The sequence below is a fragment of the Amia ocellicauda genome, chromosome 4 (assembly GCF_036373705.1).
Source record: "Amia ocellicauda isolate fAmiCal2 chromosome 4, fAmiCal2.hap1, whole genome shotgun sequence".
Taxonomy (NCBI): Eukaryota; Metazoa; Chordata; class Actinopteri; order Amiiformes; family Amiidae; genus Amia; species Amia ocellicauda.
The window spans coordinates 3,170,779-3,444,404 of NC_089853.1; the positions used below are offsets into that span (position 1 = coordinate 3,170,779).

Below are 273,626 nucleotides of genomic sequence, written 5' to 3' on the forward strand. Positions count from 1 at the left end.
TCCACAGGCCTCTGCCCTAACCAAAGCCACACATATCTATAACAGTCAGCACCGCACCTCATCAGTCTCAGGAGGATTGTAGATGAACTCGTCCAAGTAGCTGTAAGAAACCACAAGACCGACGTCTTCCAGCCGCAGTGCTGACTCTGGCAGCAGATTCACTTGCTTGCTCTTTATCAGTTGGCCGGCCTTGACATGAACCTCCTCCGGTAGCTCGCTGAGCAGAGGGGAGATGAAATAAACCTGTCTGCCTAAGCTGCCGGCCGCGGCACTGTCTTCCCAGAGAGGCCAGGTGTTTTGAATCTCCTCCCCACAGCCTCTTGAAGGCCCGTGTCCTCCTCCATCACAGTTTCTCCCAGTAGACTGCTTCCTGCTGCCCCCCAATAATGGGCAAGGTCGCCCTAATTCCCTTGTACAATATTAATGTATTGGGGCGGATTATCCATCGCAGCGTTTTGTCTTTAACACACGTATTTCAATCATGTTAAGTCCTGGCAGTAAGGTAGGCAGTTGGCAGCCTCCACGGCAGACTTAGCAATCCCGCAGCACAGCGGTTCCACACCAGTGACCTTGTTAAGCACGCACGCGAGGTGGCCCTTCTGCCAGCCAACACCAGAGAGGAGTGGAGCAGGATGAGGTCAGGCTTAAGCACTCATCCCCTCCCCTTGCCAGCTCTGCGATCTGCCAGCGCTCGGTCTGTGCATACGAGTGGCTTCTGCTGCCGAGTGGGAACTTTTACACAACAAAGCAGATAAGATCGGCAGCACAGGAGCAGTGTGAGAAGGCAGCGGACAGCGGCTTTAACCCTTAGATGCTGCAATTAAGAAATAATGAGATTAAATCGTCCAGAGAGGTTTCGGGAATGTCTTTAAGATGCGCTTCAAATCCTTTTACAGGCCTAAACGAACAGAAACACATTGTACTGCAGCCCTGCTGTAACCGATCTCATTACTTTGCTCTTATTTATTTATTTTATTAATGAGTCACGAAGTTCATAACATACTTTCCAATTTTCTTTTCCCGAGAAAGAAACGTTTAGAATGTTGACCTCAAACCATGAAATACAGTCAACCTTTAAATTGCCATCGATTCACGGATTCTGCTACCCTAACCTTCAATACCGACAGGGCTGTTAATCTAGAGACATTCCTGATGCTTCTCTCGGGGCTGGGATTACTTAATGGTTAGTGTATTTTTTTTTTCTCTAATAGCAGTACAGCAATATTTATTTCTAAAATGTTGACGTTTGTTTTGTGTGGCGTAACGGAGAGTCCGCAAACGGAGAATTATTACAGCTGTATTCAGGGCAGAATTCAATATTTGACGGATTAATCTAAAATTTCCCTTTCAGATTATCATTTTTTTTCGAGTACATCCATCTTGGAAGGAGCTAGTGTGGCTGAGAGGAATCCAGGAGATTTGAACGGCCCCTGAAATAAATCTAAAAAACATAAGAAGGATGAGCCTTTTTAAAATTATTTCTTAAAAGTTACGAATCAGTCAGAATGCCTTCGTCTTGCGCGGCTCCCAAGCTTTTTAAAGGTCATTGTTCAAGCGTGCTCCAGGAGCTGCCAGCTGCCGAACCCCTTAGCGTTATACCCGTCTCAAACACGTGAGCTTAGCTGTCCATTTAAACCACAGTCTCTAGTATGTCAATATGTCTCTAGTCTCTAACAGTAGTGCAGAAGTGGGGTAAAGAAGGGACACAGAAGTCTGGATCCCATCTATAAAACCCTAGAATGTGCAGTTTGAGGTTTTCAAAATGGCTACATTAAATTAAATAATGAATATGAGCACAGATACGTTGGAGGGCCCACATCTGACGGGGTAATAGAGCCCCCAACTTGTGTGTGAAGAGCCTGATGATGGAATCAAGTCATCGCTCTTCCTTTAGTACAGAACCCAAGCTGAAAGGAGTTTAGAAGCGTGGAATATTTAAGGACCCTTCTTCCACTCGCACACATTTGGGGTTTGATAGAGTAATACTGTTCCATCATAAATGTTTCTGAACCTCGGCTTTCACATGGCCTTTCTACAACTGCTAGTAATCTGACCTTGCCAACTAATCCACGGAAAAATGACATGCTTAAGGGTAAAAACGGAGGAAGATGAAGCATGTCATTCCAAAGAGGGTGGGATGTTCGGGAGAAATGCATTCATGAACAAGGAATATCTGTTGGATCAAAGACACCTCGCACTTCCACTGTTTGAACAGTTAGCTTCCGTGGTTTTAAACATTGCTGGTTTGTCTGTCCTCCCAAGGATATCTCTGATTGCCTTGATGCTTCTTTCATCCTGTCTCAATGGCAATGTGCTTGTGTCCTTCTCTTAATCTCTGGTTGGTGATGGATTTGATGTTCAGCTTTAATTCATAGCAGGAGTAAGCAGAGTAAACTGATGATGATGTATGCAGTTTGTATGATCCTCTGTGTCAACATCTTCCTTTACATAGTTTTCACTTTTTAATAAATATATCATTATGAATATCAAACAGATCCCCCTCCCATCCCCATCCCCGTCCCCATTTGAAAAACCATAGACCTATACTGGAGCCTCTGGAAATGAATTTGACAGTCCTACCACCTACTGGTCAGCAAAGGCTACTGCAGAGCAACAGCCATGTTAGACAATGTTGCCACCTGCTGGTACATGGAAACACTCCTCCTAAACAAGTGATCATACTCTGCAATTGTTCTATGCTTGGAAGGAAATGTATTATTCTCACACGTCTGCCTGAATTAAACACATGGATCCAAAGTTTTCATGCGTCTTTACTGAGAGAGGGAGACATGATTGTTTACATGTTGCAAAGTGTTGGTTCAATCATATGATTTGAGGAGGGGTTTCTTAAAGAAATAAGAACAAAAACAAACTAAAACCATTGCATTGTGTAGGCCATGTGTGGAGTCATTTAGGTCTGAAAAGGAATGCAAACAATACCGGGTTGTTTGCGAGTATATATGAGGAATTGTAAGGAGGTTGAATATTTCGGTTTTTATTCTATTATAAATGCTTACATACAAACTTAAAACCTACCATTCATGGTAATACTCAGTGTAAACAATGAATACAAAGACAATTCAGGAGAAAGCAGTAAAAGACATTTAATATTTACTTGAGCAATTAATCACAGTGATTCAAATGAATGCCCAAAGCTCATTACACAGCACACTGAAATCTGATAGGCAGCAGAACAATTGCACTGTGGTCTTTGCCAAACCATCGCTTCTAGGACACTTTATTTCCTTGAAGAAACTTCTTGTGGAATATATGCCAGCGTTGCGATATAAAGTTCCCAAAAATGGGTTAACAGTAGCCGAAACAACCCTTTACCACATCCTGGATTACATCCAATACAGTAACTGCCACAGCTTATGCAATTGTGAGATATAGAGAACTAACAACTGTCAAAGACAAAAATAAATGTGTTACAGCACTTGCACATTTAATACAAATTTAGGAGATTTAGGCTTTGGTCTTGTGTTGCCACACCGGACGTCTTTGCTGTGGCTCAGAGTTTGAGATCCTTCTGGACGTTCCAGAGGGTGTCTGCGCTGTGCTGGAGCAGCTTGGTCTCGGTCGCCTTTAGGGGCTGCTTCATCACCCCACACACCCCACTGGAGCCCAGGATGCACGGCAGGCTCAGGAACACATCCTCCTTGATCCCGTGGATGTCCTTCAGAAACACGGCACCACGTTACACACCAAGCACAGCGGTCTGGCCAGAGTATGAGCCACATGCAACGCCCGTTCCTATGGATTCTCTTGTTGTGGGTTTGTTTTTGCTTCCAGCTCCTTTACAATAATTACATTCAAATTCAATACCTGGATCGCTTCAGCGCGGAGGTTTCAGAGGAACGAACTGATCTATGCAAAGTAAACCTTGAACCTAAAAACATCTATAGCTGCCAAATCCTAAAACCGATTTCCTCCACAGAAAAAGGTTTCCCTGCATGTTCCCACTCAACACAGACTGCAGCGGCTATGACCGCATCGAATCTCAATCCCACCTGGCTGTGACTAACGCCCCGGAGGAGAATGGAGTCGGAGCCTACCTTGACGAGCGTTGAGATGGGGTTGACTGTTCTGAGGTTCTTCAGGATCGAATGTGCCAGATTGGCCACACTGAGCCCGATGGCCCAGGAGGTGTATCCCTTCAGCCTGATCACCTCGTACGCACTGCAGACACGACGCACATTTACACCATTTATTTTAGCAGGTTTCAGTTTAACAAATTAAGCGCAGATGCGTTTGATCCTGAATCTAAAAAATAATTACACTTTAGATAGTGTGATGGTCATATTTTTAACAATAGAGCTTGAGAAAAAAGTGAGTAATTAAGATGACAGGCTTTATTACCTCTGCTGCATCTATAAACTAGGGACAAAGGGCATATGGTACATTTATGAATTTCCAAGGTATAACTGGCTTAACTAATACAAACGTGCAATTTACCTTTGGATTTTGAAACTGTGCCATGGTAAACTATTTAATTATCGAAAACCGGGATGGGATGGGATGTTTTTTACCTGTCTACCACTTGTTTGTGTATCCCCTTCCACCCTTCCGTGTCCTCATCAGTCTCCAGCTCAGGATTAACGGACTGCAGGCTGACTCCAGCGACGTTGGCTCCGCTCCAGACAGGGACTGTGGGCAGGGGAGAGGCAAGGTCACAACTTGGCACAACTTCACACCCTGTTAGGGCTGCGAGTTACTTCTTGACTGGGTGGAAAATATCAAAGCAGTTGGCTAACGCTCTGTCTATTCAATAATCTTCCAAAAGAGTACATTAAAAAAACAAATCTCGGCTGTAAATTATATAAGCCAAACAGTATTGATTCTCTATACTGCGGGGGAAGATTCAGACGTGCGGTCGTGGACTCTTCCATTTAACACAGACTCGACAACGGCAAGATTACTCCACCAAAGAGACATGCTTGCGTAAATATTCCTCTTAGGTTTGGACAGGCTTTGATCGCCCCAATCACACACTAAACCAATGCACGCGTTTTAAAAAGATTTCATATGCGCCTCTCATGATATCACTACATTGGCTCGACAGTACAGAAACATGTCCATGATTAAACCACTAAGTCTTCAAACGTAGCCGTTTCGGAGGGATTTTGTTTGACGGGCACTTCGCAAGAGCGTCTCACCCACCAATAAACCATACATACAAACGTTCACTTCTCCTGCTACCTATCAGAATATGATTTTTATGCATTTGGTGTTTCTGCCACTTTCGGCTGTCCTGAATTCAGCTGAAGAATTATTTACAGCCAAAGAGCTTTTTTTCATTTCATTTCCTACTAGGATGCTAAATACGTTTTGGTTGGTGTTGCTGTTATGGAACAAGCCGGGCTACGCCTCCGCTGTGCTTAACCAAAGGAACTAACGCACTGATCTCTGGGGATCCCAGAAAGGTGCTGAGAAGGGCAGTGGCTCTCGAGCCTGTTTTCTAGGGGGCCTCAGTGCATCCACTGTGAATGAGCTGCCTTTCTGCTCACAACCAGTCCCGTGCATACACTTACCACCACCACCACTGATGCACGAATTACCTACACTATCCAGGGTGCATTTGGGAAACCTGACGCAGGGCTAGGATCCACTCACCACTGGAGTCTCCGTGTTCACCCACTATATACCCGTGGACGCTGCTGGGGTTTATGCGCAGCTTCTCGCCCATGAGGAAGCGGAAACGGGCCGAGTCCAGGTTCGTGCCGCTCCCGATGACACGGTGACTCGGGAATCCACTCAGCTTCCAGGCCACGTAGGTCAGGATGTCGACTGCAACGGTAACAGGGGGCGGTGAAATTGTGCCATCAGCCCCAGAGAGTTCTACAGGGGTGACAGTATTCCTGCTTTTCTGGTTAGCACAGGGTGTCTCTCTTAAGAACCAAGCATTGTACTACTGCACGTAGCAGAGTAATTATACAACCCTTACAAAAACTTGCAGTTTCAAATTACACACAGCACAGAATACTTTCTGCTGGATAATTTTTAGGACATAGCTTTGTTAGTCTAATATTCCTTCATAACCTCATAAAAGATTAATCGCAACAAATGAAAAGTACATGCTTTACAGGTACAGAAGTGCAACAACTGCAAAATAAGGAGTTTATATAGAGGCTGGCGCTACCTGGATTTGAAACCACCAGAATAATTGCATCCGGACTGTACTTGGCCAGATCTGGGATGATATGCTTGAAGACATCGACGTTTCTCTGCACCAGAGCCAGTCGGCTCTCCCCCTCCTTCTGACGGACACCGGCGGTTATGATGCACAGCTTCGAATTCGCGGTTTCGGAATAATCTGCAGGGTGGGGTTGGGAAAGTGCAATAGTGTCGGAAAAGAGGTAGTTGGTTTCAACTGGTGTGTCCGTCTATGTATGAGCATGATATTAGAATCATTTTCAAATATGCCATTGACTGCATATTCAAATACATGAAGCATTGCTTAGCAGGAAACTGTGACCTGAAGTTTTGCAAACCAAAATGGAAATGAAAGGCACAAAGTCGACACATTTCACTTTGAACGTTTCTGAAAAAAGAACACCATATTTGAGTTCTAAAAAACTGTTTTAATTAAGGAAACCTCAAATGGAGAAACGTGGAGAACTCTCTTATACCATGTTTCTTTAAGTATCAACCCCCCTTATTATAAAGCCTGCCTCCAAACTCAATAACATCTGCTGTTGTGCTCTGTGTGCAGTGGGCCGCTAGGGAACAGCTTTCCCCTGTACACTTTTGATCTCTCTTGCTCTCAGCACTTGCGGTAATTGACCTGGTGTGTGTCAGGGGATCTGTGTGTGCAAGATCAACCTTTTACTATTCTTCAGGCGCATCAGAAGACAGACAAACACCAAGTACTATATTGGCGCTAGGAGCCTCTATTTTTACATTGTTCTTATAAAGGCTATAAAAAGGCCTTTTAATGTTTTATGTTATCCAGCAAATTTAACACTTTTAAAAATTACTTCTCAAAGATGTAGCAAACCTCTAATTACACATTCATTTGGATACACCTTAAATGTGAGATCATATTTATTCTCAAGCCACCATTCAATTTGCCAAGTCCTGTCACTCCAGTACCTTTAGCTGCCACAATCCTGGCGGTCTTCAGAAACAGGCTTCCGTGCTGCAGATCCATAACTTCCCCCTTCAGCTTGTCCTTCATCACATCGATCAATACAACACAATCTGCTACATTCTAAAGATATATATAAATATAAAAAACATTTTAGGGTTGCCCTATATAAATAACACATGACCCTGAATGAATAATTTAAATGTCTAAGCCTTTGTTCTCTTTTATGTTATTGTACTTTCCTGAATCAAACACTTAATTTAAATTAGTTTTTTGTTACCTTGTCTGTTGTTTTTGCATAAAACTACTGTTTTACATGACACATGTTTCTGGTGTATATTAAGTATTGTGGTTATTTGCTTCATACAATATCTCAATGTGTACTGCAGGTGTAAACCCGTCGCCGGTGGGACTCACTGATTGCAGAATGCTTGTGGCACAGGCCATGCCCACTTGCCCGACTCCGACAATGGTGACCTTTGCGCTGGCTTCAACAGCCTTTCCAGGGTTGACTTCCTGGAGAAGTCTGTCTCTAACAGTGGCCATGATGCTCCTTAGACACTTTTACCTGAAGAGAGAAACTACAATAAGAACAATATACAAAACCTGACCAAATCTGAATGAATGCCTTGCTTTAGGAATACAAAAAAGTATTTTTACAATTTAGACAATATTCCCATTTTGGTGCAATGTTGTGTATTAAATAAATGAAATCCCTTAAACTGAACCACAAGCCGGAGCTGACAAAACATTCCTTCAATGATGTGACTCATTCTGATTAACTAGGCGTGGGCTTGGAGATATTAATTTTAAAAATAGTATTTTGTTTGGAGCAACATAAATTATCCTCTAAACAGCCCATATAAAACTATCCAATGGCTTCCCAAATATGTTTGCTGTTGTTTTCAGCCTAGGTTAGACAAGACGTTCAGTTTTTCAAGTTATTATCTGTATAAACTCACACATCTGCAACTTTGCTTTTGTTTTGAAATATCTCTCATTTTATTGTTGTTAATATTTACACATGCACACATACAAAATAGCATTCAAATGAAATAACCCTTATCTCAGATCTAGTCTACTAGGTTGCAATAACCGGAATGCGTTTCTCTCCAAAGTGAAAACAAGTTCTTCAGGGACAGCAGCTCATATTCTGGGTGAATCCCTCGCAACTGCAGGGTTACGTGAATGACAGATGTGCTGCTTAATAAAACTAAATATTAAAGTTAAGATATAAAGCTGGTGCAGTCTTTACTTACACTCAGTTGCCGCTGTGCCTTGTTATCTCCACACCTCGGCTGTCTAAGTTCAGATTCACGATTGCACTTGCAGGCGTCTGTATAAAAGGTTGCACGACGACACAGCTCGCCTGCGGAAGACACGTCCCTGTCAGACACCGTCCTCAGCTCAGCGCCACCAGCGGCGCACACAGCAGCGCTATGTATTGCATTAGTCGTGCGCCTTTTATTTGTTACTAGAGTAACAAAGTGTTGATAATATAATCACATAAAAGTTATGCAATGACTTACGTATAGTGTAACATTTGTAAAGCGCATGGTTTATCGTGTCATATGGTGTTAAGATGCTGAATTGCACAAATGATCAATGATTACTACTCCATCTGTTTAAACAAACAGTGAGCAACGTGATCAGCACAAGTGCAGGTTGAACATGAACAAACATGGGCTGCCGCTGCCCACCCCACCCTGCAGGAACAGCACACCGCAGGGAGGGAAATAAGGGCCGTGGCGCCACCTGGAGGACAGAGGCGGGTAGCTTCCCACACCGCTCCCTCGTTGCCTTCCTGCGGGGCGGATGCGGGGTGGTCGCCATCTTGGTGGGGTGAAGCCGGGAGCAGCGGGGTGCGCGCGCACTATCCCAGAATTCCTTGCGTTACAGGCGGTGACCAGCGGGAAGATCTAAATACGCGCAAAAACTGATTCGTGTGGCGCAGGTGTCTGCAGGTCTGCGCAGATCTGCAGAATCCCGTCGATCCCATTGGTGGAGCAGCGCAGAACTGCGGACATGTGCGCCACACAAACTCGACCGTAGATAGTGTCAGGTTGTATGGAGCTCCGTGTCTGATTTAAGATATGATTTCAATATATGATTAGAAAGGTACGTCACAAAAGCGTTTCAGGACGTGTCAGGGATTAGTATTGTTTATTTCATAGCATAATAATATTCCACCCAGCTTGATCCTTTAGTTGAAGTTTTGCTCTATAGTTCATACTTTATTATTATTATTATTATTATTATTATTATTATTGTTCATCATACATTGGAAATAACCTCAAAGACTAATTTAGTCGTTTTATATCATAACTCTAATACGCAAATAGCCCAATAAGGTATGGAGGGTGATCAGTGCCAAAATTAAGATGAACATGATTTTGAACATGAAGATGAAGATGATTATTAACATGATTATGAAGATGAAGATGATTATTAACATGATTATGAACATGAAGATGAACATGATTATGAACATGATTATTAACATGATTATGAACATGAAGATGAACATGATTATGAACATGAAGATGATTATGAACATGAACATGAAGATGATTATGAACATGAACATGAAGATGATTATGAACATGAAGATGATTATTAACATGATTATGAAGATGAAGATGAAAATGATTATTAACATGATTATGAACATGAAGATGAACATGATTATGAACATGATTATGAACATGAACATGAAGAAGATTATGAACATGACTATGAAGATGAATATGATTATGAACATGATTATGAACATGAAGATGATTATGAACATGATTATGAACATGAAGATGAATATGATTATGAGCATGATTATGAAGACGAACATGAAGATGATTATGAAGATGATTATGAACATGAACATGAAGAAGATTATGAACATGATTATGAACATGAAGATGAATATGATTATGAACATGATTATGAACATGAAGATGATTATGAAGATGATTATGAACATGAAGATGAATATGATTATGAACATGATTATGAACATGATTATGAACATGAAGATGAATATGATTATGAACATGATTATGAACATGAAGATGATTATGAACATGATTATGAACATGAAGATGAATATGATTATGAACATGATTATGAACATGAAGATGATTATGAACATGATTATGAACATGAAGATGAATATGATTATGAACATGATTATGAACATGAAGATGATTATGAACATGATTATGAACATGAAGATGAATATGATTATGAACATGATTATGAACATGAACATGAAGATGATTATGAAGATGATTATGAACATGAAGATGATTATGAAGATGATTATGAGCTCTGGATAGGACAATACGCGCACTGGTCCCGCCCACCAGCTCTGATTGACAGAGTTCAATGTTTTGTCACATCGAAAAAAAAGAAATACAAGAGACGCTACGAAATGTAGAAGCGCATTGAGACAAACGGGCAATACATATATACATGTTGAAACTAATGAATGTAAAAATACATGTTAAATAAATAACATGATAAATAATCATATAATCAATAATAATAACAATAAATAAACACATACATAGACGAATAAATAAATCAATAAATATACCTAAAAAACATCATCCATACATCATAATTTGGACCCAAAAAATCCCACTGATGAAGATGAAGATGCAGACTGTGCGCTTTTACAATGTTGCCATAGAAAGTGGTCGGCAGTCAGACGTGTTTCAATTGTGTTTTTTTTGTTTTTATTCGGGAAAAGTTAGAGACACATCTACTCGCTCACACGGTATCTATAGATAAAGGGAGCTGTTGGATTAAGTCCTAGATTTTACTCTATTGCAATAATTGTAGGCTTTATGCAATGTATTGTGGAGCTACAGTGCAGATATAGGAAGGCTGTATTCACAGGGTAACGGGGACTCGAACCCGCTCTCCGCGTCACAATGCACGTCACCGCAGCGCCATAGCGAGGCTCCACGAAGCTTACATTTTAAATACATACACAGAGAAAATAAATACACGAGTATACAAATACATGGACATTTAGGGCTATCTATGTATGTATTCATCTATTTATTTGTTTATTTATTTAACATGTATTTTTACATTCATTAGTTTCAACATGTATATATGTATTGCCCGTTTGTCTCAATGCGCTTCTACATTTCGTAGCGTCTCTTGTATTTCTTTTTTTTCGATGTGACAAAACATTGAACTCTGTCAATCAGAGCTGGTGGGCGGGACCAGTGCGCGTATTGTCCTATCCAGAGCTCATAATCATCTTCATAATCATCTTCATGTTCGTCTTTATAATCATGTTCATAATCATGTTCATCTTCATGTTAATAATCATCTTCATGTTCATAATCATGTTCGTCATCATAATCATCTTCATAATCATGTTCATGTTCATGTTCATAATCATCTTCATAATCATCTTCATGTTCGTCTTCATGTTCATGTTCATAATCATCTTCATAATCATCTTCATGTTCATAATCATCTTCATAATCATCTTCATGTTCGTCTTCATGTTCATGTTCATAATCATGTTCATGTTCATAATCATCTTCATGTTCATAATCACGTTCATCTTAATTTTGGCACTGATCACCCTCAGGCAAAGCATAGTACAGCAAAGGACAGGCAAAAAGTGTCATTCAGGGTTTACAAAATGTCATGCCACTGTGTATGTTATCAGAGGCAGTCATATTACATTATGTAGTTTAGTACTGGCAGTATATTTAGGTTACAATCTGTTAGTGTATCAGTCATTCAGGATTGTGTTAAATTGCATTCAACAATTATAACAGCACTACTGTACCCTGTGCCAGGTTGATCAGCACAAAGATAAGATCATCAAACGGACAGGTATAGCTGGATCCAAGGCCCATTTGAATGATATTAAGGTATGAAAGATAACAATTAAAGCACAGTGTCCAGGGAAATCAGAGAGACAGTCTGAATAGAAATGTCTTATTTAGGCAGAGCACACAGGAGAAATGGTGACACCCTTGAATCATAGGGAACAAAACAGATTCCTGAGGCTGCAACACTGTTAAAGAGCATCCAGACGCACTGAATGCAGAGGCTGTGTCCTCTACTGTGCCCTAATAAAGACCATCGATTGATAAGATCAGAATTGAATAGAATTGGCTCCAGTCTCTTTAGGGGTGTGGGTTCAAATCTCACCGCTGCCACCACTTTGTGAGGTCACTGAGGTCATAGCACATCATGACCTCACACAGCCTCATATTATAATAACCATCTACTGCCCTGTATTAACATAACTAGTTTATTGTACTGTTACTACTGCCCCCATTGTGTTGACAACAAAGTGTTGCTTCAATCAGGACACGCTCCTTACAGCACTACCTCAGAGAACAAGACATCCAACTATCAGTGATTTCATTTAGCAGCCTACATAATATGTAGGATCCGGCTCCGGATCAGCAAGAGTTGTATACTTTTAATAATAATACTATTGGACTTAGGCATTGTATTAAACGTTTTTCATCACCTCTTGCAATGTTTCGTCTTCATCGTGTATTAGCATCATGCATCACTGTATTAGCTAAGCAGTACTTATAGTCTAATTGTGTCTACTTAATACACTTTACTCCAAAGGAATTAATTCGTTTTAATTGTATCTCTAATTGCATCGTTGGAGACTAAGGCCACGTTCGTGTATCGCAGATTTCCGCCGTTCTGCGCATATTTGCAGAATCCCGCCGATCCGATTGGTGGATCCGCGCAGACCCTCGCAGACCTGCGGAAATCTGCGCGACAACGACCGCGAACTGTATCTCTGGTAGCTTCCTATGTATCCCACAACCCTTTGCGTGCTGGATGACGTAGAAAAGCCGGACGCTGAGGTATTTGGGCGGAAATACAAATCAGACCAATCAGCACGTGTTCCCGGGGCTCGTATCCAGGAAGTTAATTGGGAGTGAACGTTACACTTAATGTATAAAACAGGTTCATGTTTCTGATTAATTCAATCGAATAATGGATTGGAAAGAAGACAATGAAGTGAGTTACAGTTATTTTATTTTTTTTAAGAGATCGTATTTAGTGCCTAAGTGTCACTCGAGAAAAGGCAATGAAATGCAATGAAATGAATCTCGGTAGATGGTGTTTTGTTGCTTTTTTTTACACGATGCATTCGTCTTTAACTTCCACGCGTGAGAAGCTTTAATATTCAAACCAAAACCTGTGTGCATATTGCTGTGGTTACAACAGTATATCCGTGAAGTTTAATATTTACACCGTATATACCAAATGGAAAAAGACGCCACATCAGCTGCCTGTCTGGTTTTTGTTCTTTGGTTTCTTTTTATTGACGTACTATATTTAAACGTATACAAGCTGAAAGACTAGTTCGTTTCTTCTAATATGTATAGAAAAAAAATAGACAACCGCTTAGTTTGTTAGTTTCAAAAGAATAAGCTGTGCATCAAATCTGAAGTGCACGTTCATTTGACGTCCCTCAGCCGGGCTGCAGTGCGACTATGAAGTCAGGAATGCAGATCCATCCGACCCCCTTCAGACGCTTTTCTGTCAGCGCTGTCCGCGCCGCAATCGTCATGTCACCGATGACGTAGGAAAAATAAGTACTGCTGCCAATCTGCATTATAGATGCGCATACCTGTCTTGGGCTGCGGGTCACCGAGACATTATCCTGGATGAAACGGTCATTGAAAAATGCGTGGATATATTTAACCATTTATTTGTTTATTAGTACTTTAATATATAGTCATTTTAAAAATACTATATATTGCACTTATTCTCGTTGATCATATGTATAGAGTTATATATGATGTCAAGTCAAATATACCTGATTGAGACGCATAGTGGTCATATTTTCATATGCTGTAGTTGATCAGACTATTATTATTATTATTATTATTATTATTTATGTATTTATTCTTATACGACCTTATCCAGGGTGACTTACAAAATATAAGTGCAATACAAAGTGCAAAAATACAGAGCAGTTCAAGGCATGAAACATTACTAATTCCAATTCATATAATACAGTGCAATTCAAAGCATAATACATTTCACAAATTCCAGTTTACACAAGTGTATACAATATATGGGGTCTTACATCCTGGATGTAAAAGCTGATGAGTGCAGACAATATGTGAGGTCACAGTCAAGGGCCAAGGGAAAGGGAGCATAGGGGACATCAAAATAGCAATATGAGTGCTAGTAATGCAAGGCAAGTAGTATGATAAAACATTGTAAAGTGCTATCTTATAGGAGAGTAAATGGCTAAATTACATGTACTGTCTGAAAAGATGTGTCTTGAGTAAGCGCAGGAAGGAGGTCAAGGACTCTGCTGTTTTGACTTCAGTGGGAAGACTATGGATGTATAGTTAGGTTTAATTGGAAATTAAGCATCTGTATGAATGACTTTTATTCCCTTTATCCTACAGTGCCAGTCTCATGGCCATGGGCACGGGCATGGTGGGCATATGCACGGGTTCAGGCCTGGGCTTCATGGACACGGGAGCCCATTGAGGGACAGCGATATGGATCCCACACAGCAACCCAAGAGACGCTTATTTATGGAGGATAATAGCAACTTGGACATCATTAAGGCCACACAGTAAGTTTATTATTATTATTATTATTATTATTATTATTATATGAATCTGTGTTTTCTTTGTGATTGAAATGTAGAACATGTGTCATGGGAAAATTGTAATTAGAGACGTAGATTATAGTAGTACAGAATATAGGTTCACACCAGGGCTGTCTTTCCAGTACCGTAGTTTCAATAATGTAGCTAAACTGGCTACAGTACTCATGTGCATTAGAACTGAATCTGAGGTCGGTAGCATCTTTCAGATTAGTATTCACACACAGACACACTGGACGTTTGTGTCAGACAGTGATAATGATCGAGCCTGTTTGTAAAGACTCACAGGGCTGAGGTTTGTACTCAAGTCATCTATCCGCATTCCAAGGTGCAGCGTTGTCAGCGTTTAGCACACTTATCTGAATCCGAACTGAAAAAGTGAAGAGTATGACATTCCTTTCATTCTGTCTCGATGGGGAGGAACACATCTGAATTATGAATGATCTGAGCAGGGAGGTTAAATATTATGGTACTACAGCCGCTCTGCACTGTGGCCCAGGATGAAAGGATTGTCTTGAATGTGTCTGACTGCACATTCGACTTAAATACCTGTTTTTCCTTGAAGGTATGGTGTGATTGAGAGGTGTAAGGAGCTCGTGGAGGCTGGCTATGATGTGAGGCAACCCGATAAAGAAAACGTGTCTCTGCTGCACTGGGCAGCCATCAACAACCGAACAGAGCTGGTCAAGTACGACCTTTGTTTCTTAAATATACATCATTATATGTTTATTTGTACTATTTTTGCTGTCTTTTGTTGTAGTTTTGAATACATTTTTCTTAATAAGTGCAATAAAGTATCACCTGATGTTTCTGCTAAAAGGCAGTGTTAAATTATTTGGAAATTATTTACTCCTTGTAGTTTTATTTGAAATTGTCTCTCAAGGTACTACATTTCCAAAGGGGCTATTGTCGATCAGCTCGGGGGCGATTTGAACTCAACCCCACTTCACTGGGCCATACGGTACAGTAATCAACATTTAGTCTGTGTGTTTATAAAACAAGACAGTTTCTAAGTTTCTAAAGTACATTTGTGTCTAAATATGTGCATTGTTAAATTCCTGGAGATCAATATGCAGTGCTTGTCTATATTTTTTCAAAATGTAAATAAAATAATGGAACGGATTGTAAAACAAAAAGCCTAAGAAGTTGTGTAGTATGAACTGTTAGTTAATTAATCAGTATGATGCATTCAGTTTTGGGAGGACCAGGCTGTGTGCATATACATTTAACCTGCCCGTGTCCTGTGCAGACAGGGACACCTCCCCATGGTGGTTCTGCTGCTGAGGGTTGGAGCAGACCCGATGCTCGTGGATGGAGAAGGCTTCAGTAGTGTCCATTTGGCCGTGCTCTTTCAGCACATGCCCATTATAGCCTACATGCTGGCGAAGGGACAGGTACGGTTTTCTCTGGGGTCACTCCACACTCTGACAAGAGTATTTATCATAATGCATGGAGGTCTTGACAAACTTGCAAGGGACGGAAGTTATTTTCAACGTTCTGAGTTCATTCTTACATTTTTCACCAAACTTTAATTTTTTTTTTATTGTAGGATGTAGATGCTCCAGATTTAAATGGGCAAACCCCATTGATGCTGGCTGCCCAAAAGATTATTGGGTAAGTTCAACACATCTCACCAGAATAAACAAAACAGCGGATGTGTCAAATGTTTAGTAACAGTTTACTCCAGTTTCTCCACACGGGGAAGGCGTCAGTGTAGCTGTTTAAGTTAGTCAAATGTTTCCATCATGTAGAGAATTGAAATCGGTAAGCTTGTACTCTGAAAGTTTCCGTACCTCTCTTTGTTGTACAAGCTTACCGATTTCAGACACACAGGTACTGGCTTTACATAGGATGTGCATGATTTAGATTAAACTTTATTTTATCTCAATATTTACTTAAGTTTTATAAAATGTCCTATGTGGTTCCAGCGGCCCTGTGTAATATTGCTGGTGTTGATTTGCAGGCCGGAGCCCACCCGCTTCCTCCTGAAATGCAATGCTTCAGTCAACGCGGTGGACAAAGTGCACAGGAACACCCCCCTGCACTGCGCCGTGCTGGCAGGCAACGTGGATGCCGCGCACATCCTCCTGGAGGCCGGCGCCAGTCTGGACATGCAGAACGCCAAGGTGCGAGAGGCGTCCGTGAAAGACCTCGTTCCTCTGAAGCTTGGTGTGGAATGATCGATATGAAGGATTGGCCCAGAGCTGGAAAATAACCAGAGCTGTTTTGTTTTCATGGCCAGTTTACAAAGGAGAAGATGCCTCTGAAGTCTAGAACACGCATGCGTCCTAGTACAGCCATGTGAATACCTGGGGCTTAAACACTTAACACAAAACAAAACCACTAAAGAAGCTTAAATCTCCTCAATTAATGCACATAAATAATTGTTCTATTTTGCTGTTTTTTTTCCTTAATGTGCCATTTCAGGGACATACTCCTATTGACCTCGCCCATCAAGTTCACAGCCCCCTGCTGATTCATATATTGAACCAGATCAAGAACGAGAGGACTAAATCGAATTCTGCAATTTTCAAAATCTTTCAAAGATACAAGGTAAGGTCGTGGTCCGTGCTGGATGCATGATCGCCGTATCGATGCATGCGTCAGGGGCACCCAAAGTGATGCATCTCTGTGCTGTAGTCTTCCACAGGATATATATCCAGACTCCGAGATGTTACGCTTCCTGATGATTGCATTTGAGCCTCAGGGACCTGTTTATATGAGGCTGGGAAAATAGTAGAAACTAAATGTGATGTTTTTTTTTTTTTTTTTTAATGCAAACCAATCATGTCCTGTTTTCTTGTAACCAGCTTTTACAGCCGTTCAGAGCAGTGTCCTTTTATAATAAATTGCAGTCTTATTAACCTAGATTCCTCCAGTCAAATGGTACCTTTCGGCTTCCCATCATTGAGGGCACATTAGTCTGAGCTCATTAATCAATTGCTCTCTGGTTATTTTGCAGGGCTCTGTGTAGTAATACTGCTTGAATCCTTTTGGGGGGTGTTGTATTTGGCTTGATCGGCGCGGTGATTCCCACCTCCTGAGTCGCACTTCTCTGAGCTTAGCGTACACGGCTGTTTTCAAAGAATGACTGTTTATAAGCCTTCATATACGGCATGGTCTTGTGGTTGTATGTGAACACTGGTCACATTATTGTGTAAAGAGGCGGCAAATTATTCTTTCCTTTCAGTTCCATGTGATGCTGCTGTTTTGCGCTCTGGTGCTCTGGACCATCGGCGCCATTGCGGACATGAAATCTGAATCTTGGCTTCTTAAAGGAGTTCTGTTTGCCTGTGTCTGTGCCGTCATCAACCTCATGTCAAGGTAAGTCCCTCTTTATTTTGTATTGGTGCCCGTGTTCCACCATTCGCTGGAATGTTTATTCCTAATATTCTCAATAATGGACCGGAAGCCACATTACTGGAAAGCAAAACCGAGTAAAGAGATTTCAGTACGCTTGATGAGTTTGGGAAACAACTGGGATATCTTGCATTTATGCACTGAGTGGAAATTCCCACAAGGTGGCAGTATTTGTCTGATTTGTAAGACCTGTGGGTGAACAGTAGGTAATAAATACTGAATTAGGTCTTTAATTTTTTTCAGGGCAACAATATATTGGGGAGACAGAACTGTTAGACATCCTGTCTAATTAAGTCCCAACAGAAAAATAACCTCTTCTGACATAATTTATTAGTTACTCAGACTAATTGCTTTTTGTACAGGCTTTACAATCCTGTATAATTAAAAATATATATAATCCACATTTCCCCATTTACTGTGAACTGACATGCAAATTGCATAAATCGGAAAAGACATTCTTGTTCTTGCAGCGGCATCAATTTATGTCCATAATTAGCTCTGTAATCTAATAATGACAAGGTTATGTAACGCTGCAATCTCTAGTGTTTCCCTTGCATAAGAGATCATGTTATGAGGACTGCTTGAGAGGAGAGGTTCTTGTGGGGAGCTGGGCCCAGGCCTTCAGGATTTGTGGGTTTCTACAACCAATGTCTGCAGACCATGTTCATTTTAACTCGGTAATGGGTTCAGTCAGGGTTTCCCGCAGCTTCGTTCAGGCCACACATCGGTGCCGCCTGGCCAAACAAATTTGTGATTGTAGGAAGGGGTTAGACTATAGAGAGGCCTAGGATTTCCTTTCAGATATGTCTTTCCACTGAAAGGTCAAATGAAAATGCCATCAATGGCCCTGAGCTCGGTGTCTGTTTGGTTGCAGGCAGTTCCTGGGCCCTGGGAGTCAGGGCATCATGACCGTGTCACTGGTGTTGGCCTCCCTCTTCTGGATGATTGTCACCTGGTTCATGTGGTTTTTACCTGATATCCTTTTCAGTCATTATAGGACTAATGGAAGTCTTCTGTGTGAGGTGGGGGCGTTGACTCGATTAAATCAACACTTCAGCCCATCTGCCAGTGGCTAATTGCAAGCCTGTCACCAGCAGCTCAGTCTGCCTCAGGCGTCTGCATTCTGCCAGCGCAGTCCAGGCTCTGGGTGAGGGGTTCTTGATTTAGGGGTCAATATCTTTATTCTGGTTCTAGCATGAACAAGGGTTTTGTGTCACTGATACAGTTACAAAAATGATATTTTTCAGCACTGATTTGTTTACTGTGTGTAGTAAGATGTTCTATTTTAATAAAATGTATCCCGGCTGTAGGAGAACTACAGCGCTCAAACTGAATGGTTAGTGTCCCCCCCCCTCCACAAGTAAGATGTAATTTAGTTATTTGAAATGAATTTAACCTAGAGAAGCTCATTACCATACAGTTTCCTTGAGATTTCGCCACATGGCCCGCCATGTTTTCTTCTTGGGATTTTATTTTATTGGTAGGCAAACAACTACCAATTTACTATGGAAATGAAAGCAGCAGTTTGATGCAGTGCTGCTCATGCATACATTTTGTATTTGGTCCAATGTCATGTGGCAATAGGCTGCAGATCAAGAGATACGAATGCTGCTTCTTAATTAACTTCCCGAGTAAATGTAATCCCCTGAAAATAATTAAATATGGCTGAGGCCGGGAGACTCCTCTTGCTGTGTGTGTCACAACGGCAGTGTTGTGGTGATGTGAGGTTTGATTAATGAAGGCAGGACGTACCTCCTTCACAGATTTGATATTGTAAACCAAATATTCATAGAACATGCTAAGCAGCTTTAACCAGGTAAGATACCATTAAAATATTTTCATCTGGAGATTTAATTGCATTATTGGGTTCACATGAACTAAAGAAGCTGATGTTGTTGATCTTGTCTTAAAGATTTTGTCCTTAAGGAGATTTAATTTCCTCTTTTTCCATATTATAAATTTAGTAGCAGGAATGTGTAAAAATGCCTACGCTGTCTGAAATGAAACCTCAGCTTATGACTACATCCATCCATGTCAAATGTATAAGAAGCTTTTAGCAAGCAATACAATTGCTGGAAATAGGTAATAGGAGCAGAATGCTGTATTTAAAGATAATTGTATTTAAATTCCTTAATGTAAAACCTCACAGCTGTCAGAGGCAATTTTCCAGATCCCTTTTACTGTCAGCATTACCGGCCTATTCTATTACTATTTTAAAAGCTGTAGGACAGACCCTGGGTACATAAGAGTTACAGAAGAAGAAAAGAAAAAGGTATGATTTAATTTTAATATCGCATTGAAGCACATTTCTCTATATTTAATCTTTCATTTTGTGTATCTGAAAATGAAACATTCCATACAATAATCTGTTGTGCACCCGTGCAAATTTGTGAACACTTTTATAAAATTATATTAGTGTGAGTTTTTGTCAGTATATATTTATTTATTTGAAACACCGTATTATCCTAGGATGTGTGCACGTCAAATATATTATTAACTGTATTGAAATGTACGAAAACCTTTAGAACCTGCCCGATTTAACTAAATTAATAACATTAAGCAGTTAATAAATAAGAAAAAACATTGCGACCCTGCACTTTGTGTTTTTATGTCGTTTTTCCACAGTAGTGTAATGCTTCTTGATCCCGTACACAGATGTAAGTTTCACTTTTTCTTTCTCTGTAGAACGTTGTGAAGTTGGCAGAAGCAGGATGTCTGGACATCAGGATCTTTTGCACATCCTGTCTGGTGCGTGGCGTTTTGGAGTCTCCTCTTATTGCGAGATACTTCACCATGCGTCAGTCATGTGGCTGATTTTCAGATGTGTCCGTGTGACGGTTCACAAGTGATGTGCAAGTTATGACCCTGAAAGGGGCTACAGTTCGTGAAATCTTGAACGCTTTTGTTTACTAAGCATAAGCTCTGACTACTATATTGTTTCCAGTGTCATTACATTGAGATGTTAAATGAAGAACCGATTCCTTAGTTCTTAATATTTTACATGAGATGAAGAGATTTTTTAAACCTCTTGTCTTTCCTTGTCGTCCAGGTCCGAAAGCCGATGCGCTCGATGCATTGCTTTGCCTGTGACTGCTGTGTAGCGAGACAGGACCACCATTCCATCTGGATTAATGGCTGCATAGGTGACTGATACAGTTGCATCTTATTTAAGAGTGAAGATTTTCAGCACAGATTTGAAACCAGTCCAGTGCTGCTAGAGAGCCGAGTCTCGATTAGCGGGGAGAGGGGTCCTGTGTTACCGTTCCTGTTTCTGTAATGTTATTTCCTCTGCAGGTGCTAGAAACCATCGATATTTTGTGGCGTTCCTGTTCTTCCTGACCGTCGTTGGAGCGTGGATGTTTTATGGGAGTATTGTTTGTAAGTAGACTGTTGTAGCCAGATGGCATGGTTCATCCCACTATTTTCTATAGAGATGCTGACTGTGATTGAGACTGTAGTGACATGCCTCTATATTGGTCCTGTTATTCTGAACTTTCTCTGCAATCTCAATGATGATTTTCTGATGGTGACATCACTGTGAAATCTTTCATAGGGCCAACATGGCTTCTTGTGTTGCTTCATGCATGCCACCTGACAGATGTTGAAAATAGTCAAGTGGCTGATGTATTTTCATGAAGAAAGGGGACTCAGTATGGTCTTGTGTTATAGACTGGTCATCCCATTGTAAGATTAACTATCAGGACGAGGGGATGTGGGGCGTTTTGACGGGCCTGGTTGGCTGTTCTCCATGGGTGCTGTACATCTTCACAATGGCCTTCTTTCACACCGCCTGGTCGTCACTGTTCCTAGTGACGCAGCTCTACCAGGTAATACAGGTTTTCAATGGTGTGTCCGTTTCTGTACCAACTATTTAAACGTTTTAAAAATAAATGTTGCATTGCAGGGCTGTGACTAACATCCGTTTGTTTGTTATGTTGGTTAATTCTCACCCTGCCCAGATTGCTGTCTACGGATTGACTTCAGCAGAGAGGATGAATCTCTTGAGGCGGAAGAGAAAATCCAAACAATCCTTTTCATTGCGACAAAACCCGTACAAGTAAGGGCCGTTTTGTTTTCTGTTTTTCCTCCCTCCACTCCCTCACTCGCACGACAGACCCACATGCTTAATACCTGCGGCTCGATTGTGTGCCGCGTGTGAGAGAACCGCTGGAAAACTGCCAGATCGTCATGCAAATGTACAGGGCTACTCTTGAGGCAGATCGATTCACTCTGCTAAACCCACCTTCTCCTTTCTCTTACGCAGCTTGGGCTGTGCGAGGAATCTGACCAGCTTCTTCCAGCTGCGGTGCTGCGGCCTGTTCAACCCCACCATGGTGGACTGGACTCAGACCGCGGGCCTGGAGCTGCCGGCCGCTAGTGCGTTCCACACCGTGTGAGAAACCGAGTGTGCATCCAAAACAGCAACGGCAGGGTCTGCTCGGGTCGTGGTTTCAATGCTGATCCTTCCTTTGACTGAAGGTTAGATTCGGCTCTGTGGTTTGAAAGGAAATGCATCCAGAAGAAAGGAGGTTTTTCTTCTATAAATATGACATGTGGCCTTATACTGATTCTACCAGAAGATAATCTTTTGATATTATGGAGCTATAGATGGTTGGAAGCCCCATCTTAATTATCGGTACAAAGACCCATTTAATAACATAACATGTTTTAAGGGCAGTGATTGTTTTTGTTTTCTTAATCTTATTTTGGTTTTGATCAATGGTCTTCATCATGTGTGATTGGAGGGAGGGGTTCATTGCATGTTATTTTAATGTTTAAAAAATAGCTATAATGTGTCACAATTATTCACTGAAGCAAATTTGTTATATATATATATATATATATATATATAGTTGCCATGTATCATATTTTACAGAAAGCTTAAGTTATTTCCTCAAAAAGAAGACAGTGTTTTTAAATGATTTGGCTTATTAAATTTACTTTTTGTGAAATGTTTTTTGATTTGTTTTTTAATCTTGGATCAATTTCAAAGTCATGAAAATACTCAATGGAAAATACATTCCCCAGCAACTCCACAATTATTGGATTCTATGAACACTCTTTTTCATAATGCTTTCGAGAGTATACTTTGAAGACTCGGTTTTGTAAATGGAATAAGTAATGTGGACGTGCATAACGTGCATTTTAAGATTGTTTTTATATAATGTTTTGTGGTATTAAAGATCTTGTGGCAAAACGTTTTTGTATACTTTTTTCAATCTTGATTGATCAGGTGATGCTTGTGATTTAAGAGACCAGTATAGTAAATCCCCATTAGATCTGTCACCTGTCCTCTATATCCTGTTTACTGATGTGCATAATGTGGCAAACCCCCCCAGAATATTTATTACAACTGCCCTCCTTCCAAAATGAGGTTCTCTGTTCTCAGTGTGCTGTTGTGGAGTAGGGATTTGTCTTTGCTGCCTCCTTGTCTATTTCGGACTAACTGGAAAAGATGATGTGTGGGTTTGTGTGAGCGTGCGTGTGCGTGTTTGTGTGTGTTTATATGTAGGGTTTTTGACGAAGGAAAACATTAACAGCAATGCGTTATAATATAGAAGACTTAAGCTGGCAGATAACATAATGTTTTGCTTAATTTGGGAGCACAACTGGGTGAGAGTTTAAATTATTAAGCTTTTTCCAGCATACAAATATGCACTCCCTTATGCATAAGTTTTGTTTCCTTTCGGTTCTTGTTTTTTTCCCCTCTGCTCTTACACTTTCTGGATTTTGAGAGGTGTATTTTTGTTCAATTAGCCCCTACCCCATACTGTTCATGCATTTTAGGTTTTGTTTTTTTAATTAGAAATGCATTCGGCTTGGTCTCGCAGCTGTTTGTCATAATTATTTCATAAAGATTAATACTAATGTACATCCTAATTTTTCCTGTCTTGTGTATTTTAATTATACAAGCCTCTTTAAACTGGCAGATCAGATGTGATTAATAATGAATCAAAACAAAGGCAGCAATATGTTTATTATCTTCCTGTAAAATAAATCTACATGAAATTGCATTACTACACAAGCAGAAGATAAATTAATAGTTTCCTGTTGTGGGGGAATACAAATTGGTGTAATATGAATATATAACATGTATTTTAAGCCTGATTTAAAAGTGTGAAATAATGTTCCAGTGTGCCAGAGGTGGCTGTAATGTGGTTACCTTGACATTGTGAAATTAAATATAATACGTACGATGTGCACTAAAACAATGCCTTGCTGTATTTCAGAGGTCATGTAATAGTTGATTGCTTGTGTTAAGAATATTTTTATTATACTCTGAGAAAATATCCCACACATGTACAGTGACGTATTAAAATGCAGAATATAAAAGTTTTGACTCTTGAAGACTTCCTCTCGAGTGTTTTCTATTTTTCTTCAACCACTCCCAGATTTCCCATCCCCATTCCTTTTGGACCAAAGTTTTTGGCATAACAAACTAGAGAGTAAGAGAGAGGAGAGAGGGGAAAAAAGCAGATAAAGGTTAATAAGTTCTATTGAAATACAGCAATGTTTTGTTTTCATGGAAGACCAGATCACAATCGATCACATTTTAAATGAATCGTGTTGTGCAGTGTTTCAAGTTCTGTATAGCAATGGACCAAATAAAATATTCTCCAGGACAAATGAGCTGTTACTATCACAGGCTTTTTATAGACCGATGGTTGATACGGAGCTGTTAGCCATACATGAAGTCGAGTTGGCGCTGAGGATATGGAGGTAAGACCCTTCTGATTAGCCTTCTGTGAAAAGGATTATTAATGTTTTCTCATAAATTTGTGAATTGGAGCTCAGTCATCCTTCATGGCCACACTAATGGCAGTTTACCAATCATGCAGGTAGCAATTAACCGGAATTCATTTTGAGTTCTGGGAAGTTGTTGGCCTTGTAGTTGGTGCCATAAACATTGTCTAGAAATGAATGGTTGTACTGTAGTTTAATTGTGTGTGTATACTGTAGTCTTTGCCAGAACATCAGTGCTATCCTTTGTGTAGCAATTACATTTGTATACCCTTTTGTTTTTCATGATGAGAGACAAAGAAGGTTTCAGGATAAGTAAATGTAACTACTGGATTATTCATTTACATCTTATTTAAAACCTTCAATGTTAGCTAATGTACCTCTGTGTTGTGCAGGCTTTGTTAATGAGTAAGAGGTGCTGGAGTCGCCTGTACCTTTGCAGTAGATCTCTCCGTCTTTGTCAGTGACTGTTGCAGAATCGAGACTCTTCCCACAGAAGGCGCAACGGAAACACGTCTTGTGCCAGGGCTGAACAGAGAGTACGTATATTACAACTGTGATTACTATGATTTTACATGATGTGGAATGTATTCCATACCTTCATTATTATAAATCTATATTGTGGATTTTTGTCTTTATCTATTTCTAAGAGCCAGTCATGATAAGAGCTGTAAGTTATCTTGAAGTACAAAGAAGAGGGCATTGTTTACCACAGAGACCTTTGTTCGGTGTGAATCGTAGCTTTTAAGATGTGGGTGTACCTCAAACGACCTACAAATGCTGCAGATTGACATTGTACTGGATGTTCACATTTACTCACACACAAATCCCATCAGTAGAGCATTGATTGGAGACACTAAAGCAGTGTTGATTTTTAATTTCTTCATACTGGAGTTTAGCTCTACAATGTAAAAAGTCAGCTAATGCAGATCATCTAATCAACTGAAACATCTGTCTCATAGTGATTCCTCTGGAAAAATGGAAGGCTTAAAAAAGATGATCATGGCATTGAAATGAAATATTTCAACATGACATGCCTACGGCAGAGCTAACATTTTGATTCCCACCCTCGGGTGTGGGTGTTGTAAAGCTTCTGTACCTGTCCTCCTCCCATGACTTTCTCCGCAGCATACACTGCCTTTGAACACCGGGGACACCTCTCGGACGCGCCAAACTTTTGGGCAAATTTGTTTGGGTTTGAGTCTGGCGCTGGGCGATGAGGCTTTGACCTACAAATATAAAGAGGGGGAATAATGCATCAGTACAGATTTAAGAAATTGTTGCTTCGTTTTAAATGTCTGTGACTGTCCCTTAATTACAGCTCTTTGTCTTTGTAACCAAAGTGTGATTTATGTGATGGGAAAGTGCCTTAAAGGTATGTCCCTGCTGGTTTTAATTGTAATGTCTTGAATTATGGGATACAAAGAGAGGGATATAATCCTAAGCATAAAATTAGATTTTGTTTTTAATAATTTCTGGTTTATATCTTGCAATGTTTTTTTTTTTGTTTTTTTTGCAATGTTGCTGTGTTCTTAACATGACTCGATTTCTTCCACTTACTCTTGTGGCTGAATCCCCAGGTGCTCTCCGGGGTCAGAGCTGAGTGCCCCCGCTCCTTGCCCGTAGCCGTAACCTTTAGGGCCGTATTTCTTCCCGTAGCATGACTTGCAGTAAATTTCCGACTCATGGGCTGCTACCGTCGTGCTGTCGAGACCCTTTCTGCAGGTCACTGCAAGGTAGGAGACTTTTCTTTAGTAGGTGGGAAGATTGTTTCATACGAAGAGGAACTTTCAACAAAGCGATTGGGAAATCAAAGTAACGGCGACACATTAGACTTCCTCAATTTAGTGACCTGATATAAAGTCAAGGCTAAAATATGTTTCTCCAAGAGATAGAAACAAACATGAGGCAGCTTCTAAAAACAGTATGCACCCAACATGCAAACATAACTAAGCAATGTGTCTCTGTGGAAGGGGCTGATGCTTATAAATTCCAGAAATAACCCCTGTCCTGCTAAAGATAGACTTACAATCATTCAGTTAATCTTTGCTGCACTTAAACCCTTTGGAGGGTTACTCTCTAGACATTAGTATTGATCTCTGTATCGCTCCAGCCAGACTTGAGGCATCACGGCCTCAGGACAGCCATTGTTGTTGTGTGGCCAGAGCCCTGCAGACACCAGATATCTCCATCAACAAATGGCCTCTTCACACACCCTGTCAGCTGCTGCAGCCCTACTGAAAGCCAGGAAAGACTTCAGGGAATGAAACAGGACTAGAATCCTCACAGGAGTCTTGTAGTCTCTATTTCGGTCTTTCTAGGGGTAAAGCATTTTCAATTTGCAAGAACAGATGGAAAATCAAACCTGAATGGCAATTCATTACATGCGTATTAGAGTTCCCAATAGCACCATCTACCTATCACCATCTCCAGAGGAAACTCAAATGTCAGCCTTCATATTGTATGCCTTATTATTCTAATACAGGCCTTTGTAGAGATGAGGTTTAAGGAAAGGATAACCATACTGTGACATTTAAAGAACTGCTGATACAAAAAGAAACACGGTTGCTTGATTACATTTCTTGTTATTTGTTTTATCATATGCCCTTTAATAATCCTTATTAGTTACGTGTTGGACAGTTTACAAATTAAAAAATGTCCATTCAATCCAACAGTTCCCCAGTGGGACATCTGTATATTGTAGGTTACAAATTATGTATGTTTTCTTCTTTATTTAGCAAATATTAAGCAATCATAAGGAATGAATACTAGCAAGGCTATAAGTCTGGACATATTTCAACATGCAAATAGAGCCCACGGTAACAGAACTGTGTTTGAAACCGACCCATTGTAAGCCGGAAAATACCAAACCGAGGGTGAACGGAGAGAGTTTGTGACCAGCAGGCTTTCTCATGCATTTGTGTGGATAAACAGGACTTACTGCAGATGAAGCAGGTTTTGTGGAAACTTCTTCCATTACACTGTATCTCCTCTGCATGGTACACAGTCTTCTCGCAGGCCGCACACTTCGCACCGCCTCCCCAGTTTGGCATTCTGGAGGATAGCTGTTTTGTGGGTCCACTGAGAAGTGAACAAAAAGAGATGACATTCAAATTGAAATCACTGTTCCGTTCTAATGTGTACAGAATGTGTGTTAAGATTGAATTGGCAGCCACCTCAAAGATGTCATGTTTACCAGCGTTGCAGTGATGGTTTTTAGAGTATACGTTTCAATTTCTTTCACATTACTGAATGTCATTTCACAGTCTTGTATTAAAATGCGTTGAATCCATTTACAAAGAAACCAACAAACAAATAAGCATTGAGTATGGGTGGCTCTTTTCTGTGGATTTTTAATCAACAATTATTTGGATATTTGTATTTGAGCATTTATTCCTCATTTACAAAATGAATAGATAATACAGGCCAATATAATACATTTTCCAATGTATATTTTAAATTATTATGGAAATATTCTCCCCACAAAACCCTTATAGACAGTCATTAATGGAAAGCACTACCATTAATGACAGAATGTTTAAATGTGCAGGAGGTTATGTGATGTTTAAAAGCTAAATCCCAAATGAGGGATAAGATATCAGGTGACTGTCAGACTGGATGTGAGTTGCTTATCCTCTTCATTGATTGCAGTGACATTAAGCAATCTGAAATGTCTGGAACGCCATGATAAGAGTCCAGGAATAGTGTCTTTATACAGACCACAGTAACACGCTGAACTTGTGCCAGTGGTTTTCTTTAAAATATAATAAGAGTACAATACTCGTTAACATCCAGAGCTTTTTTTTCCCCAAGATATAAACATTTTCAGAAAAAAAATAACACACACAATAACACAATAACATATATATATGTATGTATAAAGTAAAGTAGTAATACATGAATTATTCCTGTTTAATAAAAATAAGAAATGTAATCTCAGTTCTATGACAATGAGCTAACTTGTTAGTTTTCCAAATGTACATAGTTATAAATATTGTTTTTGTATTAATTCAATATAAACCCCTTAAAATTGTGCTTAAAATTAACAAGTTTAATAATAAACACAGCTTTAAACAGAAATACTGAAAACTGCCTTTTTAAAATTCTGCTCTATAAAAGGATCAAAATTGAAGCCAAGTTGACTGGTTAAGCTAAACTCAGAATGTATGTTTAACTATAAAATCACATCCCATTGTTTTAACATGTACATTCTGCAAATGTAACATATTTCTTTGTTCTATATATTTGAAATGATAGTGAAGAAAGAATAGAACATACCAAACTTTTCCCTTCTGGGTCCGTCAGTGCATTAGCCCTTGTCGAGCCTCAGATCTCTCCTTTTCAGGGCAAAGTGATAACTGTCCAGCCTTAAATACTGGCCATCTTTCATTCACAGCTGCAGGAGGTATCAGTAGCTGACGTTCAAATTAAACCATCTTCCCAAAATAACCTGTGACAAAGCCAGTGCTGCGAGCCGCGGTCTGGTACCTACGGGAACCGTTTGTTCTTCACTTCAAGCTCCATGTGGGCATGTGTAAAAATACCTCCGTTTGTAGTCACAGCTGCCTTCCTGAACGATGTAATAGTGTCTCTTTAGGACGAGAGGTGGAGCTCCTTAAGTCGCAAAACAAGAATCAGTGAATATACCTAATCTAGTCTGCATTTTTGTAATAATAAAAATATATATATAGTTGTGTGTTGAAGCTATTTAATTTACCTTCTTTCCCTGCATTTTATGTACATCTCAAATAGTCTTAAGACAATGACCATCATAAAGTAATTCTATCAGCAGTTAATTCACAGTACATAGGAACATAAGAAATTTTACAAACGTTTGGTGTCCATTAATAACTGAGTGATCCAAGGATCCTATCCAGTCTGTTTCTGAATGTTCCCAAATAGTCTCTTCAGCCACATAGCTGGGGAGTTTGTTCAGATTGTGACGCCTCTCTGTGTGAAGAAGTGTCTCCTGTTTTCTGTCTTGAATGCCTTGAAGCCCAATTTCCATTTGTGTCCCGGGTGCGTGTGTCCCTGCTGATCTGGAAAAGCTCCTCTGGTTTGATGTGGTCGATGCCTTTCATGATTTTGAAGACTTGGATCAAGTCCCCACGTAGTCCCCTCTGTTCCAGGGTGAAAAGGTTCAGGTCCTCAGTCTCTCAGTAGGACAGTCCCTTCAGACCTGGAATAAGTCTGGTTGCTCTCCTCTGAACTGCCTCTAGAGCAGCGATATCTTTCTTGAAGTGTGGAGCCCAGAACTGTCCACAGTATCCAGATGAGCTCTAACTAGTGCATTGTACAATCTGAACATCACTGCCCTTGTGCTCAATTCTACACTTTTGACAATATACCCTAGCATTGTGTTTGTCTTTTTTATTGCTTCCCCACATTGTTTGGATGGAGAAAGTGAGGAGTCCTCATAGACTCCTAGGTCTTTCTCATGCGATACTTCATCTAGATCTGTTCCTCCCATAGTGTAATTATAGTGGACATTTTTGTTACCTGCATGTAATACCTTGCACTTGTCCACATTGAATTTCATCTGCCAGGTGTCGCCCACAACTGAATATTATCTAAGTCCCTCTGAATAGCCTGCGCTGCCGAGATTGTATCTGCTGAGCCACCTATTTTAGTATCATCTGCAAATTTGACAAGTTTGCTAACTATCCCAGAGTCCATCTGGTTTGGTCTGGTCTGGTCTAGTGTCATGTCTTTCCATTTTCCACTGCAATTAAACATCAGCTTTCTGAATAAAGGTTCTGAAAATGATTTAGTTGTTGGCCCAGTTTTAACTGCCAGTTCCTATGATTAAGATATGTTTAACAGGTTATATTCCCTAACCTACACAGAGCACTTATTGCAGTTTATAAATACTGTTTATTATGTGGTCAGCAGAGATCTCGTCCAGGAAGTGGGTAGTCAATGAACAGACCCGTCCGAGCATCACGTATCCATAGTTAAGTCTTTATTTTAACAATGGGTCCATACTGAAGAACAGTTCAGTTCTGTAAATATGTTGTTTTGTAAATGCTCCAAATTTTTTTAGTTGATTTTATCCATATGAAAAAATTATAACGGAATAAAATGTTTTCAACAATTATTTTATTAAGCACCACAATCATTTATTTTGATCAACGCAAGCAAGCCTCTTTCTGGAAATTAACCAAATTAAAAATCACCCGATTAGACTCACAGGATACATTTTTTACATTCATTCATGCATTCATTTACATTTAATGCAAATCAATATATTTTATGTGTAGAGGTAACAGTTAACATATAAAATGTGCAAATTTGTTTTACTGTACATAGGTGTGTAACATTCAAAGCATATCTACACATGTGAATATTTCTATTTAAAGTATTTCTGTATTATTCATTTTATTTTACATATCTCATAACCCACACTGAGCTTTGTCAAATCATGCAATTCCTGTATGGTCCTGTACATTTTCTGCTTAAAACACGTGCTGTAGACATAGTGATGGTATTAACTAGTGTTTAACGTGAATACAGCAATCAGAAGAAATCTGCAGTGAAATGTGTGTTTGTTTTTAACACTGGGAAATGTGTTTCAGGAATAAAGACACATTTCAATAGTAACGGCAAGGTTTAAAACACAAACGCAGGCTGTGGGTATGCTGTATAACATACCAGTTTGCAACTCCTTTCCAGTTAAAGGGTGCCTATGCATCAACAGTTGTCCAACAATTATTGCCCATCCTTGGGTTTATTTCCAGGACGTATGACATTAGCGACTATAGTAACAATACGACAACAATATTTTTTGCCTTCCTGGGATTTCAGCAGCTACACACTTTATAGCACCATGTGTGAACAGGACTTACAGATCAAAGGCCACATCTTACCAGGACATTTTTACCTAAACTAAGGTGCCCCATTCCTACTGCAGCCATTCAGTCGTTTCACTCCATAAATAACACACAACTGTGGCTCATAAAAATAATCTTCGCAGGACAGAGCAGCAACAGGTCAGAAGTCATTATTGGTCCTCAGTGCTGACTTCCAGCTTCCTCTGTGGTATGTAAACATTTTGGCGCACAGTGGGACTGGCTTTAGAGGCCACCGTAGCCAGTGGGGACAGGGCGGACACTGGGGTGTGGAAGAAACTCTGCTGGGCAGACTGGTTTCCTTTGGGAGTCGTCAGAAGAGCAGGCTGTGAAAAGAAAAGAAAATAGTTTTACGATACATTATTATTATTATTTCCCTTCCCTTCAGACAGAACACGCATTCCTGCTTTCACAGTCCCCTCTAAACCCACTGCCCTGGCACGGGTCCGGTTATCACCTGCTGTAAGCTGATTAAAGTCACAGCTTGACCGGGCAGCTGTTGCTGAAGTGGAATCGGAGACATGGGCTTCACAAAGATCATTCCCCCCGGCTGGAAACTCAGCTGGGCCGGGACCGGACTCGCCTGGTCCGTGGGTGTGGCCATGGCGCTGGGACTCCCTGCCGAGATCAGCCCCAGGTTCTGCAGCGTGAAGTTGATTATTGCCGGGCTGGGGCCACTGACACGCTGGCCTGGGGCGAAGGAGGGGCTGGACTGGTTGAGCACCGGGAAAGAGGCGACCGAAACCGAGGGGCTCGAATGAGGAAGTGTCGCGCCGTGGGCAAAGCTCGTGGGCGTCACAGCTGTGGGGGAGGGGAAGTGGACAGACATTAATCAAAGTAAATGAATGCTCTGGATGTAGTCTTTACAGATGCAGATTCTGAGCCTGAAGTAGTAACGCCTGATCAGTACCTGTGATGGGGGTCTGGTAGCTTTTAAGACATGGACCTATGATCTTTGCACCCTCTCTGTCAGGGGACTGGGAACCCTGGTACCCGAACAGGGATTGCTGCGAGATGGGAATGAGGTAGCCCGTTGGTATAAGTGCCTGAGAGGAAAAAAAAAACATTAATAAACAGCAGAAGAATGAATACATTACCTCAATTCAGGATTATTAGTGCCGTCTGACACACTTATTTATTGAAATGCCCCTTTACCTCAGCGTGCAGATGCCCCGAAGGCACAATGAGCTCTTGCATCTGCACTGTGCGTAGAGGAGTGAGTCCAGCTTCACTGTCAGAGTCCTTCTCGAGGAATTTCTCCACACTTTCGTCCAGCTGCTCGGAGCCCCTGTTCTCTGGAGTGTTGATGAACTCCGGATCCAAGTGCAGGGCCCGGGGGGATGGGCGGCTGGACACCAGTCCCCTGCGTGCCTTCAGCCTCGCCTGGGACACGTCGTACAGCCCCGGCTCACTGGGAGGCGAGACCTGTAGGGAAAACGCAGGGCATGTCAGCTCCAGGGTACGAATTTGGCAGATGAATCTCTAAAAATGTCTTATATGACATGTTTTCCACAGCAATAAGAACCGGTAAAAATAAGTTACCCCTGAATTGGCTTGGGTCTTCTTCTTCATCTTGGGAGAGACGTCTCCAGGGTGTGTTCCTGTGCGCGATCGTTTCAGGCCCCTTTCAGGACTGAGAGGGCGATTCTTTTGTGACCCATCAGTCTCCCTCTCCGCAGCCGCGGCGTCCTTCCCAGCGTGTGTCCTGTGTCGTCCGCCGTCCACGTTGTCAGACGGGCTTTCTCCAGTCTTCTCTTCAAACGTCATAGACCGTACGGCCAAGCTAGCGGGATTCGCTACAGGCCGCACAGACGTATGCAAATAGATCGCATAAGGCGCTCCGCTCGGGTTCTGCGGTAGAATCACGGGGATCATCTGCGCGTATTGAGAGGGGGCACAGGGAACTGCCCTGCAGGGCTGAACGGGGGTTTTCATCTGAGCCGCAGTGTTGACACTCGGGTCTTTACTCGAGAGCAGCTCGGCTGCTCCTGTTGTTTTAGCAGTTTTTCCTTTTGGCTTTTGAATGTTTGTGGCGTCGTGTTTGGGTTTCCTTTTGCTTTTTCTGCGTAAAAATACATAAAAAAAGTTTTGTGAATGTTTATTTGTTTCACGTTTTAATATACACATCACTTTTACATTTTAACTTTCTTTGTTGGATAGCATGACAAATGGAACACGCAAATGTGCACAATTCTTAGACTCAAAGCCTGACTCGGAGAAAAAGTGGATTTAAATCATGACTATGAGAAGATTCCTTTCACAGGCTTATTACAGTACATATGAAACAACAGCAAGGCTCTAAATGACATCAGTTAAGCTCTTACTTTGATTGTTCGTCTAGTTGAAGTTTGCAGATAGCAGCTAGTTGGGCCATTCTACTCGGATACAAGTCAGAGTCGGTGGAATCGCCTGAATAAGACAAAGGAGGCAAAATCTGTTTTAGATCAACAGAAATAATGTGTATAATTTCTCATAAGCCATTAAAACACGCAATTTAAAACTCATGACTATAACACAGAATGCATTTTTGGTATATTGAATAGTTTTAATACATCAATAGGTGTCTCCTATTTAAGGAAGGCATTGTGAACCGCCTAAAGGTTCAACACTTCTGCCCCATAAAGGGAATGGATACATACATACGTTTAAATATAGATATGTACAGAGGTGCTTTATTCTGGCTAGCAGTGCACATTATCGGAAGGTCTGTGTTCTTGATAAACAAGTACGTGTTGAAAACAAGAGCGGTATCTGTGTAGTACTCAGAAATCGCTCTCTCTCACACTTACTTGTCATTTTGACGGGACTGGTAGGTGCCGAGTTTATTTTCCTTCGGTCATCCTGGATGCTCTTTGCCAGCTTGACCAGGGATGCGTGTCGGGTGAAACTGTGCTTCGAACTGGACGCGGGGAAAAGCTTTTTGGTACAGTTCTCGATCGATGACCTCGATTCTAACGGCCCAGATGGAAGTGAAGTAGTGGTTGATGGAGCGGTTTCACCTGTTGGGAACAAAAGGACAAAATATACACATTAAGGATCGTAAAACCTTAAATTTAGCATTAACTTAGAGAGTTAGTTATAGCAATAAAACACACCCTTAACAGCCGGGAAGTCCTCCGGCCCCGTCCACTTGAACGCCGGCTTCCGTCCTCTCTCCTCTGTGACGTGCACCTTCGTTATCAGCTCCAGACTGCTCAAGACGTTAGCAATGTCATACAGTCTGCGAATCTTGGCTGCAAAGCAGAGGAGTCACAGCGTCAGTAGATCATTCTGGTACTGAACCCGGTCTGCGCCAACACCGAATCAAATCCAATGAAAGTGTACGCGAGTGAAGCGTTGCTTACTTTTGAACTTGCTCTTATCCAGATCGACCACCTGATCTTCTCCGATGAGAATCTTAGCTGCGACTTCGAGACTGACCACTCGGGGTTTGGAAACCAGGAACAACATTACGAACTTCTGACTCATCACTCGCAGGGACTTGTCCTTCCTGCTGTTGACAGAGGCTGTAATAGGGAGAGAAAAGCAAAACGGTGTTTAGGTTTCTTCCATTTAATCTTGAATACAACAGCTTGCAACGTTGCATTTCTCTGCCTTGTCCAAGTCACATACTTGACTTCCAGCTTCCTTAACTGTTATTCTGAGAAGAATTCATAGATGTGTCTCTGCACTTTTCACTTCACACATATTTCTACCCCCTCCTTTTGTTTTTGGACCTATTCTTCCATACCCATTTAAGCTAGTAAGCAATGGTCTTCCCATTTTTTTCCCAGGAAGTCACCTTTAGGAAACTGGCGACAGAAAACGACTGCCTACGCTCAACTCACCGGCTCTGAACTCCATCCCTGGCAATTCTACAAAATACATCTCCTTTTGTGCAGCTTCGTTGTCCGCATCGCTCGGTCTGGGCATGTCCTCATTTTCTTTCTCGTCATTGTCAGAGTCGAATTCCCTCTCGTAATGTTTCTGTTTGATGTGCTGCATCTGCTCGGCGTATTTCTGATCTTCCCCCACCCTCCTGAGCTCTCGCAGTGTCTGAGTGAGGTGCCCACGGCCATGCCAGGTATAGCGGTTCTTTGCAAGGCGACTGACCATGTGCAAGCTTTCCAGCACGTTGACAATGTCATAAATGCGTCTTCGTTCCACACCTGGGAAGATAAGAAATATATAAATACACATATTTTCCCCCAAATCGGATGCAGTAACAACAGTCAACATTGTGAAACTCAATCGCTGAATTAGTGTAGAGAAGTGGTCCGAGCTCTGGACTCCTGGATAATGAGGCATATCACGAGTTAACAAATGCTTTCATAGCTTTTAAATGAATTTCAGCTTCCCTACAGAAGACTGCAGAGAATTAAAAAAATGTAACACAGGTCACAGCTTACTCAGTTTTTCAGCTACTTCATCGAGACAGATATCGTTGTTGACAGCAGGGTTGGGATAATCAGGGTATCGTGCTAGGAATTTATGGCAGAGTAGACCCAAGCTTTTTTCCTTTCTGCTGGTCTGAAGTTTGTCTGGATCATCCCCAAAAATGTGTTCCTTGGGACAAAATACAAAGGAGCAATTTAATACATTTCAAGTTCATGTATTGCAAAAACAAGATCACTTTGTTTATTGTGGCTTAGTATGTAATGCCAATCTCAACTCAGTAAAAGAGTACAACAACAAATAATACATAATAAAGACGTAGGATGTGGCAGAACAAAGCAGGCCCATGAGTTTCTTTTTTTTACCTGAGAGCAGTCGCTGGCCGCTGTGACGTCTGTGTCTTCCAGGCACAGCTCTTTCTCCCGGTTCCTGATCTCGGGGCTAGCTGCACTGATGAGGATCTTGAGGTTTGCTGTTGGGGTCCAGGGCTCGCAGGCAGGAGAATCTTTTCCCTTGGTTGGTGTCGTCAGAGACCCCATCTCTTGTTGGGAATCTCCGGACACAGAACGTGAGGTAGAGACCTTCTGTGGAGTTTTTATTTCCAGTGTTTGTGGCTCTACAAATACAATGCCCTGTGTAGAAATTAAAAGCATGCATTTGTACATACATATATACATACATGCATGCATACAGTTTGCAATAGAATTGTCCATTAATACATAAAGATTTTTGGGGGGTATCAGTTTCACCTGAACTCTTACTGACTCAATGAAATCAATTATTGACTCAACTGATATGAATTGTAACGTTCAAAGTCTACAGAGTCTCACTGAAACCTGGAACCAGATTGTCACTGATCTGATATAGTTCTGTTTTGATTCAAATTAAGGAATCTTCATCTAGTTTCATATTTAAGAGTAGAAAGATGTTTCACATTTTCATGTATGTACAATCAAGTAACTACAATTGCATAGATATAAACCAATCCATTAACAGTACCGGTAGACTACTGACCTTTGCATCGGTTGTACCCGGGGAATCAGAGACACTTGGATGTGGTTTGTGTCTTATTTTTTTTAAATCCTCTAAGGCACTTGTCATTTTCCACCTTAAAATAAAATAAATAAATAAATAAATAAAACATTAAAAAGGCTCTGTTCTACTTTTAGAGGAACATTACATTAAAACATCACACACGTTGTACATCTCTGCATACACTGCACACAATCACTGTCTATACTAACGTCATAATACACTCTTTATTGAAAATAAAATAAAACAAACCAGAAACCTACCGAGCAGTCTCACAGCATTGCCACTATCCAGAAACGCAAAATAAATCTACAGCAAACTACCCCCTGGTGTCGTTTGACGTTGCTTATTTGATCCAATCAGAAACGAGAATCGGTTGGGTGACCCGCCTCCTTCTGGCCATAGACCAATGAAAACGAAGCGGGAGTCAGGCTTACAGCGAAGTTACAAAGTCCCGCGCAGGTACACATATTTTTTAAAATTCTTGGCGCGGAAATTGGGATCCACAAGTCTATTAATCCGGCTATTTATTGCAGTATCTATATTGTCTAAAACTAAGGAACTACATGTTGTCCCAATGTGTATAATATATAAACGACTGTATACACATCACTGGCTAAACTAATCGGACTGGCTTGTTTAGCACACGGTTACTGAACTGCTATGCAGAGCAGTGGAGACAGAGATGCTGAGTAGAAAGAAAGACATAAAACAAACCAACAAACCCATAAAACATGGCCAAGCGCTCACGATTGTGAAAGACTGGCGGAGATGAGCTTATTGCAATTGCGCGGGTTCTTTAAGTCTCCCGGCCACCGTACTGCTTATTTAAGCCCTGGTACGAGTATTTCTTAAATCTGACCTTTTCTGCCACAGAGGAATAAAGAACTACAATGTGCGATGAACAATTCAGTCAATGGTAATTTACACAAGAAAGCGAATTATATGTATCAACACAATACAGTTCCTGTGACGTATCGAGAAGCCCAGGAATTAACTATATAACTGCCGAAGAAGTGTTTCCATTATATATATATATATATATATATATATATATATATATATATATATACTTTAGATATCCATTTTGCGCGTCTATCAACATACAACAGCAGACATGCAAATGTAGCATTACAAAATAAACAACTTACCCAAGATCACAATACAAAATGAAAATAAAAAATAGATCCACCAAATCCACAGTGTCCGCCGCAATCTCCTGAGATTGAATGTGTAGGGCCCACAGATTTGGCTGAAGATGATCTTTAGAGGCTTACAGCATGTATTCCCACACACAGAAATGTGACACACATGTTACTGTAAAACTGCAGATGTCAGGGGGTACCAACTGTGATCATCGGTGCACTGTACTTACTGTACAGGACTGTGTGCCAAGCTAGAAACGTTGCAAGATGAGACCATGTAAAAATGCCTTACAACACACCATTTTCTAAAAGGACTAGGAACTCCACTACCTAACGCAATCCATGAGTTAACACGGCGCTCATTCCCTCAGTTTAAATTTCAGAGGGTAAAAAGGCATGTCTCCACATCACTGTCCCGCCTGACGTCATGCGACATCACTGCTCCCGCCTGACGTCACCCACATCCCGCCCAACTTTACGGCCCCTCAGCCAATCAGACGCTGCGCGGCAGTGTGCCAGGAAGGCGCGTCGCTTGAACAAAGGAAGCTGGACGTGCGGGTTTTGTCCCTGTGTCGGAATGAGCGCCCAGCCTCTGCACTGTGTACGGCTGGTGTGCAGTGACATGTCAGTTAGCACTGTAGCGGCTCTTTGTTACATTTCATCATTTAGAATAAGAGTTATACAAAATAAATTGCATTCTCGGTCTACTGTGCATTGTTTTTGTGTTGTTCAGTTATTTTGAGCTGATTATCTGTTTTGCATCTTTAAATTGTGATTGTATGTATTATACATGTTTTCAGAAAGTGAAAGAGAAGTAGCCTTGCATGGTGTTAATGTCTCAGACTGGACTGAGGGGGGCACCATTTCGATTAGAGCAGTGTGCATGACAGTACAGCGCAGGATGAACACAATCTACATTATAGCACAAGCATGACTTCTATATGTGATGTAAATAGAGGTCGAGACAAGTGCAAGGTATTACATGCAGGTAACAGAAATGTCCACTATAATTACACTATGGGAGGAACAGAACTAGATGAAGTAACGCATGAGAAAGACCTAGGAGTCTATGAGGACTCCTCACTTTCTCCATCCAAACAGTGTGGGGAAGCAATAAAAAAGGCAAACACAATGCTGGGGTATATTGTCAAAAGTGTAGAATTGAGCACAAGGGCAGTGATGTTCAGACTGTACAATGTACTAGTTAGAGCTCATCTGGATACTGTGGACAGTTCTGGGCTCCGCACTTCAAGACAGATATCGCTGCTCTAGAGGCAGTTCAGAGGAGAGCAACCAGACTTATTCCAGGTCTGAAGGGACTGTCCTACTGAGAGACTGAGGACCTGAACCTTTTCACCCTGGAACAGAGGAGACTACGTGGGGACTTGATCCAAGTCTTCAACATCATGAAAGGCATCGACCACATCAAACCAGAGGAGCTTTTCCAGATCAGCAGGGACACACGCACCCGGGGACACAAAAGGAAATTGGGCTTCAAGGCATTCAAGACAGAAAACAGGAGACACTTCTTCACACAGAGAGGCGTCACAATCTGAACAAACTCCCCAGCGATGTGGCTGAAGAGACAATTTGGGAACCTTCAAAAACAGACTGGATAGGATCCTTGGATCACCATGTCGCGCTGGGACGCGCAGGTGCTGATGACGCCACTAGAGGGCGACTCTCCCTGCGCCCCGGGGTCGCCATGGCAACGCACCGCGCTGGGAAACCGGGAAGCGGACTGGCGCGCGGAGCGATGACGTCATGCGATCGATCTGCGAGAGGAGGCTCGTGCGCTGCGATAATGCACTGAGAGAGAGAGAGAGAGAGAGAGAGAGAGAGAGAGAGAGAGAGAGAGAGAGAGAGAGAGAGAGGGATAGACAGCATGTGTGTGCAGAGCAGCCTGTGTGCGCAGGGGGTTGTTTGGGGTGAGTAGGACTGCTCTTTGCTTCATCTCAGTCGGGCTCGTAGATGCAGCTCACTGTACATCTCAGCAGCGGAGCTAGCGATGCCTTTTTCTTGGGGGGAAGTGGGGCATGGGAGACGAAATTAATGTCATGAGTTTTGCAATGGGATTCTGATTTTGTGAAGTCGCTGGGCTGAATTGGGAGTATTATAATGGCATCTGCATTGAATTAAAGTATGTTTTCCTTCCTAGAGATGGATGCTTCCTATGCCTTATCTATTAAGTTAACTGTGTAGTCAAGTAAGCATCAGTCAAGATGCCTCCATCACTTCTGTAGCATACATGCTGCTAATATGTAACGTGCGTGCGGAGGTACCGTTAATAATAGTCAATGCATAAAATGAACATGTTAAGACATACGCGTAAATAGTTTTGTGTAATGCGCGATTTGCACCTGTTAAAATCGATCATAATTAGATTACGTAGAGTGGCACCTTTTGTTACAATACAATATTGATTTTAAATTCTAATATATACATCCATTTGTGGCTTTAAATGCGGCGTATTTGTGTCTTGTATAACGGTATTCCGCTTACCAGTAAATGATCAATGAAGGATGGAAAATCCCCACTGCTGGTGCTGAATCACAGACTTGCCTTTTCAAGAAATGCAAGAAAATCGTGCATTTTCTGAAGTATTGCGCAATAAATGTCCCCGTCCTCACAGGAACTGCAGACACGGAGCCCGTCTGGGAATCCGGCTTCAATGAGGCGTGAGACGGCAGGTCCTGCACTTTTGTCAAAAGGAAGCGGAGAAATGAGAAATTATTTTTAAGAAACTGCTGGCAATGAAACGCCTCTTCAGTAATTTCCTACATGTTTAAATTGAAGGGCGTGCTATCATAAACTTATAGTTACTTTCGCAATGGGTATTGTTAGCAAAACAAATTAAAATGAAACTGCAAATATAACTGGATTTTACTTACAATTGCTTTCGCAGAAAATGAGCAGTTTGCAGCCCAGTAATTGATCAGAATGCATTGAAATGAGATGATCTGAAAACACTTTGTAGAGGGAGGGCAGTTTTCCTTACTCAACTCTTTCACATTTGGTGTGTGGCCTGCAGAATGAATCTGTAGTGATGTTGTGTGTGCCTTTATGTACACCAGGCCAAACCCACCAAAGTTATGTTCCTTAAGACCTCATTTTCTAGTATTTGAACATGAAGAACCAGCACTGTGCCATTGAGACCAATTATTTTCCTCTTTCCATGAAAACTAGGTTCAGACGCACAGAACATATAGGGACTCAGATTGTAGTTTCCCACACTTATTTGTTTCCCCCTAAATCTTTGTAAACATCCTGAATACTTTTCTTCCTAAAATCACAGCTTTCACTCAAATGCAACACTTGCAAACCCAGATTGTTGGTCCTATTACAGAAAACACCACATATTTCAAGTGTTTCATTTAATTACTTTTTGTTTTCTTCCTCAAAACGGCTATACTTGTACTCAGAAGGCACCATCGTACAGGGAATCTGACCTCACACTACTCTTGTGGGATTTACAAAAAGGAATCGCCGGGGTATCGTATGAGTTGCGGCTGCTTAATAATGGCAGGAAATTGACCCATATAATAAGCTATGCTGATCATATCAACCCAATGGATTAAATGCTCATTCACAATGAATGCAGTGGAGTGCCTACCACTCTAGCAACGATGAAGCAGAAACCTCCAGCCCTGCGAAACCTGCTGCTCCTCTCCATTAGAACACAGGCCATCCCTTCTGGAACGCAGCTGAAATAAAGAACAATGATGTGGAACATGAATGATAAGTAGCCGACGTCGAGAAGAAAAGCAAGGGAAAATAAGGTGATGCTTTTTGCAAAGTGATGAATTGAAAGAGTCGGGGTGACATTTGATGGAAGATTTAAGGGTGTAAAAGGACTTAATTTCCTCAACTTTGGGATTTGTTGGATTTTCTGGGCGAGGACTGAAGATAAAGGAGAGAATCTGTATTTAGGGAAATGGAATCTGGAGCTGAGTCTACCCATCATCAGCATCAGAGGAGAAAACCAGTGACGCATGGATTAGAAGATCAAAAACGGGTAAGTGACAGGATTTTCAAGCAGTCCTCTTGCCTGTGCGGTTGCGGAGATGAAGTGACACTCCTAATTTGGTGCTTAGAAAGAGTGGCACAGTACGCAGAAGCGTTGTGAACAAAAGTTTAAAGCTGTGGGTCTCTGTTATCATTGCATTTGAAAAACAAATTTGTCACGCTGGGCTTATGCTTAGGTTGCTAAACTTGTACAGAGAAAAGTTCCACACATCTGTGTACATCTATAATCACAGCTTGACACATTAACATAAATAGACTGAATTAATCATTCCCATATCTTTTGAGGTTAGGTATTTTCCTAGCGGCAGATACAGCTGAGGTTTCTGTGCAATACTCGATGTATATCATGACCTTTTGCATGTTAATTGCGTCTTGTGCAAAGATTGAGTTTTGGGTTCTTTTGGCGTGGATGAATCTTTCTATACTGAGCGCTCCAATTCTAAGCTGCTTTCCCTGAATTTAGTTAACTGTATTGTATTACTGATACATATTACAGCACTTTCTGGTGCAAATAACACTGTGTTTTGCCTTCTAATTGGGAAAGACTTATGTGGACCATCTGAGCGTGGTTGTTTTTTCCCCTGAGCACTGATTAAGATGTGGTCTTGTTTGGGATACTTTACTCTGTAGCATCTTTCAACACATGGTTACATTGAGGCACAATGCCTGTTGAGAAGAATGAGTCTTGGAAATCTCTTCTTGTGTCCCCGCTTCAAACTGCATTTCTTTTTGTGAACATTTCAGGGGGGGAAATTAAGGCTTTTAAAGAGTGAAGAATAGCCAGAATTCACTTTGGGGGGTAATCGAATTTGTGTAAAATGACTTCTTTTGTTCAAGTAACTGTTCTTGTGCTAAAGTGCTGGTTAAACTCCAAGTTAGACCACAGATTAGGTTTGCATATGTAAAGGGGCCGGTGTATTGTATTGGCAACAAAAACATTAACATGCATTGCGAGGGGGGGCTGCTGTAGTGGCTGCATGTGGCGCTGATGGCTCTGGAAGAACTCACGTCCCATCTGTTCTAGCTTTTGACCATGGAGAATGCTGGGACGGTAGCCGCACCTAGAAGTCTAATACCACCCCAACGGTGGCAGCTGGGATAACATCAATCGGTCACGCTTTGACGATGCTCGTTTTAACTTGAACTCCAGCCGTCATGGAGATTATTAAATTTATAATGATATATGTAAGATTCATTTTAATGACTCTTCCCGCATGGGCGGCCCATTCTCGCTTTTGTGTTGGAAGAATAAATCTTAATGTAGAATCGGATTTCATTTCCTTGAGCCTTTTTTTGTTTTTTTGTTATGAGGTGAACTAATTGTCTGAAACTTTTTTTATTTTTTATATGTGGATTTAATCTGAAAATGCTACCCGTGGAAACCAATTAAGCCCCGTGAAAAGAAGTATCACATTGTCAAATCTGTAGCAAATTTATAAAAAAACACAAGTATTTGGAAGGGTGGGACAGCCCATTTCTCCTGAAATGATAGATGTGGCTTTCAGATGCTTTCCGTTTCAAGCTGATAATAATGTATTACTCTACAGATTTAAGATTGCTAATGGTAATGGGACGGGACACTTGTTTTAATGTTTTTCATATTAAATTATTGATTTGATTACATTTTGTAAATTGATCACTGGGGATTCTAATTACCATAAATATGAATTAATGGTGGAAAAAACTCCAGCTGTTATTTTCAACATTTCAACATAAGTAGATTCTTTAGAGACCAACTTAGGGTCTAATCAACTAGACCCCTGCCCGAATGCATCTTACATCTACAAAGGAACAGCAGCGATCAGAAAGTGCAAAGAGATGGGGGGAGGGGAGAAAAGTGAAAGCTAATTACATCCCAGTTTGTAATTCGATGCACACTTTGCAATAGCAGGTGAATCTTTATCTGTGCATGGATTCATACTAGCTGGTGTACATCTTGCTGTCAGTCACTTTTGGTGTCACTGTGTACTAGGGGTTCAGTGTCTAGATGGCTAGGACTGAGTTTTGCTTTTTGAGATTTTACATTTTTAATGACAAGAGTTTCCCGTCCTGTCCAGTGCCTCTAACTGTAATTAATACTTTTTAATAACTGCTGTAGCCTTTCAGTGATAAATTCTTGAATCTGTAATGCAAAAGCCCAAACAATACTGTTCTCTAAGCAGGCCTGGTTTAACGGGCTCCTTGGAGCAGTGAAGCTGCAAAGAAACCAAATGTCTTTATGAAGTGATAAAAATTCAAGTGGATCCTAAAATCCAGTGTTGCTGAAAATGTGATGTGCGTTCCTCAATCAAAGACGCCTTGTTTGGATTTTAAACCAGATACATATTCTTCTCCTGCATTTCAACAGTAATTGTATCCTTTCATCAGTGAGAATACAAGTGCAGGTTAATATGTCTTTGGATAGGCATTCATTACATGAAAATAAACAGAGACGAATGGAAAACCCAGGCCTCGCTTGAAATATAAACTAAAGAAAATTAGCCGTATAGAAGAAACTAAAGATACAGCAATGCCAGCTAATATTTTACACATGGTTGAACGCGATGCAAACAATGTCCTTATGAACTGAAACCCGAGACTCTTTTTGACAGCAAATGAATAAAGTAGAGAGTAGTTATGTTGCTGTAATGAAATGGGTTTAAAATACTGTATATAAATAAGCTTTTATCAACTCTCCATATACTTATTATTGAATGGGTTGCTGTTAAGAATTTATAAATGATGTTTTTTTGTATGTTGCATTTGGCTTTCCTTAATAAAGAAGTGTCTGGTCTGAAAATGATGGTGATATGTGCTAACGATGGAGTGTGTTTGGGCAGCCCACCTGTCCTCCATCTGGGTCTTATTACAAATTTAACAGCACCATGTATTGGCATTGGTTTTTATGAAGCACAGTTTGTTCTAGACAAGCCTAAGTACTTCCCTCCCCAGTTTCAGTAGATTTTCACCATCCAACCAATAATCATCACCGTTTAAAAAACAAAAAAGTGCTTATTCTTTCTTTCCTGCTTCTAAAACAAATTTAACTACAGAATTTTCAGCAAGCATTTCCAATACATCTAGATCTTTGTTTTTCTTTTGGTTCGTACACTGAATATCTGATATAAATACTAGGCCCTGCATCCTAAACCGAGTCGTCAGTGTAGGCCAGTGACGGTGATGCACGCGAGCAGCTCTGCCCAGCTGACAGCGTTCCTTCATTTGACTTGGTGGCACTGCAGCAGCAAAGTTCTAGGCACGGATGTTTTGTGAAGCAGAGCCCTGTCAGCTGCAATAATTGTAGCGGCTGACATTGAAATTAATCACTTTACAAAGCTCCAAACTAACAGGAACGCACAACTGTCAGAGAACAATGATACGGACTAGCGCTGCTGCACTCGTTTTCTAGTTGGGGAGAAAATCCTGGCAGAAATTCGTAACTTCTGAGGTGAAGATACTTTGAGTTGTGACTGTAACATCTCAAAGGTAGTGTTAGAAACTAAACAAGTGGGTTATTGCGTGTTACCTTCTTAAATAAAATCATGCTTTAAGATGTTCAGAGAGTGGTTAGTATCAGTTAAGGTTCATTAAAGATCTTGCTGTTAGTTTTGTAGAGAAAGCACACACAATGTGACACCTCTCCCAACACCTGCACTGTAGAGTCTGTGGTTCAGCTAAATGCTAGTTATTAAACTGGGAATCTAATTTAACTTTGCCTTGTTATGTGGTTTCATCAAGAAAAATGTTCGAAATCCCACAATAACCCTTTTTTTAATGACACGTGGTTCTTTTGTCTGGCTGAAGTATAATTAGCTTTTTCTTTCAAATTTTCTCAGTTCGGTCCTGAGAAAAACAATTTACCTCATTTGTGTAAAGCTGCTTATGCCGAAGATGCAAATTGCCCTTATTATCTCTCAACCTGCGCCACAAAAAATGTTAAACCACTGAAAATTGAAAATTAATGTTTTACGCTGAAAGCAAATTTCCATGACCTGAACTCCCCTTCCCTTCAATCTATGGATAGATTTCTTAATTAGCCGAGCGTAAGGCCGCTGAAGTTTTATAATGATGTGGAAAGAGAAGGCAAAGCAGCAGCTAATTGCTAAACTAAATTAATCTGGATATGATAGCCATTTATTGTAGCTCTAAGTCTGTTGAGCAATTGTCTGAGGAATTAATGTAAGAATAAAGACCAGAGCAGAAATAAACTGATATAAAAAGAATCGTGCATTGTTTAGTTTCTATCTCTGTGAAAGGCTGAGACTCCCTTGGTTCTGGTTGTAGTGGTGTGGTACTAATAATGTAACTTCCCCTGACAGGCTGTTCAGCTACCAGGTGTTCCCAGCAGAGACTGTTTATTGTTTATTCTAACTGAAGATGCTTCAAAATAGGACTCGCATACCAATCCATTTTATGGGTTTCTCTTGTTTTTGCAGGCAACAGCTCTGGCATTGTCAAGAAAACAGTACGGTTTTGTTGACTCTGTGTTTTATGACTGTAGAATTTGAACCGGGTTAGAGGTCTCTGTTCATAAAACAATCTAATCACCATTTTGATTTGTCCTTTCTATGTTGGCCCGCTTCCCAGATATTCTAAGAGCAAGACGTTGTCATCTGTTCCGTACATTGATCTATGGGATTGATAATGGACGCTACGAGCCCAAGCAGCAGATATTTAATGCTAATTGAACATTAATAGTAGTGCCACAGACATGTATTTGAGGTGGCCATCCCAGTTTCATCTGACCCCATGGAAAAGGGAGAGTTCCCTCATTATTCAGGATTATTTTGATTTACTTCTGTCTTTCCCGTACGCATATTTATCCCTACAGTCTTTGCCACGTTACATCCTGTGGATTTTTAGTGTACCTTACATAGAATCCAGTATATTTTAAGGTATTTTTAACCCGCCCGTAGTACATGCATGAGTTGAGGTGAATGGCCTGTGAAAGGACTCGGTGCTTAACGAGTAGTGAAGCTGTGCTGATGGACAGACAGGAGGGAGGAATGGACTCCGGTGGACAGCAGGGTTCACTCGGAGCCCCGGGTAGGCCCATCCACCATCTGTCAGTTGCTCCTCTTTAAAAACCTCGAGAAGTGGCAGAGCAGGTGGCAGGCCATCGTGCGCGGCCCTGTGGGCAGGAGACGGGGCCTCTTGTCAGACGCTGCGAAGAAACTCCGAGATGCCAGCCGCACGGATAAACCGAAGAGTGCCGTGGTCACAGACGTCCAGAGCTGCTTTCGGATTAAACGCTGAGATGTGATCTGCTATGGGGATAGTGTTTCAATAATTTGATTTGATAATTGTAGTCTATTAGGGCAAGTGGGGCAAAATTGGTTTCTTCTTTTTCCTTTTCTTTTCCTCTTTATTTGTTTCTCTTTTTTATATTTTTTAAAATGTTGAAATTAGCTTCAAAGCCGCCGTCTCTCCACTTGGGCTGTAAATCAAATAAATCAACCACGTCAGCAGTTATGGGTCTCGAGGTGGGATGAAAGTGGAGGTTGGAGTCAGTCAGTTGTACTATTTAGAGAACAGGGATTCTATGTATGGATCAGGGAACAGGTGTCACACTTTGTTCGGCAAGCTGACGGGCTTTGCTCTTGGCCGTACTCCCACATTTCTTATCTTTATTTTCTCTCATCATTGTATGAGTCTCTTCAAGCTGTTCCTGGCAGCATTCACCCCCCCCCTCACACACACACTGCTTTTTTCTGCTGCCACCGTACTAAATAGCAGAGCTTGTTGCCTTTAGACACGGTCATTTTGATGCTGATTTGTATCTCGTAGAGAATCAGGTAATTTAATGTCAAAATGTTCCCCTTCTTCAGTTTTGCCTTTTAGCAAATTGGAAGTGTGGATGTATGCAATTAATTTACATAAATGCTAAATTGGTGTTGATTTGTTTTTTCTTCATCCATTTTTAGTTTAATATTTTATCTCTACCCTTTCAGAACATATTTTAACACCTTCTTGTCATTCTTTACTGCCCAAATATTTATTTTGGATAACACAAATGATTGAGTCTTGTCATTACAGCTGGGCTTTCCCCCTCAATTACTTTGTGCTATGGTATTTATCAACAAAAACTGGGCCTGCAACCAACAAGATACAATTCAGAATAACAAATCTCTACTCTGCCTCATATTGACAGCTAATGGACTGTATAGTACTCTTATCAAGCGCAATACTATTTACAATTTAAATACTCTTGCTTCACTGATAGCTTGTTCTTAGAAATAATTAAGTGCGATCTATACGCCTGCAGACGTTCACAGACACCAACACAATGTCTTGCAATGCCCATGATTGGTGAAAGGGGCAAGGATGTAATGCACAAAATTATGCATTCATTTCTTATTTGTAAACTTAATATTTCCATGGAATTCCGTTGTATAGGCGTACCGAAATTCAATTTTACACTTCAGGAATTTTCCTGTGATAAGGCGTACGTGAATAGTTTTTTCTCCTATACCCTGAAGTGGTTCGTTAGATATTCCCAGTTTTCCTCACATGTCAGTATGGAGCTGTGTAGTTTTTATCACTTCAGCTGCAGACATGGCCCTGACAAAGAGCCGTGAAAGCTGTGAACCGCACCACGGGTGTTGAGAATATGTAGGAGGTTAATGGAAATTTCTGAACTGCTTTGCTGTGATATATGTTTTGTGATCGAAATCCTGAAACTATTGTTAGGCGGTGGTACAAGGAGAGCTGTGGAATCTGCTTTGGGGGACGGCAATAAGGATTTTAATTTGGTGAAGGAAGACATTTTCCTCTCTTTTTTCATCCTCCCTGTTTGGATTTTTTTTCTAGTATTTTTTTTAATAGATTTTCGCATCCTGTTACAAACATTGTTTTGCACATATCCTTTACATTGCAAAACTTTATTATTTTTAATGACATGTCAAGATTTCCCATAGGTAAATATGTAGTAATTGTATTTGGAATGATTCACATCGATGCCTGACAAACCATGCAATGTGATGTGTACTATTAGGTTTATATATTATTACTCATCAAAATATTTAGCCTTTTGAAAGAAATGTAAAGAAAATCGTTTTGTCAAAAAGGATTTGTCTTTTGCCAGGTCAGTTGAAGATTTATATGGTAATCGCCTTGGCTTATTTGATGCTATCAAGTATTACTCTGAGATGAATGCTAGTCACGGCCTTGTGAACAATCTTAAGAGTCAGAAATCCATCGTAATTGGCAAGCTCTACTTGGTTATATTGACTCGTTCAGATTGTATTTAGAATAAAAAACCCTTTCTTCCTATTGTTCAGTTCCTTCTCTACATAATCTGCAGAAAATGAGTTGAGATGTTTTCAGATTATTTTCCGTTGCTTCTTCCCAGGTAGGTGTTTTGCATTTCAATGCAAAGTCGGGGGCCTCCAGCTGTGTGATTAAGTTAGGAGATCTGCGCCTCTGGAGTGAACTCTGGGATAGCACAGCAGGTGGCATCTTTGCCCGAACGAGCAAGAAGACTGGAATTAGAGAGGGAGACTGGGAGGACACGTCAGCACTTCTATCCACAGAGAGGGAAATAAACTCGGCAGATGGATGCCGAGATGAACCCACAGCCCAAATATATACACATGTTTTCTCTGATTTCTAAATAATTGATGGGGTAGAAGGGGGTTTCTGGTTTACAAATATAAGAAGCATAGTTTCTGACCTTTTGTTCACCCGCTGATGTGCTAAAGGTTGATCACTCACTACCACGTTAGAAAGGAGCGTCTTGGGTGTTCAGAAGAAGGAGTTTATGCAATATTAGATGTGTTTGCTCATGTACACAAAAGGACGCACCCTGCCTGATCAATGAATGAAGTGGGAGACTTTCCAGATTTCTGGAAGAGACTAACAGTGTATCGGGGGCATTCAAATCGTCTTCTGTTTGCCTGCTTTCAAGATGATTGTAAAAATGCTGATATTTTCCCAGCACAGTACCTTACTTCACCCCACATAACAACCATGTCATGTTGCTTACATGCATCATCCATACATGCATTTTCTTTAGATTGATTTCAGCTGAGCTTGTCAAATAAATCATATTTGGGAATCTCCTCATTGCTCCATCCAGCACGGAACCTTATGCTCTGATGTTTGTTATCCAGCATTCAGATTTTAATTATTTTCTCTAATTACACTCCTTACATTTAATTATGATAGGAAATCCCATAATTTCTTTCCAGTCGATCTGAGCCCTGAGCTGTTCTCTCAGTTACAGTGGTGCCCTGTAGGTACTGCTTAACTCGCATTTGTTGCTCTATCTATCTGAATCAGGATCAACTATCCACAAAGGGGAGGAGAAAGCCTTGTTCTGAAGCTGATAACAGTCTTTGCTGTAATTCTCCATCTAAGTAGTTTTTTTTTTTTTTTTTAAAGTAAAACCATTTACTTCTAAAGCAAGAAGAATGAATTGGGCTTGGCTTCTGAAATAAAATAAAACAATGTCCAAACATGAGTACAAATCAGTGCTCTTTTATTAAACAAGTGCTGATAGTGACTGTAGAGATGTTTTTGAAATTGTATACTACTGTATATTTAAAATTTGAAATAAAATACATATTTCAATGTTATCTACAATATGAAATATTAAAACAAATCTGAGCTATATATAGTGATGGTAATCATGTGGTTTCACTGATAGATTGATTTAATGACTTCATTCATTTTGTAAAAGAGTTAATTAACTGGATGTGTGTGAAAATAATTTACTTAAGCTAAATAAGGTTTCTCTTGAAAACTGGAATTAAAATTGATTTTATTCCTTAATAGACAAGTGACTTGCAAAGAAAGCAAGATGAATGTGTGCTTACAATACCCCACCCCCAGTACCCCACCAAAAATGAAGGAAGGAGCTATATTGTGGCCAGTCTCATTTCTACCCAGACTCTTGCAGCTCTGTAAACTAACAGAATCAAATCGTGACATTTACAGTAATAAATCATTGGTTTCAGAAAAAGTGCATTTAGAAATTCCTTGGTAAAATAATAATGTATTTGCACCAATTCATATTCAATAACCACTTCAACCAGTACAGGGTCACAGGTATATAGCATATGTGTGTTGAGTAAAATGCGAGTTTAGTAACTGAATAACTTAATGGAAGTAGCCTAATACTACAGTTTTTACAAAACCACAATGGATGTGTGTAATCCACAGAGAAAAAATCGCTATACAGTGCTTCGAGCTCCATCTCATTTTTGAGTGTTTAGACAACCAACAGTATCAGTAGGTCTGTAAGCTATAGCTAATACTGGAGGTAAAGGTCATAAAATGCATCACTTTAAAAAGTCTGGGAGTAAATGAGTGAGGATTTTCAAGAGCAGATGGTCTTTCTTCTGTGTGGATCAAGCAGAGGTTTAAAGGTCGAATACAATTACTCAAGTGAGAACTGCTGGTTAAGGAGGAAAAAAAATACTAAGTATATTTTCTGAAGAGTCAGTTCATGTTCATAATGCCATAATCCCTCTTGGAGAGAGAGGACGTGTATAAGGCTACTCTGGGTGATATTCTGCGATCACCAGTCGAGATGCCAGAACTGTTAATTATCCTGTGCTGGTGATGGATATTTCGTGCAGTGGATTGATAGTTGTGCTGTACCACCTGTGGCATGCTGTTTGTGTTCTTGTCTGTCAGAATCCAGTGTGCGTTGGCCCCCTATATCCCCAGGAACAGCGTAGTTGTCTGAATCGAGAAGGCTGAATAAACCCAAACCTCCAAAAGTATTTCTGTCTGACCTTGTAATTTAGTTTTTAAATAAAACCTTGTATTTTAATAAGCAGTCTCTCAGAAAAACTGTAGAAATGCACATAATTACTGACGCTAGACATGCCTATGCCCCATAGATTTGTAGTATTAAAGGTTAAATGCATTTTCACTCTGCTCGATGCCTGTTTTTGTTGTGTGTAACAATGCTTTCATTTCCAGTAATTGGAAAAACAGGCTCCCTTTTTAATCTTGGTAATTTTCGGTGGAAAGCGCTGGTCTCAGCACAAAGCACAGTGTTGTCCTGACTGCCAGTCAAGGACATCGGTGAAACGCAATCTACACTGTTAATGGGTTTGGTAAGGGTGCTGAGACGGACAGGATCACGCTGCTGTGGAAGCACAGGGAGGTCCGAGTAACTGGATACAGCATTTAAACCATGTAGAGCAAAGCCTTTGCGCTGCACGTTGTAAAATACATACTTAAACATCTGATTACATTTTGATTATGGAAGCAATAACCCAATTTTCAAGCCACAAATCTAGAATAAGCCTGGCTTGTTACACTGGATTCTGAGCTGATCCATTGAGTGGCATGGTGTCTACCACTGATCTGAAGAAATAGAGCGGGTCTCCTGATGTTTGGTTCAATATGATACCAAATGGTTTCTGGACAGAATCAATATTTCTGAAGACAGTAAAGTTCCTGTGATCAAATATTTATGCCGTCTAAATACAAATGGTGTAGCTACAGCTGTGATATTGTCTCCGTACCATCTTCTTGTCAAATTCATTTTTTCTTAAAGAGGGTTTTTGTGAGACCTGGGGTTCCCGTGAATTGTGCACCGTCATTCAACCTTTAAAGGATAGTGCTGCCGAATCGACAGAGCCTATTGAAAACCGTCCTGCGAGTTTGTCCTAAGAAGACCTAAGTATGATGAAATACCCACTTTGATTAATTTAAATGCGAAATCTTGATTGTGAAGAGCTGTTTTCCCCATTTAAAACTGACGTGTGATTAAAACGTGAATGTTTGTCTCCAAATGATCCATGCCTTGTTCGGCACTCCACAGTGTTTATTGTTCTTGAGAGCCAAAAACCTCTTTCCCGTAATCACTTCAGAAATGATTATTCAGAAATTTGTTTAGGTTCCTTTTAAAAGGCTGCTCGGTTAGATTAGCTCGTTTATCAATTTGTCCTACAGCTCGCCGAAACAATGGAAACCGCTTTATTGTCCCTTCAATGCTTATCATATGCCTGGCTTGCTGTAGCAATGGGTTAATTCATTGCTCCCATTTTCTCTTCCATTTAGCTTTCTCACACATGTGTAAGCACCCGGGAGAACCTTCCACTTAGGGTGATTTTGTGTGCTGCAAACTTAGAAAGGGATGTAATTTGTTAAAGGCACCCTTAAACCATTTTCTGCTGTATTTAATCTCACTCTTGATAACAAAATGATAGTGTCTGTGACTTTCTGAGTGCAGGCGCGCCTTGCTGTGCTGTAGAGAGCGATAAGCAGACACTGAGAGCCTATCTTGCTTCACGGGGGGAGCTAGGAGCAATGGCCACAGGGCCTTTAGGTTTCATTCACATGGGGATTGCTGTGCTGTGCAGCCAGCGGAAACGGATTTGAGATTAAGAGCAAACTTTATCTGGGAACACCCCCAAAACAAAATCGCATTTCTAAGACGCGTAAAGACCCTTGCTCTGACACTTTTTATTGATAACAAAACCAGACAGTCCAAATGCTGGATGTGCTCCACAGGGCGTGGAATTGTTCTTGCTAGTATTTTCGAATGCTGCCTCCCTTCTGCTCCCTGAGACAATGGGATTTTACTGGTACCCCGAAGGCCACTTCTTAATACCAACACCTGCTGGGAAAGCCCAGGCTGTGACAACTTCTAGGTCACCTTCAGCATCTGCCTACCAGTGCTAGTTTCTGGTTCAGCGGCCAGCGCAGTGTGTTATATTACGCAGTGCACGACAGTTCCCCCCCTGCTTCAGTGCCTCCTCTCTTCAGGAGGCTGTTAGCTCTCCTCTGTCACAGTTCGATCCCCCCCTCAGCCATCTTGCTCGTTTTACAGTTTAGGTTGGGCACTTCCACACGCCAGCTTTTCTCGGTGGGGTCCCGCCTCACGTGAGCCGCAGCCCCCCACCCCGCTCCTTAAACAAAGGTCCCTGCTCTGCGTCCCCGTGACTGCGTGCGCTCGTTTGCCTTTGGATCTGACTTTGATGGACTGCTGAATGAACAGGCTGCGATGGTGGCTGGCACGGGACACTGCCTTGCCCACAGCGGCAGTTTCTGCTTCTGTGCGTGCCGTGCTTTATATAGTATCGGTAAGGATGGATAGCAATTTGAAGGATTGGGTAGGGAAAGGGGTTGTGGGGGATCCTAGCTTTATCCTCCTCTTGGGTTTCAATTTATTTTCCCAAACCATTTCCCAAAGGAAGCACGTTGGGTCCCTTATTGCTATTGCTTCAATCTTGGCTTCTTCTTGAGAAATGTCTACCCGTTGCGGGGAGATCTCCAAGAAACAGAAACAGGATCAACAATTGCTTCTAGGGTTTTGAACATCTGGCCGGGCCCCTTAAAGTACCAGGCTCCTTTTAATTACCAAGCAACCTTAAATTTGATTTAAATAAAAAATGTCTGTGTGTGACTATAATAAACAATTACTAAGGTCTTAACGTTATTGTTTTCTGTACTTTTAGTCTGGCTGTGCTTAAAGAAAAATGGCCCATAGACGTTTTAGCCTTGGAAAAACTAAAGTTGTTTGTGAATGTGGCAACATCTAGTATTTATTATCATTATCAGTGTGACTTCTGGGAAAGGGAAATGGAGTTGCCTAATACTAGCATCTGCAGGAGAGTTTGATTGTGCTTGGCAGTTCTTCACAGTGCCATTGTTACAAGGATGAGGGATTTCTTCAACTAGCTTGCCTTAAACCTACAAAGACTTTCTTTTTCTTTCTTCCTTTTGAAGACAATCTTTTTGAAGCAGATGGAACATAATTATAAGCTACAAGAAAGCAATTTTAATGTTTCTGCACGTTTGTTTTGTAAATAAGAGTTTTACAGTATCTCTATATGCCAGATTTGAAATTATCTTTTTTTTTCTCCCCGCCACCCCCAAGTGTTTTGAATACCTTGCAGGTGTCTTAATTCCTGTCTTGCCGCAGGCCAGTGTAAAAATATTCACTAATGCTTTTTTTTTTTTTGTATGCTCTTCCAGCGTGTCTTGAAGGGGACAAAAAATAATAATCTTCGCACAAGAAAGATATTTTTCCGAAGGTATTTTCTCATTATTATGGTTAAATCCTTTTCTGGTCATTGTAGCTTGCATTTCTTTTCTCTCCGTCATTTCCCTAGTGTTCTGCAGAATAGATTTTTTTTTCTTTCTTGGCATTGTTGGCACCTAATCTGGGAGTGAACTGAAATTTGGCATTAAAGATGAAAAGCACCCCATGATATCTGAGCTGCTTAACAGGATTGAATGTAATTGCAAAACCTGATATAGTTTGTTTAATACCTTAACACCCGGTAGGTCTCCCTGCTATTATAGCTCCATTGGTTGCCAGAAAACTTTGACAAGGGGTCAATTCAATTGGCATCCCATTATAAAGAGTACCTATACCTTCTACCGCTTTAAATTCTAAGATGTGGATTAAGTGGGAGTGTTGGGAATGGGTGTATGTATGGACCACGCCGATCTCAATGCTCACAATGACATGTTATGGCACTTTTGCCATTGATAAAGAAGTACTATAATGCTGCTGGTAATTAGGTTTCGATACTGATGCACAGATACCCTCTTTGGTGATGTAACTGAATCCTCCTAAAATAAGAATGAATATTCCTTGGCTGTCTACCATTATTTATTTTATTAACATCTTTGTGCCTCTTTGGTTAGCCTACTAAATGAATCTGTTTTGCTGTTGTTTTTCAATCAATATTGGGAGTGAATTGCAGTCAGTTCTTCCTCTCCTCAGGAGTGGGGGGAAAATAGATTCCTGCTGGGTGTGTGTGCATTATGAAAGCACATTCATCACTCTCCCTCGCTGGGATCTTGCATTGAAGCCACAGTGCATAAAAAATCACTTCGCATCTGTGCAATAGTGCTCTAATGAAGAGGACCGCAGCCTTTATTTGGTATCCAGGAAGAAGTAATGGCCGAACAGTGATATGAGAGCAATTCCATTACAAGTGCACTGCCAATTACAAATAGTCAACGAGTCAAAGTGATGATGTCTCATTTGTTGTTGTTTTTTTAATACCACAAGAGAAGAAATGTAAGGGTTATATTTATCACAGCCACTTGAGGCTTCATCGGCTCGACTTGATGAATGAAAGTCACTGTAGAATTACCCACCTGCAAAAATGACAAATCCTCGCTCCAAAATTAAATTTACACCATTTTCAGTGTGAAGATTAAATAATAACAAACATGTATTTGGAAGCTGCATGTATATATCTTAAAACCTTATTTATAAGCAGATACTCCATGCAACGTTGTCAGTTAGCTAATTTCTTTACCAGTGAAATTTGCAATTTAAGAATAAGTGATTAATCTCACTAGCTACTTGAATTCTTGTCGTAAATCTTCATTTTATCATGAACACTGTTTCTCCTCAGTGAAATTAAGTACACAAATTCAAACACCATGCTTAGAAATGCGTACTATACCACACTTATTATAAGGAAGTCAGGGGAGATTTCCTGGCACAGTGCCGTGGTGCTGGATGCTTGTCTGTGCGCCCAGGTATTTCTCTCTGACAGGTAATCCTGCGGTATCGTACCCTGTGAGATAATGACCCAGTCGGCCTGTAAGCTTGAGAGAAGAACGGTTGCTGCAATCATGCATTAATTCAGGTCTGTAGCTTTCTTCCCCAGACTAGCGAGGTGAAGAGTGGAAACTGTAATCCCAGGGCTGAGCAGACGCGTTTCCCTCTCCGGCAGTGTGCCTGAGACGAGTCTCTCTGTTCCTGCCCTAACAATGAAATGAAAAGGCTGCTGTGATGAAAGAGGAGGAGGAAACGGCAGATTTTATTTGACTCTAAATGATACAAAGCAAAGCTGTATTCTTAAGCCAAGCCATGTTTCCTCTTAAATTCATGTAAAAGTCCACAAACCCCTTATTGCCTGTGTTCCAATTCTGCAATGTTTTTCTGTTCCCTCTCTCTCTCTCTCTCTCTCTCTCTCTCTCTCTCTCTGGTGGCTGACCCTCTCTGCTTTCACTGTATTTGTAAAGTGTTCCTGAACCAAAGAGTGGCAAGTCTGTTACTGTTGGCAGAAGCATTTAAATGTTACTGACACCTACTCTGTCGGGAAGATTACCATTTGACAAGGCCAGACCTGTGCGATATTTTTAAATTGAATGTAACTTTCATTGAAGGGAGGTATTTATTATGGGATTATGAGATCCCGGTCTTTCATAGGAAGATGTATGATGTTTTCTTGCATGTTCTTGGTTTAAATTTGATTAAGAGAATCAATAATGCAAGTTTTAATGCATAAATACATAAAAACCTCTTCACAGAACCTGCTTAAATGAAATGGAGAATATCTGGAACCCTGCTGGCAAATTGTGATATAGCGAAGAATTTTTTTTAATAAAAGTAGCTAATTAATGGGGAAATGGAGTACTCAAACTTATATATGTTGGTAAATATGTCAGTTTTAGAAGGTGTGTTATTGCACTCATTTATGTCAAATTCACAAGGCAGTAAATTAACCCGTGAAAGAGTGATTCTAGATTATTGGAATATTAGGCTGCATTTAATTGGCACTGTCAACTTATTATTGTAACCCAACTGCAATAGAAGCAAACTGTGATGCACTATTTATTCAGAATCTCCCAATTCCATGTATAATGGTTTCAATTCGGTATTGCATTAACCATGGTCTTTTGTGAATTAATAGAAAATGGAAACATACTCTGATGTTCCCATTTCTACAACTTGCTGACGTTGCAGTTTTCAATTGTCCTCACCTCCTCATGTTAAACTGTGGGTTCTACTGAGTTTTCGATCAGAAATCATGCACTGCAATTTAGTAGTGGTGACTTGGCTGGGCGCTGAGCCAGAGCCGTTTTGGAGCAGACAGTACATCAATGATCAATTAGGGTTTGCTAAGATGGGAAGTAACTGCTCCAGAAACTTGTGCTTGAATAGAAACAACACGCTGTTCCTTTGAAGTAAAGTCAGAAACTGCGAAGGGGTGACATTTTAAAGAAGCCCGGAGTGCACTTCATGGGTAAACAGCACACAATCATAGTGCTCATATGCATCGCAGAGCAAAGACTGCACAGAAATGATTGTTGTTGTCTAGGTGTTTGACAGCAAAATATTTCAAAGTCTTACGAGACGTGAATCTAAATCACTTCTCCTATGGCCACTGTTCCCTGGGATGAATCCGCTGTTCATATATTTAAGGCGCCTTCGGGAGTATTCTTGTGGGACTTCTTTGTGGATTTTTAAAAAGATAAATTCCTCTTACAGGATTGTATGTTATTGTGATCTGGTGGCATTTTCTCTTTGTTGTTGTGGGACATTTGTTTCTGAATGTAAATTGTAATGTTTTTGCATATAAATAAAAGCTTTTTCTGTGGTGTGCAGAGTCTGAACCCAGTTTGATGTGTGTTTATTGCATATTAGGAGCCACTTGATCCCGTGTCCAGTAAGTGTAATTGACGTATATGAGCCAGTACAGGAGGCTGAAGTGTGACATGTTACATGCTCAGCTCTTCTCCAGGCCCGCACGCTATGTCACTTCGATTAGCTTAGCGTCCTGCAGACGTACGAGCGCAGCCCCTGTATTTCGCCCCTTATGACCACATGACGGTGCAGAGAGAGGATTTCTGTAACCACGATTTTAATTTCCGACTCAGACATGCACTGTTTCTCAGATGTTGATTTTGATGATATTTGCTGGTTTTTCTCCAGTAGAGTGGACACACACATAAAAGGGAGTAATAAAGCTTCCCTGAATTGAATGCATGTTACCCGCTGTTTCGGAAGAACGTTTTCATTTTGCCACTGACCTGAAAGCTTGGGGAAGCCATTTCTCAATTAACCCTGGGACCCTGTGCAGACTGCGATATGATTAGATAATTGTAAGTTGTTCTTGAGGCTGTATTGTGGAACATACTTGACTAGGTCATATTTACAATGCTGTTGGTAGGGTATAGATGGTGAAACAGAACTCACTGACGATCACTTGAGAATTATGTACTGCAGAGATAATTAATGAAGGATTTTAACTGCTCAGACTAGCCCATAGGTCCTGTCACAAAGATCTGAAACCAGAGATTAGCTCTGGATTTATTTGCCAAAGTGTGAGGGTTTTGTTTTTGGGGAAAAGGAAATGGGAGAAACATTGTGACACAATATTGTGACACAAGCACTCATTTGAAGCAGTTCTCTAGCAGCATAAATTGTTTTGCTGACAGTTGTGATCTACAGTAACCATATTATAGTGAATATTGTCTGATTGTTATGGTGTTTTTTTTTATTAGGTTGCCAAACAGTTGGGCGGAAAAAATCCCATCTCGATATTTTTTTCATAGTGTGAATGTGGATTTATAGTTTATATGTAAATTAGGCCAATTTTGACATACATTGCTTAAAAAGAGCTACAAATTCCCTGTTGGGTATTAGGAAAAAAATACCTGCATCTTAAAGTAGAATTGAATTTCCTCTCGAGACATTTATTTTATTCATAGCTAAGTAATAAAGAATTGGTTGTGCATGTACACAAAGATAATTTGAAAACAGCTTTTTAAATATTTATGGGTGTATTAAAATTCTGCATTCATCAGCCTCTGCAACCTGCAAACTAATAAATAAATTAATAAATCAGCATATAGTATCTTGAGCAAAGGTAAAATATATACCATGTGCACATAATTGATTTCCACCTCTGCGCTATTTAACTGGCTAATTCATTGCACGTTGCAAATCACTTTCAATCTGCAAAGGTTTATATTCTTTCTTGCAGGTAGGTTTTGACCATTTCATGAATATTACATGAGTTGGATTATTTGTAATTAATTTGGGGCTTTGGAAGAAGAACCACAATGTATTGGACAGCAGTAACAGTGAGGTTTCGGCACGGTCAAAGAAACCGCATCCTCAAGGTGGTGTTTTCTGCTGGCTGAGACTCTAGCACGGCTTTCCCCGTTCTCATCCTATTGACTTTAGTGTCCGACTTCAACCCTGTGATTGTTTTCACCCCCTCTATGTCAAAGGAAGGCAGTTCTAGCTATTGCACAGAGATTTTCTGCTTGCATCCATGGTCCAGAATAAAAGGCCACTAAGCTATAGTAATTCCTCCTATGTAGGGGCTTTTTTGTCATTATAAGTCACAGAAAGGAAGAATGCATTATTTTTATGTATTGCTTACTTTGTCTTCTGTCCTTTTGTTTTACTGCTGCTGGCCCATGCAAAATGTGACATTTCATTTTTGTTCTGTATTCTACATTATTTAGGTAGATCCCTGGACCATAGGGAGGAAAGATTAATAGCCAATTACATTTTAAATGGGTGAACTAGATCTGTATAACATATCAAAATGGAAATCCTGAGCAGGGCAGGTTTTATGTAACTCCAAATCTTCAGCTCTGTGAATGAAAACTGGTCGGTTTTCTGTAAACTGTGAAGTTCTGTGGCTCCGGGTCCATTTTCGTTGAGAGTAATGCTGTAGAACCTGATTGCACGGTTTTGGATTTTACCTGGATCAAGTCTCGCAGCCCCACACACTGTGACAGCCATGTAGGGAGTGGGAACCGAAAGGAAGATTACATTTTAAGCGCTTTTGTCATGCATTGGAAAGCAGGCTGCTGAGCGGGAAACCCAGTTCTCTGTGTACTTGAAGGCAGGAGTTGGGTCTCTTGAACTCTTCCTTAATCTTTTAAAAAGGATAGACGTTTTACAGTGACTAATCTTCTTTTGTTATTGCTGCTTGCTTACATTTTTGCACTTCTCCATTTGGTGGAAGAAAGAAAAGATTATCCTGGCGGTTGTTTTAGGTTTCGTTTGTAAAGATTCACCAACAAAGTTAAAAATGCATTTGTAGTTTTCGAGCTTCTGTTACTAAAACCCTGAAATGAAGAACCTGTGGAGTTTCCTGATCTAATGCTTTCTTTCTGCAGAGTACTGAGGAATTTCAGCATTGAATCAGGGTTGACATTTCTTTTCATGTGGTTTGTCTAAAAGATTGTCTAAAAACCGAGGATGAAGAAACTAAATCCAGTCTATAGTTTGTGAATCATTAAAAGGAAAAGGCATCAGATATGACCAGGTTATGTTCAGGCTAACCTATGTAGATGAAGATTATTATTAATATCATTACTTTTTAGTGTTAATTTTTACTACAGTTACCCACATAATGGGACTTCCTCAATTACCCAATTTGATTAAATATTCTCACTGTATATTGCCACCTGTAGGCCAATTGTTGTAAGAACACAGTCATCTGTGGAAAAATTGACTGATCAAGTTGTCTTCTTTCACTGAATATAAACTATACTATATATAAAATGTACAGGGTCTTTAAATACAATAATCTGTTGTGCTTAGGGTTGTGCTGTGTGGGCATGTTTGAAATGATTAAGTATTTCATTGTTTAGGTGGGGATCTGATGGCTGAAATGTTAATGGTAAGCAGAATTTGCTTTTATATTGTCAGTCCAAGTCCTGAGACTCTTTGCTGGGTTCTCCTGGATATTGGTCGAATCTGACAGTTTTTTAATTGTAGTGCCATTTTGCTGATCTGCCACTCTTGTTGACGTGGCAGGCTTGTTATGGGAGCATGCTCCCCGTTTGATGGATGTCTGGCTGAAATTAATACAAATGTTCATGGAAGCAGATCATTTCCAAGAAGAAAGGAAGAAGAAGAAACAAGAGAAAAGGAGTGTCAAGTGGTTTTCATGTGGTGTTTCATAGCGTGTCTTGGCTGCTTGGGCCCTTGATGTCTGTTAATAATATAGTTTTTTTTTTTAAATGTACTAGAATGCAACCCATTATTTCTTGTAAGTAACCTTAAGTCTGAGTTTTACTGTTTTAAAAATTCACCTGGTAAGGATCTTTGTTGTCATTTTATAAGAGATCGTGCCTTAGACGTCCAGTGTTGCCTGTGCAAGGCTGTTGCAAGGCTGGGAGTAGATTTCACTGCACGCCAGAAGGCCATCCATCACGACGGGCTGAGCGTCCCTGTGGAGAGGCCTCTGCTTTTAATGTTTTCCTGAGGATGCAGCGCACGTTCCTATTAACCAGGGTTAGCCACGCATATTCCTAAATGAATCCTCGAATGCTCATTGTGTCAGCTTTGTCAGACGTGCGTTGTGATCCCTTCATATTGCCGTGTGTTGTTGGACAGCATGTCTTTCCTTCATCTGTCGTGTTTGATGTTTTTTTGGTTTGGTTTTCAATAGTATTTTGTCTCTTCTGCCAAGATTCGAGTGAAGCTGTCCCTCTATACTGTAATTCAACAGCCTTCTTTATCTGCTGAAATAATAAGGAAACGCTTTGTTTATATTTTATGTGTGTGTTTATGTCCTGGCTTCCTGGGAACACATTATTACCTGGCACTTGAGATATACTAATAAGACTATCAGTCTGACAACTAACACTTTATTTTTTTAATCTAAATAAACCACCACTCACAAATTGCATGACGGAGGCGTTTTAGTTTAAATTTTACATCTTGAGCATTTTCCATCAAAGACCTCCTGCTAGCGTTGGGAAGTGGTCTGTTTTTACTTACAGTTCAGTCTGTTATTCAAGCTAGCTCTCCAGAGGGGTAAAGAAAGCATTGTTAAGGAAGCTTTTAACTGCAATTGAACGAGATTGCTCTTTGTTTTTTCTTCTAAGCTTCATTAAGCTTTGCACAGGTAACCCCACTTTGAGTGTATTTATTAGCTGCCTTCACTGCTCGCTGAAGAGATGACCCGTGTATTAGCAAGGCATCTGTATTCTGTGGGCCTTTCTGCAGCTCTCAGATCCCCGTTTGAGCTTGAAATGATTGCCTCCCATGGCTCTGTTGGTCCTGTAAGCCCAGCCAGTCTCACAACGCTGCACAAGTACCTGTTCACTGCCATGAAAATGTCACTAAGCACCACGTTTCTTCTGGAAGCTCCACCATGCAATTCTCTTGCGTAATAAATGCACGTCCTGCAATGAAAATCAGCTGGTGGATTAGTACATGTAGCCCAGCTTCACACACAAGGGTTTTATCCAAAATCTAGATCTGTGATGCTGTTTAGATCAATCAATCAATCAATCAATTTTTATTTGTATATCGCCCTTCGCAGGGTAGCCACAGAGCGCTTTACAGATGCACAGCTATCTTCCTGTATTCTCCTCTGGGCCTTCGTTGGAAGACTTTCAATACCAAAGACCAGGAATCTGACTTGAACTGCTTTCAAAATCATATTTGTGTCACATTTTTGTAATAACTGGCTCTACCCAAATGTCCATTAAATGCCAAAACCATGTGTAAGTTGTGGCTAATAACTATAGTTTATCAATTTATATCAATTTTTATCCATTTATACTTGGAGCGTTAACTTCTGTTAAGAGAGGAACAACATGTCAACCACGTCTTTAGACATTAATTTCCACCCCATATTTTTTACCCTCTACAGCTGATGACGTATTTTTAAAATTCATAGTTTGGACTTTATTTTAATTTTTAATATAGATTCACAGTCTGTGTCTTTCTTTCCAATAATGCTTGTGAAGTTGCTGAAGCTGGAAGGGTCAAGAAGAAGGTTGTGGACTGATACTCATAATGGGTGTGTTGGGGCTTCCTGGCTTCCTGTGTAGGTTACTGTACCGCACATCTTCAGTATAGACTGTGATTATAATCTTAAATAGATTGTATTTGAGCACTCCAGCAGCTGTCTGGGTTTAAGTCTCTTTAAGTAGTATTGATTCCCCCACCACTATTGGTTGTTTATCACAGCGGTCATTTTGCCCGAGCTCTTGCAAGCAATTAATAAGTAGTGCAAATACTTTAAATGAGGATTAGACCCCCACTCACGCACACACACACACTAAAGAAATAATTATCCAAATAGAGTACTTATAATGTGAGCTGATTGTTGCAAAAGCCTGCAGGGAATGGAGACCTTATGTTTAGATACTCAGGTTGGTTTTCTGCAGCTGGAATTTGCGGTGCTTTATTACTAATTTACTAATTGATTTAGGGACATGGTATGATACCTGTGCACAACACTCAGAGCATTTATTAATAACAAATTAATTCCCTAAACTCGCCGTAAAAAGATTCCCAGTTTCATCTGACGTGCATGTTCCTCCAGGGCACCTAATTCAAGGCGCCCTCGCCCCCTGTCCCTACTGTGTTTGTAATGGAGGAATGAGATTGTCAGAGTGGCCGATGAACAGACTGTCCATACTGCCCTTGACACAGGTGGCTCATCCCTCATTACCCGCCATTTTTAAGTGTCTAATGATTTTAAAATGGGAGAGAGCTGGGGCTTCAACAGCTGTGCAGGTTCAGCACGAGCTTCAGCCTTTGAGTCGTTCTTGCTTTTATAGTCTTTTAATGGAAGCAGGAGATTAAAGGGGGGGTTATTTATGACCGCTTTGCTGTTATTAGGCAAATAAAAACACGGAAGGAGAATTCATTAATAATCAAGTCCCTCTGAGACCGCTGGAGTCCGATAGTGATTCTCTGTTTGTGTTTGTTTTGATTTGCGTGTTTCTTTTCTCGCCTTTTCTGCTGCTTTCGAAGATGAAATACAGGCCTAAAGATGCTCAGACATGGAAAGGTATGCCAGGGCATGCGATTCGTCTGGCTTTAGTTCTCTATCAGGCATGCGAAGATGCAGTACTACATTTCTCTCTCCTTTACTTTTCTATTCTGTTTTCAGCCGTGTTTTGAGAAGTATATTGATGTTGCACAGAAGGTCGCAGGCACGGGATTAATCCAATAACTGTGCCATCAGAACTTCCTGTAAATCCCCCAAAAGCTCAGCTTTGGATCTGCAGGGAAAGGGAAATGAAGGCTATTTGATTTCAATTGGAAGGGAAATGTAAATCCCACCCATTACAGTATGGAAATGGAAGAGGTGGCTTTTTTTATGTTTTGAAGCTTTGGATTTTATCTACAATCTATGTAACACTTGATGATGACCGTTTTGCAGTTTGCCACTCATTTTTATATCTTCTGAAGCCATTTCAAGTCCAGTGTAAACCTCTATCAATTTAGGCACGACTCGGTTGGTTTATTCATTTATTGTAGCTTGACACATGAGACTTCATCATCAAATTTTAGATTCGTCTAGCATATTGAAATTGTGTACAGCAGCCGGTGTCACTTTGCAGTCAAGATGGTTTTCTTGAACTTATGAGCCCAGAGAGTGGCAATAACCAAATAAAATATTAAAGACATGGGAAGCTGCCCATCTCGGGTGCTAAAATGTGTTATGAAATATTGACTCGTATGTCTTATCACTCTTGTGTGTATGTACCAGCAAGCATTGATCTCCAAAACAAAAAAATATTTTGTCTGTGGTTTGTTGATGTTTCAGGTTTTTGTCATCTCAAGGAGCCATGTTCAAGTTTTAATTAATTAAATGCCTTACAAATGCCTTGATATCAACAGTATTCTTCCAGATTCAAGTGGTCAAATAGTTATTTTTATTGGCTGGAAAGCATTTGTAGTGAACGGAATCTATTTTATTTTATTTTATTGATAAGAGGTGACTTTTGGGAATACAGCTAAATCCCTACTGGAATTAACTGAAATTAACAATTCTAATGTTTGACATCATTATTAGAGAGAATTATACAAATACAAATATGTGTTGTGAATTTCTTTCAGTCACATTGGTAGTTGCTATTGTCTTTCTTTATCTTTACAAGTGTTGTTTAGTTCCTGTTGTGCTGTATAGAAGAACACATTCCCCAGAGAAACACATATTAACTGTGGAAGAAAAGCTTTCTTTATAAACGATAGTATTTTTTATTTTTTTTATATACACATTTCTGCTACAGCACAATACTGATCCAACCTGATACTAATATAACCCGTTAGTGGCAAACAAAATCCCATGGCCTTAGGCCTTCTTTCTGTTCCTGAATGATAGACTCGGTGGAAATGAATAAACAGAAACCTTTTCAAAGGCTTAAAAAGAATATATTTTGTTTAAATATAGAACTGCTCTTGTGTTGTAAAGTCCAGAGGATAAATGCTTCATTTTTTATCCGCTCAGACCAACTGCCTTTATTTAAAATTCACTGTCTCCCAGCTATCTCATCAGTGCAGTGAAATGTGGCTGGTGTCTCCTGACTGGAACTACAACACCTGTTCCAACAGTCAGTCAACTGCTGAAAATGGTGTTGTATTATAATGTATTGTATTCACTATAGGTTGCACTTTCATACTACTGGTAAATAATGTAGTTGTGAGATAGGCTAGGTTCAATTGATGCACATCATTAACCACATGTATACCATGTATAGACTTTAAAAAGTGAATGCAGTTCTTATTTCTTTATTTTAATGAGCTTTTACCAGTATGAATCAGCAGTTGGTGTTTTTAAGCATTCTTGTTTGCTGAAGAAGTATTATTAATTAATATACTTCCAAATAACCCTGCAATAAAGCATCATGTACCACAAACAGGAAATTAATATAAATCGTGAGCCCACCAGATAACCTGAACTTTTAAAAATCATTACATGCGCATCTGTGACCTTTTTGTGAATGATAACTCAGATAGTGAGAAAGAACGGGAGCCAATCTTTGCGCTGGTGTCTTGACGCCCTATTGTAGAGGTCAATGGATTCCTGTGTTTTGAGTTATTAATGAGTTTTTCAATCTATAGAATCAAACCTGTGAAGTTGGGGTCCCATCTCCCATCCCCCTTGCCTTTATAAACTAGCTCTCTGCTGTGCTTTATCTCTCCTTGCAGAACTGCTTTGTTATCACTGTTTTCCTCCCCTCTCTCCTTTTGTCATGCAAATCGTGTCATTTCCCTCGCGCTCCGTGCACAGGCACAGATTAGAGGTGAAATCGCTGGCCCACTGACCAGCTGCTCGGTGCGCCGCTGTGTGAGGGAGTTTTTTTTCTTCAACCCCCCCGCCCCCACTCTCTCGGTGCCTTCGTCTCTTTCTCTTGCCCCAACGTCCCTCCTGTTAATGTTGCTGGTAATGCCGTCCCCGGAGACCCGGCTCCCTGTCTACGCTCGGGCCGAGACGGAGTGCAGTGTGTGTGCAGCTGCTGGCCTGCGCAGACCCGGGCAGGTGGCCCACCTCGGGGCGGACCGGCTCCTGCTGCCACCCCCGTCTACAGGCATCGACTGGGGACGTTGGTCAGAGGGAAATGGGAACCCCCTGTTCTTTTTTTCAGCACACCAGTATTTGCCTTATTCTCTCATAGTATGGAAGTACAAACGTAGACCGATATTTAAAAATAAACCACAAAACAATGCCATAGCTGAAAGAGATTGCATGAAAAAGATGAGAACATAAAGAGTGTGTTAGGATTCTCATCATGACCAAATAATGCAACATTGACTTTAATTGCATGCTAATCATTATATGCTTGAAAACTATGTAATGTGTATTTTATTATTACAGAAAAGACTGTGTGTCAATCTTTTCTGCAAGACCTCTTGTGTGCTTTCAATCTGTGTGTGTGTGTGTGCATGCGTGTGAGTGTGTGTGTTTTTCACTGTACTGAGGAGTATGGGAAACGATTTTCAATAAGTTCCTAAATCAAGATTTAATAAACATCTTCAGATGTATCCTTCAACTTCTGTGTGGCAAGAGAGAAATTGACTCATACCTCTGTGTGGAGAGTGTTTACAGTACCGAAGGCAGAGTGGGTAATGATACCAGACACGACTAATGGGAACCACCTTTGTTTTAACTTTGATGTCCGATTGTATAGCACAGCCCTGTCAGTGAGCAGGGCTAGCTCCCTGTATGCAAAGTATACTTTCTCAGAGGGGTCTAATTAATCTTGAATTTTGATAGTCACCCTGGGAGCTCGTGCCGTTCGGTTGAAGATGGAGGTTAACCCTTCAAGAAACTCCTTCATCTTGTTCACAGCATAATCACGTTGTAAATGGGACATCATTAGCTACCAATTTGTTAATCTTTACATACCGTAGTTGGCCTTTCTTGAAGCCCATAACACTTGACGTGGGGGAAGCCAATCGACGTGAAGAAAATGTTGACACATTAAGGTCAAGCGTTGACATTTGCGGTGATTGTAATGTACGGTGATTAATTGGCTGTGCGTGTGCCGTTTCGAGAACGTTTCGGCTGCTTAGCAGTTGAACAGGCAGGAGGGCGGGTGTGATTCAGGTGATGGGAGACCCGGCTCACAGGCACACTTGAGGCAGGGATGCTGATGACTCATGCGATCGCACTGGTGCACGTTGTCAGGCTGTCATACTGAGGCTGAGAGGTCTTACTGAAAGGTTGTGGCCTGGCAGTGTTTCTCCCCTCGAAAATACATGGTACAGGTTATACTGGTAGCCATAGCACTAACTGATGATATGCAACAGAGACTGGAGTTGTCTGGATATTCATTATGCTGCTTTGAATGCCTGTTGAAGCCGTTCGTAGCTCCTGTTCTTATTGACATTAAGTCTACCTGTCTAAAAATCTGAATAATGCATGAAGGTGCACTGCTACCTTATTTCTATCTAGTCTCTCTCTCTCTCTCTCTCTCTCTCTCTCTCTCTCCTTCTCCTTCTCTCATTAGCATGAGCTTCCAGGGTGCTGTTTTAAATGATCTTCCTATGCTATTGCTGAACACATTTGTAACAGTGTGAATTATGATTTAATATTTGTTTTTTCTCATGACTGTTTCTTATCCAAAGATTTTTCTTTCAAATCGAATGTTTAAAAACAATTGCATGTCTGAGTAAGGATATCTACTCACTCGAACACTAAATTTGTTAATATAGTCCACTTATCCCTGCGGCACTAATGTTTATTGTTGACGTCTGGTAAAACTTTTGATTTCTGGTTCCTGTTTTTTCTTCTTCTTTGTTTCTATAAATGTTTCTGAATACCTTACTTCACAATCCACAGATCCGAACCAATTAACCAACCACAACATCATGTCAAATTCAAATCTGGTTTTAACCAACCCTGCTCAATATTATATTGGTGTAAGACAAAAACAACATATTATTTGAAGCCAGAACATCTGCATCCTGTGTCTACTTTGAAAAATGATGAGACTGCATGAAAAAATGCCTGAGTTGCCAAATATATTAATTGGGAATGGTTCTTGGAGAACGTGCTGTTTTAAAATAAGAGATTTGAGTATCTAGTGGCACTTAGGAAGTAATTGCCTTGTTAAACCCCATTACCCAATTCAAATAAGCTTTCCTTTCATCCAGCAAAGGTGTAAATAGCGCTTTCCTGTCTTTTGTTTTAATGGCAATTATTGTAATTTTCTTTTGTTCAGACTGTGTGTATGTTCGGCATCTCCAGGATATATGAGTGTAAAATGGATCTGTCTAGCTCCTGGGAGAAGGATACACATTGGCACATAAAGAATATTCAGAGACACAAATTTGATATTTTGTATTTAAATATCTTTAATTTCCTGCAGATTGGTAGGATTTATAACATGCACAGATTTTACGCAGTGTGGTTAATGAAGTAAGGTGTCGCCAACCGTTCAGCAGACATCTCAGAGTACGTCAGACGTACTGCATGGGCAAAGAATGTCTCTAATTAAAACCCAGCTATGCAAGTACGGTATAGGTGGCACACTGCCAGCCTGGAATGCAATTTCCCCACATTTCGAGAACTGAAAGGGAAAGAAAAAAGCCACCGTTTCCATCTGGTGACCACACACCTTGAAACTGCATCACGTTATTTTCTCTGTGAGTCTGGCCAGTGAATTGGCCTTGAAGCGGTCGCATGCTTGAAGACGCAAAGCCGTAACAATTTCTGGGTGCTGTGATGAAGATGAAGCATCAGTTCTCGGCTGCTATGCACGCTCGTTTCTCCCTTTCACAGTTTCAACTAATCCGTACAGCTTGTCTGGGAAACAATATTGTTCACATTCTTTAGGTAGTCCTCTGGACCTGTCTCTCTCGGCTATCACTGCAAAGCAAACAAGTGCGTGTTTGTGTTGCCAGCGAAAGGCAGTCATTCCCCTGTAGCTGGGAGTTAGTCAGCCCCAAGCGAGTGGAGACCAATTTGTGGACTGGAGCAAGTAACCAAGGGAAAGGTATGCTGATCCTTTTGACAAACCTCTCATTCTATTGGGTACGGTCTGTTTCCCCGTCTCATACCTTACAGCATTTCTCATTCTGGCCTTTCAATATTAATATTTATTTCCAGGGTATTCCATGTGGAACTGCTCCTGTTTCATAGCTCATGAGTGAGTGCTTCACTAAATCTTTAAGGCCCTAAACATTGCTTCACAACTCAGCCTGTCTGATTCTGCATAATTGTGACGTGGTCTGGGTGCCACGGAGGCAGGTGTGAGGGTTACTGTGCGAGCTGGAAGTGCGGCTGAATCTGCAGCACACTTTTTCATCTTCCCTTTGTGACTCAGAGTGGCAAAGTGGGTCATCAGATACCTTTCTTAAGTGCTTATAGGGAAGCCAGCATTTGATTCCCAAAGCACCCATTAAATTGGCTTCAGATTAAACCAGGACTAGTTACGATGATGATGACTAGTGATGATTATTTTCCTTTTCAGAAACATCCTGCCAAATTGGAGCGAATCTGGAAACCAGCCTTGTATGACCTAAAGAAATAAATAACCCTGCTTCATAAAAATGAACTGACATTTGATAACAAGTCACGACTTAGAGGAAACAGAAACACCCTTATGTGGCAACACAGATTCAAACTCATATTTAAACCATGGGTGGAGATGTACTAAGGGGCTCATTTTAATCTGTCTAGGATCTATGTATGTGTATATGTGGGGGTATCCTTAATCATTTGGGACTGTTTTTTCAGCACTGACTGTTTAGTAGTCAAGCCACACTAACGCCTAGCCTTAGCAGGGAGCTTCAAAGCATGCTGACCTATGTGACCGCCTCCTACAATAGGCCGATTGGGGAGAAACAGCTGTCCAATATCTGCTCCTCAAGAGTCCTTAACCCTGGTGGAGCTTGGTGTCCTTTCACAATGTAGTACTGCGCAATTGCCTTGTTCCCAGAATGCTGTTGGGCGTGGTTGTGACCCAGCCTGTGAACTGGTGATGAGAGTCTAAACACCGAAGTCTGTAAAAGAAAGCAGAGGAGAACGTATTAAGCCTCTGTATTCGGATGGGGTCCGTGTCTGTTTCTGGGACGGGGCATCCTTTTGCACGTTGTGTGGGTGAGCTGTGCCAGCGTGGAGAAGCACAGAGATGGCATCCCTGCCTGACGGGTTGAAAAGCTCACCAACCGAGGGTGATTCTAGGATTATAATCAATCCCGATTCCTCCAGCAGCATGGTTTACAAAACTGTTTAGTATACTTTAGCTTTCTGCAGATTTCCAAAGCAACTGCTGTTAGGGCAAAGCTACAGTGAAGTAATTTGTTTTGAACATGGAAGACGAATCTGAACTCATGCCACCCACCACCTCCCTCTCCGTACACACGCTTGCACAGACATTTATATACACACACACACACACACACACACACAATTTGAGATCTCTGCAAGGCTTTGCCACTGCTGATCATCTTGAAGAATTTGCTGGAATACGGATCGTGGCAGAGCACCCAATATGGATTAATGGGTCTGCTCACAGCGTCAGACTGCAGTGGATTACTGGTGTAATATGGCACATTGAGTGTGATCTGTAACTGAGCCCACACCTTAATGAGGAGCCTATTCCACCCACCCACACCCACCCAGGAATATTCTCGCACTCTTCCAAGACTGACTCGAAGGTCTCAGATTAGGATATAAAAGTATGAACAAAGAAAATACACAGACTGGGAGATTTTGTTCATTGTTCACTACTGTTCATTGGCTAATCTCTTCTAATGACCATTGTAATTAAGTGTGTCATGTCTATTTGGATGCTATTACAGATGCATAATTTGGAACGCAGAATCCGGGCCCTAAGGCGAGTCTGTGTCTGTGGTTACAGCCATCGCTTGTAGGTCCCAGAGAAGAGCTGCTATCTCCTAGTAGCGGTTATGTAATGTCTTTTGTAAACGTTGTGTAAAATATCAAGTCGCAGCTGCAAAGCCTGCCTTGAGGGGGCTTCACATTTCAGTTCACTTCAGTTCAGCTTGTGAGGTTTCTCTGTCCATGTTCATACACCAGCACAGCTTGACAAATAAATAAAACAAGTGAAACATCGCATATTAAAAAAAAAAAAATGGGGACTTCAGAGTAACATATTGGGGATTTATTAATGGATATCGAGTTTGCATTTATATATTCAATTTGCTAGTTTCCCCTGGCAGAACACTGTACTTTCTCCTCCCAATTATTTATATGCAAGTTATGGTTTGGATTGAACAGTCCTATTTGCTGGCAGGTGTTCAGAAAATCACAGATGTTAAGCAGTGGGAAACAGTCTTCATCACCGGTCCAGTGGCTCTCTGGAGGAGGTTATGGCACTGGTTGATGGTTGATTTACATTGCATTGGTTGATTTTTGGAATAAGAGCACATCATTTCTGAAACTAGGAAAAGATTTAACCAGGATTACATTCTGTAAGATTTTCCCCTAAAATCGACACCGTAACTTGCATCAAAATCAAATGGGGATCAAGTATTTTGGTCAATTTCCAAGGAAATGTGCCTTTTAATTCTCAGTTTGAAGACTTTCTATGTAGGTTTGTCTCAAAATAGCATTTGGCTTTTGTTTTGTGTTAAATGATATATATGCAGAGCTTGCAGCTTTTATCGATCCGCTACAATACATCTGTATGAGACACTTTATATGCAAACCTCTTTAAATTACCATAGCTAAATTACCATAGCTCTTTAGCTAAAGCATCAGCAGTGGCTTTTATTTGGCTGTGGCTGGCAGTAAGTTGTTAATAGACAATTCGGTGCCATTGCTTACAGTGCAACAGCTGTCCCGATGAAGGGTGGCATAGTGGGGGTCTAAAAGTATTGCAAATTAAGTGGGAAAGCCTTGTCATCTGGAAAGATCTGAATGGGGTGGGTGTTGTACATTCTTTCATTCGGTCTCTCTTGTGTGTGTGTGTGGTTGTTTCTGAACTACACTGTATGCCAGTTTAAGACCTCGATTGCAGACTGACTCCAGTTTTTTTTATTTGGTTTTAAATAGATTTAATTGGCTTGCTGTGGATTTTAAAGAGTCCCTGTCAGCTCGGTAGTGGAGTTAAAATGATTAATATCACGAAGCCTGGTGTTTTATCCCACCACTTTTCCAGTCTTAGTTAATTCTGCTCACCATAAACATAGTGCCGGCTTAATACAGATGAATATCGTTTTATCTGCTGAGGTTTTCTTTTGGCGGCAGAAAACGTTGTGGGTGAAATTTCACCGCAAATAAATAAATGCTTTACTGGGAACTTTAATGAATGCTCTGAAGTTTACGAGTCAGGCATTCATCTGTTAAATCATTCACCATAATTTCAAAATATTGCAATATATAATACTGATTGAATGCCGCAAAGATGATTTTGTCACATCGTCCCAGGCACTGTTTGAATTAATTGAAAAGCGACGTAACTGCGGATGACAAATGTCTGCTTTAGAGAATATTTAAATGATCAAATCCAGTGTTTGAATAACTCCACATTAATCCCGGGTAGAAAGCGCAAATTAGACAGACTTTTGTCAAATTGACACATGTAATTACATCAAGTGTAAGAGCCCTAGTTTGATTCTGAGCCTTTCATTTGTTAGATCCACAAATGACAGGCTCACCTGGGGAATAGCTACACGCTGGTGGTGTTTTGTTCCCCTCTCTCTCTCCGATTTTTACTTGCATGATCTTCTTGAGGTGAACTACTGGTTGTTAATTTTGTAATAAAATAGGGAATTTCCAATTTAAGTAGATGACAGACATAGCTGTAAGTAACAATCATAGTATATCATGTGCTGGATCCCAGATTTCAATTTGATGTAAGTAAAGAAATGTCTGAAATGGACTGGCATGGATGAACATTTATTAAATCCCAAAATGGAAGGCTTTTTTCCTGTCCTCGAACCCTACCTTTGAACAGCTGCTCAGCTCAGATGGTTTGCAGACACGGTAATGGCAGGATGGTTTGACACCGGATCATGTTTACGATGTCGGTACATGGCTGCGATGTCAGATGATTTCAGGGCTAGTTTCCCAGCCCTTTCAAGGTCTGAAACCCTTGTTCATGACAGAAATCGGATGCTTGTTTCATCCCAGCTCCTCCAGATTAAACCAGTGGCCTGTCACATCATTACAGGAAGTCATTACACCAGGCCTAGGGACTCAACTCTCGTTTCACCCTTGACTTTTAAATTGCCCCGACCCTCACCCCTGCAAAGTGTTCTGGGGGCCACGGGGGCGCTTCACAGCACTTCACAATGCAGAGCACGGATATTAAAGTAATCATACATGCATAAATAAACAAACAAACAAACAAACAAGCGTTTGATGACGTTGGTGGTGTATTACTGAAATTGTGTTTTTTTTTTTCTTCATCTCTATAGATGGATAATATGACTCCGGCAGTGTTTGTATTGCTTGTCATGCATGATTTTTCAAAAGCACAGATCTGTAATTAACAGTGATATAGCTTACCTAAATAAGTATTCTGTATAAGCCCTGGCAGACAGACTTACAAGCTCAGACCAACACTTAGGGAAATAAAATCTCCTCTTTATTATTTCTTTGAAATATCAAAATTCCCTTTTGAATGAGCGGGTGCAGAGAGACCTGCTGGCTAAAATGTCATTCTTCGCTCTGGAGCTCCTTTGCACTCTCTTGTTTTGATATTCCTGGAAAGAGGGATTCGGGTAAACATGAGTAGCGGTCTCCTTGTTAGAGCGATGTGAAAGGATATGGATGCGTCAGAAGCCGCTCTTCATCGCGGACGCGGCGCGGGCTTTGTAGTTAACAGCCCTGTTGCTGTGGTAACCGGCGGTGACAGCTGTTCCTCCAGGATCCCTCGCGTTGCGGTGTGCGATGATGGTACTCAGAAAGGGTAATACTGCGGAGGATCGGGGCTGGATTGAGACCAGGGTACATATGAGCAAATGCAGTGTGGAAATCCAGCTTAATTAGCAGTAATTAGGAATGGTTTTCCTTTTGGGGCGGGGGTGGGGGTAAATACCACTTTTCAATTAAAATATGCTCAATTACTTCACACTTTTTTATTTTAATTAATTTTTCGAGGGGGAGTCAATCTAGCGTGCATTTTCAGCCTGAATTGCTGCCTGTCGGTTGAGTGTGTAAACCTACAGGGAGATGACTGGTTGTGCACCACGTTGTAGGTAATTTAGCCTATATAGACTACTGTAAAACCCTATCCATCCTAATGAAGCTATTGCCAGAAATTATTTGTTGATGGGGGGGGGGGTTGGTATCATTTACCATCTGAAGTCTTTAGGGTATCTCTAAACCTTGGACCTAGAGGGAATTCAAGTTACTTATATGGCCTAATAGGCCCGATTCTGCAACACACGCAAATAATTGGTTTGTGTTGTCTTTGGGAATCTCTTCTCGGTGAGGGGGTGATGGAGTGAGACGAGGAATTCAGTGTTCAGTGTACGGGGGAGTTTTTTCATATCACTCTGTATTGGGGCAATGGCGATCGCTTTACATTCAAGAAGGTCCCTTTTGAAGCAAACTTTACAGTTTTATAAACGGATCCAGTTGATCTGAATGAAAATGAAAAACACACATTTCAGTGGGCCGCCCTTTCTCATCCCGTTCAGTGGCTCTGGTATATGTTTGTACACCTCTAGTTCTGGTGTAGTTTGCCTCTGGGGACCATGTGTATAGCTTTATATCAACACAACCTAAATCCCATAGCCTGTTCTACATTGCTCTACTTCTGATTTATTAGAGAGATGTTAAATCTGAAGCTTGTGAAGTCATTTCTCACTCTCTCACTGTCTTTCAACCACTCAGCTGTAATTCATTTAGCATTTAAATCCATGATAAAAAAATAAGAGACTGAAAGAAAATATTAAATTGAAATCCTTTTATAAAACACTCGGATATCCATTCTATCCCCCAGTTGAAAATGTGATTAATTTCCTTTTTGTAATCATCACTCAGTTTAAATGCTTCATCTATGCCTGTTTTTGTGATATTTATTATACTATCAGTGAGGGGTGGGTTTAAATTAAAATCATTAGTGCTTTAATGAAGTCTAGGGCTCTAGTGCCTTATTTCTACAATTCGAAATTGAGATTTTAAATAATCTTTGTTAATGGACTCTAATTAAACTGCAGTTGGATGGTTGGGTGAGTGTGTGGTTGGGGAAGTGCGGTTTAAAAACACTTTTATTTTTTTGTCAACTTAAGTACAATTTTAAATGATAAATTTTTTGTATTGACTTTCTATGCTCCAATATGTGTTTTTCATTAATTAACTCTCTCTCCTTTTCACTTTATTTAGTTTTATAGGTGCTGATTTACAGTCTCTCTGTTTTAGTGGCCAAAACTGAATTGGTATCCAGTACAAATACAAGATGCGCAGTTTGGTTGAGAGTTTTGGAATGATATGTTTCTTGACCTGCTGAAATACTTGAAATATCTATTCCCCTATCCAACCTGTCTACCTGAATTTCAGAGAAAAAGCCTTTTATTTTCCTTTTTCAGAATTCATAACCTCTGTGTTTTGGTTGGGCGCTTAGTCACAGTCAAACGAAGACACTGAACGATAATGATACAGAGAGACAGACGGGTATGAGTAATGTGTTGTCAGCATTTCTATCACGACATAAAATCATGCGGTTAGGGTCAAAGACTAACCACACCATGCAAATAAAACTATACAAACTGTGATATGATACATAAGGACATGGTAATGAAGGGGAAATTGAAATGTCAGCTCCAGACAAACGTATGATTTCTACATTATTTAGATTCAGATTATTTGATATGTTTATTTTATTTTTAATAAAATTGCATAAGGCTGCCTGGAATCTATTTGAATGAGCATGTTAAAACCATTCTTTTAATATTTAATTTGATGTCTTTCTTTCTCTACATATGCTGTATCCGTAAACTGAAATGTAGCTTGGCTTAAACAGGTTTATGTGGTCCAGCCTCCTATGATTGTGTTTGATCTGGGCTGTGGAAACGTCATGTACTCAGACAGTGCCTGTCACACAGAGCCCTGTGGTGGGTCGGGGTTAGTCATCTCGCAGCCTGCCAGGGGAAATCTGTTGGCCGTCCCTCTGTTAATAAAAATAAATACATGTTTTGAACAGTCAATACAAATCACACATCCATGTTATCAAGAAAACTTGTTGACTGAAGTCCTTTCAATATTTAACCAGGAGTTACTGTGAGCGCAGGGTAGTGAGTCATCCAACGGTTTATCTTGGGCTGCTAAGTAGCTATAATATCAGAGCTTTGAAATCACACTTGGCAGTTTCACGATTGGTTCCCTCCCAAACTTGAAAGGTTTGGTTTAAAACGATAGGGCAAAGCACAAGGGATCTTGGCCACCAGCGATGACAGTGTGTCCATCAAACATGCTGTGAGATTGTATGCTTTCTGTCCTGCCTACTGTGAAAGCAGTGCCTCAGATAATATTTTGCTTCTTTTTCTCTTAACATAGCTTCAAAGGTAAGTGCCCCTTTTATGCAACTGAATGTAGTGATTTGTTGCTAGCAGAACAATGTCATACCTTCTGTGTTTGTAAAAATTGTGGCTGCATTAATACTGGGATCTGTGCATTAAGAGCCTAGCTTTTAAGAGCCTTTACAATTACACAATGTCATGGTTTTTATGTCTGTGTCTGCAGGGCTTGTTTAAGCAATCCAAGGAAATTTTCCAACACTGTCTGTCGGTGAGACGCAACCAAATCTTGTGCACAGGACTCCCAGAAGCTGACTATTTAATTCTTCGTAATTGGACGTTTTTGGTTTAGGAATTGTCTTTCGGATTTATGTTCTCAGTTTCAGTCGTGTTTAAAGTCATTAAATGTACAGAATTCATTGAGAGGTCATGTCACCGCCTTAACTGTAACTAAAAACTACAATGTAAATTCCCTGGTGCCAAGGAGCAGAGTGTTTACAACCGTGATTTAATTATCTGTTCGAGGCGTGTAAACCGCGTCTCCGGGGAATGCCTTGGAACGAGAAGGCAAGGGTTGTAAATATCGAGGTGGAGTGAAGAGTGAAGGAGGTGACTGGGTGAACAATTCAGCATCACGTCTTGGTTTGAGTGTCGAGAGGGGCTGTTGGGGTGGAAAGAATGAATTTTACTTCTGCGACTATCTTTACAAATCTCTGTGTGTCAGATCAGGGTAAGACAGGGTTTTATATGCATCAGCAACTTGATTGATGCACTTTTGTCACAGCAGCACTGGATTAGAAGGAGCCAGGCAACGATTTTCAAATTGTTCAGCAGAAGAATGAATCGTAGTCTTATTAATTAAATTATTGTTTGTAATGACTCCAAAAGAGGTCAGGCTTTACCTATCCCCTTTCTCAGTTGTTTTAATCTATTAGATCTGAGCATTCAGGAGTCTATTATGTCTAGGATGCATTTGTGCATGTGATAATGGATATCATTTCAACACAGTCTCCATTTTTGCACATGGTGGTGCTGGAGTGTGTTTTTTGTGTGGATGAGGCAATTCACATGCATACATTTATAAAGACAGCCCCTCCCCAGCGGCTCAGATGAGGATGGTGTTGTTGGGGAATTGGGAGACCCAGCATTCATCTCAATGCGTTATCTGTATGTTGTACTTCAAAGGTTAATTCTACCAGGATTCAAACTCTTTCTTCCCCCTTTGCTCTTTGTTTGCTTCACTGTACGCCTGTTAAACTCTGTTATTGGCCAGACTCCTCTCCGTGTCTTCCTCTCCAACGTCTGGCTGAAGACAGGCCCTGTCCTCGGTGTGGATGTTGTGCACCTGCTAGAGTAAGACCCATCTGATTCGGCTCCGCTGAAGGTGTGAGACGGGTCTCGTAGATATTTCTCCCGCAAGGGCTGCTGTTCAGGGAAACGGCCGTTGTGCTTCTGACACCAGAGGGAGCACAGATACCTGCTCCATAGTGCCATGCCTACAAGGACATCCATTGCAAGTGTTCACAAAGTTGTTGTTTCTTTGAGAGATTCAAATAGGGGCTGTCTGTGGTAGCTAATTGGATTGATTTGTGTCAATACACGTATTTTGTTGACTTTGTGTTGGACTTTTTTTTTTTTACATCTCCTCTCAAAAGGGGGATTTACTGAGATTGTTTTCCAGTAATGCATGAGCAGTTATTGAGGTTGCACATTGTACATAATATAACCACACATCCTAGCTAATGCTCATTTACAGCATGACCAGATGAGTGGTTTGTTGTTTCTGTGTGATTTATTACAGTGTCACGGTGAACCATATCAAACAAATCTTGGACTGAAATTGAGACCTCTGTACCTGGGTATTTTTAGTCATCTCTGGCAGGTACTTGCCTGTCAGCCTTGAATTGAACATAGGCTCTGTGGGATTGTTCGTCTGTGTATTGCTTTAATTCATATTCATAGTGATTTAGGGAAATTGGAGTTACTGCTAAATGCCAATAACAGGGAATCTTATCATTATTCTGTGATACTAGCACACAGTGGGGGAAAAAAGAAAACCTCTCGAATGGAGTTGCCTCTGGCAGGAGGAGAAGTTCTTGGGATAAGAAATCTGTGACAAGATTCAATTTACATTGCATTCCTTTGTTTTGTCTTCCCTTTTACCCTTTTACCCATCATACACAGTTATACTTGCAACACGATGCCATTACTTACTAAAGTTTATTAAAACAATATATCCTGTATCCCCAAATAACACGTATTTTTCATTTACTGTTGTAGCTCAGAAATGTTAACCTACAAATATATTTGTTGGTTTTCTTCCCATTTTAGTGTGCCAAATCATAACCGTTATCTGATAACAATTTGAAATGTGTTCGTGCTGGTGTCAGATTCATTAGATTGATAGCTTTAGCGCTTGCTTGATTGCTTATCCGTTTGTGTGCATCTTCACTAATACAAAGCCTTATTTCAACAAGCAGCTTTACGTAGATCTATTATTATTGTAATACATATGCAATGTATTATATTTTCTAACAAAAGGTGATATACCTACTTACTGTCACAAAGTACCCCTTATGGGTTCTACTCCTAACCTAAACTGTACTACATCTGCTTAAACCACCCTACAAACTATCACTGATACTCACCTGCATATTACCATACAGATTAATCCAGAAAATACTGGCCTTGCGGACAAAGTGTCTTCAGATACTTTTAAATTCTAGTTGCATGCGTTATGTGAAAGTTTTAGTAAGTGAATATGAGGCACCACTCAAGAAGTATATATTTATATTGATTTATATACCACCCAGTTTCAAATGTCTCTCAGTAAAACATAAATAAGAAATTGACACAAAATAACTAATCTCTATTTTGCCTGCCTTGTGTATTCTACCTTTTAATTGTGAATCCCCCCCCCCCATAAAAAACAATTCTCACTTTGTAAGGCTTTGAACTCACCTGTCATATATTTTATACAATTATAAATGGTAAATGAAACTGCTGTACCAAAACAATACAGGCTATTAAAGTTTAAAACCTCTATAACATCAGGATCCATGTGCAAAGTGACATACATGGTTTAGCAGCTCGGTATTATTTTGATTGATTTTAATTCTGTATACAATGCAATAGCAAGACCATTAATATTAGGCCATGTATTGTTGTCCCAGCTAATTGGCTCAGACCTGATTGTCACTCCTGCAGATTAGCTGTTAAAATTCCAGGACAAAAGACAGTCACAACAAAATTGGCCTTGGTCCTAGAGCTGTCTTTAATATAGCAGCTAATGAAGGCTGGAGAGCTGATAAAACTGCAGCCGTTTCCATTGTAGTAATAGTGTGTTTTGTCCCCTGGAGTGTGGGGAACAATGTCTAATCCTTTTTTAATAACGCAGGAATATGTCCAGAGGAGCTTGTTTCTATAGAAACAGCATTTCCTATAACCTCCGTATTTCACGTTTCCATTTGTGTGGATGTGTGTGTTTTTATGATCTACCTTCACATTCAGTGCCATGTTCATCCTTGAATATAAAAATCTGTTCTACCCCCCGGGCCACCGTGTTTGTTTTAATTCATTTACACAACATCATTTAAGAGCCGATAAAGTCGACCAAAGCCAATCTACAAAACAATGACTCTTGAATTGTTTTAAACCTCTCGCAGTTTTGTGCATTTTTCAGATATTATGAAGCTTCTGATCAATTTTAATTGGTGTTTATAAATGTTTGAAATGTTTGCTTTAAGCAGACCTGTTGGGCACTCTCTAAGCAGAACCTGAGTGACTTATTCATCACTAATACGTATCTATTGAAATTGCCAACTGTGGTTTTGCTCACATAGGGACAGAGACATGGCCTATTATACATGCATATGTCCTACACATTATCACTTTTCTCCCCAGTTGATAATGTTTTAGCAGCAGTATTTGAGGACTGCAGTAGATAAGCTTCACATTCCCTTAGATTTGAATAACTGTGGATGGTTGTGTGTGTTCTACCCAAAAGCTAGAATCACAGTTCAGGAAAAGTTTGGGTGAAAGATTTTATTCTTAAGGGTAAAAAAAATCTTCAATCTTCAATAATTTTTTTCTTGTCATCAGGGAAACACTGTAATATTGTGTTAGAGATGTCTCCGTGGTTTGTGTTAATTTGTGCTGGCAAGGCCCACTAATTTTTTTAACAAGCCAGTCTATTCCCCTATCATTAATTTAACATTAAGTACTGTATGTGGTGGATGAGCAGTTAGATATTTTGTACTTTCTGTCTGATGTTCTGCCCCCGGAGGTCATTATTCGGTTTTAACTCTTGCTGCACGTGACGGTTTGAGCCAGTTCATTTGAATAAAGCTCTCTGGGAGGTAGCTGCTGTTTTTCGTCTCTCTTCTCTTAGGATTTGCAGATTTTTGCATTTGCTCATACACGAAGAAGCAACTGAATTGATTTCTTTGTGTTTTGATTTTTGTTGGTTCGGTCTATATTCTTATTTACGGGCAGTTGTCTTGTTGCCATGGTTTTTCATTGTGTTTGAAGCAGAACACAATATGATGATTAACTATTTTATTGTAATGAACCTCTTGTACAGCCTACATATTAGCCTGACCATCTGTTTTACTATTCATGTTTGCACATTTTAACACTGATACTAGCTATTAACAAGTCCATAAAATGTCAATACTTCCCTAACAACTGGTTAATTAAAAATACAAAACTATGACTTTCACAACTGTTATTAAAGAATCTGTCCATTGCATTATTTCTTCACTATTAGCCAAGATTTTCTTTCCCTCAATTAAGATCATATTGTGAATATTTTTCTACAAGTGAAGACTATATAACCTCAAAGTACATCCTACAATAATAATGATATATTTAATGTCTCTTAATCAAACCATTATACATTCCTAGAGGTTAATTCTCTGCCACAGATATGGTGCTACTCTTTGTTACAGTCTTTATGAGAGATAAGAGATATCAGCCTTGATCTGTTCTGAAATTGCTCTGTACCCTTCAACTAATACAAATCCATAGATTGCCAAGGAAAAATAAATTTGTTCTGGATTTGCAGTCTATATATTATAGCTTTTGGCGATATTTTACTCTGGCATGAGAGATACTGGAACTTGGACTGATGAAGTGTCCAATTGTATCAGTAAATTGCGTATTCCCCCGATACTTTATCTCTCGAAACACGTGATGGCTAAAATGTTGCTGCATGTTTTGACAGATTACCCTTGTGGATTCATTTACAATACCTGACACTGTCATTAAGTTCCTTCCTGGAGGTGCTAAACATGGACGCAAGGGTAAAAAGGGCATTTTCATGTTTTAAAGTCATTTTGTGCTTTCTGTTTATCGATCTTTCCATCTCTACATTCATCTGTCTAATTATGCGTAAAGTGGAGTTGTATAAATGTGCCTTCCTTGGTTGTACTGTTTCTCGTCTCCATTCGTAAGGTTTTTGTTTCCAATAACAGTAATAATAATCACAATGTCGATACGCTGAGAGCGTATAATGTGTGCTCTGTCGCTCTTTTCCAAAAGAAATGTGATTAGGCTGTTGAAATGACAAGGGGTGGGCCCCGCGGCTGCAATGGTTGATGGGATTATGAGAAGATTAGTAATACAGGGATAGAGAAGGTTGTCCTCACTGGGAGCCCAGAGCAGTCTCCTACTTCAACCGTGTGCTTGTCTGAGTGCTTGGATTATTGCAGGTTCAAACCAGGAGGGGGTTTCAAACAAGTACATTTTTACAAGTCATCTATTGGTCTGATCACTCCTCGGTTCTCTAGATGTAATAAAGTGGCCTGTTTCTGTGGGTCACTAACTATGAAAGGATTATGCAGTTATGGGAAGGTGATCCTTTTCCAGGGCAGGTGGTGGTGTTAGACCTCAATTGTCAACACTTTTATTCATTTTCCAACATGTCGTGCAGTTGGTTTAAATTATTGGAAGGCATGAGGGAGTTGGGAAGAGGACAAGGCCTGTGTGACTTTTCTTCTCTACAGGAAAGCTGTAACACGTTTCTTGATGTAATCGGTCCGAGGATATGATCTAACATTGGAGTTCTCTTTGAAGAGCAGACGTATTATTATGTCTGAATTTTTTATATGAAAAATGTCTGTGTGTCTGAGGTTTCCTGGCCACTTACTTGTACCGTCTGTCAGGTAAGCATGTCAGTATTTAATGCGGCTAAGGCTCAGTTTACAGTAAAACTGTTTCGTAGAGATGCTGATATCTGGATTCACACCAGCGTGCCTCAGCAGTGCATTCTCCTTTCGGTTTATTGAGATCCTTAAAATTCATCAAATTGCTTCATGTTGCTGCCATCCTGTCAAGTCGCTTTGGTCTTCCTTTTATTTCTTCGGACACAGAAACTGAGGCCTGTTTAGGTAATTGCTTCTTAAGCTAGCGAACCTTGAAAATAACCCAAAACAGAGCTTAGCTGGTGACTGTACTGTAGCCTATGAAACTGAGCCTCTGATTCCTTAAGAAACTTTGAAGGAAAAGATAAATACAGGTTTGGTTCTGCGGAACCTATTTTTAGTTCCTGCTTTTGATTTTACCCCCCAAATATGTGTGTACCACTAAAGTAATATCAATGCACCGAAGCACACAACACCATTCACCCATTCACCCATTCTGAGCTCCAGCTCGGCCACTGACAGATGTTCCCTCTTCCTTTTAACCTCTAGAGTGACGGCCTCAGGACCCCATAAGATGCTGAATTATTTATGAACAGATTCATAGGAGCTTAAAGCCAATGATAACATTTCTGCCTTATTGATCTTTCCAGGATCTTTCTCTTCCTGCCCCTCGGTCCCCTTCAGTCCCACTCAAGGGTAGAGAACCGAATTTATCAAAGCCGTAGACTGTTGTTGACACAGTAATTCATGGCGGTATAATGCAGTGTGTTCTGAGCCAATTAGCTGGGACAACAATGCATGGCCTAATATTAATGGTCCTGCTGGTCAGTTTGAGATCATTGATTGTGGTCTGCAGACTCACTATCTGGGCATTGAACTGGGCATTTTTTTATTTAATTCATGCGTAGTTTAGTCTGTAGTGCAACAATTAAATGTCATCAGCGCTGTCTGTTCCTGTCTGGATTCTCTCGAGCTCCGCTTTGCAATCTTTACAAGACAAAATCATGACGCCTTTGTGAAATTTTACCTTTTTAAACTTACATTGGGGATATAGATGAATGTATGAAAGGTGTTATGGTTATATTTTAGCTTGAATTTAGGTTATTTAGCTACATTTTGCATTTAAATGAGTGATACAATTAGGGTTCCATTTTGGTCCATGATAGGGTTAGGGTTAGAGTCCCCAGAAAACTAAAGCTTGTTAAGGGTATTGATCCTTTTAATTCTTTTGTTTTTCTCATGAGACTTTTCAAAAGTTATGTTGCACACATTTTCACACCTGGCTTCACAACAATGTGCTTCGGCAGTGTAATCATTTCAGGAGCGAATGAAGAGCCCAAAATCCATCACATGATCAGATGATTCTGTTATGTTTTGTATATGATGGTTCCTTTATTTCTTTGTTAAATAACCATTAGAATCTCCACTTCGTTCGCCTCAGTGTGGTCTCACTTGGCTCACTGCTATGACTAGTCTATTATGCTGCTTCAGAAGGGAAGAGACAAAGCACACACCCTCTGAAATGCTGTCAAAGCCATCCGCTATTTTTCACACCACAGCCCCAGATTGCCTATACACTCCATCTATTAAGCAAATCAGTACCTCCCCCTGAGATTTCCCAGCCAAAGCTGGCAGTGGCACAGGCTACTACTCTCCCTCCAGTTGAGGGCTTTTACATTTTTGTAGCTGTGGATATTTCCCGATCTAGGCTGTTTACCGGCATCCCTGCATCTTCCATACGCCACCAAGCAATCGTTCGTTTCTCCCCACACTTTTACACCCCAAACAGCAGTGAAGGGGGAAAGCAGCTTTACCTGATGTTTCAGATTTTACATGTTATTTGTGTATTATAGTTGTGGATTGTCCTACTTCCTGACAGGCACGTTGTAGAATATGGAGTCTTTTCTGGGCGCCCTGAAGCCAAGCCATTTATTTGAAGTAGATGTAGGGCATATCAATAATAAAAGAAAGATCGAACAGATTATTAAACCAAAAAAACAAAGAACAACATCTATGCCATGAGATCACATTATCTTCTAGTGATTTATTTCTCTTGCTATTAATTTTATGCGCTGCCAAGAATTGGGATCAGTGCTTATTGCGGTTTTGTGTCTTCCATCTGTGTGATTGACAGTTAAAGGGTCAGAAATGACAAGCGTTGCTGAAGAGCCTTACCAGAGTTTGCCGTGTTTCTTTCTGTGTACTTGTGCCCGGCGCTGCAAGTTATTCTGTAAATGATGCCATTGATGTTATGAGGGCTGACTGTGAGTGGGACCCACACAGGCTGTGAATACAGTATTACAGGGGATCTTCTTATAGACGTGCCATCAGTCATGACTCTGTTTTGGCAACAACATTTTATTCATGCTCCAGCTGTGATCTCGGTTTTAAAATAATCCATACGTTGTGTAGCTTTAGCATGATACCCAATTTATCGTGAAAGGTCATTGCTTGGGATTACACTAACTGTGGAAGCTGTAATGTCTTCGGGGGATTGTCTTTAATGGCCCTTCGTTTGTAATCTTTTCTTGTACTTTGTTTTGTGCTGAGGTTTTCTGTATTGTTTGTTTCTGTGATTGTAGTTCTGCAGTCTTGTTTTTTTTTGTTAAACTACTTGCTGAGCAATGAACACATCTTGTTGGTGGAACTACTTCACTGTGATTCTTTCTTTAAAGATGAATGGCTAGTTTAATACAGGTTTTTATAGATTCCCTCTGTTAAACAAATTATATATTTTTTGTCTTTAATTGGCTTCCATATATCATAAAGGTTAGTGTTCCTCTGGGATGGATTGAGAGTTCCCTACAGATAGCCGTCTTAAGAAAACTTTACAGAGACTGGGGCAAAGCTCAGACCTTCCATAAATAATAACCCCTATAGAAATACACCTGACACCTGCCCTTTGTGGCCTTTAATATACCCATGTAGTGAAGATGGGCAGGTGTGATCAATGTGGGCGCGCTGCTTGCTTTCCATCCCTGTTGTTGCTGTGACTCGTTAGTCTTTGAATTCTGTAGCCTCTACGGAAGGTGGGAGATGACAGACTTTTGTAATTAAACTGCTGGATTAAATGAAAATGCCAAGGAAAACACAAAGGGAGGTTTCTTCAAGAGTTGTTCTTTAACATACTACTAATAATAGAGTATAGATGAGCAAATATGATCTTCAGTGCACCTCCAGGCAATGCGGTTTCGTTCTGCGTGGTGATGACAGGCCGGGAGCAGAAGGAAGGCCCACCATGACTTATAATATGGCGATTGTCAGGAGAGAGATGCAACGGTGGGATTTATAGCACCCCTGGGAGTTGTCTTCTCCGCTGGGCCATTGCGGTTTTACTGCCGGGCACTGCTGTTAATGGGAATCGCATATGACACAATGACAGGGTCACATGCTCTGAGGACATGACGTTTCCTCCCGGGTTTCATAGGCAAGGGTGTAATGTGCTTTTAATGTAGCAAATCCAATTTGTTTATCTATAATTTCTATTTCCTCCAGTAAATGGCACTGTATCGCCCAGCATTGCCATTCGCTTCATCCCGAGAGCGTGGTCTTAGCCAGCAGATGAGCCGTCGCACAATGCAAGCTGACAGATATTCCTCAGCTGTTAGGCACTGACTCCCTGGACTGGTGCTGGATTTGGGAACGTGCCAGTCTAATAAAGCATTTGGTTGGAATGCTGCACTTAGGTCAACCTTGGCAAAGTTGCTTAAGCTTGAGAATGGTAACGATCCGAACTCGATGACATGAGAAGAAGCGTTTGGGTTATTTTGTAAGGAGAATAGTCTGTGTAAAACACCATGGAGAAGGAAAGTGTGAAATTGTCTTTTTCAGAACTAATGAGACTATAAACGTGAAGATGGCACAGTAATCTGATATTTAAACTGGTTGCGTGTCTAAAGCTTCGCAAATGTACCGTGCACATCATTACAATAGCTCTGTTCGCCGTTCTGCATGAAGAGTATTGTATCCTTCTGTGGAAGAATTTGACTCAAAATGACAAGTTAAAATCTACCATCTTAATTATTTTTGAGCTTTCCCATAACTTTGACTTTCTTTGCAGTCTGTTTCAATGCATGTCTTAGTTCACCGAATCAGCAGTAAGTAGATGCTTTGTGTCTCCTCATTACGATCGCTCTAAGATGTATGACATGACGTGACCCTTTACTTTAAAAATACTGGGCAGCGAAGAGTTTGGATATATGAAAGGTTATTTTTGGGCAGGATTTCTTTTCTTTTGAAACCAATTAGTTAAGCAAGGGAAAGAGGAAAAGAACAGCATTCTTTTCAGGTCATGCTGAATGTTTTCTGGTCAACAGTGTTAGATTGTGTAGCAGACACCGAGTTGGAACAATCTGCAGCCCAAACAACTTTTTTTCTGGCTGGTGCACGTTGGACTGTCAGAAAAGGAGGCTCCAGACTTCCAAGAAGAATTTCACATGAAATACTTCTCAATTGAGGCGTCCAAAAACATTATGCTCTAAATGATGCTATTAAATCGGCCCAGAAATCAGTGTGTTACTTTTTTCTTTTTCAGTTTTTGTCTCCACAGTAATTCTCCAGCACAGAAAGGGGATAAAATTCAATTTAGCAGTAATCTTGGCAAGCTTGGGTTTGTTTGCCATTTGCCTAATTAGTTCCTCTTCTTTTTTTATTTTCTTGCCAGTGTCATTTAAACGTGTTTTCTGCGAATCAGATACACTTCATCCTCTGGCTTGTTTTCATCCAACGTAGTTACCGCTCGATGGGTCATGAATCGCTGATGAATCATAATCTTCCCTGACCATCTCGGGGAAAAGGGCTGCAGATCACGGTGCGGTACGTGACCGAAAGCGCTGTGTGGTGACTTGCAGTTCATTAGTTAGTCTCTTGACAGTAAATACATCTGATTACATTTGCAGCATTGATCATAATGTTGTCAGTAACGGTTTAGTCCCCGATATCCTTGTCAAACTCGTACACATTTGCATTCACTGGTGTCGCCTTTTTCAAGGCCTTTGCTGAAAACCCTTTTGTAATGGTTGTGTATGGCATGCCTGTTAGATTGAGCAGTGGCTTTCCAGGTGAAGAGCGAGTTGGTTCAGCTTGGTGCTTTAAAGAGGTGGTAGTGGTTTTATTTTGGACCCTTTCCAGAAGAACGATGAATACAAATACAACTGATGCTTTGGCTGTTTCTCAGTTTTTATTTCCTTCCTCTCTGTAATTACTTCCTTATTGGATCACATGAAATATCTGGGGGGTCTGTAATGTACTTCAACCAGGACTGGAGTCATGCGTCAAGGGCTGCGTACCCTCGCCCTCTCCTGGATTAGTCGTTGGCGCCCATGTAGTTAAGGAACCGGGGAGAACATACATTTTTCCGTCCAGCACACACAGTGGAGCAGCTCCAGACAAATGTCAGAGTATTTATCAAATGTCAGAGAGGTCAAGATGGAAGAGCAGCATTTATTAGGTGCTCATGTCATTAAGAGCGGGGCTCGATCAATTCTGTACATTAGTGTAGACCAGCTTGTCAACAGGGAACGCGGGTGGGAGGGGGCGGCGCGGAGGGAAACAGACGAGACCGCGACCTCCAGAAGGGAAGAGATTGCATTTTATTAGGATGAACCGAAAAACCCATCTCGTACATTAAGTGAAAAAAGGTTGCGGCGACCCCCTTTCTTTAAAACAAAAAAGAGCTGGAAATCAATACATTTTGGAAGTTGACAAATGGCTCAGAAATGTCGGCATCCATAAAATGTGCCATAAAAGGATCAGCGCTCTGAGAATGTTACATCTGAAATTATTCTCTAATGACCTTCTGTGGATTAATGTGCCATATTTGCAATAAATGGATTTGCAGATGTTTTTTGGTACCTTTTCTTAAATAAACAAAAAAGCGTACATAATACCTACAGCGAATCCCTAATGCACAGCAAATAGGCATTTGTTTTCAGGATGTATACAGAGAACAGAGTCTAATCCAATTTGGAGCCACATGCCTGTATAGTGTTTTGAATGGTCTGTATAGAAAATAAATTGGTGAGCGCTTTGCTTCAGCAGATGCACGGCGATATTGTAGGAGAGGGGAGACGAGCTGTGAATTGCATTATAATGCGCTGCAGCTTTACGAGGTACAGACCAGGAGGAGGAGGAGAGCAAAACAGCTTTTGTTTTTCTTATTTAATTGGATGGCAAAATGTACACTATACCAAGTTTACATAAGTGTGGGATGTGTGTACCATGGCTGTAAACAGCTGATGTGACCAGTGTGGCACAATTCTGCTCACCTTGGCTGTGTGTGTGTGTGTGTGTGTGTGTGTGTGTGTGTGTGTGTGTGTGTGTGTGTGTGATTGACTGCGTGCGTGCGTGTATGTGTGACTGCGTGCGTGCGTGTGTTTGTGACTGTGTGTATGTGCGACTGCGTGGGGTACGTGTGTGTGTGACTGTGTGTGTGTGATTGAGTGCGTCTGTGTGTGTGTGACTGTGTGTAATTTTTTTTTTTCTCAGTGCTTTGTTTGTATTAGGGCGGCCCCCCCTCCCTGCTGTAGCTTTGGTGCTGTAAATTATAAATGAAGCTGCAACATCTCAGAAACACGGGGTCAGGCAGGCCGGGCAGGGAGGCTTTTTAAGGCTTCGCATGTTGCCGAGCACCAAAACAATCAACGGGAAAAGAGCTCCGAGGCATATGATTCATGGTGTACAGATGGTGAGGACGAGCAGAAATTGTGACTCGAGGTTTTTGCCCAGGTTGCCGTGCTGGCTGTGTGTGGGGAGAAAGGGCGCCTCGGCACCGGCACAGTGAGGACCCAGCAGATTGGGAGGAAGATGTGCCGGAGAAGGTGGCAAATAGAGCACGCTAATGGCAATTAATGAACATCTGAGATTGTGCCACACGGCCGTACAGTAGTGGCTGGTCATACTTTACTGCAGCTGTCTGCCACCCGAAGACCTTCACGCCGCCTGTGTCTGGGGTGTAGGGAAGGGGAAGCTGAACCGATTACAGCCAATTGACATTCAAAACACAGGCCGGCACATGTTCAAAATTAGCTCTAGAATCAACATTTCTTTTTTTTTCTCCTTGGCTTTGAAGAGAGGAGACCTAAAGACTTCCACTGCATATCAATTTCAGATCATAGCGCTCGTGTTCGCCGGCGTTCCTCACAATCCCAGTGATCTTTGACTCGATGTATTCTGTCAGAGAGAGAGAGAGAGAAAGAGAGAGATCAGGAGGAGAGCGATTGGCCGTCCTCTCGACTGGTATTCAAACGGAGAACAAATGGGATCAGAACCTGATGGGGTGGATTAGAGGGAATAAAAAGAGGAGAGGGGGATCTCCCTCAGCACCCATTATTGTACTGTTATTTTTTTTTTAACCTCACAACTAATCTGTGTAGCTGTTGTGTAGCCTAGTGGGGAGCATGTATGTGATTTGTGATTGTTGGGTAAAGGGGGCAGGGTGAGATATTAGTCTCAGGGAGCCATAACACCAGAGAGACAACGCGGGGGGGGGCGACTGTGGACGAGATTTATATCGGATTTCCTTGGATTGCAATTCTCAGTTTTTTGTTCTTCCCTCACTGAAGACAAAGCCCCCCCATCAAGTGTAACTAATACCCAGAACACTCGAGAGATCATTACCTTCCCGTTTCAATGGGGTTCAAGGTTTGTTTTCTCTTTCTTAATACAATTACAACATGTAGCTGCCTTTGTGTAAAGCGGGGTTTTGTGAGACGTTCTCCGTCGTGTTCAATCTCGGTCCTACAACTCACACGTGAGCCGAGCCCAGTCTGTAGGCGCTGGATTCCCTTCTCACAATAACACGAACGCGCAGCTCTCACTGGATGCCTGCTTTTGTAGGAGCGGTTGTGTCTCGGTGAGTCTATGTTGAAACAAGCCTTCACACACCGAGAGATGTCTGGAGATCAGTGTGGATCCCCAGAAATGGTGCACAATTAATCATCTTCAATCTTAGAGCACATTGAAGGGGCAGGGGGGTAAATAAAGGGAGAATTTTGCACCAGGTGTTCATCGGGTTGTAATATGATGGGATTCCCCAGGCGAGTACACAAAATAACGTCTAAAGTAATTTCTCATGTAAATAAGGTTTGGGATTAAAATGACAGGCCGAAGCTTGACTCCCGTGTTCACTGTTTACTGCACAGGCGGTTTCGCTGCAGTCTGTGTTTGCCTTCCAAGAGAAGATGAAAATCCTGTTTTTTGTCTGTGTTTTAAAGACTGATTTAAGTGCAACACAGCACTTCTAATACCATATGTTAATGAGGGGAACCTCTGCAGTGTCTGATAATGCATGCCTCCTTTTTTTCTCTCTCTTTTTTTTAAGGTTTCCAAGGCTACTTCAGCTAGAGAGCCAATCACCGTCACGGTTGCGTTCCTTCTGCCGTTTAATTAGATTTTTTCCCCCTATAGCTAAAAGAAACCTTGCCTGTAATTCAAAAGCAGGGAGGGGGCACTTAAGTATTGCTTTCGCCTCCATCGACACCTGAAAACTCATTAAGCAGGAGACTTGACGCACACCGCAATAAGCAGTGGCGAATGTGTGGCATCTTCGTCCTGTAGACCTCCTGTAGGACCGGGCACCGCAGCATCCTGCCTGTCACGGTGATGGGCCGGTCCTGAGTCTGCGTTTGGAAAGCAGTCTTGGTCTATAATCCGTGTTGATTGCTTACTTTGCTTACCCACATCCTTCTCATTAGCACAGCCTGTCTAATGGAGTTCAGCCTGCAGGTGCTTCAGGCCATCTGCTCCAGTGGGCCATCTGAAGGCTCAAGAATTTCCCAGTGATTGATGGACTCGCAGAGGGACCCCATAGTGCCAAGAGAGACTAGGTGTACTGCTGGGAAAGGTTATTTCTGACTTGTATTTGCTGCCACCTTGTGGTTAGTCAGTGATGCTGACATTTGAATGTATATTTACTTATCTAATGACAAAAGCTTTTGAGAGATATATTTAATAAATGATTTTGGCTCAAGTCAACAGACCACTGGATGAACATCTCGTTGAGCAAGCTCCAGTGATCACAGGTACCCCAGTAAAGGCAGTGGTCTGTTAGAGAACAAGTTTGGGTGTTTCTTACTGGATTAAAGCAAGATGCATATATTATAAACAATAGCGGTATTCATAAATGTTCAGAAGATTAAAAGTTCTGTGGCTACCCTTACAGACATCGCTACATTTGTATCCATTTATTTCAAGATTTAGAATCTGCAGTGGTTTCATTTCCACTCTATCAATTTTGAACTGGCAAATTTTAACCAACTCAACGCACCATGATGAACAACGAACCTGCATCCTCCAAAACAATGGGGTTGTCAGGCCGTGCACTTCTCTCCAGCAGTGCATTGAATGCGCCAGCCAGTACATTCATTTAGTATGTTTAAACAAAGTGTAATTGCAGCTCTGGAACGTTTACTATAACTGAAAAGTTGTGAAACAACAGCAATAATAATAAAGACTAAGAGCGAGGGGAGCGGTCAAATGGCAAATGCTGTGTTGGATAAACCCCTGTGAACTTCTAGATGCTTACAAGGCAGACGTGTCTTCCATTGTCACCCTGACAGGGGGTGGGGGTTCACGGTTTGTAGACTACAATTAAAGTGTGGGTTTTTTAATGTCACTTAGTATGTGGTCATATCTGAGCATCTGATATAAAAAAATAACTGGTGCTGCTGTAATTATAAAAATAATATGATATAATGATTAAGGGATATCACTGAAGATTAATATTCAGAAATATTTTTTTCTCCTGTGCTCAAACTCCACCAGAATCAAGTCCTTATTTTAACACATTTACTTTACCACTCTTTAACAGCAGGTGATGCTGATGTTTAAACGGGAATAGTGTTATGTTATTGGAATACAGTAAAAAAACTAATCTATTTCTTCAGATAATGCTATCCAGTGGAAGTCTCTCTGGGCCACACAACATTTGGGGCTCTGTCAGCAGTAGTTAATGTAGCCATTTTAATGTGATGTTTGCATTTGTTTTTAATCCATTTGTTGGGAAAACAATGGATGTGAAATTATATTATGCTAAACTGTCCTCAGGCAAAATGTAATCACGTTAGCCATGCATGGCGCAAGAGCATAAAATTGAGATGTTTTAATTAAGGGGGTTATGAATGCAAAGCAGTTATTATCAATTATATTCAAGCTGGGTGTTTCTAATTCACTCTAGTTTTATGAGATTCCACCTAATTTTCCATTTTATTTTGAATTATTAATATTACTGTATTTATTTATTGAAGAAAGTATATATCCTTAAGCTATTTTAGAGTTAGGCTAGGGTGTTAAAAATGAGCACTTTAAATTTCAGTTGCAGCATCAAACCTTTTCTCTCTTCACTTTCGCTTTCCTCAGTCATTATTATTAATTTCTCTAAGGACCACCTTCACCACACTGATCAATAAAGTGTGAATAGGAAGGTGAGTAGACAGGTGAAGGTTGTACGTACGTATTTTATTTGTACTCGAGGTTTAAAGCGCTTTGTACAAACGAACACACAAAAAAAAGGCTTTTGTTTTAATGGTGCCAGGAAAACTATATATTGCCAACCAACAATACATTAGCAGGAAATCCTGTTCCCAAACCTGTAGCCCAGGTGGCTCTGGGTTTGTGCAAGTGCAGCAGCAAGTGCACGATTCATCCACAGGTAGTGACTTCAGTGTCTGCTGTTCAAAGAATAAATAAAGCTGGAAAACAAATGACTTCATGCCGCCATCCTCACACTTTTGCTTCGAGATGGCTGTGGGTGAGGCATTATTTTTAATCTGCCTCAGTGCCTTCGTAAAACAAACACACATGCAAAATACGAATGTGTCATAGATTTCTGCTTGTTCATGAAGTGATTACAATGCTGCTGCTCTGTGCTTCTGTTGGCGAGCAGAAACATCAGTCAAAGTGCGAGTTCCAGGCAAGCTGCAGTCTGGCTTCGTCCACCAGGAGGAGGCAACGTGTTGGTTTGCTGAATTGGACATCTTTGTCATTATTGTACAATGACTACAAAACCTTAAATGTTCGCCCTCTATCTCTCTCTCTCTCTTTGTAGATCTCTCCAGGTGCAGAGGGGAGAGCTATAAATCACTTTTTGTTATAAGAATCGTTGTCTGCATCTGAAATGAAACTCTACGGTCGTCTTTCTCTCAAGGGAATAGATTTTAACTGGTTTTGTACTATGCTTTTAATGTTTCTTAACCTCATTATATTGTCTGTTTCAAATCAGAGTTTTAGTCTCGAAAGGCTGCAAAATATAAATAACGAACCCAGAAAAGGGACTGTTTGAAATGACAGCTCTTCAATTATGCACACGCATTCCTTATCTGGCACCAGTGACCAGAATTCATGTTTATATAGATACTATAAACCTCATTTTACTAATTGTATCAACAAAGCTCTGATTTTGCCGAGGTGGGCTCGTGCGCGGACACGGGGGAGAGCAGTGCGCTTTTGCCAGTTCTCTTTTGGGCCTTGATGGGCCGCTGACTGCTGCTGTTTACACTACCCTTCCGGAGCTGAGAGCGTATTTGTCTTGGTTTGTGTCTGTAGCAACATCATATATTGGAACTGGGATTAATCTCTGCTGCTGGCTACGAAGCTCTTGCATGTCGAACACATGCTGAAGTGTTTGTTCACAGACTTGAGGCTGAAAATGTCTTGGTCTTTCTTTCCAGGACAAATATTATCATGTGCAAAGTGCTGGTTTCATTGCAAAGGTTTTTGGCTAACGTGCGTTTCATTCCATGCATAGTTATTTTATAAAGGTGTGAAGTGGGTACCATTTTCAAGTACTGTAGTCGTTGGGTTTTTACCGTGACTGTTAAAATATCTCAAAACTCAAATACAGACATGCTGATGAACAGGGAACACAGACTAATACACCCAGCATGTGCCAGTAATAACTTCTCGTTTTCTTCTGTTAACCTGAACACCAACGGCCCGTACTCAGTCAGTATCATCTTCACAGAGTCCCATTCTGCAGGATCCTTTCTTCTCAAGGGGCCTTCATGATGCTCCTCAGAGATACTGATAATAAGAAACACGTTTGGTAATGAGAGGACCGATTAGACTTACCAACGCACCGCTAATCTGCAGACCTTCCTGCTGGTGTCCGTGCTGCTGTGTGGAATTTGTCTTGGTTTTTTCTTCTTCTTGTCCTTCAAAAGACTTTGACTGTGCCTCAAAATGAAATGCCAAGGAAGAAGGACCTTCCTTCATTGTGCTCTGGGTCTCCAGGCACTGCTTATCTCCCTCTCCCTGCACCGTGCCATAGTGAACCGGGCTGCCTGTGCCACGTGCGGAGACTCCGCAGTGTCCTGTCCCCTGCAATTCCCCCGCGGCTTAACGAAATCCTGAAACGCTGCCAAAACGCAGTCCTGCCAAGCGACAGAATAAAACCCAACTCGAGACTTTATCCAATTAATATTCTAATTAGATTTTTGCATTTCTAATGAAAATGATAAGGCTTTGTTCGTCTTCTGCTTAGTCGCGGTCAAAGACTTTCAATTTAGACTTTAGGACTAGTCCCAGTCCCAGGCTTCGTCGAGAGCATCACTTCCTGTTTAATGTAGCATGGGCATGGTGGAGCACGAACACATTTAGGACAGAGCGCTTATACCAGTGTTTTTTTTCCACCTGCAGTTTTGTAAAACCCTCTTAATTCCTCTCGTGACTGGGCTGTCAAATTATGCTGAAAAATAGCCAAATTGTTGTCACCAAGACAGTGTTGTGACATTTTTCAATTATCCCAGAATCTCAGTGTCCTCCCTGCTATCTTTAGCTCTATAGCTGAGGTTTTTTATGATAAATGATTTTAAAGCCCTCAGTTAATGGACCAGAAAAGATCAATATTGTATCCTTCTTTAAATAATCTTTTTATAGGCCCCACATGTTGGGGGAAGTTATTTGTGGAGTTTTACTGTAAGTGCTTGTCTTTGGTGCGTAAGGGTGTCTGGGGGTGGTCTGACCAAGATAATGTTTAATAGCCTCGACTCCAGGCCAGATCCTCTCTAGGCAGCTAGTCTGTAAATCTGTATGCGTGTGGATGATTGGAGAAATCCTTTTCTGTTGATTTAATATTAGCCACCCAATGTGGCCCTGGCTGGCGATCAGCACATTTCTGGCAGCGCTGTCTTTCTAAAAAAGACTGCTGGCACAACCGAAGGTCTGGAAATTGCTTGTTTTTTCCACCCTGCCTGAGATGTCGTACCATACTTAGAACATGGAGTGCACTGGCACTTAACCGTTAAAGGAGGAAGCCCAACTGACTACCCCAATTAATGGCCTTGAAGAGTCTTCAGATTTATAGGTTTTAATGCGCCATGATTAATGAATCTCTAAAGATTCTTTAAAGTCTGAGGCCTTTCTGATAAAAGTCCGTCAGCTTTTTCTAAAATCACAAGGGCCTTTCAAACATGTTGATACCATAGACTTCAAATTGAGACTGACTGGCTTAATTGAGATTCATAAAACAAGGTTATCAAAATACAAAGGTACATCAAAATTACATCGGTAGAGAAAGATAATCGGAATGAGGTAGGAACTTTTTTTAGACTGAAAAAAAAGTTAGAGTAAATGTGAATAGATAATATTAATACATAGCTGCAATAAACTGGTATTCCCTTCATATTCCTGCAAATATCTGTATGTTTCTGAGAAGCTTTGATAATGTGCAAAGTAGTTTATGCTACTTAGTTCATACTGTAGCTTAGCAGCTTCATTTATTCCATACAGGCTGTTTTTCTTTTAATGTTACTGGTATGTTTAAAAAAAAATCCCTTTGCGTTTTTTCCCCCCTTAATTTGAAAGGAGTGTGAATTCTATAAACACATTCCATACTTAGATCTTAATTGCCTGTCCGGGGAGCATGAGAGCCCAGCAAAATTTAGACCGAAACATGATGCGGTGACGGGCTGCTTATGAATCATTAGGCTAACATGAGAGAGAGTGCGTGACCTGTCAGCACAGAGATCTGTGTCCTGCGTGTGTTCATATATAATTCATATACTTAATTAAGTATAGTAGACAGAATTTTAGAATGCTGACCGTTTTTTGTTATGTTTGCACAGTGAAATCACACGAAAAGCCCAAAGTGGACAAGTCTAATGTGTGGGTGAGGAGGCTTTGTCCTTGAGTACTTGAGCATCATGTGACTGATCTAAAATCAATTTGAAATTGTGTTCATTGATGGGAAGATAACATACCTTCCAGCGCCCCTAGTTTTACACTGTGTGCTTTCATTCTTCACTCTGAAGTAAAGACAGGGTTTGGACTGTATGTAGAATAAGGAATGATTCATGCTTTCGTCTTCAAAAAATAAATGACCGCTCAGTGATTACTGTCATTTGAACAATAGCGCCCTAGATGTGTACCACTATTTTAAGTTGTTGTATTCACTTTGGCAAGTTCTTCACTCTCTGACCTCCAGCTCGACCTTATGTTGGAGTCTACCCTGCGGTGTCTGCTCAGGCCTCGACAAAATTGGACATGGCGGATTTTACTGCCATCTTAGTGTCTGGTATCAAAGCGCTGGGGGCTCCTCTCTCCAAGGTCCTGTTGATAGCAATTGACACGGCAGTCTGGTGAGCGAGTCCCTCCCAGGTCCCCGTGTTAGTTTGGGCGGTCTGCAGAAACAGATCTGAACAGTCCTTGGGATATTTGGGATATGCTTCAGTAGCTGGTAGTGTCTGTCTGCAGCTTGCGATCACCAGCAACCAAGAATATGAGTTTGCCGTCACTTCAGTTGCTTAATTTGGCAGTAGCCATCTCCACTCGCTTTCCCAAATGTCTCCGATGTCACGAGGATCCAGTTTTAGTAATGTTTTTGCTAATTTAGCTAATCTGGATTAGAATTGGGGTCAGGATGCATTTTGGCATCTGGGAGGGTTCGATTCCCCAGTTAACTTAGACCGAGACCAAGTTCTCATTATAAACTCCAACCTTATCCAACGCCATAATTAAAAGTACGCCCAATCTGAAACTGCAGGTCTAAATCAGCTCCATAGAAATGCATCCCAAAACGGGTGTCTACGTTTATATACATCCATCAAAAGGTTATGGTTTAGATCTGGTGAGGTTTTGGGTGTTAATTTTCCAGGAAATGTAATTTAATTTCGGTTTGAGTCAATTTTCTACCGAGAGAACTCTGAAGTGTGTAGTGTTGCTTCACATTTTGTTGCCTGGGTTTAAGGGTTCGGGCAACTGTCAGAGCTAAGGCATGGTGTAGGTCGTTTGTTGATCTAATACAATGGTGCGTAATGTCAAGCCTTTCCCTCTGGCATTGTGATTCAGTATACAGCGACACAGTGTAACAGTTAAAAGATTATGTTTTCCACACCACCATCAACCTGCTCAGCAGCTCATTTAAACTCCTGGCGGAATCAGATTATCTCAGGGGCGGCATTTTGAAAAGCTGGTTGGAGTCGCAGCAGTTCTTTGAAAAAAAAACCGAGTGAAACTGCGCCATGTTCTCAAAGCGATGTTCGGATAAATATTTACCCAAGAAAGCCACCCCGGATCATTTATACAAGTAAAGCTGATGCTATACTCCACAAGTAGCAGCTCCTCCAGTTTGTGGTGTAAAAGTAGGAGAATGTTTTCCATCACTCAGTGTGCTTACTAACAAATCACAAGTCTTCTCGACTCTGTTAGCTTTGGTGGCTGATTTTGGCTCAGATTTGCTCTGTACGGCAGTGTTAGTACAGCTTGAACAGAATGACAAATTAAGGAAAATTCCAAATGGTGTTGTTTACCTGTGTTTCGCAGGATGAGGAGAAGTAAGGGTGTATTTTTCTTTAGCCCTATACAGCATAAGTATATATAATTTATTCTAAGCTTACAGTCTTGTATATTGTGATCACACATGCTGCTTTGAAATGGAAAATAAAGACATCTAATTCCTTACTTAATTATATGCCAGGAAGATCCCAAAGCTAGGAATTGGCTTCAAACACTTTTGCAGTCTTCAGTTTAATTTGTATTATTCATCCTTCAGTCCTGACACACTGTTTAATTTGCCGATTCTTTTTTTTTTATTCTTTTTTTTTATTTGGAGACGTAGCGTTAGAAGGAAGAGACTGCAGCCTGAATCTGACAAGCTGTTTGTACCGTCTTCCCATATCAACCAGGGGATTTGCATACATCCTATATTCCTTTCCGAACCCGTGCTATTTTGGTGCACCTCATTGTTACCGATATCACTACTGTAGCTCAGTCCCTGACAGCTCAATAAAACAGTTCTATCGCGTACTGAAGTTTTCAATAGAATACAAATACAGTTTCGTAAAACTGATTGGTCTGTTTTCCAACTGGATTTTTTTTTTTTTTTATTCAGTGAAAAGCATCAGCTGTACAGCTTGTTTAACAAAGAGGAGGATAAGTATATTGAATCAAATGTCAGAGCTGATCCCTTTTTAGCCGACACTTCACTGCAGCTCATAATAACGGTTTAACTGCACAGCTATTGTAATGTAATAAAGGGCCTGCATGGAAATAAGGGGATAGCCTTTTACTGATGAGAAATTGATGGGAAAACGGCACCTCTTGATTTGAATTCTGTATCATTAGTTAAATAAGGCTCTATAGCAAATAGTCAGATATTAATAGTGCCTACAGTAACAGGAGTGTTTGTTTTACATTATGATTTCAGAGGTTTTCTTCAGAAAATCAGACAATCTGAAACGCCTCCTTTTGGCCCCTTTAACGTATAGTTCATCATTTTCTCTGTGGGGATTTTCCTGCTGTTTATTTAGATAAATCCCGCAACTTTCTAAATAGTGCAGTCGAGTTAAACAGCGGTCAATTTTTAAATTCCGCGGTACTGGAGCAGATTTGAACAGATGGAAAGTGCTTGGAGTTGTGTTCCAGCGTTGCGTGTTTTAGACTTTCCCTCCCATGTTTCTTGGAGGTGCAGCGGAAAAATTAAGAATGAGCCGTTAGGAGGGACCGAGTCGGCAGTTGTGAATCATTAGATAATCGGGTGGCCTTTCGGGTTTGGTAGTAAAATCTCCAAAGGCGAGTAGCTTCCAACAATCTCGCCTCACATAACCTTCTGTATTGATGTTGTATTGATTTAGGGAATGCCTGATGGCATGGCTCTGTTGATTTGTATTATTGCGACAGTCCTGCTAGTCTTCGTGATGCCATTACTGTTGCTTCTCTGTAGCTTCTTGTGGCATAACACGGAGAAACGGGCTGGCCAGTGTTCATGAGCGGGGGTAAGGTGGCCACATGGAATGCATTACTTGGAATAGCTATGCATTTATTGCAGTAGTATATATTTCCACTGTCAATTTGGTTACCCAATTAAAAAAAGTAATTCTGATTTCTGTTGCAAGCCAGTGGACAGTAATCATGCGCCAAGCTTGTTATCTTTCGGAGGTGTAACATCTTTACTGTACTGCCCTGTGGGGCACATTTTCACAAATCGACTTCCTCCTGCCCTGCGCTCTATTCTGTGTCACCAGAATGCCTTCCATAATTACCATCTATTTTTAACTCCTTTATCACGATCATTTTCCATCCTGAATGTTTCCTGGCAGGCACACGCAACGACACCAGCGTCGGAAGGAATGTGGGCTCGTAATTAGTTGATACTGTAGCTACTTAGCAGGTTGTATCCGCAGACCTTAAACTGTACTACTGTTCTTCTGCACCATTAATGATTGCATTGCTATCCGTAAAGAAAATGGCTTTGCTTGTATTTGTCTTCAAAAGCGAGTCTAATGAAGCCTAATTATGGGATACGGTTCCTACACACTTATGGGATACTGTTGTTGTTTTTTAATTTGTGTAAATTCACCGAACGTATGAAATTTGAAGGCTAGCTTCATTTGACCGTTTTATTTTCCCTGGAAAGATCTGAACAATGTTTGTTGTTTTTTTCCCCCCTCCTCGGTTATGGAGAAAAATCTGGTGAACCACACATGGTTTGCGATGGAACATGTGTGGGCTTTGGAAAACTGCAATAAGCATAATTTTCCTTTTTATGTGGCGATCGCACACCCTTCCTCCAGATCCTTCATGTTTAATGGGTTATTTTAGATGGAAATTGCCCTAAATAGAAGTTGACGGACCCTCTGTTGCGTCACGACTGAAAGTAAATAAAGGTGGTGTTGTCCATATGTTTTACCTCAGTGTATTTTTAGCACATTTCCAGATGTACACAGTAATAGCCATCGCAAACCAAAACTTGTTTTGGATTGGATTGGTGTTCCTGCATCCTCACATCTGATCATATAGAAGCTGAATTTGTTTCCAGTATGATACGATAAAAATGATTGTTTGCACAGAAATACACAAACAGGTTGTCCTTTGTTTTGAAAATCTTATTTTAAAATGTGTGGGCAGGCATTTGTGAGTAAAATGTATAGCATTTTCTTGTCCAATGTTAATGAACCTGTTACACCTTCTATAATTTTGATATAATTGTGTATTTTTTATAACTGACGCGTGTTTTGGCCTATGAACAGAATTCCATTGAAAGCGAACCAGATAGATTTCCATTTCTTGTGTGCTGCCTTAAAACAACAACTAAAGAAAACTACATTAGTAAACAAATAAAAGAAATGGCAAGTCCCCCACTGTTTGAACAATTATCTCATGGAAATACAATCGTTAAGAATACTGCAATATCACATGCTGCCTAAGAATCTGCACACATGGGCTGATTTTATATTCTATATACAGTGCCTATAGAAAGTCTACACTCCCTTGAACTTTTCTCACATTTTCTTGTGTCAGTGCCTTAGAGTTTCATGCATTTAAATGAGGATTCCCCACTTATCTACACACCAGATGCCACACGTTTAAGGGGGAAAATGTTTTTATTGTAACAAAAAAAGAATTATATATATTAAAAATACAAAACTGACATATCATAACTGGATAAGTTTGCAGCACCCTGAGTTAATACTTGGTGGAAGCACCTTTGGCAGCAATTACAGCTGTGAGTCTGTGGCGATGGGTCTTTACCAGGGCCAGCAGTGTGGAGTATATATATGTGTGTATAGGCCTATATAATATGCATGGTCTCAGAGAAAATCTCTGCAGTTTGTGGAAACCGATTAATGTGCTGCTCAAAGCTATCTCACTATAGTGTAAAAATGTGCACAAGTCTGGTTATTGTGTTGATGTTTTAAGAGGATTTATAAGGGATTAAAATGTGAAGAACAGGTGTTAAGAGTGTGGCGATATGAGCCCATTCCTCACCGTGCTTTTCAATCTCGTGTGCGTAGTTTACCTCAGGTTTTATTTGAGGTTACAGAAGCCATTTATGGACGATTGGTCAGCCTTTATGAGTGTGACAGGCAGTGCTGGTCCCTGGCAATATACTCAGCTCTGGGGTTTGGCCCTGCAGTTATATCACATGTTAAAGCAAGACATGCAACACCTTCCTCACTATATAATAAATTCAGAATTTAACGCTGACCTACATAATGTTTGAGAGAATTGGATGGCTGGAGCCAGCCTCACCACGCTGCCTCTTTCCATAAAGCACACCGTCCTTCATGCTAAATTACGGGCTCTGCCCCAGTCAGCCTCGGCACTGCATCTTGGCAGCCGTTGCGTTTGGCGGGTCCTTTGTGCTGTGTATCGGCAGGGAGTGATAAACTATGGATCTCTTCCCAGATTTTCCACAAAGGGAGAAAAAATAGTTGAAAAATATGAGAAATTTCCAAACGAGCAGGTGAATCATCCTGTATTTGTTGTTTCAGAGGACACCGAACAAAAGAGTTCACTACTACTACGCTACTAACTCCACCACTGGCTTTTCAGTTTTGTGCCTCCCCACGTATACTGAATTGCATTATTTAAAATAATTAAAAACCTATAATCTATCATTTGTCATTCTTGCCTTGAGACCGGTGTCTGACTTTATCGAAAATCCAAAAAGGCAAAAAAATGACAATGGTACATTTTTATTGGGGATACAGATAACAGTATGACCTTATGGTTACATTTAAGTTGGTCTTAAGAGTATTGTTTTGAGTAAAGTAGCAACATTGTATGCTAAAATTAAGTTTAGGGATGAAATTAGGATCCATACTATGGTTAGGGTTAGAGTCCCCAGTAATCGTTTTACTTCCCCAGGTTAGGATTGCATTGAGGTGGTAGATTAATTAATAGTTATATCTCTATTAGGCTGTTGTTGCCTGCACCATTGTTCTCTTTTATGTGGTCCAACAGAGCAAGATCTGTAAATAGCAATAATTCAGAGCTGTCTTTAAAAATGTGAACAGTTAGGCTACAGCTTTGAGATGTACTTCACAGTTCTTGCGAGATTAAAGCGCCTATCAAATTTGTTTCAAGTGAGAACTAATATACAATTCAGATGTGTGCTGTTAAGAGGCTAGCTGGATACAATCACCATATAAATCACATTTATGAGAAATAAAGCATGGTGTGGAGACAAGCTCATTACAGAATATGCTGATCCCTGCTACGTCAGCGGCAGATATCGGTTATTGTAGTTTCAGTGCTGCCATTGAAAACAGATTCACTCGAACGCCACATGTTCCTCAATTTGATTTTCCATGAAAGGCAGTAAATTGCTGGCAATCGTTACAGTATCCTTTGAAATGTTGTTTGGCCTTTATTTGAGTGTCAACTAATATAGATCATAAAAATGCCTCCAAAACTGTAGTCAGAAGGTCGTGGTACGGTCAGATTTATAATGAGTAAAGTTACCTGAATGTTTCTGTCAAAAACATGTTTAATCACTGATTATCTTTACAGAATCGTATTGCCAGTATGTTAAGCGTACATATAGCTCCAGCGATACCCTGCACAATGGGAGTTATAATAAAATGTCATTAGTTTTATGGCTAATTAGTGCTGGAAACAAGGGAGTGGTTTAGGCTTTATAGCCAAGTATTACTGCTTAATTAATAAGTGCCTAATTAAATACATTAGGGGATGTAATTTAACATAACACAATAAATCCTTCCATTTACAGTTTATAATGTGGACAGTCTTGAACAGCTTTTCTGTTCGTTCACAGTTTCATCCTCATACAACAGGTTAGTGACTCCTTGAATTGTGTGTTTATTTTGCGTGGCATGTCTGTATTTATACATGCTATTGATCTGAAAACATATTAAAAACACTTGAGGAATGTGTGCTATATTACCTCCCTTTAAAGTGAGAATTGATTCGAATCCTGTCTGTATATTCGCAATAAACCTGCTCTGTAAAGCTATGCCTTGAGGCAATGAAACGGACAAGACGTACATTAAATGTACACGGCTTGTCATATAAATAGGCTACTGAACTGTATTGCTTAGTCTCTGTCAAATTGATAGCTTCTGACACAAAAAACACTCTTAATTTGGCATCGGTCCGTATGTGCAAGGAAGTGCTTTGTGTTGCTGTGGAAACTGAACACTGAAAATGCAGGACGAAGAGGAAGTCTGAAGCCCTGCGCACACTGAGGTCCTGCTTGTGCTTGTACAGTTCTATATATAGTGCTGGATAGTGACATGTGTATAGTTTTGTATCCCCACACATAGCTTGGCAAACTCATGTTGTGAAAGTCAACAGAAATTAAGACATTTTGGGCAAATCTACAATCAACTTACTAGTGTTTTTGCACTTGTATTAATGTATTTATCATGTATGTTTAAATATGTTTTAAGAGGCAGTATTTACATGCCCCCCGCAGTGCTTTGATAACCAGAAGATCCAGCTTTTGTTCATCTGAGGTAATGCATGCCATATTGCTATGGAAACTGCTTCCTCCAGATCTATAGCTGCAAAATGTCAGGCGCCATACTTCTATTCATGTATGTGATGTACATGTGTGTCAACCTTCAGACACATGGTATGTCTATTTAGAAAGCAAAAAGGTACAGCTGATGAGTAAACTCCTCTTATCATATACATTTTTAAAGGAAAAAACAAAGGATTTAAAAACACGTTACACATTTTTCTGTGATTTTCAAGATTGATCTAAACCTTTTAATCTGACATCTTGTGTATTACTCTCAAAATCACTCTGCCCTTTGTTTAAAAGCCAAGATGCTTTAGTTCTCAAGAGAATAAAGTGCCAATTATTATTTTAGTGGCACCAAATGTAACTGATTGTTACTCTTTTCTGGGGTTTAGTGTATTTTAGCTTTTGCTGAGGAATAAAACAAAATGCTTCAATGTTGTGTGAGAGACTAGATCATTACGAGACACTCACTACAGTATAAAACCAATGAAATAACTTCATATGCATTGCTGTCTTTCAAAGGGCAAGCTGTGAGATAATGAGTTTAATGGCTTTAATCAGTGCTGTGTTAGACAGTTGGTTCCTGTAAAACTACAGTTGTCATCGAGATTGTGAATAAATGCTTAAGCTGCCCAGTAAGCCCTAGTCCTTCCATCTCTTGGCAGCAGGAAATTATAATTGATTTATAATTGAAAAAACATTTCCATCCAGTTAGTATGGTTAACGGAGCAGTTAGTTAATGCTGTTGTCTACTGTCTCAATTACAGTCCGTAGCAAGAGCTCATTAATAGTCAAATAACATCACAGTTATGTAAACATGTAACAGTATATAAAAGAAGTAGGGCAGTGAAGTGTGGCTTCTTGCAGTTTGCCTACTTTACTTTTTCCTTGCTTTAACATCAGGATTTATATTTATGAGGAGTGTAGACTTTTTTGGCGTGTTTGTCCAGAAAATAAATAAGCCTCATCCGTCTTCCTCTCAACCCGGGCTTTGGGGTGGCCAGATTGTCAAAGCTGAACGACTGGACAGCGCAGTGTTTTATTATTATTACATCTTCTGATCCATCAAATGAATCTTCTTTATTACGAACCACTCTCCCTCTTTTAAGTTTAATATCTTGGTGCTTCAAACCAGCAGTGTGTTTTGTTCTAATTTAAATGGAAGGAATCGATGCTCAATATCTCGGTTGAAGGCCATTCTGTCCTACATCAACAATAGGGAATAACAAAAATAATATTGATTGTACTGTTGTTTAATTGGACAGATTTCTAGGACTAAGGCACTGTATGTGCTATTTTTATATAAGGTGCATTGTTGTTGGCAACTATGGGTAGGTTTTAAGCTGCAGTCAGCGTTTAAGTGATGTTTTGGTTGCTAAAATGCTCTGTCCTCAGTCTGATATTCTATTTCCTGCATCTTGTTGAGTCACTGAATGTAAATGTTTTATTTTGCTGATCAAAGTGAGTAACTGTATCCCATGATGCTTAGATACATTCCTGATTAAATTTGCTCAATGGATAACTTCAGCATTTGTGCTGAGGAGGGCACAATATTGATTTAATTTAAAGCTTAATGGTAGGAAGAAAATACATACTGGTCAAACTTAAATTAATTAAAAAGAGCGGACACTAATGTAACAACCAATCGCCCATTTAACTATCTTAAAGGGGGTGGGGGGGTACTCTTATTATATATCTATTTTAATCAAGGTATTATTTTCCCCCCCAGGACATTGTTTAACTTTAATTATCTTTTTTATGAGTACGTTCAGTTTAAAGCCACTGAAACATCTCCAGTATAAGCTGAACGTGTTATTGCTTCCGTATGCGTTTGAGTGAAACCGTTAGGATCTTCCTGCTTACTTCGATGCAAGGCAGAGTCTTTACCAAGTATGTTTAGGAGCGATCACCGTGTTGTCGTCTTTACAGAACGAGCAAAAGTCATCTCCGTGCTTTGGGTGGCGTAGTGGCAGGGAGTCTTGGTGCTGTGGTTGGAAGCCAGTGGTTTGTCCTCATAGAAGAAAATACCTTTGACAATTGCTGGGAGGTTTAGTCTTTCATCCAAAGGCCGGAATTAAAAGCTCTTAGTTACAAGTCTGATTCCCACCACAAATTTCACTTTTAGCAGCCACTCCCGCGGGAGGCCGATTTAATGAGTAGCACTTGTGTCTTTTTAAGGAAATTAAGAGCAGATCCTCAGTGCCTTGTCTCTGGCGCAGAGCCGAGCTTCAAAGCTCCAGGTGATCCCGGGGAAAAGATTACCCTCATGTTCCACTTTGAGAAATATGGAGCGGTTCTGTCAAATGCAGCAGAGAGAAGTTCTGATGTGCGCCCCGAGTGAGCAGTCTACCTCTTTTCCCAAATGGTGAGGTTTTGTACAGAGACGTGCCAGGCGTACGTTTCCTCTCTGCCAGATGGAAAGGTCACTCTGTGTTATTATGCCATCAGAGTAGATGTTATAAAGCCCTTCAGCATCTTCACTTCCAACCCACGTGGCCCTGCGACCATAGGAACCCCTCACCTGACAGGAGGTGCATTCTGGGAGATCACCGTCCGTTCCGCCATGGGATTTGCTTGGCCATGCCTGGCAGTATTGTGGCACATGAAGGAGATGTGAGATAATGAGCATATGTGTGAGACTGTGTGAGGCACAATTGTGCTTTTTGGTTCAATACAATAACTGCCCTCGGGCTTCGAAGAGCTTGGACGAATCACACTCCTTCACTGGGACTGGGATTCGAGACTTTTAGAAGTGTTATTACAAAACGGTACCTATGGCAAACACATTTTCAGATCTATATGTTGTTAAGGAATTGATGTTGTTGTTTATTTTATTTTATTTCAAAGCTTTGACCTTTACTTTTGTTTGGGATGTGCACATTTTAACACATTACTTAGACGGAAATAATGACAGATTAAAGGAATGTCAATTTCTTGTAAACAGTATATTTTCTGTTACATTTCATAATTGATTGGTAAATATTGGTATGAATCAGTGTATAATTACAGGCTTGCCATTAATAACCGTCATGTCTCTCTTCCTCAAAACAGCATCCTTTAAACTGGAGCCAGGCACTCAAAATAGAAAGTGTAAATATTCAACCGGCTTTTCAATCTGCTGTCTTCATCTTCCCTTCCTCCGGGATTATATTTAACTCTGTAGAAATGCCAATTACCAATCTTCCTGAACTCTACTGTGGGAGGGAAGGATGCTGCTTTTGTTCTGTTTAATGAATGAAGCATTATTTATAATGGCCACCAAATTATCTTAATAACAATTCGATTTTTAGATGGATAAAGATGCATGATTGTTTTAAATACATATTTAACCAAGTTAACCAAAGTAAGGGGGCAGAGTGGATGTTCACAACCAGGACTGTGAATGGACCAATCCATAGTGCCTGAAGGAGACTTGAAGGAGTTTGTATGCCCTATTTAGCTGTGCTGTGAATATTGTCAAGACTAAAATGAGTTTCTGGTGAACAACAGTTACGTTAAAAGCCTTGCACAAATGTCTTTCTTTCCTGGGTACCATCTTGTCAAAGTTACTGGAAGCAAATAAATGTGATGGTGAAATGTTATTGTCCCTCTTTCTTTATTTAACGGAGACACGTTCTTGTGGAAAGAGAACCCATCTTTCTTGACCGCGGTTTAAATGATTATCTCATGTAGACGTGAAACTCCCTTTCTGCTGAATACACGGTATAGTGGTATAATCTTTAATGTTTAAAGTGCTTTGGGTGTAATGCTAAACAAGTCACAGGTGAGAACACAAGCAGCAAGATTTTTGATTTAGTTCCGTAGCACAATAAATCAATTTTCAGATTACCCTGGAGGTTTTACTCATGCCTTTGTACTCTTATACTAAGAGATCTGCAATTTTCCTCCGGAAGCCCTTTAATAAAGCCTATATCTTTTAGATGTAATATTGTAATTGAATCTTTTCGGGCTGTAGTTGCAAAATACTAAACTGTCGTTAAGGACTTGAAGTTGATGGTCTCTCTCATCTTACTTAATTTTTGGTGCCCAATATAATGTAATGAAGGCAGGCTAATTGACTCAATTTGGAGTCTCTCTGAGTCACCGCTAGAGGCTCCGATTATTGCTTCTGTCGTGAAGAGGAGAAGGATGTATCAGAGCGGGTGAATTCCTTATTTGATATGACATGTCACGGGCTTTCAAAGGACACTCGAGGGCTTGAATGTTTCTTGGCAAAGCTGTATAGATCGAAAAATCTTTTGTTTAATCGGCACAGTGCCCTTCCCTCATGTTCATTCTGGTTACACTTCAGACAAAATGGAATGAAACCACTTTGACGTTTTCCTTCTCGACAACCGCAAAGTAATTTCAAGATAATCTAGAGCACTGCAGGTATGGCCCCCCTGAACGCCTTCTCTGGGTCCGTCTTGTTCTGAACTCCTTGTTAACCATTTTCTTAGTGCAGCTGGTTCTGGCAAGATCAGATTAAATAAATACACATAAAACATATAAACTCAAATAAAATCAGATTGATGGTTTCAGATTTCTAAGATTTACACAGGAGGTTAACATAGATGTGGCATTTGGCTATATGAATTATATGCAATGCCAAATAAACTGTAGTTTTCAGATCGTTTTACAGTTTACCCTTCATTAAGTTGTTTAATTCATCACAGGCTCTGGGTTTTATTGTCCCAGTGTGCTGAGCTTCCTCTCTCTCGGTGAAGGTCACTGCTGACCCTTATTACAAGACAACATCGATTGTAAAGACTACTCCACAGGTCTTTTGGCTAAGACGATTATAAAGAGCTTCACCTCAGACTCAAATGTGTTTTTGATGTGTTGTAAAAAATAAAAATGGTTGGCATGTACTATTTCATGCTCTGATGTTTCAAAACCGATGTAACTTTGCACGTTAATTGTTAGAGAAGAAGTAAAAACGTAAAACACATCAAATGGCAGTGTATATATTTATAGATGCTATGGTTGGCATGCTAATTACCTGTTTCACGCTGTGTAAAGCACTCCACACCACATCATTCTGCCATTCTGTCACAAACTACCATTTATTTGGAAATGTTCTAGCTCCAGACCTGCCAAATAATCCACCCTGACGAAACTCATGTCCTGCGAGCCGCCCACAGCCTTTACGAACCCATGTTCTCACAAAGACGAAATACGTACAAATTAAAATGTACGGATACGTCCCTTGGGATATATATTTGGAGGTGTGCGTCACTTCAGATGTGTACATAATGAAACGTTTTTTATTTTATTTTGGTGATTTTAATTCTGTAATTGGTCTTTGAATTAATCTGTAATTATTATTTTATGGCGTGTAATCCTCTGTGGGCCATGCGGTTGCTTTGGCAGTTAAAAAAAGATTTTGCTTCGCCTCGTGACTCTTGAAAACACCTAGGGTGTGTCGTACTTTGTAAGTACTGCACAGGCCCTTGTGGGTTATGTGTGTGTGTGTGTGTATCGGCAGTCTGCAGTGCTGAACTCCTGGTGTTGTGCAGAGTTAAGCATTCATGGTCTAATGCAAGCCATGGCTGACTATATGTACAAAACAATCCAGGCAGGATTAACTGCAGACAACAGGAGACTTGTTTCGGTGACCCACTGTTGGACTGCCAGCCTGCCACTAAGCTGTTAAAGGGATTGTTTGCTGACTGGGCACTCAGCGTTTAATCTAATAATGGGATCGAGTGTCCAGAAAGTGCAGCCCTGCTTCTGGAAGAGTGAAAAGTGATGTATTTAATGTAAGCGCTGGCACTTTTGTAAAAATAAAAGCTCCTGTTTTTTTAATGTGAAGTGTGTGGGTTTATTTTCTTTCTTTTTCTTTTTCTAAACAAGAATGCACACCAACCCTATCAGGGAGGAAACGTGCGTTCCTGTAGGAAGGCTGGACACCTGCCTGGCTCCAGTCCTCTGTCAGGTTAATCTCGACAGGCCTCGGGCTTCCCATGCGAAGCTGTCACTGGCGCTGGAGCATCACTCAGGAGAGACACGTTCTTGGCACGTTATGTCCTTTATGTTGAATGTAGGCACCGAGGGATGAACACTAGAGCTAATGCCTTGGCCAGGGAGGAATGCAGAGAGGAGAGATGGGGGGATTGCATTGGACGGATAACCAGCTTTCAGGGAATTTAATTTCTTTCACACTATTCATAACCGTCATTTAAGATAAAATCACTCAAACCAAAGTGTAATGCCTAGTTTAGCTAATTTTATTTTCTTTTGTCAGTAATGTTATTTATAGTTTGTTTGATTTATGTATTTGGAGTCTCCAATGGTTAATCATCTTGGCTCATTGCTCGAACCCTTATATTACTGCAGGAGACATGAAGACATCCCTCCTACACTCAAAACCGCACAAACTGAAGACATGGTAGGGAGGAATATTGGAGCTATCGTTTGTTACTCTGCAGGCTTACAGATGCCCAGTAGGCCAGATTCAAAGAACTTTTCTTGCGTGTATCGTCATCTTCCTTCATTTAGTACATTTTAAAACAGCCTGTGTGCATCCTTTCCCTCTGTACAGAGCCGTACCAGAAACGAATCGTATGAATTTCTGTTCATCTCTGATCTACGAGAGCATTTGATTCTGATCTGTCCAAGGACTAAAAAGCACTACATTGATTTATTTAGTTTAATTAGTGACGTTTGTTTTATTATGCACGGAGTCGAGAAAGAAACTTCGTAGAGCCATCTCCAAATTAGAAAAGTCTTAATGTGGTTTTAATTTAATGTCGTCTTCTGTGTTGTTCTTATCAATATGAATATGTTTCATAACATAATGCAGCGCATGAGTTCATTTTGCATTGTTACAAACCGTGCGGAGCCATGGAGTTCCCTCGCAGTGTGCAACTCTGACACTAAGTGCGATGAAAATGATGGAACAGAGAATTAGGAAAGTAATGAAGCTTACAGAATGTCTTTTCATTTCATATTGCGCTCTTCGTTTGCTTAGGGCAATGGTTTTCAGTGTCTTCGCCCTGCTTTTTTCCCCCTCCCTCCCCCAGAGTTATTTCTAATAGGAAATTCAAAACGTCTTATGAAATGCACAGTTATAAAATTAAACTTTGAATTAATGTCAGCGATTCCTGAAGTCTTATAATGAGTGCAATAGGAGATCGCTTGAAAGAGTAGCACCTGTAGACAGTACAGGGATATGCTATTGGCCGTTGGGAATTCACCACAGCTTAACCAATGGCAGTGCAGTGTTTTATAGGATGCTGGAATGAAGAGTCTTTTTATACATTCTGCACCTGACTGAAATGTCTTTCTGAGTATTTCTTTTGAAGTGTCATGGCTAGAGCTGAAGTTTGTGCCTAAAGGTGCTCTAACTCAGGAAATGTGAATAGTACAGAGGATCTTTGTTCTTGGGGAAGGAAAGAGCAAGTTAAAAGATGATAGATTTTGAATATACACCATGAAATACTGTCCTTTTAATATGTACCAGTCCTGGGCATCAGTCACTGCAGATTTGGTGCAGGGCACCGAAGAGCTGGCCAACCTGTTTCTGCCAGGCTGAACAGACCAAATGAACTGATCTAATTGTATATGCAGGGGCTATGGGAGGTCAAGACTAATATCTTGGCATTTGTGTTTTTTTTTTGTTTCCTTACTTTTTTCCCCACCCTTTGCCTGTTGAATGATTAAATATACACAAGCATGTGAATTACTTGGCTTGGCTTTTGATGGGGTATTATTTGGACTCCACTTGGAGGTTCACATTTTATTACATTAATTCAAAAAGCAAGGTGTAAAGTAAATAAATATACTATAACTATAACTATAATTATACTGCAGCTGGCACCAAGACAGCGGCCTTGAAATAGACACATCACATAAACTTTATTGTTATTAGTGTTTCGATCTAAAATAGATGCAGGTGTTAAATAAGACTCGGTTCTCTCATATGCTACAGGAACTGCCTAGAACAAAATGGGCTCCCTAATCTTTGAGAATCTGATCTTTTTTATAAAACGTAATGCATCAAACTGATTGGATTTTGCAGAGCCCAGGCTGGCGTTGTTAAATGAGCTTCACCTTTTCCCGGCTGCCTGAAGTCTGTGCATGTAAAGCTTTCGCCACCTCTGAGGGAGAAATGGCCCTCATTCACACAGGGCCCAGCAATGTAGTTTTTTCTAAGCACAGTTTTGCTGTGTCTGTTGGTTTCCTTTCAAAGCCTGCTAAAAGACCCCTGCTGACTTGCACTGAGTTTAGCCTAAAGCACACTCAGTATAATAGCGCTGTAGATTAGCCAATACGTGTCATCTGACAGGATCTGATTTTGGAGTTTTGTTCACATTGTTCAGTGACACTGAAAATTAAATTGCAAAATAAAAAACACAAGAACAAAGGGGCGCACTGCGAGGCTGTCTGTGCTCGACTTAGCTGGGAAAAGCTGGCTTCTATTGTAGTTATAGACCTTGGTTTAGCTGATCGCATTGGGGAGGAATTGGAGGTTTTTCTGCTTTTCCTCAACAGGCCTCTGCTGACAATGTTATTTATGGATATGCAACCCTCTGGTCACATGTTAGTATTGGCTGATGAGTTTACATTGGGGTTTCAAGAAGGAATTAGGTTAGATTCCCCCAAACTGTCCAAGCTGTGTATAGGGAAGCTGTGTATAGGGAAAGCTATCTGATGTGAGGTGATCGCTTTAGAAAATCATCAGTCAACAACAATAACCAAACAGTTGTCGAAGTGGAACCCGGTTATATTTGGTAGAAGTGCAGGGTGCACCTGTTTTCAGTCAAAGATGTGTTGACCTTCCCCCAAGGCACTTCCTGGCTATTTCGGACGCGTCTTCCAAACTAAGTGGCACTTTTCAATGGGCTTGTTGTAAATGCAATGTTAATTTGCACTTAACGTATCGGCAGCAGATGTTCCTGTATCAAATCCTTGAGCTGCGTATATACAAGAAGCAGAGGGAAGATTTCCACAAGCTCGTGCCAACAGGTTACTTCCACTTGACAGGGCTGCCAAGGCCTCTTCTGCGGAGGATGCTGGGACTGTGATAATGGTATCTCAGCGGGTCTGCTCACACACAGGGTCATTATCATTTCCTCTCTCGGGCTGCTCAAACTAATTCCTGTCTTCCTGTGGCTGTGGAGCGTTGTAGGGTCTTGCCGCAGATATATTTTGGAAGAGAACGGTCTTTGTTTCTCGCAATGCGTTTACAGTAGCAGCTCGTGATTTAGGTTCAGAGTGACCTTCTTGTGTTACCTGAGGATGAGGTGTCTGAAATGTAGAAGGAGGCAGGAACACTACTGAACACTACTGAAATTGTCCAAAAAGGTGCAGTCAAAATGGATGGGGGGATAATGTTCATATTGTTTAATCTGTTCAGGGTCGTGTGGATAGGGATCACTGTGAAATAAAACCATATTACAAGTGGTTTGTCAGTGAGCTGTGAACCTTGAGGTCGTTCAAGTTCAGTGTCTGATTTGAAAAGTGCAAGTTTGGGGGAGGGGCCGTGGGGGGTGCACCACGAACGGATCTGCATGACTGTAGGCTACAAAAATCAAACATCTGTCAACAAATTAATCTTGAAAGCTCCTGCAGCTCAGACAGGGCTTGAGCTCGGCCGACTGTCATTATTAGTTTGTGGTTTTGGGTAGGAAACCTGTGCATTAAAGTAGAAAGATAGGAGTGCTGTTTTGTGGACTCGCTTGTTTCCTGGGGGTAGTAAAGCACTTACAGATGTATGTATTGTTTATAATCTCGTTTCTGGCTCACCTACTGTCATTCCAACACGCTGTTTTGTGGGGATTTGCTGCCTAGCATATTGAAACGCTTTGCAGTACCACGTTTCGATTCTCAAAGAAAACCAAGTGAGAGAAATGAAAGAAACAAAAATCCCAAAAGAAGACTGTTGTGTAGCTCAATTAAAAAGTCTCTTTTTAATGCTTTGCTATATCTGGGTGGGTGATTATTTCAGCATTCATTTATTATAATATATCATCAGCTGAAACACTCTCTGTCAGTGGCAGCACGTTATATATAATTAGATCCTCTACCCCATCCGCACTGTTTGCATTAGAAACGTGTGAGAAGAGTCTGCAGCAAACAGATTATCGGCAGCAGCGTTCAAAGACGAGACTGGAACGGGCATTGCCTTTCCGCATGTCTGAATCCAGGATTCTGTATGAATGAATTTAGACCCATGCAGGTATTTTGATCTCTGCAGCTTGTCTCAGGTCAGAAGAGAGGGAATCCCGGGGAGAGCAGGATTGACTCAAATGGTATTGCGTTGGTAGGGGGCTCTTCTCCCGTCCCTTTGGTTATTAACTTTGAAAAAGGCAACAGCCTCTTCCAGGTTAGAAGATGAATTGTGTTGCCGGATGCTAGTTATTTACGATCGAGGGCAGCGAGGCCACGACCTCAAAATGTATATAGATGTCATGTGTATTGGGGGGGCATGGGAAACAACACTGTTCTTGACATTCCCTTGTTGACAGAATACCATGAGACTGCTGCTCTTATACAAAGTTGTATAGAATTTGATGGTGGTCTTTTTACAAAACAAGGGCAGGGCTAGAGATGGCAGCGGCGGCCAACACAATAAAACGCAGTGGCACAGCAGCAGTGAAGTGGCTGTGGACTGCAGTGATACGGTGAATTTGCCACTGCAGTGGAAAATATCCTTCTCTATACAGCAACACAATTCCCATTGCACAGTGGTTCTGCGCTGGTTCAGGTTTTACAAGCCAATAGCATTAGCTAATATCACATATCAACCTTCAGCTTGTAAAAACTGCTATAAAGTAAGAGTCTCTCTCTCTCTCTGCAAACCCACGAAATAATATAATCTTCCCAAGCTGCATTATCCTATCATTGAGGTCATTTATCTAAATGCCACACTGCCTATTTACCGACAGAGCAGTGAAAACACCTTTACAAGCTTTCCAGGGATATTATCTACAGCAGAAAAGCAGAAAAGTCAATGTTTAGATTTTTGGTTCTGTAATTAATTATTAATTTAGAAACTTTATATTTATTTGCGTTAGTGTTCTATACATTTGTTTTAGCAGTGAAAGTGTTAGTATTTTATTGCTGTCCTGTTTCATTCTCGCATTCTAATCATTATAACTTTTTTTTGGCAATATAATAACACTGTTTATAACAAGCTCGGATTTTAACAGCCTCTGTGCACTGACAAACAAGAGGCTCATAAAACACAAGTTTGTGTAAAACCGACCGAGTGTGTGATTATCACCGGTGTTGGGTGAGGGGTTCTAGAATAATTACAAATTTATGAAATCACCAAACCGCCGTATTTTTATTTGGCTTCTTGGCCATCCCAATACTGTAGAGGCAACTGGTATAATTTCAACATATAGGATATTACCAGCATATTAATGCACTTCATTTCTCCCCAGGGCAAGTGAAAGTGCAGTCCAGCATATCAAGCAGTGGGAATCTTTAATCATTTGTGAAGGATTATACATTATGTAAATATATGTTTAAGAGGAAATGAATAATGCATGATCCAGCATCGTTTTGTTTTACATACATCAACCTTTGACTTTCCTTGGAAGAGAACACTGCAAGTAATAAAATAAATGTTTTATTTCTTTATTATTTATTATTGTACCTGCTTTAGCATTCATGTATACTTGAACATGAGCGACCTGTTAATAAAGTGAATTAAACGTACAGCTGCTATTCCACTGACCCAGTTAATGTGTGTGCAGTGTTTGCGTTTGTTAGAAATCGGCATGATTTGTTTAACGCGTTGTTTGAACTACATTCCCTTTTAGGTTTTATAACTTTGTTCCTTTTCATTTGCTGTCAGATACCTCCTGATAACCGTATACACACTTGATATACACTCACCTAAAGGATTATTAGGAACACCTGTTCAATTTCTCATTAATGCAATTATCTAACCAACCAATCACATGGCAGTTGCTTCAATGCATTTAGGGGTGTGGTCCTGGTCAAGACAATCTCCTGAACTCCAAACTGAATGTCTGAATGGGAAAGAAAGGTGATTTAAGCAATTTTGAGCGTGGCATGGTTGTTGGTGCCAGACGGGCCGGTCTGAGTATTTCACAATCTGCTCAGTTACTGGGATTTTCACGCACAACCATTTCTAGGGTTTACAAAGAATGGTGTGAAAAGGGAAAAACATCCAGTATGCGGCAGTCCTGTGGGCGAAAATGCCTTGTTGATGCTAGAGGTCAGAGGAGAATGGGCCGACTGATTCAAGCTGATAGAAGAGCAACTTTGACTGAAATAACCACTCGTTACAACCGAGGTATGCAGCAAAGCATTTGTGAAGCCACAACACGTACAACCTTGAGGCGGATGGGCTACAACAGCAGAAGACCCCACCGGGTACCACTCATCTCCACTACAAATAGGAAAAAGAGGCTACAATTTGCACAAGCTCACCAAAATTGGACAGTTGAAGACTGGAAAAATGTTGCCTGGTCTGATGAGTCTCGATTTCTGTTGAGACATTCAGATGGTAGAGTCAGAATTTGGCGTAAACAGAATGAGAACATGGATCCATCATGCCTTGTTACCACTGTGCAGGCTGGTGGTGGTGGTGTAATGGTGTGGGGGATGTTTTCTTGGCACACTTTAGGCCCCTTAGTGCCAATTGGGCATCGTTTAAATGCCACGGCCTACCTGAGCATTGTTTCTGACCATGTCCATCCCTTTATGACCACCATGTACCCATCCTCTGATGGCTACTTCCAGCAGGATAATGCACCATGTCACAAAGGTCGAATCATTTCAAATTGGTTTCTTGAACATGACAATGAGTTCACTGTACTAAACTGGCCCCCACAGTCACCAGATCTCAACCCAATAGAGCATCTTTGGGATGTGGTGGAACGGGAGCTTCGTGCCCTGGATGTGCATCCCACAAATCTCCATCAACTGCAAGATGCTCTCCTATCAATATGGGCCAACATTTCTAAAGAATGCTTTCAGCACCTTGTTGAATCAATGCCACGTAGAATTAAGGCAGTTCTGAAGGCGAAAGGGGGTCAAACACAGTATTAGTATGGTGTTCCTAATAATCCTTTAGGTGAGTGTATATGCGACTCTTTGACTGGTTCATAATTCACATACTTTTGAGGGGGAAAACTATATGTAGCCCTTTGATGTTTACTTTAATAATACATTTGAAAAAGTTTGCTTTGCTAATTTACTCCATGAAATGAGTTCATAGTCTCCAGGATTTCAATTTTACAGATGTACAAAGCCATTTATTTAATACATGTGCTATTTCTGTAATAACATGTGAATAACACATGTCCTCTTATGATGAATAGCTCAACATTTTTCCTGTATTATTTTTTGTTGAATAGTTTTAGTCTGTATCATCGTGAAACCGAGTGTCGGATGATTTTGTCTGGTTTGTACAGCACTTCTGCAGTATTTCTGTACCAGTCAGTCCATCAACAGTATGGTAATAAAAGTCCCATGAGTGTAACTATCGGATAGCGACAGGATTAAATTAAAAGAAGCATAAAAATAATTTGGCTTGGGTGTCCTCAGTGACTGCAGCGGTCTTATGTTTTGCCTCCCTTAATGTAGTCCTCTCCGGTTAGATAACACCACTCCGAGGGGGTCTCCTTTTATGGCACCAGAATTAATTATGTAAATACCGCATGTTGCAATGTGAAAAGCGCTTTTCCGTCCATTTAACTGCTGTGTTGGGAAGCGTGCTCACAGGCATTAGTATCATTTTCAGAGACGGAGAAAGAGGGATCGTGCCGCAGATAGAAAATTAGATATAACCTTACATGGTTAGAGGATAATCGCATTCTGTCTCTAGGCCAAATGTATGTTTGTTATTGTTGTTGGTTGATATGGTTTAATAACTGGATTATCTCTTTTTTTTCTTTGTGTTATGATTGGTGTTTATCCAAACAAGTGCATTGTCATCCAGCAGATGGATACCGTGTTCAGAATGCATGTGTATGGGCTATTTTTAGTCACCTTCTGGATCAAGCCATGTTTTAAAGACGCCTTTCAGTGCTGTGAGATTCATACAAATTCACCCTTTATAGGACGCAAATGCAAAACACTGAAGGATCTACTTTTTATTTTGCATTCACACTGTCATTAATTGTGTATAAAAAAGATTGTTACAGAATAGTTCAAGTATTCAAGTATTCCACCTAACTGAATATAAATCCTTGTCTTTTATTAATATTATTAAGACAAATGGTCCAGGCCAGCGGAGGAAACTAAGTTGTATTTAGAGATGCTGCAAAGGTTAAAACGCCTCCTCCGCATTGTGTTGCTCGCATTGCATGGATTTATTGATTAAACTCTTTCCATCAGTAATAGAACTGTACTGTTAAAATATTCATTTGTATCTAAACTAGCTAGGGGTTTGTAGAGACGTGCTGTTATCTGACTGTGTTTGCGGGGGCTACCGGAGAGTGAAAGTAGCACATTTTACATGGCTAATGAATGCTTTCTAATACAGGACTCATGAATGTGAAGTTGTCCCTGTGGCCTTTGACTCCCATCCCGCACCTGTCTCTGAGAAGTCACGTGCTCTTTGCCCTCTTCTCCTAAATTCACAGTGACGCTCTACTGTCCTGAGCTCTTAAGTGATTGGTAATGTGAAGGGACTGCTAGTCCAAAGTGAATTACTTCACAGATTTGCGTTCGGGCCAGCGCTGGCATCAAGGTGGGAGCCATCTGGTCACAGCTTAGCATCACGTGAAGCAAAGCAGGGGATTTCAAGGTGACTGGACGCAGGGGCTCCCAGCTGACTGACGCTCACTGTTACAATTACTATGATTGTTTAAGTGTCCGACCTCGGCACCACGGCTGGGCTTAAAATACAATCTCAATACACAATACACAATCGTCTGACTTTAAGCACGTAAGCAGTTTTTGACCTTTAATTTTATGTATTGATTCACAACTGAGTGTCTGCAGGCGACTGCAAAACAGTGACTATTATGTGCTGCATTAATATTTCAAAAGGGTAAACACCATTTCAATTTGAATTAATAGGGGCTGCAGAGCATAGTCTGTCTTTTAAATCCGATACAAGAACACTTCCTTTATTTTTCTTCAGAGAACTGTTAAACAGATTGAGGAAGAGTGATGTATCCAAAGTAGGGTTTATTAATTATACAAGCTTCGTTAAGAGCCGGTGTGGCAAAGCATTGCCGCAGTGATTTTGTAAAGGTTCCTGCTGCTTCTGTGGCTGTTGTTGATGGCAGTATTGTAGGAAATAACATAAACCCCTTAGAAAACGTGATCATTCTTGCCTGTCTTGACCCAAATAGTCAGAGAGGATGCGTACAACTCCTAGACACAGTGCGGACAACCTTCAAAAGCAAAGCCGTGTGTTTTTCACAACTCTCTTTGGATGAAATGTCTGTCTTGTTCATGTATATATAAAGTATACTATATTTTTTTATTGATTAAAAACTGATTATTTTCCTGTTTATGTAAATCCAAGGGCAGAAAGAATTACAAAAGTAATTTGACATTTCTGTGAAGGCCATATGGTGCAACAACAGATATTATTAAAAGGGGGGAATGGTTTCACACATGATTTGAGGTTAAACTGTTTTTGGATGATATAAGAGACTAACGGTTCACAGTAAATTGTCTGATCCCAGGGAGAGTAAGTGCAGTTTCTCCATTTTCTTATTGATTGTGTTGGTGGGATGAACTCCTGAAAACAATAGTTTCCTTCACAGTCTTTCTTCCCTACTGTGAGCCAGTCTTCAGTGAGTAATTAACTTAAATATTATCTCGTGAGAATTACATCATTAAATACAAGCCTACTAGTCCTTAAATACAATGAAAGTAGTGACATATTTGGCATACAAGTCCCTAATCATGAACGATTTGTAAAATGTGTAGAATCATGTGTTTTTTCAAATTTGGGCGATCTTGTTTGGTACTATTTAAGTCACCATTAAAAGTCTCACCATGAAAGAATCAGTTTAGCATTTTACAGATTCTCTGAACCTTGTGTATCTGATGACTAGATCCATTAAGGTATAGAACACATATATTATTCTCCTTTTATTTATAGCTCAATGTTGTTAAACTAAGGATATTTGTGTGGTTTCTCTTACAGCAGCATTGGCCAAGCACTAACATTGTGACTTTCGTAGTATTAAACAGACCTACTATAAATTTAACATTTTGAGAGTTATTTAATATACATCTGTAAATTCTGTCTTAACAATCTTTCTGGAATCAGCAGAATTATTTCTGCTGTCGACCGATGCATCTTATACTTCAGGAATCCCTGGCGACGTCTCGGCTTTTAGTCCAAGAGTCTGACTTGATGAAAACCCTGACTGACACAATTAAAGGATCCTTCTTAATGAATGTCTTATCCTGTAATTGACTAAGTCAGCTTACTTAATCAATTAAGAGGCCTTTTGGAATGGGTTCTAGTTTAAATGAGATGTATTTTATTTGTTAGCATGCTTGAAGCTGCTAAACCCTCATTCAGGGCTTAGGTATAATTTGTAAACTTAAGCTGAATATAAAGTTATTAAAGAAAGGCTGTCATCTGACAGTGGTGATTAACATCCTTCAGGAACTGAAGAGCAAGCTGTGGCCATCTCTGTTGACATGGTGGAGACAGCAGCCTTGTTTCAGTGTCTGAGGACATCAATGAGCAGGCACTGTGACAGACAGTGTTTACAGGCTCGGGTCTGTGGACAGATGGTACAGGCAGACAGGAGAGCTGGACGTTGCTATTCCTCCCAGTCCCTGACAAAGCAGAGGTCAGAATGTGTTTCCTGGCGCTCGGCAGTATGAGCAGCCAGTCGAGGTCAGGACTCGCAGCAAGTGTGTGGCCCTACCTTCACTTATTCACCGTATGCACGCAAAGGGCCTTTCAGCTGGGCCGGGAGAGGAGGAGAAACCACTGCATCGTGATTGCAGTCATGGCAGTCAGAGATGCTTTTGTTTGCTGTGTGTTTTACAGTGTCAGAGCTGTTGCACTGTGTAGCAGTGTTTGTTTTAAGACTCTCCACCGAGCTCTGAAGGCCCCTGAATCCTCTTCACACGTTTTGCGGTATTTATTTTACTTCCCGTGATTTAGCTGTCTCTGATCCTGACTGTACACAGAGGAGGGTGTACAGACACTGAAATGCAGGGGGTGGAGTGAAAGCTGGTTCCCGCTGGCTCTTATTTTTCACCGCCATGCTCCCCTCGCTGTGCGCGTGTGGCAGAGGCATTTATCTTCAACTCTGCCTCTGCCCTCCTCAGGGATCCACGCGCGGGAATCGCACCTGCAAACATTTCCCTCACCGTGTGGAGATGGAACCGATTTCAATCTCTCACGCCTCTCCTGAGGGACGCGGCCTCCTGCTCGCCCTGCGCCGGGGTCGCTGTATTGAGCGGAGATTGTCAGCGCTTGACTCACTCGCATGTCTTGCATGGTGGATCTCTGAAACTAAACGCTGAACCCGGCTAGAGCTTGAAAGAGGGGCTCAAAGTGAGAAGGAGGAGAGGTGTGTGTTTGGGAGGCTCACTGTAATACCCCAAACACACAGGCACACGTCTAGTTAACCCCGGGCTGTGAGATTTCTGTCTGAAGTTGCTTGTTAAATCAAGGTAGAGAGTCAGTTTTGTCTGAGCTATAATAAATCTGCCTAAAGCTTTTAGTGGGACCGTTAAGGTATATCATATAATATCTGCGTGTTATGATTATTACATGAAAGAGCAGCTCTATCATTTGAAAGTCAAATCCTAGAAAATCCCTTTTGTTTTATAAATCTCAGGAGGGTAACTGCGGCTAAATGCCAGGAACATCAATATTTTCTTTTAGCTTGGTCACAGTGTAAAAGCAGCATTTCTAGGTTTTATTAGCCCAGACAGAATATATTAAAAGAGAATCTACTGAATCTAAATAATACTATTATAAAATTCTGGCTACAGTTTGTTGTTTGTGTTGGATTGCTATCTGTGATGTCGTTTAAAGGGGAAAAAAATGTCTTCCTGCAGCGCCTTGCTCTGTGACACGACGTATCCCATAATTACTCCGTTTCCTTGCGAGGCGCCACAGCAGCGAGAGATTAGACTCCCCGTCGCAATCTTTGCATGAGCGGCGATCAGGGTGCATGATGGTGCTTTCGGTTACAAGTATCAATGGAGAAACACGGCTTTCAACACACACCGCTCACAGAAACGATACGTATCGGAGGCTCACTGCAGTTAAATTAACCCCTTGACTTTTTCTTTGTCAACAAGTGATTCATATATTAGTGTCAGCTGTGTGCTACAGAGAATTATTTGTAGCACCGAGATCAATAAGCACTTAATTGAGGAACAGGGGTGTGTTTATGTCAGTGTGTGTGTGTGGCTGCGTCGGTTTGTGCGTTCTCTGCTTCAGTTGCTTCACAGTTGGACAAAAACATGAAAACCTTCAATACTTCAGTCAGGCTAGCTCTGACATCATCAATCCATATGTTGATGCTTTCCCTTGAAAATGCATTTTATTGATGTTTCGGTGCTACTACGTTGTTAAGAATCGCAAACAACGCTCAAAAGTGTCCCATGTAGCACATTGACTTGTTTTTGTTGCCATTGTCTCTATTTAATGTACTATTGGAAACAAAAGGGGTGTCGTGTTTTCCTAGGGAAAGTGCTGTGGATAATGCACTAAAAACAGACAACTGGGCCTCGGTCCCCCACTGAGAACTCGAGCAGCACTCACTTTCCAATTTATGGCCGGGACTGCCTAGTCTCTCGATGGGGGGCAACTAAGTCAATAAACTTGATTCGGTGTTTAGTTTTAGTTTTTTTGTTAGTTTTTCCATTACATGAACAGTAAAATGTGTATGCAAAGATCATATATTTTAACAGATGGATTTGTGTGAGAGAAGGGTGGTGTTAATGGTGTTATTTGCTTGTATCTTTGATTTAACATGTCTCTGTGAGAAAAGGCTCATATGTTTCCATGACTTTTATAGGTTACAAGATAGGTGTAACTGAAATGTTGTAAAGTCCGCAGAAGCGGTGCATTTTTATATGTGAAATTGCTATCAAGCTTTTTGGACTATGTGGAAGTGTGATTTTCTTTTTTAAAGTATGGTGCAGTGAGTGTGTGCTCATCCTGTATTCAGTACCTGTTGTAGACGCACTTAGTACATCCCTGGCACTGACCCTTGGCTAGGATGACCCCAGACTCAATCCAAACTGCCTGAGGGGAGATGCAGACCACAGCTTATCTGGGATGGAAAAAAAGAGGAATATATTTCTGAAGGATTGATATGAGGTACTTGGTTAAATTGGACCCAAAGGGACTAAAGATTTCTAGTTATAGGCCAGGTCTTCTTTTAACATCTGCTATGCAAGCAAATGTATTTACTTCAGTATTACATATTTACAGTTCTGAGGATACTCATCTCAAGTTCTAGAGTAAATAAATATTCATATCTGTGTATCTGTGTATCTCTATTTATATGTGAATCGACTGCTCTATAATCTATATTATGTGAATGTATAGTATATCCCGAGAGGTATATGTTTGAGGTGTTGGAGGAGAAGAAATAAAAGGAGGGGGGAGGGGTGTGTTTATTCTCTGAAACGGTGATGTAAAAAAAAAAAAACTGTTGTCATGGGAACCTCTTTTCTTTCTTGTTTAATCGACCAGTTGTCAACATAATGAAAATATGTGTTAGCTGAGAACTGCGAATGTGCTCTTTCACATCCCATCACAGACTAATTCTGATTTTGATGTCTGTATGTATGCATGCATGTATGTATGTGTTGAAGAAAACTGCTGTCAAGTGGCCCATGATGTGTTTGGGTGTCAATAAGATGTAATAATATGCTAATAATGCTTTAAGAAAGAAGTTGGTCGTCTATAATATATTATATGTTCTGTAGGCCTAATCAGAACCTAATTCATGAACCATGCATATTAATACTCCATTAGTAGTAATACATACGACTTTGCCACTCATAACACATTTTGAGTCCTGGGATTACAGACCTCAAGTAGGCATGGCTGGATGGGGATTGATCCATCGTTTGCGGCATTTCCTCAATTAAGGAACTCTCCTCATTCTCCCGATAGCGATTCCGAACGTGGAAACTTTTTGGGGGGATTATCTTGTCAGCTGTGATCTCATTAGCTAATGTCAAACAAATGGAACGACAAAGCTCCCGCCGAATTACTTATTTTGCATTTTAAAAGCAGACTGTGAAATGTAATTATCTTGACTGATGTTTAAGGGAGTGTAAGACATTACTGTATTGGCTTTGCTGTATGGATTTACAGAGACTTTAAATTACAGCCTTTTATCTGGGCGAACCACAAACCTACTGCGGCCCGCGCCGAGCGAGTGATCTCTGAGATGCTCCGCCGCCATTGGGAATTTGATACACTGATGAAATGTAAAAGGGAACTTGATTGAATGGTAGGTGAATGTCTCATGCTATCGGAGTTCACAGGCTTGTCGGTGGCTTTCAGATTATTATTAAGCAAATGGCTTAGCGGCCGTGCATGTGGTTCAGATCAGCGGCAGCACATGCACTGAATTAAGTCTAGATGGAAAACAGGATGTAAACCATACGATTATGGGTAGTGATGCTGTAGCAGGTTGGATGTTTAATACCGAAGACATAGGACTGTAGGAGGATGGTGTGGAGTCCCTGTCAGCTGCAGTCACTTGATCTGGTCCGTCTGCAGTGAGCCAGGCTGACGGGGACGAGGGGAGATGGCAAAGGAAGAGCGAATGTGTGTCATGACTGGAGCTGTAAAAAAAAACAGATGAGTTAGGGGATAGTGTGATAAACTTGAACTGAAATCAAGATATAAGCAACCTACTTGTCCATTCTGACAATGCCAAACTGTTGCCTCCTTTATATTGTAGTATAGACCCTTCTACCCCCAGTGAGTCACTTGCTCTCACCTTCACAACGTCCACCACATGACCAGTGTTCAAAAGACGGATTTTGTGCCACCATAACAGATCATCCTATCTCTGGCATGTGCTTTTATTTAATACGTTTGCTCTCTCTCACTGCTATTCTTTGCTCTGTCTTTATACCTAGTAACAGCGTTCTGTGCACGATAGCATCCTCATGTACACCGTATTGGATTATTATTTTAATATGCTTACATGTAAAACCTCAATTTTAGAAAAAAAATACGATGAAACCCAATACTCCCCCCCTTCCCTGTGTACAGATTTTATGTATGATCAAATTTGCCTTTAGGCTCATTACACTGATTGCCTGGAAATCATACAGACTTTTCCCAGGTTTTTTTCTTCACACCACAAAATCAAATCTGCCAGCAGACTTCCAATACTTAAGATTACTGTAACTGGATTACTGGGGCCGAGTAGGACCCAGTGCACACGCTTTTCTATCCACTTTCAAATTGTGCTATTGGAGCTGACACACAGTAATTTCCCCCCCAATGGCCGCTTCTCAAGGGGAATTTCGGTGTGGTGTCCATTTAACCAATTAATTGTCAATACCCCACCATGATAATGCTTACTGCGTTGTATGCCTGCAGTGTGTGCATTTTAAACTGTTTTCAAGTCCAAGTCCGTTTTGAATACAAAGTATACACGGCATATCCAATTTGGTAACTCATTTATTTATGTGTGTACATGTAAATCATATATAAATAATCCTGTTGCTATCAAACAAGCGTACTGATCTTTCCTGTTAGTGTTCTCTGGACCCAGCATACAGATTAGACGGTTAAAGACACTATCCCTTTTTAATAGAGTTAAATGTCTCAACACACTTGCGCTGAAGGTGCTTGTCATGCAAACATCTCTCCGATTGTGAGAAATAAAAACGTGCTCTTGCAAATGAAAGGATACTTGTTCTGTGACAAACTGAGATGATCCAGTACCTGTAGCAGCTCATTAAATAGAAATAAAGCAGCAAGGTCCTCATTGTACCCAAACAAATCTTCTGTGCAACTGTATTTCATCGAATGCCCACCCCCCCACCCCCAAAAACTGAGCAGTCGGAGCGGCTTAGCGTCTCGACTGCCTCTTGGAGCTCTTCATTAGCAGCAGTGGCTCCGGCTGTGTGTTGCATTGAAATGACAGGGAGTTTCTGTATTAGCCGGCAGAAGCTCCTCCTCTTTTGCAGGGATTCTTTTTTCCCCTGATTTCTGTTTTTTTCAGGGAATCTAGCCAATCAGATGGTGGCACTCCACTACTGTCAGATAGTACCCTGCTACTACTTCGTCTGATCTCCGTAGCCTCCTTCGGCTGAGGCAAGAACCTGACAGTTTAGAAAAAAGGAAATAGAGAGAGAGGGAGAGTGAGAGAGAGAGAGAGAGAGAGAGAGAGGGGTTCACGGATTGGACCTGTGAAGGACAGTATCTGAAAGGAACAGAAGGTGGCTATCTGCTGTCCCTCCTAACCTGTGCGAGGAGCATGTGTGAAGGAAGAGCTGTAACGCCAGCCCGGAGTTCAGACCATCATCTGTGTTTCAGAGGTCTTTAAGGAGACAGTGTGCTGCTCAGGCTGCGAGAAGAGCTGGAAACCGCACTGGCGAGGAGGATGGCCAGGCTAAGACGCTCGTCTCCCTGAGGCTCAACACCAAGGGCATCTGTCATTAACAAACTAAGCTACATCTGCTACTTGGATAATGCTGGAGGAAGAGGCATCTTAATCTGGAAATCCTTCAATGACTCCTTGCGCAGCGACAGGCAAGCATATGCACAGTAGCAGCAAGTTTCCTCTCGCACATTTCCTTTTCCCTTTCTCCCTCTGCTGAGCAACTCTCTTCTTTCCTGCCGGCAATGAGAGGATAATGAAGTCACAGTTCAGTGGGAAGGAGTATTGCGTCTGTGAGGCACAAGTGGCAAGGCTACCTTTGACAACTCAAGGGGAAAAGAGAAGGCAAGGAAAGGGACTGAAAAATCACTGGGGATTGATGGTGCACTATTAGGAAAAAAGGAATAAGAAATAATTAAAAGCGGAGAGAGAGAGGCGGGAGCTTGTTGGCAGGCTTTCAAGACACTATAGCGGGAAGCGGTGTTGATGCTGTAATTGTTCTTGCCTGAGTGTTCAGTTCTGCCCGTGCTTCCTAATCTGTGGACGCACGGTGCCACGATACAGCGGCGGCCGCCTTTTTTCTCTCTTTTTTTTTTTTTTTTTTCCCTCTCTCTTCCTCATCTCTCGGGGCTCCTGCCTCTCCTCCCGCCTGAAACGTGTTGAGAAAGCAAGAAAGGAAGATGCCGGCCATCCTGGTGGCCTCCAAGATGAAGTCCGGACTGCCCAAGCCGGTGCACAGTGCAGCTCCCATCCAGCAGGTCCCGGCCAGGACCCAGCTGCCCCAACCCTGCTACCTGAAGCTGGGCAGCAAGCTGGAGGTGTGCAAGCCCACCTACTCCAGCCTGATCCCCCTGAAGTCGCCCCACGGGCACGAGAGCGAGGGCACCGGGGCTCCCCAGAAAAAGACTAGCGCTGTAGAGAATGGCTTTGACACTCAGGTTAGATCACTTCTGTCTTTTCATCTCTCTCTCTCTCTCTCGGTGGTATGTGGGCGTGCGTCTCTGTTTTAGTATTCTCTTTCTGTGGCAGAAGCTTGCCTTCGCCCGGCTCAGTAGACAGGATCTTTACCCGAGGAATGTAGTACGAGTTGCCCCCCTAATGGTAATGATGCTAGTCATGAATGCAAAGCAAGGCAATATCACAATGCATATTTTATTTATTTTCCAGATAAACGGTTTATATATAAATAATGTGAAAACGTTAGTCTTGGACAAATGCGGCCAATTCATGCAGTACTGTTCTGTAATAGATTGTGGTGGACAAGCTTTAGAGGCAATTTAAGTGGAAGGAACTTGAATGAATGTGATTTATAGGCAGCTGGTTATGTTAAATGTTAAATAGATCTACTGTAACAAGTGTAGCGTTTTTGTATTGCTGCTCGTTATGAACTTAAGAGATCAATATGATTACCATGGAAATTAGGCTTGCATAACAATATACTGTCTCTTCTATTTTTTTTAACAGTTTTTATTTTACGTGTCCTGGTTCCTGCTAGTGCCGTGTGAGATCCGATTGTGGAGGTGATAAAACCGATTAACCGCATACAGTCTTCTACATTCTCTCCCGGGCATTGCTTTCGTATACAGATATGTCAGGTGCTGGTCTTATTTCTGTTGACACGTGCAAGCCTTGTTGTAGAGCCGGGATCTGAATTCCTAGTGAAATAGCCAGTGAGATGCAATCCATTCTGTGAATTGAAGTGTTTGTAAAAAACCCTGTGATCACTGCAGCCCTCCGTTCCTTGCAGCTGAAGATTTACAATTTGAACACATCCCTTTGCTTACGTTTGCCAAACATGAAAATATGAAACAACCCGCCACACTCCTTTCATGGGCTTACCGTTGAGTTAAATGAAAGTGATCGACAACTGGTTTGAAGCGATCCTCCCCAGTGTGTATAATCCTGTTCCAGCTCGATACAGAGGCTGCGGTGTTTTGCTCTGTATGTGCCTGTTGCTAAGGAGGCTGCATATCTATTTAAAGATAACAGGTTCAAAAATACTAACCTTTCTCAAGACAGGCTGGCACTCTCCATTTGGAAGTAAATTTAGCCGTAAAATATGTGGCCTTCACATAAACACCACTTTGGACATTACGGGGAAATGTGGTGCAAAGTATGCATATTAATAGGTCTGACTGAGAGAGATGAATGTGTAAAGAGCAGCCAGGGCACGGCACTGAGGATTCATACCCGATACTTTGAATATCTAGATTTTATATTTTAAAATAATATATATTTTTATTATTGTGTTTCTTCATTTCAATTAGCAGTGGAATTGAATGCTTAATATTCTGCAATATTGGTTTTGCACTGATCCCTCTGTTATGGTAGCTTATTGTAGCAACAGTAGCTGAACATGAAGGCTGTTGAAGTAATGCATGTTGTCTTATTGTACCAATTAATTCTGCAATATGCCATGCGTTCCATATGATGCGTTATTTCAAGTGGTTTGTGACTGGGTATGAAAAGCCACTGAGCTCCTCATGAGCGCAGCATGCACACTGCTGTATCTTCCTCGAGATGCACATTGATTGTAGGTTAATGCATCCAGTCAATTCAGCAAGGTCTGCAGCTGCGGGGGAAATGTGGGCTGTGTACATTTTTGCAATTTGTGTAACGATTACATGGTTACTCCAAGGCTTTCGGGGTTTCCAGGAATGCGGACTCCCGTTTCGAATTTTGTTGAGGGGTTTGTCTTTCTGTTGATTGTGCCCGGCCTGACCCCTGTTCCTGTTGCTTTTTTCATAGGTTAAATGAGTGGCTTGTGAAACACCTGAAGCCTTGAGCAAACAAACACCCCAGTGTTTTTGCTGAATTCACTAGTAGTATAATTGGAACTCCTATATTTTAATTTTCTTTTCAGATTTGTTTTAATAATGACTTGTTGTCAAGTAGATACAAAACAAAACACTTGACTAATGTGGCGAAGTGGTGTTGGCCATTCAGAAAATTAACCCCATTAACACTGTCTTGGTGACCTAAATTTGCTAACCTAGTGAAACATATTTAGAAAGACTGCAAATATAGTAATCTGACATCCTGGAAAATAAACACTGAATGAATATGTTAGTCAGTTGATTACTAAATTGCTATGACATCATTCCCAAAACAAATGCCGTTTCCATAGCTGAGCGCAGTCAATGGTAAATGTTCTTGTTTAACTCAACATAGCAGAAGTGACAGATATGACTTGGCTGTTTAATAATTGTGTAATCTGAATGGCTAGTGTGAAAGGAGGGTTCATTATCTATATGTATACACGTGTACAATCTGTCCTGTATGATCAATGTATGAGCTCCTGTCAGACAACGCTAATTACAGAAAGTGATTGCATATGACCACCATCAATGCCGATTTGCCCCTTGGGCAAGCATCTGACAAGCATCCCTGTGCGCAGTGTGGCTTCTCTCACATCTTTCACCTGGTGTATTTTACTGTAAATAAGCTTTAGTTTCACTGCAATGAGTATTACAGTATTAAGTAGTGTTTTAATCTCATTACTGACTCGAGTATATTGGATTTGAAAACCTCACGTTCTAGCGAACGTTTAAACAAAGCCGAGAACCTGCTGACCAGAAGAATCGTTTTAGTGGCTCTATCATAGTAAATGGACAAACGATCAAAAGAGAAGATCTAAAAAAGTGTGGCAGTCGTAGGTGCCGCAGAAGTGTGGTCTGATCAAACATTTAGGTTCATTACTGTAACTTAATAAAAGGCCCTCATGAACAAAATGTTTTTGTTATCCATATACATTTCAAGCTCAGGATGTTGGGGAAATGGTCGTGGGAAATGAGAAATAATCCTTTTTGAAGTATCTGAATAATAACTCAACATTTTTGACAGTAAATGCAGGGTGCTGGTCTATCTGAACCGGTTCCAGGGGCTTCAGAGTTCTGCAGCAACTCGACATAGGTTAACTCTGAGCGCAAATGAGCAGTGACGGGTTTTTCAAAGTGGGTTCAAAGATATTTGGGTGAAAATAAGATGGTGGTGGCTTGTGGGTTCCCATCTGCGATTCCCTTTGATGCCATCTGCCAGGGCAGAGATAGGAGCTGTTGGGAAGGCATGACATCCTGCAATTATACAACCAAACAACCACCAGTTACATTTCCCAGCCTTCTGCAGATTTAAAAAAAAAGTCGCTTGCTTTTCTGGCATCACAATAAATAAAACGTAGGATTTGTACAAAATTGGCAACATCTGCCACCCCCCCACCCCCTATTCTATACGTCTAATCTGAGCTAGTCATGAGAAGAGGAAAACTACATAAACTACTGCCAGTCATTGAGATGTACCTGTTCATTGTGCAGCAACCTGTTGGTGCCATTTCTTTATGGCACCTGTCTCTGCAGGTGACACTGATACCATTTACAAAATTAAATGGTTATTATGGATAAACCGCACACAATCAAATAACTAGGTAATTAGATTTGTTTTTAAATTTGTATTTCTTAATGGTAATTTTTGCTTTAGGGAAAATATTCCCACCCACACATCGGTCCTGGAGATTACACACAAATCCAGGAGGTTTAGCGCATAGCCGTACAAATGAATGCCAACTGAAAACATACACAAGACAGCCTCATCACTTTTGAAAACTATTTATAATGCTTTAAAACAAAGTTAAGCTTTCTAAACGACACAATGCTTAATTTAAGAGTCTGAAGTGCAGCCTGACATGAATGGGATTATAAATCTCATCTAGCCGAAAAACATAATCAGTGCTAAGACTTTGAAGTGATGATTTCCATCTCATTTCAAGGCTGATTTATTTGCTTCTGACTGTTTCACTCTACATACTGCAGTTGGTTTGCATTTAGATGAGGGCAGTTCTTTCTAGACCAAGCAAATGGGAAAGAGCCTTTAGATTGTCAGTAGGATACAGACACAACTTTTTACAAAAAACTGCAATACTCCCATGACGTAGCCTAGGTTGTGTTCTTGTTAGGGTTGGTTATTTTATAAAACATAGATTAACTGTAATACTTTCCTATGTGTGTTCTCTCCTAGAAATTTAACCATCTGACAAAATCTGTATTTGTATAATCAGGATAATTATATTAAATCATTTAAAACACTGTCAATCACGAAATATAACATTTACTCAAAAGCAGTCATGGGAAGCATTGCAAAGACTGCCACCTGTTGGAACATAGTGGTGTTGCTTGACACCGATATTTTTCCATATTAAGTCCTTCATTAAGCATATTATGATGATGGTGATGAAGATGATGATGATTATTATTTTGGCTCACATTTTTCACGTGAATGTGCTGTATACTTTAATATTTGTGTAAAGCTAAGCCATGCCAAATGGGACACAAACTGTAATTCTCCAAATAAATAAATTGCATTTCAAGTTTTGTTGAGTCTGTCAAATAGGACCCCCTGATTTAGGTCTTTCAGTTGGACAGCTCACGAGACGGCTGCCGAACTGCCATCTGTATTCATCGTTACAGTCCCGATCCCTGGTTGGTTTGATTGAAAGGGTACCCATGACCTGCATGCATGTTGTAACATGAATCTTGCATTGGTCTTCATTATGCGCTGCTGCGATACAACATATTATTCCTGCCTTCGCAACAAAACAACACCATCTGTTAGTCTGCAGTCCAGTATAGACTGTGGGATTAGCTTGGCTAATGTTGAGGCAGTGTGCGTGGTGCATAGTGTGGCTCTGGTGCTGGTAAACATCTCCCAGTTTCCCGTGAACAACATGGTCAAGCTGTTGCCACTCCTGAAGAGTCTGTAAGCTTCTGGGGCTGACCTTGAGGGGTAAAAAGGCAATGAACTGAAAGTGATTGCTTTAAAAAGAAAACTCAGCTGACCTTAATGTATGCAGTTGCCAGAGTGTCTGTTGTTCTTTACACTGCATTGAAGAAAAGCATTGAATCAAATTGGTTTCACCTCTTTGCTTGAACTGGGCCTTGCAGTCGAGATACAGCCGTGTCAACCTCTAAACAAGAGAAGAAATAATGACCAAGTGTACCAGGAGTTCCCATGAACCAAATCAGTTGTTTATATGAACCAATTAATTAATTGGACCCTTAATTGAACTTATAATGTTCTTAAATTAGAGCCTTTGACAATTAAGTTTCAATTAAGTAATTGAAAGCTAGGTTGGAACAAAAACCAGCAGGGTGGTGCTCCTCCAGGACCGGGGTTGAGAATCACTGGTATAAATGATGAATGATTGAATGATAGGCCTAACCAATGATTGTCATAAGGCCTCTGTCGCAGGGGGAGCTTGTCCCCTTGTCAGTATGTTAGTGTTAAAACGTTAGTGGCAGCCGGAGTGTCACTTCAGTCCAGGCATATTAGCAGAGTGCTGCCCCACTGACACATATGGTTTGTCTCGATTGTTGCATAAGGAAGGTTTTAGAGCCCTCTAGTGTTCAACAGAAGCAAGACTTAAATGTCATTGTGGTTTAATAAAGATCTGAACTGGCACTTGCATGCCACTCTTTGCCGTTTTGAAAAAATGGTTTTGATTGTACACAAAATAAAAACACTCATGCGTTTTGAAAGTAGCTTCTGAAAGAATGTCATTTGTGTTTTTTTATTTTATTTTTAACATTCTAAGCCCGTCATTCATCCCAGCTCCATTGCACACTTTTTCATAATGCTGTTTACGTTTCTAAAAGGATCAGATCACTTACAGTTACTGTAACATGGCTGTAACATTTCCTTGTTGGGAATGTATTTAAGCATGGCTTCAGTTTATTTTTAGTATCCTGAATCTTGTGTGTGTGAATATGTCGGTTTTTGGTAGATGATCGTATAGGTTTGAACTGGCATGCGTGCTTCACTGCAGAAGTGTTGCATGTGCTTTCATTTCTGTGCATCTATACGCATCAATTTCTTGTCATTGAGAGGCAAAGCACCTTACGACAATGCAAGCCCAAGCCTATACCCAGCAGTCTCCCGAGGTTCCTGGAGAGAGAGTTGGAGTGTTGGATCCATTCTTAGCTTAAGAGAAAAATGGGGAAAAAGACTGGAAACAAATAAATAAATAAACCCAGTGTACTTCACATGGCCTCAATTCTAAACTCCAAGCATCCTGCTCTAGTGCTGCGGCCTTTTCGAGTAGCAGGAGCCAACGCCAGCGTTGAACTTAATTTGGTTACGGCTGACTGATATAGTCAAAACACTTGAAAGAAATCAATATACACCCCTTTCAGAGCTGCAGCTCCCAGATGGTTCGTGGAGAAAAAAAAATCCATATTCAAGTAACAGAAACCGCTCTCATTTTATTAGCCTGGTTTGTGGCCTCTAGCCTTTTAACTTGGAACAGCTTTGTTCTAAACACTGCCCACCTTCCACTAAGTAGGCCTGGGACTAAACTGAGCCATTTGTACTTGTCATGGCTTCCTCCCTATATATTGTTTTCAAATTTAAAAGCTAATGTATCCCTGAGCAGTATCGCTCCATTATGACGGAAAATGAATTAATTGAAAATAGATCTTGTAGAAGACTTGGCATGCATTGGTCTGAGTCTTGTACTGTGCATAGTGTTTGGCTACTAGGACAAACCACAGAGCTTTAAAAGGCCTTTCGTTGTGGCCGTCTAGCTGGGCCCGATGCTGCTATGGCTGGGCATGACATGTGGCTAATGCTTGCTAATGGAGGCAGCAGTTGGCTTAGCATTCATAGGTGATCAATCACTTCTTTGTCCTGGATTAAAAAGTCACACCGCTGTCTTCTCAGTAGCTGCTCTTAAAGGATGCTGATCTTGAAGGTGTTGCTTTACTGGCTGCAGTATCCAGCCAGGCCTAACAGAGAGATACTTTGCCATCACAAACGCTCTGCATCATGAGCTTTTATGAACATCTAGTATAAAAGTGGCAGCGATGTCTTTGACAGCTGGTGCTCATTTTCTCATAAGCATTGCCTTACATGGCGAACAAGGATACGACTCCTATAAAGTGGCAACAGTTCCTCCATCCTTTATCAATCTGTCCAGTAAACACGGTGCAATTAGTTCAGAGCGGCAGCTGTGCACTGGTGAGTGTTACTGCGGCACGGCCGGGGGGGTATGGCTGTCTTTGTGACAGTGCCAGGAGTCTGCTGTATTGACCTGTAAGGCAGAGGATCCTTGCTTTCCACCAAAACAATGTTTTACTACAAACACAACAAGGAAAATTGACTTAAATTTGCATATAATGTAACATAATTGAATAGTGTTATCATATTAACTTTGGAATTCAAACCAAGTTTATTGCACATGCTTGTGTAAATAAAATTACATCAGCAGAAAGGCCTTTGTGCTTTCATATATTTATGATTTGTTTAAAGGGGTTTTAATAAAGGAATATTATTGTTAGTGTTGAAAGATTTAGATTGTAAGCCTGCATCTAGAAATCCTTACAGGTTTGCTCATAAGTCATGGATTCTGTACTGGTGTGCATTGGTCTTCTTGTAATGATTATGCTTAGTTGTGCATCTTACAGTATTTCATTGAGGTTACTCTTATTTGTGCTTATACTGTTTGAGGACTCTTCATTTCGTGCGATAAAAGGTTGAATTAAAAAAAAAATGTGGTTCCTAATTTCTGCACATTCTGATTTATCTAATCCGCTGTGTCATTGTGCCACTCTGCATCTTGCTTCTGAAAATAATGCGCCTTGGCAGATCTTGATTAAAATCTCAGCTGTTTGGCGAGTCTTCACACTGTGAGTAAAAACACGCATCTGAGGAGCACAGCGCCGTCAGGGTAGAGTGTAAAGAAGCGCCGGGACAAAGACGGTCTCACTTCATTAGCATACAAACACAGCCTGATGTTTATTGAAATGGCATCTTTGTTTCAGTATCAATTGAATTAAACGCTACTGACATTAGCAGGACAATGGATTAAATAAAAAAGATCTCGCGACTGTCAGGTCAATTTGCAGTTTTGAAAGATACCCCGGCTCTCCGCCCCCGGCCTTGATATTAACATTTCTTTTTAGTTCTGTAAACGAACACAGTCATTGTAAGACCTGTAAAACAATTCTACAATAATGAGGAGGTGTGTGGATTTTTGCAATGTACTATTAATTCATTAACCAATCAATCAATCAATCAATCAAACAATTAATTAGCCTGCACTAAAATGAAAGTTGAATTTAGTGTTATGTCTCACCTGAAGGCGGTAATTAAGACTAAGGTGATTTCTTTAATTCAAAGCATGATGTCTGTTTTCTGTTGTCTGTTTTCTGTGGTCCACCTCCAGGACAGGATCAGTTTAGCCCAGCCAGTCTGACCCCGGGCCCTGCGGACGAGACTGGAGTGGATTGCAGGCCGTTTTAACTGGGTGACAAAGCTCTTCCACATGAATACTGCCATCATGCCCAGGGTGCTTTGCTAATCTACACCTGCACTATAGTGTCAGTATTCATTGAGCAAGATGTCAGCCAGGGGCAGGAGTTGTTTGTTTTATTAAAAAAGACAAAAAACAAACTGAAAAAACAAAAACCTTCAGTTTGGTGCAAGACCTTAGTTGGTGTTAATCTACGTTTTTGTACTGTGTTTGTCACCACCATCAGCCCACATTGGTCCACTGCTGGATGAAGGCCAACCCAAGATGTTTCCACTGGCTTCTATCTACAGCTACAGTTTATTATTGAATCTTCCCATGTGGTCGTCTTCTAGGTTTTTTCATCTCTTGGTATCCATTCGATCGATTCCTTTGTTCATCTTTGATCTGTTCTTCTTGCAATGTGTCCAGCAACAGCCAAATCTGTTAAACATGACTTTGGTTTTACTCGGGTTCATTTGAAGTACAGTTTACTTGCCAGCATCTTAGCGTTCTAGATATTGCAGCTGCAGATCTTCAGGTACTTTTGTAAATATGACGATGTCACCTGCAAATTGTACATTACTCTTACATATAAGCTCTTGATAACTTAATTCCCTTTTGTTCACAGTCCAAACACTTCTTCAACACTTCTCCAATGAGTTTTGGAGAGATTGCGTCTCCTGACACACATATATATTTCCATATTAAAATAATTTCATATAGCATACAATGTATGTTCCTATCAAACAGATACAATTACATGGATCCCAGATATTATTTCTCAGGCTTATTTTCATAGCTGTTCATTTATTTAATTGAATGTATACAGTGTTGTTTCAAGTCCCCGTCTCTGTTGTTTTTTCATTATACTGTTGAAGCCGTGAAGAGACCAAATGTGGTCGAGGGACTTTTATAATATAATAATAATAAAAAATGATGAAAAACATTAATGGACAAGACACATCCTAACTTTTTTCTTGCAAACAAACAATGGATTGTTAGTTAGCGGATTTCCCTGGGTTTTCCTGCAAGTGGTTATTGTGCTGACAATGGCTGCTTAGGTTAAACTCGTTCATTAGCTTAGGACATCTGTTTCCCTTTATTTTCTCTCCAGTTTTCCTCGGCCAGAATCGGACTCATTAGGTTGACGTTTTTTTGTCCCCCTTTTTCATGTATGCTTTTATGTCACAATTATGTGAATAAATGGGGTATTGTATGGAAGCTCCTGGGATCATCGGGGCTGTTTCACTTAAACATGTACAGCCCATATTCTGTCATTCGGCAAAACCCCCATTTGTGCATTTTCATTTTACAGGAAGAGCTGAAGGTGTCAGTTCTGTGGCTTGGCACAAAAGCAAACGGTCCCTAATGGACGATTTTAAACAGCCTGAAAATGTGCAGAAATCAGCAATAAGGGACCAGCAAAACACACAACCTTTACAGAAGCAATCTCTCTTTGACACCTACAGGGAATGGCTGCGGTCCCTTTCTCGTTCTCTGATTCCTGCATCTTAAAATGACACACATCCTGCAATGTACCAGTATCCTTCTCTCACAATTACATCTGTATTCAAGCTATTAAGCTATTAAATCAAATTGCAAAATATAACGCTAACTGACTGAGCTTTACCTTTCACAACGTAGTTTGATTGCAGATGGCAGTTCTTCATTTTAAAGCCAAGTGAAAAAAGGCTTCATTGTTTATTATTATTATTATTATTATTATTATTATTATTATTATTATTATTATTATTAATAGTCATTTGGTATTCTGCAGAGATTTATAAGGGTTTGAAGTTATAACATGAAAAAGACGAGCTCACCTGCACTGAATTTAAATCAGAAATCTTTGCGGTCAACGCATGCCACTTGGGTCTTTGGTCAGTGGGTGGCAGTAATGCTTAGTTCTACTTTGTATTTGGTGTGTTTTGTATTTATATTTGTATTTAAAGATCTATCCACCATTACCATCTTGTATTTTCCCTCGTCCGCTGGTTGAAATACACGGATCACAACTCTCGCTTATTAACCTTGTAGGACACAGCCTCTTGCGACAGTTGGGACTGGAGTGAGACTCGTCTAGTGTGAACATCAAGATGCTTTTAAATGATTTTCTGGAGAGCAGTTGCGAGGTGCTTGGGGGCTTCTCTACCCCAGGAGTATCTGCACTTATTCAAAGGGCTTCTCACCGGGCCTTTGTTATTTCATTTACCCCCAGAAGACCCATACATCTTACTCTGAGCCTTCCAACAACCACCGACCCCCCTCTCATCCCAAATGTGCCATGACAGGCTGTCAGCGGGGTGCCAAAAAACAAAAAGCAGTCGAAAGAAGATTAAGTGTTATGGTCCACGGTTACTTAGGTTCTATATTTAATTCTGTTACTTTTTAAGAAACAGGACCTGGCATCTATTGTCCACAATGGTCAGCTTAAATGAAGAAAAGAAAAATGAAGACTCTTTAATGCAGCTAAAAATAATTAAAAAGTTCATTTTATGTGCCACTTACAGTGCAGCTTCTGTGGAGACCCGAGATCTTACAAATTATGTGGATCTCTAATGCGCTGTGGGAATACAGCAATGTTGGCACATTACAGCCTGCCTTAAAATTAGCTTATTTGAGGTTTGGGGGTTTGGAAGACGTACAAACGGAGGACATCCTGTTATTCCCTTTGACATGGCGTGCGTTTCTTTTTTTAAGACTGCACAGTCTGTCATGTACAAATGTGAAATGCAGCACTTGCAGTGACCAGAGAGAGAAAAACAAAACAAAAGGTCAGTGAAAATGTTGTCCAAACCAGCCAGGCCACAGCGGCTTTTCTTTCTTGTCTCTTCCAGTCTTGTTATAAAGTAATAGGGAGGTATTGATAAAGCAGTGAGTGGGAAGGGTTTTCAGAGCCATCCTTTATTCTCCAGATGACGAATGGTCCATTGAGGCAGGGATACCCAATGTGAGTGGTGCTTTTAGCTGGCAGGGGGAGGGGAGACTTCCTTGTCCCGACTTTCACTCCTACAGGCTTTACTGCTCTCCTCCCTGCGCCTTACAGAAGTTGTTTGGTTTGGCTAAGGTCTGAGGTTTGGGCTGGGGATTTTTCTTAGCACAGCATATCTAAAAAGTACTTTGAGCCGCACAGCAGTAACAGCAGCAGCAGCGGCAGCAGCGACTTCGGGAACTGCAGGGGGAAGAGACGCAGGACTTTCACTCAGGAGGAATGTAACTACAGTATGAGGCCACTGACCCAGGTGGGTGGACCAGGAATTGGTCTGTTTGGGGATGAAGTGGCTGTCTAACCCCTCTTGGGCTGGCCGGCTGTATTTGCTGCTGTAGCAGGTGCTCTGCTGTCCGTCTCTGAGGAAGATGAGCATGATGCTCTGGCGCTGGGAGCAGAACAATATCACCATGAAACTGGTAATTACATGCGAGTGATTTCCTGTCAGTATTGAGAGTTGAGAGGGCTATTTTTGGGTAGTCTTGGAGCACCCGGAGGTGGGGGGCCCAGAGGAACAGTCTATTCTCTCTTTATATGTGTTTGGTAGGAAATCTTTCATATTTGTGCTACCATTTCATTTTTCTCTTCCCACAATTGCCTTGAAAATGTTGAAATTAATTTTGAGTGTTCATTTTTTTTGTTGGTATCTATTTGGTGGCGGGGGCAGGGATTTATTAGATAAATAATGCATTTGTTATTGTGTGACAGACTGCATGGTTGAATACAAAATAGTGACATATTGGGATTGAGTTTCACTTTCATTGATTCCTTGGCATTTGTTGACAATAAACGAGCAGCCCTGTGAGAAAATGATAATCTGGTAAAGCTCTCGAGCACGTGCCACAAAATAACTTCTGTATGATTTTCAGATCTGTATTTTACAAATCAATCCACTGGAATAACGACAGAAACCTGTTACAACCAGGGGCAGAAAAGCTCACAAAACGCTTGAGTGATATTCACAGGTTTGGAATGGGGAAATTAAACTTGTACACAGTGCAAAAATGTTTAATTTAGGCTGTTTCTGAGCCGGTTCCCTCTCTCCCATCTCCCCACACCTACGCTTCGGTACAGACAGTGAGAGCCCGTTATTATCAAAATCTTGAAGATAAACCCGGTGTTTAATGAAAGATTATCACTGTTACACAGCTTGAGAGGTGGCTGACTTTTGGAGGATGAGTCATGGGCCATTTTTCAGCAGTGAGTGGTAGGTATGATGATGGGGATTTCCTGGCCTGATGAAGGAACAATCAGTAGGCTATGTGATACTGGGCACAGTTAAGTGTTTGATAGACTCTTTGCTATGCAGATGAATGTACAACTCGGTGATTTAAACTGTTCAGAATAGCAGAGAGAGGTACTGAAAATATTAGAGGTGGATTATTTCTCATTGTCTGTGCTCAGTCGGGGCAGAAAACTTTTAACCCATTGCTAAGGGGGCAATTAGTAATCAATTAATCATATCTTATGTTGAAACGTGCTAAATTGCTTGTTATATTTCCATTCAAAAGTCAGCAAAACACCCCTCCTCATAGCGAGGCTTGATTCTGTTCTGGATGGAGACTGGTCAGTACTGGATTCTAAAAGTTGAAGTTGAACATTTCGATATTCTGCTCTCCGGGCCGCGATGTTTCTTTAAGAATTAGGCTTCTTGATTGTAGGCTAGTTTTGTCTCAACTGTCCCCAAACACCACAGCCATCTTTTAATCCTTTATCTGTGTTTGTGTTGGCGACGATCGTGAACGGCCCTTTGAAGATAAGAGAGTGAGTCTTGGACCATGGCACATTAAATTGTTCCTGGGATAATGGGCCTTGGGAAAATCCAGTTCCTTAGCATCGTTTACAGCAAATATTCCACATCCTCCTTCAGAGTTCAGCAAAGCAGTGCCAGATCATTTACTACAGTACAGCGGATGTCCTTCCACAGTTCACACTTGACTTATTTTCACATTAACTGAGTCCCACTTAATAATTTAATCTCAGGATGTGTTTCACCCTAAGATTCCCTTGTTAAAAAAACAACATAAAAAAAAAAAGACTTTGGGTGCAATTCTCCAAATAGGGTAAGAACTGTGGCTCTCCGTCCCCTCAGAGAAATGAGTCTGTCCTCGGCTGGCTCGGCCCTCCATCGCTGCACTGGGGCCGGAGGGATCTGAGCTCGTGCTAAGTGCTGCGTAGGTCATCACAGTCAATTCACTGATGCACTAACCAGGTGGCAGCTGTGGATCTGTTATGGACAGCACGGGTCAATATATTCATCTTCATTTTTTTTTATATAGCCTATCTATTGCTTTGTCTCTGGGAGGGAGAAAGCAGATTAAACTTGTACGGTGTCTGAATATGTGTAATATTAGATCTCTTTATTAAATAAACAAATGTGGGATGAAGTTTTTAATGTTTTTCCTAATGACGTTAATTTCTTTTTTTTCTTTTTTTTATTAAAGCTTAGTAGCTTCTTAGTTAGCATTTAAATGTTAGCCACAATAAATAGTGAAGCTCAAGAACAATAACAATAGTAGACAAAATGTTGCAATACCACTCAGTTCTTAGCCTAATTCTCACATTGCTGATATTATCGTTCTTCAGTATTGTTCAACTAGAAAAGTTCGTTTTAAATCATTTATTTAAAAGAAACCTATTTTTATTATTCTTTTAAAAATGATTTTGTGCCAGATGCTGGTTATGAACAAAAATTAATTAGTTACTGACACTTGTCGGATAAGTATCTTTGTGTGTTTGTGATCCCCACTGAATTGACAGAAGACAGAATAACTGGGTCTCCGTCGCATTGTGAGGAAAGTCGTGATATTTCTCCAGCAGGTTTTCCAATCCTGAGCAAAGAGAGAGAGAGAGAGAGAGAGAATAATCAGCATAAACTAATTACGGGTATATTGTTCAGCTATGGCAGACAGCTGTCTTACCCAGTTAGAAATGAAGAGTGCTAATTGTCTTTAATCCTTCAGAAAGAGCCCAAGGCGGGGCATTCTCTTGTTAACCACGGGTGTCTGAGGGGTTTGACAGCCTGACCAATGCAATAGCAATATCAGATTCTCATAATCTTGTTTGAGGCGTGTTTATTTTCTGAGGGTGCCAATGAGAACAGCTGTGGCATAAAGATGGTCTTGGATTAGGTGTGTGTGTGGGGGGGGGATTACCAGCAGGTGTATTCATTACGAATGAAAGTTCATCCCTTTGTTGCAGTGTGGCAATAATTATGAAGCCTTTGAGGTGGTTTTTAATATCACTCTGAATGTCTTTACTGCCCCCCACCTCCCAACTCATAATCAGAAACTAAACATTTATTTTTTTTATGTCTAAAGACAGTCTGTTCAGAGTACAGAATCTGGATATCTGAGTGTGAGTGGTTCATATCCCTGTGTGACTGAAGATCACAGTTAAGGATACAGATCTCTGTAGAAATTGGTCAGATTATTTCAAAGTACATTCAGAAATTGCTACACAGATCTTACACAAGTTAGAATTTCAGAATGGCTATAAAATGAAAAATATGAAAACTTCCTCGTCATGTTAAATTTGTTATCCTAAGGTCTCCGCAGGTTCACAAGATGTCTACATGTCTTTAAAACGATCCCCATTCAGGGGGGAGCTGTAAAGTGCTCTTTTGACTAAAGGGACTATTTAAAAAAAATAAGCTTTTCATTTCTCACACTGTCTGCATTTTAGGGCAGGGTGTTTATGAATCCCGTGGGATGAGTTGCTTTGTTTTCTTTTTAAAACACATGGAAAGAGTTCACATGCTCCTCTGTCTGTACTCTGAGGTAATGGTAACTCTAGATTGCTGCTCCGCTGTTCGGTCCTCAGTGATTGTAATCTGAGGGTGTCCGGCACCTTCACTTTGAAATCACGTGGCTTTGATCAGCCGTATGCAGCCAGAGACAAGTCATTAACAGCTGTAATATATACACTGCAGGCTAGAGCCACTTTAAACACTGCACTGTTTATGTTTATGTAGACTTGATGTTAAAAAACAAACGAAAGATGACGGGTTTTCTGTGGTTTCTAAAACATTACCACAATTCCTCTCCTTGCGTAGGATATCTATACTGTATATTTTCTGTGTTGGATTTTACTTGATTTCTTTAGTTTATTTTTTGGTTTACGATCAACATTTCTAGTGCATGGAAAGCAGTTGATGCAGATCATTTAACTTGGTGGAAATCACATTTTTGGTCATGAAACATAAATGGTGGCTTTTAGGTCATGTCCACAAAGGTCAATAGAAGTAAATTAAAAGAACATTTCTGAAAAGGATGCAATTTAAATCCTTGTATACACAAGTTTGCGAAGTTTACACAACAATCATCTCTTAAACCACACTGTCTTTGTCATGGGTTAGCATCCTACAAGACTTGAAGTAATTTGCTTCGACTCTAGTTTGATTTGTTAAAGTAGGTTCTGTATACATGTTTGGTATCCTTGGGGATCAAACGGGGGGGAAGAAGCTGAATTTGAAATTGTCTAAATTGTCTCCATGGGTAAATATGTAAGTATGGTTGCTGCTGTTTGTGAATATATGCTCTGAAACACTGTTAACGTTGCACTGCATCAATGCAGCGTCGCTTTACACAGCATAGAGGTCATCTTGTGTTAAGTATGCTGTACGAGCAGTAATAGCCGTCTGTGATCAAGGCACATCTCTGCCACCAGTGCTAGTTAAAACTCCCTCTGGTGAAACGTTTTCACAGTTGGAGAGAGTTTCTCAGTCAGGTCCAAACTCAGAATGCCGTGCAGTATATTGTCAAGCATTGCCACCTCATCTTGATGCCGTGACTCGATGGATCCGATGGAGGTTATTGTCATTAATTTGCCATACAGTACTTAGTGTAATCTGGAAGAGACCGGGCTGCACTGGGAATTGCTTCCTGGAAGAAAGCAAACGCATCACATGGGGTTTGTCCACAATTATCGAACATCTGTTTTCCAGGCCTTGAAATGGTTATGATGCCAACAAACTGTTTTAATACACTGTAACCTGTTGAGGGTATTGATTCACAGTATTGATTTCCAATAAACCTTCTGTTTCTCATCTTGGGTGGTGGCCCAAACCATGACCCTTTACATTGTTCCTGGCTTTTGAATGTCACTGGGAATATAGACTGGAACAGTGATTTATGTCTGTGGTGAGCAGTTTATAGGGACAGGGACAGCCACTGGATGACTTGCAGGTCAAGGCTTGTAGATGCAAGTCAGGCAGGTCGTTGTTTTTGGGGGATGGGGTGGAGAACTGAGCCCATGCTTTCTATGATGGCCTTGATTCCAATTTGCGTTTGTATTTCCTCCTGTACTGCTGCATTTTTGATTAATTAAAACAGATTTTCACAAGCACCCTGAATGGCTGCCAGCATTATTTGGAACTGACCATGTGTTTTATTATTATTATTTTTTTTCCTTTTGGCAACTCGAGAGCTCCAGGTGGTATTATTTTGAGAGATGATTTACTGCAGACTCATGAAAGAAGAAGAAATAAACAGGTGGGGGGAAAAGTGCTGTTCATTTAGTTCCAAGCTTTCCTCAGACTAAATACATAACCCTTGAAAAAAGAAGAAAGAATAGCTTTGAACAAAGGGGGATTATGATGGTTTTCTTTGTTTCCAAGGGGTTTGCATTCTGGTCAGCATTACATTAAACAGATTAAATGTATGTCTTGGACCACTGTGCATTGCCGCCAAGAGATTGATGCATCGGAAATGGTTTACTGAGCTGTAATAAACCGGTATTGGAGTCGGCATATGGAGTCCAGTTGGGGAAGTCAATCATCGTTTCCCCACGTTTCTACAGCATTGCCTCAGACTGAACTGCGTTTCCTCAGAGTACTGATTCGCTTTCTTCCAGTGCTAGATTTGAAATGACATTTTTGTTTTCCCATTTATCTTAGGATAAAAGTTCAGCGTACCCGATCTGTAGTCCTGTGAGCTGTCATCATTTCAATTTATGTGTGCTTCTGTGAAGGGAGATTTATATTCACGGGTTTAGCTGGATTTACAGTGACAGTGAATGAGGTCAATGTGGTTGAGAAATAAAGGTGTAAAAAGGCAATAAAACCAAACTGTTAGGATGAATATGTGATGTATATATTTAGATGTGCATCATATGACAGGGTATTCAAAAGCATAGCCTTCTTTATGCTGTTGGCTTTTTCTGCATTGTCAATAGTTATGTACAGTAGCCTGCTTTATTTTGACTATTGTATATCCGATGTGGGATTTGTTATAGTTTGCATTCTGTGCGCTGTTTGTACACATGACAGCCATGTGCTTCTCCTGGCAATGTGCATTGTGTGTGGATATGGCTCTTCTAGGAAGCACCAGTGTTGTTTTACCAATGTACCCTCGGACTGTGTTGCTGGTCTTCCCAGGTCACTTTCTCAGCAGCGGCAGTGAGGTAATTGATTACACCTTGACCCCAACGTCTTCTATCACAAGTGACACATGATAGTGTATCTATAGGGAAATGCATCCATCAATTATCCATTGGCCATCTGCAGGGATTCTGTAGTATGAGAGATCAAGAAGATATTCTCTCATAACCATTAACAGATGTGAGGAATACATGGCAGCGATTGGATTTAATTAGGAGAGATTGCAGTGCCTGCTGAAAACTAGCCTCTCTTCCAAACGTCAGGAAAACCAGTAGAAAGCCTTAACATGTAATGGAAAAGGGTTTCAGAGCAAAGCAGAACAGCCATGACTTTTATATATACACGCTGGAAGTTTACATTTGTGGGATGATACTTTTGTGGAGTCACAAGATATTAATTGATTATTGTTATTAGTGCAATTGCAGAGTGTACTGGTTTTCTGAAATTCAGTTTGCAATACTTCAGTGAGTGGCAGGAGCATGTGCCAAGAAAACAACGCTGTGCCAACGTACATCTCGGAAGCATAATAACCCTAGAAATGCTCTTTTGAAGTTCAAAGGCATTAAATTAATTTTGTAAAGCCTGTTGTGAATATATTTGCAATGCTTCTCTTGAATTGTGAATTGTAAACACACGCTGATAAGTTTATACGAGCTGCTGTGAATAGCAATTAGTTCTAGGCATGTTTAATGATAAGCTTAAGCCTTTTTTATTTTATTTTTAAATTCCTGTAAAACAGTTTAAATAAATTCCAAATTGGAGAGTGTAGCCTAACTCTTACTCTCGGAGTTAACCAAACTGTCGTGAGCAGGGGAGTACTTTTATTGTCTGTTGGCCTGGTGCTTAAGTTTTTATTGACCCCACAGAAAGCAGCTTGTTTTTTTTTTGCTAACTGCATGCTGTTTTTGAAGTGTGTGTGTGAATGGGGGGTGCTTTTGTAGGACTTATCTTGGAAGAGCAGCCTGTTGTGTTGGTGGAAATCAGAATCTATAATCTGTTTTCATCGCGTATATGCAAATTGTGTGCTTCTGCTTTGAATGCCGTGCTTATATCAGCTTCTGTACGGGCTGGGGGGTGTGGGTGCTGGAAATGGTGAGGTGAGCTGGAGGAGCTGGCAGTGTAAGTGAGAACAGGCGGCATAAAATTGAGTGAACACGAACGTCAGCTTGTACAGTAACATGTAAATGACATCTGGGGAGCATATGGTCAACCGCGAGATTATTAGATTAGATCTAAAGCTGCTGTGGAAATTAATTCAACATTCAACACTTTGTGTCGTTTTACTAGTAGAATTATCTTATGACCTTTTTATAGGATGCAGATGGAGTTGCTTAATATGATTATTTTTTCTCCAGTTTCTTCTATCTCAGGGTTGGATTATTATTATTATTATTATTATTATTATTATTATTATTATTATTATTATTATATTATTATTATTACTATTACAGCCTTATCATGGGGTTCAGAGCCCTGCCTCACCTGCACATCCTAGTAACGCTTCACTCTGGGAAAACTTTAAATAGCCTGCAGTTTAATAATGGTAAGCATAAATCTCTTCAAATCTAATTTCTCTGCTTAACACTATGAAGCCAGACAGGTTAACGGAATAGACCCATAAAAACGCCCTATAAGAACAATGCTGGGGATAATTGTAAGCATCAGTCAAGTGTAAGGTGAGCTGACAGGAGTATTAAATATTAAGGTAGTGTACCAAAATATCAATGTGAAAAATAACGTGAATTTGCTTTATACAGGCATCCTGCCTTCCTGTTTTAATTCCTTTCTTCCTTTTTAATTCCCTCACATTCGAATTGAATTTGCTGGTGTAATGGTCTGAATTACGCACTAAATTAAAGCGTGCCCTTGCTGTCTTTGGAAAGGTGAATGGCAGTGGCCTCTCTCTCCTGTGAGCGCCACACCGCGGGTCTCTCATCGGCTTCAGCTCGGGAAGTGAGATGCTGTTTGTCAGGGTTTTGACAGGAAATGTAATTGCTGAGCAGCACACTTGGGCTTTCGTGGGGGGTTTTATGGGCAGACGTCCTCCGATTACTGTACAGGTAAGTAATTCAGGGCTGAGAGACACGTCTGCCCCGCGCCGTTAATCTTAACGTCTGGGCGGCTGCATGCTCCTGCCACAGCAGGCAGATGAATGAGACGCATGAAGACTGTTGTTTCTGCTGAACTGCTTTGGCACGGCAAGTGGAGTGTGCCAGGCTGTTGAAATACACAAGCCTCTCTTGTGCCATGTTTTTGTGGGGGGGTTTTCCCATCACACTTTAATGGCAACCATCAGGCTTATGCAGTTTACCTCTCGGGTTTGTTTTCTCTGGCCAATAAGTGCACCTACGGTAATAATGGCTGAGGTTGATTGTGGCAACAGATTTGTCAGTTAATCAAGGTGGAAACCAGTGGCTTTATTTTCTTTCTATGTTTTCTCTAAACTGATTAATTAAAATTGCTAAAAGTAGACACATCTTTTGTTAGTTCAGTGATGTTAGTAGTGTGCTGCTGCCAAGGAACTTGTGACTGCATTACTATAATTTCCTTGATTACAACTTTGTGCGAGTATAAATTTTTCTCCACCTGACAGCTCCATTTCAGAATAATTTAAGCAGTGGTTTACAAGTTATGATATTAGTGGCTGCAGGCGAGACATCGAATGCTCTGCCAAAATCAATGAAGTCTGGAGATAACTTTAACACACGGCTTACTGTTTGTCTTTCTTCTGGATGTCCATTTGCGCTTTAAAAGGGATTTAACTTTCAGATAAGCCAATCTAGCAGGCTGCCTGTTAAGGAAAACTTCAAATAGACCCACTCCCTTGCATGATTAGAGAAACTAAGGTAATGATTGGATTGTTTACAAGGCAGCAGAAGAAAGAAAACCTCCTTGGTTGTGTTGCCGTTTCTGTTTACAAGTGCTTGCCGGCTCCAGAGTTTCGTTTCAGTTTTATTTTTTTACTGTACCAGGTGTTGAGCTTTACGAGGCAGTGAAGCTCTCTCACCGTTTCAGCCACCGGGCTCTTCGTATTTGCCTGTCAGAGGTCTGTGACCCTCGAGAACACACTAATCCTTTTTACATTGTCTGGGCTTGAACTTTTGTGTACCTAGAAGGGGAGGGGAGAGTTAAATGCTGGGGATGAGACGGGGGCTGAGTCAGGGTGGGCTAAGCAGCACAGTAGACACTGCTGGGAGGAATAAGATGTCATTTTCAGTGTGAAGAAAAACTCTTAGAGGGAAGGGAGAACATGGCTAAATTTAACCTTCCCGTCTCCATGTGCCGGTGTATATCACTCGCCTCCACGGCACCTCTCGCTGTGTGAGAGCCAGCACTCTAGATGTTTCTCCGTGAGGCTGAAGATGGCAATCAACATGGGCCTGAGGCCTCCAGTGTGCGGCCAGAGCAGACTGTCTTATGAGCACTATAAATCGGTAAGGGCATTTTATTTATGGCACAGCGGGAGAGAGACCCTTGGCGAAGGAAAGCACCTCAATTTCACAATTTGTGAGCCTCGATAGCAGGTGACTTTTAAAAGCAACTTAGCTAATGGACTTGACTTGCAACTTGTCTCTAACAGTTGTTGGAAGGGGTTTCTAATTCTTGGTTTAACCATGTTGTGTCTTTGTATTTTTCCTGTAATTCCAATAATACACATCTTCATTGGGATATTATAACTTTCTAACCTTCTTGAATATTGGACCTGAGGTGGCATCTGTTTGGCACTAAGGTAGAAGGATTGAAAGAGTGGGACTCCATCAACATTTGATCTTCATAAAGTTTAAGGACTTAAACATTGTAGTAAATATATGCAGCCAAGGTTTTACAAACTGTGAAGTTTTTCTTTTGCTTTGTGCTGTATCTCATTCTTACGTGATCCGATCAGTGTTTAATAATATGGATTTAGCTGGTTATTGACTCAGAGTTTAAAAAATGTCATCGCAGTAACTCGACGTTTTAATGTCACGCAGGTGTTTTCTTTGCCCCTTCCTCCATCTTTTAACCTCCAATAAATTTGGACATAATGACTTGACTCATTAAAGTGTTTTACTTCCCTGGGAAGTTTCCTTTATATCTAACCAGTGTAATGGGGATCTATTAACGAGAGTGTTTAAGAGCACAGACCTTTGGCGCCGGGAAGGACGATGTTTACATGTGGCTTATCATTAGCTGAAACAACTGCGGTCGAGGTTTATGTTTATTGTTAAATCAGTCATCTATCTGTTATAAGAGAGAGCTATATGCTGGTCTCACTGTGTATTTGTTGTAGTTACCTAGAAGCAATCTTACTGTTGTGAAAGTTCATTTCCAGGCTTTGCAAAGAATGTTAAACATGAAAACACAGCAACCTGCCTGCATTCTCGGGTCATTTATAAACTTTATTGTATAGTAGTTTAGAGAGTACTACAAAACACCTGTTCTCTCAAACATGGATATGGATCTAGGAGAAAAAACGGTGTCTATAGAATACACAAGGTCGTGTGCTTGACTGTAATGAAATGCAATAATAAACCACTTACATTTGAATGAACATTTTTGCGCCATCCCAATGTGCAGTGTGTAATACTCAGAGTTGCAGTGCTCTTAAAAATATGGCATGAGTCAAACCGACTGAACGGTTGATTGGGTCTGTTCGGTCTTCATTGCTGTTGTGGCAGGCAAGGTTAATGAGTAATATGATCACAACACAGAAAAAGGCTTTGTAGTGTCGTGTTTTGTCACATTCCACTACAATGTTCTGCGGATGAAAATGAAAGGCTATGGAGATGAATTCAGTTTGTGGTAAACGTTACTGTGGCCAGCTTGAATGACTAGTCATGCGGTATTGAGTCATGTAGCTTCCACTCCGGTGACTGGGGGAGGGGGTGGTCTCGTTGTAAAGATGATTCAAGCTTTGTTGATAACATAATATCAACTCCAAATAGTGAGTCGTTTCAACAATTTACTGCTCTAAAGCTTTAGGATGCTCAGCCGAAAGAAGGTTTGCTAATTAACTGTGATGCTTCAAATCTGGAAGCCAGATTGTTGGGAAATAAAATAATCTGTTAGCATAATGTGTTTTTGTTGTTTGTTTCTTAAATGTAAAGATAAACTTAGATGTTTTAGAGTGATTGAGGATATCTGTTTATATGTTAAGGATTTGGAAAACACAATCTGGAATAACATGTCACTCACTAGCTATTGAACATGATTTGGAAAATGTTAAATTCTTAACATTTTCAATAAAATTCAGTGAGCGCCCTTTGACATTTAAATTCGGTGTGTCTATCTGTCAGCCTGATAGAGACAAGCAGCAGATTAAAGGAGATCTAATCCCCCCCATTTCAATAAAAGAATGTTAGATCCAGACACCAGACTAAGTTCCCAATAGGATACATCATCTTTTTGCCCTTGTGGTATACTGTAAGATGCTGTTTGAAGTTAACAGGATTGCCCTCAGATTCCAAATTAATTTCCACTGAATCTCGTTATTATAACCCCTACTCTCATCCCTTTCTCCTGCGCAAACGACACCTGCTCTCAGATGTGAAATTGAATACATTTTTGCAACAATTTTTACTGATGAGCCATAACTTTAATTGGGAGTGTAGGCCTTCTTTAGACGCTTGGTGCAATATATCTATATATCATTCTGTGCAGTGTGTACTCACAATGACATGGATATGCACTACGATGCTCTAACAATGTCCCCGGCAACCCTAGATATTGGGCTGATTTACTTGTGCACAATATAGTGTTATGTCATATGTGAGGTTAGATTCTCATCATTCATGTCACAGTACCAGCTGAAACATAAAGTGTCCAGTCGAGAGGAGGCCATTCGCCCCATCGTGCTTGTTTGGTGTCCATTAAAAACTAAGTGATCAAGGATCCTATCCAGTCTGTTTTTGAATGTTCCCAAATTGTCTCTTCAGCCACATCGCTGGGGAGTTTGTTGATGACTCTGTGTGAATAATTCACTTTGCATGTGTTTTATGGTGACTTCCCAGTTTCTGCTTAAAAGATCAGTCTGTTTGTGATAGTCGCAATGTCCTGCAGATGGAATCAGTTGAACTTTGCTTTCCTTAGAAAGCAACAGACGGAATACCATCAATCTTCTGTGAATGACAGATCTAGTTATTTTACTTGCTTTTTAATTACTGAGACCATTCTAACCCAGTTCAGACTTCAGAGAAGTTCCTCCCCATCTATTATTCAGCCTCATGCTCAGTGTTGTGATGTTTTTGTAAGACTTGCCTTGGACACAACACGAAAGTGCGGCTGCTTTATGTTTGATGTGGAAAAGTTGTGCACCTGTTATTTTTATCCAGGGAGGAGTGAGTCATTTCCGTTGAGTAATTCACAGGTTGTGGTGGTTTCTAATCAAAGCCCTACATGAGTGTAGCCTGCCATATAATGTCCCAAAATAATAATGATCAGGCCTTGATTAATATCACAGAGAATCATTAGTCCGCTCTTCAGACAAATTCCAGGTCACTGGTATGCGGTTCAGTCTGGTCTCTGCATTGCAGAAGGTGACTGGAATGGATTTGACCTTTAGGGCACAAACACTTCGGACTTGAAATGCAGGAAACACTGTCTAGAGCTGCGGTAGTGAGTCGGCGAATGTGTGTACGGACTTCACGTTAAGAGCACTTTAAATACACATTTTTATCAAAGGAACAATAACAGTCAAATGAAAACACTTGCACTGTGTTGCAAGGGCAGCCAAACAAGCATTTCTGACATTCCTCTGGGGAAACGGCCCTCCCAGATCTCTGGCAGCATCTGAAGTCATTCAGTGAACGTCTTGACCCTTTCACAGAACTTCCTAACATGCTTCCATAATTACTGTATACATTTTAAATGACTAAGCATGCCTTATGAATGACCTACGATATTTTGTTCTTACAGGTATGGCGATTAAAAAACATTTTTGCTCTGTAACATGCACCCTAGTATTTAGTTTCTTTATTGTAAAACCTAGAAAACTAGTAATGCTGCTTTTACTATTATGGTTACAACAACAACAACAACAATAATAATAATAATAATAATAATAATAATAATAATAATAATAATAATAATAAGACTAAGAATTGTATCTTTCACTTTCTTTAACCCGAAGGATCCACCCCTGAAATGCAACCCCCTGTGGGTATGCTATCAGTCAGACGTGTGTATCCTTTTGGCTTTGAATCCCACAGTAGAACTGGGAACAGTCTGAACAGTCAAGCCTCCACTGTGTATGTGACAGGAGTATCAGTGCGACTGTATGAATTGCTACCAATGGAGGGAACACTTAGGTAGTTTTACGATCATCTGGAACACAGGAGAAATAAATTGCAATTGGAAAAAAAACAAATCCGTGCTGGAGGATGAATAACCAGAACACGAGATGAAAAGTTATGACGAATTTCTGTTTCTTTTTACCGCCTGGGGGGGCGAGGGAGTTGCACTAATTAACAACATGTGCCTTTGCAGTTCTTTATTCTGCATCTTAATTTCATGAAATAATAACAGTAATGTTATAGTTTGTAGCCTTTGGTAGACAAAAACATGTGCATGATCTCCAAGCTGTCCAAATGGTTCCCTTTTTCTTGTGGAGCACTACTCACTTGGCAGTCCCCCGCTCCCCCCTGGCGTCTGTGTTTTGTGGAAGAACTCTCCTGCCGTAAAGCCCCTCTATAGAAACAGCACTCTGTATTATTTAACAGTATAATCTCATAAGTTCCTCAGCAGTGGCGGTTTAATGTTTGCATACAGACGTCTTGTAATGAGATGCCAGTATGACGGAGAAGCCGTTTAAAAACGCCCAATTATAAACAAAGCTATTCAGATTATTCAGACGCTTGTCTGATACTGCATTCAGCCCCTCTTGGCCAGTGAAGGCCCAGTCTGTCTTAAGCTGTGATGTCAGACTCCTCATTTGAAAGAAGCGCTAGCGGAGCCTGAATACTTGAATTGTATACAATGCTTTTAATTTGAATACCATGCCAATATGCTGGATCCAGCTGAGGAAAAGCAAGTTTTCTCTTATGTCCTTATTCCTCTTCACAACCTTTATATTTATTTATATATATAGAGAAATAATTAGTTTTTTTAATGTTCTGCTTGTGCTTAATTGTCTTTTAAGAGGTGTGGCGTTCAACCCTACTGCCAGCGGAGTAAGAATGTTCCTCTTTTTCTTTTTTTGTTGTACAGATTTACACTGATTGGGCCAACCATTATCTGGCAAAGTCAGGCCATCGGCGTCTCATTAAGGACCTTCAGCAGGATGTCACAGATGGGGTGCTGCTGGCGGAGATCATACAGGTTGTAGGTAAGTAAGTAGATCGTCTTCAACACTTTTTTTGTTTTGTGCTGCTTCATAAGTTTAGGCTATTTTTTGCATTAATTTTATTCTTCCTTGTATTTGCTCTTTCCTTCAAATTAAAAAACGTCTTAGACTGATCATTAGTTAATGGTTGTTGACCTGTGTGTGACAATATACATTACTTTTCACATCTCCTATTTTACAGACAGGCAGGTGGAAACTGGTGGCAGGAACAGTTTGGGAAAGTTTGGTGAATTTGTATATTTCCTTTTCGTTCTTGATCTGTTCTTAGCGGTTGGTTTTACTTTATAATTTATGTTCCATAAACGCTGCCTCATTGTTACTGGCTTTAACAAAACCTGTCATCTTCTCAGTGTTGCTTTTTTGTGGAAAAAGTCCTGAGTCACACCGATACCTGAGGCTCAGGTCAAACCCACTGAGCAGTGTGAAGGTCCTGAGGCTTACAGTAGGGCGATGGTACTGTTACTACCACACAGAGCACCTTTATTCCCCTTTATTTTATTATATTGTGTTCAGAAATATGAGTTCAGCTCAGGGAATCTTTCCTGTCAATGCAATTACTGTATACTGTTTTATATTTATTTATTTATATATAAATATAACAGTATACAGTAATTGCCTATATTGTATATAAAGCTTAATCTAGTCCTTAAATCTAGAGGAAATGTTTAATTTGAAAAATATGGAATTCATTGCTCTAATTACTGCTTGCAGTTTTTTAAATCAAAAGTAGAATTTGTGATAATGGTACAAATGAATCTGTTATGAATTAGATTTCTCTCAGGTTTTCTTAACTTTATCTTCCCAGTTATTGAGGTCATAAATTATACATCATTAATTATATATAATTACATTTGAGGGAAGATTCTGTCTACATTGATTTCAGCTGTTATTTCATGTTTTTATATGTTATTTTATTGTGCTTCATAAATGTATCCATGGAAATGTGTTGCTGATTCATACATTGTGAATTAACAAGAAAACGGGGTGGTCACACATTCAAAAATATCAAAGAAACACCCTGCTGTACAGATCGCTGTGGCCTCTCTCTCTCTGAGTCTCCCTCCTTATTGAGCGATTGAAAGGTGAAAGACATTCTGTCACATGCCGTCCCACCCCCGACCGGCAACAATGAACCGAAATAGGTGAACGCTGGTGTTGATTTCAGAGGGGAAATGCCCAGACTGCCCAACAGCTGACTGCACTTGCTGGAGAGGCCGCATGTGGCTCCCATCTGTGTTTTCCCTGCTTTTTCTGGAGACGTCATGAAATATTATACCACCCAATTTATCCTGACGTCCTACTGCTTCTGAAGAGAGCGGGGGCAGCAGACACGCAGAGAGTCACACAGGGAACCAATTTGCTCTCCAAAGATGTTGTGTTGTGTGTGGATTTAAAACGCCTTCCAGGAGATTCTTAAAGAGTGGGCCGGACAACAGTAATGCAACTTATAATTATGAACGAAGCACATTTACAAGGAGGATATATGAATATAAATACGTATATATTATTGTCTCGGGTGGAATATGTAGAAAAGCCCCTCTTCTCTGGTGGTGCGCTCCGCCCTCTGACCCTTCAATCTCAATTTCCAGGAGAGTCTATCTGGCCCCGCTTCCTTGCACACTGGATTGACATTCCTTCATTGAGTAGTGAAATGCACTGGACTATCAGAATGAGATCAATGGCCAAATGAAATGCTTGCATCTTAAAATATTATAGACAAGTTTTTACTGTGGTTGTATTTTGCTTACTGAAGATGTGTTGTAGATGGGAGATACTCCGGTAAACTATAGACATATTCCACATTAATCCTTGTATATGTCTTATTCCTAAAAACTGCTCAAGTTGATTTTAATTTTTTTTTAAAGTTATGACATGACAACACGGCATAAGGCTTCTGTACATGTGTTTACATTTTTCCCCTTCTCTTAAAAGAAAGGATTGAAGTAAACAGCTGTCCATAGAGGCGCGTTTTCCTGTAATGCATATCTCCTGTCTGTGCGTGTAACAGATTGAACTGGTTGTACTGAGCAGTGTACTTGAGAAGAGCTAATCCATCGAAAACGGGGAGTTTCTGCCTTCCTGCAGTGTAGGTGGTATTGATTGTGGTGAGGCAGCGGAGGGAAGTCCGACGGCCCCTTGAAGAGGTGCTGTCAGCACAGTTGTCTGCATTTTAGTGCACGACCTTGTTTCAGCTGCTGTGGGCTGGGCAGGGAGAGCCCATGAGAATAGCCCAACAAGTTTGCTGATGGCTCTCAGGCCCTCGCACATTTGCTTTGATAAGATTGGATTTCATTAATGTGGGGCACCGGCTTCTTCTGGCTAGCAGCAGGCCTCTCGCCTCAGTCACCGGGAACAGCCGAGAGAAGTGCGCTGTGCCGTGGGTATCTCTAAAGAAAAGCTCTAATTTCTCTCTCCTCCATCTAGCAAACGAGAAGATTGAAGATATCAATGGATGCCCAAAGAGTCGGTCTCAGATGGTGAGTGACATTTTATTCATTGTGTATGTGTTGATCTAGGAGTTGCATGACTTTGCTGCTCATTGTGTATTTGTTGTCGAATATTAGACAGACTACCATCCTGGAAATGAATCCATCATCGTCAACATCATAATAGGAAAAGAAAAGGTGTTTTAGGGTCCTGAAATGATCCCAATTTAACCATTGTTCTCTGAAATCAGTTTTCAAGTGATCACTTAATTAATCAGGTTTAATGGCTTGTTCAGTGTTAAACACAACGCTGAGCCGTGCGATTAAATACATGTTGGCGGCACTGGAGAAAAAAAACACTCGCACCTTCAAATTATTCATCTATTCTGCTGAAGTGCCGGAGCCCACCGTTTAATTATCGGAATTAATTAGCATAGAACCATTAGAGGAGAAATGCGCAGTCTTTCCAGTTGACTTGCCTAAAATGCTAGTTCTCCCCCTTGTTTACTTTCTCCCCTGTAATTATAATGCTTTAAAGATGTGAACTTTCAGGTTATTGATCATGCTGACAAACAAAACAAAAACACACTTACTGCAGGGGGGTCAGTAGTTGCTGGGAGCTGCAATTTAGAAAATGGCTTTGCTGAATAATACCCAGGCCTGGCAAGTGGGGCTGTGGGGTTCAGTGGAATAGCTCGGAGGTGGGGTGCACCGAGGAAAGGGACCAAGCAGGTGTACACAGAGCGGTTAGGCACATTTGTAGTGTTTAACGTGGAATACATTGATGTGTTTTAAGCAACACAAATTATGCCCCATTTATCTTGATTGCTGCACATCTGAAAACCAAACGCATCATTTTCAAACACTGTAGGACCATATCTGTTGAAAATCGGATCTGTTTATTCAATAAAATCATATTTTTTTGTTATTGCTAGTTATTAGTTTAAAATAATTAATTTCTGCTACTGCTATTGTGCCTGTATCTTTTTTGGATGGGGAAAGAATATATGAAGACAAACTAGCTACTTTATGAAGTTACTGTAATAATGATTAAGTATAAGAGATAAGTACAATAAAGGAAAGTGTATGTGGCTGACTGCTGCTAGTGTTAAATACTTTAGAAGTTCTTCTGACACTCCCCCACATCAGACGTTTACACTGCTTGTCAGATAGGAGTCTCAGCGTTTGCAAGAGCTGGTGATATTGATAGTCTGGGGAAATAAGCTGCCTTCATCTGTGCTATCACTAGGATTAAGTGCATTTAGAAACTTTATTATACTTTATCTTAAATGTTACACAAAAAATATGCATACCACATCAAGTCCTATATTGCATACAATTACACTGCTGGAGCTTTTAGAAATGCATGTAGTTAGTACACTGCATAGCTCGGAGAGATGCATCCGACATTGATGATAGATATAAACGCACAATCCCATCAGCCCCTTCACTGTGGCTACTGTGTGGATGATAACATAAGATGGTCATGACTAAATAAATGCCACCGATCAAGTCCAGCAATCTTGCTCTCATTGCGGTTTTATGTTATTCTCAACACTTGTGGGTAAAACTCTGAAATCTGGAAAAGTTGTGGAATTATTTCAGAAGGTAAGACAAACTGTTGAAAGATGCATTTCAAGTTGAACCTGGGATGCTTCAGGGCAGCTTCGGGTTGGATTTGGATGTTTTTTTACAACTGTTTGCTCCGCCGTGTTTGGTCCTCTGATCCTGAACTCTAATAATAGACACCTAAGAGAAGGCCCTCACATTTACATGTCTAAACCAGGAGCGACATTGGCACCGTATTGCAAAAAAACACAACAAAACAAACCTAAAATAACACAGGAAAACATTCTCTGTTAACATTGGCCTACTTAGGAACATCCAGCAGACAGCCATTGTTTGACCTGGCTTGCAATCCCATCTCTATTGTTGTTGCTCTTAAAGGGACTACAAAGGCATTCAGACTGGTTTCGGTGAGCGAGTTGTAATATTCCAGTTACACCAGGAAATAGTGTTCCTCATTTCACCGTTCAGCAGAGGAGTAGTGACATGTGTTCTCTAGCTGCCTATTGCAAATCCAGGGTCTACCCTCTTTCATCCAGGGTAGAGAAATTATGAATTTAATGGAAGAAAAAACAAAACATGTAACCCTTTTGGAGATCTGTTATGAGGTGATGTTCACCTGCACTGTTGTTGGAAGCTGAGATTAGTACTGTATGCCTTGGGGGTGTCTAGTAGATCTGCCATGTGATGCAGGGATGTGCTTTCAGTGTGAGGATGGCAAAGCTGGCCTTGCAAGAGCCGCACTTTTGAACAGTATTTTGTTCACCTTTGTCTGCTTAGAATTTACAGTAGGTAGGTAGGTATGATTTGTTTTGAACTTTGGAGTTCAGTGACGTCTGTGTCAACAGTGTGACTGCGGTGGCTGTTTGTATAGCTGTTTATCAGCAGCTGAACTTGCTACATTTTAAATAAGGGATTAAACTGAGGTCAACAAAATTGGGGGCCTCTGAGTATGGCAAGCCAAATTATCATTTAGAGATATCTCTAAATGCATTTAAAGATATCTTCAAATATTTAAAGATCTCTCTAAATGATTTGCAGATATCTCTAAATCATTTAAAGATATCTGCAAATCATTTAGAGATATCTTCAAATGACTTTCTGTGTTTTGGCTGAGATTATCACTTCCTGTTTCCTTATTCAGTTACATAGTAATAAATGGACGAGTTAACTGGAAGTGATAATCTTGGGCTACATACAGGAAGTCATTTGAAGATATCTCTAAATGTACTTTTAAATGAGATATCTTGACATGATTTGCAGATATCTCTAAATGATTTAGAGATATCTTTAAATATTTGAAGATATCTTTAAATGATTTAGAGGTATCTCTAAATCATAATTTGGCTTGCCATACTCTGAGACCATTTGGCAAATCGTTTTAAAGATTAAACAAAAATAAAATGGTGGAGGTAACAATGGTCTTAGGGCTACATTTAGACTTCAGACTTTTTTTTAATATGTTGACACATTTGGAACCTTTTCCACTAGAATTAAGTTTAGGGATGGCATTAGTTACATTTTGCTTATGGGCAATTACTGAGGGTTATTCCTCAGTTAACATAGACTAGCTTCACAGTTTGGGTTGTTTTTCTAGTTGGGTTTTTGTGTTGGGCATCGCTTTAAACTTTGATGTCGACTCATGTTGATGTTCCAGGTATTATTAGGGTGGAAAATGGGGAATACCTAATACTGAATAAAGTAATTTAATTTGATACTGCAGTGAAATTTGATTGTATAGAAACATTTAAAATGATCTGGTTTATATTGATGTTTAATTAGGCTAAGAAGTAAAGGTAGACACTCATCTAGGAAAGTATTGCAGAGAGATTGTAAACTGTAAGTCACCCTGGAAAAAGGCACCTGCCAATAAATAAATCAATCAATAATAATTAAGAATTACGGGAGAACACCTGAGCTGACATGCGATCATAATTCAAAGCTAATATTTGATCAGTGAGATGAGTCTGCGTGTCCAGCCATGTTTCTCCTTTGCGCGTTTGTGTTTATTGTGCTGCCAGTTCAGCGGTGAAAAGCAAACTCCTGGTCGTGTTTTGGGAGGATGACGGTGCTCATGCAAAGCTGGGCTGCTTTGTTCCAGTGCAGGTGCATCAGAGTCTTAGAAGTAAAGAGGGTGTAACTTTGAGCTGCCTGTTCTTTACCAGGCCGCATTGTATACAAACTGATTAGGCTGCTGTACCCAGGCATTGCCTTTATTGCTAAGCAGTGGGATGATTTGTGTGTCATGAACTTGTGTCCTCTGTGAATAAATACTTTTGAATGGTAAGTACTTCAAATCTTTCATGTATTGTGAGTGCATTAAAAAAACATCTTTCCTATATTTATCTGGAGAAGAAATAAATATTTGGACAGCATTGGCTTTACTTGTCTCTCAGTCTTTCGTAAAAGATAATCCTTCAAAAAAGGAGTTGTGTGTCATATGTTCTGCTGGGGATAGATTGTACAAATTGTCTGTATCATGTTTTGAACCGTAACACAAGGTTAAGTGATATTTGAGTGAGAGCACAAAGCAACAGTTGTTGCCTTTTGCGCGATAACAATACTGGGGGCGTTATCTATGTAGTGTATTTAATATTAAACAGCGTCTCAGATAGAAATTGTTTATATCACGCCTGTGTTTTGCCATGTGGCGTACAGTACGATTTCTCAGTGAAATGTACAAGTGTGCCACCCTCTCACAGGATTGATCTGTTTGACAGACTTTGACAGCCAGGTATTTCACTGGAGCTCCTTGAAATGACACCCGGCCTGCACCACTGGATTCCTTCACAACTGACAGCAAATTAGCATACTTTTCCATGTTGAATTTATTCCAGTTCTCATCTCAAAAGAATGTTTCTAGCTCCTATAGCCTTCCTCTCCGTAACCCTGGGCAAATATTTGCTTTAAGAACTGTAGGTGGTGATAGAAGGCAACATGGTGCCACTGCAGGTTTCAGTAGCAATCAATGCAAATTGAGAAAGATAAGAAAGCGACGGACCCAGTGTGATGTATTTGTTACCTTTAAAGTGTCAGCTGTGCAGTCATGTAGGGAGCAGAAGGGAATAAGGTAAGATGTTGTTTCATAATTGGTATATTATTTGCCCGGTAGAAATTGTTTTCAGATCTGTTGTCTGTTTATGTTGTTGTTCAGATAGTTCACCTTTGTTGCACAGGCTTCAGTGTGTGATGGTAGAAGTCCTAGTGTACGTGTTAGTGCACACTGTGTTTACATGCCAGGTGTGTGCCCAGGTGGGTTAGGGAAGGCAGTGTCAGGAGCAGAAAGGCTGTACTGCTGATATGAGGGGAGGGGAATGGGAGTAGTGAACTCGGTTAGCTACTGATTCTCACACAGTCCGGTGCAAACTTTGTTTACTAGAATCGGGTTCAGCGGAGGCATTGTGCATGTGTATTTTTAACATGAAAATGACAAAGTAAATTGTACAACAGATACAAAACTGAATTATTTGCACATGTATTTAAAGGATCACTTTGGCAGTTGCAGGAGAGAGTTTCTCACAGAAGAATCATAACTAGATTTAGATGTGCATTTAACACATTCACAGCTTATTTTCCTGTTGAGAAACAGCCATGTGTTCTTCCCGGTCTCTGTAGACTTATTTTGATGTATTGGGCAGGGGGGGATATTTTTACATTGTGTTTATTGGGTCCGGTGATGCTGTCATCATTTCTAAAAGGCGTGGAATCCCGACCCTGGCGGGCCAGAGATTCCAGGAGCGCTTTGGTGTTGCGTTCTCGGTGGACTGAAAGACGCATGTGTCACTGAAACAGCTGCTGCATGCTCGGGTCATCCTGTGGCTTGCGGCCTCTTTCCGCCTGCTACTGAATTATACTGCTGCCTTTTAATCACAGGAAGACTGATTCAATGTTATCGAAATGACAAACCCATCTGATTTCGATTATTCAAATAGGGGGCAAAGTAAAATATCACTCTTCCTAACTAGAAAATAAACCGATGAGTAAACTAAACTCCACAAGGAATTGATTTATTGTTTAATATCATCCTTTGACAAAAGTACGGCTTTCAGTGTACTGTGCCTTGATAGAAACTGATCCAGAAGAAAGACAAGGTTTTGCAAGTCTCTTTGTTTTGCCTCGAAATGCTGCTGTTCACCTTAAATTGACCTACAGATTGTGTTTGCAAATGAGGTCTGCCTATGTTTACAATAAAGCTGATGTCATTTTAAGTAAGTGCAGAGACTGGATTGAGCTGAGCTGGCAAAGGATAATAAGCAAGGTAGTCCTGGCCTTGTGGTTTTGCAGGAATGGCTCTGTTCACCCCCGCTCTCTGACCTGCGCTCTCGAGTATGACCAGAGCGTGCACCTCACCATTCCTTTGCTGAACCATATTTGACTAACAGCGTGGAAGGACCAGCAGTCGGGTCATGATTACAGTGTTACATAGCAACCGACAGAGAGTAAATACAACCCTGGATAATGGTCTTGTTGTTTTGACTTTTTCATGTTCTTCTCTCTGTAAGGAAATAAAGGCTGATTTTATTTGCCCACCCCCAAGCAATCCTAATTACTCTGTATTATGGAATAATTTGTTTTTTAAAGCCCGTCCCAGCACACATGCACCTGCAGATGGCCAAAAGCAGGTGTTGATTGGTGTATTTGACTTGCAAAGCAGAAAGTTGAAGGGGCAGGGAGTTGAGCTGTCTAACACATTCCAAAGAGACATAAGAACATAAGAAAGTGTCCAATCGAGAGGAGGCCATTCGCCCCATCGTGCTCGTTTGGTGTCCATTAATAACTAAGTGATCAAGGATCCTATCCAGTCTGTTTTTGAATGATCCCACATTGTCTCTTCAGCCACATCGCTGGGGAGTTTGTTCAGATTGTGACGCCTCTCTGTGTGAAGAAGTGTCTCCTGTTTTCTGTCTTGAGTGCCTTGAAGCCCAATTTCCATTTGTGTCCCGGGTGCGTGTGTCCCTGCTGATCTGGAAAAGCTCCTCTGGTTTGATGTGGTCGATGCCTTTCATGATTTTGAAGACTTGGATCAAGTCCCCACGTAGTCTCCTCTGTTCCAGGGTGAAAAGGTTCAGTTCCTCAGTCTCTCAGTAGGACTTTCCCTTCAGACCTGGAATAAGTCTGGTTGCTCTCCTCTGAACTGCCTCTAGACATGGTGGAAAAACAACAACATTAGGAATATTTCCCCAAAACAAGCGAGGTATGAGAGTTGTTATGGGCCAGTATACCACTTTGGAAGAAAGGAAAAGTCAAACCTCAATGTCTCTGCAGTTTTATACTTTAAAGAGGTGATATGAGTGAGAGGAAGGGCAGGTGCAATTAATCATAGAAATCAAGGTGTATGTGCCTTTTGTAGATCATGATTTATAGTAAAGCAGCTTTGGCGAGGCCATGCGTTTCTGAAGTTCGGGTCAAAGTCTGCTCCAGCTATCTTCCTGTAGCTCAGGTTTTTCCAGTCTTTATTGTTCCCTTTATTAAAAAACAGAGTGCCTATAACACATACTGGGTGTACGCTGTATATCCGCAGGATTTTAAAATGTGTCAGCATCACACTGTTCCCAGAAATGACAGTTTGTCAAATGTCTTTTCCTCTTCCCTGTTTTTCAGATTGAAAACATTGATGCCTGCCTGAGCTTCTTAGCAGCCAAAGGTGTCAACATACAGGGTCTGTCTGCAGAAGGTAAGTCTGCCGATACAGATTGATCTCGCTGTTTTTGTGCTCATGCTCTTGATTTTGCTACCACTGCGTATATATAAAATGTATATAAAAACACCAAGGTAAGTAGATGTAGATGTAAATATCAGTACATCTTTTGTGAAGCTTATGTTTGTTTACCAGATGGGGGGTTAGTGTGGCCTTCATGGTTCTCATTGGCCCCTGTTGTCATTTAAGAACATAAGATCATAAGAAAGTGTCCAATCGAGAGGAGCCCATTCGCCCCATCGTGCTCGTTTGGTGTCCATTAATAACTGAGTGATCAAGGATCCTATCCAGTCTGTTTGTGAATGTTCCCAAATTGTCTCTTCAGCCACATCGCTGGGGAGTTTGTTCAGATTGTGACGCCTCTCTGTGTGAAGAAGTGTCTCCTGTCTCTGTTGCCTCCATTGCCACAGTTGTGATGCACGTGAACACTATACTGCAGGGAGATTGTGAGGATATTTTCCCCTGCCGTGCACTCACTTTTCCCCTTCTTTTGCGATGTTGCTTTGCAGAAATCAGGAATGGAAATCTGAAGGCAATCCTGGGCCTCTTCTTCAGTCTGTCTCGGTACAAGCAGCAGCAGCAGCAGCAGGGACACAAACCGCCAGCTCACAACCACCAACACCCTCCGCTCCACCACGCGCCCAGCGCCGCTTCCCAGCATCACCCTGCCCACAGCCAGAGCCAGGCTGGGCCGCCTCCTCAAGGGCAGGCTGCGCCCCCCACCCAGCCCCCTCACCCTGCCACAGCCCCTGCACCGTGCCAAGCACAGACCCCCACGTCGCAGCAGAAAGCACAAGCAGAGATGCAGTCCAGGTAATTCCCCCGAACCCCCGTCCCAGAGTTTAGCTGTTCCTGGTAGATCTCCATAAGGTTCTCAGAAAAATATTGAATTAAGATTTAATGTTTCTCATGTATGTCTTCCAAAATCTCACGGCACCCCCAAAATGAGAAAATCTGACAATGACAAGTTTTAATTAGGGAAGTCATTAGGAAGGTAATTTACTAATCTTACAATGATTTATAGTCTTATTTTTACAAAGGAGAAAAAAAATCCCAAGCCAAATGTTCATTAGAGGTATTGATGAAGGTGGATTTATTACTAGTAATGTTTAGGTAGTTTACACAGCAGTATTTTGAGTAATTTCACTTATTTTGTGTAAATAAGGTTATGTGATGGTCCAGGTTGGAGTTAGGGTTAAGGTGGCCCTGAAAACAGGCTTTTGTTAAAATTACGGTGGGTTTTCTATTGAATTAATTGAATTGTGTGTGCTTCACATTATGGTGTTCGCTAGGGTTGGTGTTCAGACTGTTGTTAGGGCCTCAATAATTTTTGTATTGCATCACATTTCTACGTTCTTATCCCATTATTTTATTCTTATCTGTATGAAGTTAAGATTTCCAAATATAATGTAGGTTTCCAACTTTGATATAATACAATAAGACACACCTACTTAATTTATAATATTTTGAGAGAAACCGATAATTAATTTCAAATTTGGTCAGGAGGTTACTGAACTGAAATAAAATAGATGGTTAAATATTGTAAGTTATAAAATCTTTCTTTCTATATTTATGTATGTATTAATATATGCTTGACCTTTTAAAAAGAAAGAAATAAAAAGTTCATGCCTCAGCACATTGGTTGAGAATCTCTACATTAAAGCACAGAAACCGAATGGGTTTAAAGTGTCTCTCTAATTCCGGATATTTAAAGCATTTAATTGTACTACTTCCTCATTATCTTTTTATCTTGCGCAGTTAATGAAGAAAAACTTCCTATTGTGGTCGGATACGTCTAATTTACATACATAATTAAATACACCAGCCAATAAGAGTCTCTTGAATTCACGCTGCTTATGTTTCCGTGTCTCTCAATGTAATCGCAGATCATTTCTCTCAAACTCTTATTCCTGCTGTCGTTCTCTGTGTCATTTACTTGTTCTTCTTTTCTCATCTGTTCTTTCCTCTCTACCATACAGTCTTCCATCCAAGGATTCATCCCAAAGTAAACTCATCAGGTTTACCATTGGTCAGAGAAAGTGCTCTAGGTCAGCTCTTTGTTTGTGTCCCACATTTCTGTCTCTTTTTGCATTCACTGCATGTACGGGAGGCCGAGCTGTGTGGCAATTATATATCCCTTGTTAATTAATCAGGAAATTCTCTTAACTTCTCATTTAAGATGGGGATGAACACACTGATAACTCTTGGCTGCACAGAGTTGAATTGTGCATGTAGTATAATTCAAAATACAGTAAAATAAGGAATACCTGGGTAACATAAATATTTGTAAAATGTTGTTTTGTTTTAAATGTATAATCAGATATATTTAATGCACAGGCTAACTATACATTTCACAATACTGAGCATATTTCTATATTTTGATTGCATTTATTCGGATTATCAGAATGTTCTTTTGGGATATCAATAAGCAATTCTTGAATTGACTCAAAGCTGTTAAGCAATCAAACAGCGCCACCTATTGTTTAAATATCTCAACTACAGGTGACTGAACATTTCCTTATGTCTTAAGCAAAAATATAAAAATATACCTCTTAGTCCCTGTTTTTTTTTTGTTTTGTTTTTTTAATTCTCCTGTGTGTTGTTTTTGTTCAATAACTGTGTTCATAACTGTATTAATATCAGCGTGTTCTCCTGTATGTCTTTGGGTGTTGCAATGCATGTGCACATCTCTTCTGAAAGATATCATGAATACACAAATGCGGGAAAATTAGAAAAGAGCACGTCCATTTCAAAACAAATCTTTTCTTTTCAGGTCTATATGTAGTACCAGAAAGATGCTACAGTTTTGTTCTCATTCTTCTCTTTATATGTGCAATCAGGAACAAATAATGACATTTAATCCTATTACTACCCTTATTTATATTATTTACGCGATTCTTGCTTGTATGTTGGAGGCTTTGGATACATTGAGGATTATGGGGTGACAATAGTGACTATGTTGTGCCATTTTGTAAACAATTGGAAACCATTTACAGTTTTCCCTCATTAAAGAGATTTTTAATATGGCATGCTGTTTAGGTTATTGGCTTGTCTGCGTTCAGTGGAATTGAAAGTCAAATGAACCTCCTCTGTTTTTTGTTTTTTTTTTGACAAAAAAGCACGTGTCTGTTTTCCAATAAGAAATTCATTTAATACATTTTCCATTCTGAATAGCAAATAGAAAATTAGAGTGCTGGTGTTTTACATTGGTATTAAAAGGACATAATCGGCTTATGGGGCTGTTAGCATGATGTTGGTATTCCTGCCATCGAATTTGCAATTCATAAGGCTTGAGCTGAGGCTTTGGAATAAATCAGTATTGACATTCACTCCTGGCTCGAACGGCGATTTAGATAGCTCGGGAAAGCCAGGAGCGCTGAGCTGTGTTAGAAATGTCACTGCTTTCATCAGATTTAATCAAACTCTGCGGCTCAAATTTGATTCTTGTCGTGGCACCTGTGTGATCAACTCCACATTTCGCATGGATCCCTTGATGCTTTCAATCACACGTTACAAATCGCCCCAGCTCCTCAACATCAATAACAATCACCGCTTATTTGCAGAGGTGTCAGCCCTGTGAGCAAAACTACAAAATATTATGTTGATGTTGTGCAGATGCTTTTGATGTTTGTTTGTTTATTTCCTCTTATGATCCTCGGTCAGGTTTAAGTAGGGATTTTATCATTTATTCTGGAATGACCATTATTGATTATAATCAAGGTATCTTTGAGGGTAAATCACTGTGGTTCATGTCCCCCTTGTGATAGCTGTACAACAGTCTAGTCTTCTGTCTTGATAGAGAATTTGTTTTATAGATGGATCTGTATTGTTGATCCCAGTTCTGTACCCTTAGTTGATTCAATAGCCCACTCTGGAAGGTGTCACTACAGGCTTGTACAGTGAACTGCAGTAGAGGTGAGACCCGCCACCTTGTGAGTAACACCCTGGCTGTTTCTGGAGGTTGACCTGTTTCCTGTCTTCTGTTCTCCCTCAATCCAGGCTTCCAGGCCCCACCACGAGGATGTCCGCTGCGGGCAGCGAGACGAAAACTCGTGGGTCTGTCGGTGCCAACAACAGACGTAGCCAGAGCTTCAACAATTTTGACAAGTCCAAACCTGCCCCTCCTTCAGCCAGCAACCATGAAAAAGGTGAGTAGGAAAATTGAGTGGAACCTGACCTTTCCGCTTGGGGGGAAAGCATAGTTAATCTTCCGAAACATATTCTTAGTTTTTATTTTCTTTAGCGAACTGCGGAGGGTGGTGCGTTTCTGGTGTGACATTCCAGCTCCGAGTCTGAGATCCACATGCATGATTTTTAAATCGTGTTTTGCAATAATGAAATTTCACAAACCTTTGCACACTTTCTTTTTTTGGTTTTGCCCCACAGTTCTGCAAACTTTGCTGAGGTTGACTGAGAAACCTAAATGAAATTGTGTGGATGTGCATAACAGTACAGATCAGTTTATTTGATATCAATTCGAAAGGAATTGACAGGGCGTTGTGTTACCGAGGAAGAAGTTGTTTTAACCAAAATGCTATTACAATAAACAATTAAACAAAAGCACACTAGCATTAATAGTTCAGTTATTTAGCAGTTATTTATTTTACATTCACATCTTTAGAAATTTCGTTTTTAAACCATTTCAAGCCCTGTTTTTCTGCTGGTTGAATAAATCACTGATGCACCTGTGAGCGACAGCGTTTCATTTAGTCACTGGAAGGCAGAGCACTGCACACAGGCCAGCCGAGAAAGAGCCCCGAGCTCTGATGAGGCGCCTGAAACTGAGAAAACATCGTCCTCAGCAGCCACTGTCTTCCTGATCCAATTACTCTCCTTCATAGACTTGCTCCCCCCATTAAATTGTGTCAGTCTTAAGAGACTGAACAGAGCCCACAGGGTCAGATGGCAGAGATAATCTCACTGTGGTTTTATTGACCTTATTAAGATCCTGAATGTGTCACAAGAAAATAAAAATAGCAAGCCTCTTGTGGTGTCTGTTAACTGTTAAAGGCCGTGAACATCCAGTTGAATTACACGTTTAAGACATGAAAATATCCCTGAAAATCAAATACCTGCTTTATTTTCGGTTATCTTGCTGCAGACAAGACCTGCCACTTTGAAGAATGTATTACTAGTGTATCGGCTGCAATTTTAAAACTACTCCCCCAGGATTAATATTCAATATAGAAATTGTATATTTGTGGTTATTTTTAATTAATTATTGCAATACTAATACTAGAGAGTGCAAGCTGGAGTATGTAAAGGGTCACATGTGGAAACAGCTGGACAGGTTCTCACTTTGGGAAAAGCGCACGCTTGTAATTACTGTAAACACAAAATGGCATGAATGTTAAGAAGGGCATTAACAAGCATGTGGTGTCCATCAAAGCCAGATGGGCTGCTTTCGAAAAACATATTCATTGCATTACATTCAAATTACTGAATGTGTTTTTAGCTATTCTGCATTGCACATTGGCCCTCCTATAGGAAGATATGTGATCAATAAAACTGGTATTCTTTACATTTACATTGTGTATCTTCATTATAGTAATTTGCAGTTATATTTTCAATAAATAGTGCCTTAAGATTAATTTGTATTAGATTGGGATTGTATCTACAGTCGTCTCTTGCGCAGTGAAGGCTTACTCTCATGATGTATTCTGTAAAGGGGCACCCGTTCAATCGAGGGATGCTGAGGGGTCCCGAGCATGCACAGGGCTGGCAGGGGAACGCAGAGCACGCAGAACAGCTGCCGATGGTGTTTATGATTTATTTGTAATGACTGACTGTCAACAGGACAGCTAGTACGGTAACATTAATAGACTTTACCACAGGGGTTAACAATTGCATGATTTCCGAGAATGTCACTAGATGTAGGCAGCAGCGTTCGAGCGCGGGCACTAGTGAAACTTGGAGTTAGAGAAGGGAGCCCTCAGCTGTCCTATTGCAGTGGGGTGCTGGAAATCGATTTGGGACAGAGGGCTGCTCTTCAAAGATGTAGGATGACATCGGGGGCGGTAATTTGGCAGTGTACGTGCGTAATGGATAGATTCTTATGCATCGGGTGGAACTGATTTTGCTTTGAAATGCAAGCAAAGGATCTGAGTGCGGGCGAATGTCCTTGAATACCAAAGGTCTGTTTTTATTTATCTTACGCTCTGCCTATTTCACAGAACTGTTGAGAAGCCTTTTAGTGTCATTGTACTAAATTCGTTATTTTCAGTAAATGTTTGAAACTGAAACAGGAGGTTGCAAGACGTTACTTATCAGTATCTTTAGCTGGTGAGAAATGGGAGCTAATGTAGATGACAAGATATTTAAAAGATGATATCTTTCCATTTTTGTTTTAAAAGTACAGCTTAACGCACCTTGCAGCATAGCCACTTGATTTGACAATGTAGTGAAGCTCTTTCTTATTTTTAGAAGGGGGTTGATTGGCTAATGTAGGTGGTTTTATGTTTGTATTTGCTTGTGCATTGACTATATTTGTGCTGCATAACTGTGAGGCAAAAAAAAACAAATCTGCTCCAGAGATCTGGTCTAAGAACATCAAAGTCAGGCTTTTAAGTCTCAGTGTTTTTGTCTGTTGGGTACCCAGCTTCATAGATGCCATTCCAGTTCCCCCGTGCAAACTAAGCTTGGCCTGTTTTGGTGTTAATTAATGGGTTTATTTTTGGGACTGTTTCCTATCAACCGGTATAACAGATGTGTTTACAGGCACGGCAGAAATGTCCTTGTGTCCCTGATTAATCCAACTCTCCGCTGAGAACCAAGTTAAATATTAGCACTGCATTGTGTGTTTTTGGTTTACTCAGCATGATGGTCATAGAGGCCTGCGGTTTGAATGAACACAAAGAGGAGGTCAGTGCTCTGTTGGGAAACATTATCTTCTGTTGGGACCCTGAGAGACAGAGAAGGGGAGAAATTCTCTTATCATGACATCAGTTGCTGTTTTTGTGTGTTTCAAATCCTGTCTTTTCAGTAAACGAGATAACACAGGCTTACAAGGGATTTTCCTTCCTCTTAGTTCATGCAAATTATTATAATTTTTTATATTTAAACTAAGTAGGCTCCTCTGTGGGACACTATTGTGGTTTGTTCTGTGATCTGTGATTATATTTGTCTGTCAATCACAGAGACCTGTGTCTCAGAGCAGCATAAATCGCCCCTTTATAACATAAGTGTCAGGGTGTCACTGACCCTGTGGAGTTTCCTTTTAGCAACAGGTCGATTTAAATTGCTTTGCATTGCACTTACTTTGCATCCATGTTTGTTTATTTATTTAACAAACAACTTTTGCATTTATCTTTAATACTTATGCTGTGCAAGAACCAGTGTACTCAAAGGAGATGCACTTACCTCTCAGCCCTGTTTACAATGATAAAGCAGTGACTACTTTGTGCAGTTTGGCTTTTAACTTAGCTGGATTGCAATGTAATATAATGCAGTGTGTGGGGGCAGAACACCATTGAAACCAGTGTGTTACTGAGGCAGTAAACCTGTTAAACTGTAAGTAAAGTTCTGTGTTTTTTTCGAGTGACGCGAGTTCAGGGTTAACCCCTAATGTTTTACTAGACCAGTCTCCTCATTTCTCTACCATCCCGTGGAGGCAGCAGGGCCCACAGGGAGCTGTGGTGTTGTACATGAGTTGCCCCTCATTCAACTCTCCCACTGCCTGCTCATAGCTGGTTTTGTCTCCCCTGGGCAATACTTTATTTCTGTTCCTCCTACATTGTTTCAAGTGCAGCAAAACTGTTTTCTACCCTTCCCCAGTATGAAAATGTCTGCATGGATGCTGTACATTGCTACACAGACTGCCGGCTAATTGGGACCAAACATCAATCTCAAAGTAGCTTAATTGAGTAATGAATCAGTCTGGAGATAATTGGCTGCTTCCTCAGAAGTAGATTTAAGACCCATTTAGTTGTGCCTACTACCAAACCTTTGTCCCATGTCTTATTTAGTGGTGTCAGTGCCAGCAGTTGAGTGGTCATGCCATGTTTACACAGTTCTCTGCTCCTCTCTGGTCTCATGTACTGTCAGTGTGCATCTTTTTCAAACATTTGTGTTTTCATGGACAGTTAAAGTGGAAGATTCTTTAATATTGGCAGGCGGTAGAGAAGCACATTAATATTGTGGTAAATATTAGGTTAACGATTGAAAATGGAAACATAAGAAGCTTGTCTTTCCCTTTCCTCAGAGTTGCGGCTTTGTAGAAGTGACCCTCGTGCTATTTTTAAGTCGAGGAGGTTAGGCTCACATAACTTCTTCAATTTATAGTACTTTTACTAATATTAGAAGCATTCACTGCACATTGATTGGCATCTAATTAGTGCACTGGTGCCAGCATGCCAGGGAGCCTGTTCCATTTCAGTCCATTCCACTGTGCAGGAGGAGAGAGAACCGGCACAGGCTGAAAGAGGCGCTTCCTTTTGTTTTAGTTGCCCGCTAGTAGTATGTTCTGCCGTGAACCCTGATTTAATCTGCGATGCGATTGATTGTGGATGGTCGATGAGCCCTTCATCACAAAGTGTCACATCGTCACGGAGATTGATTTTTCTCTGAGCCAAATTCAGCCTCTCTGAACTGTGTTAGCACCAAGGGGGCGGAGAATCGGCAAACTCGGGCAGCTGAAAAGCCATGGGATTATTCATTTTAAATGTTTAAACAGGTTTTCAGACTGGAGATCTATACCCAAAAGTATAGGCGGCAGACAGTGGGCTTACCAAGCTTTTTTCTTTTTTGATTTTATTTTAATTCATGGTATTTGTATATTGTTCGTGCACTAAGAAGGCTCAGTGGGATATCAGCCCTTGACGGTTCGTAAAGCTCTACTCTAAATTGTGAAAGTTTTTCAACTGAGCACTTGCTTCTAATCAATATAGGCAATGGTCAATGTGTTATTAATATGATATTGGAAGAATGATGATAGCTATTAGTCTTTTGTCTTTGTTAATGTATATTTAGTTTTATGATTATATAATATTGATTATTATTGCCTGATCTATTGTAGTTTGACACAAAGCAGTTTTGGTTGACTGTTTTGAACAGCCCGAATAGTCTTAATTATTTAGCAGTTGGAATTTTATGTTTTACTATTTGTATTTTTAATTTCTTAGTTCTAGTTTTAATTCAGACTGCTTCTAGACAAAAAGAGTCACCAGGTGCAGAGTTGTCTTTCTTTTACAGTATATCTTATATTTAGTTTGAGCAAATTCCCTCAGCAGCTTTACCTCACTCTGTGGCACAACCTTAAACGTCTGACAGAAATCAGACTTGAGAGGCAGCATCTGTCATCAGCTTCTCACACATGAACTGAGACTCTGAACAGACTGTCAACCTGCTGCACTTTGAAAAAGTGGGAAACTCACAAAGCAGTCGCACACAGCCAGAAGGTAAAACACTGAGCTGCTGTGTGACAGCACACCTTTTCGACTCACAACAAATCGTGTTTTCAAAGATTTCCTTTGTCAAGTTTGATATTTATTTGCACATCCAGTGAGAATTCCCTCAGACACATGTGATGGGCACATTAATTTTATTTGTTTACTTACTTACTTACTTACTTATGTATTTATGTATTAATTAAGTGCTGAACATATACAGTAACTGGTCCATCTTTACTCTATTGGAGCTGTTACTGTTCTGTTGTTTGGTTAAACCTTTTCTATTAAAGATAACCTGTTATCTTCGCATTGCCCAGATGTATATGAGAAAATGTGGTAGTTATTATTCCTGAAGGAATCCATGCTATATATTTCTAAGGAATATGACACATTTTTCTGGGTATTTATTCATTCTTTGTACTCAGTGTGCTACATTCACCACCACTATTTATAGGTCACAGATTTCAATTCAGCATGTAAACATTGTATTATGTTCTATTGATTTTTTTCTTTGTTATTGGAAATGGAATTGGATGCCAATTGTGTAGATTGTATGCATTATATCAGCCAATAATGGTGGCAGGTGTTTATTCTGATGGTGGGAATTACTTGAATTCCATTTTACAGAAATGCGCTGTATATTCTTTGAGCACAACAACGTATTGTAATGGTGTTAAATTGTGCCTTTTTAGAATTAAATAAAGCTAGTCTTCAGCTCATGAATAGAAGTTCACTATCTGTCTTTGTAGTTTGCTTTCGACAGGGAGGTTTCTGAATAGAGTTAGGGCTGAGCTCTACTTGTTTTATTTGTGTTTATTCATGTGGAGTAACTTTTACATTTTACAGTGACTTAGAACAAGAGGATACTGTCTAATCCACTTAAAACAGCACAATGGCTGAGATGTACTTCGGTGTGGAGAGCCTTATAAAGCCAGCAGTGCTTTTTGGGATATGATTAAGCATTCCTTCAATCCAACTCAACTCTTTCTGCGGAGAACATGCAATATTTTTAAAGTGTCTGTTGGACTGATTATTCAAGTGAAAATCAAAACCTCATAACTGAAACTACTGGCTCTGGATACAAAAAAGAACAGGGGCTTTCATAAGTTCAGAGGTATAGTAATGTGTTTATTATTATTCATATGATTTGACTCTATAGTTATAGTGGGGTAGAGTATGTCAGTCATGCCGGTGTACTTTATTTTTACTCAACTTTTAGAACGGCTTTTCATAGTTTCTCGAAGGGCGTGTTAAAAGCTTTTTGGCAACTCAAATTGCTTTCATTGAACTCATAAAATCAGCTCATTCATATGTCGCTGAGCTCCAGTAGCGATTACGGGTTTCCCAGCCGGATATCCCAGTCATTTCTCAGATCCCTTGATGGTTTCGGGTACAATTGAGCTGTCCTATAGGGCCTGACAATTTGATTTCCAATCTGAGTTAAGGGTCTTTACATTAATGGGCAGCATCCTGTGCGCCACTGAGGTTAAAGGGGAAGGAGGAGCTGTAGTTCTGCAAATTAGGAGTTAAGTAGTTGAAGATTTTCATTGCTGTTCTGTTATTTTTTTACCTTAAGGTTTGTTTGGTGGGGGATGTTTGCAATGGCTATGTTAAGTGTCTGTGGAGGAGTTTACAGCATTTAATGTCTAGTTTGTATCGCATTTGTTGTTGTCATATCAAATCGTTCTATTATTCTCTGTTCAATCCTGATATTTTATACAATATTTTAAACATTTTACAAATCCATCAACAAACAGTGTGTCGATGTGCCGAACATCAAAATAGTGTAATTTTTTAAGAGGCATGTTTTCCATACATTTTTCACTTCACTGATGCCTGTCAGTTATAAGGGCAGATACTATGAAATGGCCAAATGAGAGAAGAATATGATAATGACTCGAGTTGCTGCGGGGAAGACAAACATAGTGCTTTTGTCATTTTTCTGCTGTTCCCACTATCCAGGAAGTTTTAAAAGTTGCTTATATGATACAATGAAACAGGGAAAAAAAGCCACATATCTTATATATCACTAATTGCAACACGTAAAGATGCAATACAACCGCACTCGTTCCCCTTTATGATGCTATTCATTGTAATTAATAACTGTGTACATAGAGTATTTTCTGTTTAAATGTTCATTCTTTGAGAGTAATGGCTTCACACACACTGCATTTAAAGTAGGTGCTTGAGGGGAATCCTGTAACATTTCTGTAGTGTTTTAACAAAAGCCAACTTTGTCTGATCCTTCTGACATGCATGTAGCTCAGTTTGCCCAGGGTCTAGTTCTCTTTGAGCGTTGTGTTGTTGTGGGACTTGCCTGTGCCGTCACTCCAACCTATCTTGAAGACAAATCGTTCCTAAGCTGAGTTTTATTTGCATTTTCCTCTTAAATGTTGTTTGACATTTTGACATTTTATTAATTCTGTCTTTACACGGGCGCCATACATCCAACGTCAGTTGTGCAGCACGCAAGTGAATGAGAAAGTTCCATTAAGAATCTTTGATTAGGCCTCACAATTGTCTGCACTTAATTTCCAAGCGATTAAATGGGCCTTCATTGTGTATCCTGAACAGAAAGGCCTGTAACTCAGTAAAAGGGAGCTGCCATTTCCCAAAACGTGGGAGCACATTCACTGCTCGCTTTCAATTGCTTCAGCACACTGATAATTACAACCAGTCTTTCATTGGAGTATTTACATAGGAAGTAGTTAGCAGTTTGTCCTACTTACTGGTTGTTGGCATGGCTAATTGGTCTAAATAATTCTCTAATTACTTTGTTTGACCGCTACATAATTTGAAATTAAGTTAGCAAATGAAAGGAAGCGAGAAGCAATTTGCGTGCTTTTCCAGTTTGGGCACATTAATTATTTAAAGGTGCAAGGAATATACACAGTCGGAAAAGGGAAAGTGCCATGTTTGTGAATGTACTGAAAGGGTTAAACTCTTAACAAATACAGAGAAGTGTATTATTCCAGAAGTCCATTAAGGAATTCAGATGTTTGGATTGCACATCTAATTAATTTGGAAACAGCCAGTGTGTTTATAATGTTTTACTTGTTATTACTTGTACTGTATTCTAGAGAAAAGGGTTGTATCAAATCTTACATGTTCTTACTGATAGGATTTTGACACCAGTTGTTCCTTTGTTTTGTAAGCATCTATGAACATCGAAGGGGGAGGGGGGTTAGAGGGGAGAGTCCTTTTAAAAATTAAATCAACAAACAAAAGAAAGTGTAATTCTTGTGCTGGATCTACCATTGCAAAAGAGATGAATTACACAGTGTGAGTATTTCTCTGTGATACTGTCTGCTCCTTTACTTGGTTCACTTGGATTGCTCCATAAGCTTAAAAAAAAAAAACGACAAAAACGTTCCCAGTTTTTTGTCTGCATTTTTCCAAAGCTAGTAGACTTTCTGAAGGCTGCTTGGAGCTGGAATTTGACCATTCCAGGTAGCCTTATTGCTTTTGCTCTTCAGGGGATGATGTTTTTATTGAAAATCCGGTGGGATCTGGATGTAATCAGGCTTCTGAAGATAGTGGATCAATTGCCTGCAGTGCCTGTGCCGTGCCATGGCTGAGGAGAGACAGTCGTGCTTGCTCAACAGTCTGCCCCTGTGATTTACTGCAGCAGACTCGCAGCTCGGCCGTCTCTGAAAACATATACAAACTCTTCTGCAGTTTATTTTTGAATTTCAAAAGTCTGCTGTGGATAGGTTACTGTTACGGTTGTCTGTCTGTTAAAAGCAGTTAATTTGTCAGCCATCTGCCTTATATTAAGCCTCTTGTAAACAGAAAAATATTGGCAGTGAAGCTATGTATTGATACTGAGTATATCTAGAGCATAAAATCTTAGGAAATGCTTATCCGGTTGCAACAAGAAAGTGATTGAGGTAGGTTTAGTAGGATACAGGTGCTTCTTGTTGACTTAGTCATTTGGTTATTTTGAAGTCAAGTAAATGTTTAAGGCTGAAATGTAATGGCAGTTAATATTTTCTTAAGGAGACTTTAATGTCAGTGAAATATTTTTACTTTTGTTGGTTTTAACTACTATTTTTATCAACAACCTTGTGTTTGTAACCTATGGTGCAACTGAACTATCTACTTCTGTCAATCTGAAAATTAAGCCTTACATGCCAATGAACTTTTAAACTCAGCATTATCTTTCTAAAAATAGGTTAGACTTTCCGTGAATGTAAATGTTTCTAATGTCTAGTGTTCTGTGTGCAGTTCTGGACAGATTGTGTATGTTGGAGGCAAAGGCAAACCTATTCATGTTGAAATCATACCTCTTACTTTTTCCACAAAAATAACATTCTGGAGTAGTGATTGTTAAAACATTACGCTCCATTAAGATCTATTATTAAACCCATAAACCACAAAGGACTTCAGAACTATATTTTAAAATATCGCCTACATTCTCTCTGGAGTTGAAGTAGTTGAAGAAAGTTAATGTATATTTTATTGAATTTCTCAGAAGAATATTATTTATTATCAACTTTTTGGGTGACATATTTGTATTGTTAAACCTAAATATGACCCAAAAGAATAATGTCAACAGTTGAGAACCATCTGAGGAGCTGCTTTCCTTTTATGGGTAGATGCTTCACGCTTGTTTTCATTCTCCTCCCAGAGCCGGCCGACAGCACGACCACACAGCAGCCGGGAATGAGTGAAAATGCACAGTCTTCAGCGCCCATTTCCAACAGCACCAGCACCTCCACCATCAGTGGCAGCTCTTCCTCGGCGATCCCTCAGCCCAACTCCGCCAACAAGCCCTGGCGCAGCAAATCCCTCAATGCAAAGCACACAGCCACGTCTTCCATGCTGTCCGTGAAGCAGCCCAGCCAGGACCCCCCGAAGCCCCCCGTGGAAGTCCCCAAGGCACCTCCCAACGGACAGAAATCTATGCTGGAAAAATTAAAACTCTTCAACACCAAAGGGGGTTCCAAGAACACGCCTCCCCCTCCGGACAGCACGGTTCCTCGGGACACGGGGCTGGAGAAAGCGGAGGCCACCTCCAACACCGACACCCTGGAGGACTCCGATCCGGCCGGCCGCCCCATCAACGGCACCGGGGCGGTCACCAGCAGCCCCAAGATCGCGCTGAAGGGCATTGCCCAGCGGACGTTCAGCCGGGCTTTGACCACCAAGAAGAGCTCCCTGAAGGCCGCCGAGAAGGACAAAGACAAGCAGAAGGAGAAGGACAAGTCCAAGGATGCCTCCAAAAGGGTCTCGATGACTGAGAAGCTGGAGGTGAAAGATGAGCCCAAAGAGGAGGCAGCGGCAGCAGCTGTGCCCGAGCCGAAGAAGACCTCCAAGATCGCTAGCTTTATACCCAAAGGGGGGAAGGTTAGTAGTGCCAAAAAGGAGAGCGCTGCTCCAGCACACAGTGGCATACCAAAACCAGGAACGAAAACCTCGTCCGGGGGGAAGTCTACAGGTCCGTCTTCCTCCTCGTCTGGCAAGGAGGGTGAGAGGCCACGCAGTGTGAAGCTGGGCCCCGGACTGGCTCTGCAGAAGGGCCAACTGGATGGCAGGAACTCCAGCTCTTCGTCCAGTCTGGCCTCTTCAGAGGGGAAGGCGATGACGGGATCTCACCAGACCAGCAGCGGGGCTCCTGCGGGCCCGGCCAATGCCACACAGACCACAGCAAGCAACACAATCAGCGTCCAGCTACCTCATCCTCAGCAGCAATACAACCACCCCAACACAGCCACCGTAGCTCCATTCATGTACAGGTAAGGAACGGTGCAAACCAAACCTGTTCCTGCTGTGGCGATTGCGTAGAGTGGATTGCAGATTGCAGGCATGAGCCGGGTGTAAACAGTTGCTGTGAATCTGATGAACTTTGCCGAGACTTCCTGCTGAGATTTGTGTATCGTACTGCTGACACAGCGGTTTGGCAGCAACTTCACTCACTCTGATAGATGGCAGACCGTTCCCTGGAGTTATAAGTTCACAGTTTCTGTTTCAGAAGTTTTGAGTTTAAACACCAGGGAACTCATGCTGAAGCAAGTAAAAGCGCAAGAGAAACAGCATTGTAGACTATAAACCCTTGTCATACTAGCATCCCCTTCCCGGGCCGACCCTGCACAGGTTATGACACTGTGTTGTGCAGGTCGGGTTCAAGCTTTCACACTACAGTGGCAAGAAGCACAGTCACTGGAGGAAGTACACACAGTGCTTTTGTCTTTCCATTTGTTTGTAAAATACTTCAGACTCCTTGACAATTGAGGCAAATATGTCTTTATGCCAGTTATTTATTGGTTTTAGGATAAAATATGAGTTTTTGCTCCGTTTCAGGTTTTATAGGTTGTAAGTTATTATATGTGGTTACTATGTTGGTTCCCCAGAAGCCCGTGACAGGCTCTTGGCTAGGTCTGCCCACATCCCAGATATAATTCCACTGTTTCTGCCATTAGGCTGTCAAAAGACGTAAGCACAAGCCCTTAGCAATATATTCTTGAGCTAAAATATTGCCAGTCCAATGAATTCTCTAACATCGATGGATATACTGTGCTGTAGGTGATTCCAGTAGTGGTTCATTCAGTGTAAGAGCATATTGTACTTTATCTGCAAGATGAATGAATGACCTGGTTTGTGTCACCCATGCTATTTAATCTACTGTAAAGAAACCATTTGCTGATACTAACTTCTGAATGTTTATTTATCTGTTTACCCTGTTTTTTATCTTAAATATGTGTAAAGCGGATCTTTATTTTGTCTGCCAGAGGAGCAGGTGAAGCCCAGAATTGCTTCACAGTGTCTTGAAGAGTTACATGGCTGAGTGAGTCTCTCTGTTGCTGGGACATAGCGCAACATGGGACTAATGAATTATGTAAAATAAGTCTGCCTCTGTTTGATAGGAAGCACTCTGTGTGCTGGAAAGCGCTTGTTCATCCCACAGTGAAGACACTTTTCTACTTGGTTTATAGGTCACAGACAGACATTGAAGGAAATACGATGACTGAGTCTGGGTCAGGAGGGGGAAATGTGGATCCCGTAGCTTACAGTAAACCAGGGCAGCCCTGCGTCGAGGACCTTACAGGTAAGCCTATATATTTATAATGTGTGTTTGTGTATAATGCGTATCTTCAGGACTATCTCTGTCGGCACACATAGGTGTATGTCTGTGGACTGTGTTTGTGTATATATATGTGTGTGTGTGTATAATATACAAGGCAATGCTCCAGGGATATTTCAAATTAACATTTAATAAACACTTCAAATCATTGATTGTATATGTATTATTGTGTCTCATAAGTGAGAAATGATCGTAAATTGCAGAGAAATAGCTCTTCTCACCTGCTTTGTTTAACGTGAGCAGTTTGTACAGCGGCTGTCGAAGCCAGAGCACAGCAACACCCAGCGGAGGTGAAGAAAGTCTGACGAGTGTTCTGTCGCTTCCTGCCATTCCTCTAGACTGAGGGCGAGTTGATGCAACAGAAAACAAAGAAGAGACCGGTTGGAGTAAAAACATTTAGTGTACAAATATAATGGCACTGGAAAATAAACTGCTCAACATAGTGGACATTAATGCCTAACAGGCAAACGCTGACACTAACCCCTTCTAATCTCTCTCTGTGCTTCCTGTAATAGCAAGTATCTGTTGTGAAATACAGAGTGTGTTTCTCCTCCCTAAGGAACTTGGTCAAATAGTCAATTCCACGAAACTCCTGTTAACAGAAGTCTGTCGGAGGTTTTGTGTTTATCTGGGCACTGCATGTGCACTGAGAATGAGATTTACACTACATGCAATTTCAAATCTGTCTGTATATCTTAGAAAAGGCCGAAATGGTGAAAGGAGTGCTTTTTTTACCTTTGTTTTTTATTGGAGGTGAAGCTAAGCTGCATTTGACTCATTTCATAATCAAAACAGACTGAATAGCCATGCCTGTGAACTTGGGCTGCGGTTCCCCTGGTTTTCTGCCCCGCACAGCTTCCAGTGCCATGGCAGCCTGGAAATAAAGGCAAAATGGGATGAAAGGAAGAAAGAAGTTAATCTGCATGTTAAAGGCAGAGCGAGAGAGAGAGACTCTGCTGATGTCATACAGTTGCTAAGCATTCATAGACAAGCTGGGTTCTGTGAGGCCGGGCCCATCAGGCCTATTTTCTGTCTGTCAAGGCGATCTTTGGCTTCAATGTGAGAAAAACATTCTCGGAGGTAGAAGTTTGCTAAACAGGGTAGCTGCTGCTACGGCTGTGACTTCTCTGGCTCTTCGCTTTCCTTCTCTGTCGCTGTGAAATCAGACAGCAAGCGATCTACTCCCAACAGGAGGAAGAAAAAAGGGATTTTAGACATCGGAGGAGATGTACAACAGATGAACCACAACGGAGAGATGTAACCCATCAAGATACTTTGCGAACACGATCGCGGTACATCTTACAACTCCGAAGAGAAGCAAAATGCAGCGTCCAAAAGAGAGAGGGCTGGTGATGAACCAAAGCAGCCCCTCGGTGGACGGGATGCCCCACCGCAGCCGTGCCAAAGAAGGGACCCCCAGCGGGACGAGATCCAAGCTGTCTCTGAGTTGTATCGGACTGGGCAAAGCCAATCTTCAGCAGCGGCCTTTAAGGGGTACGCCCGTGCCGCAGGTACCGGAGCCGGTCTTTGCCAGACCGAACTTACTGGGAATCCTAAAACAGCCTTCATCCGGGGTGACGGGGGTCCCGGGCAGCAGACTTTGGAGTAAGAGCAGCGGCATCCCTCTGGTCGGCAGGAAGAGCCACACAGAGCCCGAGCACGTCAAGCCGGCTGGTAAACGAGTCACCTGGCAAAATGTCAGCACAGAGGCGACCAAGAGAAGCCGCCTGTATCAAGTGCACGTCCAGCAGACGTGTGTGTGGGATGGAATAGCCCGTCTCAACGAGGAGATCTTACTGACCATGCTAGATATCTACCAGAAGTTTGAGAGTAAGTGTCAGCTGTCTCAGTCTGATCCACAGGTAAACTGTGAACTTCACCTCCACAGTGGTTTGTGCTGCTCTTCTGTCTCGGGATGTTTATTTGAATGGGTGAAAAGTTAGTTATTTCCTCTCGATATCCACCTCCGCCCTCTACGGTGTGTTTAACATCCTATCATATCAGAGGCAGGTCTTTCAGGGTGAGGCTGTAAAGAAAGGGATAAGACCCAGAGGACGGGACGCATGAGAGCATTTATTATCATGCGGACTGCTGATAAACATTCATCTTTAAAGCAGTTCTTCGCTGATATTGTAAAGTCACGACTGTTCTAGAGAGGAAGGCTGGGAACTATGAATGGCATGGATTGTGCACTCAGGGCTTCCTGGAGTGCCACAGTGTTAAGCCCTTCTGCCATTTTCCATGTCCCAGCAGGGTGCTTTCCGCAAGCCCAGGCCAACCATTCACTGGGACTTTGATGAACTTTACACTATTAATTGCAGGCTCAAACAATGGGATTGATCTTTCCTGTAACACTTCTGATGCATGGGAGAGAGGGCACATTTACCAGTTGGATTTAGTTTTATTCATCAGTGCAAATGTTGTGTTTAACTACCTTTTACAGTACAATTATACAACTGTTTCTCTCTTCACCTCTTGACCTTGAACTGTACTTTTGTAGTCATGCTGGAGATGGGTATCTTTTGATATGTTCCTTGCTAATGGAGTGATGACATCATCTGAGATGGAAAACCTACTACCTATCTCTACAAATTAAATGTAACCGTCTCATTTTGCAGATCACATCCACAGTGTATATTTGCTCTCACCATCTCTATTCTTTAAAGGTAGCTTTTATGGCGGCTGGAGTACACAAAATATTTTCCACAGCGTCTCCAACTGCTGTCTGCGCCTTGTGGCAGCAGGTGTCACTGTTGGTCGCGGTTTCATTGAGCCAGTTATAAAGAGGCCAGTGTTCGCAGCTGAATACAAATTTGACTTGTTCCAGGGGAAGACCCAGAGGCGCGGAGGCTGCGGACAGTTAAAAACATCGCTGACCTTCGACAGAACCTGGAGGAGACCATGTCCAGCTTGCGGGGGACTCAGATAACACACAGGTTGGTGGGCAGTCTGAAAAACATCTATAAAGGCTTCCAAATAGTTTCTAGTGATTTTTCCAACGTGACTGAGTTTGAGTGTGTGTGTGAGTGTATGTGTGTGAGTGTGTGAGTGTATGTGTGTGAGTGTGTGAGTGTGTGAGTGAGTGAGTGAGTGTGTGAGTGAGTGAGTGAGTGAGTGAGTGAGTGAGTGAGTGAGTGAGTGAGTGAGTGTGTGTGTGTGTAGTTCTGTGTCTCATTGCTTGTTTTTGTTTGATGGATGAATTCAAAGCAGTTGTTGCATAGTTTCTTATGCCTAAGCCTCTTCTCCTAGTAACTAATACATTAAACTAGTGGTTTCTTGGGTGAGAATATCTGTGTCAGGGTTTTAAAAGCCGAGCTGTGGGTGGTGCTGTTTGTACAAGTAATATTTTCATTGCTCCTTTGGGAAGAGTTGCTAATGTGAAATATTAAACTACTGAACAGTTTGCAATGGAGAGAGTGCCATCTACTGTACATTCACAATTATTATGCTTTAGTTGGTAAAATAGTTTTGTACTGTTTGTTTAAGGTAGCTTTTAACAGAATAAACCCACTTTGCCTGTCTTAATAGATGTTTATGTTTAATTAGAAAAGCAAAGTGTAATTAATGATTATTTGCAATGATCTGTGATGATATTTGTAATGATCTGCACCCCATTGCAGTCTGTTCCTAGTCCAACACCAAAAGTAATTGAAAGTGTTTTAGGATGAAAGTGTTGAACTTTGACTCCAGAAAGTAGTTTGGCCCTCGATGCAGTCATTGCACAGCACGAAATAGACGTTGCCTCATTCACATACTGGCTCTCAAAGTCTGTAATGATTCAGGCCTCTTGTCTTTTGACTGCGTTAGGAGGTGCCGTTTCAGAAGCGCCTGCCTTACACATCTCAGTGTTTCATCCCAGAACCTGACCATGAAATTGTCAGCATAGTTAAAAGCGGTCTCCTGCGGCTTGCTCAGTTAAAGGCCTTTTTTGTTTCCCCAGAAGATAAAACACTGATGCAGAAGCGTCCGTGGTGCGAGCTGATATTTTCAGTGCCTTTTTTTTTTTTAATCTCTGTGAAAGGAGCTGAAATGCAGCCAGCGCTATTGTTTCAGAAGTGGCTTTTGGTTTTCATCAATAGGCGATCAGACCGGAGTGTTTTCTTTTGACACCGACTCTTCACACTTTTTACTCATCTCTGCTGTGAGACGTGCGGGAGTGTTGTGCTGTAGTGCGCGGAGCAGAGTGCGTTTCTATCGGTTCAAGGACAGATTCCCTTATTAGGACATGGAGGGAGATTTGTAGGGATCTGTTTTCTCGGTCAACACAGTTAAAATCATTTCTCGTTGTATTTGTACAAACAGTTACGTTTACTTCAGTGCTGCAGCAGTAAATAGCGTGTGAGAAGAATAACAATTGTGTGTAAGCATGTGAGACCAGAAAGCAAGTAATTGGGCTTATATGTGCAATATGTCACAATCATTAAGTAAATTCACAGATATAATGAAAAGGCAGAGCTCCCAGTAGTTTGGCCTGGGGCCAGATATTAACAGGCCAGCTAGAATGCCTATTTTTGGTAACATTTCTGGTATCATCTGTTGAAAACTCGTGGGGGGAGAAGAGATGGGGATAGTTAAATATATGACAGTATCTTTTAGTATTTAGATGCCTGTTTTTGATGGCAATATGCTTGGTGTAATTGAGAAATAAAATAGTTTACAACGTTAAAATCATTTAAAAACTTCCCACTATAAAATAAAGATAGGCCAGCTTTGTTAACGGGGACATGCTTGTGTCTTCCTGCTCTGATCGTCCTCCTGTCCCTGCAGCACGCTGGAGACCACGTTCGACAGCAGCGTGACCACGGAGATCAGCGGCCGCAGCATCCTCAGCCTGACGTCTCGGTCCACGCCGCTGTCCTGGCGCCTGGGCCAGTCCAGCCCCCGGCTGCAGGCGGGCGACGCCCCGTCCATGGGGAACGGGTACCCGCCGCGGGGCAACGCCAGCCGCTTCATCAACTCCGAGTCCGGCCGCTACCTGTACTCCGCGCCCCTCCGCCGGCAGCTGGCGTCCCGGGGCAGCGCGGTGTGCAGCGCGGACCTCGCCGATAAGGCCGACGACCTGGACATGGAGGCCATCAGCCTGGATGCCACGGGGTACATGAGCGACGGCGACGTGCTCGGGAAGAACCTGCGGGCCGATGACGTGACGAGCGGGTGAGTACGGAGCGATGATTCTGAAGATTGTGACTCTGGTTTGACACTAAGTCCCCGTCAGATCCAGTTTGAGATGTGTGTCTTACAGGGCTTATATATTTACCTTGAAATGATCGTGCTGAATTACAAACCTTAATATGTTCCTTGGAGATATTTTAAGGACAGAACTTCTTTAATCCAACAGATCTGCGTTGTTCTGTACTACCACAGGGTGACAGTGTTTCTGCAGTTTGTATTATTAAGTCTACTATAAACACAACAAGAACAATATGGTCTCTTGGTTGATATATTACATTACGTTACATTACATTATTTGTCATTTAGCAGACGCTCTTATCCAGGGTGACTTACATTCGTACCCATTTATACAGCTGGGCATTTTACTGAAACAAGTAAGTACCTTGCTCAAGAGTACAACAGCACTGTCCCACCCGGGATTTGAACCCAAATCGGTTATGAGTCCAGAGCCCTAACCACTACTCCAGAGTGCTGCCTAATTGTAATTTTGTAATATTGTAATTTTGTACAGTGCATTCAGGTGTGTCTGAATTATGGTATTTCTTTGGTCAATTATTGTTTTGTATATGTAATCCCCCTTGTAATCATTACGTCTTTACTGTAATTTTGTCTTTAATTACAAACTTGTTAGGTTTTGCTTCCATTTTAGGAGCATCTTGGCATACATCTTGGTTATTTGACTGAATTCAATGTCATGTAGTTTTATTGAATATGTATTCTATTTTCCATTTGTTGTTGTTTTTATAGCAAAGCCATATTTTTCCAGTTTTATTTTTAAAATCGAAGACACAGGCAGGAGTGTAGTCACTAAACAGGGTGCATTCACCATGAGAAAGCATTGGGTGTTTCAGGATTTTTCTGCTTTCCGTTTCTTTACTGGCTTTTATTGATGCCCATCTCCTTACATTTGTTTTCATTGGCACCACAAAACGCAACACAGCCAAGTATTTATGGAGCTCAAATATAGAAGTGCCTAGTAAAAATAATCTTTTAAAAATGCTCTTAGGAATATATAGGTCAAGGGAAATGTTCTTGGCAGAACCTCAGTATCTGTGTGAAGGCCTGATTTGTGAAGATTGTAGGAATCGGAGGAAAAAGAGCTTTAATTTAAAGTGGTGAATTCTATTAAAATGTGGAAGATTTGGTTTGTGCTGGCTTGTACTTGTACTGCACGACATGAATGTGTCTGCACTCCCACAGCCTCCACTTCTCTTGACTCTTGTCTTACGAAGCGAGGAACGTAGAGTAGAGATTGGGCTGGAAAGATACCCAGCCAGCCACAGGGCGGCACAAGAAGCCCTGGCTGACTTTTAGCTAGACTGGCCGGCCCTCCAGATTTGTCCTGGAGTCACAAATCATTTGACAACAGTTAAATTGGTTAGATTTTTCGATAAACCCAGACTTCCGTTATGGTTATTTTTGAGCACCATACAGCGCCTAAACATTTCCAAGTCATTTGTCAGTTTAAAGTGCGATATAACTGTGTTTTTAAATGTTCAAATGTTCTGTAGTTTTAATTTGTTGATGTTCAAGTTGGAATCGCTTGAGTTCTTACTCATCCTGTTCAAACCAACACAAATTGACTTTTTTTTTTTTTTAAAGGTTCGCCAAATATCGGGTCAGGTTGTGTCCATGGGTAAAGTTGGATCGTAAATTATAGTTTCATTTTGTTTTATCTTTATGGAATGAATAAGTTGTTTGTTTCTATAACTGTCTCTAGTCATGTCAAAACAGGCTCATACATACCTCTTGTTTTTTAAATATATATATTATTTATTTATTTTCTCTAAAACAGAAAGTTCAAGCCCTAAATGAAGACTGAAAGAAACATGTCGTTAAAGATGATACTCAGTAAACTTTCACAGGCTTAGATTGCGTTGTTGTCATATATAATTACAACGTGTGAACATGCGAACGCTGTGGAAGATAGGAAAGAAAAACATGTTTAGTGAGTTTATCTTGGACTGGAAATGTCATTCTTATACACACACATTCCTTTTTAATGAGGCTGATATTCAGCATTTTAAAGCATTTGGTTTTAATATTTGCTTAATTATTTAAATGTGAAGTCATTGTTTTACAAGACTGGTGTTTTCTTGGGCAATGAATAAAAACAATGGGCCCCGGCAGCTGCAGTCGACTGGGGAGGTGACAGAGACCTTGATACAGTAAACTGGATCTCATCTAATTCAATGCTAACATGTTGGAGCCAAATGCCCTGAATAAATAACCCAACAGATAGCACCTCCACAATGGGGAAGTTGTTTCTTTTAATGTCTAATCAAGCAGATGAAACGGGCCTTGAAGATCGCCCGGAGTTTACAAAGCAAATGACTCGGGCCTTGTGGGGGTAGTGCAAACAAATGGCCGACACTCAATTCACAGGGTTAGTAGCTGTGCATAAAACTGACACCGCCGAAGCCCACGTTGTTGAGTAACTAGTTTAATGGTTCTTCTATTGCAGGGGGGCGTTTGTAAAGAGTGAATAGGCGCTGATTTCGAAAGGGGGGGCTTAATCCTCATTGCCCTTTTAAAAATAACCTTGAGAAGAGAGTGAACTTTAGGAATGGACATCATCCCACTTCCCTGCACTCATGAACAACCATTCCCATATTTTCCTATGAAACAGTTTTCTGTAGAAGTTCCCCTTGTCAAGGAAAATGTGGGTTCCCACCCTGGGGTTCCTCAGAGACGGTCCTGAGCGTCCTCATGTGGATTTACCTCATCTGTGTTCAGAGCAATGGGTGAGAACAGATATCTCTTTCATATTTGACCTATTTTGCAAATGACAGGCAAATTTCCGTGGCTGTCGTGCTTGAGGGCCAAATTGAACCTGTTTCTCAAAGGTAAACAACATAAGGTTTTAAGCTTTACCTTGGACATTTATTTGTACACTATGTACAATATATGAGCTTTACTATTACCAGTGCTCTTTTTCATTTTTACTGTACATTTAGTGTAATCCAGTTTGCACATCACCATGTCACCATGTCAGTGAAGCGAAGGACCCGCTGCCAGCCTCCATGACCGTCCCCATGAGTCACATGGGTGCACGGTTCAGTCGTTTGGGTGTGCACCAGATATTCATCACAACCAATTAATTCACATCTGAAAAGGTCAATTTGAAAGGTGGACGACAGTTGACATCGGTGTATCGTTTGTACTCAATTAGAAATGTGAATAAAATCACGTTTTAAAAGAATGGATGCCATTAAGATTAGAATATTATTCCAGCATCTATGGCCTGCATCCTTACGGCTTCATGAAGGGGCAGATTGGAGAGCACTAAACTATTCACCTCAGAATGAACTGTTCTTCTTTGGACACGGAAGAGTTAAAGTGAAATCCTTGGCTGTGCGCTTGTTATTTTGGCATGGCAGGCAAGGACTGCTCATAGGAGACCTCAGCCCCAGTCTGTCAATACATCACTACCTGTCCGTCTGGTTTGTCAGAGCCGGTTATCAGAGCCCTGCTGTCAACTGTTATTTTATGAGAGGAAGCTTCGGCAGCTGGTTTCATTTCACCGGGTGGGATTCATTCGACTTCAGGAAGTGAGGTCATGGTGAATCGTTCTGGATATTCAAGAAATAATCATTTGTAACAATAAGCTAGATTTCAGTTCACCAAGGTAGAGAGAAACCGGCTATTTTTAATGACTCCGTCCATTCATATTTAAAGGGATATTATGGCTGCAGAAGCACTAGTAATGCATCTTTAATTAGGGTTTAATTATTCAATATTCTGTCTTTACATCGGGGTCTAGTTGTCAGGTTTTTTTTTGTCATTTATTTATTTATTAATCTGGGCTCACTTTTGCAATGAAGGCATTCACAATGACACACGACAAAGAGGTGTTTTTATGAGTGTATCTTGTATGTATACATCTATAAATATGTGTATACAGTATACAGAGTGAGAGAGAGGTTATTTTTATTTATCTGTTGTGTGTCTATACCACTACTTCAATCTGTATTCTAGACTGGAGGCTAGTCTGTGTCCACCCCCACCCCCTATCATTGACACCTTCTGCTGTTATCCCCTGGAGGTCTCTTGCCTTTGCTTGCCATGTAAAACTGCACCAACTTGCTGAGGTGATTCAGAGCTCACCCCAGGCCTCCCCTCCTCCCGGCTCTCTCACGCAGCACACATAATTGGCGCTGCCTTTCGCGGCCAGCTGACACTCAGCTCAGCGACAGGGATGTGAGGAGACGACGGAGGAACCGCAGAGCTGGCACAGCACACATTCCAGCACAAGTTCGCTGTGCGCACATGGACGGGTACGAGGAACGGGAAGGGTTAATATTATGAGCAAAGCCATTAAAATCCAGATAGGATTACGACAAGGATTAGCACATATTTATGGGATTGACAGTGCTATCACTGTGGAGGGCTTTCTCAGTGATTCTTGCGTGGAAACAGTAACCTGGTGTTGCAAGAAGAGATTTATTTGGGGTTTGGCTGCTTTAATGTTCAATGCAAAAAGGTATGTTACAGGCCTTTTTGCCCTTTGATTGGGATTAGCATTATGTATATGTATGCCATATGTGCATAGTATAATTTAGTTTATTTACAGTGGATGCAAACTGTGTTCAGCGGAGCATGTTTGAAATTTGTTGTCATTGACTATTTTTGCTAATTGTTAGCTGTTGATTTATTTGTGGATTCTGTAGTAATGTTGGGTGTGTATATTGAGTATAGATTATATCCCTCAGGAGCATGTCCTCATTTCATATATGGTGACACCATATAAGTCATTTGTCTTTGTCTTGCTGGTTAATTTTCATAATACCGATTTGTTTCCTGCCCTGTAGCTGTTGGCAAAGAGGGTGTGTTATTGCTAGGAACATATTGCCCCGACTATTAAATTCTGATGTAAATAAACTTTCCTGGGAACCACTGCGATTTAGTTTAGTTGGTAATTTTGATATCCCCGGTGGCTTTTTTGTTTTTGTGTATTACTTTTCCTTAAATAATGACTTGGCTCTGTTCTTCTGCATTAAAGACACTTTGAAAGAACATTTTGATTCAGCGATAACTATAACTGGTAATTAAACAACATAATAACATTCGATTAACAATTGTTAACCGTGCAAGACTAATTGATATTAAATCCTTATTCACAGTTCTTTGATTTAGATGCTGGATACAAAATGTATGAATTTCCGGTGGTTGTGAACAATATTATGTCTCATCTCCTGGTTGATGGTGCCAGGAACATTTAACCGAATTTACCTCTACTAGAATTGGATTGTAGTGTTGTGTCCTCTAGCAGTTTAGGCCAGAGGAGATTTGATTTGAGACCAGGTCACTCAGAGGTTCACTGATTTAAACATTAAACTTGACAGTCACCACTTTGAAAGTGGAGATGACACTTGAATGTAACCTGATTTTCTGTTCCCATGTCTGTATGAATTCCAGATGAGTGGTATTATCTCTGTAAATGTGTTCTGCTTGCCAGGGTGAACAGCCAAACATATGAAGATGTAAAGATAAAAAAAAAGAAAAGAAAACAGGCTGCCATACTCAGACTTAAAGAGGAGATATGAGTGAATGCATAGAAGTGTAATACTTTTACTGTGTAATGATTCAGTATTGATTTCGTACAGACAATGAGATGTATTTAATTGTTTGAAGCTGCTATGCCTGAAAGGGCAAGTTTACATTTACATACTCTGAACAGAGAATATGACACATTCCTTCAGTTAAACAAGTCACAATCATTTCAAACTAACTTAATTTACCTGAAACTAAGTATTAAGTAAGCAAATACTTCCTCATTCATAAACTGAATTATTATTTGCTAGAAAATCCCAGCAGTCTTCTGTCCATGACCAGTGAAGAAAATGTGTTTATTGTAAGTGTGTAAAAGTTACAGCAGGACTCATGCTGTGTGTTATTGGGACATCAGTTAAACAGCTCTTGATTTTTATCCTGTGTTGCGTGTCTTCCACACCCTGGTATCAAGTTAGATAACCACTTCAAGGTGGAAAGGATTAGTCGTTTTTCCAGCAGTGAGAGCGCTGCTTTGGTGAACAGTAGGCTTGGAAAGAAGACCACTTTCTGTTCAGAAAAAGAATCGGATATCCTTTCAACCCCTCAGAGTTCACAACTCAAAAACACATCTTGTCAAGTGCCTTACTTGGGTAACTTCGGCAGACATTTTATACATTTCCTTTAGGTTTACAGTACATGGGAGAATTCCGTTAAATGATCTCCACTGACATTGTGAAAAAGAAGAGGTTTCTTTGCTTTATTCTTTCAGGTTTAAACTGTCAATAAGAGCCAGTGGTCTTTTAGAACTAATTTAATCCCTTAATGTTGAAATATGATGTGTTGCTTCACATCTTATTCATAGTACTGGAAAAAAAAGACTGGAACATTCATCAATAACTATAAAAGCCCCCAAGAGAAACTTAAAAGTAACAAACATTTCAACAACGCCCTTTTGATCTCGATCTTAAGCGCAGAAAAAACACACAAATGTGCCTTAGCTCACTTCACGTGCTTTAAAAGGCAAAACGTTCCCTTTATTCAGGGTGGACATATAAAATGACATGTTTAGTTTGACTGGGCATGTTTCTGTGTTTGTACAGCTACATGACTGATGGGGGCCTGGGCCTGTACACCCGGCGCTTGAACCGCATGCCTGACGGGATGGCCGCCGTGAGAGAGACCCTGCAGCGCAACGCCTCCATGGGGGGAGTGGGGGATGCTGACAGGTAGGTTATTCCTGTTATACCTTGGCTATGTGTATTATTGGTTTGAAATCCACTCGGCAGAGTCTGGTTTGGCTGCAAGTCGCTCTGCTTTTGTTGTTGTTGTTTAAATCTATGGGCAACAGAATTTGCCCTTCTTCCTCCTTTTACAGTGTCCTTTAGTTGTGGTACAAACTGAAAAAACAGAACTTGTCTTTCCCTAACATTACTGCCTGAGGTAAGTTTTCCATGACCTGCGCACAAACTATTCAGTTTCCTCTGAGCTGGTTTGTTGTGTGGAGATCCTGCTGTCACGACACAGTGCTGTTTATAAATATAAGCACCAGTTTCCCCGTACCTTACAAGTCAAGTTTATTCATATTAAAAATATCATTAAATCCAAAAAAATGATTACTACTCTTATGCTGGATTTAGCTTTTAACACTCCTTTTTTATTATGCACTTGTCTGCTCTTGAATTTTTTAAATGAGGTTTCTGCACACTGTTAACTTGTGATGGGAGAACTGTACTCTTGAGTGTAATTAGACTCTCTTTTAAATTGATAGCTTAGAAGCCACTTTAAGTGCAGTAGTGGAGGCTAGTCAATAGGAAAATTGTACCTGTCCTCCACAGTTTGTTGGAATTTATGGCATAAAGGGCCAATTTGGTCGACTCAGATTAGCTCTAGGCTAGTTAGCATAGTCCAAGATTAGTCTTAAGCGAGGTTAAGTGAGAAACCAGCTGAAATATAACCACTTTTGTTGGATACAGTGCTTTTTCAGTTGTGTGTTCTTTAAAACTACCTCCAGGAAGAGACTGTAGGGCACTACCCCACACCTTATGACCATAACACTAATTCTGACACCTGTGTACTACTATGCATTACAAACTGAATCATCTTTCTCCTCATGAAGGAGTTGTGTAAGACTGGTTTAGTACTTTCTTGTGTATGTGGTACTGAAATGCACGTCAGCTAGCACAGGTGTGTTTTTGGTTGTGAGTCACAGTGCTCCTCTCCCTGTGTTGAGCTGGCTGCTCCGGGCGTCTGGATTTCATGAGCGATCACACAATTAATAGCATTGTTCCCCGCTTGCCCTGCTACAATATTCATCTCGACTGTGCTGTAGATTAGACGGATGAAAATCATGAAAGGTTACGTGACAAGGATGAACACGCTCTGTGCGTCCTGTGCACATGTGGCTCTGCGCCAGGACGGCTGATAGCACGGCAAACAAGTATAAAGATAAACATGAGAGCTGCGTTTACGTTTCTCATTTGAGGTTGTTGCTATAGTTTTTTTCATTGTTGTTTTTTTTCCCTGTTCTGTGTATATATGCACAAAGCTACATGCAATGCAGCCAGTTTAATAGGTTGCAAATACCCCAAAGGAATGCTAGCAATTTGCGTACTTGTTTGCAGGGAACCTCATTAATGCGATGCTAGTAAGGTAGGTTATGCACATTAACTCGATTAGCATAAAACACAGACCTTACAAGGTACTTTTCCCCTGAAGCGCTGGTGGAAATGTGAACTAGACAGCGTAATTTAATAGATGAGAGGGAGGTTAATGGGACCAGTATGGGGCACAGCTGAGCTCTCCTGTCTGTTACTGGAGATAAGACCATGTACAGTTTAGGCAATATTCTCAGTTTTCCTCTTTGTGTGTAAGACAACAATACATGTACTTTATTTTTCAAAAAATTGCCCTGCATTTGCCTTGAAAAGTGATGCTTCTCTGCTCTTTATAATTTACATCTCATTCATTTTTTACTTGGAATCCACTGAGTGTCAGACTGAGAAAACAGACAATTTCCTGTAATTAGCGCTATCGCTGAGGACAGGTTAATTGATTTAAAAACACATTATTTAGGATATTTCTCAGCCACACTTGGTATTTGCACATTTAATCGCTGAGTTTATTTTACATGAGTGTGTCATATCAACAACTTTAGTTTTCTTCTTGAATCGCAAAAATAATGTATGCCTTTACCCAGAATATGTATATATTTATATGTGCAACAAACATAACCAAGTGCCTTAAAAGCATGTTTGATCCAGAAATATGTATTGTAAACCAGCGTGTCAGATGTCACCATGGCATTAACCTCAAAGGAGACCTCAGAAACCTCTGGGTTAAGTAAATCAAAGGACCTTATCTAATGTGAAATTCCTTGTGTTTTCAGTTTATGATTTATTTAGGGCTGTATTGTTAACCGTCAGCGATGGGATGTGGGGGGGATGTGCCGAACTGGAGTATTTAATGGAATAATTTACCCAACAGCTGCTTGTGTGGGACTTGTTCGGTTGCCAAAAGAAATAATTGCCTAAATGTGCAATAATACGGTATAACCTTAAACCCCCTTCTTACATGTATTCGATAATGAGAGAGAGACAAAGGAAAACCCTTCATTTAGGCATTTTGAAATGTTTTACAGGAAACGCACAATCTCTCACAATATTCATATTTTTAGGCTTTGTTTTATGACCAACCCTGAAGAGTTTAATTTTAATTCTGGTTATTGTCAATGTTTCACTGCTTTTTTCGTTGTGTGTGTATGTGTATAAGGGGGTTATATCTCCCCCCCTCCATTGTTAGATATTAAAATATACAACCATTAGAGGCATATGCAGCAGCAGAAGGTTTGTGGTGATATGTGTGCCAATTTTACCAGCAAAACCAGTCTCACCTATTTGCATGGATCTTTTGTATGATTATATATAGCAAACGTGTTAGTCAGAACCGCTCCGTCTGCACTGTATATCCTGTCTGTACGATTCTGCCATGTGATTGATGATCTACTTTAAACAAACGCTCCGCTCTATAGACAAGACGTAATATTGCCCCACTGGGAAAATCAGTCCCTTTCATATATATATTTTTTTACATATTTTCTTTTCGGACTTGGTTTTCATCTTCAGAAGTTATTGTTCTTTTCCTGGAGTCATTAAACAGCGCCTCCAGGTCTTTGTTGGCTCTTGTTCTCAGAGCCGTTTAGGTCCGCCTGTTAAAAATGCCCCCCCTGCCTTCCCCCAACAATGACCCACCTGTCAGGGCCACCGAGTCGTCTCCTCCGGGCTCGGGGCTGTTTCTCCTGCTGTCTCGGCCCCGCAGTGTGGAGCTCCAGCGGGTTGTGTGGGATATCTGAACCCGGGCCCCGGAGACGGTTGGCATCTGTCTGAATGCCCCGAGCCGTGGCCCCCGCTCTGGCTGGGACAGTTTGCTGGAGAACGATGCTCTGTCCATTTGGTTACAGAATTAATATCTCTAGGAATCTGCATCATTATAACCACAGCCTTGTGATTCCATTGCGAGGTGGAGGGTGTGGTGGTGGTCTCTTTTCAGCCAGGGGTTTGATCCATATGAGAACTATTGTACGCTACTGTAAACCCCTGCTGTTATGTCCCTCAGGGGGGAAACATGCACAATCTTTTGTGTGCCTGAAATAAAATATTAGTGTTGTGTGATAGACTCAGCTGACCCATCTACTTTTTAGAAAAAAAAAACACAACAAACTGTCACTCACTCTCGATTTGTTAAAAAAAAAAGTTGTTACTTTTTCATTATTGTTGCACTTTCGTATCTACACAGAGTGCATTACTGTGCCAGTCCATTGCGTATTGAAATTGTGCTAAAAGCACTAGGAGAAGTGTATTGCATACAGTATATGCAGTACTACAATTTAACATTGTTTTAAAACATTGTAAACCTTTATTTCATGCAAATTAATGTAATGAATATGAGAGTTCTGGAAGTGTTTAAAATGTCAGTGTAGTATTATATCCTGTGGAGCGGTTCACAGAAATGTTTGGTCACTCTTAAATATTTCAACCTTTTACCAAAAATAACAAGTTAGGGCGATCATGTACATTTCATTTGTTGAAGTCTGATGTAGTAATTATTCCTCAATATTGATGGAAATGTGTGACACTATACATAGATGATCACTAAAGTATTCCTTTACCCAACATATTATTGGTCAGCTTTAGTATTTTATAGGATCTCCTTTGTTGTGTATATCTGATATGAACCTTGTTGGGCACTCCGTCTCCTGCAATTATGTATACTAAAAACGGCACAGTCTGTTATAAGATTATTTTTCCTCCCTAGTCACGGCTCCAGTAATTCCATAACTGTTTGTATAGTAAGAGAAGGAACATAAATTACGAAGCGGGGTCTAATGGACAGATTGTGTTACTGGCACTGATACAGTAGGCCACAGCTCTAGGAAGCTGACCCCTGGGCTGGCTGTGGTGTGGACTGTTTTTCCACGGGACCGTCCTTTCAAGCCGCAGTCGGTGAGGAGGAGAATGCTGGAGGGGCTTTCTGCGCACACCGGCGCTCTCTTTGAACCGGCCACCAGGAGCCCGGCTGTCTGATACAGTGATAATGATCCAATGGGGCAGTGGGCTGCGCGTGGGCTTAAAAGGTTGCCCTGGGACTCGGCTTTCATTGTGAGGGAGGGGGGAGTAAATCTTTCACATACTGTGGGCCACTGAGCACTGGTCTACTGGGATGAGTCGGTTCTTTAAAGGGTTGTGTTTCGAAGCACAGCTGTACTGAACCGGTGAGAGTGATCAGGTGATGTGATCCGACTGAAAAAACGCCAATCTAGATATTCAGAATAATAGTGATTGTATATAAGATTTATCATCTCATTTTTGTGGTTTAATGTAATCATTTGAAAGTGGAAATCACTGAACTTTTTTTGGTTTTGTTCAATACCCTGTTGCCGGCACATTCACATTTTTGTGCAGCACTTCGAGCATATTTCATTGTTCTCTTCAGAGAGGATTATCTAAGAAGGAATAATGGCATCTTTTCTTTTAAAAATGCAAGCCAACAAAAAATGAAATGAATATATGACTGCGAAAAAAATTGCATTGCCATATGTGCGTGTGCGTGTGTGTTTGATAATAAATATTGCTCACAGGCTAAAATGCAAATATTTATAGTGATGTTACAAGACTGTAGATGAGGAGGATAAAACCACTCCCTCTCTTTGTCTGAAATTCGAACTGCAGCTTTCACCCACGGCTGCAGAGCGTTTAACAAGTGCATCGGGGGATTGTGCAGCAGAAACATACACACACACCCCCACACCCACACCCACACCCCCACTCACACACACACCCACACATACATGAGAACATTACCAAAGCTTCACCATACCTTCCATTTAAAATACTAAACAGAAACCCATGAATAATGGTCATGGATATCCAGATATTGTCAAGTGTCTTTTTTGTGTTCAGTGATGTACGCTGCATCACTTTAGAGACACAATCATAATTTGTGGGCTTTCCTTTACATAATGAACACAGTGCAAAAGGGAGAGATTTAGCTTCTGGACCTAAAAATATATCAATCATGGGAGACCTAGCAAGACAGTATATATAGTTCTTATTTAATTGCTATTAATATTTTTGAAATCTCCATATTCTCTGTCATCTGCACTTTTTCAGTTTCCACACGTTGCTGAGGCGAGAACCTGTGGCCAGTGGGAAACAAAGTGCACAGCACAGCTGAGCTAATACCTGCAACACCATGGGGCACAACGCAGTTTTAGTACCCTGCGCCTGACGGTGTGAAAAAGAAACAAAAGAGAAATGTTCCAAAGCATGTATTGCAGTGCTTACAGAGGAGAAAACATGAATGAAATTCCTGTGGCTTAGTGCTCTATTCAGTTTAAAGAGAGCTGTGTAATTGAATACTGTGTGCGATTATGTTGGTCCTTTCTGTGTGCAATAGAGGGGTCTTCCCATACTGGACTGCTCCCCTGTATCAAACACAAGATACGGAGTGTGTGGCCACAGCTGTGACCCGGACCAGATGTTCCAGGGAGAGCACAGGGGAGGGCCGACAGCGAGAGATTTTTCATTTGGTATTTCAAGCCGTCCCCTGTGCCTCCTATTGTATACTTGTAACATATCTGTGTCTAAACAACTTCAACGAGGAATTGTATTTCCACAGACACTTGTTTGCTTTCTCGGGAGAAATAATAATAACTTCAGAGGAATCAATGTTGAAATGACAGTGTATTTTTAGACCGGTTCTCACCGTTATTTCCAAAGGAAAGCAGTGAGGAACATTAATGTTGCTCTTTCCATGCAGTCGATGAGAGGCCGTCTGTAGTTGTTTGCAAAATGAAAGGCACTGAATAAATCTCCCTACACTTGTACGAATGCCATACTGCATGAGAGTACAGAAGTGCCAGCATGTACTGTGAGTGTACTAAACGGGGAGGGAGGGAAAAAGTAGGCTTGGTCAAATTAAGCGAACACAGACAACATTAGCATTCTGCTCCCGAGGTGGGCAGGAGAGGGGAGAGGATTTGCTCGTTAGGGTTGCTGGAGAAAATCACTGAGGGAGCCTGATCCGAGCCCTAGGTACAGAGAGGCTCCAGGCGCAGTCAAACCCAGCGCTTTGTTTGGCACACACCTGCTTCGCCCAGGATACAGGTAGGCAGGGCCTTTGTCTGTCTCCGCATCCGTCTTATTCCCTTGAATGCGATAGCAGCAGACTGCTATTGTGGTGTCCGAAACAACATGATCAGGTCTAGGATAAAATAACTGCTCCTTCCTTTTTTTTTTTTTGCATTCACTGGGTTGAATTTAGCGGTTGGTGTCTTGTTCTGCTTTTATGCGAGTCCCTGTCTACTGAGGCATTGTGTTTTGTCTGAGTTTTTACAATTGCTGCCAGTACCTGTTGAATGTGACACTTGCGTGAATCTATACCGTCTTTGCACAGATGCGTACAACAGAGAGCATTCAAGTGCAGAGGCCAGTTACAAATGCTGTAGATGGCGACATAGATGTTTTTCCAGGTTTTTTTCTGTGCTGTTACTACGATTGTTGTTGTTGTTTTGTTTTTGTGAGTGAGAGTGTTGTTTTCCCCTGTTGGTACATCCTAGAGCAACACTCCTGGGATTAACGTCTTGTGCAATTGCTGGTTCTTCACATGCTTAATGTTGACGCCTTGTTACTTTACATCCTGTAATAAGATGAATGTTAACTGAGAACGGTTTACAGGACAGCTGCTTGTGCTTGAGCAGGAGTTACTGGTTGGTATTAGTTTTTTGTGTGAATGTGTATAACTAAAGATCGCGCTGGTGCCTCTGTCCCATTACGAACAGCTCCCGGTTCTCCAGCTGTAGAGGAACTTACCAGCTACAAGTGGTCAACTGAGGGGATTTAAGAACTTGAAAGGAAACGAGGAAAAGAAGAAAGAAAAAAAAACAGTTCATTATCAATCTAAAGCCACAAAAGTCATCGGCCCCAATATAGTCAAGAATGTTATTACAAGGACTTTGCTTTCATTCTGGCCGTTAATGTGATTAAAACATGTGAGTCACATTAGTTAACTCTTTGATGGGGGGTAGTTAATGAGCACAACATAAAACAGGCAAGGTATGGTGGGGGGAATTTGCAGTCTCATCTTTGTCTAAGGTGCAAAGTGCAAAACTGCTTGAGGCAACAAGGAGAGCAAGATTGCACCACGTGACTTAATAGCTCTTTTTGTTGTTTAAACCAATATACGTTTATTTAAATGTGTTTCTTTATTATTTTTATATGAATAAACATGTATGAATCCCAAATCAGGAAGGTAGAGATGTCAGACACGTCTTATGTACAGACAACCTGTAGGTTAACTCCCTAACCAGTTAACTCCCTGTGTGTTTAATGTTCAAACAAATATTAACCCATTCCAATTCTATAAAGACTGAACTCATGCTAGACCAGTTCTCTATTTACCTCTTCCAGACATGGCTTAAAAATGTTTGGAAGACTTTGTGTAAACCAGTATTAGCGTGTGTGTATTGAATTCCAGGGCCCGGTTTGTTTTCTAGTCTGCTGCACTACTTAGGATTTGTAAGGCTGTGAAGGGCTTTGCAAACACAACATACACAGTGCAATGACAGCCGGTTCATTAAGCAAGAAAAGTGCTAGGAAAGAAGCTGCTGATTTCATGCATTTCTTTCAATAAAATGATAGACATTTAAGTGCAACTTCCTAGAATCTACTTTATTATACTGCCTTGTCGTTGTTAAAGTAATAGTTTTTGTTAGTCCTGAGCACTGGCGAAACAGGACTAGAAGTGAAGCTTTCCCTGGTTCAGATGGGACTTTGACTTGTTGTTATTTTATTGTTATCCTTCTGATGCAGCTGCAGTTGTTTTGTATGAACATAGGTGTCTAAACATAACAACTTATGAACAAATGATCAAATCTGTTGTGTAAATGGTATGTTTTATTTAGTGTAGACGTTTGGAATACCTTATAACACTTCCAACGACCGGTGATGATATTGGCCTGTAAAACGGTGGAGTGGACTTATTTTAATCGTAGTTCAACAGTCTTAACTATAGTAAAGGTATTTTTGTAGGGGTCAAAGGGCACCTTGCGCAGTGTGTTAAAGTCATGCTGCATCAGTGTCTTATTTCTAAAAATAGGGGTGGAAAACCCATTTTTCCTATGGGTTTTTGAGAGACGATAAAGCCTGTATTTACAAGTATTTAAATCAAATTGTTTCACAGCGTAAAATGTCGTTACTGCAGGAACACAATGCGTTTAATTACCTTAAACTACAAATCATGCTTGAGAGACTCTCAATTACTCTCAGTTCTGCATTCATATGCAAATGAGGGGTTGTGTAGAATTCATGACATGTTACATTATCAGAGCAACAACTGAAAAGCAGAAATGAATTGAAGATGATTATGTACGTTTGTGCTATTCTCTCTCTCCGGGTGAGTTGCAGTCCTGGCAAAATATTGTGGATGTTTTTTTAGTTTAGTTTTTTTATAACGGTCATTTTGCTTTCAGGTTGTTCAGAAAGGGTTTTCTTTAAAATACACAATCAAAAAAGTAGCAGAACTGTTTTGGCGCACAGTTCTAACTGCTCTACTTTGAATCCCTGCAATTGTTTTTTCTACACCTGCACTGCACTATGAAGTCTGAAAGGAAGAATTCAACTTTATTTTACATAAGGACACTGTCATTATAGTAACACACATTTGCAAGATTTCAACGCCATGGGTGTCTTCAATGGTCTTCTCTTTTATTTCTTATAATTATGTTGTATTATTTAGTTTTGATGCTCTGCTACTCATTTGAATTGTCTGGAGTTGTAATCATTACATTGGAAGAATATCAAGAAATGCCCAAATTTCTTCTGAATAACCTAGCAAGTAATTTGGGGTAGAGGACAACAAGTTAATCAACCATGTGTCTGCAAAAGGTTGAGATGTTTTACAGTGTACTTTAAGGGTCTTCCAACTGACAGCTGTCTCGAGCGCATGGTAATGAGAAGGAGGTTTGGGGATTTTGAAAGAGAACGGGGTGTGTCAGAGTGGATGACTCTTGTATTGACAAAACAAACACATTGAGGTCTGGCATTACTGTGGTGACCACAGGACCAGAATATCCTCAATTTACACCTTGGGGCCAAGCCTCTGCGTCAGACTTCAGCAGGTTGCTCTGAAAATTCACAGCCTCACCCCATGTTGGTACTGCCTTGTTTCTTTCATGCTGACATTAAAACCATACTCCTCTATAAAACATTATGTGTTACTTAAAACATTTCCCTCTGGGGAACTAAAAATAACGATTGTGATTTTCACTTTTTTCTTTTATTTTTTGTGTTGCTGCCAAAAGGAAAGGGCTCCAAGCAAGAACAATTCCAACCCAGCCCTTTGGTTTAGAAAAAATGGGAATGTGTAATGGGAATGCTCTAGGTGATCTTAAACACAGCCACACGAATGTTCAACTGAGAAAAAAGATCAATAAATAACTTTTCTCTAAAATCTGAGAAGCAAGAATCATGTTTGAGACCTTTTTTTCTCTATTGAACTCATTGGCAATAGATCAGGATTTGAGTTCTTTCAAACATATATTTAGAAGCTTTGGCAGCCCTTGTGGGAAGTATTTCTCGGGTTACCTCACTGTTTGCTATAGAAACCTTTTCTCTTTTTAGCATAAAATTAAAATAATTCTAAAAGGGGATTAAACTATATGGTTATATTTGTTAGAAACTGAATTCCTAACACAATGGCCTTATCATTTCCACGCTTTGCAGACAGCTGTGTGATTACGTGCCACATATTATATACTGGTTACTTGGAATGTGGTATTAATTTCCAAAGGCTACACGTGAGCCGCGGTACTGTACAGACAAGTATAACCAATTCCTGTTAGTCACTTTATTTACCCATAAAGCCCCTCTGTCAGCATCCTTGATTATTCACAGAAAAGATAAAGTGCCATCCCACTTTGATGTGCTGAATTGAATTTGAACACCTCCAACATTTTTACACACCATTATGTTCTTTGATCCATATGTATTGAGCTTGTCCATCCCTATGGTGTTGTACCTTATTTTAAACAAAAGCATTATTTTATTTTCTTCAAATGATCTCATTGCTATTATTTATCAGCTGCAGGGCTTGCCATTTTTATATAACGTTTCATACCATATTTGTTCTAATTTAAAACAACCCACTAAAACTGGTTTACTTTCTTTTTTGATAGTGGTTGAGTTGTTAAATGTGGTAGCTGACACCTGGTCTTGGCAGAATCAAATAGCCACTGCACACAAATTCTCGGACAGATTCTTTGCACAGGATCGAATGCGTTTTATGGTACCTGGTCACCTGATGTGACCTCTGAGGCAAACCTGGGAATTCCAAGTTAAAAAATAATTATCGCTGTAGTGTTGTAGTCTTGCTTTCACATGGGAAATGATGAGAGAAGATGTATTTGCAGATAGTTTGTTATTAAAAACAAAATACCCACATAGGCAGTGAATTGCAAATGCATAGACCCGCAGTACTGCACAGCAATGCAAAAAGAAATGGCTTACTAAAGTTCCTCCACAACTATCTCTGTTCGCTTCCTTTTAGGTTGAATATAATGAGTGTTTTGGGATGGAGAAAGCCATAATTGCTTTTTATATCAGCCCCACCATCTACAAAGGTTCCTGCTGCGCCCGTGTCATGAAACAAGTATGCAGAGAGCTCGCAAGTGTGTGTTTAAAGGTGGAGACAGACATATGCCAGCAGTGGGGCTGCTATCTTTTATTCATCTGTAATCCCTCTAAATATAGATAAGGGCTCCTGCTGCGGAGGGAGGCTGGCCGAATGAGTTGGCACCGTCAGAAAAGAGATACGGGATTTGCCAAGTCTAAATGGGGAATAGAGAAAATTGTGTGATCTGCAACACAGTGAGTTACCTCATTGCAGTGCTTCATCACAATTAAGTATATTCTCAACACAAAATTACAAACCATGAAAGACAGACAAAACCAAAAACATTCAGTGGAGTTAAAAGAAAACCGCCATTGAATAGAGCTGAACATTGCTGTTTTCGGCAACATTGCCTTGGCGTTCAAATCTTGAATCTTTAAACAGCAGTGGATATATTTCAGTCCCCCCCACACACACATTTTGGGCAGGGTCCAATTCTTCACTCGCCCCGTCAACCCCTTCATTTGTGACAGTCAGACATGCCCTCAGCTCGCTGCTGCAGTCCGCAGGTGAGGGGCAGGACCGGAAGGCAGGTCTGTGTCCTGTGATGTCACTTCCTGGCTACATCTCCTTTCCCTCTGTTAAGACCGAACTTCGCCAAAACATAAAGACTCTACAGTTAGTTTCACTGGTTTTCTTCTTCCACTCGGAATTCGCATTCCCTGGCTCTCTCCTGAGGCTCGGTTGCTACAGTAGCTTTGTACGCCCCCCCAGGGTTGCTCCGCCCAGGTCAATAATGCGGTACAGCTGCGGCCCATTCACCACCCTGAAAACACCAGCCCTCCCTGCCTTTTCCTCCACAACTTGTCTGTTTTGTAGATCTTGACTCTTTAATTGACCTCCGTCGTGCAGGTTTTACCTTTGTAAGGAAGGACTGTATCGGTCAGCCTGTTGGCGTGGGTCATCTACCTTTTGCAATCCGGTCACTTTATGATAACTGAATCATAATAGTTGTGCCTTTTAAATGAGGAGATATTATTGGCATGTGATACATTTGTTCGCCATTTTGAAGATGGTTTAACATCATGTTCAAGTAACTTTAGCAGTAATAGCAGTTGGAGGGACAGTACCAAAACGTGCCAGAAAATACTAAATGGTCAATTCTCTTCCCGGTACATTTGGAAAGGCTGCAGACTTTTTAGTTTGGTAATTCCCTTTGGCTCGTCCTCTCTTACTCTAAATAACACAAGAGTTTGACCCTGTTCCCTGACCCTTTAAAATCCTCCTTTAGTAAGGCTGAGATACAATCTGGAAGGTACAAATTGCCTTGGTTAACCACTCGCTTGTTTCATTCTGCCTTGTTGACTTAACAAATATTCCCAAGCTTACCTAGGGAAGTAACTTCATGACGCACAATTAGTATAAGCTGCGCTGCTGTTAAATTCGTATTCAGACGTCTCTGCGCCCCTGACTAATGACACAGAGGGGATTATTCTTTGTGTAATGAAGACTCAGTTTGGATTGCCTGGATGGAGACTGCAATCTGTGGATTAAACCTCTGTCTGTGAGTATTTCAACACAAAGGAAGTGGAGTCATTAAGTTACACAATTAATTGGCAGTTTTCTTTACCTTTTAACTCTTCAAGATTCAGTGTTTACTCAGCATTTGATAAAAGTCTTCCTTCTGGGCTAATGCCTGAGAGCCAACACCAAAGCTCTCTGAATCAAAGCACTGATAGTCTATCTCTAATTAGCAGCTCCTTGTCTATTAATTACGGTATCCGGGTGTCTCTGTTTTCACTGCTTTTGAATCACAGTGCTGCAGACCTGACCCGGTGCCAGCAGTGCGCTCTGACCTCACACTCGTTCAGCACTTACCAGGTTAATTTAGTTTGGGATCGGGTTTCTTCCAGGGCCGCTTGCTGGTGATGATCTCTTTCAAGCCCTTGCTTGCAGTTCTCTCAGAGTGCATGGCGCGCTGCTGAAGTGAACACCGCTCGGCTTCACAGGCTCGGGGATCATTGACTCAGCACGCTGCAGGAAGCCCGATGAAGCTATCGGCTTGCAAAGTCAACTTCAGCACTTTCTCTGAAGCTCTAGGTGGCCGGACAGGGGGAGGAATGCTGTGGCCAGCCAGCGTGCCGAGGTAGAAAGGGACTTTATTACTCTTGAGCCCAGATGCACATTTCTGTGTTCAATTTGACTAGTGAACTATTGAACTATAGTGACTATTGAATTTGAGTTTGGATTGTTAAGCATTGATTTGATACTTTGCAGATACATTGTTAATGTAATTAATTTAGTTATATGTTTATTATCAGGGAAAGATCTGGATGCATTCCAAGGCATCAAAGATATAACAGTTTCTACCTTAATTGTTTATATTAATATAATTATAACTTATGTTGAGAGAGTTGTTTTTTAAAGTCATAAATCCCCTTTTAGAAGAGTATTTTAAAGATCTCTGTATCAGATTTAGTTTGACTTCCATAGTTAATCAAAGCAGTACTTGTGCTATGTTTGTAAGTCGATTATTCAAAGATAGCTTTTAAAGAAAGCTAGATCTTTGCCTTAGGCTGCTAACTTTTCCTCTTAACCTCAGATTGTCACTTTGCCAGAATGTCTGTTTCACTTCAGCAACTAGTCACATAACGGACATGTTTAGTGTCGGTTTAAAATGTAAAGTCAAACAAAAGAGTATATCATTCACACATGTAATATGCTTAAGATTTATTATTTTCTGCTTCAAATCTCTGTTGGACAATTTAACAAGACATTTTAATAAAGGTCATGTACTTTAAACAGCTGGTAACCTGTTGTTACTTGTTTATGGTTTTGTTACGACAGTAACAGTAGGAACTGAAGTGAGAGGTAAGGACAGAACAACACAAGAACTTCATTACGGAGCCGCTGAAGTCGCTAAGCCAGTTTAACTCATTGTTGTCTGGATTCTTTTAAAGGAAACAGTGGGGAGACGGTTAACAAAGTGAGCCAATTTCCTGTCCCAGAGATTGGGTATTAATCCTTTTACTGCTCCATGGGTTTTCACTAATCCTACGTTTGGGACAGAGATGTGATCCCCCACTGTTTGCCCTGCCTGCCCCCAGGGTTCTGGAGTCAGAAACAACTGGGGTGAGCAATGGCCCAAAAAAAAAAAAAAAAAAGAAAGCGAGTTCCGCCTGTCAAGAAGTCACCGCTTAATATAGCCGTCTGTCTGCTCTGTTTTGTTTCTGTGTTTATATATAGTCTTTCTGCTGTCCAAACTGTAATGCAAGGAGGTGAAGCATGATGTCATGTTTGCACAAAGCTTTTATTCCTCCCTCATGATATATATCCACCAAACACTAAACCGTTTGTATTGTGCTGCCGAATTTGAGATTTCCTCAGGTCACAGACAGACGCGCTCTGGGCTACAAGGACACGAGGAATCCCAGGTGCACAGTGGCTGCTGCTGTTATTAATAATTCACATGCGCACTGTTCTCCAGCCATCACTCACGTTTGGACTGCTCTGGACAGTATTTCAAAGCTGTGCTTCGGGAGTGAACAATGAAACTGGATACGTGCCTCTTAACTATTCAGTCATTCGTTTCTAATGGTTGATTCAGGACATTGTGTAAAAAGTAAAATACAATAAGAGATATCCTGAAAGCATTGGTTTGCGTTCAATTTTGCCTTGTACAGATTTTATTTTTCCAGTTTTACCTAATTTGTCTTCAGGTTTAAATCTGTCCTACCTCTGCCAATGTTATGTATTAAGAAAACAATGGCTTTTCTTGTGCAGCATTGGCACAGAGATTCGTACGTATTAGTTTGCTGTGCTTGTTGCTGTTGTGAGTAAAAAAAAAAAAAAAAAACTTCCGAGAGAGGGTTTAAACCAGGTTACTGCAGAGACTGGGCAGTCCATTGAGTAAACAGCGTCTGGGAGGAGAGAAAGAGGAGCTCTCTCTCTACCCCCACCACCCCCTCCCTTCCACCTTGTTTTTATTCAGTGCAATGAAAAGTGGAATTGTTCGCAGAGGGTTTTTTGCAGTGTTGTTGTGTCAGGGCTGGACACAGAGCGGCTTGGCACAGAGGGACACGGCAAAATCGTTTGGCAGCGGCCCTGTTCTCTCGGCAAGATGACTGAAGTTGGCATGTAAAACATGCATCTTTGTCAAGGCGCTCTTTCTTTGTGCCTCAGCGCCCCGCGTCTCTCCCCGTTCCTCTCAGCCTCATTTGGCTGAACAGCTGAGTCCCTTTGTTCTTAGGGTAGCATGCGGTCCTGTGGGAGCTTGGCTCTCGCTGTCACCTGATCAGCTGGGCCAGAGGAGGCGTCTAAGGCGGCATATAATCTCGGCACCGGGGGAGCGGTTTTTAAATGTGTGCAGGGTACTCCAGAGGGGGAAGTTGCCAAGTTATGTCTCCTGCTTGTTCGGAGCGATGGGACCTTAAGGGAGCTCTATACAAAATACTGTGACGTTAAAAAAAGGGCACTGAAAGATTAACTATATGTTTGTTTTTTTACCCTGAATGCACTATGTTGCACTAATGTTTTTGTGAATAAGTTAACCCATGGGTCTTACTCAACATCATTAAGAGCTTCAGTGAGGAGTCATCAATCCAGCAGCTGATTTTTACTCTACACACACTCCGTACAGCACTGTAGATAGTCACACACCATCTGTCGATATTTGGGTTATTTCCTTTGATAAAACTTTGTGTTAAAGCTTAATTTCTAATTGAATGCTTCTGCACACCAGATACAATGTACTCTTTATTTATTGCAGTATTGCAGCAGTAGCATACATAATGCATTAAAAACAAGATTATAAACATTTTTAATGCTATGCATGTGCATTTATTAAGGCTGCTGTCTGTATGGCACGAACAACAAGAGGCTCCTCTGGGTTTTGTTAGCGGGAGTGTCTTACCCTGCCGCTCCTCCGAGGGGGCTGCGGGGCCAGGGGGCGGTGAGCTCGGGGGGAGTGACAGCCCCAGAGCCGGTGTGGACAGCCTGGTAATCATTAAGTTCTCCCGAATGTCCTTGAGAACTACACTGTGCAAACAAGGTGAAAGCAGACATTGTTTGCTGAGTGTTTGATACGCACAGCCACCACGGATTGTTTGATTGCGTTTATTTAATGGAGTTTGTCGTATAGAATATAGTCTTTTGATTTTGTCTTAAGGCTTTACTTTATCTTGGTAATGTTTGTACTTTGCACAGATTTTTTTTTTTACATTTCTCAGAACTTTTTAACATAACAGTCTGAATGTCTCTTCATTGTAACCTTGTTTTAAACAAAGTGCTCATTAATTAAAAAATCACATGCCGCTCAAAACTATAGCCAAACCTGCAGTTTCAGTAGCATGTTTACAATGTATACATTTTAAACACATGTAGGCCTATAGGCTACATGTAGATCCATAAATACATGCACATAATACAATAAAAATACAATAAAACTCTCTACAAACCTAAATGGATCTCGTAGGAATGCATGTTATCCCTTTTATATAGATCTACATTTGCAAATTGATTGTGTGTGTTTGTGAGTGTGTGGACATGCTGAAGGGAATTAAAATTCTTTACTCCAGAGTTAATTTCTTCTTTACACAATATCACCTTCGTTAAATTACAGATTCAAAAACACACTAGACTGATCGTCTGTGAGGTGTCCAACAGTGTGGGAAATTGTACACTAACCAAGCAGACTACACCCTTAAAGAAAAGGTTCAATAATTAAAAAGCACTTGGAAAAGAGAGACATGCATAACGGCGCTGGCATGTGGGGAATGTAAATCATAATAATCCCACAACCTTTTTTTCTTCTCTTTTTTTTTTTTAGTGAATGAACTCTGTCGAACCACTGCAGAATAAATGGCAGCAGTGTATTGTTTTAATGAGAACGGGTAAAAGAGAAATGTGAAACAGAGTCGGACTTTCACTTTTCGCCTCTGTGTCTGATTCTTCTCTTGCAGTTGGGACGACAGCAGCTCAGTCAGCAGTGGGATTAGTGACACCATAGACAACCTCAGCACCGATGACATCAACACCAGCTCCTCCATCAGCTCCTACGCCAACACGCCTGCTGCCTCTCGAAAGACCATAGACGGCCAGGTGAGGGTGGTCTCGTATTGCACCAAAATGCATTTCGCTTTCCACATTTGTTTTGCGGTCCGGCTGTGATATAATAAACCTGATTTCTGATATCTTACTCGTACTCATTAAGAGAAGAATCGGTCTTTAAAACAGTGCCACCTGCTGGCCCACATGTTGCAAGTGGTTTTATAAGGTTAATAAGTGCCATTTATTGATAACGATTTATTCTGGTTTCTTTTAATCACTCTGTGAAATGTCTTTGAAAAACAAGACAAGACGTCAAGAATGACCTTTTATGACTTCCCGAGCGCTGTGGTGTTCAACACATGAAGTGGCACTTTCTTTTATGGGGTCTTAACGAGACGCACACTTCCACCTGGTGACCAAATGTTTTCCGAGGCCCCTTCTTAAAAGTTCAGATTTTAAGGTGCCACGGCCTGCGAGAAGTGAGTGTACATCGAAACTTAGACCAGGAGGAGATCATTGATGGAGAGTCCTGCTGGAAGCTGAGTTGTCGCTGGGAAAGGTCACTGTCCTCCAGACTCGTGTGTGGGAGTGGAGCTGCATTGTGGCGAATCTGGCTATAAAACCAGGAAAAAGTCGACCCAGTTGTATTTTTTATTTTTGTTCCTCTTTTGGTGCAGTAGAGATCCAGCAATTGTTTATAACTGGTTTGTTCTGATGCCAAAAAATGACTCAAACTAATACAAATGAATGAAGTTGGGCATTGGAGCTCTCCACTACAGCCAAGATTCTTTCTCTAAACGTTTTTTTTAATATTTTTCTGTAAAACAGTTTTTCCTTTTATAGCAATTTCATTTTCAAGTGTTTCTTGAAGTATGTGTGTGTGTGTGTGTGTGTATTAATATATATACATATTGCACAAAGCTGTTAATACAGAGCATATTTCATACCAACTTTTTTATTTTTTTATTTGAATGAAATCTAAATGTAGTTTTCATTAATATTGTTATTATCAATAGTGTAGTTTGTTTGGGATTTATAGTCTTGGTCAGTATTCATCTTGTTCGCAGCACATTTCCATACACTCAATGTATTGCTCTGGGTTCAGGAGTGTGTATTTTTTAGCACAGGAAGAACCTGTTTTCTCTTGGTGGTTTAGCCACATACCTCAGATAAAAAATAAAGTTTTCTAATAAGAGGTTATTTTTTAATCCATTTCTGATTCTAGAAACTGGAGTGGAAAAACAATATGGTGCAGTGTTGCAGGAACATGCAAAGTTTTTATTGCAATGCATCCATTGATTTTCATTTCTGTTGGTCTTTGATCTCAGGCTGTCACTGTCACGGTGTGTTTGCGACATGGGATCTCTCCAAGAGATCGTTAATGTATCGGACATGAAAACAAAAATTTAAACAGAAGAGAGGGCAGATGGATTGTTTTTGGTTTAATTTACATGCATTACATACCAAAGATTAAAGCAAAATGGTGAGTTTGTTAGAAAATTACTAAGAATAGCTGAAATAGTTGGAGCGTCATGCTAAGAGATGAAGAATTTGCATCCAGTATTTGCCTAAACAGATTAGTGTCGAAGTTCGTTTGAGTTTGGGAACATCTTCGTATTGCTCCAGAGCTGAGAGGTTGCCGTGCAACAAGTTATAATTTCAAACATCATTCCCATCAATTTCTATGCCAGCTTTTTAGTGTGTTTTCCTCCAGTGGCGCTGTTAAATATAGTTTACGGTGTTACTGTACAGTGAAGCACTTTGTGCACCTTGGTTGTAATGAGAGACACAGCTCAGGATTGATGCTGCCGTTTGCCAGCTTGAGAAGATAAACTATACTAAACATCTCCTGCTTTGTTCCTGTAGCCTCAGACAGACGCCGAGAAGCACAGCGCAGTAGAGAAGGGCTCCATGTGGTCTGGGGATGAAGTGAAGAAGTCTGACGGAGGCTCGGACAGTGGAGTCAAGATGGAATCAGGGTCCAAGTGGAGACGCAACCCCTCCGATGTGTCCGATGAGTCGGATAAGAGCAACTCGGGCAGAAAGACCACCGTGATCTCTCAGACTGGCTCCTGGCGGCGGGGCATGACTGCCCAAGTTGGCATCACAGCGCCGAGGACGAAGGCTGCCACGCCGGGCTCCGGCACGCTCAAAACACACGGCACTGGTATTTGAAAGCACACTGCATTGTTGTTGTTGGTTTTTGTCCCAGCTCTTCCATAAAAGAGGACTGTTATGTTGTTGATTTTTTTTAAGGGAGATAAATGTCCTAGATGTTATCCCATCTAACAGATAAAACACAGCCGTGGATGTAACAAAACATATTTTCTGTTCAGTTTGATCAATTTCCAAATCTTATCCTAACCTTAAGCCTATCTCTAGTCTCATCCCAACAGCTTTCTTTTGACCCTGTTCTCAAATGACAAGCCTGGTCCTGCTGAGTGTAGAGCAGGATAAACCATCACATCCTCTGCTTATTACATTTGTATGACATGAAATGCTCTTCTGTCTAGGAAAAACAGATGATGCCAAGGTATCTGAGAAAGGCAGGCTGTCCCCAAAATCTGCTACCATCCAGCGATCGCCCTCAGATGCCGGCCGCAGCAGCGGAGATGAAGCCAAGAAGCCTCCCTCCAGCACCTCCAGGACTCCCACCAACACCTTCGGCTTCAAGAAACAGGCGGGGGGGATGACCATCATCACCGCAAGTGGTGCTACAATTACCAGCGGCTCGGCCACACTGGGCAAAATCCCCAAATCCTCTGGACTGATCGGGAGGTCTGGTGGCCGCAAGACCAGCGTCGACGGTTCGCAGCACCAGGATGACGCCTACCTCCCCATCGGCACGCGGACCAACCTGCAGTACCGCAGTCTGCCCCGGCCCAGCAAGTCCCGCAGCGGGGGGGGCAACAGATCCAGCACCAGCAGCATCGACTCCAACCTCAGCAGTAAGTCGGCCGGCCTGCCCATCCCCAAGATCAGAGAGCCGGCGAAGGTGCCCTCGGGAAGCTGCCTGCCCCCAGGCGCCAACCAGACAGACCGGGAGAAGGGCGTGTCCTCTGATACGGAGAGCGTGGCCTCCTGCAACTCCATCAAAGCCAGCCCCACCTCCCAGTCTGGAAGCTGCAGCGCGCAGGGCGGCCGCCAGCAGGGATCCAAGTACGCCGACGTGTCATCCCCCACTTTGCGCAGGTGAGATCCGCCGCTGCTCGGCATGTGACCGAGAGATAATTACAGGGACTTACAGTAGGTAAGGAAGTCATAAATCATTCATCTGAACATGGAGTTTCACCTTTCTCAAGGGTGTAAATAAACTCCGAACACTTAAACCTTTAATCATATTAAGTTTTCAGCTGTACTTAAACACAAGTGTTGTTGGCACGGATTGGGCTGCAGGCGCGTTACTGTCTGGCAGGATCTCTGATCTCAGTCCAGGCTGACACTTTTACTGATTTGGGAAGGGCTACCAGGAGCTGTAAATGTAATCCATGTAAGCCATGATATGAATGTGTGCCGTCCTGTCCAAAAACAGTAGTACAGAGGTTCTCACAAAACCACACATTTTTTTAAAAGCTTCAGAATACATTTTGTATGTTAGGTTAATTAATGGTGATCCTTAAATTATTTACAAAAAAATCTGCACAAAATAACACAACATGTGAAATAATATGATTAAGGTATAATTCTGAGTCAAAGCAGACGAAGAGAGAAAATATTTTCTGTTGGCAGTGACTGAATGCTTTTACTCTTTTAATTAATGGGCCGATCTGTCGATGAGGTCATGAGAAAATAAATGTGGCCTTCTGCTCTTTTGGTCATTAATGTACAAAGTGATATTAATGAACTGAGTCATTTTAATCTGCTCTCATTTTTCTTTGATAGTTTGTTTTTATTCGGGCCCGCAGGAAATACGTTAATTTGTGGAAAAGTGTTTGAATACGTTTCATCAGCATCTAATGACTGTTCGAGGCGCGTTTTTCACCGTTAAGGGTTTTATGAGAAAAACGTGTTATGGATCTGCAAAGAAAGGTCTATTCAGTTCACTGTTTGTTGTTCCAGGCTCTAGTCTTTCAAAAAAAATTACGAGAAAGAAAAAACGCTATTTATATTTTTAGGAAATAAAACTGACAACATGAAAACCGTTGTATTTTCTCCTGTTTTTTCTTCCCCCGTGTTTTTGCTTGGTCTGATGGTGTGAAACGTTAATGCCGTTGGCTCGAGATAAGAATGAGCAATTTAACGATTCCCTCCGTGAAAAGACCAAATAAACAGTAGCCTGGCATTTCCTTTTCCTTCATGTTTTTTTTCTCCTCCCCATGCAGACTCTTTGGAGGTAAGCCAGGTAAACAGGCCCCCGTCACCACGGCGGAGAACATGAAGAACTCCACGGTTATCTCCAACCCCCACGCCACGATGACTCAGCAGAGCAACCTCGACTCCCCCTCGGGCAGCGCCGTTCTCAGCAGCGGGGGCAGCAGCCCGCTGTACAACAAGACCACTGACCTGGCTCACTCCTCGCTGGCCTCCAGTCCTGGCTCTGCCCATTCGGCGCCGTCCAACAGCCTGACCTGGGGCACCAACCTCAGCAGCTCCTCCACCGTCAGCAAAGATGGCCTGGGGTACCAGTCCGTGAGCAGCCTGCACACCAGCTGCGAGTCCATCGACATCTCGCTGGGCAGCGGCGGAGTCAGCCATCACAACTCCACCAGCGGCCTGGTCCCGTCCGCCAGGGAGGACTCCCTGTCCGCCTTCGCCAGGACCAACAGCATCAAAACCGCTGTGTCTGAGAGGTAAGCCCTGCTCTCTCTGTCCAGTCCACGTCATCTTTTTCTCCTTTAGCGTGTCTGAGGGTAATTGTGCGTCAGTTATTGTGTCATGCCAATATCCATCGGCAGTTGGCAGCGAATAGTTTCAATGCAAAGCTGCAATGATGGATTGATACCAAGTATTATTATTTTACAGTGTATAAAACCAACATGTTTAAATTTACTAGGCCCTGAGCAATGTTTAACCAAGATAAAATACAAACATTAACGTCGTCCACATTTCCTAAAATAAGTACAATCGGTCAGAGCATTGCTAAAATGTACAGAAGCTATGAATATGCCTCATATTTCAATATTGAGATTGAAAGTTTTCCAACTTGTTGACTTTTTTCTCCTATTCTCCACTCTGTTTACTAATTCTGTCTCTGTTCTGTCTACCCCTCCCTCAGTCCTCTTTCTTCCCCATCTGCTAGTCCCAAATTCAGCAGAAATACTTTACCTCGGAAACAGGACAGGTAAATGTGTCTGTCTGGACCAGTGGGTTATGCTGAGCTTTGCACTGCTGAGACTGAAAATCATGGCTTTTTGTTTGAATGGACCGATTCAAACCGCATTACTTTAGTGGGCCACTCTGTTGTGCTGTTGCACCACTCAGTACGCTGTTATAAATGAGTGTGGTACTCCTGTCTGGGTGAAAATGGTATTACAGCTAGAATCTGGGATTGAATTGGACCAGAATTAAATAAAAACTGTTCTTGTGCAAGTGCATAAAATATGGCCTTTTTATAACACAAATAACTGCCCTGCCAATGCTAGCAGTTGATCATTACATCAACTCTAGTTCAACAATGCAGCCTGCTTGCATTATATACACTGTGACTAAAAGGTCGATCATTCTGGCTAGAAAATTTGTCATAAGAAATGTGAGAAAGCAGAGTCAGCAGATCTTTCATAGAGGAAAAAGAAGAACAAAGTAAAACTGCATAGATAGGTTTTTTTTTTACCTCAGGAATGTTTAAAAATAGTCTTTTGTCAGTCCATGTATGCAGGTAGCATAAACTGAGCACGGAGTTGTCGTCACCTGCAGACCGCGTGCCAGCAGGTTGCATTGTTCTCGGTGGTGCACAGATACCTGAGAGTGCAAAGGCCGTTCTGTGATGTAAACCTAACCGCACTAGTACCTGTGTTGCTGCACATCTAACCCCTGTGTCATGTGTAGTGTTATTGTGACCTGGCTTGGAAAACATCAACTAATAAACTATAATTGAATCTTCCAGTTAAATGTATCAGATTGTACAGATTCACTAGCATACCAGTTTGCTTAGACTTCTCACGGCATGCTGGGTTTGGTCTTGGCTGAGTGTCATCATGTCATCAGCTTTTCATTTGTATTTGAAATGTCCTCCGATCACGGCAGCTGGTTCTTCCAACCTCACTGTGAGGCGGCCGTTGAGTGCTGTCATCATCCTCCGTCCAAAGAGCCTTTTCACACGAAATCTAAACAAGGCAACCTCCCTGAGTGTTGTTTTTTGGCCACGACAAGTTTCATTTTGTGGCTCCGGAGTTGAGCTTTAGTCACCAAATTGAAACGACTGCTAAGAGAACCATTCATCGCCGAGGAATGCTAGATCATGGTTGTATTAAATAAAACCATAACAATATAGTGAGAAGCGCAACTGGCAAGCACCAGGAGCCAAACTGAAATTCATTTAGATTTTTCTAAATATTCAAATTGTCTGAAAACATTGCGCAGTTTTGATTTTGTTAGTGCGGATTCTAATGCCGTTTTAGAAAATTACGCCAAAGTACACCATTATTGTTCTCACAGTCTTTGATCGTTTTGTGAAACCAGATGTGCCCATTTTGTGTGTACATGCTTTCAGTTTCGAATGTAGCTCCATCTAATACTCCGCTCATCCATGGTCCGATCTGCTTCCAGTGTTTTTAGGTTTTGGGTTTTCAGTTCTGAAGGGTTTTTTCCATTGCCCTGATCCCAGTTCTGCAACCCCATTTATTCTCCTCTCATCTCCCTGTCCCTCTCTGAAGTCTCTCTCTAAATCTTCCGCAGTGACCCGCACCTTGATAGAAACACCTTGCCTAAGAAGGGACTCAGGTATTGGTGCTTCCTGCTGTCTTGTAGCGCCAATGCTGTGCACTGTTTCCTTTTTGTGGCTATTGGGGGCAGTTTCCGCTTGCGCACATCTGTTCTGTATGAGCAATTCAGTTTTTGTTTTTTCCCCTTCCCCCTTGTGTTGCACTTCAAAGTGGGAGCATGTATGGTGTGTCACATGTCAGTGTCTTTTAATACCATGGTCACATGCAAAATGCATGATTGGTGTGGTACTGTGCTTACATGGGTCCCACCAGTTTTCCTGTGTGTGTGTTTTAATGTATCTGTTGCCTTCTGTGGTATCAGTCTTTGTCTGTTAAAACGGGTCACAACACGGTGAAAACAGAAAATTGCCAATAGTGCAACACACTGAGGAGCCAGCATTGTGCTTGCTGATGGGGAGATTGTATTTCATTCAATGAAAAGCTCCCAGAGGAATCATGTATCGAATTTACTTCACCGCGCACCCTGAACCTGTTCTCTGGAAATACCGCCCCCCTTCAAGTTAATGTTTGCACAGAGATTCATTATGTTTTTCCGATTTGACCTACTAGACAAAGCTACGAGACCCTGTTCTGCTGAGGTTTGCTGCGCCTTTTAAAAAGACAATATATTTTGCAGCATCTCTCCAATAAGTGTGAAGATAATATTTAGAAGATTAAAAACCATATATAGAAAAATATATATTACTATTTATATTGGGGAGATCTATTATTGTTTTAAAATAATTGTAAACATTATTGAACATGATTTATTGATTGATTAATTATATCATAACATAAATAAACATACATTAAATAATAATAAACAATTACATTTTCCCATTTGTACTTGTGATGCTTATCTTGATGCTCAGTTTAAGTGCCAGCTGTGTGGGGATGTATTGCTTTGCTCTGCCTTCCTGCTTCTGCTCAGCACTGCTGCTCCCTGCGCTGTCTGCAGCAAAGCAAATTATCATCATGGCAGTAGCCACTGTGTACTGAGACTTGCACCCCTCGTCATAACAATCTAATGTATGCATACTGTGTCATTGTCTTAATTTGTCAAGAGCATTATAACATTTTCTTACAGTAGTATTCAAACAAGCAGCACATATTGAAGCTTCCTCTGCAGTTCCGTCCTCACCACATAATCCCTCAGCCTCAGCAGCAGTCTAGTGTATTTCACTGAACACGATAGGAAAGCCGCTGTGAAAATGCTGTGCCAACACATCAGTCTAGGCACTAGCCCTGGATTTCCTTCCGTTAGGACCCCCCCCGCCCCCACACTGTGCAGCTGTATTTCTTGGCTCGTTCTGACTGTGCCCCGTGTCTCTACAGGTACACCCCTTCAGCCCAGCTCCGCAGTCACGAGGAGGCCAAGGAGTGGCTCCGCTCCCACTCGGCGGGCGGCCTGCAGGACAGCGCCAGCAACTCGCCCTTCTCCCCCGGCTCCAGCCTCACCTCCCCGTCAGGAACCCGCTTCAACTTCGCCCAGCTGGGTATGTTCCCTGTAATGATGTCATGGTATTCTGTACATTTATTTAATTGTATTGTATTCAATTATATTCAATTATGTGCACGTCTGTTACTCCTGCTCCAGAGCCATTGCTCGTGTTTTTCATGTCACTGCATCACAGGAGGCTCCAACTGCAATCCCACCGTTTCCTCTGGCGTTTGGTCCAACCCAGATTGCCAGTTACTGGATTGTTTTGATAAGATGATTAACTGGGTGAATTTAATACTTCTCTCCAGGCTGCAAATTAGTCTGTAATCGGTGAACCTGGAAACAAAAGAATATGTTAAATGGTCAAATGTTAAATATGTCTAATTGGTAAAATAACTCGATTCATTGCATAATTGAGGTTGTAATGAAAACACAGTGGACACTCCTTTTTGTGAGCCCTGCTCTATAGCGTATATTTCTTTTCTGATGATGAGTCTGACCTGTGTGTTATGATGCTCTGTGTTTACAGCCAGTCCAACAACCGCTGCTCAGATCAACCTTGCAAACTCGTCCATGCTGCGCACCAACAGTCTGTCCAATCAGGATGGCCCCTACGATCCGTACAGCGACTCCCGCTTCCGGAACAGCTCAATGTCCCTGGACGAGAAGACCCGGACCATGAGCCGCTCCGGGTCCTTCCGAGATGGCTTTGAAGAAGGTGAGAACAACCAATCAGTCAATATTCAGTTTCCACCGAGTGCTCGATGCAGTAAAGAACAGAAAAGAAAACGGACAAAAGAACCCATTAGGAACAGAGGAGAGAAATTAAAGCTTGTATAGGAATAGTGAGACTGTTGTAGGAGAAAATAAATACACAATTCATTAAAATACTGGAAAATGTTTCCAAGGAGTCACAGAATTACCACAGTTACACTGGCTTCATTTCTGAACATCCTTTGGGGTTTTTGTTTTGTTTTGTTTGCATTTACAAAAAATCTTTAGCAGTGAAACCTGGTCTGCCTTTCTTGCGGTCGATACGTGAAGCTTCACTGATTCTTTAGCTGAATCTGCCAAATCATATAAATGCACTTGCCAGGAGAAGGTGGTGTTTTGTGCATGTTCTGGCTGGAGTGCGAGACAGCAGCTGAGTAAACTCCCATCATGTGTAGTCTTGCAGTGCAAAGACACCTATAGATGCATCAAAGTCTGTTGCTGTGTAGATCTAAGTTTGATGTACTGAAGGTATTTTGTTATTAATATACACATGGAAGCACCTCAAAGAGCTGTACAGTTTTTAAAAGTTGTAGTAATCACTGTGCTGCTGACCACTGAAGTTATATACCAATACAAGTTTTTAAAATATTATCAATTTACTTCTGAATGCTGTTCTTGATTGTTCATTGGAGAAGTGCAGAAATCAATTTACATGTTATTAATTATGCAGACATCCTATGCACACATTTGCATTTTGATTAAATGCCAGAAGGATCTGTGTACAGTTGGTTTTGGAAATTGTCTTCCACTGTAATCTCATAACCTCATCCAAGGGTGATTAATTGACTAAATATAAAGTATTGAATGAGTCCTTTATTTACTGCCACAGTATTCAAAGCAATTTATACAAATATGATACAAAAAACTATACTTTACCTTTGCCATATCCTCCAAAGATCCAAACGCTGATTTATATTTGACATAAGCCACGGATAAACATATGTATCTTCTGGGAGTGTCGTCTTCATAGTCTGTCTTTGATGGCACGGTGGTTTGGGGAATTGCACTAAGCTTGCCTTACCAGCAGGAGTTGAGTCTCTCTCAGGTGTTTATAACTTATTTGGTACACTATACAGAAATGCATGTGGCCTTCATTCAAGAGTTGTTTCCTATTCTCTGTGTGGCAGGAAAAAAATAGAACAAATCTCATAATGCTGGATGAATAGGCCCCAGTGTTTCATATCGCTCAGCTTCACTTGTTAGGTTATGTTTCCCCTGGATTCTTCCAAGACCTTAAGCTTCTGAAAATTTGACATTGTCTTGGGTTCGGAGACGTGATGCAGCAACACTAATGAATGCTGCCCATTGTGCACCGACCTCTCCCTGTCTGTAGAGGTGGAAGGAGTTTATTAAGCCAGAGACAATGAAACCTAAATACTTGACACCTTCAGGGCAAATTATATACACTCACATGATGATCCACAATATTCTGTGACAGTCGGCGAGAGAGGTTCTTGCTTTTGTGCATGACTGAATTCACAATGTTTTGGCTTTGTTAGTTGCCTGTGACCCTCCTCAGACGTCTACAACCACGGACTTAAAGGTTTTGGTTGATCATGAAGATCGTCTGTGCTTTTATTAATTGCTCCATACACTCTCTGTGAGATCGTTCGTGTATCTTTACAAACGATGTGCTGAGCACTCCGTGTTACTTGATGTACTTGGAAACATAACATTTAATTGATTCCCCCCCCATTGGAATTTACTAGCTATCGTAAAGTCAGTTAATCTTGGTCAATTAATTAAAACTCAAGTGCTGAGTGCTGTAGGCTAATTTGTAATAGGAAAATGAGATGGTAGGAGGAGCAAGTAACCAAGACAAACAAGTCTCGCTGCCTGTTGTGTCGCTTACGGCATGTTAATTGATCCCGGTGTTTGTCGAACTTGGAAGTGCCTCTCATAGTTTTCTGGCACCTGCGTTATGTCATGAGATGATGCCCTTACATAATGGCAAATTATTTTCTGATTATGCTTTGATGTGTCTATAAAAAATCAGCTCAGCTCTAAATAGTCAATGCCGTACAGTGTAAAACATTTCATTTTATAGATTTTCTTTAGATTTTATGACTATTTTAATAGCCATCTAAAAACACTTATGAATCCTGGCCTCCATAAAGTCATGAACCATTTAACTCTGTTTTCCTTTAAGTAATAAACCTTAAAAGTACATTGAATTCCAATACTGAGACCCTGAAAATGACTTAATTAATGATGGTTTCCTTTCCTTGTCTTTCCCCAGTTCATGGCTCTTCACTGTCTCTCGTCTCGAGTACCTCCTCTATCTACTCAACGGTGAGTCTGAAAGTCCAGAGAGTGAGATCAATGCATATATAATGTCATATACTTATACACACACATATGGACCTTGAGTACACAGAGTTCTTACAGTCCCTCCTTGGTGCAGACAGGTTACAGTCCAAATGAATATTACAGAAGGAGCCATTTGTGGTCATTGGGAAGAAACTATAATTTCAGCAAATTATAGAATATTTATACTGGTACTTGGCAGCCGAGGTAGTTATAATGTGATCTTTAATTAAGCAGCCTGTGCCGTATTTAAAAACAAAACAGAACTAGACTTGTAGGAACATGCGTTTCACTGTGGATCATTTTCTAATATGCATTCACAAATAGCTGAAAATAACCTTTAATTTAAAAATGGAAAGATGGAAGTTGGGGATTTTTTTTTAAGTTAACCCTGCCGTTAAATGAATTTCCATCAGAGCTGGGGATTTGTTTGAATTCATTCTTTTACCTCATGAAGAAACACTGGCTCTTGTGCGCTGGAAGTGAAACTCTCGATCACTGGGGACACACCCATGTAAACATGAGCTAATGGCTTAAATGTCTGCTGAGGTGTCTACATATTATATTTAAAGAGTAGGCTATTTAGTATTTAAAATGACAGCTTCAGTCAGGTGTGGTGGAACCTGATCCTTTAGGGGAAATAGTTGTTAAACCTTTTCAAAGACGACGGGGAGAGTGAGAAACAAGGTGGTTTACAATGATGGCAACGGTGTCCTTCACTGGGACACTGAAACCCTTGGACTACACGGTAGGAGGACTTTCTGAGTTCTTAGTCTTGTAAAAATGGGTCAGAGTTTTAAATAAAAAAATCTTTAAAGTATCACTAATATGCATTATCATTATCAGTATTTGTGAACAATATTTAATGTTGGTGATCCCTGAATATTACAATTTGATTGGTTCTGTGTTTAACAGATAAAATCCATGATTGTAAGCATTTGTGTTAAACTATTAGTAATATCAAAACTACAGACCATAGGCTATTCAGATGACGAAGAGCTTGAAGGTGCAACAGGCTCACCTGCTGTCTGTTAGCATGAGAACCAGAATTTGTCAAAATAAAGATCAGTCTTAATACGATCTCTGCATTATAATACATCTGTCTAGAAACGAGGTATGTGATACGGAATCCTCTGTGTAAAATAAAGCTACTGTTTTGCTTCTAGGCATTATGTGATTATGATGTTATTCCTCTCATGGTTTCTGGCTTCATATGAGGATGTATGGAAGTATCGCGGATATGTCACCTTATCAAGAGTTCAGTGTACAGGAGTGGCAAATATGTTCTGAAATCAATTAGTAATATTAATAATAATACTTAGGTTTGTTTAGCTTATTTTATAGAATGTATAGAAGTCTGTAAGTGGATATTCTTACACAACACAACTTTCCAGCGCAGGATCTCAGGATTGGCAGCCTCACATATTTTGTGTTTGTGTGTTAAACAAAGAAACATCCTAAGTGTTGTGTGTCATGAGGTAAAGTGATGACAGCTGAAGATGTTCCCTGTGTCGTGTGGCTTCGCCTTCAAATAACTAATTCTTGTCGGGGGCTGTTGTATTTAGTTAGACCTGTTGTATGAGAACTGTCGACAGCAGCAATTCTGTCATTCACCCTGTGCTAAATTGTGCAGGGAACTAATAGCGAGCCGTGGATGTGTCATTACTGTTACTCCCTTGCACTCCCGTCATCTGTCAAAACAATTAACACAGCCTGTCAGTCACAACAAAGGTGAAGTCGTTTTCTACACTTCGTGACATTGTTTTTTGTAAAATGCAGTAACAATAACACGCAATGTTTTGTTACTATTTTTAAATGCCTGGCAACTTCCACGAAAACATCGGGCGGCATGGAGATTATTCAGCAAAACCATTTGTTTTGCAAATGTCATAAGTGGAGGAATGACCCAATCAATCAGACCCAAAAAGTACTGCAGATTCTATATGGAATAACTTCTTAATCTGTTTAAGCTGCAGTTCTATGGCTCATATATAGTAGCTCCCAGTTTATAAATAATGGCACAGTTAATCATATGTTAAAATGGAAGAGTAGTAGTTTTGCTACTAGGCCCACACCTATATATGTATATATATGAAGGTATTGTTTGGGACAGTGACTAAGAATGGGAATACCTGCAGTGAAAATTGTATTTGTATGAGTAGACGTTGTGGGGAAGCAGATGATGGACCATAAATCACACACTGAATCATTCTCTCTGAGACACACCTTGACTGTATCTCCTCACATTAATTACTTAAGACTGAGAACATAGAAAGTAATGACATTTCTTGAAATCTATATATTATCTGGGCTTTAATAGCAGACATAAAAGCAGTCAGGACCCTGACAGTTACAAAGCTACAAATTACTTCTGATTTATGCATCTGGTGTTCATATGCCTGGGGTAGAAATGTTAACTGTTTGATCGTTTTTTCCATCGCATGAAGTTCCTTTTAAAAACACAGGTTCAAGTCTACAGAAGCAAACGTTTGCCTTGTATGTAATTAAAGTCTTGTTTTGTTGTGTTTTGTTTCGTAGCCTGAAGAAAAGTCTCAGTCGGAGGTAAGGAAATTTAAATCTTTTTTTTGTCTGTTTTAATATTAATTAAATAAAATCCTTAATGTGAGTCTAGACTTTGCTCTTCACAGATCTGGTGATATTGTTTTTTAGAACTCCAACTCAAGTCAGTTTTCTCTCAAAGACTGCTTATTTTAAATTAAAATATGTACTTTCATATTTTGTGTTGGGCATAAACAAGAATTATTCATATTAATATTGTTATTGTGTTTTTGTTTTTAGATTCGCAAGCTTCGTAGGGAACTGGATGCCTCCCAGGAAAAGGTGTCTGCCCTTACCACTCAACTAAGTGCAAATGTAAGTAGTAAGAACATAAGAAAGGTAACAATCGAGAGGAGGCCATTCGCCCCATCGTGATCCAAGGATCCTATCCAGTCTATTTTTGAATGTTCACAAATTGTCTCTTCAGCCACATCGCTGGGGAGTTTGTTCAGATTGTGACGCCTCTCTGTGTGAAGAAGTACCTCCTGTTTTCTGTCTTGAATGCCTTGAAGCCCAATTTCCATTTGTGTCCCCGGGTGCGTGTGTCCCTGCCGATCTGGAAAAGCTCCTCTGGTTTGATGTGGTCGATGCCTTTCATGATTTTGAAGACTTGGATCAAGTCCCCATGTAGTCTCCTCTGTTCCAGGGTGAAAAGGTTCAGGTCCTCAGTCTCTCAGTAGGACTTTCCCTTCAGACCTGGAATAAGTCTGGTTGCTCTCCTCTGAACTGCCTCTAGAGCAGCGATATCTTTCTTGAAGTGTGGAGCCCAGAACTGTCCACAGTATCCAGATGAGCTCTAACTAGTGCATTGTACAATCTGAACATCACTGCCCTTGTTCCCAATTCTACACTTTCGACAATATACCCTAGCATTGTGTTTGTCTTTTTTATTGCTTCCCCACATTGCTTGGATGGAGAAAGTGAGGAGTCCACATAGACTCCTAGGTCTTTCTCATGCGTTACTTCATCTAGTTCTATTCCCCCCAGTGTAATTAAAGTGGACATTTTTGTTACCTGCATGTAATACCTTGCACTTGTCCACTTTGTTAAAAAAAAAAAATAGGGGGGATCTTCAGGTGTTTGTTATTTTTCTCTCTTATATCTCCAACGAATGCAAAATACTGAACTTGTGTTTGGTGACATTCCTTCTAATGGTTACTGTAAAATGGTTTATATGTGTTTTGTGAGCAATGGTTAATAATAGCACTTCACAAAAACGGTTTAGAAACATTGGAATCTGCGATTGACTAAGGAGCTGTTGACAGGTTGGTCACCGAGGCTGCTTTTAAATTAAATATCTTGTTATCGAGGACAGCAGACAAATGTGATCCCTGAGATGTTACCAGGTCTCCACAGCTGTTCTGTGGGATCACTGGCTCTCAAACACTACTCTGGTTTACCCGTTTGCAAGGTTTACCACAGTGCTCTTGTGTTTCTGTGTTGAGCTGCTGTGAGGAGTATTCCTTGCTGGCGAGTAAAGTGCTGCTGGAGTCAAGAGGCATGAGGAGAAACGTGTTGGGAAGATAATAAAGTTGGACAAAAAACCTGAACTGCCATGCAGAGTTCCTGGCTTTAAAAACAACACCACAAACAAAAAGAAAAAAGATAAACACTGGGACCTTTGCTTGGTGTTTTTATTATGGAGTCCAGATGGATAAATATATCTCTATTTTATGTGAACATGGCTTCTTTCTCAACAATATGAACCACTAAAAGGTCTCAGAAGGTTCTTGGTTATCCATATCTTGGATTGCTGCCAGTCTGATGTTTCCTAACACTTAACTTTTGAAACGGGTTTTAAACAAGTTATTGTTTTTATAAATATACATTGGTTGAGTAAAATGATATATAAAAGTACAGTTTACTTACAGACATAGTTCTGTAGGAAACAAAGTGTGGTTAACCTGGTGTGTGGGTCTTGTTCCTCCTCAGTGGAGATGATGTTTGGGTTTTAGTGGTTTTTGATGACTGCAGCAGCAAATTCCTACATGGGCACACAATCCCGATAAGCTTTGTCGTCAGTGTGGTTCCTAGGTTATATGCATGAACAATTTGAAAAAACTAAACACAAAACAGCATCAACAACAAGCAGGGGTAGAGAGAGACATGCTGAAGTTACAACACGGTTTGTTAAAGTTAATATAAAGTGTTCGTTGGTCTTGTCATGTCAAGATTGCAGGTCGATGTTTATGCTCTGTGTGCGATAGGAGCTGGTGTGTTTGTGTACGGCCTGCTGGCGATGAATAAAACAGCCCCAACCCGTATGTTGAACTGTTTGAGTTTCAGTTGTGCAGCACATGATGTTAGTATAGGACTTGGAGAAAACCATTTCTCTCCTGGTTTTTTAAATTAATTTAATTCGATCACCTAATTTTGTAAGGATTTTGAAGTCCTTTTGAAGAATGAATTCTATAATATCTATTGTCTTCTATCTTCATTTCATTTTCTGTAGTTTCTATTTCAAACAAAATGTAGGTAAGTTAATATGTGAAGTTACAATCCAAAGCCAAATAAACACGTTTCATACTTTGAAATGTTTATCTCCCATGTTGTCAAGCCTATTTGCTCTCAATACTGATAATCAGATTGAAAAGAAAGGAGTTGTGAAGGAGCGATTGTTTTGAATCAGGTGTAGACAAATAGATGGCAACAGACAGTTTCTCTCGCCACAGCATGTAGCCTGCTTTCAGGGAGCCCATTGTTCTTGCATGTCTTCGATTAAAGGTTATGAACTGATTGCCCTGATTAATGTGCTTTTCATGTTGTTTCTTGGTGCGTTTGTTTGAAATGACTAGACTTTCATTACGCAACAATCCCTGTCTTCAGCCGGTCGTGTCAGACAGGTCTTTTGAGTTAACGGCGTCACGTTGTTGCAAAACGAATGTTAACGTTCTGCACAGCCTGCAATTTAAGGGGAATGTGGAACCAATTGTTTTCTGCATAAACAGATCCACATACCTGGGTTCAGCTCAGATTCGTGTGTGGTGCTGGTTGAAGTGCTAATTAATCCGTTGCCCTTACTGAAATTCGACCACTTTGTCGTTACAGGTATATCATTACAGTTTTCCGAAGGCTATTATTATTATTATTATTATTATTTTAAGTTTCATGCTGAACTTCCACACAGCTGCCAATGTGTAGCTGTCCATCAGGATGTTAAGGCAATTATTTGCACGACCCGCATAAGGGAACTTACTAAAGTGTTATAGGAGAGTGATAATGAAATGGGACTTCCTCTGGCCCACATAACACATACATTTGATCTGCAAGGTGCTTCTGAAGGATCCTGGAGGTTTCTTGCACCTGAGGCACTTTCTGATATGGGGGAATTTCTGAGGCTTTTCATGTTTTCAGTAAGATGTGCATTTTTCTTTTTTAAATCGTTCATAAACAAGTCAAATCCTTTGGGATTCTCGTGCTGTTTCAGTTATCTTTTCACCCTAACCACGCACTGCTGTGAACAGCTTTGTGAAAGAGGTCGGGTAGAAGTATTTTTGAGGATTTGCGGATGATCATACTGAGCTGAATGCTTAAAAAAAAAAAAAGGCAAATGCAAAACATTTGGGCCGGCTGGCTGATGGAAGATATCCAAGCATGAGTTAGCTATGCTGTGTTTTTGCCAGGATATCAGTTTTGGGTTACGTATAGACTCTGATAGTATCTGGCTCCGTGTTTTCTTATCACTCTGACATGTACAGTGTATGAATCATAGCCAGACACAGTCTACGAAGGGACCTTGATCCGTCACGTCTCATCTTCAGTGAGATTCCTCTCTGTGGACACACTCGGATTTTAAATCTTCCTGGGAGAGAGAGTTTTTTAGAATAATGCTGGCTGGCAGCCCCTGTTCCAAAACAGCCAGTCCCCTAACCTGGCTGCCTCTGAACCACTACCCTTCTTTGCGGAGGGGAGATGTGAAGACAGGACAGCCTCCAACAATGAACAGAAATAACAGACCTGAACAACAAGTTGAGAACATCAACCTCCTCTGTGTGGATCCAGCTTTTCACAATATCAATGAGGTAGGGGGTCAGGTGTCTTTAGGCTTTGAAGGTTGTGAAGAATTGCCCTTACCATGACATGTTGGTTGTCAAGTGTTTGATCTTCCTTCGGTTCATCCACAGGCATTCCTCTTGATGCTTTTGCTGTAGATTAGAGGGAATTGTTGTTTTGTCTAGAACTTTACCTTTTTTTACTTACTCTTACTTGATGCTTAATAGTAGTTGTAAAGATGAATTGACAGAACATCTGAAATCTGGGGGGATCTGAAATCTCAAGTAAAAAAACAGTACAAAGATGTTCCTAAGCTTTCTATTAAGTGCAAGTGTTAATGTGCTTAGATATAGAACAACGGCAGTTCTATTTTAAATTGATTTCAATCAGTGTATTTACACCTAAATATTAAACAGTTAAAAAATGTTTTGTAATGTGCAGCCAGGATTTAAAATCATAATATTAAGTCATATCAAATGTTTTGTCTGATTATCTCGTGTGTAAGAGGAAATCACGTATTGAAACGCTGCTGGACTGCCGGTAAACTATGCTATCAGAGCACCTTTATCTGCAGGCTTTGACTGGAGCAACAGTGAGGTGATAGCAAGGTCAAGTGTCAGTTGAAGTACACTGTGTTCATATTTACTTTATGTGCAACTCGTATATTCAGATGTGCAGTTGAAATCTTATTATTTTACAGTTTAATTGTAGTGGTGTGTGTGGTGGGGGGTCTATAATATTTCTAATAAAAGGTTGTTTATTAGTGTACTTTTTATTTCTTAAAAATAGTTTCCATCCGTGCCACGGTTCAGTTGCAGTCATATTTGAGTTGAGCATTATCACTGCATTATCAAGTGTCGTGCTGCGATAATCAATATCTAAAGCAGACCCTTGAAAATAGATATCTTGCTCTAACATGTGTGTTTCTGTCCTTTGCTCTCAGTAGTTTCCTATCTTGAAATCTGGAGTGGTATTTTAAAAATAACAGTTTGCTTTTGGCAACCCTTAAAATTCGAAATCATGCAGATTTCTTGGCTGTACTTCAACGTGCTTGTACCAACAATTTCTCTATGGAAACAACTCCCCCAACCCCCTACACCCCCATCCCCCTCTCTCCCACCACTGCCATGTTTAAACAGAAAATTAATACTCAAGTGATCTTATTACAGTGTTTTTGCTGTTGGCAGTGTAGGTTTAAGGGGCTTTTTGCAGGCGTCTTGCTGATTTGTTATTTTTTTACCTTGAATTCAGAGTATTAAAGGGAAATGCCCAGACAGGCATTTATCAAAAAGGCTTAGTTGTATTGTCAGAAAGATTGATCTATTTGTGTTCATATCGCCTAATGTCTAATAGCCAGCTCAGTCAGTGCTGGACCGTGCTGAAATCCAACAAAACCAAATCATTAGTCATAATTCTTAGTAATGTGCAAATGGATAATTACTCTGAGTGTGTGTGTGCTGGTGTGTGTCTGTGCATGTTGTGGCTTGAAATGCTTTCCAATGTGTCATATTTGCTGGAGTTGCTGATGTTTTTTTTTACTGACATTGCCTAAATATATGCCATACTTCTGTGTGAGGTATATTAATCAAGGAACAAACCAAGGAAAATAAAACATTTACATATTTTTTTTCTCTTGCTTGTCGCAGGCCCACCTTGTAGCAGCCTTTGAGCAAAGCCTTGGCAACATGACCATAAGACTGCAGAGTCTCACGATGACAGCCGAACAGAAGGTGAGAGTGAGACGCACTTTATTTTGCGTTTTTTGTTTTTTTTAATTGTTCGGTTTCTCGAGGCACCGCTTTCTTTGACATACATGGCATTTCCATAGTGGAGAACCTTGAATTATGACCATGACCGTTTATTGTGCATTTGAATTGATTTCATGGTGCTTTAATGTTCTGTTGCCTCCGGGGGAAAAATCCTCTAATCCTGTCTATAAACCCGTGCAGGACTCTGAACTCAATGAGCTCCGGAAGACCATCGAGTACCTGAAGAAGCAGAACGCGGCCGCCCAGGCTGCCATCAACGGAGTCATAAACACCCCGGAGCTCGTGTGCAAAGGTGAGACGCCCCCAGAGTGAACTCAGCGCCCGTCTGAACCGTGTCATAACTTTTAAGTTTTTCCTTTTAGACAGATTCCTGTTCAAACTGTTCATCTGAGGCAATGGTCTACTTCAGTGTTTCCCAACATCCTCAAGTCACTCACTAACATGTTGCGTAAATAATATTCACATTTGAACTTGTAGGTGGTAAAAAGCCTTTTTGTTTACAGTATTGTCCAGAGCAAACTGTCTCTAAGCCACTGCTTATTTTTCCTTGCATGTTTGTGTCAGTCTTATTTCCCCGAGAGAGGTGCGTTGTGTAGCAGTGAGAGAGTGCCGTCTCACAGTGGTTGTGTTTGTCAGCCGCAGGCAACCCCCCCCCACAGCAGCCGGACCTGCGGATCCGCAGACAGCATTCCTCCGACAGCGTGTCCAGCATCACCAGTGCCACGAGCCACTCCAGCGTGGGTAGCAATGTGGAGCTGGACGCCAAGAAGAAGAAGAAGAAAAACTGGGTCAGTTCACTTTCAGTGCCTTTAACACGGGCCGTGGTGAATGTCAAACAAGAGTCTTGCCCAGCAAAATTCAAGGAAGTTAACAGCACTCGGATAATTTATTCCTTTTATGTTTATTTATTGTTTAACATCAGTGCAGTACTGTTGGTACCTCACATACAATATGTCAAATATATATTTTACGTTGTGTTCCTGTAAAGAGAGACAACAGAGGGTTGTTTGTGTCTCTCATCTGTTTTAGTTAGTCAGCAGTATTTGTTTGTTTGCATGTGCATGCTTGTTCTCATTGGCTTATTTCTCACCATTACATCCATAGAGGGTGTCTTGTGCAGGAGGACAGGTGAATATGGGCTTAAGTGATCTAGATTGATGTGTGGTGCTTTAAGTGTCTAGTAGAGACGTTGGTCGTTGTTTTTTCTTGTGTTGTACATTTAAGGTACAGATAGTAATTGTACTACGCTGTATTTGTTTCCTGCCATTGCATCAATAGGCCGTATCTTGCACAGGAGGGAAGGTGAATATCAGACGTGTGCTCTGTTGCTGTGCACTAGAGACATGCGTAGTGTTTGACTGTCTCTTAAAGATGTTTGTGGTGTGTTTGTGACCTGTACCTTGTTTAGAAGTTCTTCCGGAGCTGCTTGGCCGTAATGCATTAGCAGTGTCCTCCAAAAGTCAGAAATGCTTTGCCATTGCAGCAATGCGGCATTTCTGGGGTGCAGTCCCTATACATGCTAATCACCTGTTTATCTATAATATGCTTGGCGTAAAAGTTAAGTCTTGTAGGAATAGACGTATTAAAATGGTAATTGTCAAGCCCTGCCGTTATCCTGACATTTCCTCTGTCCTTAGCACTAAATCTTCCCTTCTTTATCGGAGGCCTGCTGCCGAGCGGGACTGCAAACAAGATGATTTGAGTTAGATTGTATGTTTCAGCTGCTTCTCAATTAGCATCAGGACAATGCACAGGCATCCTAACGCTGGGGATGAAGGATACCAATCAGTCAAGTCTGAGCTCTTATTATCCGTGTATATTGAGAATTATTTCTCATTTTCTCGTAACCTAAATGAAGATACTAATCCCAGGTGTGTGAAAATGTTGTAGGATTCAGTATTCTGCTTGATCTGAATTGAGGATGCATATACAACAGTCTAACTACCTTTATCACCAAATTTAATTTCATGTAATACAAAATGCCTTTTGTTCAGGTGGTTACAGGAAAGATTGGCTTCTTTATCAATCGAAACCCTCTAGTGATTAGTCCCCCTGTCCCTTGCCCCCTCCAAAAAAGATCCAGACAATATAAATGAGCCGATAGGTACTTCAATTGGCTGGCTATACCAAAAACAACTGAATTTTTATTTGTTGTTTGTTTTTCTTTTCTGTTTTTTCTTTGTGCTTGCGCTTCATATGGCAGGTCTACGAGGTAAGATTGTATGTTCTTGCAAACTGCTACTGGCTAACCCAGCACCTGTCGGCTAACCCAGCTAACACTTTCCTCAAACCAGTGAACTTGAGTTTTATCCACCTGTTCCTCTTGCTTTACCTCAAGTGACTCTATCCATTATATATATATATATATATATATATATATATATATATATATATATACGTTTAAAAATAGCTGGCGCTACAATAGTTTTAATAAATCTTAAATGCGGGGTGCTTTATCCCAGGGATTTTATATAGAACAATTATCCGGTGCTCTGAGGAAGATAAGTCGAAACGCGTAAGCATTATGATGTTCACTTTTTCTCTAATAAATAATTTTTGAGACATCAAATGTGGACTGTTTTTAGACGGGAGCTGCTGTCCATCCTTCCTTGACCAGATAATTGTTTTTTATATATATATATATATATATATATATTCCTCAATTTTATACATCAAGTGGAGAAAAATTGAGACCTTGCTTCTTTCTGTCGCACGAAGATATTTTTTCTTTGCTTCTGAATGTGACTGTGGCTGTCCATTGTTTTTTCAGTGTGCAGCAGCTAAATCTGACGACAGAACGAATCAAGGTCACTGCTCCAGTACAGCTTTGAAAGTCAGCTTTTATAATGGCACAAGAAAGCTCATTTTCTTGAGCAGTGGCGATAACCAGTACAATCAATTTCAGAAATCCGGGGATGTGCAGTTACCTTAATGAGATAAAGTCACTTTTTTCTTTTCCCTCTCCTTCCTCCTTCTCCACCTTTACCAATCCAAATGTCTTGTTCGGTGAGAGCTAGAAGTGCTCCCCCCCACTCAGCTCACACCTGTGTTTTCTCTGTGCTTGCAGTTGAGAAGCTCCTTCAAGCAAGCATTCAGCAAGAAGAAGTCTCCTAAGTCCGCCTCTTCCCACTCGGACATCGAGGAGATGACCGACTCGTCGCTGCCCTCCTCTCCCAAACTCCATCACAACGGCTCTGCCTCCTCCACCCCCATCCTGAGGAACTCCCACTCCAACTCGCTGTACGTACGGCTGCTTGCCTGCTTTGTGTTGTCTTCACTATTTGTCCAGATGTTTCACACCAACTTCAGGTCTCCTCCAGTCCATTTTTTTGTAGCCATCTCTATACTTGTGCTGAAATGCAGATCTTGTGGCTAGGCATAAAATCCCTTTTAGTGGTTTTGGATTACATGTACTTCTTTCTTGTCCGTGTTTTAGTAGCATGCCGTACTTGGACATGTGTATAAAAGGGATTCCCAGGGGCCATATGAGCGGTCATGTCAGCAGTCATTCTCTGGCTTGGTAAATGAAAGGGGAAGCCCAACCAGAGTTTTCCACTCTCACCACGGTATCACGTGGTGGGGGGGAGGCGAACAACACAATGGTGAAACGAAAAGTTTACTGCAAAACTAAAAGTATAATCACAATCTGATTCAGGTTCTTGGCACTGCTCTTCATCTCTTTTGAACATCCTACCCCATGTTTCTATCCGAGTATAAAAGACATTGCTCTGGACTTTGTTTTTCTTCTTTTCATTTGCCTACGTATGACAAGTTCCCATATTTTGCATCTCAGACAATGCTCTCTCCTCACTGCTGGCATTTCCCATGACTGGGTGCTTTCCATGTTCCCCAGTTCAATGGGAGAGCCTTGTTGTCTCACCATCGTGCTGTTCCTCATTACCCATCACACCTGGGTGTGGATTGAAGGTGGAGGCAGGGACATTCAACATCTGTCCTGTACTTTGTCTTTTCAACACTGCTGATTAAGTTGTCACTTGAATACAACATTTAAACTTTCCGTTAGAAGCCTATATATGTCTGAAACTTGTGACTATTAATTAAATGGGGGTACTAATCATACTCTATTTTGATTTAGAAATGCCTTCATTTACAGTTTAAATATAGATGCCTGATTTTCTATGTTTGTATGAAATGAGGTGTAGCTCTTGCAGCTCTGTTCTGATTGGCGCTGACTGTGTGATGTGGCTGCGATGTGTAACTGTGTGTCGTCTTGTGCAGTATCTCGGAGTGCACGGACAGCGAGGCCGAAACGATCATGCAGCTGCGCAGCGAGCTCAGGGACAAGGAGATGAAACTGACGGACATCCGGCTGGAGGCGCTCAGCTCGGCCCACCAGCTTGATCAGCTGAGAGAGGCCATGAACCGGATGCAGGTGAGGCCCGGGGTCCGTGACGAACGAGCATGGCCCTCTAGTCAGTGAGACGGTGGTACCAAAGACCTGAGCTGGAATGTGCTGGAAGGGGGTGGCGTTTTTCTGTTTACCTGAGAAACATGACTCTCGGGGGAAGATTTATGAAGGACACGAGAGAGCAACTGTCATTTTTACTTTTTATTATAATAAAAGGATCTTAACAAACGGTGAACTCTCATCTAGTTTTAAATGCAACTGTTAGTATATTTAGTTATTTAATCAGTTCAATAGAGAATTGTAAGATGGTAAGATCATTAAATGAAATGTCTTCACTTGCAATGCAATACAAGGGCATTTCCAGTTATCTATTCCCCTATACATTTCTAAAACATTTCCTGAAAACCTGCTTGTATTTCTAGTTTGTTGGGTTTTAAGTCTTGTTTTTTTTAATGTGCTGAGAAATACAATTAGATAAAAACACTGTACTATAGCTGCCTGTCACACCACTAATTATAGGGTTGATATCCAAATTGCCAAACGGCAGGCTGTTTTAATAATCCTGCAGTTTGTTTTTTCACATCTCCGTGCCATCTTGATATGTTGTGTTGTTGAACCTGTCTTATACAACAACTCAGCTTTCATGCGGCTTCAGAAAGCCCTCTCACACCCGTTGTGTTTGTCTGCAGGGAGAGATTGAGAAGCTGAAAGCCGAGAACGACCGTCTGAAGTCCGAGACCCAGGGCAGCTGCAGCCGGGTCCCCTCCCAGGTGTCCATCTCCTCATCCCCTCGCCAGTCTGTGGGCCTGTCCCAGCACAGCCTCAACCTCACCGAGTCCACCAGCCTGGGTGAGTCCGCCGTTGAGACCTGGGCTGAACGTTTGCTATGGGGTCGTTTGCATGAGGTTAGTCGTACCCTAACCCTAGCCCAAGCCGACAGGATACGGAAACAGCTCAGCCGTTAGGGTACGACTTGTCCGAGGGCCAGGGTTCTGTTTAGACTGGGGTTAAAGGCAAAGACGAGGGTTATGCTGTCAGGGTGCCCTCTAAAGGCATGGCGTCATGGCGTTTCCTTGCTGCCCGCAGACATGCTGTTGGACGACAACGGCGACGGGGCACTTCGCAAGGAAGGGCGGCACGTGAAGATTGTGGTGAGACTGCAGGACGACTTCAAGTGGAAGGAGGTGAGTTACTCTGCCGGCAAATGGGGGAAAGAACCCAAAACATGTTGCCTTAAACCAAGCCGAGGGCCGGTTTTATTTTATTCATGTGTCGATGTGTTTTTTTATTTTTAAATATGCTAAACTGCCGTCTTCCTCACAGGAGTGCAGGCCTCGGCATTTCCTGATCGGCTGTATCGGAGTCAGTGGCAAAACCAAGTGGGATGTTCTGGACGGGGTGGTCCGGCGTCTTTTTAAGGTAACCAGGAAGAAAAATTAGTTGTCTCTGTTTCGGTGTAAAGAGTCCAGCATGAAGCCGATCCCCTCAGACTTGCTGTGTTATAACCTAGTCACCTAGGAGGTGGTTTTGAAGCAGTTTTGTCACACGATTGCCTTTTCCTTCCCCCCCAGGAATACATCATTCACGTGGACCCAGTGAGTCAGCTGGGCTTGAATTCGGACAGCGTGGTGGGATACAGCATCGGAGACATCCACCGCACCGGGGGCGCCGAGACCCCCGAGCTTCTGCCCTGCGGATACCTGGTGGGAGAGAACAACACCATCTCCGTCACCCTGAAAGGTACTGTCCAGTGCACTGTCCCGCTCTTTAAAACTTAGTGTTTGCAGCTTCAGTGCAATTTCAATCATCTCATGGCTGTTTTGTGTTATGGATTTTGTTTTGATTTGATTTCTATTATTTACGTGTTTTTACAGGCATAGTTGACATGTAGATAGCCGTAACTTATTATCTCTCTAGGGATTCTCTAATATGGGTTTTTCTCCACCCCTCCCCCCCCACACACACACACACACACACACACTAAAAATATCTCACAAGCACCAATGTGCTGACAGATATTTCTCTTTTGAAAACATTGAAAATTGCTAGTGGGAGACTTTGTGATTGAGAGACAGATTACAGAGCTTCTCGTGGATTTAAAAGAGTTCTGCAGTACATCCTCGTGGCGATATATCAAGTTAAAACACATGATTCTTACATTCATACACTGGTGAGCGAAGAGTTATTGCACTCCACGGCTCCTGGTTTAACAAGAGTCTGTCTCCCTCTGGTGGGTCGTCTGTAAACTACAGTCTGATGCCATTAAATCTAAATATGCCGTACTGGTGCTGATTTAGGGTTAGTCTTGTTCATAATTATACAGTTTCTAAATCCTTCACGAGGAAAATGAAGGATACGGTGAGGAAAGGAGACTTAGATTACATGGTAATACGTATTTGTTTGGAGAGATTAAAAAAAAAATGTATTTTTGGTACTATCGGACATACGGATGTACAATTATCACACAAGCTGTTTTCAGAGCATGAACACGGTTAAAATTGCACAGCTCTTTTTAATAATATGGAAGCTTGTTGAAAGAGATCATTCTTACAGGTGTAAGGTTCATTATTATTATTATTATTATTATTAGTAGTAGTAGTAGTAGTAGTAGTAGTATTTATTTCTTATCAGATATCCTTCTCCAGGGCGACTTACAGTTCACACAAGTATTGTAAAGCTATATAATAGTGCAGTAATAAAATCAATACAAACTATAATAAGCAGACACCCTGGTTCAGTAAGGTAACAAGCCCAGATATAATACAGTCGAGTCTTCGCTATGTGCCACAGGGAGGGGGGGACATAGGACAAACGGCTGTAAAACAATTGAAGTACATACAGTACGGAAGTACACAGCAGCACAGGGAAGCACAGTTGAATAAAGTGCACATTACCCAGAGTCCTGAGCACCAGCGGATCAGGCTGCTGTATCACAGGTCCAGTCTGAGCAGCTGTGTCTGCCGAGATGCTGACCCCGCTCTGTCGTTGCCGTTTGCAGGGATTTCAGAGACCAGCCAGGACTGCATGGTGTTTGAGACACTCGTCCCCAAGCCCATGCTGCAGAGGTACGTGTCTCTGCTCCAGGAGCACCGGCGCATCATCTTGTCTGGACCCAGCGGCACTGGGAAGACCTACCTGGCCAACCGGCTAGCGGAGTATATGGTGCTGAAGGAAGGCAGGGCGCTCACTGATGGCATCGTAGCTACCTTCAACGTGGATCATAAGTCCAGCAAGGTAGGCTGACTCCTGTGCTTGGAGCCTTTTCCTTTCTGAGTGTCTGAGATAAAGAAGCGCATTATAAGCATGATTCTTCTTCTGTGGATGGAACTTGAAATCTCCAACTTTTGGCCTTCTTACATTGATGATAAGCTCTGAGCTCCTGCGGCTGTGTGTGATGTCGGTTTTTTGTGTGTGTTGCCCCAGGAGCTGCGGCAGTACCTCTCGAACCTGGCTGACCAGTGCAACTGCGAGCGCAATGCGGTGGACATGCCCCTGGTGGTGATCTTGGACAACCTCCACCACGTCAGCTCGCTGGGGGAGATCTTCAACGGCCTGCTCAACTGCAAGTACCACAAGTGGTGAGTGGACCTCCGTCAGCCTGCCCTTTCCTTTGTCCGGTACATGCGACGAGGCCATTCCACTTCAGTAGTTAAGATCTGAGGTGGAGTGGAAACCAGAAACCGCTCCAACTTTGAGGACTGCGTTGCCTTCCCCTGCGATGCAATACAATAGGAATAACTCTAAGGAAAATCTTATAAAATGTGGAAGATTTGTACTTTAATACTATGAATTACTTTAAGTTTAAATTACTGTTATGTGTCTTTTGTACATATGATGTCATTCTCGTTCTTTGTTCAGCCCCTACATCATTGGCACGATGAATCAGGCAACGTCCTCGACTCCCAATCTGCAGCTGCACCACAACTTCAGGTAATGTGCATATCCATACATAGATCGCCTGTCGTTGTCTTGGCATGCTGTGAAACCTTTTTCAAACTGTGATGTTGAGATCTGAACATTTGCGTTGAGTTCAATTTATAGATGAAAATAATGCTGCTCGTAGTTCTAATTTCTATCCACACGGGGGCGTTATTTAGTCATTTTTGTCATTAGTAACATGCAAATATATGGCATCAAACTTGCCTGTACCAAATCATTTAAGAATTGAAGATAGAGAGATACATGCATAGATAAATAGATACAAACTTTCAAGAATATGTGTTTTTCTGTCCATTTTAATGTATAAAAGATGTTTGTTGTGCGTTAACTGGATTGGTGTCCCTCCCTTAGGTGGGTGCTGTGTGCCAATCACACCGAGCCGGTCAAGGGCTTTCTGGGTCGTTTCCTGAGGAGAAAGCTGATCGAGACGGAGATCAGCAGCCGGATGAGAAACATGGAGCTCGTCAAAATCATCGAGTGGATTCCCCGAGTCTGGCACCACCTCAACCGGTTCCTGGAAGCTCACAGCTCCTCTGATGTCACCATCGGTGAGAGAGACTGGGCCTCTTGCACGTTAACTGGGCATATGGCTTGAATTTAAAGCCGTTGGTCACACGGGGGTTTAACCATCTCTCCTGGACTTTTATAATCTCACACTGAAAGCTGTAGTTGATGTTTTAACTCGATTCTTCCCCTTAGGTCCCCGACTCTTCCTCTCATGCCCAATCGACGTGGACGGATCCAGGGTGTGGTTCACCGACCTGTGGAACTACTCTATCATACCCTACATGCTAGAGGCAGTCAGGGAGGGGCTTCAGGTGAGTGTCTGCTCTCAGTTTAACATCTGTATCCACTTCATCCCTTAGAATAGTTCAGTTAACCCCAAAAACAGGGGTAATAAGGATGTGAAGATGGGATGAATTGTGCTCAATTAAACAAACGCACAAAAGACCAACAGAAACACACATCTAAAAATCAAAGTTGACTATGTGATGCCACAGTCCGGATTGTTAAACCTGCCATGTCTCTCACAGCTGTACGGGAGAAGAGCGCCATGGGAAGACCCTGCCAAGTGGGTGATGGACACCTACCCCTGGGCTGCCAGCCCCCAGCAGCACGAGTGGCCGCCCCTCCTGCAGCTGCGGCCCGAGGATGTGGGCTTCGACGGCTACACCATGACCCGGGAGGGCGGCACCAGCAAGCAGGTCCCCCAGAGCGACGCTGAGGGCGATCCCCTGGTCAGTGTTACGCCGACCCAAGAGTAACACATAGCATTCAGGAACTTCAGCCACATCGCTGGGGAGTTTGTTCAGATTGTGACGCCTCTCTGTGTGAAGAAGTGTCTCCTGTTTTCCGTCTTGAATGCCTTGAAGCCCAATTTCCATTTGTGTCCCCGGGTGCGTGTGTCCCTGCTGATCTGGAAAAGCTCCTCTGGTTTGATGTGGTCGATGCCTTTCATGATATTGAAGACTTGGATCAAGTCCCCACGTAGTCTCCTCTGTTCCAGGGTGAAAAGGTTCAGGTCCTCAGTCTCTCAGTAGGACATTCCCTTCAGACCTGGAATAAGTCTGGTTGCTCTCCTCTGAACTGCCTCTAGAGCAGCGATATCTTTCTTGAAGTGTGGAGCCCAGACCTGTCCACAGTATCCAGATGAGCTCTAACTAGCACATTGAATTTCATCTGCCAGGTGTCGGCCCACAACTGAATATTATATACTACTGAGATTGTATCTGCTGAGCCACCTATTTTAGTATCATCTGCAAATTTGACAAGTTTGCTAACTATCCCAGAGTCCAGATCATTAATATATATTAGAAAAAGCAAAGGCCCTAGTACTGATCCCTGTGGAACTCCACTAACATCCTCACTCCAGTTAGAAGCGACTCCTCTAATCAACACCCTCTGTTTCCTGTACATCAACCAGTTCATAATCCATCTACTTACATTACCCTGAATGCCTACAGCTTCCAATTTGAGGATCAGTTTTGGTGTGGAACCTTATCAAAAGCTTTTTGAAAATCTAAGTATATCATATCATATGCTTTCACGTGATCTACAGCTGCAGTTGCGTGTTCAAAAAACTCCAATAAATTAGTAAGACATGATCTGCCTCGTCTAAACCCATGTTGACTATCTCCAAGAATATGGTTTTCATTAAGATGCTCCTCTATTTTCTGTCTAATCATTTCTTCCACCATTTTACAGGTGATGCAGGTGAGACTGATTGGTCTGTAATTCCTGGCTCAGTTTTGTCCCCTTTCTTGTGGATTGGTATGACATTTTCTGTCTTCCAGTCAGTTGGCACATCCCCTGTTCTAAGTGTCATTTGGAATATTTGAGTTAGTGGCCTGTAAATAATTTCCCTCATTTCTTTAGGTCTCTAAGTACTGTTTCTCCTGTGTTTGAGACTCTTAACCTAGTTATGTGTTTAGGAATTGTTGCTGTTTTGAGAAGGAACTGGATATGCTTTTGATGACGTGCGTCCACATTTCTGCCTATTCATGCTACGGTTTGTTTTGCAGATGAATATGCTCATGAGACTGCAAGAAGCGGCCAACTGCTCCAGCCCCCAGAGTTACGACAGCGACTCCAACAGCAACAGTCACCACGATGACATCTTGGATTCGTCCCTGGAGTCGACCCTGTGATCGCGCTCTCCCAACCGTGTTATTATTTTAATTTCTTTTTCTTTCTCGTTATTATTCTATTCAAGAAAACAAATACTTGATTGAAAAACAATACACAGAATGTGACTCCTTGTATTGAAACACAACTACAAGAACAAGCCACTTTAACTATTGCTTTGCTGACAAATGGGTGCGGGTAACCCAGAAGAAATGTCTTTTTGTAAGTTTAAAAAAAAAGGAAAATGAAACTGCACTATTCTATTTTTACAGTGTATTAGCAAAAAAAAAAAAAGGCTTTCGCAGGCCTTGTCGTAAAATGTTAAGTGTACATGAACTCCCACGCAAGAAACTGCTTTGATGCTGATGAGTAAGCTTTGTGCCGAGTACTGACCATCGAACCAGAAGAATTATCGCCTATGCTGCTGTGAACCAAACAACCAATGAAGGCTGGACGTTCCCCGCCAGCGTTAGCAGAGCTGTCCTCAACTGCAGATGGTGCTACAAGCTCCACCTTGTGATGTATTGAGCAGGGGGAGCTGCAACTCCTGCTCCCGTCTCCCTGCACACACACCAGGCCCCTGTTAGACTCAAGAGCTTGGCGGTCAATGAGTCTGTCTCCCTTCCGAGGTCTCCTAATGTCAACCACGACGGCAGCAGCGCAGATTCGGGCCACTCTTCCCCGGTGCCGGCTACCCGAGCCGAGACCAATGTTGCTAACTGAGGAAGAGAAAAGTTTTAAAGCGCGGTGTGTTGAAGCTGGGTGTTTTCCACACCTCTCAAAGCCAATATCTCCTATAAAGAGAATCTTTGTATTCAAAATGCAATGTTTTACAAATCCTCCTTAGGGACATTGTTTACTGTCAGCGCTGTATGGGTGTAAACCTGTCTGGGTGGACATTGCATTTCAGGTTCTAACATTTGAAATAATCCATTGGATCAGTTGCATTGCTATTGAATAACGCTGGCTAAATCTGTTCGAACGGGTGAGCGGAAAACAGTTTTCTGTATTTCTCCTTCTCTAAGCACTCACCATTAGTGTTATTATGACCTGTTCCTTGGGTAAGGATACGAAACACCTCCATTGTAGCACTTTCTTTATGGAAGCAGACGCAACAACAACAATAAAAAATCAGATGCATATTGCTGTTCCAAGGTGCATTCCCTCAAATGACCAGTCCAAGCTTTGATCAACATCTTTTTCGGTGCTGAACTTCAAATCGATGCCTTACTTATTTTGTAATAATTGTTTTAACGTGCATCAGTGCCGTTTTGTTTTTTTTGGATGTTTGTTTTTTTTTACATTAAAATACAGGGCTGTTATCTCCATCATCTCCTGGAATTCTGCAATTCATAGGTTCGAGGCTGTGACCTTTTCTTGATATCAAAAGCTTGCTTCACTGCATTAGGAGGGATAACGAGAGTGATGTTTTCAGATCCATATCAGATTCGCAGCTAATTTTCCAACTGGATGGTCGTGGTTTCAGTAGTGTTGAAACCACAAGGGTGTCAAGTTTGCTTTTTATTTTCAATATCACTTCTGAAAGACAAAGATATCCTTCCGAATAAAGCCAATAAAAGAAAAGAAAATAAAAGTTTGGCTTGGTGCTCAGTCGATGCCCCCTTTTAAGATGTACAGATTTATGAAAGAAAATAAAAAAGCTTAGTTGAAAGAAGGGGTTTTTCCTATACCTCATGAGCCTTTAAAGTTTATGCCATTGACCTGCTTGTTTTTCTTTTTTCTTTTAAAATAGTGATGGAATGAAATCACTGCATGAAATGTGACAACTGATGTTTTTTGCTGCTTTGTTTTTAAGTAACTTTACTTAAAATGAATGGTGAGGTAAAAGGCTGCTTAATTTCATGGCTTTTGTTTGTCGTTATTCTGGATTGGATTTACAAAAGAGGGAAAAATGCGATGAAGCCGCCCTGACCTTTGTGATCTGAAGTGGCGTCTCTCGATTTGGCTTGGGCTCGACTGCCCTGCATTTGACAAGAGTTACTGCTATTCAAGGTGCTTATGTCTGTGTGGTTGCTGAATGTGCAAATTAATTTTTATACATTTCTTTTAAAATAATAAAAGTATTGGGTTTTAATCCCTTTTAGAAAGCCATAAGATTAAGTGCTTTTTAAACTTGCGCCCTTTAATATGACTTATAGCTTCAGTTGTTTTCTTCACAATGCTTCCATTTCCTTTCACCGTTGGCGCTGTTCATTTTGAGTGTTCTTAGTTTTGAATCCTATGCAACATTCATCTTGAATTTTAAATGGAAGCCAAATAGTTTCCTCGTGTATCCAGAACTGCCAAGAACTGTACAGCAAGTAAATAGACATGTGAATAAGTTTTGTCTGTATTTTAACTAGCATTTTCTGTACATTTTGGGAAAGTTTTGTTCAGTATAGTTGATGCAAGCACTACAATGATGTGTTTTGCCATTTGTCTACTTGTGATATCATTATTTTTATTTTGTTCATGGAAGTTTGGATGTTGAAATTTTCTGGACGGTTGCTGTTGATTCTAGTCTTTTAAACGTAGAACAGTTTGTTAATGAATGTGTTCTCTATGATGTAAATTTTTTTCTTTGTAACATAGAAATGTAAATATTTGATTACAGTGCTGCATTTTGATGAATTTTTCTAGCCATTTTTAAACAGAACTAGGAAATGAGTATTTTGTGTACAGTCTGTTTTCATCCTGTTCTTTCAAGTTTGTCATTAAGGGACTGTCCCAGATCATGTGAGCCCCCCCTCAAGAATAAATCTGATCACTGTACCAGTCTTAAATTATTCATGATTCAATAAAATGAATGCTTATTTATTAAATGTTGTGCTGAACATTCATAACAGCACTTTCTTTGAGGATAAAACATAAGCTCACTGTTTTCATCATTTCATTAAAACACCATATAATCGATAGTGCCTTTTAAATATGTATATAGAAGAGTTAACCCAAAGTAATATACCCCAGCTTCACAGATTGTAACAATCGATATGAAGACTTAGGTGTGTGTGCAGAGCTGGGATGTACTGTAACACTGAGGAATCATTAGACCCACAGAGACGCACAGCCAGCCGGCCGGGCCTCCTGAACCCGGAGCCGCCAGGGCCTGCAAACCTGACACTCAGCAGTGACATTTCGGTTTTTGTTTTAAAGCCAGGCGTTTAATACATTTCAAAGAACTGACTGGCTTTGCCAACTGCAACGTAGGAGTTTGGGAGGTTAAAGGTCATCAGTGTGGGTGAACGGGCATTGTGGGCACTACTGAAGGGCTTTGAAGGAATGGCTACATTTAGATTGATTGTTCAACTTAATGAAGATCCGGAGGGCCATTTTGGTAAGTAATTAGCAGAAGCATCAGATACTGTTTGTCATACTGATGGATGACTGTCTTGGGTGCGGAAAGCGTTGGTATCGCGAAGACCTGTTTACTGTTCACATTGCCTAATTATAACTCCAGAAACACAAAGTTAGGCAAACTTTTATCTAAACTTTTCTGTTGCAGATGAAATTGTAGAACACAAATGTGTGAAGCACTGATACAAACGAAAAGGTTGATTTTCTGTGCACAGTAATGTATAAGTTTATGTATAAGTATAGCTAACTGCACAAATGCGTAAAAAGATAAGGACTTCCACGATGCAGATCTTTCTCTATTTGCTGAAATACTGCACGCCTGTTCATTACATACATTACAAACGACTTGCTAGCTCCATGTTCAGGAGTTTGTGGTGCATTAAAACAAATTGAAATAGTATTATTATTGGACAATTGCTTTAACTTTAGTGACTTGTATAGCGGAATGAAGCTTTCGGTTTGCTTGCTTGTTTGGGGGGCAGGTGACGGGCGAGGAGACCCCGCACTGTAAACCCCCGACCTGTTAACCCCGCACTGTAGACCCCGCACTGTTAACCCGGCACTGTAAACCCCCGCACTGTTAACCCGGCACTGTAAACCCCGCACTGTAGACCCGGCACTGTAGACCCGGCACTGTAGACCCCCGCACTGTAAACCCCCGCACTGTGGACCCCGCACTGTGGACCCGGCACTGTAGACCCCGCACTGTAGACCCCCGCACTGTAGACCCCGCACTGTAGACCCCCGCACTGTAGACCCCCGCACTGTTAACCCCGCACTGTAGACCCCGCACTGTGGACCCCCGCACTGTGGACCCCGCACTGTGGACCCCCGCACTGTGGACCCCGCACTGTTAACCCCGCAATGTAAACCCCCGCACTGTGGACCCCGCACTGTAGACCCCGCACTGTGGACCCCCGCACTGTGGACCCCGCACTGTGCACTCGCGTTTATTGCCGTCTTTAAACGTCACGCCGCGCATGGCAATTCATTGCTCAGTGCAGTTCATGTATGTCAGCTTTACTTCCATATTGACTGGGTTTACGTGTTTGCTTGGTTTACTTTACAAACTCGAGTTAAAACTGTCAGACTTCAGTCGGTTACAGTTACACCCTTGCAGTCTGATGCCACTGTGAGTATCATTTGGGAAAACTGATAAATGGGCCAGTTATTCATTAAATGTGCTAAAAGTTCATAACAGCATTTCGCCCTACATTTGACCATGAATAATAAGCACATTTCATTTGAGGTAAACACATTTCATTAAAACACCAAGGAATCACATTACAGAACAGTAGACTATATACAAATGTCTGCTGAAATTAAAAGTTGACTGCAGAGGCCGATATTGTGTTACAGCCGACAAATATAAATTCACACTTTTTCCAGTGTGTAAATGCAGTGAAAGTTACACTCATTGGTTTTACGTGTTTGCTTGGTTTAGGTCATTGTGACGATTTCTGCCAATGAAAGTATACTTTAGTTGTGTCGGAGACCATTTCATATGTTTCAAACAAAACAGAAACACTGAAATTACATTTGGATTGATCCTTGAAATTTTTGAATCAATGTTTTAATAAATACATTTTAAATAATGCATCTAAAAGTGTCCATTCGTTAGAGCTTTATGGACATAATGTAACCTAAGGGCACAATATGCGTGGGAAAGCTTTGCGTATGTGAAATCATTCTCTAATGTAATAATGTATAGACCGATGCAGACCCTATAGAGTAGGAGCTGGATAACGGCCATCTGAACATGATGAAAATGAGGTACAGATACAGGTCTGAGTGATACATACTACCGAGGAACGAGAGGAGCAGCTGTAGCTCATCAGAAGCGTAAAGGAGCCGAGGTTTCTGCATTTGATACATTTTATTTGGCGTTTGTACAAAACACTTCAGATATATACACATGTAAACTCCGTACACAGAGGCGTACAAAATAATATATATTCTTTATAAGTTATACATTGAGCGTCTACATTTCTTAGTTATAACAGTTTAAAAAAATCGAATGTAAAAACGGTATAGTCATTCATAATCCTCTTGGTATAAAATTTCCATACAAAACAATATTTGTACAAAATACTGTACAGTTCACAAAAAGCTGTGCAAACACAGCAAGGCATTTCAAAGAAGTATATCCCTTTAAATAAACATTTAAATTGTACGTGAGGTTGAGAGACGAAAAAAAAATCCAGACTGTTTAGGATTGTATGTTCACTGAATAACTTAAAGCCAATAAACATGGCTATTTAATATTTTAACAAATTAAATTGAATTTTAAAATATATTTTAAGTTGTGATCAGAAAAAATAGCATGATGCTAGCACACACTGTCTAAATAAAGGGATGCCCTCTTTAATATTATAAAAAGGCTGGTTACATATTATATATTTCTATATAAAAGTCAGATTGATATAAACATAATTTATTTCGTATTGAATGCATTAGGACACTGTGATCTCCTCTTCCTCTGATTCGGAGAAGTCCGAGTGTTTGCTGGAGTTTGAGGGCGAGGAGAGGTGCGAGTGGACGCTGTCCGTCAGTTTGTGTCCGGCGGGAGAGGCGCAGGACGCCGCCCGGGGACTGTCCCTGTCTCTGTCCCCGTCTCTGTCCCTGCAGAACGACTCCTCTTCCTCCGAGGACTTTTTCCCCACGTCGCTGAGGTCGGGGTGAGGGTTCAGTTTTGTGGGGAGGGTTTGTTCCCGGCACCCCCCGGAGGAGAGCAGCTCCCGCTCTTTGGAGTTCCTCCACTTCATCCTCCTGTTCTGGAACCAAATCTTCACCTATAGCGGAGCAAATAGAGCATTTAGAATTAGAAATGTGGAGACATATCTTGTCACATTAGAGATTTACGCATTTATTTATTTTTTAAAAAAGGGCATAACCCTTTACTATTAAACCACATGCAAATAGAGTACAATGAGGCACATCAATGCATTTGAAATGTTAAATCGGTTATTCATAATTAGTGTAACTATATTATAAAATAAATGGTAGTTTATTAGAGGTCTAAAACAGATGCATAGTGTTGGTTTGTTTTTTACCTGAGAGTCCTTGAGCCCAAGTTTGGCAGCCAACTTTTTCCTGTCCGGTTTGCTGATGTACTTCTGTTTTTGGAACATTTTTTCCAGCGCTTTGCGCTGCACATCCGAAAACACAGCCCGGCGGAGCATCCCCCTCCTGGGCTTGCCCCTGGCTGCCAGTGGCCAGGAAAAGGTCCCGGGAATCGGCACCACTGATGAAGAGGCTGTAAAAAGGACACAATAAAGGAAATTAATCAAGGGACCGTACTTCCTAACTAGTAAAAAAGGGCAATTAAGTAAATTGTTTTAGCTGGAGCCGACATTAGACAATTATAGGGGATTTGAGTAACTTTTGTGTTGTTATACTATTTAAAAATCTGTGTTTTAGATTGAAAACACCTATATTGAAGGCGTTTTGTTCTAAAATGTTATCAAATAGCATTCAGCTTGAATGCAGTGGCACGAAACAGCTAATTAGCACATTGCTTGGTTCCCCATGGCATTGGTATGGTAAAAAGGGAGAGTCTCCTTTAAGAAACTCCCAATGAAAGATAGAGGTGCTAATGAAGCGTGAACGGTAATTGTGTAGTAATGAACTAACAGAAAAAGACTGAGGACAGGCAGCTAAAGCCATATATTATTGTAACAAAAGAGATTTACACTTTCAAACTAAACACAACTGCATGCCAGGATCATTGGGAGAATACTGATGACCGGGGCCTATTTTTGCCCCCAAATCATTTTCATTAAATGAACACGAAAAGCTATTCATAAACCTGAAGTTTTTTTGTGGAGGTTTTCACGTGGCTAAGAAAGGAAGCACATTCTATTATCATTAGTGTGAATGAAAGCACGATCTAGCGACTTTATAGACTTTTCCAAAAGATTAGACTTTGTTGCCCTGCTTGGTCAATACCCTTTAATAATGAGACGGGATATTTAAGCTAATATATGTACTTTCAGACAGGCTTCTGGGTGTATTATTGACGGTATTTTTTTTTATAGTTTTTAAAAGTATTCTCCCATTTTCATCTCTTGCGTTAACACATCATTTATTTATATACATTTTGATTGTATTATATTATTTTTCATTCATTTACTTAGTCCCCGGCAATTTTTTAATACACTTCTCAACCGTTGATTGCAAACTTTAAACCTACACATACTACGCCTGGACTTCCCACAAACACGCACTGCACACTATGTGGTCTTGTGAAAATATTGAAACACTGAATGGCCCTTAATGGGAAATTAGTCCATGACTGGTAAATGCCTATCAACAGCATGGTCAAGTCAGCGCAGGGTCTGTGTGTGGCGGCCCGGAGGGAGCTGACCAATTGGTCATGGTGCTGAAACCTTTGTTAGCCATCAGTGGCTAAGTGCACTTGCTCTGTGGGAAAACCGGGGCCATGAAGAGATGCCAACAGTTTCTCTGTGAGAAGGGACCCGCCTCAAATTGGGACCATGACAATTCCTGCTAATTTGTAGATTAGGGAAACGGTGCAAAGTGTCAGCAGTCACTGCTTGTGCTAAATAGGGCATCAAATTGGCGAGACTGATTCCACAATGTTGTACTGCTTCCAACCTCTGAACCAGAGCCTCTACACCCCCAGGATTTGTCTAAGAAACCATCCGAGAATGTGCGTAAAATGTCAGGAAACCTTAGCACAACTCGGAACAATGACTGACAAAAAATGCACAAGAGACCTACCTGGGAAATATGAAGATCTGATGAAGGGGTGGAAAGAGCCGTCAAAGTATGGGAAGGGGAACGCTTTGGGGTGCATGCACTGAATAGAAGGAGGAGACGATTCTGTAAGCAAAAAAATACATACATTCAAAGTTAGGAGACTGAAAATATGTATTATTGCATATTTCTATCTAACGTCATGTATTTCTAAAGATTAACACACGAAGAAGTGTAATTTACAAAATAGTGAACAGACCTAGAAGATTGCAACGTCCTTCTACACGTTTTCTCAGATACCAGAACTGTATTCATATATCAGTCATGAATGATTAGATCAAATATAACAGCTCAGCTCAGATATTATAACTTAGTCGGTGCGTAAATCACCTTTAAATCTACTGAGGTTTTTTCATATTCAAATGGAAAAGATTTCATAGAGATCCTTACCGTTTCTTGTGGATGGTGCCAGGATGGCGTTAACTCCAAACTTCAGATAGTTGGGGTCGCTGATGGTGGACAGGGATGTCTGTGGCGAGCACGTCCCGCCCGGCACAGAGGTGGAGGTGTTGACGTGGTCAACTGTGGGTCCTGAGCTCGGCGGGGACACACTGGGCGACGGGACAGTCCGGTGCATGTAGCTCACAGGGCGGCTGATCCTCAGCAGATCCTCCACCAGGAAACTGGAGTGCGTAGTAAAGGCGGATTGCAAAGACTGCGGCAGAGTCAGGGTTGCTGACGGTCGGAGCAGGCTGGGGTACATGGCAGGTGGCGCAATTACGCTTGGGAACATCATTGCACCGTTGGGCGAGATGATCAAATGTCCCCGTTTTTGTTGTGATGGAAGAAGATCTCTTCAGTTAGGATCCCACTGGAAAGACTGGCCAGCCCTCTTCTGGCCCTGCCTCCAAGATGAAGGGTTTTATAGTGGACTGCTTAGCAAAGCCCTTTGGAAACTGACAGCTCTGACAATGAGGTTCAACAAAGTTCTCCCCATGAGTTTCATTCAGCCCGGAATCGGGGGCTTCTGATTGGTCCAAGGGTGCAATTTATGATTGGATTAGACTTCATAAGCAAGCACTAGACAATGTCCCTTCAACAAAGAAGGTGCAGTCATCACTTTTGCATATTGACCGCCTCTGTGGACTAGGGTGCTGTATAGACTCCCAGCAGGGTTTTGTGTGGACGCCGCTCACATAGGCTAATTAAAAGCCCATTTTAAAAGTTTCAAACGTCATTTTGCCCCCTGAATGAGGGAATTATTAAAAGAATCCACTAAATTTATTGGAGCCCCCCTGCTGTGTGTACAAAATAGATCAATAAGTATTCATATAAAAAGCTGCGGGGCATTGAAAGAGACGGTGGGTCCAAATGTTTAAATTGTATCTGGGTGGCACAGCGTTTTTGGACCGAACGAGTCTCCTTTTTCAAAAAACAATGTTTATTTTGTTATACCAATATTATTTCACTTAATATATAGATTTTTGTTTTTAATTAATGTTGTTTGGAAGTAGCCTGTGGTTATTATTAAAAGTTTGTTTTGTTATACTAATATTTTTTCACTTAATATATTTTGTACCTTACTTTTGTTTGGAAGTAACTATATATGAAAATATAAAGCTATTATTCCGACTACATCAAAGTAAGCTAATAGTACTTTATTACGTATTTAATTTATTGCGCGCATTGATAGATACAAATCTTACTTAAGTGTCTGCTTTCATTTTATTTTATTGACAATATATAATTTGGTGTCTAAATTAAATATGTTTGATAAGGCTTGTTACAGCTATTTTGTATTACAATTTGTATTACCAACACGACTGCTTAATAATAATAATAATAATAATAATAATAATAATAATAATAATAATAACAAAGATTATTAGTATAATTATTATTATTATTATTGGTTATTTTTCAAATTATTTTTTAATTGTTTTAATATCAAATATATAATATTAAAACTATTACAAAATAATTTGAAAAATAACCAATAATAATAATAATAATAATAATAATAATAATAATCTTTATTATTATTATTATTATTATTATTATTATTATTATTATTATTATTATTATTATTGGATGATTTTGAAATTATTTTTAAATACTTTTAATATCAAATATTGTATGTCTTATTTTTGAAGATATAGTATTTTGATGATGATGATATTATTATTATTATTATTATTATTATTATTATTATTATTATTATTATTATTATTATTATTATCCTCATTATCATCGTCATTAGTATTATTGTTATTGTTATTATTATTGCTACGTACGCCAGCTCAGTCCCCTGTGTGTTTCAGTGTTTCAGAGATGAACTCCCTCTTCTTATGTTTTTACAGTTTCAGTCTGGGCTTGGTTATGGACTAATGTATTAAAAGGATTTCTCGTCACAGAAGACTTTAACAGATGTGTTAAATATTATGGCCTTGAAACGTTCCCATTCATTTCCAATGAGAAGTGTGCAGCCTTGGCCAGGCAGCCCTTATCCCATTAACCATGAACTAACTGTCACCTTCAGCTGTTTTTCTCTCTTTCTTTTTCCAGCACAAAGCTTTCTGAAAAATCTTATTATCCAGTTTATTTCTATGGACGGGGTTTTTGTTCTGCCGTTTTTGGTTCATTATCCCCATGTCGCTGCTTTAACCATTGAATAAGAGTGCATCTGTGATTTATAACACATTCCTAAAAAAAAAAAGACTGTTAAACCTCATATTAAACTCAAATTAAAGATGCATTGAATGTATATTCTCCTGCGTCCCGGCTTTGTTAAAGGCTGGTTACCAGTCATTTGTTTAAAAAGTGTCCATCAGATTACAGATGCCCTTTAGCTATGGGTTGCCCATGGGTTAAAAACATTTCACCAAAACATTAACAAGAGTTGAATGGGAATGGAACGATAAAATGTATATATAGACATAATAATAATAATAATAATAATAATAATAATAATAATAATAATAATAATAATTTATTCTTTTTTGAGAAACGTCCTGGGAAGGGACATATGAAGGTATTATTTTCAACAAGTGCAGCTCTTTCGCTGTTGCGCTATTTCTTGTAGTTAAATAAACTAATTCTGATACGTATGTTTTGAATTGTATAATTGCCTAATTGTTGCTTTTGTTCAAATGACAAATAAACAAACAAATAGACCTCAATGAATAAATAAATAAATAAACTATTTGTTGGCTTCAATGACATGCGGTGGTCGGGTTCTTTGGTGAACTGGTCACTATGGCCTCCAATGGCATGGTTTACTTTCTCAATACATATAAATTGGCCGATTTTCCTCACTATAGACCCACTGCTGCTAATTTCTCTGGTCTGAAGAAAGAGGGAGGCCATTGTTGGCCGGGTTGGGTCAGACCCATGCTGAGCCACACGTGGATTCAGTTTCATGTGCTGTGTCTCAGCACACCCTTAAAGAAGTTTTTGGGGAACCACAGGAGGAAAAAATGATAAGCACCTATTGAAAAAAATAGATAATAAGGCCAGAAAAAATGACAAAAGGTTTTATTTTTGGAAGATCCCCCTTTGGAGGAGCTCTTTTCAGCCTCTGATCATTGAAGAGAAGTGATTTCTGAAGTGCAGGGCTAAGACCTGTGACTAATGGTGTTTGACCAGTTCTCTGTCTGTTTTGTTCTTCTAGCCATTCATTTAAAAGTGGTTATCTTCCAATTTATTTCTTAAAAGTCAACTCATCTGCTTTGTGTCGCGTTTAAAAAGTTGATGGAGGAGAAGTTTGAATCCCCGCGTGTGTCACAAGGAAAGTCACAGGAGATAAATCGCCATGAAATTGTATGTCAGGCGCTCAGGACCCAGACTGGATAAAGGAAATTGTATTTAAAATCATTTGCTAATAACTTTGTCATACGTGTCTTTTGGTTGTCTCTCTTTTTTTCTCTCACTGGAAAATGCATAGCTTTCAAGACTTTCAGCCGCTTTGCTTTATGTCTTTATGTTTTGTTTGCAAGCTATAGGCCAAAACATCCAACATAAAAAACGATTTGAAAACAGACGAGTTGTGACGCCAATTTGTACCCTTGATTTTATATTATTATCTGGTACATAGTAATTTATTAATAAATAAACACTTAAGTATTTCATAGCCTATATACAATATTGAACACATTTTTCTTCGTTTATAGGCTCGGGTATTTGTAACCCGGGACACCTAATACAATTAAGCGTTAATTGGTCCGTATAAGGATAAGTAATTGTTTTCAAAGCTATTTGGATAAAGCCTTTATAATATAAATACATACTAACGATTTGCTTTGGTAATATATTGCTAATTGTTATATTAGACACGGGCTATTCCTTTTGTTGATACATTTATATTTCTTTATTTACTTAATTAAAATGAAAATGAATGTCCGCTGCCTTTAAACCTAATGGTACTCATCAACAAATCATTATAATGAAGTTTATTCAATTAATGCGCACTGCTGGGATGTACCAAAGATTACTGAAATACTCTCCCATATTTTCTTACAATATCTGTCGGATTCTCAAAGCAATATATTTATATAGATAATTCACGTAAACATTTAATGACATTTTTTGGTTTGTGGGATTATTAAGCAATCGAATAAATTAGGTTCACTGTGATCAGGTCAATTGTTTGTGTCATCGTAAAAAGAAAAAAAAGAAACCTCGAAACTCAAAAATAACGCATTTATTAATAATTCAAAAAGAAAGAAAAGCTCCCACAGTTCCTTACAACCCCGCAGCCCTGCAAGCAGTCATATTAAGACACCTAACACAGCACCTTCACAATTTGTTGCAAAAAAAAGTAACTGTTAGACGTTCAAAGCTTTTTATTCCTTTATTTTCCCCCGAAAATCCTTCCATTGTGCCAATCAAGCAGATGGTTTGCAGGAAATATAGCTTAGCCTCAGTGACCGAAACTAATTTCAACTAGCTCTCCAAGCTTGGCACGTTTGTTTTCCCTTTACCAAATAGCGCAAAACAGCTGGCAATGGTGAATTCAGCCCATTAAAGGCACATTTATAAGAAATGATATCCACATAGACTGGCTCCCCCCCTTGTGCGCCCCAGAGAAGAGTTGGGTGCATTGAAATGAAAATGTAGGAAAACAGGGCAGTCCTTAACACAGCCGCAAAAAACCCAAACATTTGACTAAATAGATTAACTTGCCCATTGTTTTGCATCACATTTATCAGCTTCATTAAGTGAATAGCTGAACAAATATATTACCCATGCATGGAAAGCTCTTTTTGGATTGCTTTATTGTACTTCTAGCCTGACAGGTGGTTAACTGTTTTTTTCTTTTTCTTTTTTCTTTTTCTTTTTCCTATTTCTGGTGTATCTGTTGAGGCGGGGGTGGGAGTATTTTTGTATTTCTTGTTTTACTTTTGTTTGATGTTTTTGATTTTGTATTTATTTATATTGTATTATTGTTGTTGTTATGTACTTCTGACTTTATTATATTAAATTAATTACAATATTCAAAGTGATACATTCTGTGTTGGTTCGTTTGTTTTAAAATGGGTTCATTTTCCTTTTGTATTGGCACATTTCAATAGCCTGTTTATTATCGAAATTATTATATTAAGGTATATAGTGGTTTTCATCGTTTGTTAATCATAAATAATACTGTAAAAAGTATGATGCTGCTGAAGATAAATACGGTCTTATTTTAGTATCGACAATGTGAGCGATTTACGTTTTGCATTGAGCTTGTACATTTAAAGATGACAATCAATAGGTTAAACCTGAGCCTTTACAATGCATTTTTATGAAACGAGGCAACGCAGTTAGTTTTTTATATACAAATAAGAACATATAACTAATATTAAAGGCTAGCAAACCATGTTGCGTTGTTATGCTCTATTACGCACATAGTGGTAAAGTGCCCAGGTTATATTTCATATTTTATTTTGAAAGTATTTGAGTGTAAAGTGTAAATCAGCACTATTTTAAAGATACTTTTTGTCTTTTAAAGATGCTTGTTTATTTTTTTATTATTTTCAATTAGTGGCTGGGTTGTGATTGGTTGCAGTGTTGATTCGGTCCAGTCCATACAGTGAGGGAAAAAAGTATTTGATCCCCTGCTGATTTTGTACGTTTGCCCACTGACAAAGAAACGATCAGTCTATAATTTTAATGGTAGGTGTATTTTAACAGTGAGAGACAGAATAACAACAAAAAAATCCAGAAAAACGCATTTCAACAAAGTTATAAATTGATTTGCATGTTAATGAGGGAAATAAGTATTAGATCCCCTATCAATCAGCAAGATTTCTAGCTCCCAGGTGTCTTTTATACAGGTAACGAGCTGAGATTAGGAGCACTCTCTTAAAGGGAGTGCTCCTAATCTCAGCTCATACCTGTATAAAAGACACCTGTCCACAGAAGCAATCAATCAATCAGATTCCAAACTCTCCACCATGGCCAAGACCAAAGAGCTGTCCAAGGATGTCAGGGACAAGATTGTAGACCTACACAAGGCTGGAATGGGCTACAAGACCATCGCCAAGCAGCTTGGTGAGACGGTGACAACAGTTGGTGCGATTATTCGCAAATGGAAGAAACACAAAATAACTGTCAGTCTCCCTCGGTCTGGGGCTCCATGCAAGATCTCACCTCGTGGAGTTTCAATGATCATGAGAACGGTGAGGAATCAGCCCAGAACTACACGGGAGGATCTTGTTAATGATCTCAAGGCAGCTGGGACCATAGTCACCAAGAAAACAATTGGTAACACACTACGCCGTGAAGGACTGAAATCCTGCAGCGCCCGCAAGGTCCCCCTGCTCAAGAAAGCATATGTACAGGCCCGTCTGAAGTTTGCCAATGAACATCTGAATGATTGAGAGGAGAACTGGGTGAAAGTGTTGTGGTCAGATGAGACCAAAATCGAGCTCTTTGGCATCAACTCAACTCACCATGTTTGGAGGAGGAGGAATGACCCCAAGAACACCATCCCCACCGTCAAACATGGAGGTGGAAACATTATGCTTTGGGGGTGTTTTTCTGCTAAGGGGACAGGACAACTGCACCGCATCAAAGGGACGATGGACGGGGCCATATACCGTCAAATCTTGGGTGAGAACCTCCTTCCCTCAGCCAGGGCATTGAAAATGGGTCGTGGATGGGTATTCCAGCATGACAATGACCCAAAACACACAGCCAAGGCAACAAAGGAGTGGCTCAAGAAGAAGCACATGATGGTCCTGGAGTGGCCTAGCCAGTCTCCAGACCTGTATCCCATAGAAAATCTGTGGAGGGAGCTGAAGGTTCGAGTTGCCAAACGTCAGCCTGGAAACCTTAATGACTTGGAGAGGATCTGCAAAGAGGAGTGGGACAAAATCCCTCCTGAGATGTGTGCAAACCTTGTGGCCAACTACAAGAAACGTCTGACCTCTGTGATTGCCAACAAGGGTTTTGCCACCAAGTACTAAGTCGAAGGGGTCAAATACTTATTTCCCTCATTAACATGAAAATCAATTTATAACTTTTTTTAAATGCATTTTTTTGGATTTTTTTGTTGTTATTCTGTCTCTCACTGTTAAAATACACCTACCATTAAAATTATAGACTGATCATTTGTTTGTCAGTGGGCAAACGTACAAAATCAGCAGGGGTTCAAATACTTTTTTCCCCCACTGTATAGTGATGTTTAATGTTGCTTTGCATGTGTAAGATGTTTTGTCTGTAAGATCTGGAAGGGTTGCAACAGGTGCGCCTGTCTATGTGCCGGCCTATTTATCTATATATATATATATATATATATATATATATATATATATATATATATTTATATATAACAGTACGCACATACGCATATCATACACAAGGATTAGAAAAATCGTCGGCTTTGTCTCCATGCCTTGCTAAGATACAGGGACCATGTCCTTCCTGCCTTGGCCGATGGTTAATGTCTCACGACCAGCTGCCTCTGTTTAAGAGTTAGACCCGGGGACTGTGGCACATTAACAGGATTAGCAATGCCGTAGGATACAAAAATCTCTGACAAGCATTAAATCGATATTAACTTTGCATTAAACATAAACCTTTTTTTTCCCGAACGAAAAAAGGCATTTCTCTTTGTACCACGCATTGCAGCCCGTCTTGATGTCTAAGCACCTGTTCTGTGATTTGCTTGCCGGCCACATTAGGCTGCAGTACAGAACAAGGACATTTGGTGTAAGAGCCCCATGAAGGGGTTTGCACACAGTGATGTCATGCTGTGTGTGCCTGGGTGTGTGTGTGCCTAATTTAGAGATTCATAATTCATTTATGGCAAATGATTATGATGTGTTATCTGTTTGACAGTTTGTTTTCATTATATAATTAGAGTGGACTGGAGAAGCCAGTTAATTTAACTGTGTTATGTAGCCTATGTTTTTTATATGTAAATCTTACTGTAATCCAAGTAAGAAGAAAAGGGTTAAGCAAACGGTTGGCTAACCCCAAAGCATAAGGCATTTGAGAGGAAAATGTAACTGCAAATACATGATAACTGCAACACAAATACTGGTTGAGAAGCAGTTGTTCAAGTTTGTTATTCATATTTAAACATAACATCTCAGTATAATGATATTAAGGCACAAATATTGACTTTGCCTTTCATTTTAATTGTATACATCATTTCACTAAATGTCATTGACACAACTGTCAATGTTACCCACAAGGCATTTTACTCAGAGTGACATGCATATATTGTATTATTATATTTTTATTTGTCATGGGTAGGTCAACGTTTTGATTGAGTAAACCTGGCCAGTATATGTTAATGCATTGTTTCTCCAGAAGCTTGATGGCAAGAATTGGGGATTATTTTCATGATTTTTAATATGATTGTGAAGGCCATAGAATTCTGTAGGGAAATCTCAAATCTATATAACTCCTTAAGAACAAGGACAATTTATTTAAATTTAAATTTAGTCTTATCATTAAGGTTATGTTCCAAAAAAACAACAACATTGCTGTAAATTGGTTTCCATCAAAATAATTAAAAGAGAAAAGAAAAAAACGTTGACACTGTCTCTGTTCAGATCTGTGCCTTCACTTGCATATAACTGTGTCAGCTGTGTGGTGATGCCAGAGCATTTGTGGGAAAATAACATTGCAATGGAAAATGTAGAGATGTTTAAATTCTTCTTCCCTGTCAAAGTGATTTAAGCAAGTAATCCTCTATATGGTGCCATAACTGTGCAAACCCAAAATCGGATGAGGCTAAAGTTTTGTTTCTATAATAGAGTTCAAGAGTTGTTTAATTTTTACTCCACAAGAACTCACCAACTTTTTTGAACTCTGCAATTCAAAAATACAGATTTATTTTTTCTGGATAAGTGCAGCTTTATAAGAATAAGCTTCCAATGAATGTAAAATCAGCTTTCTATATTTTTAAATGTGTGTTTTGCTGACCTACTTCTAACTTTAAAAAGAAATGGAGTTTAAAAATAATCTGCACACAATGGTTTAGCGAACTGGGAAACAGGCGTAACCTTATTTATTCATGAATCTTTGGTTAAATCCATACCCCTTTATGACTGTAGATGGCATATCTACTTATTTGCATAATCTGACATCTAAAGCTATTGTTAGCAAGCTTGTACACAAAGTTAATAGCTAATTAATACTAACAGATGTTAAAAAGAAGCTAGTTAGAGTATTCTAATTTCTCTAAAGCTTTTCCTTTAGCAAACCATTGATGTTTAAAACCTGACCAATTTAAATCGACACATGCATTTTGACTACAAATGTGAATAATTTGTAAACTGTAAAAACAATACTGAAAACTTTTATTTACAAATGTTGATCAAATATGTGCAAAACATTAAACATGTACATTTAAAAGCATGAAAGCCATTAAAATATCAAAGCAGCTACATGGATGGTTTTGTACCTTAATAAGCCTTTTGCATTGAAACCCCAGTTTTCTTATCTCGTTAGTTAGTTTGTCCCTTATTTTGCATACATACTGTTTCATAAACAAGCTTGGGTTGTAAAAACACACAGAATACTCTCAAAGGTTCTAGATTTGTCACGGAGCTTATTGTAAATCAATGTGGTTGATATATTTAATTCTAATTTTAATCTAATTATAGATCATACAGTTCCTCAGACACAGTGTGGCTTTTGAAAGACGTTGGTGCACCTGGTAGATTGTTTAGAAACGTCTTGTAAACGCCTTTGGTTAAAAACGTGGTCTACAGAAACCCAAGCTTCGAGGTGCAATACTTTAAAAAGGGGGATCTTTGTGGTTGTCAACATGAGTTTAAATTAAGGGCAGTGGACTAACAAACGGTGGCTTCAACAAAAATTGACCTCATGGTCATGCTAACCTGCAGTATTATTCTTACTGGTGGTTATAAAAGGGCCACATTTGAAACTGAACTCAATAACATTCAAACAGTACAAATAAAAGAAAGGAAAAAAAAACCTGAATCATTTTCAATCAGAAATAAGACTCTTTAAATCCAATAGGTTGCATAGGACTGTTGGGCAATATAATGCTGTTTTGGAATTTGAACCCATCAACACAATATTTTGCTTTGTTTTAGGACTGAGTGGTAGGACCAGAGTAAAGCACCTTGTCGAATAGGGCCCATTCAGAGAGGATGATGTGTTGAGCGTGGGGCTATGTGTGGCAGCGTGGGTGCTTGTTTACCAGGGAGGAGTTGTCGGTTGTTAGCAGGCCCTATGAATGAGGGACGCCAGCGTCTGTTGGCTGGGTTGGTATTGATGTGATTTAGCCAAGTAATCGGATTGAAAGTGAGCCATGGTATTTATGTCAGTTCACATTTCGTCAAATGAATAATATGTATTGCTGCGGAGTAAGGGTTCTGTATTGAGACTTTGGCCTGCAGTTCAGTCATAAAGAAACCGAAGGCTCATTTAATTCAAATATAATTCTCACTGAAGCGTTTACTGATTGATCAATTTGCATAACAGCAGAAACCTTTGCATTTTGGCTTTTCATTTGCTGTTTTTTTCTTGCCTAGCCCTGTAAGTGTAAGTGTATTTTTGTGAAAGGAAGTTTTTTTCTCTCTTCAAAAATTCAAGGAAGGTGAGAGAAAGTTTAGAGAGGAAAAAATAGCAGGCAATGACATTTAACATTTCTCACTACGAATGAGCAATGGGTTGGGCTAAAACAAAGAGCTGGAACAACTGAAGAATTCCTTTCTGCAATGTATTACACCCAAAGCGATGTGAACTTTTATAGGCATATCATTTCATGGGTGAAAGTGAGTCTGAAGTATTTATTTGAGGGCTTCTATGGAGGATTTGTTTAGTTGTTCAAGGTATGTAATAAAATGTAGAAAAGTACATTGTATCTAGGTTAATTTAAAATGACAAATAAATGACAGATTTACTTATCACCTGGGATTTAAATGTATTTGTTATATATATGAGATTAATTTAAATTTGAATAATGTTTCAATGTTTGAAGTTTGAACAATCACAAAATGAGCTTAACAAAATTACTATTGTTTATATAACATAACTTAACTTTTTTAGTATTTAAAAGTAATGTTTTTTTATAGTGATAATTAAATTATATAATTAATTAAATATGACATATACCAAATAGCTGAAGTTATAGTCATCAATAATCTTATTGTAAGAGACAGATCATAGTGATTTGCAGATCTTTTTGGAGTGCATTTTACAAAGAATTGTGTTTACCCAAAATGTATTATTGAATTATCTGCACATATCCCACATATTAGAACTTATTATTTAGTTTTTTTAGTTATATATATATATATATATATATTTTTTTTTTTATTATCATTTAGTTCTTAGCAGGTGCCCTTATCCTGGGTGAGAATTGCTCCTTAAACATGTATTCCTTTTCTTTCTTTCTTTCTTTCTTTCTTTCTTTCTTTCTTTCTTTCTTTCTTTCTTTCTTTCTTTCTACCTTCATGTTGTCCCAGTGTAAAAGCTTCAGATGACCTGTAACATTTTCAAACCACACATGGACCAGCAAGCTACTGTATGACCTGTTCGGCTTACATTAAAGTCAAACTAAATTCAATCACATCTTTAACAGGGTTCTTAGGTAATCGTACTATTTATACAATTACCAGCAGAAAAAAAACTGTACTGAGATTCGTTGTCCGGGTGAAAGTATTTTCATGTTTATCCCATGCAGAACTCAATGCATTGCTTTAAGGTTGCAAGTAAAGACAGTCATACAAACATACAAATTGGACAGCAGTCAGAGTGATGTATATTCAAGCAGTAAGTCAGTCATGATTAGACAGATAATTGTACATTTGCTTCTTCATCTGCAGGGAATTACTATCATCCCAGTGCTGGGCTTTGTGCTGCGATAGAAAAGCTTGTATTGAACCGATGGTTTTATTAATGAGTATCTTTGTAACCTTTGATTGTGGTTCGTTCAAATTTGTGCATCCCATAGGAGTTGGCTGTTCATGGCCCTGGTCCTCTAGTTAGGTCCATGCTTGTTTGTTTTAAGACTTAGACTATTAAGTCTATGACTGAGATGACACTTGAGGATTAGTCCGCCGATTGGAGTCAACAGAGAAGCAACCACGCTGGTGGATCCGCTGGCTTCAGTCGTCTGTAAGACCAGGATGTTTGAAGATTAGAAACCTCTTTTTTCCCTTGTTAATGCATGACAAATAATGTTAAGGGTGGGTGTTTTAATAGTAGAGGGAATCCCGATGTGGTTTCCACTGTAATTAATAAGCAGAATTGACTCTCATTTATTTTTTTAAGTCCAGTTCCAAGTTTGTCTTTTGTGTGGTAATGCAGGGTTTTATTGTGATTTTCAGAACAGGACAAATTACAATACACACAGTGCCCTCCAACACAGTGGGAATGGGAAATTGTGACAGTTATTACCAGTTTGTCATTATATTCAGGTTATCTTAAAAGCAGATCATCTATCTACACAACTAAAAATGCTTTAATATTGAATTTCAATGAATTTTCAATATTCAATGAGTTTAATTGTTACGTATAATTTATTGCATGTACATTGTCCTAAAAATGGTTAATGAAGAAATGTAAAAAGTGCTGCTCAGTAAGAAAGTAAAGCAGGCCTGGACACAAACATACAAATGCTTCTTCTTGGACAATCATTTATTCAGATTGTCACGTCATGAGTTCAAACAGTTGGTTTGTGTCTAATTAGAGCTGGAGTTTACCTTATGTTACAGTAACTATGTCTTCAGTTGTGCAGTTCCTGCATTTTGAGGTATGCTTTATGATTTAGGCAAATAAAGCCACATAGAGGTCATCCATAAAGTGAGATTCACACTTAAAAAATCTTTAGCAACTCTTAAGTATATAAATATATTTTTAAGGCTTTTATAGGTGATGAAGAACCTTTGGCTCAGATATTAGATATTACTTAAAATTTAAAACACATCAAGAAGGAATATGGTACTGTGTATTGGATATTATTATTATTATTATTATTATTATTATGAGTGATATTTTTCCTATTTCTTCGAGATGCAGTCAATGCAGGTAGTATCCATGTCTCAGTACAGTGTTTCTGTATTATGCAAGTTGTCTGGTTCCAGAGAAAGTGTTCAGTTACGAGTCTAACTCCACTGTACGCGAATACGCATGCTTGGTTGGACGTGGACTGAGGAATCTTTCTCACAGAAGCGACACAATACAAAAAAGGTTCCGACTCTGGTAGGTCTGCGCCGCAGTGAGCGTACGCTTCTATGACTTGTTTGGTTCAAAAAGAGCAAGAGCCCCTTTGAACCTGTGCTCTGACTCTGGTAATCCACAGACCAGATTTAATTTTATTCCCCCCCAACTCCTTCTCCATTCTCACATGTCAAAATTACAGGAACTCCAAAGCAGCTGGGCAAATTGGTGTTAATATTAGCATGTTTGATTTGAGATTATGTATCCTAATCTTCTTTTATCTTTCTGGTGTGAAGGGTTGAAAGGCATCGGGAAGCAACAGTTGGAGTTTTGCGGTTTGTATCTCTCCAGTTCTGGGAATAATGCCCACCAAGATGCCTGCCACCTATGTGGGAATGAAAGGACACAGTTTCCTCTCGTCTGCACAGCTTTGTTTGCTCAGAAATGTGTTTCACGCTCGCCTTACCCTTGTGCTGAGTGATACTCCTTAGATGTATAAAATATGTTGTACACACATATATAATATGTATCTTAAATTACATTCCAGCTGCGATGTCTTATTTTATTTCTGAAATCTATAAATATCTCTTACTATTTCCTCAATCCAAAGACGTGTATAAGCAAACTGAAGGCATTGCTTGACTAAGAGAGTAAAACTGTGCAGAAGGTGACAAAACATCTGATTGTGTACTCAACTACAGCATCTTTATCTAATACATTGCTACTCAGGGCAGGATTAAATCAAAACTTTGACCCACCCGCTAATAGTAAACTAAAAACCTGTACATCATAGCGGTTACATTTCTGTCTAGAAGAAAGTGGCATCTAACTAAAAATGAAGCTGCACCTCAGTACAATTCTGTAGTTTTCTGTTAGTGGGTGGGTCAAAGTTTTGATTTAATCCCAGCCTCAGTCTATATAAGCACAACTTTTTTAGCACTATTTGTGAATGTTGATACAAACAAATGTTTTAACTGTATCAATCATTTTAAATACAATTTGCAGATATGTCTGTAAAGTTGTTGCTTCAAGTATTTTGTTTTTATATCAAGATAATTATGAACTTTGTTTTCAATGTCCCAAAAAATATATATATTTGCAGGGAAAAAATTCCCCTACAAAAATGAAAAGAAAATAATCTAAATGTATATATGCATGGATGTAGGCTCTGAAAATGTCTCTACTAAGTACTCTAAAGCTAAGTAAACTGAATGCAAACAGCAGCCAAGGAGAGGACAATAGATGAGAAGGTGTAGGTATAATGAGGAGAAAGGAGAAGAGAAGCCAGAAAAGGCTTCAGTTCATCTTTTCTGTCGACTTCATGAAGTGAACAGCCACAGTGCTGTTTGCTCCCATCCACAGTTGGTCAAGACGCGGGGCAGAAAGGTCCTGCACATTCCAGCGGGACCTTTTGAACTCTCGACTACTCTGTAAAGAGGGCTTTTGAAAGCAGCAGTTTATTCACCAGTCTGTCAAAATGAGCGGGGTTCTGAAATGTCGGCTGTAAAATTGAAAAGGCAAGTGTCCATGGGTTGCTACACCACTTAAAAAAACAGGATAACCTAAAAAGAGAGAACTTTGGAAGAGCTGTGCATTGGCTCTTAATTCACATATGGAAAAGAAATATCCGTGGGAGATGTGTGCAGCAATATCTCTTTTTCCGGCATAAAAAGCAATCAAGTACGATGGAAGATGACTTCAGAGATATAACACGGAGAGCATTAAACAGGGGAACTGTCTCAAGGTGCTGGATAAATCCGTGTTTCAACTGTAAATGTCCTAAAGTGAATTTATAGTCATTTTCTGCCAGAAAGTGTAAAGGAAAGGCCTCTAAATTTGCGCTTTGCACAAAACCCATCCAAGAGTGAAGAGGCCAAACTGAACACTTGGCCCCTCCAGCTGCCTTGAAGTGAATGGCTTTTTCTGAAGGCATTGAATACTCTCTGTCTCTCTGCATACAATGTAGGTGTTACTGCTCTGAGAGAAAATAACAAAAATACTCACTTGAGAACTAGAGCACAATCTTAAGGGTTTTTTCATTCTCACTCAGTCATGAAATCATGCCTCCTTCTGATGAAGAGGGGAACTTTACACAAAAGCAGGGGGAGCGCAGAATGGCACTTTAGATATTTTATGGGATCCTTTATCAACTTGATACTAAATTTGATTCTGAATAAAACATGAACTTTCTGGATTATTTTTTTAATAAGAATCTCTCGACTATTCTGACAATAAAGGGAATTAAATCAATCGGAGAGAGAAGGAGAATTAAACATTAGGGTTTAAGGTGTGGAAAAAAGCGAGGCTGGGATAATATTCACTCTGAGCTTTTTATTAGAGAATTCTCAGCGCTCACGGGTCGCTCACATCCAGGAACCATTTTGCATGAGTTACTTTTGGCTGGAGAAAGTCCCCCCCCCACCGCCCTTTTTTTTAAAGGTTCACTCTGACAAAGGGGTTAGTTGCAGGGCTTTCTGTGGCAAATAACCCTTGCTGGGTCAGAGCAAAATCTAAGACTTTTAGGAGCAAAGCTATACAAAAGGTTTGTGGGGGAAGTTGTTAAAAAGGAAGCCCTTTTCTCTTTGGGCTGAATGTGATGCAGAGATTAAAACTTTCATTTGAGATTTTGCTGTATTCATAGTACCGCAGACTTGAATAGAGCCAAGTCAAAGCCCACAGAGGTGGCGTGTCCTTTTATTCTCTGGCACATTTTGAGACACAGGTTGTTTTGCACTTGAAAGAGGTGAGAGAGGGAAACGTGGGATTTTGACAGCTGATATCGGACTCTGAGCTCTTGTTAGGGATTTTCTAATTAACACTGAGGTCTCATCAGGTGGCCTGACATCAATGCGTTCGGGACACAGAGGCCAAGAAGTTGGAATCTCTTTTCACCTTCAGTGTCTGCTTCTCTTTCATTGCGACACATAAAGGGTTTGCTGGCGTGCTCTGTTACCTGGGAATCTTAAAAGAAAACACAAAACACGGCATACAATATGACTTCGGTAAAGAACAACACCTGTGTTTAGACATGAACATTGTTTTTGCAGGTGTGCGTTTTTCCCATGTGCTTTTCTAACATCTGCTGAAACAAATTCTGAGGAAATATATTCCACAAATATATTTTTTAATTCATGTAGTCAGAAACACATTGTCAGTGAGGTTGTGAAGATTATACAACAAATCTGTTCTTTGTTTTTACATTTTCCTTTGTCTCTATAGCTATATATAATGTGTACCTAATACAATGACATACAAATACAAGAACATTAAAGGAACTATTTTACTCAAACTTTTAGTGATGAAGTAAACCACTTCTGTGACTTTAAAAGTAAATAAAATATAATTTATACCAAAAATCCATAAGATACGGTTTGAATAAAAATGACAAAATCATACGATCGTTATGCAAACTCATGAAACAAACTGACACTAAATTTTCACGTTGTCTTCAACATAATTGTTAAATGTGAAATGGGAATGTTTCTGCTTTTTATTTATTTATTTAGATAGAAATAAAAGCAAAATAAGAAAGGAAAGCAAGAGAGAAGAATAAAACAGAAGTTGGGTTTTGTTGGAAGTGTATCCTCCCGAATAGTGTGTTAATTGAAAGTGTTCAGTGGCTATTCATTCCCCATTTGAACTGCTTCATGTGTAGGCCGAGGGTGAAATGTGCCATATCTGTAACACTGCAGAGTCTGAAGGGTTCGAAAAGGAAGGCCGGGCCTTGTTTTAATCAATATCTGTATAGTTCTGCTCTGTGCTCCTCTTTATCCCCCCTCAGCAGGGGAGCTCTTGTTGGGCTGCATTCACGTGCCGATCCCACACACAAGACTTTCACCTGTTGAAAGGAGCCACCAGATTGCTGACAGAAGCAAACTCCTTTTGTTCCGGCCGTGCTTTTATTTTCCCGAACAGACTGTAATTTCATCAATTTTTCATGCCTATAGTTGCCATGAATACTTTACATTTCCATGTCTAAACATCAACAAAAAAGAAATTTCATGGCTTGAACTTATCTAAGGCCGAGCTACTGGCAAGAAGAGAAAGAAAACATAAAATTCCCCGAGTGCAGAACTGGTGTTACAGTTTGGAGATGACTGGTAATGCTTCTGATTCACTACGGTCGACTTTTGAAGGTTTTTTTTTACTTAATACTGCACATCTCACATTTAATTTATTTATTTAAAAACTCAACCTTTACATTTTCCTCAAGTAATATTTATAGTGTATACTATGTATAATATTTTTAATAATGTTTTATCCTGATTAGATCTACATGAGTTTATTCTGTTTGTTGTATTGAACAGATATGATATCTGTTATTTATTAAAGAATATAATGGTAGAAGAAAGCAATAGATGGAAAATATAGTCGGGCATTATGTGCAGAAACCAGAACAGAAGATATGTTCCAAGTGATAACCTGGCTTAACTAGAGTGGGTTCATTTGAGTCCTAGCAAATAATCAATCAAGGCCAATTTAAAAAAAAAACCTGAAAGATTTTTAGAGAGAAACTCAATGAAAAGCAATGGGATTGAAATTGATAAACAGAGACTTTTTCAAATATTTAGTACCTAAAAAAAAAAGTTTTTACATCTGAAGTTCAAGAGGAGAGACAGCCGATCCGCAAGACACATGACTGACCTAATTTACCAGCTAGGTATGACACGTAGCCAGAAGCCCCTTTACTTTCTGTCCATTTGTGCACTGATTTGCTTGTCTTCAGCACCTTGATCACTGTCCTGTGTAGCTCCCTGTGTTAGTGGAGCAATCTTTAGCCCTGCAATCTTCGCAAAAACATATATATTTTCTACAGTCCTGTCACCACCATCTAGGACATACATCATATTCCTTATTTTGAACAGATTAACCCAATTCTGAAACCCCACTTATAACTTTATTTTCAAAGCCCTTAAAAATTGCATGCCTTTCAAATATTTATTGTTCAGTCCTTCAAAATCCTCTATTGTTAATTTTAACGTTTCCATCCAAGTTTATTTTAAACACTCACTTTGAAAACACAGGAAAAAGAATGAATACAAGACAAAATTATGATGACTAAAAACAAGGATATGATCAAATGAAATACATTATTTTTCAAACTGTTATTTATTAGAACATTTGTTTAAATATGTATGAACATTCCTTGACAACTTTAAATATGGAATATTTAAATATTTTAACATTTTCAAAATGTCATAATATATCCACATTTTCTTGATTTTCCTAACAATGACAACATTTAATTATATATTTTTCAAATTTACTATAGAACTGAAAAGTATAGGAAAATTAAGGAATATGAAAAAAGCAACTATTTATCAAGAAGTTAAAACTTGTACATATAAATATATAAAGATGACATCAAATAAGGGAATTAAAGTTGGAATATTTGGGATATTTTTCAGATCAAATTTTATTTTATATAATTATATAATTAAAATATTTGTATTAACATCGAAGCACAAATCAAATTGAAATTAAAAGTACATATTTTTAATAAAAATATATTAATTTATTTTAATTATAATAGTATTTTTATTGTCTATGTCAGCTTATTTTGTGTTTGTGTAAAATTGGCTTCATTTCAGCTTTGTGCGTTTGATTTCTCGTGTGCTTGTTTTCGGTTTGTGCTGGTAATGACAACAAAAACAATACAATCAGGAAAGTAACCTCTTTTGTATGCATTTCTTGTAGCTTTGGGCTCAATGCAAGTGTCAGGAGGGACCTTTATAAATTCTATGAGCCAGACCTGTTGTAATTATTTTTACACCAGTGTAGCAGCACATTTCATTAACGCACCATGCCTTTGTTAACTGCTTTACATTTGGAAACAGATTTAAGTATTAAGTGCCCAGTGTCTGGGCCCGGGGAATCCTTTCCCAAATTTGTAACAGCGAGCAGAACAGACTGCATTACACTCTCCAAATGGTACACTTTTGCATTTGAATGTATGAATTATCTCGGTTTCTTAGAGACAGCCCCCGCACTAACATCTTAAATCCTTAAAATATTGTCAGCCCCAGTGAATGCTCGTGGTCTAAGCATATGTGTAATTATTCTGTAATGCTCCCCAAAATGTGATTTCTTACGTTTGCATAGTGGATTTCCCCCATTGTCGTCCCAATAATTGTTTCTTTTTGACCATTTCTTTAAAAAAAGAGAGAGACTAACAAACGAGCCTTGTGTGCACACCACATATAAATTGACAATTTACATATTGACAGTTTCTCCCATCTTTCATCAGAAAGTGCTTGATTTGTTTGAAGGGGCACGTTGTGGTCATGAAAAGACAACTTAAGATAGGATGCATTCAGCGGCGGCTTCTCACAGAAAAAATGTCCCTAATGTCATGTATAATAGACTTCCACTAAGTCATGTATAAGTAATAAGAATTTGCAGTCGTGTCCGCGGTGCTGTCGGCACTGGATTTATACAATTCTCTTTGTCTAGGGCTGAGAATATAATGTGAAAAATCAGCTTTGATTTCAAGAGACCGACTAAATATAAAAAAAACATGTTTTTTACTATATTTCTACAATCATATTTGTCTATAAGATTATATTTAATAATATAAATATGTTTAGAGAGTTTATTTTACTTTACAGAAATTGACCATCTCCATGTTTTTGTTATTGTGTGTAAAATAGTTTTTTTTTTAGTACAATTCTGTACTAAATCTTGTGGTAAATAATTTAACCTATCTAACAACAATGTCTGTTTAGTCTATTTTCTAAGAAATGTATGTAGCAGTCTCTTGCACTAATCCATTTGAGAATTATTCAGTTTATTCTTGAATGTAAATAAAGTATAAACCTTTTCAGTGGAATGCGTACATATATGTGTGTGTATATATATAACATTCTAATCAACTGTTAGTTGCTTTAAGAATAAAAAGATAACAACAATAGGATCTAAACAATGCTGCTTTTTTCTGCTGAGCTTAAACCTGAGCAGGATTTGATGAAATTATACATTTTATTATATATATAATGTTTGTAAACATTGGAAAACATTGAAATACTTTGCACTGGACTACAATGAAAGCACAAAACATAAATAAACAGACAATATGAAGTTGAGACAGACAGCTAATTTTGGCAGTCTTAAGATGTGTCTGTAGTTCAGTGGCTGGGAAAGAAGAAGAGCAATTGGCCAGAAAATGGTATACACTCAATTTTAAGTTTTGTATAAGCCTAAGACCCTATATATACATTGAGTTCCAACAAAGAGCTCGAGTTAATTAGCAAGAAGTATCTCCTTGAAGAGGACTTTGAAGAAGCTACATTCATCTCTATTCAGTTTTTTATTCTAAGTAATGAGAGGGGATGACATGGTAGAGGAGGGGTTTTGCCAGTTTTAATTTGAAACTGGGTTTAATAGACGGCATCATTGTATCTAATGGGACATTCTACTGGCACCAACAAACGCATGACTATTTAAGTGCAAACCAACAATGCCGCTGCTTTTCTCGGCACCTGAAAAAGAATCTCGAGATCTGAAGGGTGATGGTAATTTGGGGGTTTAATTAAGACACTTCAATTCATCTATGAAGCTTTCTTCCCATAGTTAAGGGAGAGTGTGTTGAAACAATTTGATAGAAAAGTAGAAGAAAGAGAAAAAGAGGGCATTTGAAGAGAAAAAAACGCATTACGATTAATTAAAATGGACAGTCATTACTTAAGAACAAAGTATGGCTTGTTTTAAAATTCCACGCACATGCCTGCTCGGAGTAAAATCTTTTTGATAGAAGCCCTTCCAAACACAATGCATCAATAAGGACAAAATAAAGATGAAGGACAGATAATTCTGGCATTAACCATTCACATTCCTCATTCCACATTATATGGAGACATAAATTGTGTATAATAAATATTTCAGATTCATTTTCACATCTGTACTTTAGTCACACATATTCTCCGTTCAAATGGCCTGAATGATGCTCGAATGGATGAAGCTAGATTAACTTAAATATTTATATCAATCCATGAAAATGGCTGAAACCTTAAGTAGACTTCATTTTGGTAACAGCTTGTGGAGAATAAATCCTCTCACAGAAGGTAGTGTTGATCTGAATAAATTCCATTTTTAAATCCTTCCTTGATCTAAGCTTGCTTAAGTTCCCTGAGGTCGAAGGACTCTTGGGGTCAAGGCCAACAACAAAAGGTATGAAAATCTGCCTTTTCTCATATTTCTTTGGAATATACCATAAGCTCCCACATTGCCACAAAATTCGTTAGTAATAATAAAGATTAAGAACAGTAGGTTTTTTGGACAGATTCTTTCAGATCTTTTGAGGCTTAGGGTTGGCTTCGAGTTGTTCAAGTTCACGACAGAAACTGAAATTGTGCTCTTTATTTCAAAAGTTTTCCATTGTGTTTTTTTATTTTGCTTTTCCTTTTAGCAAATTTATTTTTTATTTTCTAGCACTTATTCATAAAACATTTTGTCAGTGTACTTATTTAGTAGTTTAATATTTAGGTAATATTCACATATCCCTGCTGTCTCCAGAACAAATACTGTATTTGCTTCATTTATTTGTTTTCCTTTGCATATTTGCAAGTATATGTGTGTGTGTGTGTGTGTGTGTGTGTGTGTGTGTGTGTGTATATATAACACATGATTGCCTTGATAGTACTGCACTGTATACATATACTATGTAGACATAATGTTTAATAATCCAAAGATACACACATGCAAATATATTTCTATGTAATATGTAAATGTATGTTACTTTGGAATAAAGTTACAATAAGAATGTTTTTATAGTTTACTTTTCAAAATGTTCAAACTGTTTTTGGTACTGTGCTACAGCAGAAAGAAATGAGCCTTCAGTCATGATAAGAGGATGTTTTTCTTGTGATCTGTTACGGTATCACATATGAAAAGATGTAATACAAACCTGTTACAGTATCCTATGTCCTGGACAGGGGGTCCAAAATAGGGACTATCACATCATAAATCAATTGGCTTTACAACGGCCATGGACGAAACTGCTGGATTTTAAAAGATGTTACACATGAAACCTTTGCTTAAAAAGCTTTAGTTGTTGACAGTCTGACACCTTTGCATATGTGTGTTAACAAGAGAGTGTTCTGTATTGGGCATGAATGAGGGGAAGCCGGCCTAAATGACTTTCAGATTAGCTGGAACAGATGGAGGGGTCACACTTGAACAACTTTACACAGGAGCATAAAGACAATGTTTAAGTGGAGTTCATTGCCTCTGACAGATACTGTCAATCAAACCATGTGTCCCTCAGTTAAGCAGTAGCATGTCCCTTTAAAGACAAAACAGCCACAAAAAAAAGGTATTGTTGCCGCACAGAAATCTTCCTGGTGCCTGTCGAAACATTCATTGTAACTTAACTCACGAAAGGGCAGAACAGATTGCACTATTTCAGATCAACAGATTCACTTTCAGATTTTTTTTTTTTTTTAATCTAATTCATGTAATATGAGGGTCAGATGCGCTCCAAATTATATAAATGTCATTTTTGGTTGTGGTGCGAGCAATTCACTGCAATTATTTACTAACACAAATGGTCTGATGATAAACATTCAGTGCAGAATTTACATAATTTAGGTGACGTCTATCACTGCGTTTCCATGGCCACTAATATTCCACTATTATTCAGAATAATCAATATTCCCAATATGTATTCCAACACGTGTAGCATATTTGTATAGTATGAACTGGAATATTCCAGCTCTGGATTTTCAGAATATTGGGGGTGAGCTTTTCCTCTAGTATTCAGGATACTAAAGGATTTCTTAGCCAAGGTGAGGATGAACCGACAGAAAATCTTGCGTAAAAGGAGAGCAGGATGTGACTTAAAAATACGATGACAGGTCCAAGGAGGAGCACATACTTTTTGTCTCTGGTTTTGTTCAGGCCATTAAAAGAATTTGAAATTACAAAGCAGCTGTGGGCATTTACACAACGCTCTGAATTAAGGCCCACAGATATCTCTAAATATTAAATTCCATATCGAGACATTTGATAGTCTTATTATTATTTTATTTTTTATTTTTTATTTTTTATTTTTTTATTTATTGATTTATTGTTTTATTGGCAGATGTCCTTTTCCAGGGCAACCTACAACATATAAGCACAATACAAAGTGCAAAAATACAGTGCAGTTCAAGGCATAAAACATTACAAATTCAAATTTACATAATACAGTGCAATTCAAAGCATAATACATTTTACAAATTCCAGTTTACACAAGTGTATACAATATGAGCTCTTACATCCTGGATAGTCTTCCATATAAATATCTGGAAACACAAGTGCTATGTGTATTTGAACTGTAATTGTCAAATATTTCTGCTGTAATTAATTTAGTCTCTTAATTTTATATACCTGAAACTTTGCAAATTTTTGCACTTTAGTTTGGTACTCCATTGTTAACTGAACCAGTTGTAGCCTGATTTTAAAAAGCTTTGAGAGAGAACCATGAAAAGGCACCATATAAACAACTGATTGATTGATTGACTACTACGGTGATTTCATACGACAGCCGAGACATATGAGTTTACTAGTCTCTGCTCTTAAAGGGGCCGTCCCTTGTTGTTCTCACTTTATTGCAGAGCTGGCCAATAGCTGGACTAGAGTGAAGTCTAAACTGTGGGTTTGCTGTTTAAATTACCACAGCTATTGCATGGGGGGAATCTCTCCTTTTTGACAGATTTAGCTGATCACTACATAGGTTTTTCCATCCAGTTTTAGGACATAACTATTAAAATAGACACCATATCTCCCTATAACTGATTTATGGATCAGAAGTCATGTGCTTAGTTGAGGGCATGTGTGGAAGTCCAAAGGTTTATAAAGACAATCTACAGCCCGATTCAGATGGTCCTGGTCTCTATGGCATGTGTAGTCGGTTGCCATATTGTGTGTCTGACGACACTTTCAGATTGTGGACACTTCATGCTTCTCAGTATTCCCTGTGGGAGGATATTGAATGCAAGTCGAAGACCATGAGATGAGAGAGTGTGGAGCCCAAAAACATATTATGGACTGTACAGGGTGAACAGGAAAATGTGATGAAGACAATTCAGTCTAGCCTAAAGTCCACTGGCCTAGAATGTCTGCCATACAGATGTGTATGTTAAGTAGTTGATGAAGAAGGATTGTATGGCAGGGCAATAGTCCACAGGTCACTCCAGTGATGAAAGGTAACAATCAAAAGTGGGTAATAGAACAACAACTGCACATGGGAATAGCTGTGTATGGACCGTTTTTGATCTGAAGTATACTGTTGTGACTGTTTAGTGTATAGTGTGATAGTCAGGCCGTATCTCAGAAAGTACATATAGCAGTACGTGGGATGAATGTGTGCTGCCAT

General features: G+C 40.5%; 6 protein-coding genes across 7 annotated transcripts; 2 read left to right on the plus strand and 4 right to left on the minus strand.

The window, feature by feature from the left end:
- Positions 1-3,079: 3,079 nt before the first annotated feature.
- Positions 3,080-8,754, minus strand: LOC136747581 (L-lactate dehydrogenase B chain). Of its 2 annotated transcripts, XM_066700524.1 has the most exons (9): positions 8,617-8,754; positions 8,347-8,456; positions 7,505-7,655; positions 7,093-7,210; positions 6,140-6,313; positions 5,614-5,787; positions 4,530-4,647; positions 4,056-4,179; positions 3,080-3,676 (listed from the first exon to the last, which is right to left on the minus strand). In XM_066700524.1, exons 3-9 carry the CDS (start codon positions 7,631-7,633, stop codon positions 3,512-3,514), a joined length of 1,002 nt encoding a protein of 333 aa, XP_066556621.1. In that variant the 5' UTR covers positions 7,634-7,655; positions 8,347-8,456; positions 8,617-8,754; the 3' UTR covers positions 3,080-3,511. The 2 variants fall into 2 exon arrangements, with proteins under 2 accessions (XP_066556621.1, XP_066556620.1); XM_066700523.1 differs by lacking the exon at positions 8,617-8,754 and having other exon boundaries at positions 8,347-8,589.
- Positions 8,755-12,966: 4,212 nt separating this feature from the next.
- Positions 12,967-23,280, plus strand: zdhhc13 (zDHHC palmitoyltransferase 13). Its single transcript, XM_066700525.1, has 17 exons — positions 12,967-13,108; positions 14,518-14,690; positions 15,289-15,411; positions 15,607-15,684; positions 15,973-16,117; positions 16,273-16,337; positions 16,687-16,849; positions 17,151-17,276; positions 17,914-18,047; positions 18,958-19,058; positions 20,231-20,355; positions 20,769-20,831; positions 21,133-21,226; positions 21,378-21,461; positions 21,753-21,910; positions 22,043-22,140; positions 22,348-23,280. The coding sequence occupies exons 1-17, from the start codon at positions 13,085-13,087 to the stop codon at positions 22,478-22,480; spliced, it is 1,887 nt and encodes a 628-aa protein (XP_066556622.1). The 5' UTR covers positions 12,967-13,084; the 3' UTR covers positions 22,481-23,280.
- Positions 23,281-24,043: 763 nt separating this feature from the next.
- Positions 24,044-29,211, minus strand: csrp3 (cysteine and glycine-rich protein 3 (cardiac LIM protein)). The gene is made up of 6 exons (XM_066700526.1): positions 29,103-29,211; positions 27,766-27,905; positions 26,385-26,553; positions 25,924-26,053; positions 25,259-25,352; positions 24,044-24,522 (listed from the first exon to the last, which is right to left on the minus strand). The coding sequence occupies exons 2-6, from the start codon at positions 27,875-27,877 to the stop codon at positions 24,452-24,454; spliced, it is 576 nt and encodes a 191-aa protein (XP_066556623.1). The 5' UTR covers positions 27,878-27,905; positions 29,103-29,211; the 3' UTR covers positions 24,044-24,451.
- Positions 29,212-30,906: 1,695 nt separating this feature from the next.
- Positions 30,907-38,640, minus strand: e2f8 (E2F transcription factor 8). Its single transcript, XM_066700527.1, has 14 exons — positions 38,230-38,640; positions 37,061-37,154; positions 36,412-36,678; positions 36,061-36,217; positions 35,500-35,820; positions 35,017-35,178; positions 34,768-34,905; positions 34,462-34,671; positions 33,997-34,081; positions 33,215-33,734; positions 32,828-33,097; positions 32,583-32,718; positions 32,130-32,473; positions 30,907-31,998 (listed from the first exon to the last, which is right to left on the minus strand). The coding sequence occupies exons 2-14, from the start codon at positions 37,145-37,147 to the stop codon at positions 31,825-31,827; spliced, it is 2,871 nt and encodes a 956-aa protein (XP_066556624.1). The 5' UTR covers positions 37,148-37,154; positions 38,230-38,640; the 3' UTR covers positions 30,907-31,824.
- Positions 38,641-127,723: 89,083 nt separating this feature from the next.
- LOC136747585 (neuron navigator 2) lies at positions 127,724-243,343 on the plus strand. Its single transcript, XM_066700528.1, has 38 exons — positions 127,724-128,873; positions 154,765-154,882; positions 157,325-157,377; positions 164,494-164,566; positions 165,100-165,403; positions 168,590-168,738; positions 178,607-179,714; positions 180,912-181,024; positions 183,888-183,996; positions 185,828-186,214; positions 192,826-192,951; positions 209,848-209,986; positions 211,802-212,102; positions 212,449-213,127; positions 214,258-214,725; positions 215,151-215,216; positions 216,770-216,814; positions 218,131-218,291; positions 218,766-218,954; positions 221,250-221,302; positions 223,856-223,879; positions 224,117-224,191; positions 229,516-229,599; positions 229,819-229,930; positions 230,275-230,426; positions 232,706-232,878; positions 233,878-234,031; positions 234,697-234,856; positions 235,094-235,191; positions 235,331-235,426; positions 235,579-235,747; positions 237,006-237,241; positions 237,431-237,585; positions 237,866-237,937; positions 238,298-238,494; positions 238,646-238,764; positions 238,981-239,184; positions 240,469-243,343. The coding sequence occupies exons 1-38, from the start codon at positions 128,616-128,618 to the stop codon at positions 240,592-240,594; spliced, it is 7,305 nt and encodes a 2,434-aa protein (XP_066556625.1). The 5' UTR covers positions 127,724-128,615; the 3' UTR covers positions 240,595-243,343.
- A 2,452-nt stretch (positions 243,344-245,795) lies between these two features.
- On the minus strand, positions 245,796-249,524 carry LOC136748846 (homeobox protein DBX1-B). The gene is made up of 4 exons (XM_066702888.1): positions 249,095-249,524; positions 248,669-248,770; positions 246,979-247,181; positions 245,796-246,717 (listed from the first exon to the last, which is right to left on the minus strand). The coding sequence occupies exons 1-4, from the start codon at positions 249,438-249,440 to the stop codon at positions 246,379-246,381; spliced, it is 990 nt and encodes a 329-aa protein (XP_066558985.1). The 5' UTR covers positions 249,441-249,524; the 3' UTR covers positions 245,796-246,378.
- Between the last annotated feature and the right edge of the window lie 24,102 nt (positions 249,525-273,626).

Coding starts and splice junctions, on each gene's coding strand:
- LOC136748846 (XM_066702888.1), bottom strand. CDS start 249,440: ATGATGTTCCCAAGCGTAATTGCGCCACCTGCCATGTACCCCAGCCTG. Junction 248,771..249,094: donor GGCACCATCCACAAGAAACG/GTAAGGATCTCT, acceptor TTTTGCTTACAG/AATCGTCTCCTCCTTCTATT. Junction 246,718..246,978: donor TTGGGCTCAAGGACTCTCAG/GTAAAAAACAAA, acceptor GCTCCGCTATAG/GTGAAGATTTGGTTCCAGAA.
- LOC136747585 (XM_066700528.1), top strand. CDS start 128,616: ATGCCGGCCATCCTGGTGGCCTCCAAGATGAAGTCCGGACTGCCCAAG. Junction 209,987..211,801: donor GAAAGACCATAGACGGCCAG/GTGAGGGTGGTC, acceptor TTGTTCCTGTAG/CCTCAGACAGACGCCGAGAA. Junction 218,955..221,249: donor CCGAGATGGCTTTGAAGAAG/GTGAGAACAACC, acceptor GTCTTTCCCCAG/TTCATGGCTCTTCACTGTCT.
- LOC136747581 (XM_066700524.1), bottom strand. CDS start 7,633: ATGGCCACTGTTAGAGACAGACTTCTCCAGGAAGTCAACCCTGGAAAG. Junction 6,314..7,092: donor CAGGATTGTGGCAGCTAAAG/GTACTGGAGTGA, acceptor CCCACCCTGCAG/ATTATTCCGAAACCGCGAAT. Junction 4,648..5,613: donor TGAACACGGAGACTCCAGTG/GTGAGTGGATCC, acceptor CCCTGCCCACAG/TCCCTGTCTGGAGCGGAGCC.
- csrp3 (XM_066700526.1), bottom strand. CDS start 27,877: ATGCCAAACTGGGGAGGCGGTGCGAAGTGTGCGGCCTGCGAGAAGACT. Junction 26,554..27,765: donor CAAAACCTGCTTCATCTGCA/GTAAGTCCTGTT, acceptor CCTACCTTGCAG/TGACCTGCAGAAAGGGTCTC. Junction 26,054..26,384: donor CTGGGGATTCAGCCACAAGA/GTAAGTGGAAGA, acceptor TTATATTTGTAG/GTCAAAGCCTCATCGCCCAG.
- zdhhc13 (XM_066700525.1), top strand. CDS start 13,085: ATGGATTGGAAAGAAGACAATGAA. Junction 14,691..15,288: donor GACATCATTAAGGCCACACA/GTAAGTTTATTA, acceptor TTTTCCTTGAAG/GTATGGTGTGATTGAGAGGT. Junction 16,338..16,686: donor GCTGCCCAAAAGATTATTGG/GTAAGTTCAACA, acceptor GTTGATTTGCAG/GCCGGAGCCCACCCGCTTCC.
- e2f8 (XM_066700527.1), bottom strand. CDS start 37,147: ATGACAAGTGCCTTAGAGGATTTAAAAAAAATAAGACACAAACCACAT. Junction 35,821..36,060: donor TGAAGTAGCTGAAAAACTGA/GTAAGCTGTGAC, acceptor TTATCTTCCCAG/GTGTGGAACGAAGACGCATT. Junction 33,735..33,996: donor CAACTAGACGAACAATCAAA/GTAAGAGCTTAA, acceptor ATTTTTACGCAG/AAAAAGCAAAAGGAAACCCA.